This window comes from Agelaius tricolor, unplaced genomic scaffold (assembly GCF_023055355.1).
Source record: "Agelaius tricolor isolate 1412-34295 unplaced genomic scaffold, bAgeTri1.0.p SCAF_5, whole genome shotgun sequence".
Lineage (NCBI taxonomy): Eukaryota > Metazoa > Chordata > Aves > Passeriformes > Icteridae > Agelaius > Agelaius tricolor.
The window spans coordinates 13136981-13425338 of NW_027269265.1; the positions used below are offsets into that span (position 1 = coordinate 13136981).

At 38.4% G+C, this 288358-nt stretch overlaps 2 long non-coding RNA genes across 4 annotated transcripts; one reads left to right on the forward strand and one right to left on the reverse strand.

Annotated features, from left to right (window-relative positions):
- The first annotated feature begins 251 nt into the window (after nucleotides 1-251).
- LOC139590661 (uncharacterized) lies at nucleotides 252-41671 on the forward strand. Its single transcript, XR_011679390.1, has 4 exons — nucleotides 252-306; nucleotides 31549-31675; nucleotides 38909-39028; nucleotides 40273-41671. It is a non-coding gene; the product is annotated as an uncharacterized lncRNA (long non-coding RNA).
- Nucleotides 41672-79163: 37492 nt separating this feature from the next.
- LOC139589793 (uncharacterized) lies at nucleotides 79164-224209 on the reverse strand. 3 transcript variants are annotated; one of them, XR_011679130.1, is made up of 5 exons: nucleotides 223860-224209; nucleotides 128340-128484; nucleotides 126479-126593; nucleotides 100340-100458; nucleotides 79164-83942 (listed from the first exon to the last, which is right to left on the reverse strand). It is a non-coding gene; the product is annotated as an uncharacterized lncRNA (long non-coding RNA). The 3 variants fall into 3 exon arrangements; XR_011679129.1 differs by lacking the exon at nucleotides 79164-83942 and adding an exon at nucleotides 92021-92396; XR_011679131.1 differs by lacking the exon at nucleotides 100340-100458.
- Nucleotides 224210-288358: the final 64149 nt, after the last annotated feature.

The following is a 288358-nucleotide window of genomic DNA, read 5'->3' on the forward strand; positions in this document are numbered from 1 at the left end:
AATTTGCTTCCCCCGTCACTAAATCCCTCCCCCCCACACACCATTAACACAAAACTGCCTTCTTCTTGTCCTCAGATCAGACACAAGGACCATTGGTGGTATTTTCTTTTTCAAGTGGTTCATCGTGGTTCTTATTCAGAGAAGGTCTACAGGGAAGATGCAACATATGGAAAGAACAATTAAGAAAAGATCTCTGCATACCATGAAAAAGATATTTGAGGCTCATAAAAATGTGTTTGTTTATAGGGATGGACGAAATAATGATGGCTGGAGAAGGTCAGAAGTGATTTTTCACCCTACATGCAGGTAAGCCAAAGCACTCCTTGATTCATCTCTTTATAAAGGTTTACATGCCTTAAAGGGAAGGCTTTGCCAGAGTGCAGAAAGGAAACCTGAGGATTCCTGGATACACAGAACCCATCTTTGGCCTAGGGGTTTGATGAGGCACAAAGGGCTGAGGACTGGAAGACTATAGAAATGTTGTACATGCTGTCTTGATCTTAGATGCTTCACATGCTCCTGTATTTGGGCACTGCTGGAGAAAAAAGGGTGCAGACCTTTGTTCTGATCCCACACATAGCTGCTATGGTCATATGTGGGGGCTGGCAATCAAGTGTGGAAGGCTGGTGTAGGCACTTCATGGCAGCTTGCTAAAATTTTCTGAAACAGTCTCTAATGACCTTCCTAGCAGGGGTCATGCTAAATGTTAGTAACTGTGATGCTGTATTTGTTCATTCAGAATATCTCTATGTCTTAGCCCATATTATAAAAAAAAATTTAAAAAAAATCTCTGTGGCCAGTCATCTCTCAGCATCTTTGCTCAGAGAATTGGTTGTGCCAACTACCCTGGTATCCTTTGTAAGAGAGACAAGTATCTCCTGCAAGGGGAACCAACAGCTCTTTTTTATACAGGACACTAAACAGACATCAGAACGAGCACACTGCTGTCTGACAGGCTGTTGTATGGATTATCAAAGGCAGCTGCCTGCCAGTGCCTTGACCTACTGTACGCTTTGGTCAGGCCACGCATTTCATTCATTTGTGAATTCAGAGGTGCTTTTTGAAGGCGAAAACTCTTTTCTTGGCTAGTTGCTATAAACGCAGGACTCCAAGTCTCTGTAGAATACTTCAGTTCTTTTAATGATTTGTGCCCTGTCACTTACAGAGTTCTGTCTTTTTCCCAGCACTGCAATAAAATGTTATTTCCCTCTCTTGTGCTTTCTCTCTACTACCATACTTTCAAGTTTTGTTTTGTTTGTTCAGTGTTGTCTTGATAAATTCCATATTGTTCTTCCTGGTTTTCTCTCTCATCTTTGTCTTTATATCTTTGTTCTGATTTACAAAAACCTGCTTTATTTCTTGAGCTTAAATCACTATATCTGCCTTCTTATCTCTTGCAGTTGCCTTGTTTCCTCAGATACATCCCTGGCTTTTATCTGGCAACTCACAGCCTCTCTTGGCAACTTTCTGCTAAGTGTTTTCTTTCTTCATTTGTAGCATCATTGTTCACACTGGTTTTACTTTGAGATTTGCTGGCTTTCATTAGTCAGAATGGCACACTGGAATTTATGTAAGCAATGAATTTATTATTTTTTTAAAATCTAAAATCTATCAGGTTAAAATGCGTAACAAAGAAGGGAATGAAAAACAAAAGGGTGGCCAGAGCAATAGAAAAATCTCTGGTCAAAGTTTGCAGCTTTGTTTTGTGGGGAAATATAGGGGGAACAAGCGCCTCAAACCAAACAATAAAGCAAATCTCCATATTGCATGAAATCACCGTGGCTCTAAGTCTCCACAGCTGAGGGTTTGGCCCTGGCTCTGAACACATTCATCTTGCTCAGGGACCTATCATCTGAGAATATTTCAGTCATTTTGCAGCTGGGGAGCGGAACCTGTCGGGGCAGATCGGTGTGTCCGTGCAGAGCAGCGAGGATGTTGCGAACCCGCCTGTGCCCAGGTGCGCGGGCGCGGCTCCGGCTGCTCCGCTCCCACGGCCGCGGCTGTCCCGGGCAGGGCTCCCGGCAGCTGCTGGAGAACGCTGGTGGTAGACAGAGCTGTCTGCCCCAGGAAGGGCCTCTGCACTGCCGGGGCTGTCTCTGAGCAGCTCAGCCTCCCAGGGCTGCTCCTGGGCTGACTCGCCGTCATCACCTACTGCTGTCCCAGGGCTGCGCCTGCGGCACCATCAGAGCCATAATTTGTTGATGAAAGGATCCCTTAATGCGGAAAGTCTGAGTTACTGACCTCTGAGTCCTGTTAATTAAAGTTTGGTAATCCAGGAGGGAGGAGAACCTGGAAAATCACACTTTGTCCTACGTAAATGTTGGTTGCAGGAGGCCACTGCTGTTACATGCTGGCACTAAGGGAGACTCCAAACTGAACAGTGGAGTCAGCAGACAGAAATTGGCCTTGTAAATCGGAATTGCCAGTTTTTGTGACAATGAAGAAAAATGTATTTTTTTTAACCAAGTGTATGTGTCATAACTGGGTGACCTCAGTGAATACGCTTTAATTAAGTCCTTTTGTTGCTTTTCACCCTTTTCCCGCAAGCAATTTCAAGTTTTTGAAAACAGCCAAACAAAGTCTGTTGTCATTATTATGTATCTGACAGAACTGCAAATGACCCACAACTATAAAAACATAATATACCAGCTCCTGTCCTTGGCCTTTAGGCAGGGCTAGCCATAGCCATTACTGGGGTAATGAGAACTTCTCAGTGTGATGTGGTGCAGTCATCCCCTTGGGCAAAGCTGCCTGTGAGCTGCTCAGCTGCTTGGAGCCTGCAGCCTTCCCCTGAAATCAGGAGAGCCAAGCTGATGCATATCAGATTCGGATTTGGCCCAAAGACATCTGCTTTTGTCTTGGGAAAGGGATAGTCTGTAACTGTACCATTGGAGTTGGAAACCTGACCTAAAGGCATGTAGCAGAGGAGATTGTGGGAGCTGCAGGTGCGATGCAGATATGGAAGCCCTTCAAACGAGTTTGAAGAAGAACTTCAGAAAGCCCAGGTGATGTGGAGGATGCAAAACAGGGGATAAGCCAAAAGAAGCAAGGAGAGAACAAGGAATGCATGGGAATGAAATCCAGGCCAGGGAAACGATGGGAAGGCAATGAGAAACAGCAGGACTTTGTGGGAGGTGAGGGTCAGCAGAATGGTTAGGGGAGGTTTCACTGCTGGGGACCTGAGCAGGAAGTGGGAAAAAGGGGAAAGGTTTGGAAATTGGAAGCACTCATTTCATTTGAGGTAATAAGGCATGAGAGCCTTATCAGAAGGATCCAGCAAGGCAGGAACTGATGTGATCTGAGGCACAGGGCTATGACTGGGTCTGGTGAAGTGTGTCTGAGTTTACAATGCAGAAGGAGAAAGGAGCTTGACTGAACAGGCAATTATTCTGCTTTTGCAGACCTATGGAGAATTTTCTAAACTCAAAAGAGGACCACAGAGGCACAGAACATTGAAAATAACTAAGTGGATGATCTCATTTCATTATTTTTAACTCCATATACCATTGATAATTAATTTGTTGGTAGCCATATTGATTTTCTGTCTCATGTTTTATTGTCAGTGTTTTGTTTACAATATATATCTGGTAAAGTTACAATTAACCCATATTGCCCTGTCCAAGCACACCTTGGCATGTTTAGAAGCACAGCACAAATATCGTGTCTTGAACTGGTGCTTGTAATGTACAATAAAATGCTCATGTCTGTACAAAAAAATTTATGATGGAGTGCTTTCATGGATGAAGGTCAAGTTAGAACTGAGCCCTGTTTAGGGAACAGAGGGTAGAGTACATCTCATCATGAAGTTACTCCTGTTTCACTCATATCGAGGACAAAAGGTCTGTGCAAAATAGTCTCCTGTAGATTTTTACCTAACTGGCTAGTGTTTCTAAGGGAATACTTATGCTCAAGCCAAATCAGGACACTTTGCATTTCTTGAAAGAACTTCCCCTCTGATAACATGAAAAACCTTGATATGCATGTGCTAAACATGTGATTCTCCCTGCTATTCTTGATGGTCTGACATTTATTTATTGTCTTAAATGTAAGCCTTCTAGCTTCTAGAACAATTAACTTTGTTTTGAATCTTCAGAATAACTAATAGGTGTATTTACAAACACACTTTCTTAATTTTCTTTGACTTTCAGTTGCACACTGTGAACCCCAGCCACCAGGTACAGCAGTTCCTTTGGGCAATTTTCAACAGAATCACTGAAATTCCAAACCTAAACAAGCAGCAATGCTGTCCTGTGTGCCTTGGCTTCTGCACTGTCAGTTCTGCATGTCAGAATGGCTTTGCTTTGCCATCAAAATTCACGGGGTCATCCAGAGACAGTCTAAGAGAAGCCCCTCCCAACCATGATGAGAGTATTCACAGACCCCTTGTCCTCTCAGCTGCTCAATCTCCTGCAACTGAGATACCCAGGCCTTCCAAAATGTTTAATCCACCTGCAATTTCCCTGACTGCCCAAAACTGTCCTTCCCAGCTGCCAACAGCTCTCACTACATCCTGGACAAGCTGACTAAACATCCTCCTTCCTCTCATGATCTCTGCCAGCAATCATGGCCATGGAGTGTTGTCACATCTTGCAACTGCTTCTCCTGAATTTTACATAATATTATGGTCAGTAAGTCCTTAAATTCATTGTTATTTGTGTGTAGGTCTGTGGTTAGTGTTGGTGGGATTTGTGTTCATGCTGGCATGAGGACACTGGCACAAGAGCTGGACATATAGGAGGATGAGTAGTTTCCTAGCTCTGAATCCCCTATAAACACATGGGAGTTTGGTCTTAGCCAGAAGAGCTCTCTCCTGAAGTTAAATAGTGTGAACATTTGTTGCAGAAGTTTGTTTGGGTGTTAAATAAAAGCTGCAGTACCTTTTGTTGTCATGGTTCATAGTGTGAGGATCATTAGACTTAGTAATTTCTAATCAGAAATGTGACCAAGCCATGACTCCTCTCTTGAATTCTTTAGGGAACACGTGCAGTTTATTCACTGAAGTTTCTAGAAAGCTGCATAAATGGCATTCTGGTGGTGGACACTGATTGTTTTGCTCCTCTGGCTCAAGCGAGCACCCTTCCATTTGGATAAAGCTTGTCTGGGAGGGAAACAAAGCCTAAGGGAAGATCTCCATCAGTTAAAACAAAAGCATAAGAAGCTAAGGACTATCACAAGCCTCACAGTCTTCCACTCCAAATGTGAGACATGCTTTGTGACCTTGCTTTATCCAGTATGCAGAAACATGTGCAGACAAAACCAGAAAAAAACCAACAATCCCTAGGAAAACAAGAGGCCTGGCGCCACATCCTCCTCCTCCATGGGGAGATGATGAGAGAACAAAGAACATGTGATGGATGTGAGACACATCCCATATTGAGATGTCCTCAGATACTCAGATGAGCAAGTGTCTAAGTTGCAACAGGACAGAAGGACACCTGAATTTCTGCGGCAGATTTTAACAGAAAGTGAAGATGTTGGGGTGAGTGTTTCAGTGCCATGGTGCTCTTCTTGCAGTGAATGTTCATGGATTTAATGACATTTAGTGGTTAGTATAGACATATTTTCTTCTGGACATTTCATGGCATTCCTGACTTTATTAAAATCATGTGTTGTACTGCTCTTTTTTTTTTTTATTTTTTATTTTATTCTTCCTTGTATGTAGAATGTCCTAGTTTGACTGCTGGTCTGGTGGCTATTTTCCAGGAAAACTGTTTTGTAACAGCTGGCGCACATTCCTCGACTTTAGCTCATAGACTATCAGAGTTGAAAGTCTGCCTGTAATCATGTAATGGAGACAGGACATGTTTTTAACTTACATAGTGAGGCTGAAGCTGTGACAGCAAATATCACTTTTCTTACAGAGGAGGCTATAGAGAAGCAGAGGGAAAAAAGTAATTGTTACCAAAGGAAGAAATTCTTCAGTTCTGCTCCCACACTGAGTAACTGGATGTCTGTAGGTGCATACTGTTGGTACCTGCTGGGTTTGCTTGCCTGTTGAAGATAATTTTCACACAGAAGGTTTAATAATAAGCAATTCCAATATTTCCCAAAAATCAGGAGCAGTTTTAAGTGGGGAAAACAAATTTCTCAGTTGGTTTTTAGAAGTAGAGCTTTTAAGACAATACTTCTGGAAATTAAACTTGAGAAAATGAACAGCCATAGTTTAATAATAGTCTCATGTAAATTATATATGGAGAATTGAAATGATAAAGGGATTTAGGAATTTGCTGCCCATAACCATCAGACATATTAGATTCAATCTTCAACCATAGTTATATTGCAGAGACAGTTGAATGTGATGCTTTTTACAAGGTCTGGTCAAGGAATGACAAAAGGGGATTTTTCAAAGTATACAGGAAAGAGTGGTTCAATGGACAAGAGATGTGTGTGAGTTATTCAGAGGAAAACAATTAAGGGATTCCTTTGTCCCTCTGAGTGTTGTCTCACTTGGTGAGGATTTGTGTGATGGGAAGCCCTGATGGGGTTATTGGCTGTCAGAGTCTTTCTCTCTTCTTCTCTTCCTCAGCTGGTCCTTCTCACATTATTTATATTGTTCTAATAGGACAGGCCAAAATTTCAGGGCATTTGCAGTGGCTTCCATACCTGCCTTTCTGAATTTGAACTGACAGGGCAAATCCTGGCCTCAAAAGGCTGAGCTGGCTCTAGCTACCCTCCCATTTCAAGCTGTCCTTGCTGACTGGAGCTGAGAATCAAAGGCTTACCTCAGCCATGGCAATTTGTTGCTCTGCAGGCACAATATACATATCCAAATCTGTTCACCTTGTTTGCTTGTACTGGGGTCCTCAGCCCCTCAGCATTTTCTCTTGCATTTCATCCTTCCCTGCAGAAGGCAGCTTTCTGGGTGTCATCTCTTACCAGATACCTGCTGAAAAGAGACATGCTGTTCTAGCCCAGATCCAGCCTGCCTAGGGTACAGATTCAATCTGGAAAGCAGGCTCCAAGGCACATAATTAAAAAGGAAGTTGAAAATTATTTAAACATGAGTCTTAGCAGGGGAAAGCTGTAATCTGAATGTGTGTTTTCACTCAGTGCAAATATTTAGTGGCTGTAGATACACGGAATGAATCCAATGGCTTGGCTTCCTCTTGTAGGTGGGTGTATTGATATGGCGTTTGCACTGCACACTCATTTGACACGTAGGAGGACATAACCCTGCTGAGCTGCAAAAAATGGAACATCATAAACAGTGGGACAGTTGTCTGCCTTCTTGACGTCAGCATATTTGGGTTCATTATCAGCTGGACTTTTGTCAGATTTAATACTTTTTAAACTGTGGTTGAGGGGAGCGTGGTTGGCTGAGGACACTGGCACATCATTCATTTCTGCCCACAGTGCAATACAGAGACAGGCTATGTGATTGTTCCTATGCTCAGTGGAAGTTGGTCTCAATGGAAAAGATATTTCAAAATATTGGCATTTTCTGTAGCAGAAAATAAGAAATGAAGTGTTAAATTTTGGGTCACAGTGTACAAAAACACTATGGGAAAAACAGCATGCATTGTTCCTGCTGATGAAAACCCAATAAACAACAAAACAAAGGCCCACGGAAGCCAAAGGATCTGCTAGAGACAAATGTGAAGTCAGTTTAAGAAGCAATAAGTCTGCACAGCACTAACAGGTAATGCAAAAGGTGACAAGTAACACGCCTCTTCAGAACTTTAGACAATGTCTTCTCTCTGTAGCTGTTGTCATTTCATTTGAAGGACATTAGCAGCTTCATCTTTACTGCAATCTTGGGAAGAAAGGAGAAGAGACAGGACCTAGAAGTTACACTTCCCTGAAAGGATGTGTTAAGTGTTATCTGGTAAGCTTGAAAAGGTGAACTAAAAGTGAACTGATATCCTTGGTGTTTGATGTTCAAGCACAAAAAGAGAGAGAGCCGAAGTAGTGCATAGCTCAATTTTAGTCCTTCCTACACATATAGTTAGTGTTGTCTATCATAGGAACTTCTTGAAAGAAGAGATTTTAAAGATTATATATATATCTATATCTATATCTATATCTATATATCTATATATCTATATATATATATATATGTAAAAATAAAGATACATAAACCTATCACATAAGCAGCCTATCAAACACAATATCCCTGCTTGGGAAGCCACTTTTCCTAAGGTGATTCTTACTGTACTTAAATCAGCAACATTAAATGTGGTTAGCGGGACTTTCTTATACACTTAAAATTCTCCTCAGTTATATAACTTAACACTGTTTCACACCAAGTTCTTTCTTTGATAGCTTTTGTGAGCTTCCAGTTTGCTTGGAGAATTAACGTGTTTTCTTCTGGGTTTAAGGGAGTTACTTTCTCATGCCAGTATTGTACAAAGCCTTGTGTTTACCTTGCAGGCATCTTGATGTTGGTGCCAATGCAATTTATTCTTGTGATGATAAGAGGCTGGCTTGTACTTGGTTCTTCTGTTAGCAGGGTGTTTTGAAAGTCTGTTCTGATGTTTACTGGATGTTTTTCTGCTATGTTCCTTTCCACATCCTGCAGATTGAGTCTCAGTACCACCTTCATGTTAATGTCCTGAGTTTGTAATAAGTGTGTATCTGTGATTTTTGCGAATAATATACCCAGCCACCGCTGTGTGACATGATTGAAGCTTTATCTGTTCAACACACGGATCTTCCTCACAAATATATTATTTCTCATGAGGTTGCATTTGATCCCAACAGGGGCTCCTGATGGTAGTTTGAGATGTTTCTGGTTCATCACCTATTGTATGCTTTGGAATCAGGAAGTCTCAATTTTTGTCTTACCTATCCTTTCACTGTTGGCCCTAATAAAGCTCTAACAACAGAGGGACTATTGGCATGCATCTGTATATCAACCTAATAAGATCATTTTTGTGAGAGATCCTCTGTTTTGTTCCTTGTTTAACTTTTCTGTAATAGGCTGGAAATATTTTCCTTTCTCTATTTGACCAGCTTTCACATTTCCTTGTAAATTGCTCAAACTCTTTGCTAACAAACTGGTGTCTATTGTCTGAAATTGCACAGTGTGGGATAACATTTGTGATGAAATGCTTTACTGCTTTGTTTGTGATGGTCACTGTGGTGGTGTCTGACAGCTTGTCTTGGTGCCAGGAGGAGAGTTTTATATAAACAGTTTAGCATGAGTGTATCCCTTGTTTTGACCAGATCACTTTTTCTCAAGATGCTTCTCTCTGCAGTGCCCTGGCCAGACTCCAATTCAGGGAATAATTTTCTCTCTATAAAAATCCCTCTCAAAGTTATAAACAGTCATGTCCTAAAGACTCTTGAATTTAACTTGTCAGGTTAAGGAAATGTCAGCTTAAGATAATGAGGAGAAAGTCTGAGATGTTTATTCCCTTTTTTCATTTTTTCTAAATTTTGAGGAAATTGAACTTCAGCTTTTATGAACTGCAGAACATTTTCAAATGGTGAATAAATTTCTTCTATTTTTTTGACATATCTTCTGTTTCAGGCAGCTGCTGGGGTGTGTATCTCACAAATCAATCTATATTTTAACATGAAATAGATGTTGTGCTATTGAACTCTTACATCATTCTGTAAATCATGTTTTCCTGTGTAATGCATTATCAATTTAAAACAGTTTTGTTGATTTGTTTAATTTGTACATTTTTTTCAAAAGTTAAATTTTTTGAAAAAAGCATTGTTCAAGGAAAGCAAATTCTCACTTTTAATTTTCTTTTATAATTTCTATCTTCACTGACTGAACTGAGATTTTACTTCCTCACAAATCCTTTCAAAATAAGATTTTATCACTTTTCTTATTGCATAACTAAAATTGCCCAACCATCTCCAATATTTGAGCAAAAGGTTTGCAAAATTCCTGCAATGAAGAAGGCAGGTATGATTTATGAGAAAAATTTGGCTTGTACTTAAGCAAAGGTGCCTGTTTATCAAGACTGCATGGAACCCCAAGACACTGGGAAAAAAGTCCCAAACAAATGCACACTGGCAGTTTCACAAGACCAAAAATGGTAGTAGGAAATTTAAGCATGTATTGTGCTGCATGGAACAAAATAGTTAAAGGTTGACATGTTATTTTTTGGAACGAGAAAAATGGAATTACTGACAAGTCCCTTTGAGATCCTTTGGGATGGAAGATGGCACATAGTGGCAGGATGCACAGTATTTGCTGTATTATTATAATCTTTCTAATTGTTCAGAGAAATAAAATGTACTTTGCTTGCCATCCTGTCCCTCAAATTTCCATCCCCTCTTAGAATATGCATTTGAACAGTATAAAATGATGTTTTGGCAAGCCCTGTTGAAGATAATTACACAGACACTTTATTTAGGTCAAAGCAACTGGGACTACAGTTTCTTCTTCCAAGTTCCTAGAGATTGTTATTTTTGCGGAGGGGTCATCTGCATAACTTAGAAATGAAGAGGCCCTTGCATTGTATATTAGGCATAATTTTGTTTTTTTCCCGTTTGCCTTTGATCTGCGCAGAATGAGGAAAACCTCCTCCAGTCTGAATTTCAGAATTACACAAATTCCGAGTTTGGAGAATCACAGTGCGCTGGGAAGAAAGGGAGAGCCGGTTAATCCTCTGTAATGCTCCCTGGATGAAAGGAGGGAAATACCTTAATAGCGTGTTGCAGCGCCAAGCGCGCGGTGTGCGCGGGTGCGGGAGAACAGCCTCACACCCTCATGGCCTGTGGCTGGGGCTGGCACAGAGAGCCCAGCTGACACACACGGCTCTGCCAGGGCGTGTTAACCATTCCGGCTCCTGGAAAACAACTGTCATGGGCTTCAGTTTGTAACACCCACACTGTACTCAGGTGGTTTCTGGGGAAATATTTTGTAAACCACATGGCATTACTCTAAGCACAGGAAGAGAACCTAATTTTGGGGTTCTCCAGAATTACAAGGTAAATTTAAACATTTGTAAAAGCCAGTGCCAGGCTATGTACTAAAAGTTGCAATTATTGATGCATCCTCAGTAGAACATGGGGTTTGTTTTAAAATAAAATAGCCAGTAAGCTATGAGCTTTGTGTGATGTGTGAGCATAGGAAAAGCTAACGCAATTCACCTATCATCCAGTTCAGGGATGTTCTAGAAAAGATTATTTTGTCTCACCTCTTTTTTCAGGAGAGCAATGGGATGTCATATATGTTGATAGTTTCTAAAGTATGTAACTATGATCTCCTAATACTTTCCCACTAGCTGTATATCTGATGTGTTTCATATGAAATTATTAAATAATAGGACATCATGGGCACAACTCTTTTGTCCCTGACATTACAGTAGATAATTTCCCTATGTTTTAATATAGGCCTTATAGAATACCTATATCCTTATTCATATCTACAAAAGAATAACCGTATATTTTATGTGCTTATAATATATCTGATTATTATATCTGTACTTGTAAAAATTAATGCCTTTATATGTTAGTTTATGTTGTTTATTTATAAATATAATAAAGGGTCTGAAACACTTTTATTGTCTTGAAAGTGGAAAGTGGAAAACAGGTTGCTTGTTTTCTTTTTTTTTTAATAACATCACAGAAGTCCAAAAATCCATCTGCAAAACTGCAGCTGTGTGGTGCTCTTTGGCTGATAGCCTGTGCAGTGGAGGGATGGCACCAGACTCCTGCCATTACTTACTAAATTATTTCTTCCTTGGCTTAGTGATTGAAGAGTATTCTCTGTTATCCTAGATATTATTTATATAGAATATATTAATTTTTGGAAAAGAATGCAGGCATTCTTTAATCAGAATCAGGAGAAATTTAGCATATAATTAAGTAAGGATATATGGAGGTGTTTTTTTGAAAACATATGTGCCCCAGGGAGTTCAGTTCCATAACTGAATTTTATTTTATTTATTCTTCAGAATAGTTTTTCATTGTTATATTTCTTACCTTATGATAGGTGCAGGAGCAGAGGGATCATCAAAGACCAAAAGGAAAAGAAGAAAAGGAAAAAAACTTTGCTAAGATGATGGAAGTTTGTTCAGTCCTTTATTTACTCAATCAGAGGACTATATGGCAGTCCTGTGAAGTGGAATCATTTAATTAGGAGATGGTACATGTATTCAACCGAAGTGCTACAGCTAAATTCTGTAATTGCCACATGGAGCATCAACTGTGTCTTCTTGTATGCTGTCTGCTCCTATAAGATTGCATCAGTATGATCTATTGTGCCATCAATATTGCTTCCCATTTTCAGTGGGAATTCCAGTGAGACCGTGCAACATAGTCAGACTCTTGAATAATTTGGAGTTAAGTAGGATAAAATAGGATCAATTATTAAAAAAAATTATGAAGAGTCTTATCTACCAAAATCGACTTCTGATAGTTACATTCTGATAGGTACATTTAGTAGCTTTGATTGAAGTATCCCATGATCCAGAGAGACTCTGTTTTCAGATGGCAAATGAAATTCAATGGTGGTAACTGCAAAATTGTTACAGAGAGGGAGGAATTCTCCTTAAAATCCTTTTCTGCTCATGTCTATGTGTATCTATGGACAGGATGGTATAGCTGCCCAGAGATGTTTCAATAATTTCAGAGACCTGTTCAGAAGGGTCAGTTCAAGAAAGGCAAAGGGAAGATTAGGAATATTTCGGCAAAGAGTAATGGGAAAAATGAGCATTGTTGTGTTCTTATGCATGTTCATGGCAGTTCTGTATCTTTAATACCAAATGGAGATTTGTGGTGTGTTTTACCAGATAGAGGAACACCTTCCATACACTGTGGGCTGGAAATAATTGGACTTTTTAGCCTGGAAAGGAACTTTTGAGGGTATATAATTAATATTGCAGAGAATGTCATTAGGGAAGGATTAGACTCTGATTTTCACAATTCAGTGAAATTACTAGGTTTAAAACAACAATTACTAGGTTTTCTTCCTTTTTTTTTTTTTGTGCACTACATAATCAAAATGGAGAATAGGATATGGTGGAAGTGAAAGGCAAAAATGAGTTAAAAAAAAGAATTAGACATATTCATGAAATTCTGGTGGTGGTTGCTAAACCATATGTTTCAGAAGTAAACTCTGTTTTGTGGGATCTTTAGAACTGATTGAGGGAGGCTTGGCAGGTAAACTGGAGACAAGGCCCAGCCTGGAGCTGCATCTCTGCTGCTTCCCCAAACATCCATCTCTGGGCACATGCTGGGCAGATTGCTGTCTGATCTAGGGTGGGTTTTACATTCTTAGGTGTCTGGCACTCAAAAAACTTGCTTACATTTATTTTAAATTTTTAATAGCGTTTTTAAACTACTTTGAGACCTTCTGTGTGGTGCTCTTCCCACCCTCTTAGTCCAGTCAAACAAATCAGGGAGACAGTCCCTGTGCTAATGGGTTGGAATATAAAAAGAAGCTGTGGGAGAGACCACAGGAGTCTGGAGCAGTGACTCGCTCTTGCTCACACAAGCACAGAGAGCTCGTGAGGAACAGCTTTATCTATCTGTGGTGAGTTCTTGACCTTGTTAAAACCAATGGCATAACTACCGTTGGCTCCCAAAAAGTTAGCTCTTCACCCTTTGTAATGAAAATTCTGTAGACATTAGTTACTGTATTCTGAATTATGATATATATTAGAACAGGCTAGTCCAGGCTAGAAAAGTAATTAAAGAATGCTCTTTCCAATTAATGGAAGCCTATTTACCTTGCCTTTAGAAACTCTGAACTGCTTCCTTCACTGTGTGTGATACTTATCACAAGCTGCCTTGGTGATTATCCAGTAAGAAGCTGCAATTCTCAGCTCACAGAGAGCTCTGAGAACCCAGGAGAGGCAGCAGACAGCCCTTAAGAGACAGTGTGCATCTAGCAAACACAGTTTTAAAATTAGTTCATTTTTTTTCACGTGTAGATGAATTTCAGCCCTGTGTGTTAGTGCTCTAAGTCTCACTCTGTCTAAATTTTCTTCCTGCATAAGTTAACTTCAGCATGGAAAACCCCTGGGGAATATAGCAGTGCCTGTGAAAGGGGGACCTGGATATTCTTGATTACGAGATGTATATCTCAAATAGAGTAGGAATGATTTTAATCCAGATTATGACATTTGTATTCTTTTCAAGTTAGTCTGCATATGGGAAAACTTATTAACATCTCAAATCTATGGTAGAAAAATTATTTTCCATACTGAGATAAAAATCTTCAAGTTCATTTTAAATGTTACATATTTGGTTTTTTTCAGTTTGTTTTTTCTTTATGAGATTTTGTTGTCCCAGTGCATTTCATGAATAATAATCTTCAGTCTTCAAAAGAACAATAGCACTTGGATTTTCTTCCACATTAACTGGACTACATTTTTTGAACACATGCTAGAGATTTAGAGCCACATCCTTGTGAAAACTGAATCAAAGGAGCTTTGCTGATTTACACAGTCTGAAGATTTTTCTCTGTGTTCTAAGCTTTGCTGCTAGCCCTAGATTTCATGCTACAAGAAACCATGAGAGTTTCCATCATCACTGTATAACTGGCTCTGTGCTTCCAAAAGCTCGTAGAAGGAGAAACACAAATGATCTGGAGAATATTAGTACTAGAAATTTGTTTAAATTTAGTAGTACAAAGTGCAAAGTACTTCCCCTAGGAAACAGTAACAAGAATTTCTGCAAGAGAAGAAAAGACTCATTTAAACAGAAGACATATGCCTGCATCTCAACCATTGCAAACTTATACACAGAGATGTGTCTAAGCTATTGGCTGTAAAAAAGGCAAATGAAACCCCAGGTAAGACATACCTAGTAGAAATAGCGAATTATCAATGATACTACACATGGCATAAAAAGAATCTCTGGAATAGAGTATACACTGCAATTTTTCATTCTTATTGGCTAGAGATTAATTTAAGTGGGGGGAAAATGTATGCATGAATCCACTGGGAAGAAGACAGAGAAGTAATCTGTCTCAGAAAAAGAGATGGAAAGATGTCAGTAAGAGAAGCCAGTGTACTGCCTAAAATTTTTATTTCTAGCTTCAAAAGCACAAATGGGAAGAAATACCCCAGACCACCATTTGATGGTTAAACAATGGCAGAGAATTTAATGTAGACCCTAAAAACAATCACTTCCTATGTACTTTGAGATTTCACAGCTTGGTTTCTCACAGATGAATTTTAATATATCCGTCAGTCTTCTTTAGATAGGAAAAGTAGGCTACAGTATGCAACGCTGAAACGATTTCCTATCCGGTCTCCATATGGATACCGTCAGAGTTAACTGCTTCACATAAAAATATTCTTAGTGGGAGCATAACAGCATCCGCGTGAGGATCCAGCAGGGGATTAATTCTTCCTAACCGTAGGTGCCCTAAGGTGTTTCACATAGAATCCTACTTGTATCCAGAGGGCAATCAGATCTTAGGTGGGTTGGAACATCCTGGGGAGATGTCTCTCTTGCCTAGGTGGTGAGATTTGGCACCTGGGTTTGGTGTCTCAGACAGTGTCTCTGTAACCTCTCATAGGTGAATCCTTGCCCTTCATGCAGAATTACTGGTGTGCTGCAAATTCTCATCTAAATGTGAATTGACTTCTAGACAAAAAAGGAAGGCAGCATTAAAGAACAAAATCAATGGTTGCCTTGTCACTGATTTGAAGGTAGGAGAATTGAATTTAAATTACATATCTGCTCAGAATATGGCTTCTTAAAATGTATATTTTGCCATGAATCCCTTCCTCTTAGGGCAAGAAAATGGTAGTTAACTCATTCTGAGTTTCTTTACCGGTCGCTTCTACATGATTAATTCAAGCCTCTGAGGAAGAATTACTTCCAGGTTGACTTTTTTACCAGTTGGAATCCCTCCTGTCAGGATTATGAAGCTGTCTCCCACACTATTCAAAAATCTCTTTGATGTAACCTGTATCTCACTCTAGCTGCACAGTAAATATCTGGGAAATTATATTCTCTAGTGGGGAGGGTATCCTGTGGTTACAAGTATCTTGAGAGTTGGTCCAAGAATTATTATTCTTCCTTTCCTCCAGTCTTGGTGATCTATAGCATTTACCTCCTGTAGATTCCCCTTTGATTTTCATTCCTTTTGTCTTTGTCCAAAAACTTCACTACCCTATTCTCCATTTTCATATTGTCATCTGCTGGCATTGGAGATGTTTTTCACATACAAAACCATCCCTCCCCTGTCTCTTCCCGTTGCATCTCTTCTATATAAATTGAACCTGTCTGTACTGATATTCTGGTTATGAGAATCATTTTACAAGGTTTCACTTGCTCTCATATATTCCATTATTTAGTGATACTTCTAGTTCTTCTTGCTTGTTTCCCATACAGAATTTCCATTCACATAGAGCTACTTTATGACTTTAGTACTCTAACTATTCATCTCCGATTTCAGATCCTCAACTTCTGTGCTTTATGTTAAAAAGCACACACTTGATTCTTTGCATTAAGTAAGAGCTCTGTTCAGAGTATTTTAAAGCCCACATAACAAGCCAATTTTGTACCTGAGAACTTGTCGTTCTATGTTTTAGTGGAGACCATCTAAACAAAGCAGCCATCTCTCACCACAGAAGATAGCCAAATGCTTTTTGATTCTAAAATATTTTTTCTCTGTACTGCAGGAGGATACAGTGATCAGTGTCTCATAGCTGTCTTTGCTTTTCTTTGCCAATGCTTTGTATTGGAAGGCTCTGTGAAAAAAATTACCTGGGTTGATTTCACCTTTGTTTCTTTCCCTGTTTCTTTTCCTTGATCTCTGAGGTGGTCTTTCATCTTCCCTAAACAAAAATTATAGCTATTCCTTAAGTCAGAGATTTCTTATCAGAAAAAAACCCCTTCCTTCTGGAGAAATAAATAAATAGAACAAAACAAGATGAATATGAAACAAATATTTCACACTGCTGTAGTTATCAATATGTCTGTGCTCTGCAGTATTACTGTGGAAATGCTGTGGTATTACTGTGGAAACAGTGATGTGGGTTACTAAAAGAAAGATGATCTACTGTCAAACGGCTGCCAAAAAAGAAAGAGAGGTCAATTTCTTTATGAACCTTCCTATTAAAAAGAACAGCAGAAAACTGAAATCCCAATCTGATTCATACTGCTGCAGATTTTGAAACCTGAGCTCAAACCATCATAACAAAATTACAGCACAAACACTTTGGGAGACATTCTAAGGGTGTGCAGGAGCACTGAAGGGATAAACAGAAATATTATTTGTATTTTAACAGATAAATGTCATTTAGCTGTTTTCCTGTTTTAACAAGGAATTTGAATGATGATTCCTGAGTTTCCCTGAGGTTGGTTCACTTAGCAGCACTCTTTGATATTTGTGAAATGCCAGCTTTCTATGAATATAGGAGTTTGGCAAAGAACGAGAGAACTATTCATTAAAATTCAAAAGTACATAAATGACAAATAAGGAAGTAATTTAGAGGATGTATTTGGCATGTGGGGTGTGGAAACCAACCAAGTAGCCTACTGAAACTTTGACTATATTTGAAGTTATGTATTTAACTCATCCTTCTGATCCCAGGCTAGCTGGAGTCTGCAGAGGAAGTGCTTTCAGGCCTGTGAGAGGCACCAGATGTGCTTTGTACTGAGGTCAAGTATTGGCTTGACACGGTGAGGCCAGGGTAAAGGTTGCCTGTGCTCCATGGGCTTCATGGACAGTGACAACACTGACACAACCAAAGGACAAATAGGGTAAATACAGTGATGTACCCAAGAGCTCAATGTTTTTTAATCTACTGTCATAGGAGGCCAGAATGGTTGTTGTGCAACTGATGGCAATTTTTCTCAAGAAAGGACAGAGACAACACACTGTACCTTCCCACAAGGATTAGAAGGGCTTGCTTTGTCTCTGAAGTGTGTGGAGCCTTTGGATACCATCTTGAGCAGGGCAACTTGAGGAGAGGTTTTGCCTTACCTGGGCTAAAAAGCCTGGGATGCTGAAAATTCGCTGCTGTTTGTACTTGAAATAGATGAAACCTACACTGGGATCACCTGTGCATGTCAACTGCACTGTCAGCACATAGAAACAGAGTGATTTTCACTCCAGCTAATGTTGTCTATGAGACAAAACACATCTCACAGACGTCAAAGCCTCCTTTGCACGAGTGATTTTCTTTGCATGCCACAATGATTGTGCAGACTGCATTACAGATCTGTGTTGCTGCCTGGAGTTTGCAAACATGCCTTAGCTCCCTTTTCACGGGGAGTTGCTTGCATGGGAAAAAGCTAATGAGTTCAGTGGCAAGGTTTGAAAATATATAGTCCCATGAAAAAATATTGCAGAAGGTCTTAACCCTACTCACAAAGAAAGAGATATATCAATCTATTACTCCCTCTAATAAGCTCCATGGTACACAGTAAAGCCAGGAATTACCTTTACTAGCTTGTGAGCCATTTTAAGGTGCACAAATGGCACGGTAACTTCATTGTTCACAATGGTAATTAAGTCACTACATTATCTCATCACAGTGAGTCACTTAACTGGCATCACTGTTGCAAGATGGGAAAATTTACCAAGGTGGAAAATTATGGGTCAGATTAACTCCTAGTGTAGCATTCAGAAGTATTATGCCCTGAATACATTTGGCCCACCCTTTATAAATTAGATTGTGTTTAATGTGCTTTGGAGAGGAGATGAATCAGACCTGCTGTTGGGGGAAGAAAAAAAAAAGGAAGAAAAAACCTGTCTCATGCTTTTAGCTTGCCCATTCCTTAGGGCAAAAGGCAGTTGAAGTTGTGGAAATAATCCCTTGTTTTTCCAGAAAAGGCCTACCTGCAGCTTCAGCAGTAGATCACCAAGAGAGTGTATCTTCTGTACCAGGTCATGGGAGTTCAGTGCAGAGTTGTACAGTAGAAAGAGCATGCCTGCAGTCTCTTAAAGACATCAGACTGCTGCAAGTCAGCCATGCACATGGCCCTGAAGGGATATCTACAAGGTACTTAAAGCTATAACATCACACAGAAAGGTCTGAGATGGGAATTGAGTCTAAAATATACAATTATATTTGAAAAGTGTTTTAAGACAGACCATGAATATCTGTTTTTGAAAAGGCTCTGTGACTGAATTTTTCTTTTGACTGATTTTTTTTTTCTAAAGAAAGGAGGGAAACAGAAACTGTTGGTACTGAAATATTTTTTACTGATGACTCGTATTATCCCTGAGTGACAGCTCCTTAATTCAATTGCAGGAAAATACGGTAATGCCCAGGTATGCCCAGGTAAATAGTCATTAACTTTTCTTGGCAGTCCTTTTTAAATTAAAGGAAAAAAAAATGGCACTCCAAGTTGCTGCCAAATTTGGCAGCTCTGATCTTGTCCTGACTCTAATCCTAATGAGCATTTGCCAGGTTTCTTTTCTGAGAACACTGGTGTGCTCAGAGCAAAGTGGGGGCCACCGTCTCTGGTTTGGGGCTCTGGTGGCCCCCACGGTGGTGACAATCCCATCTGGGAAGTGAGAGGAGCAAAACCCCTCAGTGGGTGGGGAGAGCGGCTTTCAGATTTTATTTTTGCAGAAAGAGTTAAGCTTTTAAAGATGAGGGTTCAGGGGAGGAGAGTCTGAGCCTGTTTAACTTGTTTTTCTCTCCCCCAGTGCTGCCCAAGTTTACAGTCTGTGGTGCTATCTGTAGGGCTTCAGACAGCAATAAAAGGGAGGCAGAGAGGTTCCCTGACAAAAGCCTGAAACCCTGGTATCTCTTTTGTTTTCACCCTAGTCTATGGCCACTGACATTACTCCCTTACACCATGGATGGGTAATAAGCCCCCTTCTCAGGAATAGAAAAGCTCTTATACATTTTAATGTGACCTTAGACAGTGCTTTTCAGAAATCACAGGCACATCTGACTACACTTGAGGTTGAATTGAGCTAATGGCATTCACCTCATCTTTAGATGCAAAATTGGAAGATAAAAAGACCTTGATGTGAAAAGGAAAGGGGGGTTGTGGGGAGCGGGGGTGGGGGGAAGAGAAGCAGATTAGAGATATTGCTTAAAAATCTTATGATTGCTAGTTGATAACGAAATGTCTCCTTCTCTTTCTAAAAACCCTATGGGCTTGCAAGATGTCCTTGTGCTTTTATTTTTAATGATAGAATCTTTTTATTCCCTGGCCAAGGAAATTTCAATGTTGCTGCATATGTGGCCAGGAGATACGTTGACCTTTAGCAAATCTTATTTTTAAAATCAGATGGAACAGTTATTGCAATATTCCAGCCCTGTAAGATTAAAAAAGAGCTTTCTTCCTCTGTAATCAGACGTGGATTAAATTTATTAAAGGTGCAGTATCTCTTTTTTAAATGACACTTGCCAGTCATACTGAATTCTAATAAGCCATTTGAAGATTTTGTATCCTCTTGCTTTTATTTTTTTAAGCCATAACCAAGGCTTTATAAAAAGAGTGGGATAACTTATTTGACTAGCAAAGAAACTTGATGTTAACAGGAGAAGGGCAGCAGACAAAAGAAGGCAGCTGAAACATTAATGAATGATAATGCTGAGCAATGAAACATGCAAAGGAGCATGCAACATGGAAATTCAATGAGGAAAATATAATTTAAAGACCAAAGTAATTCTACCCAGTGAAAAGGTGCAAATGACACAGAAAAAGGCTTTAAAAAATCAAGTGGTGAGTTGGTTATAATAATTTCAATTCCATTTCTGAGCAGGACTGACTGCCTATTGGGCATATGTGCACATTTGAGAGTGAGAGGCCAGTCAATGCTATTTGAATGTGTTTTTATTTTTTAAGTACAAAGAGTTGCTTGGGGTCATCCAAAATATTAGTAAAGCCATAATCCTTTCTCTTGGGAGTGTACAGACAGACTAAATGGGTTTCTTGACACTATTGTTGAAATTTTGGGAGCAAATCTGAGGAGTTATTCAGCTGCTTCTATGAAAATTAATCTACATAGAGTTTTTCTTGAAAATCATATTATTGTTTAGGTTGGAAAATAGCCTGAAGATTATTGAGCCCAACTGTTAAACCAGCACTGCCAAGTCTACCACTAAACCTTGTCCTTAACCTGTGCTGGAGTAACTTGAGGCCATTTCCTCTTGTTCTACTGATTTTTACCTCAGAGGGAAGACTGACCCCAGACCTGGCCGCATCCTCCTTTCAGGTGGTTGTAGAGAATGATAAGGTCCCCCCTGAGCCTCCTTTTCTCCAGCTCCAGCCAGTCCTCATCAGAGCTATGCTCCAGACTCTCCATCAGCTCCATTGCCCTTCTCTGGACACACTCCAGCCCCTCAATGTCCTTGTACTCACAGGCTCAGAATTGAACACAGGATTTGAGGTGTGGTCTCACCAGTGCTGAGTACAAGGGGACAATCCCTGCCCTGGTCCTGCTGGCCACACTCTGCTGGCTGATACAGGCCAGGATGCCAATGGCCTTCTTGGACACCTGGGCACAGCTGGCTCCTGTTCAGCCACTGCCACCAGCACCTCCAGCTCCTTTTCCACTGGGTCACTTTCCAGCCACTCTGTCCCCAGCCTGTTGCACTGCAGGGAGAGGTCATGACCAAGTGTAGGGCCCAGAACTTGGCCTTGTTTCACCTTACACTGTTGATTCAGCCTGTCCGGATCCCTCTGCAGACCCTTCCTGCCCTCCAGGAGAACAGCACTCCTACCCAACCTGGTGTCATCTGAAAACTGAATGAGGGTGCCCTTGATCTCCTCATCCAGATCATTAATAAAGATATTAAATGTGACTGGCCCCAACACTGATTCCTGGGGAACATCACTGGTGACGGGTCTCCAGTCACTGCCACTCTCTGGGCCTGGCCATCCATTCCCTTTTTACCCAGGGAAGGGTAGACCTGTGCACAACATGGAAAGCCACTTTGTCCAAGACAGTGCTGTGGGAAAGTCAGCTCAGGCAGTAGCCTTTGGTGCACCCCATCCAACACCATACACTTGTTTGTGTCTAAGTGGTGTGGCGGGTTGCTGACCAGTTCCTCTTGGATTATGTTTTTTTTTCTGCTCCCCATCCCTGTCAGTTCAGGGATGCTCTCCTGATTACTTGGAGAACAACTTTTCTTACTATTAAAGACTGAGGCAAAGAAGGCAAAGAACTCATCCTTTCCCTCATCATTTGCCACTATGTCTCCCCTCACATCTAGTAAAGGATTGAGGTTTCCCTTAGCCCCCATTTGTTGCTAATGTATTTATGGAAATATTTTTAATTCTATTTCACTGCAGAGTCAGATTAAAGTCTAGTTCTTTCTGTTCTTTAAGTGCAGGTGCAAAAATACTGATAGCATAGGTAATGTAGAGTGTACAAAGACACCCAGCTAAGTTTCTTGTTAAGCAAATCCATCCTTTCAAAAGAATTGATAGAATCCTAGTTAGGAATCTGATCTTAGCTCTCTGATCGTGCATTGCAAGGCATAACCTATCCAACCTTCCCAGTCCCACTTAGCCAAAATTTCCAGCAGTTCTGAACGCTTTGCAGAATCAGTCTGCATGTGTGATAATCCCAGTGGGAATCTTCACAGCTGGTCTTCTGGAGAAAACAAATCCCCAGTTCTGCCCAGCTGTACCCTGGGTCCAGAGCCCTGGATCATGAGTGGGGCCACAGCCTCGGGGTCTGGCCGGGGCCCTTGGCTGGGGCCCTTGGCTGGGGTGGTGCTCTGGTGCATCAGGGTTCCTGCCCATCCACACCGGCACAGGGAGGAGATGTCCAGTGCCAGGCACTGTCAAAGCATCTTCCAGCATCCTACCCTGGACTTCCTGGTTCTCCTTCTGGTTTCTATCTCTTATTCCCCAGGAGATGCCCATTATTGGAATTATATATGATAGTGTGATACATAGAGCCCAACGTATCCCCAGGGTAATTTTGCTGACACTACTAGATTAGCATGTGTGATAAATTTGGCCATTCCCATGATACAAAAACTCTTCTTTTTTATCCCTAAATAAACATTAATTAAAAATTCTACATACATAAAATACATGAGAGGAAAAAAAATACCCAACTGCTCCTGCATTATTATAAGGAATACCACTTACAACAATGAAAGCTAGGAAATTAAGTAATTCAAGCTAGTCTGGAAAATTGAAGCATCAATGCCAGCTAACAGGAGCTGAGAATTAACTACCTGACTGTAATTTGTTACTCATATTATTCCCTTATGATTTTCATTATACATAGGAAAACAGTGCTACTTGAAATGTGTGATTTTTTTTCAACACAGATGCTATAAGAGCCTTAAAACTTGTAAATCAAAACCAGAAGAGATCTTTCTTTCTTTCTTTCTTTCTTTCTTTCTTTCTTTCTTTCTTTCTTTCTTTCTTTCTTTCTTTCTTTCTTTCTTTCTTTCTTTCTTTTTCTTTCTCTCTTTCTTTCTTTCTCTCTTTCTCTCTTTCTCTCTTTCTCTCTCTCTCTCTCTTTCTTTCTTTCTTTCTTTCTTTCTTTCTTTCTTTCTTTCTCTCTCTCTCTCTTTCTCTCTTTCCTTCTTTCCTGTCTTTCTTTCCTTCTTTTCTTTCTCTTCTCTTCTCTTCTCTTCTCTTCTCTTCTCTTCTCTTCTCTTCTCTTCTCTTCTCTTCTCTTCTCTTCTCTTCTCTTCTCTTCTCTTCTCTTCTCTTCTCTTCTCTTCTCTTCTCTTCTCTTCTCTTCTCTCCTCTCCTCTCCTCTCCTCTCCTCTCCTCTCCTCTCCTCTCCTCTCCTCTCCTCTCCTCTCCTCTCCTCTCCTCTCCTTCTCTTTTTTCTTCTTTCTATTTTTTTCTCTCCTCTGCAATAGTTGATGCGAGTCTCTAACATCAGGCCAGTGTTCTTGTCATAATTTTCCAAATAAAAATAATTATTATTAAAGGGTGGTCCATTATTTCCTATGCTTTAAAATGTATTTTAAATTGCTTTTATGATATTGTACAATGCCCCAAGCACTTCAGTGGGGGAACACTTTATAAATAAAATTATTGTTATTATGCTTAGTGCACCTGTCAGCAAGTGTTCATAAGAAATAAGTGACTGGTACCCTTGCCCTCCAGAGACTGAGAGCCTTATTCCTTTAACTTGACTTTCACCGGCCTGAAGTCTGGGTAAGAATTAGAGTCACTTCTAATCTTGTTCTTCCTATTGGCACAAGAAAATGAGCTGTCATTGAGTAGCATTGGCAATGAAGAACCATTTTTATAATTCCTTCTACATCACATGCTATAACCACATTACCCCTTTTAATTTGAGGATGTAAAGTTGTCAAATGGGGAAAAAAAGAGCTCTTTAAAAATTCAATGGGACCTTCTGGAAGATTCATGTGTGTTGTGTGCATGGAAGCGTGGGAGGACTGGCAGAAAGGCAAAAATAATTTTAGATTGTGTTAAAATTAAAGCTTAATAAGAAGTTTGGTGCAGTATATGGAGAAGGTGGTGGTCCTAAGTTTTGATTTTGAAATCTACAATTCTTTAATAGATATTATTTTTCCCTTTAGATGAACTTTAAAGAAAAATGATAATGTAAGCACTGCTAGTTACTCTAGGTTGGGATTTAAGATTACAGCATTTAGTAAGATTATATTTCTGATGAACAAGGCGAGGTGGTGTGTGTCAGCCTTTGAAGGGGTTACCTCGCTTAGGAAGTGAGTATTAACAGCATCTCAGCCCTACCAAGATTAATGTCAGTGGAATCAAAACTGGCATTAGCAGAGCACTGTTGTCAGGAAGCTCGCAACAGTTCAATAACTTTAACACACTGGGTAGATTTCAGTGTGTGTGTCAAAGACTAGTACTGCTTAAAAAGGCATGTGGCAAGTAGGCAGTTTTAATATAAAGATCATAAAAGATTTGAATACCAAATGTACAAGTGTTGAGTATTACTTGTGGGTACTTGGAAAAAACCCAACTTTTATTCCTTTTATTTCTGCCTCCCCTCTTTTTTTGTTTTTGTTTTTGTTTTTTGCCATAGATTCCCATCTATGAAGAATAAGTGCAGAGTTCTAATCCAACCTGTGTATCTACTTTTTTTCCTGCATATACAGCTGTCAATGAACCTAATGAGGAAATGGGGTTTATTAGCTACTGATAATAGAAGGAATGTGTAAGAGAGGGATGAAACTGCTTTGATGGCTTTTTTAAACATGATGCTGTATATCTTGGGCTTGATTTTCACTTAGTTTTATGTTTCTTTACTTTTTATATCACTCACAATATTAAGCAGTTAAGCACCATACAAATCTAACTGTAAATGACCCTTTGTTAACTATAAAAAATTATTTATAGTTATGCACAGATCTGGGAAGCCAGAGGAACACTGATGAAAACAGTAATCAGTATATATAAATGTACCTTTAAGGGCACTAAAAGAATTGCATATTAGGACTGTCCTCTTTTCCACCTCCTTCCCCAAAGGGAGAAACAGCACAAGCCTGCACTTCCAGTTAATATGTGTCCAAAAGCCAGTGCCACTCTTCCAGCTCTGGTTTTAGTAGTGATGCACACTAGAAAATGTTCTGTTTTTTGCTTTCTCTGTCAGAGCTTCCACGCTGAAGGTGTCAGGCTGTGCTCTGTGCAAAGGTTTGGTTTCGTTCAGGTTCACACATGGGTGTGCACTGTGCCATTCTTGATATGAATTGGGAGCTGCAATTTGGCACAAACTCTGCTGCTTCTTGGGAGGAACTCAGGATTAGTCTCTATGGAAATGCAGTTTAGTTTCAGGTCAAATACAGATAATATATTGTGCCATATGAAATTGTAGAAGTGATAAATTTAGGGAAGTTGTTTTTATATTCAGGTAGAAAGAAAAAGACATTATTTTGGAGAAGATGGTTAATTTGTCACTAAAGTATGAAATCTTAGAAAATTAAGAGGAAATGGTAAAACAGTATATAGTAGGCTTGTTTGCCTCTTCAGGCCTTTTTATAAATAAAGGATTTTGGCTGCAAATCATTTGAAGTAATGTTTTAGCACAAGACTTAAACCACACACTATTATTATCCATTCCCATGATTTTATCTTGATGTCTCTAAAGATATTTTTACTGTCCTTGCTGTTGTGGTAACATAGCCCTTTTCACAACTTTGTCCTTTATAAGTGACTAGGATTTGAAAATCTAAATTTGACTTCTGGTCCTTCCTGATTCTTTAATAGCTGCTTCTGCTCTGCAGTTTGCTGCTGAAAATCCAGAACTACTGGGAAGGAAAGATAAATAAATATAAAAAAAATTATTTGCTTTAAATGTGTGAAGTGTTCAAATAATTTTAAACAGTTTAATTTAAATTTTAAACTGCAAATCTTCAACCTCTAATCACTTCTAAACTGAAGTGGTTTTAACCAAATGTGAAGTGCTGCAGAGTTTGAAATGATTATGCCTGGAGTAGATGGCTGTAAACTTTGGAGAGGGATGAAAACTATCTTTCAAAATTTTTTTTCTAAACATGCGCTTGTGCCGCATTGAACCATTCCTGCTGTAGAAGGCAAGGGGCTGAGAGGGCGGCTCTGTCAATTTGCAAGACTAATACACTGAAAGCATGAGAGCATTTGGAATTTTCTGAGGTAAAGTGTCTCAACACCAGGCTGAGGCATGCTTGGGAAGCCCTTGCCAGCCCGAGAGCCCCAGCAGGGCCAGGCGTGTGCCAGGCTGTGGGTGCACGGCAGGGAGGGTGCAGGGGCTCTGCAGTCCCTGGTCCCCAGCTTAGGGACAGGCAGAGCTCTGTGGGGAGGAAGGTATGTGTGCAGCAGGGGGATGGTTAACACTTCCAAATTCACAGCTATGTTTTTAGGACTCTTTCCAGCATTAGTTTCTCTTCAACATTTTTATTTTAGGGCTTTCAGTCTTTGCATTATGTGTTTTTCCTGTTTGAGGGAGAGAGTAAGAAACTTAAACTAGAATTCAGAAGCTGGTCCAGGACTCGGCTCCAGCTGGAAAAACACATGTGCTGGCATTCAGCTCCTGTAAGCTCCTTTCTGACTATTTTGAATGCTGGCATTGTTACAATAGGCAGGAGAACAGCCATGATAGCCCAGGGTGACAAATTGCTCAGCCTTGTGCATATATGTTTTTGCCTGGCTGGTTTTTATTAGCATGTAAGCATCATCTGTGGACTGCACATTCTTTCCCTTTCATTTTCATGACCCTGTCCAGTTCAGACGACTGACAGATTCACTATGTGATTTCCAGCTTTTGATGATGAACTTTTTGACAGCGGTCCTTATCTTTTATTTAATATTGTTATGATGATTATAACAAAGGGCTGCATGTTGGGCAGTCTGGAAATCAGACTGGGTGCTGCCTCCTTAACTCTACTGATAACTTTGTGCTGATTTAGCAACAGAACAGAGTACAACTTTATAGATTAAATGAGGAAAAAGGGTGACAACTGCTGAATCTGATTATTTGGGTTATGATAAGTGGTAATTATTTTATCTCAATGGGTAGGTATTTTATGCCCTGCTCCTTCAAGGACTTTCCTACTTATTTAACTTTTCTCTGGCAAGTAATCCCATTGATTTAAGTGGGACTATACATATGTGTGTGAGGACCAGTGCCTTATTATGCAGAGAGGATGTAAATAAACATCAACTTTTTCCCCTTTGGTTAAAAGGAGACTCTTGTAAATGAATGAAACCAAATGAACAAACAGAAAACAGATGAAAGGGAAAACATCCCTTCTTCCTGAAAGAAAAATGTTACATGCATCACTTCAGATTTGGCAGGCTCTTGTCTCTTACAGTCTCTGTTTTGTTTGCTTAGAGATGGCTGAATTACTATTTTTGATACCACTTAGGACCATGTGCTAGCAAAAGGTTTTTGTCAAAGCCTCCCAGTGGGTCTGGACAAGATCTCTCAAGCATACTGCGTGCTCTCACCAGGGATGATGGGGAGCAGGGGCAAGGGGTAATTTTTGCTCTGAAGCCCCTCTTTTGCATAGGAATTTGCATGAAAGATATAAACATGCTTTGTGTGTGCAAATCAGGACTAGCTACTTGTTGGACCTTTGCCAAGGAGAAAGGCTTTGAATTCAAGCTTGCTTTCACTGCTGGTTCAAGAGCTTAAATCTCTCATCCTCCAAATGTTTATTAAATTATCCATGTCTATTGCTCTAGGTGATTTTTGCTAAGTTTTGCTCTCCTTGCTGAAGGTAGAGGTTTGTAGAGGGACACTAGATGCAGAAGACTGATTTCTTTTCCACTCCAGGATCCACTTGGTAGGAAACTAACTCTTGAATTTACTGGATGTCCTTTCCCTGTGTCACTTAGATGTTGCTTTCTTGCTGAGATATGAAACAGCTGCTAAGGGAATCTTTGCTGCTGAGGTTTGGGGACAAAATGGAGATGATATCCTCAAACACCCTCCAAGACATCTCCTTCCTTCTCTGCCTTGCAGGGAAGGAAGTGAGTTTGGCATTAGGAAATGCCTCTGGGAGTTTTATGTCAGTAGAAAATATTCCTTTGCTTTGAGAATCCAGTACTGGCAATCAATGGAGGCATGATATCCCCTTTTCAGTGCTGAAATCTAGTGAAGGGATTGAGTCAGGACAGAATCCTGTATCCCTGTTTAGCAGATGTTCCTCTTTCATGCATTGAGATTTTCCAATCAGTACATGTCATGGTTGGACTCAAGCATTACAAGATAAAATCAGTCCTTTCAGTGGGTGGAAAAGCAGTCATGAATGTGTGAAAACTGTCTGGGAACATCCACGCTCTTCATTAAGGTCTTTCTGTATACTGAGGCTTATGGAAAAATCTCCTGCCATCTTCTCTCAACTTTGGATCAGGTTTATAGATGGATTTCTGAGATCAGCAGAGGTCTTGTACAGGTTGTTATCTTGGCTAAATGCTGGAGGCTCACCTATACAAGTTGTACAGTACAAGGTGTGAGCTGAGGCACCATAAGTCAAGAAACTGGGCTTTTATTTTTCTGGCTAAAGCACACTCACATATCCTATAGATGACTGCTGAGGAAGAAGTTTAGCAGACTGTGCTCCTCTGTGAATCTGGTCAAAGCTTTTGTGCTGAAACATTTATTCTGTTAAAAACACACTTGTTTGCTGGCACCCAGTCATTTCAAAAGAACAGGCCTGTTCTAACACGTCTTCCAAATGATTTCAAAACTGGACAGGGAAGCAGATTTCCATCAAAACCAGCTTGGCTCCTCATTTGCTCCCTCTCTACTGTCCACCCTTTGGGCTGTCTGTGCAGGAGTGGTCTTGGATTTCATCCCTGCTGGTGGTGGGACCCTCATGTAATCCCACAGTACCCTACAGCTACCAGTGCCAGGCACACCTCTGAGGCAGAAGGTTTGGGGGTCCCCAGACAACCTGGAATGTTTGTGGGGCCACAGCTGACCTGGAGGTTTCTGTGCTTGTGCTTCCTTACACTCAGTACTTATAGCCGAAGTATTGAAATAATTTACAGTGGTTTGTATTTCCATTTCCATACCCAGCATGAAACCTCCACTCTTCACATTGATGTGGGGTTTTTTTTTTGGTTCTCTCAAAACTGCAAAGTTTTACTTAGAAAGATTGCCCTGGAAGCTAGCTCTGGTCATGGTATGCACCTGGTTTACATGGCCTAAGAAATGAAGTGAGAAAAATGTGTGAGAATGTGGACTGGCAAATCAAGAGGGGAATTTTCTGGTGTCAGAAAATAGGTAGGTAGTGCCTCACTCTGCAAACACTTACTGTGAAGTGCTTATTTTAGGGGCAGTATAAACACTTAAGTGAGACTGTGGCCTGGGAATAATTGTGGGACTTTGGACCATCTCTTTGTATAAGTCAATATTGCTCCCTCTGGGTAAACAGAGTAATGAACTTCATTTGTGGTGACTCTGGCTCTGTTTTGTGAGAGGCTTTTGCAGAGCCTGCCTTTCAGTGAGTTTTCATCCCTTCTCTAGTGGCTACACTGGCAGTGCATTGTCTCCTTCAGGCTTCTGCTTGGCCATATCATCTGACATGCCCTGTCTCTGGGCTCACTGGGGCTGAGGAAGCTGGTGTTGTTGCATGGGCACTGTGGGCAGGAACAGCTCTCAGGAGCGTGGTGAAGGCACTTTCCATTGCCGTGCTTTTCCAACAGGGAGATTGAGTTTAATTTGCTGGCTAATCTCTGGTGGTGAAATTCATTTCTGGTCTGTCTGTTTAGATTGCTGTGACACTCACCTGTGCAGGCATGTGTGGCACCCTTTGGCTGCCAGGGCTCTGGGTGGCTTGGAGCAGTGCTGGCTGCTCAGAGCTGCTCCCCTCCACTTTGGCACTGTGATGTGAAGGGACTGGTCTGCTCAGACATACCTGCTGCCCATGCAGAGCTCTAGGAAACTCACCACAGTGTCTGGAAACCTGAGATTGCCTGGGTTTTGTCCTTCCCTTCATAGATTTTAACACATGAATCGATGTGATTGTCCTAGTTCCTCTCCTTTGCTGGTTTATTTTTCATCATAGGTTTTCTCACATCAGGGACAAGGATCCAAACAGAAGAATAGAAGGCAAAAGGTGAACAATTTCTAGTCCTGCTCACATTGGACAACATTTCAAACCTTCGATATCTTCTTCAGTATTTTGGCTTTGGTTTTATTAACTTTTAGTCACTTTCCTTGTTAACCTGACTGTTCATTTCTCAATATGCTCCTTTAACTACTTACATACCTCACAAAAAATAGTGCAGAGAAAGCAAACTAATTGATTAGACAAGCAGAAGCACATGGCATTCCATATTGGGCAGATTTGTGATGAGCAATTAATTATTTCTATTTTCTTCCTTCCCAGTTTAAATACAGTTTAAGTTGTTGATGTTAATATTATCAAACCAACATTTTTATATCATTTGCCAGGCTTGACAGAATTAAGTGGATTTCTTTGAATGATAATAGACATAATTAATTTTGTGTATAAGTTGCTTCAGTGCCTTTGAAATTAAGTAAAAAATGAGATGTTAAGACTGAATTAGTGATATTTAATTGGAACCGATTATAAAAAATAAACAAGATACACGGTAGTTATATGAAATAAAAAAGAGAGAGTGTGTATATAACTGCAGAAATTAACAATTTGTGGTTGAATGTTTTGCTTTAATAGGGTGGCAGCAGTGATTGTGAGCACAATGGAGAGAAAGAAGAGTGACACAGAAAGGGCAGGGCTGAGCTATTTGAACATGATTGACAAGAATAGTTACGTGGAATTTCTTTATAGGTCATGCAAACAGACCAAATGAAACCATTGCTCTTGGAGATCATGCGTTTCATTTTCCTAATTTAATGTTTTGTAGTCCTGTAATAAATGATGGCAATATGCAATATTAGTGCTTTGCAAAGTATGTTAAGTTCAGCCATGTGCCTCTGCACCTGGCTTAGTAGATATTAGGAAGATAGAAGAAAGGTATTACTATGTTTAATGGCTTTTAACCTACAGCAATACTTATCAGTAACCCATTCTGAAAAATGACATGCCAGAGACCTGGCATCCTCCTGTGCATCAACTGGACAGCCTGGAAAATCTAGTCTGTGATACCACTATTATAAATTAGATATCACTCTCAGATGTAATCAACTGATTATAATCTCAGTCCTGTGTAGAGTAAAATTTGGCTGTTTATTAAAATGACTCAGCTTCTGGCCCATCTTTTGTCTCAGAAATAGCCCAAATTAAGATTTTGGCTGTTAGAATAAAGTTCTATTTTCTCATAAATCCACAGGTTAAAGCAGCTGCATCAGGAATGTGTATGGAATGAGAGAAGAAAGGATGAAGCTGACTTTCCCGAAGTAGAAAAGACCAGTGCAGTGAAAACAGTAATTCCTCCCAGTAACAGGGGTTTAGACAAGGTAAGAAATGTGTGAGAGATGTTTTGTGGTGAACTGGATGCTCTAGTTTTTATTGGATGCCATCTAGGTGAAGTCAGCTGTGTAAGTGAAAAGATTACCCTGATGCCTACAAAGGGATGAAAACGAAAGCATTTATTCCATCTGAATTTGTCAGGAAATAGTGTGGATTATAACACTGAGATTCCCTTTTTCCCCTCCTACACCTTTGTTGTCAGTGAAGACACACACCAGGTTCATTCTTGGTCAAGTATGTGCCCACAGACCTCTCCAATCTGGGAGGAAAAGAGATGAGGTACTGTTGAGGAGTAAACAGAAGATGCCTGTGGTCACCTTTAAATTACTGTTATGGTGAAAGGTGCAAATAGCTGCCATCAAGTGAGCCTTTGATCCAAAGATAATAATAGATCTCATTAAAATCAGTGGGTTTGCCAGCTCTGAAGAAAAAAACAACAGAGCCTCTTTAAACAGAAGAGACAATGGAGGGATTTCAGACAGCACATGTCAGGTCAGACCTGAGCATGTAGGCAGGGGGATTTCCTTGGTAGCACACAAGGGAAGGGATATTGGGTTTGCAGTTGCTGAGCAAAGCCATGCAAAGCCCATTGGAGCAGCAGTGAGCAGGGCTGGTGTGGCAGGAGCAGTACCAGGGATCTGGCGTGCAAAGAAAAGTGGTGCTGGATGATGGATTCTAGGTACAGAATGTGGGTACAGAAAATGCCTTCATGGCCAGGGAAAGACTCCTCTGGTTTGGCAACAAACAAACAAACAAACAAACCAACGGAAACCCAATAGCCTAGAGAATGCTGTTGAACTGTGTCACTCATTACTGAGCTGGGGCAGTTCTGAAGGAACTGGGTCCTGTCTAACTCCTAAGTCCAAAAGAGCAACAGTGATGCACTTGAAAACCAATGAAGTCTAGGGAAGCCTCCTTTTGCCTTTTGTGAGCTCTGGATCAGGTCAGGGTTGCCAAGAGTTTGATACTGCTAAGATGATTATCTCAAGGGGATGTTTCTGAAGGAACTATACAGTGGGGGAGACAATACTTGCTTTGCCTGGTTTTGACAGCATGTCACATTCGATGGATGCTCTCTTCACTTTCCAGCTTTTGACAGGCCATAAAGGCTAATTAAACAAAACTACTGAATTCACATGCTTCCCTCAAAGGAGCACACATTTATCTTGCAAACAGTTAATACCTACTATCATGGGTATGTAAGTAGTCAATATGATATAACACATTGCAGAGTCTGCTGAAGGCAGATATTGCCAATTAACACATGGTATTACCAATCAACGCTCATGCCATTTATAGAACACTCTGCCTTGCTGCTACTGGAGATTCAAGACCCACAACAGTTTGAATGCATTTTTGAAGTAGGATTTTGTGTCAGGAAGGGAGTAAAGCTCTGCATTGCTAAAGAAATGGAAGAGCAAAGAAGGACTGAACCCCTTGAAGGGCGAGGAGCAGCACCATACAAACACACAAAAAAAGACAAGGTCTCTGCCTGGAGGGGCTTACAGTCTCAGGCCAACAAAATTCTGTGTATGAGACATCAGAGAATGGCAGTGGGAGGGAGGAGGGAGGGGGAAAAGGTGGTGTGATAAGCACAGGTGTGTACCCTGAAGAACAGCTTTTTTGTATGTGCTTTGTCAGCAGATTGCAGAGGTAGAGGAGGTTTCCATCTCATGGGCAGCATGGACAGGAGGCAGCAAGAAACAGAGCAGAGGAACATAGTTTGAAACAGATATTTAAGACAGGACAATGAATGAATAAAAGGCCAATTTCTGCTTCCTTCGATGGTTTTGGGCTGACTGGGGAAAATTTGATGCATGAGGCCCAGAAAATACTTTAACATGGACATCTGCTGGGGCTCTTTTCATCCCTCCCACTCAAGAAAAGGCTGCATCCTTACCTTTCATTCCTGTCCCTTGGCTACCACAGCTGTCCACAAAATCTTCCATGGAGTCCTATCAGGGCTGGAGCTAGATTTTGATGGTTTCTTCTGTCCCCAAACTGTACTCAGCAGCAGAGAGGTTCCTGTGTTTGAGGGACTGGAAGGAACAGCTCAGGGCTTAATGGCACACAGCAATAGACCAATAGACTCATCAGCAAGGAGACATAGGAGAGAAATACATATATGCATGCACACATACCCATGTATATGCATATATACATACACATAAAACAATCAGAAAATAAAGACACTACAGAGAAAGAATACTTCCTAAAAGTGGTTTGACATAAAATTTCTCATGAGCTGTCAATATATGCTGTCTCTAGTGATGAAGATTTCATGCCTAAGGAATAAAAATGTGGCAACACCTTCCTTTTCTTTGAAGAAGAGATTTTAGGGCCTCCTGCTGCAGTCCGGATATTGGTATAAACTAGAATTAGTATCTCATGAGGAATGTATTTTTAAATTCTTTTTTTTTTCAGCTGAGGTGCTGTAGTATTAGGTTTTGTATTCTCTTGATGGTATGTAATCACTTTATTCTCACTCAGCTTGTCAGGAGGTTGCGCTGGAGCCCCTGAGGTGACTAGACCTGGAAAGTTGCTAAAAAGAAAGATAGTTGAATAATTGCTAAGGGTATTTTAGGGGTGTTTCAGCCTCTTCTGTAATTAAGAAAGCACAGCTTGGGGTTTATATAGATGTTTGCAGATTTTTTTTCTCATCTCATTTATTTTTTAGAAGGGAAGTCTGAGTAGTTCTCCCTTCCTTCATCTTCTTATCTAAATGCTATGGAAAAAAAATGAAACAGAAAGGAATTAGCAAAGTCATCTCTTAAAATGTGCCTTTCCCCTCAATCCAAACACAGGAGGTAACTAGCACCCTGCTCCTGATTAGCTCTAGACTCCAGAAGAAAATGAGTGGAAAACAGATGATTTGTAGTGCAATTATCTGATCTTCTGAATCCTGGTTTTCAGTAGTCACTTCCTCCTTGAGTGTTTTACATTAAGATACTATTTTACTGTTCAATTACCTAATTTAATTCCTCTATAAGATTCCTCTGGACTCCAACTACTCATCTTTTGAATGATCACTAGGAGTTTGCAAGAACTGGTGAACTTTTTCAATAAGTATTTTCCATTTCTTGAGGCAAGACATTGTGTTTCCTCTTCATGGCCACAATGGAAATTGACAGGGGATTTCTGGGAGTCGAAGCAGATTCCAAGGATGGCTTTAGTAAGATGATTTCTTCACGACACCATTCTTGGAAAAATTATACAACACAATGTACAACTCAGGCTGTTTTTTCCTTTCAGTACTACTGACTTTAAAAAATAAAACAAACCCACTAAAAAATTACTTAGTAAAGATTTACAGTATTATATTACTGTAGTATATCTTCACTTTTTTTATTGCTAGTGAATGTAAACACTGAGCTAACACCATGTAAAAATTTGAAATGGAAATACAAAGAAAAACATGGAAATTTTATTTTACTTTCAGGTACTTTCTTCTTAAGAGAAAAATCAGAATTGCAAGGCAGCTTGCCTTTCTAGGTTTTATGTGAATTCTGATTAAAATGAGTAGCTCTTTTAAAATATAGAGCTGTTTGCTTTCAGCAAAAATTCACAAAAGCAGCAATTCTGTTTTAGCCTATGACAACATAGGAAATTTTGAAAATCACAATTGTCTGTAAGCCTAAATAGCTGGGGAAAAATGATAGACATTTGGTTAGCTTTACTGAGCACATAATGTGCTGTCTGGCCTTCAGTACAATGTTTCAAAGCACTTGGATCCAAAATACCTCTCTGAGTCACGCTGAATGTTTTATCTTCAGTGCAGCGGCCCCATTTACGAGAGTGGGAGCTGTGATATTGATCATTAGAAGTTGCATATTGCTAACATTTTAGCCATAAACTTATTATAACCCTAAAAAAATAAATATTATCTTCCCTGGAGTGGATTGAAATGCCTATTTTACAGATGCTGGAGGAAATTTCTGAAGTTGCATGAAGTTTCTTTTAAATCTTGAATGCAAAGGTTCTTTCTGTATTAATTTAGGAACTGTTTTACTTTCCTTTGTGCCTGCCATTTAAAGGCTGAGGTGCACCTTTGTTTTTCTTCCACAAACCCTCCCGAAGTGCAGAAATCCAGTCAATCACTTTCACACACCCACAAAAAATAATGGCTTGACCTGCTCGTGGCCAGATCTGACATGCCCTGCTGTGGTGGGAAAATTAATTCACCTCACTACACTGCAGTCACCCTCAGCTGAGTCCTTCAATTATTTCATTATGATCTAACTAAGGCTGATAACAGATCTCATTTGATACTGTGGATGGCTGGGGGGGCAGCATGGGGGTGGGAAGTGGATGCCCTCACATGTCAAGCCCTTGCATCTAACCAGCCGAGCTCTGTGAGGCTTTCTTGCCTGATGGAAATGGGGGTGATTAAAGACATGTTGTGCCCGTCTGTGTAGCTTCCACATGATTTTTCTCCCTTAGATGATGTCCTGTGCATTTAGCATATTTGAAAATCTAGAGGCTTTTCATCTTTGGCAGGGGAAGGGAGGGATGTTTTTGATGGACTGGCTGGAGGAGCACACTCAGAGTCCAGTGTTTTCTGGAAAAAGGATCCATTATCATATTTTCTTTCTTCCCTTTTTTTTTTTTCACCTGTGCAGTGACAGATGGACGAAGGAAGCCCTGGAAATGTGTTAATTGCTCTTTTTTTTTCATTCAAGTGGTTTGGAGGTTCAGGAGACCCTCTAATTAAAGAATCGAAGAGTGAGCTGGGCATCTGGCCTCTGCCACTTTAATCAACTTTGTAATATGAGGAGAGGGCAGTGATTGTCTAATTACTTGACAGCTTGAAGATGTATAGGTAGTAAGCAAATTTTCTCAGAAGATGCCAAATTGTTATTACAACAAAATGCCTGCTATCCATTTTCTGTTTATAATTTATTTTTAAAAATGGGTAAATGTATGGCATCTCCATCCACTGAGTGGATCTGTGTGGGTTACAGGATTCTTTGGCATGATTTTGAATCCACGACACAATTGGAATGCAGAAGTTTTGTGATATCATGATGTTAAGTCAGATAAGAATTTTTCTCTGATATGACAAAACTACTGAACTGAGCTTTTTTATTTCTGAGTCTGCTGTGAAGTATCTAATTTCATCCATTTGCCTACAGAGAGTTGAATAAAGAGCATAGCTACTTTTCCCCCCATTTTTCAAAGGATAGAAATCCTAGCTCACACACCTGGAATTTATCACAGAGTAAAACAAGACTACTTCATGTTAGTGAACATTATGTTGAGTACAAAATCATGTAGATTTCCTGAATCTGACGACAACCTGGAATAATTGCTGAGCAATGTGAATTTTGAAATTCTTCTTAAATGCTGTTAGCTCTGCTGTTAGTAGAGATGAATGTTGAAATACCATCACCATTACTTAAATATACAGGATCTTGTTGAATCAGCTGAATTCGTATTATATCACTGTTTGTCTTTTTAAGAGAAAGAACTCATAAAATGCTTATCTCGCTAAGACAAAGTACATCCCATATTCTTCAAGGTGAAGCTCTAGTGTCAAAGTAAACAAGGCAGATGCCTCTTTAATAACGGTGTAATTCAGACTTATATTTAATTAATTAAAATGTCAGCATGAAGATACTGAAGGAAGCTGCTGTATCTTTCAGAGTTTGCTGCAGAATCCAAAGGACCTTGGTGCAAATACAAATCTTGCATCATGTATATTCTTTGAAATATGGATGGCTTAGTTGCTGGCATCTGGTCAATGGAGCTTTTCTTTGTTAGTCTCTGAATCAAGGTTGAATGTTACATAAAAGTAGATGGAATTTTTATTTTCTACGAACCCGTCAAACCTATCACCTCTGAAACTCGTGTTAATAAATTTCATCTGTATTGGAAACTTCAGCAGAAAAGCCAATATTGAATGGATTGTTACTCAGCATGGGCTCTTCTGGAGCCAAAATTAGGAGCCTCTGGCTGACGAGAGGAATGTCTCTTCAATCCCATTGTGGTACTTCAGTTGCACTTTTCCAGTCTCATGAATAGACAGAGCTCCCCACTTCCTATTTTTTACATACCTTTGCAATTAGCTTTATTTTAAAATTTCCTTCATCAGGGAAAGTCTCTATCCACTTCCTTGCACACCACATAGAATGCTGGCAACCATTGGTACTTCTATAGCTGGCCTCCAAACCATCAATTTGAATGAACAAAGCAGACTATTTTCTCACACTTATAAGACCTACATTTATAGTATCCGCATGCTGGGGTAATTACTGCTAAATAATTTAATACTGTAAAAACTGACATATCCATTTAGGTGTATGCCTGTTATATTGTTAAACTGTATTGGGGTTTTGACCTCTATTAGACAGCAAATAATCCTACTAAAGACTGGTCATTCTCTCTCTCTCACTCTTATGGTGAATTTTATTCATAAAGCTTAGGGTTTTGCAGCTATTCTCATCGTGAGATTAGTAAGTATACACTTGTGACAGCACTAAAAATTCAGTGCAATCACAATCATGTTTGATTACCAATTCAGAAGGATCTAGCCATCTAGCTGCAAGGATAATTTTGCTCACTGTAAACAGCTTGGAGAATTGTGTGCGATCATGTTGTGTGACCAAAAAAAAAAAACAACCAACGAATTAGATTATTTGCTAAATGCCAAGGCACATTAAATATTTTTGACAACAATGAAGATTCTTTGTAAATTGTAATTAGACTGGAAATTATTGCACAGAGCCTGCTTCTCTATAATCCTTTTAAATCAGAGTAGTTGTAATTGGCCTTAGAGACTCAAACTGTTTCGTGTTTTATTTTCTAGAAGTTCCGCTTCTGCATTTGTAATAACAGAATCCTTTGTGGATACAATACAATAGACATGTGTGTAGGGTTATTTTAGTTTATTTGTTTTGGTAGCGAGTCAGATAACCAGCGAAAAAGAATATAGAAAAGAAAACATGCCGAATGCTCCTGGATATGAATGGTACTTACATGTAAAAAAAGTTGCATAGAAATCATAATAGGCCAGATGAGGCTTAGAAAAGCAGCATAACCCTGCTGTTCAACATCTGCCAAGGATCTGGACCTATATTTTGCCTGTACTGTCAGAGGCTTCAGGAAACCTAATAATGTGAGTTTTCCTGAACACAAAGCCATGGATTTTTAGCAATTCTAGAAGAGTCCTCAAGGATTCCTTTTCAAAGTTATGATTTTAATTTTTTTTCTCCTGGTTTTAGGTCCACAGGAATGATAACTTCAGGAGAGCCGGTGGGAGAGGATGAATTCTGCTGCAGCCTTTCTATATCAAAAAAAGATCCTTTTCAGCACAAGATCTTAATGCTACTACTGAAGTGCAAGTATGTCTGTGTGTTTGTATAAATAATAGCTGTGGGAATGGGCGTGAGCAGTGGCAGATAGTCAAGGAGTTAAGTGGAAGTCAAAATTAAGTGGGAATTTTGAGGTTTATTTGATGTAACACTTGGCTTTGAGGATGGAGGAAGTTGGACTTGGGGCAAACCTGCAAATTACAGCCCAACCTCATTAGAAATTAGCTGGTAGTAATCAGAGAGCCTTAACTGACTGTAAAAGTACCTTTAATCTAGAGATGTGGGATTCTGTTGGGTGACTATTGCTCATTCTCTCACAGGCTGAATTAACTAACAAAACCAAATATGTCAATACATCCAATATAAAATTTCAGCTCATCTCTGCTGAGCTTATCACCAATATCCAAAATGAAACAAGGATTGTCTTGGAACAGTTTACACAGGATTAACATTCATGTGATCATGACTTCCACTGAAATAAGTCTAATCTGTAGATGTGCTGAGAAAATAATGTATTTAGAGCCACCTTAATCCACTTCATGGATGGAAGTTACAAACCACAACCTCCAGTGTGGCTCTATGTCGAACTGCAAATTTTAGATTTATTGAATTACTTTAGTTTTCCTTGATCTAGTGGAGGCTAAACATTGGTCTACATGCAGTCCTTTTATATTTTTAATATTAAGTTTACATCCATTACTCAGAAGTAAAAAAGTCATCTGCTAATGTAGGTTTATTAAAAATTGCTAGAGTCCAAGGATGAGATTTTTGTCACATCGGTGAAGCAAATGGAAAAATGCACAGAAAAGACTAAAATGTTACTAAATCACCAGTTATAAACCTAACTTTAGAAGAACAAAAAATTAGCATAAAAACAGTATAAGTATCAGTCTTAACTGTTTCAAGGAGATAAGGGTTGCATGAATGAAATCCACCCAAACCAGTGAAAAAAAAAAAAAAAATCTGTTATCTTCAAGGAGTTTTGTGTCAGATACTCTCAAAAAATATCTTTATCAGATTGACAGTTTTTTATTTCAGTGGCTTACTTTTGGATCAAGCTAATTTCTTTCAATAAACTAAAAATATCTAACCAGGAGAAAAATTTACAAACTAAGCTTTTATCCTAGGCCCCAGGATAATGTACTCCTTTTTCCTTTAGGTAAACCACAAATATTTTTGTATAATGATATTAGTGATTCTTAGTTTGATTATATGCAACATTGTGAAGTTTTAAGGGCATCTTTGGCAAAGGCTATTGCCTTTTCTTCCTTCAGGTCTCCCCCATTTCTGGCTGAACTAATCTGCTGTAGGACATTAAAGACATGGGAAATGTTGAGGTGTCCAAAGCTGGAAGGACAGGATGTAAATACAGGGGAATCTATATGCTCAGATGGGGCATTGAAAGAGACTTCTGCCTCATGCTGCAGGGTAAGACAGAATGCACAGTTCTGAAGAGCCAAAAGTGTAAACTGCTGGTGAATTCTGCCTGCTGGAAGAAAAGGCCTTGGGCAGCTCATCATTTTGGGAGGGTGGGGAGGCTGCCCTGTCTCTCGGCTCACTGCCTGTGTGGGTTGAGGTGGGGCCAGAAGCAGGATGGTTGTGGCAGGTGGGAGCCCTTCTCCAAAGCCTCTGGCCAGTGATAAATGGTTGATTCATGGTGTTTTCCTGAAGCCTCTGCATTGCAACCTGTTGGCCTGGCATCAAAGAGAAAGGCTTTGCTGTCTGCATCCTCTTATCAACATGCTTTACTGGCCAAATTCCATGGACTTTGTCTAAACCTTACAGAGGTGAACCACCCATGGAGCCAGTGGAAGCCTTTTGTAAGCAGCACTTGAATAAGGAAATTGAAGGTACTGCCAAGGGGAAGGATGGACTAGGTGACCTCATTGGTCTTTTCCACCAAAAGGTTTATTAGTCAGACAAACACTGTGCAGGGGCCTGCAGTCTGTTGGGAGAGGAGCGAGCACACTCCTGGAGTAGCAGTGCTGGAAGGCATTAGGGCTTAGGGTGGTTTAATTATCCCAGTGCTGCTGCTGGGAGGTAATTCTCAGTCCATTGGCAGTGGGTGCTTTCAGCACAGGTCACTGCAGATGGGCAGCAGGGCCATGGCTGTGCACTGCCCCAGGGCAGCACAGTCCTCCAGCTGCGTGGCCACACTCCTTTCCACTCCTTGTCCTCTCAGTCCTGCAGCCGCTGTCTCTCCAAAATGGAAAAAGCCTTTGAAATAGGACCTTGCTTTTGAAGCAAGCAGAGTTTTAATATGAAGAATGCTGCATTTTATGTGAGCATTGTGTATGTCCAAAAAGAGGGAGAAAAAGACTTTATATGTACCCGTATGCATGCACATATTTATTTACAAACCCTGCATCTTCTTAAGGTAAAGTAGTTTATAAAACTGGCAGTGAGATGGAGTCAAACTTTGGGGTTTAGCACTTAAGCACTGGTCTCTGGCATCATATTTCTTGTTAGTGTCAGCGTCTCATTCGAAAAGTCATTTATATCAATACTATTACCAGCCACCTGACTCATGGCTGCAATGTAGAGGTTAATTAGCTATGAAGTTTGGAAGCTCATGGACTATGAAAAGTGCTATAGTGTTTTGTTGCTATGTTGCTGATTATTTCTGTGGTAGGTCTGGTTGAATGTGTGCCAGTGCAAATGCAGGTCCTTGATGCAAATGCCACCCCTGTGCTCTTCAGCTCAGAAATCCTGAGGTGCTGGTGATTAATCAAAGGGATTTGATAATAGTACCATGAAGAGCTGGTGGGTACCAAAAAACTGCAAAGTTACTGCAGGTAACATACTCTTGATTTTCCTTGATTTGCCATATGTACCTGCTGACCAGGCATGCGCTCGTGCCAGCTTCAAGGTAAGGCTGCACAAAGCAGAATCTCCTGGCACCTTCTTTCCAGTTAATTTTCTGGGGGATAGAGGACTTGTTTTTCTCCTCCTCCCTCTCTTTGCTTGCTGCTCCTCTGGCCAGGATGACTGGTGTGGGCGGCACGTCCCTTTGAGCACTTTGAGAAACGCCCTGACTTCCTCCCCCTGAGCTCAAATGTCTCCTTTGATTTTCCTGATGCCTGTCACCCTGCCTCTGCTGCTGGTGTTCCCAGCGATGCTGCAGATGCAGGAGTGCTTCATGAAGCTTGGGGGGGCAGAGAGAGCCTCACACCAGCCTGCCCTCACCACTGCTCTCTGCAGCCCAGCACAGGAAGACCAGGGTGAAGGGATGAAGCTCAGTCAGCAGTGGCTCTGCCCTGGCTGCCCTCTCTGCAGGGCTGACTCCTCATTCACCAGACTAATGCTCCTAAATATATGACTGCCTCCATCTTGTCACCCTGCCACAGCTCACCCTCTCACTGATGTGAACGGGTACTATATTTACCCAGGAGAGTCATGAAAATTGCCATGACAATGATTGTGGTTGCTTGGGAATGCAAGGAGCTAATTTTGCCTGAATAATAAGACACAGAGTCATCTGTCTCCCTTGGTAAAGCAACAAGGAGTTTATGCAGGTGAGAACAGGTAATCTTTGTGAGGGCATAATTGCAGAATGCAAAAATGTTCCTGTATCAGTTCAGACCAGTGACTAATAAAAGGCTCTATGTGCTAAATGGCTGAAGTTTGATGCACTCCCTCATTGTGATGAAGATCTGTAGGAAAACTGAGCTTCCCTGCCCCCTCGTTTCACCACCAAAGAGGAAAAAAAAATCCCATTAAAAAAACTTTAGCCTGAAAATAACTCTATACTGTACATCTTTGCCTAGGGCAAATTTTTCACTGATGAGTAACAGCATTTTCACAATTCACCTTTTATATTTATTGATCTAATGCTATGTAGTATGCCAAAGTTCATTTAAAGGAGACTACAGCTTTTGCTTTTGGGAATCTGAAGGAGAAGATAATTACCAAAACCTAAAACTTTCTTAGCTCATGCTTTTACTTCTCCATCACTCTCCATCAAAAAATCTGTGGAGACCTCTTTGGCAAAATGCTGACAAAGATCCCACCCTAACAAAATAAAAAAGCACTAAAGAAGTTCCGTTTTTGTTTCAGAAGTGTCCTGGCATCTCTGAACAAATAGAAAAGCCTGTTCCAGCAACGCACATTCCCCCGAGGCACCGAAGTTTGGGGAAGGACCTCTTGCTGTGCAGGCGCCCCGTTTGCGAGCGCTGGAGCCGCTGGCTCAGTGTCCCAGAGGACACCTCCGCTGTCAGCAACACCAGGGGCTGATCTTTACACGCTTCAAAAAGACGCCATTTCAGGCGTTCGCTGGCTTTTCCCAAGCCGGACACAGCCGTTCCCCGGAGAGCTGAGAGTGTTTTCTGCCGCACCTGGGTGCCAGCGGCACCGAGCGAATGTGCAGAGGCGCCGAGCCCGGCCGGGCAGCGCTCCCCGGCTGCGGCGCAGCGTGCGGGGCTGCCGGGCTCGATCGGCGCCGCTCCGCTCCGGCTCCGGCTCCGTCCGCGGGAGCAGCCAGCCCTCAAAGGCATCGGCCGCAGCGAAGGCAACTGCTGGCTTTCAAACTGCTCCCAGGAATCAGATAAACAGTCTCTCAGGACTCAAAAGAAATCTCGCTCTCACTCTTAAAAAAAAAAATTTTTTGGTGTCTTGCACTTTTAGTAAGTGACAGTTTTGCAAATTGCTAGTAAAGAACTTAAATGTCTAATTAAATCTCGAAGATGTACAAGAGTTTGAAGAGCGTGATTGATGCCCACAAAGGTATGGCTGTCTAATGGAGTCGTCCTGACAGCAATCGCGAAAGCCCATTTAACGGCTGATGTCTTGTTGTGATCCATGTTGTCATTTTTTCATTACTGATTAAAATTAAAAATCTGCTTGGCAAATCCATTGTAAAAATTTCCTTCATGAAAATCGACGGGTACAAATTATTTTGTCAATCGCCTGGCAATCAAACTGTGACTGAAGACTGTTTCATGCCCATAGAATTTTTTTTCTTTTTACTCATGCCAGTGAGTTTTCATAGAAAAGTTTCTTAAGTGTAGGTGGCAGTCTTGGCAATTTTCTTTTTTTATTAATAAATAAAAAAAAGCTGCATCTCTATATGTTAATGAATATTTTGTTTATGTTGTCTTCCCATTCCCCTTTGAAAGCAAATGGGAATGTTCCTCACTCTGTAAGTTGGTTATACTACTGAATTGTCTAATGCCATGTAATGACAGGTGAATAATAGTAATACAAGCCTTTATTAAGATAAATCTGTTTTGAGAGTTGAAGTGTAAGCTGTCTAAGATATAAAACTGGAAAAAAAAGAAGACAAAAAACCCAACCAAACCTTGCAATGCTGCATTCTTTATAGCTGGAATAACTTTATGGCTGCACTTCTTGGTGGGGTTTCCAGCTTGGTGTTCCCATGTACCGGTGCAGCAGACCTGGGTGAGCTGCCCTGGGGTGAGAGCTGCAAATTCACTGCAAGGGGTGATCCAGGATGGCAACTGAACTCAGCAGTGTGTAGCTCACTGTCAGAGGAAAGTAATTTAGAGCTCCTAATTTCTCTGTAAAATTCAGAGATGCTTTACTCTGGCTAGAAACAAACGGACAACTCAAGCAGCAAGAAAAACATTATTGTCCCATTAATAAAACTTTTCTCCCACTTAATTGATATTTCTGCTTCTCATAATTGAGTCTCATCGCTGAGTATAAATCAAAGATAATAAAAATAGCTCTCCATGGCTGATACGCATGCTGGTTTCAAGTCTGATCTCTGTTGCTGTTCATGCTTATCTAATTTAATCAATGTATCTTTTTCTGCAGGTTCTTATATCATCACTGTGGATACTTCTTACTTCGGAGAACAAGAGGAAGGGAATGTTTTGTTTTGCAGATTTGTTTCTTTATTTTGATATTTAAATTAAAATGTTGAATTTTATTGTGTATTTTATATCTTCTTTTAAACCCTTCTGAAATAAAGAGTGTATTGATCACTCTGGATGAGTAAAAATTGACTGAATCATTTTATCCTTGTTTTAAGTCCATCATATTTTGATGAACATAAGCATTTTATTAGTAACACTCTCAAGGTTGTGAAATTTTTAAAACAAAGATTTGCAAGTTACTTTACAGTAAATATATTTATGCTTCTATGAAATGGGTTGCAGATTTTAATGTGAAGGTCTTGTCTGCTTATGGCAACATGTATTTGTGTGATAATGATTTTGGAAAGCTGATGTGCCATACCCCAGAGTAAAATAATGGAAAATAATTACTGGGAGAAAGCTGGCTGCCCAAGTCACAATTTTAAAGATTGTTCAGTGTCTTTGGGGATATACTTTAGGCAGTAAGAACTTGGGACGATGTCTTTTTATTGCTGCTTAAATTTGGATGTAGCAGCAACATTAATAAGAACAATAACTTTTTTTTTATTGAAATGTTAATTTCCAGAATAAAATGAATGTTTTGACCTTTGCTATAGAGCTGTAGAAGCATGTGCTACCAAAAGTTGTGTACTATACATCTGCACAAGTCCTGGAAGAGCCTACACAGCATGCTCGGGAGCCACGTGCTGTTTTCAGCTCAGCTCTGAGCTCCTGCTGGAGGGGACTTGCACTAGGAGTTTCCCTGCACATGGTCCTTTTTAACTGAGTTTCCCCAGTCTTTCTAGGTGGGAGAGGCAGCTTTCTGAGCTGTTGCAGCCTGTTTTTGGTAGCCTTGCATGCTGAACTGGTACTCTGGGCTGAAATCCAGGCAACACGGCAGGACTACTGCTGCTCCCCAAACAATTGCACAGGGCTTTTACTGCTTCATCGGTTGTTGTTCCTAGCATGGGTAATAGTGAAAACAATGGGTTGGAGTAGAATAAGGAAACAAACAAAATAACAATGTGAATCCCAAAACAACAGCAGCAAAAAACCCCCAAGTTTACATGTTTTTAATAATGTTTATGTGACAGAGAGAAAGGCTGAGGAATTTTAGCCATGTGGGATATGTCACTCTTTATTTCTGCCTCTGAGGCAAAAGCAAAGCAAAGTGCTTAATAGTTTGAGCTTGGAGCAGGGTGTCAACCTCAGTTTATGAAAGATTATTATTTATTTTACAGTAGTGCCCCAAATGTACCAGCTGCTACATGAAAATACTGGGAAACAGGCTTTTCCCCTGAGAGCTGGTATGATGTGACCCCTCTTTAAGGCTGTCCGCAGGGTTTGAGCCTCAGGCTCACACGCATTCAAAACGTGCGCACACTGAGAACTTTCCCACTCTGCTGTCATATCATGTCTCTGTTACAGGATCAAATCCTGGCATGTACCATCCTTCATCTAACAGCCTTTTTTCCAGGGAAGGGAAGTGGGAGTGTGGGTTTGGAGGCTTGCTGTGAGAATTAGATGACAAATTCCCCTGGTATGCTACAATGCTCTTTGGTCACAGAGAAAGGACTTTGCAGGATTTAGGGGTAAAAAATTGAATTTGGAGAGCTAAATTCTAAAATAGAATTCACAGAGCTCTAACCTAGCTTCATACCTTTGTTTAGTATACAGCTACCTGTACTAAAATTGCAGCAAAAGCCCAGCAAAACTGACACCTTTGTAGGTCTGAACTTGGGTCCAAAAAAAGCAACAAAGTTGGTGGAGGGTCTGGAGCACAAGTCTTATGAGGAGTGGCTGAGGGAGCTGGGAGTGGGTAGCCTGAGGAAAAGGAGGTTAAGGGGGGACCTTCTCACTCTCTACAACTACCTGAAAGGAGGAGACGTAGCAAAGGGGATCATTGTCTTCTCACAAGCAACAAGTGATACAATGAGAGGAAACAGACTCATATTGCACCAGAGGAGGTTTATATTGGATATTAGGAAAAAAAAAATTCAATGAAACAATGGTCAGGCACTGGAACAGGCTGCCCAGGGAGCTAAGTAGTTGAGTCACTATCCCTGGAGGTATTTAAAAGGCACGGAGATGCGGCCCTTAGGGACAAGGTTTGGTGGTGAACTTGGCAGTGCCAGGTTAACAATTAAACTCAATGGTCCTAAAAGTCTTTTCCAACCTAAATGATTCTATGATTCTGTGACCCCATGATTCTTAGTGCATAACTTATACCTGAGATGGTCAGTGATACTCTGGAAGGCAATGTGGGCAAGGCAATAAATGTTCAAAATTTTTTTTTGGTTCAAAATTTTGGTGGGCTTTTTTTATTTTTTTTTTCTTATTCTTCCTGTCCACAGACACAAATTATTCAGTTGCTTAAATGTCTAGTTTCAAGTTGTTACTGAAGTTGCATGTCTATAGCAACACACTTTGAAATGGAATTCACTGCAGAGATTGCCTGCCATTATTCTTAGTAAAAATAATGGAAGAACCAGTGTCCAAATTCCTCATAAAGCATTACAGTGTCATCGGACTGAAAGGATTTTTAGGTTAGCATTGTGACTTGCTAAGAGTTTCATTTTAATGAACACTGTTTAATCAGAAATGTCTGATTCACAAAACCCATATTGTTTGCAGAAAAGAGTTTGTTTTGATGTAGTTCTCTAAAGACTAACTTTTTATGCATGTGAGAAAATTTTAAACAAAGTTTGCAACATAGAATGTCTGTTTCCTTTCTCTAAGATAGTTTTTGTTTGAAATGTGTGTTATAAAGAAGCAGTAGGTGTCATATATAATAACACATCCTATGCAATGCTATAGTATACAGGAATACAATAATATTCCTGTACACTGAAATATCATATACTCTGTACAAATACAACATACTAAGTAATATATTTTTAGAACTATAAGGCTTTGAATGTTTCCAGAAAAACCAGAACCCTTCAAGACTTTTGTCCTTGTGGGTGCAAGATGTCCAAAATGAGGCTGGAATGAATTGTCTTTTGTGACAACTAGTGAACCAAACTAATTTAATCTTTAAGGGCATTTTATGATGTCATTCACCCTGCTCATCAAGTTAATAGTTATGAGGATACTTATTTTTCTAATTTTTTTCCCAAAAATGAATGACCAAGGGAGGAATCTGTTTCTCTAAAGACTCAGGCAGATGCAGGCTCCCTGGTGAGTGATGGACATGAGACAGGCATTTATTCCTCACCTCCCTGGAGGTCCCGTATCTAATTCAGCAACTCCACTGTGGGACCCACTCTCTCTGCACCATGTGGTGGTGTGAGTTTCCCTGTGGACTCTTCACTGCTGCTGGGTGAAGCAGGCTCTTGCTCATGAGGTTGAAGCCTCTGCTGTCATGTCCTTGCTTCCCTGTTACCTGAGGGAGCTGAGCTGAGGCGACAGCAGGTTCCTCTATCTGTACCAGAGTCACATCTCCTGATTGCAGCACAGGGGTAACCTTTGTGCTCAGGAATAAATGTGTGACATATGTATGACATACATATCAAGTATTTAAACTTTTGCCCTAGAGTGTGTTAGTAATTGTCTGTATGTGCTAAATATATTACCATTTATTGAATTAATTATCCTTTATTCTTACATTTGACATTCCACAGTGATCCCATCAGTCTAGTGTCACTGAGTTGATAATCACATAATAAGTTTTAAATCCCATAATATTTCATATTGAACTGTTTCCAGAAGTTATTTACCTTTAAGACCTGTTACATTGAAATGTTCTTGTGGTGCTGAAATCAGTCTAGAGTGAAAAAAATTTTAGAAGCAGGGATCTTTGTGTTTTAATGGTGAATTACTAGATTATGGACTGGCAAATATTTTCTCTAGCAGTGAATTTCATTCAAAAAGTTATGCCATAGAAAAACATTAGAGCTTAGATGAGACACTCATATTTTTCCAGTGGTTTTAGGATTTTCTCTACAGTATTAAATATCTCAAATCTAATGAGACAGTTACCCCTTGCAAACACAGCTAGTATGTAGTTTTGAAGTGTGTATGATTCTGTAAAACTGCACTATGTAATCACAATTATCTACAGATTTTAAATTACCTTCAGGAACACACTATAGCTCATAAATCTGAGTTTTCTTATTTGTAGAGCTTCTCTCCCAGGAACAGTGGTTTTGGAAAAGAAAACAAATTTTTTGAGAGAGCATAAAGTACTTGAAAATAAAGGAGTTCCTCTCAATGTGGATTGCTATAACTGAGGTCAGAAACTGGACCCTTTCACTTCTGAGAGCTAGTAGGTTAATGCCTCATTACGCCCCAATAGTCAAGGGATTAACAGAGTTTCCATTACATGCTCCTGTTTTGAGAGGTTAATATCTCAGCCTATAAAAATTTTCTGTGTGCTGAAACTTGGCACATGAGGTCTCCGAATGGGAGAAACTTGTTTTTACAGAATATGGTTTAAATCACTTGGATATTTTTTAAGTTACAAGAAAGAAAGAAAAAAAAAAAACAAAAACAAGAAAAGACAGAAGTTTGTGGTTTCACACTGGGATTTTTTATGGTCCTAAAAATGCAAACTGAGCTTTGACTTAAGCAATGTAATTTTGCATAATGTAAGCTATTGTCTCTCAGTATTAAACAGAGCCTTGAGAACTTCTGCCATTTTAGGTTCCTGAACATTTTTTTACCCCCCGTTTTCAGTCCTAGCTTTCATTTCTGGTTAAAGTGAATGTAAAATATAAAGTGAAACCAGGCTGAAACTATATGGTACGTTACCATGTTTCAAAAATCCTGTTGAGAGTTCTTGATGGTACATGAGCATCCCTTTAAATTAAACTTGGTATACCTTAAATTCACTTCAGCAATTCTCTCATGGTGTTAATGTGCCCACAACGGCATCAGCAATGTTCCGAAGAATTGAGTGAGGAAGGTAAGAGGTTATGTTGACCTGTGTGAAAAGCTTACAAGAGAACTTAAACTGTTTTGGTAGGTGGTGCTCAAAGATAAATGGTCATGTATCTTGTCATTCACCAGCCCTCTTTGTTTTTGCAACAAATTCTGCAGCACTTGAAACTACACTACTGAGGCAAAAATATATGTGGCATGCAGATCACAGAAAGGTTTGGGTTTAAGGGACATTAAAGACCCTCCAGTTCCACCCCCTGTCAAGGGCAGCGACATCTTCCACTAGACCAGGTTGCTCAAAGCCCCATCCAAGCTGACCCTGAGCACCTCCAGGGATGGGGCATCCACAGCTTCTCTGGCCAACCCATGCCAGAGCCTCACCACCCTCATAGTAAAGAATTTCTTCCTAATATGTAATTTGTATCTCCCCTAAATCTATTAACCCAGTAGTAAGGATCAAAACTTGTTTCAACTTTAACTGTTCTTGCATCTGGTCTATCTTAAATTCACCCTATTTAATGATGTATCTTACTCCACTTACAGTGTATCTAGTATTAAAACCATCAGTTTAAAAAATAATTCTTCAAGGAAATTTAGAAGTAATCGAAAGTTGGACATTAAGTACATTTAAATCCAATGAAATCAGTGGTTCCAAAATTTTTGGTGTATTTCAGAACTTTAAAAAATAAAGTGTTTTGTTGACTTGCAAGACAGCACTTACACAAAAAGTCTACAAAATTTTAATTGAAGCAAACAAGTAAGTGATTTTAAAAGTCATAAGTGTTTTACTTGTGTAGGGAGGGGAGCTGGATTCTGTTAAAGACCAATGTGCATTGAACACAGTACTTTGAATAGCTGGGACAGAAAGAAAGTACTGCAATTAATTAGGTTTTTATTTTTTTCTTTTGTATTCATATCTTCTTCCATTTTCTCAATGGGAATATTTAGCACTCCAATTTTGTTTATGTACTGCTGCTGGTAAGTGACATGACAGATTGTTGTGGTCTGCAGGGCCAAAATCTGCCTTTAGAAAATGCAAAATGAACTGGGTTTGAAAGGTAGTGTGGCCAGAATTGCACTTGAGTGAAGCCAGTCTGATTCAGCGGGGGCACCATGAATCTCAGCAGGGCCCAGCTCTCCTGCCAAGGGAGCTGGAAGCTGCCCTGGGTGTCCCTGTGGTGCTGCAGCCTTGGCACTGCTGCATCTGGATTGTGCCTCCACATCCTCTCCCCAGAGCTACGCTCCACACATATGGGTGTACCATGTAATGCCCATGATGCAGCTAACAAAAGGACATGAAAAGAATGCTGTTAAGCATCAGCTGAGACCCCAGGAGTCACACTGTACTGGATTTCAGTTTTCTTGTGAAAGTGAAAAATTAGTATCTTGTTAGCAGGGTTAACTAGTCTTCAGTTATGCTAAGTACATGAACTGAAAATTATGAGGGAAAAAGACCAAAACTACTTTTCTCACAGGACATTGTAAAATGAATCAAGCTTGTGTGGTGAGAAAATCTGTTTTCTTAGGGTCCTTGAGACTGAAACCTGCCCTGCTGGTTATGGCTGCTCTTCCCAGCCCATGTCAGCAGTGAACTGGGAGGCATTGTTCAGCAGGAAGGAAGCACTAAGACCAGAAATAAACTTCACCTATAAAGAGAAGAGGAATTGAAGCTGCACTAGGCTGGTTCCTAACTCAGTTCACCTGAAAAGGTTTTTTTCCTCAAGAAAAGTTATTGACACCACACTCCAGAATTAATTTGGGCTACATATTTCTGGTAATTTTTCCCTTTTTATATATTCAGGAATAATGTTTTCAAGGTTATGGCCATTATACCAGTTATTTTTCCAATTCTACTTTAGAATGACACACTACAAGGTAGCTTAGGGAGGAATTGTGCTGTAAATGATGTGTAAGGATTTAATAGGGAAGGAAAAAGCATAATTTTGGCAAGAGATTTGTGACTTTTTTAAAATATAAAAAAATAATAAATATGTATTGAATTCTCCATAAAGGAACTGTAACCATGAGTCCCTTGCCATTTCAAATGATATAGTACTTTTTTATATCCCTTTCTGTCCTAATCTCTTTTGTGATGTTGTTTTGTTGTATTGTGTTGATAAGAGGCTATCTTGGGGCCAGGAAGGGATAAGACGTTAATAAAATTCTTGTTTGCTGTTACAGAATCAAACAAGTGTAGTCTGAGGTTTCATGTCAAATTATTGCTGGCTTCTCTTTGTATCAATCACTGTGAGAAATACCTCTTAACACTTTGTGAAGGCACAAAAAAATAAAATAGCCCAGAAATCTTTCAAGATACAAAAAATTAAGCTTAGGTGGAAAGCTTTCATTTATTTATTTTCTCTGTAGCAGTATTGAGTCTTTTATGAGGAAGTCTGTGCTAGTCAGCCTCTCAGATGAGTTGACATTTAAAGATGATTGGAAAACTGCAAATTTTTATCACAAAAAACCAAACCAAAAGCAGTAACACCACCCCTCCCTATAAAAAAAACAAGCAAAAAACTCCAACCTTAGAAACTTTTATTTTAAAGAAAAACAAACTACCTTGCTTGCACATAAAGCTGAATTTTCTTTTTTTTTTTGTGATATTCTTTTTATGATACATGCCATAATTAAAAAAGAGTAAAAATCGATATGAAAACTTTTTAATGGGAGAAATATTTATTTGCTTCATCTTCAATCAGTTTTGAGGTAAATTTCTGTTAATAATTAATGTGAAAATCTGCAGGAATATTTCTGTGATTCAGAAATAAACAAGAAACTTTTTTATCCTTTTCCAGGAAAGTCCAACCAAACACAGTATATCAACCAGTTTTAATATCTAGAATTAAATCTTCTGTTAAAATTAAAAATAGTTGCATTTTTCTGGATCAACTGCTGTTATTGTGACCTATTTTTTTAAGAGAAGACAAGACAAAAATAGGAAGTATGAATAAATATTAAAAATGGCAGAAAATACATCTTCACTTTCGAATACATACTTTTGTTAGGTGTTGAGCCTTTGCCAAATTGCATAAGCACAACAGTGGGTCTTAAGCACAGAGAAACTTGGCAAACTTTTACCAAGATCAGGCAGTTTAATGAATTGTGAGTGCTTGCATCTCTATTTACAATTCTCAGAAGTGATACAAAATGTGAATTTGCCTGTCCCCACAAACACAGAATCTTTTGAGACAGAGATGGAGAGAAAGGCAGAGTGGTGGAAAAGTAGAATGTTAGATTGGGGTCAATGGAAAGAGATATACCTTAAGACTTAGTTAAAGCCCATGGACATAGTGATGCCATTTGGTTTCAGCCCTCCTAGTGAGGGTATTGTGGATAATCAGCGGTTCCATGGTGAATGGTGTGGCCTTAGGTACTGGTATGATTGGCAACAGCTCTATTGGTAAAGCTCATTTCTTCCAGGCTATCATCTCATAGCTTTCCTCAGCATCTGACAGATAAATACCATGCAGAAGAACCCCTCACATCCATGTCATTAAAATGAACCAAACAAAATACATTCTGGTGATTTGAGCTGTATACATTTTCTCCTATTTCTAGACTCTCTGAGCTTGTTGTCATGCCAACTTCAGACTTCACCAGGTATCTCAAGGACCCCTTAGCTAAGCTACTTCAATAATAAGTAGGCAAAATTGACCAGTTTCTACTAGCATCCCTCCTTTATGTGACATTTAAAAAAAATTAATATAATGGGTGAGCTGGACTTTTGTAACCTTGGACAACTTAGACTGCAATTCTCTGTGTAACAGTTGTCAAGTTACTCCAAGAGGTAGCAGCATTTCAAGGCCCTCTGAAATTACAGTGTTGCCGAAAGATGGTAAGGTTTGTAAAGAACCTGGAGACATTCTGAGAAGTAATTCAATATTAGCAAATGTTACTTGACGAAAATCACTTTGCCCTTAATGTTGAAAGGAGTTTTGTTGTATAATGACATATAACAGAAATAGTGAAATGTAACTAACAGAAAACCGCCGTTTTGTATCAGGGATATTGTTAAACTGGAACATATCTTCGGGGTTGTATTTTCAAACCTCAAAAGACTACTTGAAAATGAAAAGAATGGGGAAAAAAAAAAAAAAGGGAAAGCAATCAAGGTCAAATCCCACAAGAGTTCCCTCACATAAGTTTCATTGTAGTTAGATATACCTGCATGAGTAAAGTCTACTTTAGGATGTGTAGCTTTACAAGAAAGAATTTTAAATCTTCCCCCTTCCCCTTCCCTCCTCTCTCCTCTCTCCTCTCTCCTATAATTATTTTTATAAAAAATAATAATAACACAATTTATGTGTTTGTTTATAAAAGAAATACTTACACCATGTTGTTCTATTTTTTTCATTTGTTGTGTTTCTAATGGCTTCATGGTCTTAGATGAGGAACTGGGAGTCTGCTTACCCAAGTGAAAGAGTCATCTCTATGAGGAAACTAGGTTAAAAATTCTTTCCTTACTGAGACAAAATGTCGTCTGTTATTCTTCTTTCTTTAACTTCAAGCTGCTCCCTCACAGCTTGTCTCTGCCCTGAAACACATGTACACAAAAGGTTTTCTCCTTTGTGCCTCAAAGCCTACAGTGCCATTTTTGGACAGGAATATGCAGTGTATGTAGGATAATTTAAGTGAATTTCAATTACACTTTCAGAAAGAAACTGAGCTGTCCAGGGTTGCATGTATACATCTCAGAGGAAGTTCTACCCATAGAAATGTTTGGTTCATGTTTGACAAAGCAGTGGTGTGACAAATGTTATGGTAAGTGTTGCACAAAGATTCTGGGTATTAAGGAAATTACATGGTTTTAAATTAAAAGAAACCCCATGGTAATGTGTTCTTTAGCAGCTCCTTAGCATACTGGTCAAATTCAATGACTCTAACACTTCTGAAAAAAGGTAGAATACATATAATGTCAGAAATAAGCTGGTCTAAATGAAAAGCTTCTCTCCTAACATTTGCCTTTTATATAACTTGTTACTACAGTAATAGAGTTCTCAGTAAATTTCAAACCAAAATTTTCATCTCAAGTGTTTTTGGAAGGGTATTATTACAGACCTTCTAATTTTTACTGCAGCTAAGCATATATTAATAGCAAGGAGGGCCAGGGAAACTGCTGGTACATCCAATAGTGCTTGACATTTAGTAGATGAATTAGAGTTTACAGTCAAATTGTTCTTTTAACTAATAATTTTAGAGATATTCATTGGAAGCATTTTTCCTTCCTTCCTTCCTTCCTTCCTTCCTTCCTTCCTTCCTTCCTTCCTTCCTTCCTTCCTTCCTTCCTTCCTTCCTTCCTTCCTTCCTTCCTTCCTTCCTTCCTTCCTTCCTTCCTTCCTTCCTTCCTTCCTTCCTTCCTTCCCCACATTTTTCTCTCTTGCACCTTGCCTTGCTTCTTTCTTGCCTTGCTTGTTTGCTTGCCCTCTTAACTGCTTTCTTTCCTTTTTTCTTTCTTTCCTACTTTTCTGCTTTTTCCCCTTCTCCCTCTCCCTTTCACACATGACATATATCACATCACGGACCAGTGAGCCACTTCCCACAAATAAAAATTTATCTTTGGGGAATTAGTATCCAGAACTGCGTAACTTGGGCTAAATTACATTCTCATTTACACCCCTACTCTAAGTCTATGAGGCTGTGGGAGTAATAACTGGGAACCATGAGACAAATTTTTCTTTCAGTCTTATCAGTGTAAATCTGCAACGATTTATTTGAATTTAATGGCCAATTTGGATCTACCTCTATACATATAATAAAAGAATTAAGTTATTAATCTTGAAACAATAACTTTTTATTTTAATCAAAATTAACTTTGGGAGTGTTTAAGAGAAAAGTATTTCAAGAAAATAAAATATTTTTGTCAAAATTGTGGAAATCTACAAAGAGCCTCATAAATTTGTGATGATTAAAAACCAGCAGGAGATGGAAATCATGATTAATGTTTCATTGTATCCATTTAATACACCTGTATAATGTGCATATTTTTCAAAGCTGTCTCATTGTCATTTGTTCCCATCTCCTGACCATGTTTTAAGACATATATTCTAACAAAGGGTATAAAGCAATACTGAGATCTGTGTTACTGCTGAAGAGGTTAATAATAGGATGGTTGCCAACCAACTCTGCGGTTCGCTTTTGACTGCCATGTCAGGAGGTAAAAAGTAGAACTGCCAAAGCATTTCACTTCTTTCACGCACTTAAAACTATTCAGAATTAAGATTTTTTAGAGACAATTTGATTTTTGTTCATTTTAAAGTCAATTTTGTTGTCCAGTTATTAAACTTCTGTATTTCCTTTAAAATACAACAGTTTCTGTGCAGGAAAACAAAGGTTTTTCACAGAGTCTTTCTAGCGAGAGATAACATCCAGAATAATAACCCCACATCAACCAGCTTCTGTGAAGCTTCTGAGTAGGGTGACAGACAGGGAGAACTTTTGTTTGCTTTTATTTGAACGTGTGGGTGGAATAGCTGTTCCTGTCCTTGGCTCAGCCATGTCCTTCACAGATACTTGAATGAGTTAATTATAGATTGTTACCTAATGACATAACTGTGCTTTCTGAATCCCACAGAATGACAATTTCTGATCAAAATACTTCTTGTTCTAGTATTTGCTCATCAGCATGAAAACCACTCTGTGTGTGTATGCATATATACACAATTTCTTTTCTTTCTTTCTTTCCTTCTTTCTTTCTTTCTTTCCTTCCTTCCTTCCTTCCTTCCTTCCTTCCTTCCTTCCTTCCTTCCTTCCTTCCTTCCTTCCTTCCTTCCTTCCTCTCTTATTGTCTCCCTCTCCATCTTTTACACCACCTGTTACATTTTCCTTTGTTTTATGAACAACTATTTTTGAGTCTTTTTGAGTTACTCATTCTTGTTGAGGAGTAAATCAGATCTGTGTGTAACTTGTGGGGGGGAAAAAACCCTAGCCAACCAAATTTGCTTGATTCCCAGAGGAAAGATGCAATCAGAAACTAAAGGTGACAGGAAATGGCAGCTGAAGAAATAAGCACATGACACCCATTCATAATAGTGATGACACCCCATTCTAAAAGAGTTTAAGACAAAATCCATTGTTACTTAAACTAAAAGGCTACTCTGATGAAGGGGAAGACAATCTGGGGCACAGCCTTATGTTTCTTCAGACACCAAAGGTGCTGCCACATGCTTTTCCACTTTAGATGTCATTATTTAATGATTGTATTGTAAACCTGTTATTACTCCCATGGTGTTATTATACTAATGAAAAAACTCTGCAGCATCATGTTTCTGTACAGTTATTTACAGGTCAGAGTCCAGGGAAAGCAAAAAGCAGCTGCTAGTTGCTAGTCATATTAATAGTCACCTTATAACAGGAAAAGCAAAAGAAAGCTGATTCTGATCTACTGGGAAGCTTCAGTTCATTAGTTCATGTTTATAGCCACTTTCCAAGGGCTTAGATTTGGTTAGTTTTGGACAAGCAGTTCCATTCCTTTCTCTCCTCTTGCATGGGCTACAGGACCCATCACTTTAAGTATCAGAGCTGAGATCTTCATCTCCCTCTTCCCTCAACCCAAACTTCCCCTCTCCAGCAGAAACTAATTTCAGCTAAGTGCTGACCACACTTTCCATAGATGTGAAGCCTTCTTGGCCTGAAAGTAAAATCCTAAGGACTCTTGGTCTTGTGTAAGTGATCAGTTAGATTAGTCCTTCTTTTCCACAAAATAGCTGGCTGCTCACAGGGGAGGTGGACCACGAGGCATCCAGGGTTATTCTGAAGTAGTTTCTAAAGCAGCACTGAATTTATTCACTTTTAGGTAGGGAATCCCCAACCCTGTATACATACTCAGTGATAGGAATATTTTCAGATCACGTCCATCTTAAATTCTACTCACCTTTTGCCAGTCTTAAATGCACAGATTTGGACTTCTGCGAAAGAGTGGAATTTATTCTTGAAGTTAGACATAAACCATTCCTTTTTTTAGCATGAGATCAGACATATTTCAAGCTCTTCCATTTACCACACCAAAACTACTCAGAAGTGTTTACCTCTGAAATTAGCTTAGCAGAAATGTTCAAAAATATCTATACTAAATGATGATCAGAATCATAGCTAAAAGCTAATAGATAGACTACTCCTATTTTCAAACTGGTGATGTGTATTTTCCTCTTTCAGCTGCAGCTTTACAAGTGTGATCTAGCATGTGGTTGTTTTTCTGGGCTAAAAGGAGCACACATGATGCTGCAAGGTAGAATCTTTCCAATAGGTTTTCAGAGTTGCACCTGCACCACCTCCCTCTTTTTTCCCACTCAATTTTTTTAAAGAAAGGACAAACAATATAAATCTAGAAATGAGGGAAAAAAAAGGAATTTACTTTTTCTTGCTTCTAGAAGTTTCTGCCACTATATACTTCTGAGCTGTGAAATGACTACACCTAATCTGAAATAGTAGGAGAGTATTGTATAAAATTATTTGTTTAGAGGCAGTTTTGAAATATTAAAAGCCATTTTTGTCATCACTGGGTTTTGCACAGATGTATCCATTAGCCTTTTATCGAAAGATCTTTGAACTTGTTAAGGGAACAATGTAGTTCCAGGTTGTTCCAGTTACAGGCAAAAGCCCTAGGCAAGATTGTTGTGGTAGTCTTTGTTCTGATATAGTGATCTTTGATGAACAGAAAATTCTATAGGAGATCATAGTGGAAACTCAGAAACTATAGCAATTATGCAGATTAAATCTATCCAGTGGACTTTAATACTTATTTCCAAATTCTCCTCTTACTAATCTCAAGATTGTGTTTTAGTGTCCTAGAGAAAGGCTCATATTACTGATGTGATACTAATGTAAACACTGTGATTGCAAAGTACTGCATTTGTGGGTTTTCTTGGCTTGGAGAGTCTCAGTCAAGGAGGACATTTTCTTAAATATTTTTAAAATTAATTCAGCCATTATCAAGAAATCTATATGAATGCACTAACCACGGAAGTTTAACATTTTATGATAATGTTTTCCATTTGTGTAACTAAAGAAGTCATAAATTAAGTTCCAATCCAGTGTTGTTTATTTCAGAACTGCAAGGGTTCTTTCAAAAATCATTCACAAAATGCTAGATGATAAAAATAGGTTAGGGTATTTTTCTGCTCTGAGTATAAATATTATCATATAATTACACTAGTATATTTGTGTAAATCATGAGATACTGTTCAGTTCAAAAGAATGTTTTGGTGACAGGGGAATAAACTTTCAAAACTTTCAAAATTATGTAAAAATGCCATTAAAAAAACCAATGAATATGTCAAGTGAATTTAATTTATTCAGCATATACTGAGGTACGTTTAGAATATTGTAAAATAGATTACATGTCTACATGTGCAAGCTGCCTACAGTCACACACAGACATGCGGACATCACCCTATAGCATGACTAATGTTACTCAAAATAACAGTTACCATTCCAAATCTTAGGACTATAGGAAAAATATAAACTTTCAAGACCACCCATTAGTTTCTAATTTTCACCAAACTTTCTCCACTACTTCCTCCACAATAATAGAATCATAGAATCATGAAGGTTGGAAAAGACCTTTAAGATCACCAAATTTAGCAGTCAACCCAGCACCATGACCATGTCCACCTTTAAACCATGGCCTCAAGTGCCATGTCATCATGTTTTTTGAACACTTCAAGTGATCCATCACTTCCCTGGGCAGCCCATTCCAATGCTTGACAGACTTTTCATGAAGAAATTTTTCCTGATGTCCAACGTGAACATCCTCTGGCACTACTTGAGGCCACTTCCTCTTGTCCTGTCACTTGGGAGAAGGGTGGCACCCCTATCACCACAATCTCCTTTCAGGTAGTTGTAGACAGCAATAAGGTTTACCCAGAATAAACTCTTCCTGTTCCCTCCACCATTCCTCAGAGGATTTGTGCTCCAGACCTTTCCCCAACTCCACTGCCCTTCTCTGGACATGCTCCAACCCCTCAATGTCCTTCTTGTACTCACAGGCCCAGAACTGAACACAGGATTTGATGTGTGGTCACACCAGTGCCAGGTACAGGGGGACAATCCCTGCACTGGTCCTGCTGGCCACACTCTTGCTCATCCAGGCCAGGATGGCATTGGCCTTCTTGGACATCTGGACACAGCTGGTTCATGTTCAACCAGCACTCCCAGGTTCTTTTCTGCTGCGCCACTTTCCAGCCACTCTGTCCCCAGCCTGTAGCACCGCACGGGTTGTTGTGACCCAACAGCAGGACCCAGCACATGGCTTTGTTGAACGTCATACCATTGGCCTTGGCCCATTGATCCAGCCTGTCCAGATCTCTCTGCAGGGCCTTCCTACACTCCAGCAGATCAGCATTCCCATCCGATTTGGTGTCACCTGCAAACTCTATCCCCTCATCCAGGTCATCAGTGAGGATGTTAAACAGGAGTGGCCCCAATACTGAGTCCCTAGGGACCATGCATGACCAGACACCAGCCAGATTTAATTCCATCCACCACCGCTCTCTGAGCCCACCACCCAGTCGGTTTTTGCCCAGTGAACAGTGCACTCATCTGCACCATGGGAAACAAGTTGCTCCAGAAGAATCATGTTGGAAATGGTGTCAAACTCTTTCAAAGACTAAGTAGACAACATCCACAGCCTTTCCCTCATCCACTAAGTGAGTCGCTTTGTTGTAGAAGGAAATCAGTTTGGTCAAGCAAGACCTGTCTTTCCTAAACCCATGCTGGCTGGGCCTGGTCTCCCGGTTGTGCTGTACATGTTGCATGATGGCACTCAAGATGGTTGGCTCCATGACCTTCCCCAGAAATGAGGTCAGGCTTACAAAGTTATGGTTTCCCTAATCCTCATTCTGACCCTTCTCATAGAGGGAGCATCACATTGGCCAGCTTTCAGTCTCCTGGAACCTCCCCAGCTGGGCAGGACCGATGATAAATGATGGGAAGTAGCTTGGCAAACTCTTCCACCAGCTCCCTCAGTGCTCTTGGGTAAATCCCATCTGGCCCCAGGGACTTGCGAAGGTCCAAGCTGCATAGCAGGTCACTGGATTAAAGTGGCTTCATGGCTTCATTCTGCTGCCTGTCTGCATTCTAATTTAGAGGATGGGGCACCTTGATGACAAGTAGTCTTGTTATTAAAGACTGAGGCAAAGAAGGCATTAAGTACCTGAACCTTCTCCTCATTTGTTGCTGTTTTTTTTTCCCACTCCATACAACAGAGGATGGTAATTTTCCTTGGCTTCCTTTCTTTGCTGGCACATTTGTAGAAACATTTTTTGTTGTCTTTTACATCAGTATCAAGATCAAGTTCTAAGTGGGCTTTGGCCCTTCTAATTTTCTACCTGGATGTTTGTTCAAACATATGGCTCTAAACTTGTTTAGTTTTACTGCATGACTTGATATTTAAAAAAAGAAAGGAATAGTTAACAATTATGGTTATATGCTTGGTGAATACAGAGATGGTAAGGAAGCCTATGATATAGTGTGACTTACCATTTTCCACTGTAAATATTTGCTTTGAGCATTTGCATCCTAAAAGTCCATTTGTATCTTAAAAGTCCAAAGAAACTTTCCCCCCTGTTCTACATGGGGGGAACATTTGTATTTTTTGATACACACACAATACTTTCTCTTTGAGGCTTCAGGTATAACCTTTTCCCTAGTATTTCTATTTCCCTAGTATACCTAGTATTCATCTGGTGTGTAGTGGTTTGAGCAAGATCTGTTCAGGAGTTAAGGATGATACATGACGTGTATTGAAGAGGAGAGGGCAAAAGTTCTCATGATATGAGTTTTATAGGATTGTGTAGAAAGGGTTAAAATGTTTCAAACTAGCCATGCGTTGCTCTCGAGTGATTAGGTGTAACTCCCAATTAAAGATCAATAAAGCCTTTAAAGTGATTTATAAAAATGGATTAGTAAGAAATGTCCATTTAGAAACTACTGTGAGTAAAATCACTATACTCTCTGTCATATTGATCGGGCCTTTATGTCTAAACACGCATTAACTGGGGCAGACAATAAAAATTAATCCTCTTCTTTCGTAAAATGGAAGGTCATTTTCCCAACTGTCCCTAGGGGGAATGATGTCATTAAACATGCTACTAAGACATTTTATTAAATCTGACTAGGCTGTTTGCATAAAAGTAAATTAGAGCAGTCAATATTGAAAAGAAAGGGATTTTAAGGAGCAATAACTAGAGGTATTTATTGTAAGTGTATTATACAACAGATGCATAATTAAATTCAAAACATCTCCATTAAAATAATGTTAAGGGCCTGGCTCAAATGACAAAAGGCACAGTTTTCAGAGCCCTAAGCATGCCCTGTTGTACCTAAGCATTTCAGGGGTCTCCAAGCAGTAGGGGACTTGACACACCATATGTGCTGATATTCTCTGCTCTGTCCCCTCCAGGATAATTTATAAATAAAACCACTGAGCAAAGGGGTGAAACTGTAACTAGCGCCAACCCGACCCAGACAGTGCCCTCTATAAAACACCTGCAGTTTCAGTTCCAGCATGCATCTCTTTACACGCATGTTCCCTCGGATAAGAAGCATCTTTCAACACTGTAAGAAAAGCAGAAAAGGGGAAAGAGGAGAAGTCATTTAAGATTATGTTCTGCTTTAGGTGTGTGGCCTTCAAGCTGCTGCTGCCCACAGGATCCATTTGCCCGGACCCTGGCAAAGCAGAGTTTACACATAACATCTCTACCATGGCACCCTGTGAAAGCCTTTGTGTCTGAATGCACCCTGAGGTCACTCCTGGGCCAGCTAGTGTATAAGAAACAATTTTTTTGAAGGTTAAAGTCAGAAATTCAAGTTGCATTTTATGTCTCCTTTTGTGGTGTAGACCTCACTGCTATACCTCTGGGTAGGTGACCTCCTTCCCATCATCTCTGTCTCTGACTGACCTCCCCCCTTCTACAAAAAACTCAGCAGTGGTTAAGTCACTGAGACTGCTCCATATTGCACTGTCCACATAGGAGTGTGTTATCTTTGCAATCTCTAGTCTGCTTTACACATCAGTTGGTTGTCTGCTATCTCTAAGTAACATCGTAGATAACTTGAAATATGGGACATCTTTGTTTTAGAACCTTAGCAAAGCAGAGGTCTTGGACATGGACAGAGGACTGGACTACCATATTAATTGCAATAATATACACCCTAATGCTATTCTTATGATTAGAAATGGGTTTTGAGTAACACCACTGAATTGTTTCTAATTTTACAGAGAATATAATACATTAGACAAAAAAAAAATTCTCCTTTTAACCTGCAAATATCCTACATTAAATGAGGTCAGTAAATGAATCTCCAGTTTAAAAAATACACCAGGTATGAAGTGACCCCATGATTGTAAAACATAGACTTCAGTCTGGGTTTCATGCATGGTTGAGGCATAGAGATTCTGTGCCACAGAGTAACCACGTTGGGTCAGACCCCACAAAGGCCTGAGTGCCTTGTATGGCAGCTGTGTGACTGCTTTAGAAGGAAATTGGTGGAGCAAGTATAATCTGAAACCAAACATGAAGAAACAGGAAGAGGGAATGGATGCGTGTGCACATTTATGGGACTTGAACACATGGATGTAGAACTGACTAAAAAGTATAATTGTATCTCTGTTTCATGCCTACTAAGATATTATTTTTTCCATGACCAAAGGGTGAAAAACTGAATAATTCCATATTTTGGCACATGGTTGGTAGAAAAAAAAAAAGACTAGTTAGAAATGCCATTTTGACCATTTAAAATCTCCTCCCTGATCTCTTTGCAATAAAATGATTATAACAATCTTTAGACACTATTGATTAAAAAGAATAAAAAGAATAACTCTGTAATATCGAGCAGTTTTCTAAACTGTTTATTGAGGGATTTGGACACATACAGAATTTCTAGTAATATATATATGTGATTCATGCCCTGAATCTCTGAAATTCATAGTCAATAATTGCATTAAATAATACAACAATAAAACTTTGACATGAAAAGAAATACAAGAAATTAATAAATTATTTGCTTGGTAAATAAGTTCAGGCCCTGTATCTCTTCAAGGAAAATGCTTAAGCCACTCTTGTACATGGTATAGAGCAAGCAATATGTATGGAGCCAGTTCTGCAGAGAATACAGATAGTGAGTGTCCAATTTGAACATGTTAATCCAACCTAAGTCTTTTTTTTTTTTTCTTTTTTTTTCTTCCACCAAAGCTTCAATATGCATCTGATCTCAGGATATTGGATTTTTCTTTGAGGAAAGAAATAAATGACTTATCTGGGGAATAAACCCAGTCTTCTCTCTCTGTACTGCTCACCATATATATTGTGCTAAAATAAGGTTCACTGATTCTAATGTAAATCTCTAAAGCTGAACCATGATAATATAAGTTTCTGCATTTTATGTGGTAGGTAAGTAGGTTTCATCTTTGAAAAAAAGTAGTGAGAAAGATTAGTGATTGTACCTAAGGAGAAAGGGAACAGGCTGAAATACCTTTAGGGTCTGAAACTCCTTGACAGACTAGAAAAAACTGTTCAAACACATTTTGTTTTCTTTTAAAATTAAGATGCATCTTGCAATACGATGGTTTCACCCCCATCTTGCTTTTTACACACACATTTTGTGACATCAAGATTTGCCTATATGGGCAATTCATACCAGTACAAACCAGCTTGCATCACTATTAAAAGATCTGCATCTGTAAGACCCTATTGTTTGTAAGGATGTCATTGTCAACATGTCTGGGGGATTTTCACTCTTGCAGAAACAGGAATTAATTTATCTTCCAAAGAAGTTACGCTGTAGCTCTTTGCTGTCTGACGTGATGCTTTCCCGCATGGCTTTGCTGCTAACCCCAAATGCTTATTGAAATACCTTTTCCTAGCCTGAAGTCAAAGTAATGGATGAGAACTCTCTGTGCTAGCACAGACAGGTTCAGCTTCTTTATAAGTACAGAGTGTCTATCAAAGATACCTCCCACTTCTCACCATGCAGCACACTTCAGTGTCTCAAGCAGGCTATGGATCACATCTGTCCCTGGAATACTTTGACTTGACAAGAGCACTGACTATAGCAATGTCTGGGAGAGTGACTCCACAGGATCTGGGCTTAAGGATGGCATCTAAAAACAGAAAGGAAAAAGGTGGAGCTCTCATATTGTTGTGAATATTTTGCCTTGTTACAGCAATTTTCTGGCTGGCAATACCATCATAGATTTGATGGCAATGCAAAGCCAATTGGCAAGAGTATTCCAGTCAATGAACAAACAAAAAAATACCTTTTGTTTTTCAAGTAAATATGCTTGTCAGACAAAAAAAATTTTTTGACGTGTAACAATCCAGCTGTGGTTCTGTAGATTGATCCAGTCACCCAGGCTGCCTTTCCCACTGTCACCAATCTTTTTGTTCCTGGAAATGTTCAAGATGCCACAAGCAGGGTATGACTAATAAGAAATACAGGACTAACAGTGGTACTGTGCTCTGTCATATGGAGTGGATATTTATTGCCAGTGATGGATGTGGTCATATTTCATGGGAGTGAGGTACTGTAAGTTCTAAATACAACTATTTCTATTTCCGAATTGTGCATTCCCTGAGAATCTTGAGAAGGAGCAATTACAACTGGTAAGCATGCCCACTGTAGAAGGGGCTACTCCAAAATCTCTAGTTACTCTCCACTGATATCTCTCCCATCTGTCTTATGAAGCCATGTCCCAGCTTCTGGATCAGAGAATCTCTACGATACAGTTTACTTATCTGTTCTGTGCTGGACACATTTCCTTCTCTATGCCAGATGGGCCAGATTTAAGAAAGTGTACTACATAATTTGGCTGTTGAGAGCCATCATTCTGTAGCTTTATTATTAAGTACCTATCATGCTTTGATCATCCAGGAAATTAATCCAATTAATCAGTGCATAATTATTATGAGTTTTTAAAAAAACAAAAGTCTTAACAAGGTACTTTTTCCAGAAGAACCTTAGCAAGATTTTTTTTATTGATGCAAATCTGAGAAAAGCACATCATAAGTACAACTTTAACTTTTTTTTAAAAACTGGTAAAGAAGTCAACTGCCAAAAAGATGGGCAAAATACCATATAGCACTAGTAAGTCAGAAGTGCCTCAATGCCACAAAATAATTTGAATATTACTGCAGCCATATCAAGTGACATCTGAAAGATAGAAAGAAGGCTTCAGCACTTGCATAATGAACTTCACCCTTTTAATAGTGAAAAGGCCCTTCCTGTCATGCAGATATGTGTGAATTACATCTGGGTTGAATAACTCAAAGTAACCCAGGAACTTCTACAGAACAGGCTTTCTAGGGAACAGGAAAGAAAAGGGTTACCTTGGTGTAAGCCTATCTGGTCTGCTGGGGAGACTAGGGAAAGAGATAGGAAGACAAATAGGCAGTTAATGGTGTTAATGGATGGAAGGCATTATTCTCAGAAAACATTCTCTGTCAGACTAGGCATTCCTCTTCTTTCTCTTGCATTCCTCTTCTTTCTCTTTCCCCTTAGGCACACTGTTGCATATCCTGATTTTAGGAAACTTGTCATGTTAAAAAGAACAATTTTGGTTTGTTCTGCTATCACACTTTCCTGGCCTGGCAGGGAAAACAAGTGGTAGATGGCAGCTACAATTCTCTGATTCCTCTATCGCTCTATCTCAGATAGTGAAATTGAGGCCAATCACATCAGTCCCTTAAATTCCTGACCAGCCTCCAGCAGCAAAGCATAATATATATCCTAGGAGCCCTTTCTTGCCTTTTCTCAAGTGAGCTCCTACTTCCAAGTTTTGTGAATTGAAATCTCATTTGTCCTTTATTTAAAATCTAGAATTACCTGGTCTTCTTGCATAGTTGGCAGTCTATGGATTGAAAATAAAATTCTGGAAGATTTTGATTTTTACTTTTGTTCGAAGGGTTCTGCCTAGGCAGCAACATGATACAGAGAATGATTTAATTTGTAACAAAATCACTACTTTTATATAGCAAACCCAATGACTTTGAAGAGGCAAGGGATGCAGCATAGTGAGAGAGGAAGTATGTAATTTTTGGAGGTACAGGATGATTGTACTTCTGTGTATGTCTCAGTGTGCATGAAGTGCAGAACCTCACACTAATAAGGGTTTTAAGTAATAGAAAGGAATGCTGGATACTTAAAGAGTGCTGAATGCACACATTGGATGACAGTCCTTTTGCAATAGCAGTGGTTCATAACCACGTTATCTTTACCTAAATTCAAGTGCCTGTTTATAGGGAACATTGAATGATTCTCCTGAAATGAAATCTTTCTTGAGGAGATAACATCCACATACAGGTAGTTCAAAAATGGTTCTACAGCCCAATATGCTAGCCACCAATGTGGTAAATGTATTTACAGACCAACTTCCACTAAGGTTGTCATGGTTTCACTGAAGGAATCCTGGTTATCAATTTCTGTCTCGTTGATTCCCCTGAGAATTTACCAAAGACTAATAGATATTGGCTAAAGAATTTACAATTCTCAATACAAATGACAGGATGTATATTTATAGAACAAAATTACAGAGATCCTTGTTTGTGTCTGATTCAGCAATAGGGAGGATTCAAGCAGTGTGTCCTAGGCTAGAAAATCTGGTGGCAGGTTGGATTTTTCTGCCAGGGAAAAGGAGGGCAAAAGGACAGATGTGCTGGAGGGTTAATAGTTGTGTGCATACTCTGGGGTAGAAATATTATCCCACATGATTCCTAGAAACCCCTAAGCAGTTCTTAGAGAGTCTTTGGTGTCCTGGGCATTCTGATGAGCTTATTGACCTAATTAAAGATTCTGTGTAAAACTAAGGAATTTGTAACATTAAGCATTGCTATCCAAACACAGTTATTCACCACTATGAATAATAGGTTAGCTAAAGAAATTCTGGTTTTGTAAAGGTTTCCATCATCTCACAGGTGCTCTCTGTTCTTCTTTTCTTGTTCTCTCTCTTTTTACTCTTATCATGATCATTCGCCTCTAGACCAATACCCCACTGTTTCTGTGATAGGCCCTTCTGTGACATTCAATGGGATGATGATGCCCTCTCTGCACAGCACACCTCTTCTAATGTGTTTCTCAAGAAAATTCTTTCCTCAAGAAAAGCTCCACTGAAAGCCCAGAATTAGCAGAAGCTAAGGAAAGCACCTCCCTGGAGTTTATTTTTCATGTGTCAAATCTTATTATTTGCATTTTCTTAGCTGCAAGCATATTTCAGATGCTCGCTATTGCATTGGTGAGGACTGCACTCCGTAATAAATATTCCTGAAACTTCAGGAATATACTCATGGCAGTCATGGTAGCATACTAGTGGAAGCAAGAGGCATTCATAAGTGCTCTGTTTCCTTTCCATTGAATTTTCTCAGTGTACCTTGTTAATATTGGTCAGTGTTCACCGCCAGTTTTTTTTTAATGGATTCTCCTATTATCTCAGGGATTTAAGTCTCCCTTTTTTAAAATTTAAATCATTGCAGCTCCAATTTCCCCCTAGTGCATCCCATAGCCTGTAATATTGTGTACTCAGCTCCTGCAACTGGAACTTGCAGCAGTTGAGTTCAGAATGTGTCATTAACTCTTCACACCTTTGTCAATCAAATATTTGTTGATATATCCCCAGCTGAAACAAGGTCAGGGGAAGAATAGAAATGCTGCTTGGCACTGTAGGGAGAAAATTCATGTGGCCAAAGCCCAGCTGGAGTTGAAGCTGCCAGAAACATGGAGGACAATTAAAACAGATTTTTCAAATATTCTAATGGCAATAGGCAGCGTTAAAAGAACATTGGCCCATTCCAGGATGAGGACAGTCACCTCACAAACAGGGACAGGGACAAGGCAGAGGTGTTAATGCATTCTTTGCCTCTGCCTTCAGCACAGATCATGGACCAAGGGGGTCTTAGAGCCCTGAACTGGAGGACCATGACTGTGAGAATGATCAGCTGATCCTGAATTTTTGTGGGATTTGCTTCTCCAGCTGGATCCCTACAAATCTATGGGGCATAATGGGATTCATCCAACATCCTCATAATAATGACTTGGATGCAGGACTGGAAGGGATATTAAACAACTTCATGGATGATACAAAACTGGGAGGAGCTGTTGACTCCCTCAGAGGCAGGGAAGCCCTGCAGGACTGAGCAATCACCAACTTTATGAAGTTCAGTGAGAACCTGAGGGAATGGCTTAAAGTTGTGTCAGGTGATGTTTATTTTGGATATTTGAAAAAGTTTTTTCACCCAGGGAGTGGCTGGAAACTGGAAAAGGCTGCCCAAGGAAGTGGTCACAGCCTGACATAGTTCAAGAAGTTTTTGGACAACACTCTTAAGTACATGGTGTAACTCTTGAGGATGGTCCAGTGCAGGGCCAGGAGTTAGAATCAATGATCCTTGAGAGTCCCTTCAAACTCAGCTGATTCTGTGATTCTGTGAACCATAATTTGCTACAGGAAAGGAGAGGGGAAACCCTGGAGCATGGTTAGTATCCAAATGTCAGCAGTGGACTGGATTTTGCTACACAATAAGTGTGTGATCCTACATAGCAGATCACTGAAATACCTGAGCATGCAGCACCTATCAGACCCAAGGCAGCTACCAGGAAAAATGAAATTTTGGATTAGTCATATATTGTGAATGCAATGCAACTCCCCTCGATGTACCATGACAACACCTGATCCAAAAATTCACATAATGAGTTTTAATTTTTTTTATCCTTGAGTTTTTCACTCATCTAGTTACAAAATTCTTTCCATAAGGTAATCAATGTCATTCTGAATCAATATAATTTTATTTTTGGCTGGAAGTCTGTTTGTCTGGAAGACTGGTTTGTCTGAAGACTGTTAAGCATTTGGAGATTGAGAAATTTATCCAATTTTTGTCTAAATTTTTTGTGATTGATTTTGATCTTTTGATCTCCAGGTGATATTTCACCTTAGGTAATTCCCTGCCACCAAAGAGATTCACACAAGGCTCTTATCTCCTACCATGTTGCTGTTCCTACCCATCCAATGCTTTTAGCAATCACTGCCACATTTAAAAGGCAGCTGTGGCAGGTCAGTGCTTTATGAATGTGACTGGTGATTTTGATACTAGACCTGAGGTTTCTCAAGGACAAGGGAGGAGGGGTGTAAGGGTGACCCAGGCTCGCTGCAGGCTTGTCTGATTGTTCCTTCTGGAACTGAGCTATGAGGACAAGCAGAGACAGACATGTCAAGGCAGAAGTAGGACATGTTTACCATGGTCTTCATTGCACCTTCTGTGCTGTGTTTACCTGAGTAAATGGAAGATGGTGGGAGAAGATTGGGGCATGCCAGTGCAGAATTCAGCCCTACTCAGCCATGCAGAAATGTAGCTGCCATAGGGATAGATCACTGGATATTCAGAGTGCAATGCACAGAATGCGTTTTGCATTGTAAAAGAAACACATTTTTCAAAATCAGTTTGTTCTGGAGCTAATTTTAGTTTGTGGCTGGGGCTACATGGAGCTGTGGTGGTGAAGAGAAGATAAAATTTATTTGTGTTGCGGGAAAATCCTGGGGCTTCCATGTTCTTTACTATGAGAATAGATTTACTTCAGGAGTGCTTTAACTTGATTCAAAGAAAAATATACTAACAGCCATAACTTGTCCTGTAGGAAGGCTTACATTTAACTCCAAATGTCCTGCCAGTGGCAGCTCTTGTGTCATTTTAGCCTTATGGAGATTCCCTGTAAGCAGGCTATTATCAGATACTCTCTGGCAGCTTCTTTCTGTTGCCAGAATGAGTGAAAGATTTTCAATACAAACAAAAATCAAGTAGGAGTCAAGGCTTAGAGTCACCTTAGGTTGCCAGGTTCTTCTCAGTTCTCCCCCATGGAAAAATAGGAAGTCTGAGAATCAGACTTTCTATTCTTCCACTCCTTGTACACACTCTTAATTATATTTAAATAGTACATATACCTCACATGCCTTATTTAGTACAATGGATTTTTTTCAAAAGCTGTGAAGGAACAGACACCATTTTGAATGCATTTTAAGAAGAAGAGAATGTCTTTCTCTGAGCTACTGCATGCCTGTCCCTTTTTGTTCCCAGAGCCATGCCCCTGGAGTGTAAATGCGAGTCTCACATGAGGTGAAGAAGTTATGGTATGGAGTTGTGAGAATATGGCCTTTATCTGCATTCTGGGAATGGTTTTGTTCTCCACTCTCTGCTACGTGACGAGGAAGGACTAAAAAGCCTGGACACCCAGACAAAAAGAGGGCCATTTAGCCTTTTCTCTGAAGCCCAGGATCCTTGCTGGGGGATTATTTTAGGCGGGGCTGTGTTTGGGCTGAGGGGTCTGGTTTGTACTCAAAGCCAGGCAGCAGATGTCAGGCCTCAGAATTGCTCACAAAATGATGACCTTGCTGGGTCAAGGCCCATACAACCTGCTTTGCCTCAAGCTGCGTCAAACACAAGCAGCAGAAAGACTTTCCCCAGGCACGCCTGTCTGGGCGACCAGCTATTCCCAAGTCTCCCTGTAGACTGAATTCCTTGTGAAATTCTACAGCTCTGAGGGGAAAAAAAAAAACCAACAACCTCCTGACAGTTAACTTGCCTTTTTCTTTTTAAGTAATGAATAAGGCAGTGAAGGTTTTTCAGGGGGTAGAGGTCTAATGCATTATTTTGCTTTTTTTGTTGTAACAATTTATATTGTGGGGTAAGTTTGTTTGGGGTTTCCATGTGTGACTAAAATGTGTTGGTACAGATAGTGTCAAATACAGAAATGATACGCTAGAAGAAATGAATGTGAAAAAGAGGGCTGTGTATGAAATGCAATCCATGGCAAATTCACGTTGTGTATTGGATGTAAATATCTCCAGCGTGATGATTTTAGAGGGGGAAGAACATCTACTGTGATTAAGAACATCAAATTATATTTGCTATAGTTATTGTCTTATTGGGAAATATTCACAGTCAAGGGTTTAAAAATGTAATATAAAGTGGATCAATATGTGTTTGAGGATTTCATCAATTGCATATTAACAGTACTAGTCCTTCTGACCTCTTTTCTTTGAGCTATTCCCTTGATCAGAGCAAAAATGATCTAATAAATTAAGGGTTTATTCATCCTTGTGCTGATTTTTGTTTCATATTTCTATTTTCTTGTATGCAAAATTGAAAAAAAAAATGTATGATTCCTGAACATGGTTTGATTCTTATAACAATGGATGAATGCTGCATTTCTTATAAGCAAAAATTTAAACCAAATTTCTGCAGAACAAAAAACAAAGAATTTTGAGTGATATCACAAGATATTTAAGGCTTCAGTTAGTACCAGTATAGATTGGGAAATAAACAAGGGATGGCAATTTTCACAGTGAATTTACCCTTTCTGCCCAGGCTGAGTTTCTGCAAATTTTGGAAAAGTTTTGTGGTTTTTTCTTCCCGTTTGGCCCATTTGTGCATAAAGGTCACTTGAGGAGTAATTCACTGGACATTGCAAAGCTGATCTGCCTTCTGTATTTGTGGTGACCTGAATGTGCCCCTTGCTCTAGGTTCTGTATCCCAAGGGAGTCGTCAGAAAGATGTCCCTGAAAATGAAATGTTTTGAAGCATAGGAAAGCACCAAATTGATTTTTTAGGACTTAATCAAAATGAAGAAGAATGAATATAAAAGATATTTCTCTTGCCTTTCTGAATCCCCCCTGAAAAATCAGACAGAATTCACTTTATGCGAATAAAATAATGCCTGCTATAGAGTCATCTACAATGAACTGATTTTCTTATAGACTGAAGCACAGAGGCAGACAGAGACAGACATCAGCATCTTTTGTTTTCCAATAATTCATGTTCTGTGAATTAGCTTGATGTAAAACTATACACATATAACTATGATAGTAGTGATTCAGTGCTTATTTTTTGCCTTATTTTTTTGTTCACATTTGTATAGGTGAGCTAAACATTAATGAACCTTTACTTAGGAGTGTTCTGAGTTGCACAGGTAAAAGGAGTGCTGTCCATTAATAATGACAAGAGGAATTTTTCCTTTGATTTACATGGAGCCAAGATTTCTGGACATTTCATTACACATGTCTTTTCAGTATGGAATAAAACATTTCTAGACAGGGACACTGAACATTACATCTGTCAGAATAACATACATAATTTTTCTTAATTTACTTGAGTATATATGTGAAAATGTATATAAAAATGTATTTATTTATAACTCCTAACTAAAGAGTTTTTCAAATACATCATCTTTGCCATGTGTCTATGCTTTAAGATGTAGTGTTTCTCAGGAAACGTGATGCTGAATTAGTTCTCTGCAGTGTTTTCAAATGCTTAGCTATCCTAAGCCACACTCACCTGTTGCTTCATTTGATTGTGGACATTGTTACAAACCTGAAAGGACTTGCAGCTTTCTTCTAATACTAAATCTATTATAGAGCAAATAAAATTATGAAGCATTTGCTTACAAAAACCTTTTTTTCTTGAAAAAGGTTTCTGTATCACATGAACTTTTGCAGTACCTGCAATTTTTGTGTAATAACATTTTCTTCTTTTGTTGTCTAAGAGCACCTATCCCCAAACTCCAAGGGTACTGTGTCAGCTTCTGCTCAGGGCTATTGATATGCAACTGTCTTTACAACTGTCTTTGTTCAGAGCTATTAAAAAGGGAAAAAAGAGCTTGTGCAGATAATCAGGGAAAACTATTGTATTTGCTAATTCAAAATCACAGAAGTCACATGAAGTTGAACATAAAATTCTGATTTTTAGTGATTAGAGCAGGATTTGTATGGCTCTTTTTTCCTAGAAAAGAGATGCAGTCTCTTTAAAAAAATTTTATCCCTCTTTCTCTGAAGATGGATACCATAAAAAGAAATTAAAATTTAAAAAGAGAAAAAAGAGTATATCTGTAGTAAAGTAAAATGGTTGTTCCTCTCAATATCACCCAGTCTGAAGCATGAAAAGAGATATTCAAAAGGTCTAGAGCTAAATGATTTTCTAGGTCATTGCTGGAAACTAGCCATTTTTAGAACTAGGCTTACCCATTTTTTGTCCATATTTCACTCTCTGGTTACTTTTTAGTACTACTGTCAAATAGTCCTGAGAAAGACTTATCAAATTTAATTCATTCCACATGTCATTATATACCTTTTGAAGGTGTACTGTATGGAAATTAAGAAAATATACCCAGACTCTCTAGTCACATGTTTTGTGGATAGATTTGTTCTAAAGAAGGTGTCAGTGACATAAGAATGTTAAAGCAAATACAAACCAATTTACTGCAGGATATAAAAGACACTTTACTTTTCTTTTTTTTTTCCCAGAATTTATTGAATAGACAGGAAAATAATGCATACCTTTATTTATCCTGACATTTCTTGACAGTTTGCAGTGCAAATCCTAATCTATATTAGAAATAATCATCTCTCTAACTATCATGAAAGCTTGTAGCTGAAGGTCAGACTCATATGTATTTATTCTGTTTTAATATCATCTGCTTCAACAAACAACCATATTGATTTCATGAAAATGGTTCCATTAGATAAAGCAGAACTTCCCCACTGTAAGCAGAAGGAAGGTAAAAAGCTATTCTTTTTAAAATCCCAATAGAGGGTCAAGATGAAAACCAGTGTGTAGTCCTGTAACTGAGAATAGCATGACACTGTTTACCTTGAGTTAAATGAGTGCTAGGCTTGTCCATTCTTGGGGAATATTACAAATACATTTTGGTAGCAAGGTAATATGAGATGCTCAGCTTGAAAATAGATATTCTTTGTTCACAGGAACTGAAGAGCTAATCTTAGGGTTTTGTCATGTGAGTAGGAGCATTGTGATTTGAAATTAAATGAGGCTTTTGAACACTGAAGTTTTAATGCTTCTTTGATGCACAGATACAAGTGAAACTGTCTTACACAAGTGAAAACTATCATCAAGTTATTTTAGTTGCATCTTCCTTCAGTCAGAGTTCAGTATCTCAGAGCAGATCCAACATTAAGACTGCTATATAATATCTCAAGAGATTTATTAGAAGCAACCTGCCCTTTTTTGGTAGCATTTGGGAGATCAGCATTGCGTCAAGCCTGAACATATTTAGTTTTGTATGTCATACTTTAAAAAAACTTTGTAAATGGTAGCTCCTAGATCTAGACTGATTACACATATTCTGGGTGCTTAATGATATGCAACACATGGAGAGATACAGCGTACAATTATAAAGATGTCATTCATGTAGGCACATGCCTGATTATACAATAGAAGTTGTGGTTTTGCATCTACTAACCTCAGAAACTGTGATATTCAGCAGATTGATTTTGTGCAACTCCTGATTATCTCTTCTTTAAATAAGGCTATCTTTGCTTAGCAAGGGTTTAAGCTGATTGGCAGAGCCTTCTGTACCTGACACTCCTGAACTGCGTCAAAGTTCCAGCTTTTCTCCACGTGCATTCATATTGGTCTCCTAATTTCCCATTGAGGAGCACATCAGATGCTTGCATGAAGACTAATGTCCACTTTAAGGGAAGGGATAACAATTTTCCAATTTTCTTTTCTGCTTCATTTCTGGTCACAGTGAATAAGTCATGCTTGAACAGTGCTCCCTGCCAGCTGGGATCTTATGTTGAAACAGAATACAGATGTCCTAAGTTACAGTGCCATTAAAACAGGCAACTTTCTCTTGTAGTAGGTCCAACTGTACCTCAATTCAAGCCCTGGCAGCTAAGGGATGAGTTTGGCCCTGTATCTGTATCTGTACCTTCCTTCAAAAGACAGAACCACTATGAGGAAGTTAGTCATCTAAGGGTGCCAAAAATTTGCTCCTCCAGGAGTGAATGTTGCCACAGAGGAACAGATAAAAATTAAAACAACTTGAAAAAATTCAATTACATTAACAGAGACAAGTGAGTGCTTGCCCAGCCATTCCTGAGCAACAATTTATTCCTAGGGTGGTGTGAGAGACTCAAGCCAGCGGTCAGCAAGCTGACAAATCTGTCAGCTTTGCTGGGTGGCTGTCACTCAAACCCGGTGCCTGCTGTGTGTTGTGGCGCTCCTTGTATTAACACCCTGCTGAGATAATTCTTTTTTATCCTTTTTTTTGTCACCAAGAGGGTCTGCCACCACACTGCTGTTTTTCATCTTGTTAATTGAGTCATTTATTTTGTTAAAAGGTGAAACTTTATCAGGGTTTATGTGCCAAATGTGAGAAGGCATATTTAATGATACATCAAATGTTAGAAGCATGCAGGTGCCTCTGTGTATGCTCTTTAAAATGCTGAGAGGCAAGGTACTTCTTGTAAATTAAAATCACCTGATATTAACTAAAAATAGGCATTTTGTTCCCAGGCAACAATGCAAATACACTGTACATATGTGTATATGTGTTTGTTACTAAATATATAAAGCACATAGATATTTATATTTAATTTTCAATCAGCAGATTCATCCATATTCGAAAGCAGATAACTGCAGGCATAAACAATACAAGAGCAGAATTCAAAATTATGTAAAAAAGTCAGGAATTTCTAGGGTGGCTGCTAAAAATAATGTTTGAAAAAAACTTTCAAGCTTCTCCAAAGATTTTCCTATCACTGATTACCACCACTCTTCCTGGGGTAATTTGTTCATTTCCATTTTCTAGGTATTTCTGAAGCAGTTAGTTAGGGTTTTTTTGTAGCCTTGTTAGGAAGGCCATTTAGTTGTTTAATTAGAGTCTGGGCAAGACTCCAACAAAATTGATGAGAATCTCTCCACTGCCCTCAATGGCTGTTGACTCATCCCTCCAGGTCTGCTTTTATGAGGAAATGAGTCTGGAGTCAAAGAAACCTAAGCTCTGCTGAAAGCAACGGGCCCCTATCCTCCTCAGACATCCAAGAAATCACCGTGGGTTCCTCACCCGCTACTTGGATCACAAGATCAAACCCATCCTCCCAAAATCAAAAGGACAGAATGTGTCCAGGAAAGGGAACTATTGAAATATCAGGAAGGTTGGTTGGTGCAATTACCAATTTCTATGGAGCAGTCAAATTGGTAGTTGATGCTATTGCAAATTGTGTTCTGGCTTCTTTATGACTTTTACCTCTTAGCAGAACTAGGGGAGATTGACAACACCAGCAGATTGTGACTTTCCTTTTAAAAGAGCTGTGTCATTTGAAAAAAGGAAAAGTTGATTCAGTAATTTTTTTTTAAACAATCCAAATTACTTAATCCCACAAACAAGGAAAAATTGCAGAAAATCAGTCTTCATTAACTGGGTTTCTTTCCCCTAGAATCCACTGCTGAGTGCTACCTCTCTGTTTGGGGTTAGCCACGACTCCCCCAGTTCCTGTGCCCCTCGTGATTGCCAAGCTCTCATTAGTTTAGGAGGACTAATACCATCTGTGTCTCAATGACATACTCCCACATGGTTTACTTAGTCAGCAGCTACCAATTTTGCCCTGCCTTCCAAGGCTGGGAGTAGGTGAGTGGATCTGAGATCAGACCACTGAGATCAGGCTGGTGTTTCTGAACCCAACAAAATGTGTGGGTAGGGTGTGTAAGTAAGAGATGCCTCACTTTGATTTCGGCATCACTCACTGTGCTCATTTATTGCTTGAAAATGTTCTAGTACAGGTGAGTAGTTTTATTCATGACACAGAATTAGTTTGAAAACATTTATCACCTCTTATAAATGTTTTCACCTGTCTCACCTGACATCCTTGTTCTTTCTTCACTTCATCCCCCAGATACCAGAACGTGTATGATCATTTAGATGAATCTTCAGTTTTGTTGCAATAGCCATCAAGCATATTCACTATGAAGAAAAGCACTGTCATCTGCTTGTGTTTCTCCAAAATAGTTGAACCATAGTTCAACTTTTGAATGGCAACTTATTTCTCAATAAACCCACTCTTGTGTGAGTTCACAGTCCTAGCTCCTCTGTGAGTGACAAAAATAAATGTTCACTGTTTTTTTTACCCAAAGCAGCTCCAGAAGAATAAACCAAAGTCTAGTAACGGATGTTACAGAACCAGAACTTCTACGAGGTGATAATTTTAAGGACAGCAAATCAATCAGTGACCTTGTTGACCTCTTTCCTACTTCTAGGAGGAAAGTTTCAAATACTGGACCAAAGCTTTCCCCACTTCAGCACTCCAGACTTGATTCCCTGCAGCTGATGTGCTAACAGCTCTCTGGCAACCTGGAATCACCAGTCCACTTGCTGGAGAAGACATGTTTACAGACCTGCCTGTATTCCTGCTTATGATGCCATTAGGTGTCATTATGGCAGGAAAAGGACTTTGGGTTACCCTTGTTGCCACAGTGTCCATTGCCTGTTTCTTTCTGACAATTGACTTGGTGGAAGCTTTCATAGTGGGTCTGGGCTATTGAAGATGTCTCTTTTTTGAAAGTTTTGAACAATATATTGCACCCAAATGTGGACAAAGTTCACATGAACAATACCACTGGGGTTTGCCAAGTGAGAAATCTTTTTAACTATCTGTCATGGCAAACATATTTAAATAAAAATAGTACAATCTCACACAAAAGGGACACAATGACACATCTTTTGCCTCGTGATGATCAGGATTATTTTTCTACTTTTCTGGTTATGCTAATGAAATAGTTTTGTCTTCTACTCTTTACCAATATTGTTGTTCTTGTTGTATCTGAAGGAAAACTGTAGATCAGATTATTATTGTTCTGAAGAAACAGAGAACAAAATGAATATCCTGGCCTCCCCAGAATTTACCACTTAGTAATTAGACAGAAGCTATTGAGACAGTGGGAATGAGACAAAGCAAGCACAGAGAAGTGAGTAAAGAACATAGCTTGATGAGATTGGGAAATACAAGGAGACTGTAATATTTAGTTTGATAAGCACTGCGTAGCTCAGCCTAGGTATGTAAGGAGAAAATCCCTGTTGGGATTTTGGTGTCAGCAGCAACCTTGTGTTGTCTCATAGTCCTGGGTAACATGACACTTCACAAATGTTAATTTTTACAGTTCTGAGATATTAGATAGATAAAATTGAATTTTATTTACAGTTGAAGAAACCAAATTACAGAAAAAATGTATGCATGAGATCAGTGACAAGGACTGCATCTCATTCCCAGAAGTCCACACATTCCATCCTCTCTCTCTACTTACCAGTAACCCTGGCCTGTATTTTTCTAGTAGAAAAGCATACAAAATAACCACCCCCTATCTTGTACTAGCACTGTTTAGATACTATTTCCCATGAGGTCCCATCACTCTTTTTCTTGCTTATGATCCTCTTACATGCATCATCTGGGAGTCAGTTTCCCCCCCAACATCACTCTTTCCAGTAGTCAATCTGTCTCTCCACCCAAACCCTGGAACTTTCAAAGGGAAGTGTTAGTAAAACTGAGATTTTTTTGAGTTTAGCAGAAGCATGAACAGCAAAAAAGGAAGTTGCAATATGGAAACTAATGCTATTTGGAAACAAGTTATGAACACCTCTAAAACCTGATGTTTTTCTTTTCTATTAAGGGCAGAAACAGTTGTCTAAAGGCTCATGCTCTGTCATGTTAATTTTTTAAAATTAGAGATGGTTGGGAAATCAGTTTCTCTCCTGTGATGCCTTAAAAAATACAAAAAATTACTGATTTTGCTTTAATTGAAATTATACAGCATTGAAATTTTCCCACGGTCTCAACTAAGAAATTATTTCTTGATTCCTTGTAATTGAAAACAACTGGTAAATGAAAGCAAGGTGTCATTTTTTCTCCTTAGAAGTTCACACATTGTGAAGTCATAAACTGAAAATTTAAAAATCATCCCAGAAGTAATGACTGGAACTCTTTTTATTTAGAGGAGCTCATCTTCTTTGTAACATTCCTAAAAGCACACCATGAGAAAATTATATAAACTAGTGTTCAGCTTGGAAACATATTTTCTAAATAGAAATCCTTTGCCTTATATACTGTATTTGACAATTTCCAAATGAATATGATAAGGCAAAATTGGATTCAAATCTGTAGTTCATCAAGTAATGACCAGCAGGAATGGCACTGATTTTTACACCAGATCCCTTCTCCCAGTCTTTTGCTTGTGATTAATACCCTGCTAAGGTTGGGTCGATTTCTTTTCTTCCATCCCGTCTGTATCAAGCTTACCATAGCTTATACCCTGTAATAAGATAAAACCAGCTTAGGTAAGTAAAGCCATAATCTGACAAAAAGCTGGGCCTCGAGGCCTTTTCCTTAGATTTGGGTCATGATCATGGTCCCACTTACTACTGGCCCATCAAGCAAAAACTAATGATTGTAAAATTGCCATTAGTTACCAGGGTGGCCTCGGGCCATAAGATCTCAGCTAATTTTGAACTCTGCTGATAGAATTCCTGAGCTTTGTGTCAAAAGATCAGCAGTTAGCTTTCTGTTAAAGGCAAACTTCACAGCAGAGCCACTGACAGAGTAGTATTAATTTATCCTTGTCATCCAATATGTAAAGCTTGGATGACAATGAAGTATAAAGTTAAAAGGGAAACACTTGCACTAAAAAAGGGACAAAGACCTTGTCCATTGTACCTACACCAATTGCCATGTTGACTAGTTATGAAGAAATGACCTTTATTTCCACTCTGGAGTCCTTTAAGCATATTCTTTACATTTGACCCTAGAGATGGAGGGACATACAAGAAAACAAAGTCTTTCCCTGGATCTAAAAAAAAAAAAAAAAAAAAAAAAAAAGTGATATCGATATGTCAATGCCAGTACCTTCACTTAGCCAGAAAACACATCTTATTACTGTTTGAAAATGGAAGACCATTCAGAGCACATTGAAATCAGCAGATACACTTTTATTTAACAGACCTGGGATCATATAATATGATGATATAGCAAATCCTGTTTTCTAGATGCAAGGAATTAGTGTTGTTATCACTGCAAATGTTACTTTTCTTTTACCACAGCTAGGCATGTGATGTCCCTAGCTCTCATTCCCCTCATCATTGTAAAATGCAGTGGTCTCTTTCAAAAGGTCCACATTTGTACATGTTTTCACTTGTAGAAATGCTCCTCCAGGCTAGTGTTCATTGCTCAATGCCATGCTAGGCAGAAAGACTCAGCTAATTTGAAATGAGTTAACTGGGTTAACCTCTGTGACCACAGCACCACTATGGCTAAATTACAACCAGTAGCATAGACTTGCTGCAAGAGCATCACACATCTGTAACAGCTGTCATCTCCTTCTGCAGGCCTTGGAAGGAAATTTGGTGTCTCAGACACCACATTAATATAACGGTGGAGAAATTGATGATCACTTTTCTTAAGTAACATGTTTCATTGTCTTTCTTCCACTAATTGCTCCTTCTCCTCTTCATTCTTTTTCTCTTTTTTTGTATTACAGTAATTCTTTGACATCACAATGAGGATCCAAGGACCCAAAAGCTGTTTAAACAGACAATAAATAATTAAAGAGGTCTTTTCCCAAAGGACAGAAGAGAGGAAAAGTGCTCTCAGACAAAACCTTTACTTTCTTTGCATTGTATTCTTGCTCCTAACCTACAAAGAGGAAACCCACAGTGTGTCTAGTTCAGGACTGGGATTCATCTCCCTTGATGGTTACTAGCAAAATCCATTGTCTCAATAAAATCCTTGTACTGGACTTAGGCATTTGGCAAGGATTAAGTTATGGTTCTTCTAGCATGGATGACTAGCACCTTAACCAAAACTCTCTGTTTGGCAAAGAAATGTTAAAGCAATAATTTTTCAATGAGATATAAAAATGGTTTCTACAGGAGCATTCTACAACCATAAAGCAGAAAGACAAAGTTTCTGGTAAGTATGCATTATAAGGGTTTTCTTATTAATTTACTCCTTTATATTTTTGGTGTAATATTCTCAGGTATTGTATTTTTGCTGGAAAAAACCATGATAGACTTTAAACCCCTTTTACATAGCAATAGTTTCTTCCTCCCAGTGACACTTTTTCCTTTATTTCTTTCCACACACTTTACCTGAGGAAAGAGAAACAGAAAAAATGATAAGCAAAATGGAAGGGAAGGACAAAGAGAAATCCTCAATCCCTCAAAACAGTAATACTAATCTAAGGAAAATATATTTCATTTCTCATTTTATATTCCTTCAATTTTTGAAAAAAAATGACAGAAAGAAGAAATATAAAGTCTTTCCTTAATTTTTTTCCTTTTTTTAGGCCCTTTTGATTTTTAAAAACTTGTAACAAAACATTTATAGCACTATGCTTGCATACAGAATATTAAACACCTATTTTTTTTTCTGGTCATAATTCCAGTTCTTGATTTAAAAGCAATTTTTTAACTTGAGAATAAGTAGTGGGCTGTATAACTTCCCTGTTTCCATAAAGCTACTTTTAAAATGTTTGGGCAGAAACTTCAGGAAGTTCTAAGTGCCATTTCCTATTCCACTAATGATGGGTTGGCATGAGGTTCTTCAAAATAATTTTGGAAATGCATAAAACACATCACAGCTTCTTCATTTGCTTTACTGTAAGAGAGTTTCCAATATTTTATATTAATTTCTTCCAAAGAATTTCATGAAGTTCTAAGATAGAGATGCTACACAGACTCCTGGACTGCTCTCTGCTTTGTGAAGGAGGTGTGTGCATTAAGTGGAAGTGGTATGGGGCGCACTGTGATGAGTTTGTATTGACAGCCTCTTGGAGTTTATCTGAAATGGAATGGGGAGGTGAGACCCTGAACTGTTTGGTGCCCACCCTCCCCTTTCCCTACACCCAGCACATCACTCACATTGTGCTCCCTGCACTGAGGAGCACGGGTGGGACAAACACAACTTCACATCCCTCTGCAAGCACAGCCGCAACAGCCGCTCTGTGGACCTGCTCACATGTACATCTAACATTATTTGATTAAATGTGTTCTTCTTTTAACAGAATTTAAACAGCTTCTGAAAACTTCACAGATACCCCGTGTCAGACACTGCCTTGGACAATTTATTGTTATTTATGTGTTACCTTTGATCCTGTTTTCAAAACCAGCATTTACATCAATGTATCTTCACAGTTGGCAAATGATAGATTAGATAAAACACAATGATATTAATATATCAGGTTTGCAAAGTTGCCAGTTATCCTGATTTATTCCTTAGGGTAAGTTCCACACAAAAATGCACACTTTCCAAAAGACTTCAGCTTTTAAAATTAATTTTACATCCTGATATTTTGTTCTGTATTAAGACTGGTCACATTGAAATCTATGAGAATTGTGAATGGAACCATGTAAGGCATTCAAAGAAACAGAAATGCAGTCAGGGTATTGTACAGTTTAGTTTAAAAGTTTTTTTTTGCATTTAATAATTTCACATAGCAACATACCTGCATTATATGCACACATGCACACAAAAAATGTATCTATTAAAGAGAGATAGATAGGGAAAAGGAAATATATATGGTATAAATATTGCATATCTTTGTTTAGAAGCTACCCTCGTTTAGTAGCTGCACCTTAACCATGCACCTTTACTATGCAAGCCGCAGGGGAAAGTAATTAAATTTAATAGCTGCTGCCCTCGTTTTGAAGTCGCCCTCAATATAAAGCTGCACAGGGAAGTAATTAAATTTAATAGAAGCTGTGGATTCTAAACAAAGATATACGGTATAAAGTCCATATAGTTCTTGGAAAGTTAATTTCCAGCAGTAGCAGGCCTGTCGCTTGAAATATTCATGGTTTTGTAATTGTTTGAATCACATCTCCAGCTCCAAAGGAAGTTTCTCTCTCTGTAAAATGATGGAATGATGAAGGATCTGAGCATGTACTTGGATATCACCATAACAAGAATAACAACAACAACAATAATAAAGGAATGATGAACAAAATAAGATTATAATAGAAGCCCCCCAAAAGTCACACGTTAATATTCCACTCTCATTTTCATCAATCACTGAAGCAATACCCCCTAGATCAGTGCATTAACTTGTTTATCTTTTACAATGAGGAAAAACTTCATAGCTTCATCATTCATTCCAGAGTGAGGGGAGAAAAAACAAAAGGCAGCCACCGAAATTTGCATGGTGCTCAATTATACATTAGTGAACATCACTTGGCAATCTGTTCATATCAATTTAATTGGATTTTAATACTGCCTCTGATCTTGTTTTCTAATTAACAGCAGTGCCTGGCAATAAAGCAGAACCATGCACCCAGCAACACCTTTGATCTCAACCATATGGAGCTCCTCCGTGCTCTTGAAAATTTTTTTTTTTCCTTGCCTCCAATGCTGGCCGAGAGAAACTGGGGCCCCCAGATGGCCGAATACCACTCTTGAGTGCGACGTCATTGATTATTTTCCTTCCTGATTGATCCTGATTGAAAAGAAATAAAACATGCACATGGAACTGGATGCAAAATTGGTGTCACAAGCTTTTGGTTATGTTGATGGTTTTCTCTGCTCCTGCTTTAGATGACAAATACTTAAGCAAACATTAATTGACTCAATGGTCTGTATTTAGGAACATAACTTTATCACAAGGACCTTTTGTTTTGTGTGTAGTTACTGTCCCACCACAGCCACTTTTAAAACTGGGATTAAAGGAAGTTAACTATTCATTCTTTATCTTTCTGATAATATCATCATAGACAAACTATTTAGGCATGAGTTCAGCTCACCAGTTTGATTTATATCTACTTTTTGTTGATTTGTTCTTGACAGCTGATTTTTTTTTCTCTTTCTTTCTTTTTTCAGGACTTCTAGGTAAAAGGCTCTGATCTTTGTTTCCTGCACAGGTCTGGCTTCAGGTACAGTATGCTTAAACAGAATAAATGTTGGCACGTCACTTTTCACATGTTCTCCACACATATCTTGCAAAAGTTCTCTGAGATACAAGGAACTGACTTGGTAGATTTCTTCCTTGGGTTCAAAGTAGAAATAAAAAATGTTCTCGAATGTTAGTTTATGAAATGGAATTTTATAAAAACATTTTAAAATGATGTAAAAATAAAATAAATAAATAAATTTTACTTGGTTTTGGAAGAACTGAGCAACTAGAGGGAAAAACAGTGCTGTCTTCTTGTAACTGAAGTATTACATAATGATGGCACAAAGAACAACTTTGATTTCTGGCTTTGGGATAAATACAGAGAGAAGTCATGTTTTTCTTCCTTCTCCTTTCACTTTCTGTTCTGAACATGCCATCTTAGCCTGTGCTTTGATTTGGATATGACCCATAAGCAAGGTCAGGTCACTCTTCTCTTGAAGAAAAGATTTCCTGCAAGCACCCTGATGTGCTTCTGCAGAAGCAGGTGCTGCTGGCTTTGCAGGTGACACCTTTCCCTTTGTGTTAACACAGACCCACCATAATGTGAAGGACATTGGCTCCAGGGCAGAGCCTTTCCACCCAGGGTGCAATACCCTGACCATTTGTGCTCCTGACGGAACTAGCTCACTTGTACATGCTTATGTGCTATTTATACAGCGTGTGAGCATCACACAGAGCCATCTCCTCTGGTTTCAGCTGGTTGCTCTCCTCTGCATGGCTCAGAGCTATCATGCAGCACTGTTTGTGTGGTAACAACCACTGCTGCACACTGACACGTACCGGTGGAACTGCGCCGAGCGGCGCATCTCCTCCGTGCACAAAGCACATTCATTCTCCTGGCTTTGTTGAAGTGGCTTGTATATAATTTTCTGTCTTAGCTTCAATGTCCATCTGATCAAATGCCCTTTCTTTTCAACTTTCATAATTCCATCAGATAAACTTGATGAGATGGTGTATGGTTTCCACTTCTGTGGAGGTATGGTAATATGTACTAGCCCAAGGTCAGAGCTTACAATAAGTAAAACAGCCTGATAGTTGGGATAGAGGCAATGAATCCATGAACACACCTGCATTTAATATGATCTACTGTCCACATATACTGCATTTCACTTCTGCAAGTGAGAACTTTTGAGGGGAAAAATCATCCTGTCTGCTCTGAAAACAACTTTCATTTACTGCATGAATGAAAGGTAATATGGAGACTGTGTTCCAGAGAGATGCTGCCACACAAGGTCCCCCAGTCTGATTGTTGTGAGCAGATCTTCAGGCAGATGAGAGAAATTAACAGGTCAGAGTGTCTGTCCTACTGGACTGATTGTTTAAACAGGGCTTATACTTGTACCAAACATGGGTTCAATCTGTATTTTTCTTTTTCTTCACTTGCTTTCCAGAATTTCAAGCTACAAATATTTTCATTTTATCATGGAGGTTAAAAAAATAAAGAAATGAAGGAAATAAATGACTCAAAAGAAGATAGAAGTTGCATTTGTACTCTGTTTCTGATTTGCTGATAAATTAACACAGTTCTAGCTTCTATGGAGTGCATGCACTGATGAGGGAGCAGAGCTGATAAATGTAAGGGTTTCCTGTTGCACCCTGCTAGTAAACTGCTGCTGATTGGATGTGTCTCACCAAGATTACTGCTGTGGTCTTTTTGAGCACTGGAACTTAGAGACTTTTTCAACATTAATATGCTGGGACAGCATTTTGATCTTTGTTGCTGATTTCCTTGCTCTGATAACATGCTAGCTTGCTGTGTTGTTTGCTTTCTGATCTGCCTGCTCCCAGTTTGGATAAAAATTTGGGTTATTTTTGTTGCTAGCATTGTGTTTTCTTTCTTTTCTTTTTTTTTTAATCTTTAAGTTGTATATTCAACTCATTTTTTTTTGACTAACCACTCTACTGCTTGTACTTTACCTTCAGAAGTTAAAAAGGGTTCAGGTGTGCCCCACCACATCCTTTATTTAAAATAAAGGGTGCTTTGCTAGATTGAGGGTTGAGGGAGTAGGCCTTCTCAAGAGAGCACAGTTTGAGGTATTTATGCTTAACCACCACCCCACAACCCTACTATGAAGGTCTTTATTAATGGATCTAAATTTGTGATCATGCTATTAAGCATGTGCAAAAGGTTTGAAATATGTGGATACAGGTATACATTATAACTTGTATCTCTAGGATGAAGAGTAACTCCGACCATGTTCTCAAATCCTACAATACAGAAGAGACTGCTCAATGAGAAGAGGTGGATAGAAATGTCCTGTCCTTCTCCCCTCTTTTATTATTTTATTTTTTTTCCTAAAGACAAATAGAAGCAGGGGTGTGCATGCATGTGGTTAATCTTAAAGATGAGCTGTGAGAAATGTGTATTCCTGAGCATAAAAGGATTTGGGCTAGGAAAGGTTGGGGCCTGCAGCTGCCCAGCACAGCACCCCAGTGCTGGAGGACTCTTGCTGTCCAGAAATGGACAAATTTCATCCAAACCAGCAATGAGATTTGTCCATATGCATAGGACATAATCAGGAGGTGAGTGTAAGTTGGATGCTGGCACTTTTATGCTCATGGCCTTAGGAAGACTCCATCTTCAGACTGTTGTGTCTGTTTCCCTGTGGCTCATTATTCTGGTTTGCAAAGTTGACTCTTCTCCCCAGATATATGTCCATGTGCTTTCCACCCTACACTTGTTTGGAAATGTTGCCTATTGCTTAATGCACAGAATAAGTAATTTAGTTTCTTCATATCTCTGTGTATGTGCCCTTGTGATTATCAGGTACATTTTAAATATGATTTCTGAAAAATGAACATAAGCTTTCTTTTTCTGTTATGAAACAGTACTTGGTAGGACTATCCCAAGATAACACAAGATAACAGGAGGAGGTTATTCAGCTGCTTTATTGACTTTAAAGCTTTACTGATGCTACTGCTTCTTATATTTAATGTTAGACACACCTCAGAGGTGTACAGGATGGCAAGAGTGAGCCACACAGCTGAGTGTCATAGCACCAGAAATAGTCTAATTTCTGTCTTTTCCCATTCTCAAAATATGATCATACCAGTTATTTGTGCTCAGACCAAAATGATAAATTTGCACAACAACCACTGCTGACCAGTAATATTTGATGTATTTCTTCTTGATTCTTTTAATTTTTAAATACTGTTTCCTGCATTTATTCTGAACTGATTCTTAAAGCATATAGTGTTTTGTGATATTTCCTTACATAACATGCGTTTTATTTTGCCCTTTTCGTTTTGTCTGGGGCAAATGTAATGATTTGCTTATTTTCATTTCACACATTTATTTAATTTGCTCTATTGTTCATGGGAAAAATTAATGACTGATGGGTGGTTTCTTCCCCAAAGTTTTTTTCCCCTCTTGAATTTAAGCATGAAAGGCTTCCCCAGCAGTGAAACTTAAACATACATGCAGGAGATGACATGGTATCCTGTGAATGTACCATTGTGAAATGGGCTATATTCTCCTTCAAGGACCTGTCATCACACTAAGGCCACTTGTAAAGAACAGCAGCTCTGGCAGCTGGCATTAAGCATATGGGTTACTCTCTGCATTTGTGCCTTGTTTTGCTGATCTAGGCTCATGGGTAATACTGAGTTTTCAAAGTCCTCCTCTTGCCTATTGATAATTGAGGAAGACTCATCCAGCATCTACCAAGAGAACCAGCACCCTCAGAAGTGTACTGCCTTATTGCCTCACCTTTATGCTTACTAGATAAAGTGACCCTGGAGGCTACTCAAAAGATTGAATTGTTAAATGTTGTTGATTCTGCTACGTTATGAAGGTTATCTGTATGGTGAGTTACAGATTTATCTGAAAAAAAGATACAGTTAAGGGATCTGTAACTGTGACAAACATACCAAATTAGTGCAACGGCTTTGAGACTCTATCCTCAGCTTCTGAAAGTCCTGGAATATAATTACCTTCAATCTGCTTGCCTTGTCTCAGACTTTCAGGTTAGTACTTTAGATCTACCATTCATGGCAGAGAATTCCTCTCCCACCTTCCTGCTGTTGCCCTCAGTTTGCAGTCAGTAGGATTTCTGGGCCTGACAGATTCCCATGTGTCTTTGTAATTCTCACTCCCCTATTTTTTTTTAATTTATTTAAACTTGCATGACTTCATCAGGATAATACCTTCACAACCCAGTAAACGTGAAGTTGTGAGTTCTCTCTCTCTTACAGACACTGTATGCTGGCTTTAATATTTCAGAGATGTTTTTGTTCTCATTTCTCTATGAAGGAGACTACAACATGGGTAAGACTCAGTTTCTCAAAGACACTTCCACTCCTAGACTGGAGCAGAGCTTGTTTAGCTCCAAGTAGTACAAGTGGTATGGGCAGCTTCTGCGAGGATGGCTGAGAAGGCTCCTTGTCTGGCAAACAGGGGATGAACCATTTCCACCTCATGGTGTCATCTTCTTTCCAGGGCATGATGCTACTAGCCAGGCTTTGTAATACAGGTGTGCAGAATGACACACTTACCCTGGAGACAGGATTTGTGTTCCTCTAAGACTAGAAGCAAGTCTTTTGTGTTTCTTTGGTTTTGTCTTATGATTTATTTCATTTCTTCTGTTCATCAATTGAGCCATTTGCCAAGGGGGAAGAATCGTCATTCTGCAGTATTTCCTCCTTCCAGCCAGGAAATATGCAGCTGAGCACACACGGCTTCTTCAAAATGGTGTGCTATGTTATCATGTTCTGCTTCTTTTACTTTCCTTTCATCCCCAAGGGAGACACAGTCTTCCACATGTGTCAGCAAATCCCCTGGACTTTCAGGTGTTCCCTCAGGGGAATTGTTTTCCAGCTTAATGCAGTAAAACCCTGGACACTCTCTTGGCTCTCCCTCATGCTCTTTTTCCCGAAATTAGACATGCCTTTCTGCAGGTGGAAGTGGTTGCCTCTCAGCTGCTGCATGTGCAAAAGGACTCAGATAGGGAGCACTGATTTTTCCATTTCCCATTTCCTGCTCTGCTCAGATTTGAACATCTTGAGTCAGTTTGTGCTATTACTTCCTTGCTACTTTTTCTTCTTACTGACAGAGCAAGCCAGCTATGACTCATTAGGCTGACCATAAAACAAAAGTTTTTGTAACTGTAATACCAGTGTGACTCCAGAAGGAAATATCTAGAATTGTATCTATTACTTATCTATTATATGTTCATTGCATCTATTGCTGCTTAACTGCCAAGCCTTATAGCAACTCACAGAATCACAGAATAGTCTGAGTTGAAAGGGACCCAGGAGGATCATCAAGTCCAGTTCTTAAGCAAATATGTGCATCAAACCAGCAGCCTCGGTGTTGTTAGTACCAGGCTCTGACCAACTGACCTAATCTCAGGGGATAGCTCTTCATGTTTGCAGCACACACAGTTACTGGAGTGACATTCTGAGTTGATGGGTTAAGATTTCAGTGCTGTGTATGCAGTCAAATGGAAGCTAATCTGCATCTGTGAAATTCCTCTATGTCAACCCTGGTTTATAAAGAATAAAGGTAATGTGAATATCTTTTAACTTAAAATATGATAATATACCATTTAGCTTCCTCTGCTGTCCAATGAAAGATCGGTCAAAATTTTGTCTGAGTGCTCAGATGTGTGGTGTTGAAAGGTAGGATACACAAAAGTATGAATAAAAGCATGTACTAAAATGATATGTCTATAAGAAGCAAAAGTTTTGGATTACTCCTATAATACAGTGGCTGCGGTTATGCTATAATTAGAACATAATTACATTGTCTTTGTAATTCTGGTTACTTGTAATTAACATTAATGCATATGAGGAAGTAAACTATGTATCTGAATTGCTTATTAGTACCCTGTTAGGACTGGAGCCTACAAACATATATGGAAGTTTACTCACCAAATATTTTTGTTGGCGGTCACTGAATGACTCATGTGACTAACACTATGAATGGGTGTTTGTAGGCAGCAACCCTTAGATTCTAAATAAAATTAACATGAAGTTAACTGCACTAACCACTTTGGATTTACCTGCTGCAATTACCCTCAAGTTATACTTTGATTGTTTAAAAAATTTTATTTATGGTAGACATGAAAAAACTGGGTTCTGCTAAAGTGTTAGTGCTCCAACTATGTGGAAAATAGTAACCACAATGCAAGTAAAGTGGAATCCCAACCAGTTCAAACTGTGCTACAGAGTAGATTGAGCTTTTTTTTGGTAGATACATTTGTTTGTAACTGAAATTTGGCCCAGAACTTCCTAGTTCCAGAAGCTAACTATTTTTAAAATAGCTACTAGCAATAGAAAGAGCTGTGCATCCTCCGTACAAGGCAAGGTGCAGCATTTACAACCTTTCTGTAGGAAGTGGTAGGTAGCAGGGCTCCTTTCTATCCTGACATTCCTAAAGGGAATGTAAGTAGATGAGTGTATTTGTAATAAGATGTCTCGCACAGATAGCTGGAGCTCAGGAGGGAAAAAAAAATACTGGTCTCTAAAAACAAGACTACTTTTTTCCTTCTCCCTAAAATCTTAAATGTTATTGTGCAGAGAAAGAAGAGGGCTTAATCTTGCATGACACATGGAGGAGGAAGTTTGTGTAGAAGTATGTATCATCTGAGTTAAAAAAATTCCCATGCAAATGCCATCCATTTCTAGCCTTTCTGCTTGTCCCCAATATATATATATATAATAACCTCATGATGAATGAATATCAGAAATAGGTTTTTATAGATTAGATGCATGATAGACTGCAGTTCTGAGAGTCTATTGTGGCAATGACCATTGAACTAAAGAGAATTTACATGACCAACCATTAGAATCGATCCAGTCTGTATTATAGATAGTCCCTAAATACATATCAATGTGACAAATGGAAATAGCTGTACTGTACAGGCCAGTAAGTTGTGATTCAAAGAGAACATACTTATTGACACATAGGCTACTCAAAATGAACCTTGATTTAATGAACTAGAAATGGGAGTTTTGATGGTGTTAGTAATACTATATTCTGCTAATTAGAGATCCCAAGTTGCAAAGTTATTTTGTAGGCAGAAAAGACTTCTTAATGAGTAAAGTCCTATCACACACATGGCCAGCATTGTGGTTATATACACTGAATGGTCAGGCAGAAGTGAAGCTAAAGGAAGCCTTTACAGCCATTTCTTCCTTACAGCATGAGGATTTATCAGCTGTGACATTTATTGTGTCTTTGTTCCCCCTGTGGAAAGACATGGAGAATAGAGGGCATCAGTAATGCAGAAATACCATGTGAAATTTCTGGTGTAAGTAAGAGATAACCAGCATCCCAGGAGGCTCCTGAGTTTTGCCTCACAGTTTTCTCAGGGGAATTGCCTTTTTATTTTAAGGGTAGAGGGTGAGGAGGGCAGGGGGATATTATGAACTTATTTACAGCAGCCCTATTTGGTGGACTGAGCAGGGGAATGGAGATTTTGGCACTGGTTATACACAGTAAATCAAGGTGCACTAGATGTCAAGAGTCTTCTGCTCTTAGTGTTATTTTTATCTCAAGGCATTTATCACACAGATGTTATGCTGCCAGAAGATACTGATTATTGATATTGATTACAATTAGTGTTATCTGTTATCAGTGACACAGAAATTTACACTAGATATGGTGGTAACTTCTTGGGTCCAGTGGGAGATATTTAGTCACTTAAATCTTGGTACATTTTAGCATGTCAGATGCCTTGAGTATCTAACACACCTTCCTGGGACTAGCAGGAACTTCATGAGACCTTTTCCTTCTCGAGTGGCAGCTGCAAGTCAGCAGGGAAACTGAGCCATTTTAGCTGCTTTTTAGGCACCAGTCTTTGGCAAATGAATCCCATCTTGCATTTCAGGTTTTCCTACTGCTGTCCACAGCCCTGAGGGGGTGGCTGGAATTGTCAAAGTGACTTCCAAAGTACTTTTACTGTGAAGGAGCAGGTGTCTACCTTTCTTTCCCAGCAGTTGCTCAGTAGTTGCAGTCAATGCACTTCACTCCTTTGCACTGAAAGAACCAAGGAGTTCCTGCAATGAAAAGCAGCACCCTGCTCAGTGACTATCCCAAGTATTTGTCTCTGCATGAGAAGGAGAAGGTTGCAGTCAGGGGTTAAACCAAGACAGGTGAACCTACAGGAAGGGTGAAATGTGAGGATCTCATTCTCCATTGTGTCATCATCACTTTTATAACTATGAAGGAAATATCAAATGGTGAATCCCAATGAATCTGGTAGCATTTTGTCTCCAATATGCATAGGTGCAAAGTAAGACAGAAATGGTCCCAAAGTCTGAATTTTTAGCTTACAAATCAGGAAAGCTAAAAATTCAGACTTTTAATTCCCTAACACAAGCCATGTTTTGTTGTGCAAAAAGAGATCTCAGGTTTAAAGGTACATTTAAAATTAAAAAAGTTTATATTTTTTTAAGACAGAAAACAAAGAGTATTTTAGGCAGTATTTTTTGTTTGTCCAAGCTTTTCACCATAGCTGAATAGACAGGGTACTTCCTCTTTTTTCTTAAAACCAACAGGCTTTAGCATGCAGTTCTTCCTGCAAAGAGTTAATTGAAGCAAATAAAGTTCTTACATTGTTAATAATCCTCCCAATTTGATCTTGTTCCTTTTCCCCCTCAAGCAGTAAGAGGATAAGTGCGAGTGATAGCCAGATTTATAAATTATTTCTTGCGAGCTGAATGCTTTAAAAGGGAATATAAAAATCTGCTATGTGTCAGGCGATCCATGGAGGCATTAGCAAGCGTGGCTGATTCTCAGTCCCCTGAAAGCAGGAGTGATAATTTGTAAATCTAGGAACTGTACGTGGAGAATGGTAATTTGTCATTAGTAAGATTAACATGATCAAGGGAATAGAATGGATTATTTACATATAAAATACAGAAGATCATTGATGCAGCAGTGATGAATAAATACATTTTGATAAAATTAAGTCAATATTTTTCAGAATCAATGCAAAAGTTTTTGGCTGTCATATAACATTGCAGCTTATGTTTTATCTTGTATAAAATGTACTGTCTATTTGAGAATGGTTACACAGGTGTAGTTTTTTGCCTAGGCTTCTTTGTTTAATCTACCTGTAGAGCAATTCTTTTGAAACACTATGCATTTAGACACAAATTATTTTTCTTAGCTCCTTTAGAATGAAATACCACTTAAAATGTAGAATAGCCATGCACTCAAACACTATTTAAAGGGACATGACATTTTTATTATTGCAGTTTCATATTCCAGTTAATTTTTTTGTTCAAATAGATTTTCCTTCTTGCAGAGAGAAACTATCACAAATAATTTAATACATTTTGATCATGTTTTCAATGCAGAGTGAAATACAGCTGCTGACATGCTTCATTTACTTAAACAAACTGTTCTTGTGCTCATACTGTTGCTCAAAAATTCAACACTATCAGGTAAAAAAAAATTGAATGACGATAGGAAGCCATTATCCTGACCACTAAGTAATAGGGAATGAGATATCAATTGGCAAGTTGTTAACTCTGATTTTCAAATACACCATTTGCAATGACTTGTAACTACCTACAATAAGTGGATATAACCTCTTTTTTTTTTTTTTTAATTTTCTGAAAGCTTCAGCAAACTATGCTATCATAGAGTTTAAAGAATTTAAAGCAAATTACTTAAGGAATATTGCTCAAAGTAAATGCTATGCAAAGCAGTAAGTGACTTTTGTGGGTGACTGAGCACTAAAGCAAAGCTATGAGGTTTGCTAACGTAGACACTGTTTATTTGCAGGAAGATTCCTTTGCCACAGATGTTCTCAACAAAACCAGTTCTTCATCTTGCCAATGTGAATATGTGCAATGCTACATGTGTGTAGACCCAGGGAGTTCAGTGGGATTGCTCATGTGCATAAAATTACTTCTGTGCCTGCATGTACAAGGCTCAGGGCATTGTAGAGATTTAATCATTAAAAGGTGAAACAGAGGCATTTTTGTTATACTTTGTTATGCTGTGAAAAATCACAAGTCAGTTTTAGTTAGAGAATTGCTTTTCTCACAGAAGAGGATATCCAAAAAAATAAAACAAACCAGAAAACAACATTGTTTTATGGCAATATAAGCTTTGAACATTCTCTGCCGTAGGTTGCTCAGACTTCCATTGACATCATGAGGGGGCTGTGTTTAGATGAATAATTTTTTTGGCAAGGGCAAACAAATGAATAAATGCTCAAGGGAGAGAGCTAAGCTAAAAGAGGAGGAGGCCAGAAATTCAGGACTCTTATATGTAAAGTTACTATGACTTTACATATAACCACAGTATTTCACTCAGTTACATCATTTTGCTTGTAATTAGAACAACCAATTTGCAAATGCAAACCTGCAATAAGCACCCATTTGCTAACCCAAGTGTTGGCCACAGAGGGCTCAAAACGGCTCATTTTGCATGAATATAGAGAAATAAATTGAAATGGATGGATGGATGGATAGATGGATGGATGGATGGATGGATGGATGGATGGATGGATGGATGGACAGGAAAACATAAATAATACCAAGTGTCTGAACAACCACCCCACAGAACACAGCTTAGTTGAGACGTATGAAAGATAAAGAGGTAATTTGCTATTATAAACGTTCAGTTGGGGAGTCTTGACCATGTAGAGATTTCTGTCCTTGCCCAAAATGAACCTTAAAGTCTTTAGTGGTCAGATTGATAAGTAACTCCAAAAAGATTGCAGGTACATCTGAGCTTCAGATTTATGATTTAAAATAATTTTGGATTGTAAAGGCTGCATATTTCCTTAATAGGAAAAAAATGAATGGGTTTATGCTCCTGTTATTTCCTCCCCATTTTGAAACCTAGATGAAGGCTGGAATTTTCAGAGAAAACAATAGTTTTGTGAAAGATGTTTGACATCTGAGGTCTGTATTTGTTGCTCCTAAGCTTAGGCCTTTTTCCAGGGACAGAATTTAGAAGCACTGCTACCTCAAATTGACCATATAATCAACACAGAAAATGAGATCTCTCCATTAATTGTTTATACAATAAATCACAGGGCAACTGTTTGTACCAATTACATACCTAGCTGAGGGACCTAATATTACTTAGATTAAATTTGAGCTTTAAATGCCTTTGAAATACACAAGCACAGTTTTCACCCTGAAATTAATGTCCTATAAAATTTCTAACAAGATCTATTGCAATCTAGCTTACACCTAAGGATCTGTAGATACCCTTCAAACTAAACATCTCAAATGAATAATTACTTTCCTAAACTAAAGAGTTAGTTTAATAGGATATTTATTGTGTGCTAAGATTATTAAAACAATATTTTGGGGGGAGCTTAATAACTGTTTAAGAATGATAGTATGAAGCACAAAAGATAAAGAACACATCTTATGTGCTCTTGCTAAACAAGTAAATATTGGCAATCATTTAATACATCCTTCAAAGCTTTACTTTATATTAGTTGAGTTTTTACACTGGAGAAGCAAAGGAGTTAAAATAGTGCAATTTTCACTTTAGCCAATCTCATTACTTAAAATTAAGCCATCATGCATGACAACTGGCCATGCCTTCCTAACTGGAGTAAGGATTTCAGCATAAAAATTAGAGACAAAATAAAAGAGAAAAATGCTAATTTCAAATATGAGTTTGGGGCATTAAAACTCTATACAAGAAAAGTGATGGCAGCAAGTGTTTCTTGAGTAGCTCCATAGGCTGTTATAGGCAACCATTTCCATTAATCACTTCAAAAACAGTTTTAAAATGTGTCATTAATATATCAATAAAGAAACATAGAAAATATTTCTCAATCAGATTGACTTTTTTTTTTATCTGATGGTTAAAAAGTACACTGTTTACTTTGATATTATTGGAGTAGTGGGTCCTAGGAGGCTTAACCTGAACTTTTTGAAATTGTCACTTCAGGAAGAGTTTCACATGTTCAACCTTTATCTGAACAAAGAATGTAAAATTGTTCAAATACTAGAAATGTTCATATAAATGTTCAATAACTAGAAAGTTATTTGAAAACTATTCCATTTCTTCTGCCTCTGTCAGCTGTGATAGAAAGAAAGAGGGAGCCTCTCAGCACCATGGAGGACACACTGTGAATGTACTCGGTGTAAAGCTACACAAGTCTACTATGTCCTTTAGAAAACTGAGCCTGAGATTCTAGCAAATCTCATGGTAAGGACTGACCTGGTGCTCTGCATTCTTGGGAGAGGTAAATACTCTCTCTGCACATCTACACCCTTGCCGTTGCTGTGCTTCCAGGATTCCTGGCTTTCCCTGTAGGCCCTGTGCTAGGACCCCATAGAGTCCTCACTGCATAGTTATGCAAACATGGACTTTGTGAGTCTCAGGAATTCTGCAGGAAGTGAATTTGGCACACAGTGGATCATATTAAAATTTCCTCTAGCTTCAGAGGAAGACAGAGTTTTGCTTTTTGTTTTGTATTTAAACAGACTCAAAATCTCAAATCAAAACACTGTTGGACCTACTGAGTTCCACCTGGCTCATGTCAAATCCATGTTATACCCCAAGTTTTATATGGTTTAGGAAAAAAACCCATAAATTGAATCAGAATGACTTGAAAGACTGAACTTTGGTGAACTTTAGGACAAACTGGAACTGAGCTACAAGCTTCTATGAAATCTGAAACCAAGCAGATTTTGCCTGGCTTCTTTTGAGGTTCATGAATTTTGAAAAGACCTATACCATTGCCAGTATTTATCATGAAACTTGCCCTAACTGGTGTTTTCATTAAGGTCTCTCTTCTTGAAGTGACCATGTGAAAATCTCATCTTTCATTTAAAAGAGAGCAGAAGTTTTCTATCCCTGTGGTTGTGGCAAGAATTTTGAATGTGTGCCCAAGCACACCAACAGTTCAAAACCAAAGGTGATTCCAGAGACTCCATCATGCACAGTATTATTTTAAACTCACAATTTTAGGATCTTAGCTAATAGTTTTTGAGAATGAAATCTAGCCTACTATCTACAACTCTGCATTCTATCCAGAGGACATTAAGGGTTTTTTATTCATTCTCTTATTGTTATGGTGCTTTAGAAGACAACTTCAAAGCATTTAGGTATTGGCAAGTCTGGCTTCAGATCTGACAGCTGTGGCAATGTCTCTCTGCTAAAACCCTCCATCCCTGTGTACCTGGGTTTTGTGTAACCAGCAAGACAAAATCCAGAGAGATGCTTAAGTTCTAACTCAGCACCATGTTTAGTAACCTAATTCTTTCCAACCCCCAAGTTTATTTTAACAGCATCATTTTCCTTTGAGGGCTGTAGGTAATTCAGTCCTCTTTAACAATGTACAGATGGTTTCTGGAAAAGCCCCTTTGTTCCTTCAAATAAATAACACAAAAAGGCTTACTGATTATGCCCACGTAGGGCACTGTGTTGTGTGTTTCATTTATTGGTTGATTCTGCCATTTATTTTGGCTTGTGCTACTTTTGGACGCATTAAAGATTTTTCTTCCTCATGCTCAGAGAAAGAGTTTGTTTGATGTCAAAGCCAGGGAATTTCCTTGGTATCAGAGAGTCTTACAATTTTATATTAAATACATTTCACGGACCAGAAAGTCCACCTAAATGGACCACACATCTTTCCTGAATTTAGTTTAGCTCAAAGACATCATAAGCGCTTCTGAAAATTCAATCTCATAGTAAATGTTTAAGACAACAAAAATGTTAGTCACCAATATGGAATATTTTTGTATGCCATTAGCATAAAATTGTTTTGACTGGGAATTCTAGTCATGTTTTCATGTTATTTATTTTGGGAGAAAGGATAATGCTTTAGCTGGGAATTAGCTTCCTTTTCTGAATTAAGCTAGTCATCAGAAAAGCTAACAGAACTAAAGGCCCAGTAACCTGATGTTTTGTTGTAAAATAGCAGTTCAATTTATTAAGGAACTATGAAGCTCTGATAGGATTATGGAACAAGATCTCCTTGTGATAACAGAAGTGGCAAAGTTATAGTTTCAGATGTGGTATTTGCTAAAGGTAATAGCCACTCCTTTAATTTCATATTGTATAAAATTTTATCTTTTCTGGAGGCTTATTTTAAGAGCTTAATAGGACTATCTAGTCTGCATTTCAGATGTAAAAATATCAGGTGTGTTTGCAAGGTAGCAATGACACTGCAGATGTCCAGAAAAGGTACACTTTGGTTAACAATCATGTGAAACTGATGCTTCAACTGGCAACTAGTTGTGAAGAAACGCCTCAAAGCCTAGCATGCAAATAAAATCTTGTAATTCTATAAATACATAAATTGAAGATTTTTCAGATAAAATATAATTTCCCCTTCCATTTATTCCTGCTATGTGACTATAGCTGGAAGTAGCTGGGCAGTCAAGCTGGAAATATGGACTTCAAATTACTAGGGTTTATAAACAGTGACTTAGAGGGCAGTGATACACATTAATTTTCAGAGAATCATTTCAAGTTCCATTAGTTTCACTGAGAAATGTAGATAATCTGCACTTTGGAAAATCAGGTCAATACAGTATCATAAAGACTACTTTGCACGTAACACCTCTTATGTATTTAGAAGCTTCATAATACCACAAGTTCTTAATCAGAAATGGCAAGAGTGATCTTTTCTCTAAGTATTTATTTTCTATTTAATATCTCTGAAAAAGCCTCAGGATGTTAAAACATACAAAGAAATAAATGTCTGTGTGGTATACACAGTTAAAATTGATCTCTTTATCTCTGCAAATCAGATATGGGGAGGGATATAAGAAAGACTGGGCAAGTGATTAAATTACAAACCTTTTCATAATCAAATATTTAATCATAAAGTGTGATATAGACTTAAATGAAAACAAATTTTCCTAGGGTGATTGGGTATATGCTTTAGGTAATGTTTCTATACTATTTTTCCTTCAGAAGACAACATATGAGGTTGAAATACTGTGTCATGTGCAGATTAAAGACAAATTACATATAGATGAGGTTACATTTAATTACCTGAAATAGCTTTGTATGCTGAGTGGAAACCACAGTTTTCATCAACACCATATTAATTATTGCTGCCGAAAGCTGTAATTGACTACTGTGTTTTTCGGCTCATGAGTCAATGGTGACTAAATGTTTACTTTACTGCTCCTAATTGCCTAAAATGCAGCACTTGTTTTTCCTTGGAAAATCTGTGGTCTAAGTTCTGCTCTTGTTTTCATGCATATAAACCCCACAATCATTTACATGTATAGCTGAAAGCACAGTTGTCTTCAAAATTTCTGGCAAAAATGTTTAAGTGGGGGGCTGTAATTCTCTTAGCATCCAATACAGGGAAAAAGGAAATGCTGTATCAATATTGTCCCACTTCTGGCTTCATTCTGCCATATGGCCTGTAGAAGACTTGAACTTGCACTTGGAATAGGTGGTCTACAGACCTCATTTGACCTTGTGTCAGCTGAATTCAAGATCTCTCTGGTGAAAGCATAAGCTCATCTTCTCAGTTGTACCAAGCATGTAAGAAAAAATGGTAAACACAAAGGTGATCTGGATTACCATCAGGGTTTTCTGCCACAGGAATTGCTTTGGAGACACAGAAATAGTAAAAAAGGACCAGACATGAAACCATGCTATAAAGTCACAGGAATTAGACTCTTCTCCATCTTTACAGAACTCTCACAAGACCAAGAAGAAGCAGTGTGGTTCCCAGGAGAAGGAGTACAGAAGTAAGAGGCATTTCTGCTACAGGAAATTTGAGAAACTGTGGAATGACTAGCCTTGAAATGCATAATCTCTCCATTCAGAATCACACTTCATCCTGTGGAGAGGATAGAAATAATGCAGAAGATGGAACAGAAAATAAGAGGAAAGAAGTGGCCAGCCTACTAGAGAAAATCAAAGATTTACTGTTGGGTAACGGAAGAGAAGTAATTATCTTTTTCAACAAAAAATAAGTTGGAGAGAGTAGTTGTAACAGATTGGAGATCATTGCCCCTCTCCTTCCATTCTGTCTTTTACTTACAGTGACTATTGTCCTGATAGGAAGGGCTCTCCTCTAGGAATGCTGTCATCAGAGTCCAGGTTGATCTCATCTTCACATGATTTGGGGAAACACTGCAGATTTTCAGGAGCTTTGTGTCTCTGTCAAGAGAATGACAACTAATTTTTCTTTTATATTATTCCATTTCACAAGCCTTCCCAAAAAGCTGGTAGGATTATTTACACTTCTGGAATGAGTATTTTGAGTTTGGAGGGAACCAATCCTATATTTCAGCAAAATTCTATCCCCGTAACAGCCAATGAGGAGATTTTTACCACAGAGTCACTCAGATCATTGGGCAATCTAATGAATACTACTAGACCTGTCAATGTTACCTCAGTTATGTGAAGTAAGAGGCTCCTCAGGCATAAGGTCTGGGACAAATGGGCATTATGGACATATTTCTACTACTTCCTCTGTATTGTCATGCATTCCCAAGAGATGCCCACCTGCCCATTGCTAACTAAGTTGTTGAGACATAGGTTTTGTATTCAAACTTGAGAACACAGAGTTGAGAGCTGTAGCTGATGGACAAAGACTTTTGGGCCCTCCAGGAAACTGCTTCAGTGCTGAACTGCAATGACAAAGATTTGACAAAAAACTCAGGCTTAAAGAAAACAAACCTGTTAAATCAAGTGAGTGTCACAAAACCTTTCTGGAATTTAAATAAATCACTTTTACTGGGCTTTTGGCAAATGTGTGTATATCTGTGGCACACAAAAATAATTGTATTGCTCTATATGCTTTTTAAAATTATTTTTAGTTGATTTTACCAGTCAGACTACATTTTCAATAATGAATGCTTTCCACAGCCTTGCAAACTTAAACCTCTGGCATAGATTTTATTCATATTATCACGTTCTCATTCTTTTTACTCACTATTTTTAATGTGCCTTGTATCATCAAGGTTTTTCTCACACTAATGGCAATGATCTTTCTTTTCTGGGATCTGTGTACAGCCACTGTGCTCATTTTTTTTGTTGCAGAAACCAGTCTGTGCTCAGACAAAGATTTTGTTCTTGCTTCAAATCTCTATATATTTTCATAATGATCCTTAACATCCTTTTGACACTTCTCTCTTCGCCTTTTTGGCTCTATACTTTGACAGTTATTCCACAGGAAAATAAAAGATCTTTATTTTGTAGTGGTGAATTTATGATACACCTGCACAGTTCCACCTTGGATCTGGCATGTAATGTCAACACAGCTTGTCTGGCAGTACATGAATTCTCCATGGGGCTTCTTTTCATTGAAGGCTCTACTAGAGGAGGGATGGATATACATGGAGTTGTTGTTGTCCAAAATTTGTATACACAGAGACATATACACAGACATTTGTTGGTGTTGTCATCTCCAGATGGGGACTACTGATTTTTAGTACTTGCAGAACTTTCCTTATTAATATACTAGGTTAGCTTGAGAAAAATGGAGACATGGGAATTTATTTCTGTCTATATAGTTGCTGCCATGTTACACACACACACACACCCCCATGTCCATATTGGATCATCAGTTTTTTAGAAGTCTAGACAAGAAGAAAAGAGTAGTTTCAAAATAAGAATATCACAGGAAAAAATATAAGCATGAACTCAAACCCAGAGAAGAGGACTGGGTAAAGAATATTGTGTGTTCAGATGTAAAAAAATTCCCTGAATTTTGAAGAAATATGTAGGAAATAGATCTCAAAATACCAGAGGGGCCTAAATGCCAGTTTCCTTAGCTTTCAGTTTCTTTCTCTAGTTGGCTCAATAGAAATATAGATGTTTTAGATAAACATCCATATTTTGAAACAAGACTGCTTTTTGGGGGAAGGAGAAGCTGTATTGTATTAGATCAAGATTTTTACACAGAATCACTGTGATATGATTCTTCATCAGTTCACAATGAGATCAGCTGGCCTTCTCACCTTCCTTCAACTTCATTAGAATGGCAATATATGACTTACCACATAAAAGCTGCATTCACTGCCAAGTAAATTAAATTCTTATAATAAGAAGCAGAGTGGGCCAGTGGTCGAAAAGCAGGGCCGGCAGCCAGCAACTCCTAAATTTTAATCCCAGTGCAACATAGTGAATAACTTCAGGCAAGTTACTTAACCTCCTAGTTTCCACCTCATAAAATTGTAATAATAAAAGTGTTTTTCTGAAGACCAATTAGTTAATGCTTGTTCTCCATCTGAAGAGAAAAATGCAAAGTACCATGGAGGTACTAAGCCTAATTAATTCTTAAATTCTAATCATATCAAAGCCTCATCATGATTACCCCAGTTAAGTAAACTGGTAAGACCATCAAAAGTATAGGGCCAAAACATCCAACACTTTTGATTCACAGGATCTGTAGGGGACCCATCATTTACGTTGACCCAAGGGTGACACGGGACAGATTGGAAAGCCAGTCCGTGGTTCCCCATGGGGTGTGCCAGTGTCTGACAGCTCAGCTCTGCTCCCATCCCCTTGTACAGGCTGCTACACCATGGTGTGGGCATTTTGAGAGCAAAAGGGTGCTTGCTGTGAGTCAAACATCCAGATGGCACTGAAGTGTGAGTCTGCTGTTTAGATCTCACATTTTGTTTAGGCTGGATCACTGTTTGAGGAGGATGAAAAGCAAAAGCTATTCTTTCCAAGGCTCCAAATGCAACTGATGCCCACTTAAATAGTTCCAGATCTGCTTTGTATAGACAGAAACATAGGGGTAATTTAAGTGTTTTGAGAGAAATATCCACTTCTTCCCAAGCCTCCTCTCTGTTGGAGACCCGCCATCACAAACATGGAGGACATGCAGATCTGAAGATCCATAATTTATGGAAGAGCGTGGAAAACCAGTCAGATCAAACATCTGGTGGAGTGGCTGCTGTCAAGCCCTCAAATGTTTAACTGATTGCACTTGTCAAAGAGCAGTAGGATAGATCTGAGGGGAGAGTTTGGCCCTTAGTGTTGCTGCTTTTCATCCCATAATTTTGAGAGTGTTCTTTGTGCCTTGTTTACTGCAGAATATGATTAGATTTTAATTTAACAGGCAAGGAATGTGTCTTTCATGTGGCAAGTCAGAAGGGCCTTGGAGCTTTATAGTGGGATGGGGGGATGGGGCTGGCACTCATTGTGAAGCAGTGGAGAGTCCTGCTATATTGCTCATCTTGAGATGCTGTTTATAAATAGGTCCCACTTGTCTGGGGCATAATGATTTCAATCATTTGTGCTGTATAAATAAACAGGGCATTGTGAGCTTACTTGTTCAGGAATTGTCCCTGGCTTTAGTTTTGGCCACAGACTCCCAGAGGCCTGCAATCAATCTAAGCTGGAGGATTGAAAGAAACAGTCCGTTTGCGATCCGAAGCCACCAGGGGAGAAGGGAGGGCCAGTGGGTCTGGAAGGGGAAGCAGAAGAGCAGGAACAAAGGATCTTCAGTGGGGTCCTGAGGAAGGACAGCCTTGCCTCTGGCAAGCCTGCCATGAGCATGAGGCTGTCCAAGGCTGATGGGATGCAAAATGGGCTCTTCATGGTCTGGTGGAACACAGGCATGCCTGCAGGGAAGAGGACTGCTCCCACCCAATGTGGTGTGATAGCACTGGAGGGCAAGCATGGACTGTGGCATGTCCTGTCTGGAAGGCACTGAGTATGCCAGCCAAGAGGTAGATTGGAAAGGGCAGCACTGACTCCCTGCAGGCTGTGCCTACTCACCCTGTGCTCCGTTTGCCTCCATGGGTTCCTCCATGAGCATGAACTACTCAGCCAAGCTCCCCTCTCAGTCCCTCAGACTTGCAGCCTGGTTTTTGTCCCTCCTTGCTTTGGACATGCAGACTTCCAAGAAGTAAGGCTTGACTTAGGAAACATAGGAAATAAAAAACTAGAGTTTTCCTAGATGACAGTAAATACTTTGCAGGTTTCTACTGATGGACAATGTGCTTCTATTTTCTTACACAGCACTAGAGATGTGCAATTCATTTAGTAGTCCTGTCAGCAAATCCTGCTCCTCCTGTGTAAGCATTGCACATCTGGGGATGAGCTGCAGTAGTCCCATGTGCAGAACTGCTCATGAGGAGACAGACCTGAGGTTCTCCTAAATTTACCAGTTCTTTCCTAAATTTTGAGCTTTTTGTAGCTCCAGTCCTTGAGCCTCAACTTCCTACAGCCTTTGGTATTTGCCTGTTTGCACCTTGACTGTCACCTTCCTGTCTTATTTACACATCCTCTGCAGCACGATAGAGAAGGAATGGAGAGGACCCAGTAGAGCATGGAACTCCAGTCCTCACCCTCCTCATTCCTCAAAGTCCTACATGGGCTTTCTGCGTTGATGCCACAGCCCTGTCAAAAGCAGGGGGATGAACCTACCAATTAAGAAAAGCAGAAAAATAATTTTTTGAGAAAATAAGTAAAAAATTGTTCTAGGACCAGCCAGGAAGCTGGAACTGATGCCATCTGGTCTATATAGTTATCATGTCTAGCAGACAAAGTTTAACAGCTGATTAAGAATTAATTAGAAATAATTTCTTTGTCTTCCTGATATAAAAATAAAAATCCTCACAACTAAGTGAAATTTTCTTAGTAATTTCCCCAAATTGTTTTCACTAAGTACCTGGAAACTTGAAGAAAAGCACAAATTAGGAACAAAACCTGGTTTTTGAATATTCCAGGTATATCAATCTTCAATTTACCTTCCAAATTCTGTGTACTTTATATTGAGAATAAGACCTTTTTTCTTTCCCCATTTAAGTTCAGAAAATATTAAATGCCCTGCATCTCCTTTTGAATTCTTTGACAAGGATGAACCTCTAAATACTTCATTTGCACTGGTACATCTTAAGATTTGCTTTTGTCCCAAATATGGTTGCTTCAAGGGTTAATGAATTTTAACTAAAAGGTTTTCATTTGGAAATTTTTGTTTTAAATTATCAAAATTAAAGAAATGGTTCCTTTTTTTGTGAGTATAAAAAAAATAGTTGCACTTTCCATTTAACAATTTGGCTTTCATTTTCATTATCAGAATCATAAAAAATGATTGAAGTGATGGTTTCTTTTTAACATGCAAACTGTTTCATGCCAGAAGTTCTGAGAAATTAGATTTGCTTTTTCTATTTGCAGGTATAAAAGGAATTATGTCTGCTTATTTTATTTTGGGTTTTTTTCCTGTTTTTTCCAACTCCATTTTATTCTACTTTTCAAATGTTTCCTCTGCTGTTTACAAGTGAGGAAGAAAATCACTACCATTATTTTTAGTGAAACAAATAGAGGGAGTGAAGAAGTTCAGATGAAAAGTTATATTTGTAAAGGCAGAATAGAAAAGCAATTCACATTAATTCAAAGCAGAGTCTCTTTATTGGATTATAGGCTGATTGTGTTTACAAATACACTGCCAAGAGGGTTTTAATTTTGGGGCAATTTCATTGTTCATAGATATATATCTATATATAGATATATATCTATGAAATTATGTGGTTATGTGTTTTAAATGAGATACAGCTCCTTACTGCTTAATGTAATATATGCTTCCACTTTATGACATAGCGCAAAAGCAGAGCAATTTCAGAACAACTTAGCTGAAATACCATCATAAATGAAAGATGTAAACAATGTTATGTTTATAGACACAGTTTAAATTCGAACTCATTCGAACTTGGTGATCTCTTTATTTAACAAGAATGGACTTTATTATGAAAGTACAATCAAGCCATAATACTTTCTCTTTAATTTCAGGCTTTGCAGCATTTACTACAGCAAAGTAAACGCAAGAGTTTACATCCTCAGGCAGACCAGAGCTTCATCTAGTTCAATATTCTTTCCCAAAGAGGAGTCAATAGCACATGTCCAGAGGAAAACACAAAGAAATAGTAAATATATAACTATTTTTTCCCAGTCTCTACCTTCTGATGTGATTATTTTCTCTCAGTCTATCCTGTGTCATGAATGAGCGTTTTAATACCCTTACATGTGGGTATTATATATATTAAAATGTGGGGTTATCCCCATTTTACAGAGTGATGATTTGATGTACAGAATGGTATCTGCAACCCTCAAGCTTCAGGGTTGCAATAGAGATATCTAACCTGGCTTTAAAGAAATTTGTGGTTGTTGGAAAAGTCTATGGCACTGTTTCTCCCCACATAGTATTTGGTGGATTTTATCCAGACTTGAAAAAACAAGCTTTTTTTGTTTAAATGACCATGTTTACCTTGAGCCAAGTTGCCCTGGATCAGCAAGTAGATTTCAGAGAAGTGTATCCTTGGAGGAATCAGACCAACTATAGGGATCCCTTCTAACTTAGCAAATTTTACAAATGGTAAGAGAATAGATATGTATGAATAATCTTGGCCTGCAGGGGAAATAAATTTGTTGAGAACTTTTACAGACAGCATCTAAAGGCATTTCATGTGTTCACAGACTAGAGTAAAAACCTTGCATGTAAACATATTATTGGGATTGTTTAAAACCATATGTGGACAAACCCATTCTCTAAACAAAGTTGAACTGAAATTCTGGGTCTGAATGCCTGGAACCCTACAATGGGGAAAACATGAAATCCACACCTATGTTTTTCATGTGTATATCCATTACTCTCAATAGTTGAAGTTTCACTGTTGATAAGTAAATTTTAAAAAACTTTGTACACAGGCTATGGTAAAATGGAATTGATATTATATGGAGCTCTTTTTTCTTCAGCTGTGCTATGGTCTTTGCTAATGTTTCCTATTATTTTGGATGTAATAACAATAATAATAGTGTTGACACAGCTGTAAAGCTTCATTGACAAGGTAAGTTAAAAAATCATTGCAATTACTCTGAGTCTGTTTTCCACTTCTTTTGAATACTAAATTTGAAACGTGCTTATGCAGCACCTTTCCTACTTCTTCCTTCAAATCTAACTTGGGTACTTTTTGACCTAATAATCTGGTCGTGCATGACATCACAATCTGTTGCCATGGAAAGGACTATGCTATCAAACAAGTGGCCAAAGGTTCCCTTACAACTGTTGAAGAGAGATAGAGATTTCATAGGAAAAATCCATTAATTCTTAAATACAGTGCAATGGGAAATATCATACTATCTTCACCAAATCAATTGCATAATTTTAAAAGGAACCAAAGTTGGCTGAGTGGTTCCTTATCTCCTCTTATCTTATCTCCTCTCAGAACCCTCCAGTTCCAAAGGTAATTTCAGTTTTAAAAAAGATGTTTATATATATAAACAAACCACAAACTGTGCATGCTATGCAACCCACCGCGTCTTTCTCTTTGCATTCAGATTGAAATGTGAGAGTTTGATACTTTTGCAACAATCCTAAATCTACCATAGATTTCCTGAGTGATGTAAGTGCTCTGTTAAATGGTAGGTTTGCTGATGGCAAAGAGTAAAGTTGGTGCTTAAGAATTATCTGTAGCATACAGAGCTGGCTTTAGGCTTCCAGCACTGCACCCCTTCAGTGGAAGTTGTGGGACCAAAAATAGGTCAGTTCTGCAGTGAAGAAAAAGAGAGAAATGAGGCACCAAGAGGAGTCACACAAGGTCAGATCCACTGCTCCTTCTGCTGCCAGGGGATGAGATGTCTTGGGGCAATGATTTGTGCCTCTGGGACAGCTCCCACCTGCCCCCCTCACCTGTGTACCCTGAACCTTGAGGCAGCTGCAGCAGTGTGTCTGGTTTTCTCAGGCTGTGGTGTAAACAAAATAGGTAGCAGAGCCATGGCTGAATTTCCTTTCTGGAAATTTGCTGTCCAAGTTAGTTGCTTGTTTTGGTTATGCCTAGAGCTGATCCTGTCTGCATAGCAATTACCCTTTATTATGCCTTTGAAATTAGGCAATGGTAGGATACAGCAGAAGTAACGCTGCTTTAATGGTTGAAAAGCTTTTATGGACCATAGGTGTGGCTGTTTGTTTGTGTTTATGTTCCTAATTTGTACTAGACCTCAATGAGCACTGAGCCATAAAGAAAGGTTTTCTTTTCCAGTTGTTGAAGTTCTATAACAAAAAAAAAGGTGAAAATTCTTTAAAGAGAAAAAATACTTTCTCTTCTTTGATTTTATCACACTCAGAATGGTTATCTTTGAACACTATCAAACAACATGCATCAGGCCTGCAAATGGCTGACAGGATTTTCTTCAGGCTTTCAGAGAATTCTTTCTCATGAAGCATAAGAATGAGAAGATTTCAGCATCAAAGACTCAAAAAAAAAAAAATAGGGCTGTCTGAAGGCAGAGTATTGTTACTATTTTTTTTTTTTTCAGTAGCATTAAAGAAGCTCAGTTTATCAAGATTTGGACACTCTGTTAGACAACTGCCCCATACATATTAAATTAGCAATCCCCTATATTTTCTTTATGTAATCATTTGTGCAGCTGGTGTAACTAGACCCTGCCTGCTGTTGGCAAGGATGAAAAATACATCACTGCTTCTATCTCCAAGGTAAATTATTCTTCAGGGAAGTGTGCCTCTAGGGAATATTTTCTTAGAAGACCCATGAACAATGAGAGATTTTCCACAGGGAATGCCTTCAGGGTAAAGTGTACTTCAAAGGGAGAGATCCAAGATGAAATGAGACTCTTCAAAGGCCAGCTCCACTTCCCCTCTCAACAAGACAAATGACTTCAAAGGAGAACCCACCAAGGTTGTAAATAACTTTTCCCCATAATACAAAAACTTCATTGAAGGCAAGTTCTCTCAGTAATGTGATATTTTTAAAGAAATCACCCAAAGCCAGGTGAGGTCTAAATGCATCCAATGACCATCAGTATAAAATATTTCTATTCTTCAAGTGAATGTATGACCATCAAGAGATCTTAGGGAATTGAAATGGGCACTGTTTGTTTCCTTCACACTTATATAAAGTTATAGCAGGCTTTAAAACTTACAGGTCTGATGGCCTAAGGAACCATGAAAGTCTAACAACAGCTTTAGGGACCCAAGGGGGAATTTCTATCCAGCGCAGTTTTTCAAGTTAGCAACACTTACCAAGAGTCAGTGAGGGACAATACCCTATTTTTACACAGGACATTGCATTTACAGGAACTATCTGACTGAAGTGTCTCAAAACTCAAAGCTATATTAAAGCAGAATAAATTAAAAGTAAATTTTCTTCTTTGATCTTTCACTCAATTGATATCTTATGGCAAGGCAGTGTCTTCAGGTATGCCTTTGTAAATAAAATGAATTTAAAAGGCCATGAGAATCATAACAAGACTGAATAATTCTGATTGGAAGGTGTTCTCTTGTTTTCCCTTAAAGAGGGCCATTGAATTCAGACCAGGTTTCTTAGGACTTTGTCCATCTCATTCATGAAAACCTCGAGGGGTGGAGCTGTGCTTCAATCTCTGTTGACTCTTTTTCATTCTGCTGTGCCCTGCTGTGAAGAGTCTGGCTCTATCTTCCAACAACCTTCACAATGGCATTAGTTCCCTCTTACATCATCGTTTCTCCAGGCTACACAGCAGCACTGGTAGAAGAAGAAAAGAGAAAACAACAGCAACGGAGACCCAAAATAACCCTTGTCATTAGCATTACAGAGAGTCCTGAGAGAAGAAAACAGCTACTGAACCCGTTGCCAGTGAGAAAAATGGTAGAGGAGGTCCAGCTAAAGAATCTCTCAGGGTAAAATCCAGTTAAATGTCATAATAAACCTGAAAATAATCCTCTGATCAAGCCACAGAAAGATAAATAAAACCCTACTAATGTTTGTTTACCCCAACAGATCTACTGTACAAGAAGTTAATGCTGACTTCACCAGATATATCATGGAGAAACAATCCCCTACCACTCACAGCCACACACATATATATGCACTCTAATGGAAAGGAGCCATACACAGTGGCACCAGACTATTGATATTTCTACCCTATTGTTTAAGTAATGTACAACATTTAATATGTCAAATGGCATGACCATTAAAAAAACAACTAATTACTAGGTACTCTTCTCACAAATCAATGATGTCATTTAGAATTGGCCTGGACAAAACAATGAGTGTTGTATACATTAAAAGGCAATGCTGCTGTTAATGCTGGAGGTCTGGAAGAGTCTCGGAGGCTCTCCTTTAGCCCAGTTTGCTGAGGAAAAGAAATAATTATGGTTACACCACGTGCATGTGTGATCAGTGCATCAGGACATTTAGAACATGCTGGCTAAACTCAAGCAAGGGTAGGAGACAAAGATCTCCAATATACCAAGTTCTTTTGGATTTAATGAAAACTGATAGCTGTGCAGAGTAGGAAGAAGTTACTAACATTCTCAAGCCTCACTAAGGAAAGAGCCACTGTGTGGATTGACCACTGGCTGAGTTCAGAGAGTCCACTCTGGATCTCCAGATCTAGCTACAGATTTGGAGACATGTTCCGTGGCTCACATGAAGGAAGTTGTTAATTCATTGACTCAAGTCTGCATACTCATTCAGCTGAAAAAGTTCTGGCTGGAAAGACAATACATTGTGATGCAGTAAGTATCTGTCACAAATATTTGAATCCAAATATTGTCTATTTTTACAAAAGCTCATCAGTTCTCTGACACAATTAGCTTTTAATCCTTTGTGTGGCTCTTTATGAAACCATCCATAAAAAATACCACTCCAGAGCCAAACTTCAAGTCCCTTCCTCCCTTCCCTAAATAGGAGGGTTGACTTTTGGAAGGAAAAGCTTCAGTGCAGTTTAATCATGAAGTTCTCCAAGTCTTGCTCTTAAATGCAACTGAACTGTCAAACTGAAATTTTCCCATAAATTGTTTGTGCCCAAAAAATTTGATCACACAAACAGGTAAAGTGGAGCAATGTTATGACTGAATACAAAATAGTTCTCATCAAAGGCTTCATGCTGATTTGAATGAGGTGTGTATGGTATGTGCCCAATCCCGGATGACAGTCCACCCTGCAAAACTTTTCAAGGTGGACATGGCTTTCCCTATGTGTGCCTTTTTTGGTACAATTTAATCAGAGAGGGCGATAAACAAATACTAATCAGAAATAAGGAGACAGAACAAAAAAAAACCCAAAAACCATTAGGCTGTACTTCTTTAGTCATGTACCCCCTGGTGGATTTTGCTGTGTGTCTGGAACAGAGTGTGGTGCCCATGAAAAGGCATAATGACTTCCTTCATCAAATCCAAAATCTAAGACTTACTTGGGTTTTGGATTTGGCCATTAGGTCATTTCAGGCACCAGCTGGGAGGTGAGGATCTGAAGTGACACAGGGTCCCCAGGTAGGTGCAAAGGAGAGCTGCTTTATTCCACAAACCAGACTTTTTAAGCCATTATCCAGTTATCAGTTACATACTTTCAAATAATAACAAACACAATTCAACCAACCACCACATACCATGATGTTACCACGTGATGGTTACGTACCATGTTGTTCTACCCCTAATTTAGCTGAGTCTCTCTCCTATAGTCTCTTACTTAGCTGAAATAACAGGCCTGAGCCATGATTTTACAAGGCCTCTTTTTTATGAAGCCTTACTTATCTGTAACAGTTCAAAAGAAAACTGCAATATTTCAAAAGGAAAATTTCACTTTTCATAATTGTGAGCTCTCCTCGCACACCTTGGAATGGTAAGTAAGCAGTAACCTTAGCTGCACTTTCTGAGGTTCACCAATCAATAAATTCTGTGCATGTATAAATATACATTTCATTTAAATATCATGCTGTCAAATCTTTGAGAAAACTCTCACTGAAATTATCAAGAAAGGTTGGTTTTTTAAAATTTTTACAATCAATTTTTCAAATTTTTTGTCCAGCACAAGATTTTATTTAGACAACCAGGTTAAAACTGCCTTTTTTTTCAGCATGGCTGGAATGATTATCATGAATCTTAATTTAGAAAGCACTTAGCACTTACTGTGGTAATGAAACAAAATAATCACAAGAATCAGAATTGATAATAATGGGTCAAGATATCTGAATTAGAATATGAGTAGCAGCTTTAATGCTTATGAATTTCACTAAAATTTCATCTGCTGTTTATGGACATTAAATGGAACTATTGTTAATAAATAGAATGCTAAACTTGAAAGCTTTGCCTGAATTTTCTTTATGGCATGCATTCTAAAAATTGAAAAATATTCACAGTAATAATAAATCTAAGAGGAAATTTTGACTATTATGTTTTCATCATTACTCTCTCTCCTCCAAAGTTTTATACCCAAAAGGTATCTAACTAATCATCAGGTATTTTTTTTCACTTTCAGACACTTATGAAAGACAGAAAATGAATGAAATTAGCTCAAAAATGGAAATAACTACTGTTGCAATACCAGCAGTGAATTACCATTACAATCTATCCAGCAAGTTGAAAGCTGTGAACTTACCTCCACAAAAACTTGCGAGTTTGCTGCAAAGGCCTCTGGCAAAAACCCCCATATTTTGTGTAGCTTACTACAGTACTGACCACATCTGGTGGACTTCATCTCCCTGTGCCCCTGAAAGCTGCTGCTGTATGTCAGCACCAGCTTGGGGCACACAGGGTTCCTCCCCCACGGGGCAATCCACGCTCTCTGCTGCTGGCACACAGCACCCAGCTGGACAGCTCATAGCCTGATTTATGGATTCAAGGCCTGAGAGCAGACTGTCAGAGGGATCCCTGTCTGAAATCTCTGAGATCTTCCTTTCTGATTAAAGCCCTGTAGAGAGTTTCAAAGTGCTAAAGAGGTTTTGCTATATGCCACTGGAATACAGAACACTTTGCCAGTGTTACAGAGAGTTTAGGATGAGGGGGTTCTGAGCTACTGACAACCTGGGTACCAAGAAAAGACTTTATGCTATGTCATGCATTTTCTGCTGGAATATAATTTTTTTTTTCCCCATAGAGCAGCAGAGTGACTGTCATGTGGCTGAACAGAGGTCAAACATCTCACTTACATACTATTTAAAAATTATGTTTATTCCCTGCTTGTACTGAGGGAATAAACATAATTTTTAAGCAGTATGTAAGTGAGATGTTTATTTTCCTCAAAATAAATCCCTTGAAAAATCAAACCTCTGAATTGGTTTTAAAAATAATAAGAGTAGATATTAATGAATACATTTATTTATTTTTAATTCCTTACCTTGTTTTTTTCTGAATTTTGCATAGTAAGTGGGTAACATTTTGAAGTTTTCAAAATAATGAAAACAAGTTCTCACCTAGTGTCTCTGATATTGCAGAACTTGGGAATTGCTTGAGTGTGTAGGGGAAGGAAAAGGGGATTCAGAAAGCTTGTGGGAGCTATTGTGTACTTCACAGTTTTAGTATGCATACTGCTTCCTTGGTACTGAAGTGCCACAAGATGACCTTTACCACATGCAGGGGGAACAAAAGAAAAGTGTTTGTTGCTGAGAATTCATGCTGGGGCCAACCATAAGCAAAAAAACCCCTACACCTAATGTTTATAATGAAAAGCATATTTTAGTGACAAATAGTATTTAGTGACTCCTAAGATGCATTATCAGAAAACTGTACCTATCACTGAGGTGCAGGTGAACCTCTGTGAGCCTCTGAGTAACAAATTCCTGCATTAAGTTTAGGAAGCTGTGGAAGATACACCCGGATTAAATAATTGCATCTTTGTTCAATCATTTCCCATTCTAAGCTGGCTGCAAGGCTGGGTGGGGTGAGAAAGCTACAAAATGCAAACCAGCAATGAAGAATGTCCAATGCCCTGCTGTGGTCAGGACGAAGGAACCACAGATCATGGACACATTGCCAGGGCCCCCAGAGGAACATCTTGCCCATCTCAGCATGAAGGTATAAACCACCATGAACTGAAAAGCAGCTAAACATTTTGCAGTGCTTTGGCTTCTCCTTGGAACCTCCTCTCTACTTACAGGCCAAGCCCTATCCTATTTAGTTTCCAAAACCTCACATTATCAAAGCCCAAGGCTGTAGGGCTGCAGTGGATCCTGGGAAACTTGTTTCAGCAAATCTTAAGTCAAAAGCTGACCACATCTTGGACAGGACAGAGCATTGCCTGGCTAACAGATGTAGTCCACGAATGCTGGCTGAGGCTTTGGTATAGCCATGTGTAATATCTGACATGTTCCTGTTTCACAGAGTGTCTGTGAAACTGGAATATTTTGTGTGAAAAGTTTTGCTATGTTTTGGTTTTTTTTTGTGTGTTCCTGAAAAATGTTTAGATCAATTTGAGTGTTCAAAGGAGTTGGTTTGTCTGTTCTAGAAGCAGCAAGGGAGATGAGTACTCCTAAGCTCTTGTGCCTAACTGGGATTTTTGTACCAGGTAAACCAGGTGACACAGTATTTTACTTACACAGCTGAATTAAATGGAAGACAGTTGGTTTTTGCATAGATGTACATGCAAATGTACCAAAGTATATTTTGGCAAATCTGTACCAACTGACCTGTATATACAAGTGAAAAAGGTATCTCCTTCCATTTTTAATTCCTCTGTCTATTAGTTTGCCTCAGTATAGATGTCATTATTTTGCAAAAATTAGGTTTTAACAAAGCATTTTCACAGATGCTCAACTTGAAAGATGTAGGACTTGGCCAATAAATCAAAGATGCAGCATTCATATATCTCACCAAACTGGTGGATGAAGAAGAAGATTTGAGCAGGTCCTACAATTTTTTGTTTCCCAGAGATGAGCGTGGAGATGGTGATCAAAGAGAAGCAGTGTAAGTTTTTATTTATATATATATTAAAAAAACCCCAAACCTAAACTACAGGAGGTCTCAAGTGAAATAATATCAAATACTAATATCCAATTGTGCTAATATACAATACATAGAATTATGTAAGGTCCCAATCAACTCACTGAAAGGGCTTATAGTGGTTCATGTACTCTGGGTTAAATGTGTGGTAGTAATACCAGCCAGATATCCTCAAGAGGTCAAAACAAGACAAAAGTTTACTGGCAGACTTTAGAAAATGATGGAACTTTGGCAAAAAGTTTAGTACAACATCCAATCAACATAAAACACTCCTCACAGCATTAACTTGGACAATTTAACTTAGTAAATTTTAAAACCCATTTGATCTTAAGTTACATCTAAAAATGTTCAAAGAAGAGGGAATTAGAAAAAGAAGAAAGACAGATAAGATATAGAAAAACACATATAGTTACCAGCTCCTGGGTTCCAGCGCTGTTCAGACAGGAACTCCAAGAGGAGGCAGGGTTAACAGGGATGCTGACAGCTGCTCAACCCTAAATACTCCTCAGCCTCCATGGGCCCTCCTCCCAGGTGGGACTTCCAGTCATTTGGCCACTCAGGCACTGGGTTAGGAACTCCAGAGGCATTTCCTGAGGTTTGCCAATGATTGGCAGCTCTGCCAGGCAGGGATACTGGCTCTAGGGGAGTATGGGGCAGTTCCCTGGCTTTACAGGGCAAGGCATGACTTCAATACCCTCCCACAAGTATCCCAAAATGTCTGAAGACCTTAATCCTTCCAGGCTTTGACAACTTATTTGTGCAAGGCATACATTTGAATGTTAAGTGGGTGAGAGTTTGGTTCCATTCTTACAACCAGAAAAAAAGAAGGGTAATGCTCTCAGTAATATCATACAATCTCTTGTAAGCAAAGTCAGGATGGTAAACATTCAAAAATGCCCTGCCTCATAGTTTGTCAAACAAAATCCATGTGGTTTTTGAACACACTGCCTTGAAATCCAACATAAGCATGTTTTTCAGGGTAACTCTAGATGAATTCCTTTGAGAACTAAATAAATCAGAGAAAATATAGTTTGCTTAAAAATTATATTTACACTTTTGTGCTTGGATAGACTGTGTTTTTCAGAATAGTATTGTGGCCCCACATAAAAGTCATTAAGAACTTGAGGTTAGGAGAGGTCAGCAAGGATGCTCAGTACTGTAATTAACTTGCTGGTGAGTGAGCTGGGGATATCAGATTATTAAAGTACTGGAGCAGCTCTCTTATGGGGGAAGGCTGAGGGAGTTGTTCAGCCTTGAGCTGGCTGAGAGGGGACCTCATCAATGTCCTTGAGTACTTGCAGGGAGGGTGCCAAGAAGACAGAGCCAGGCTCTTCTTGGTGGGGCCAGGCGATAGGACAAGAGGCAGTGGGCAGAAACTGATGCTGGGAAGTTCCACCTGAATATGAGGAAGAAAATCTTTACTGTGCAAAGGTCATGCACTGGCTTTTGTGCCAGTCCTGAGAGATTGTGGAGTCTCCCTCGCTGGGGATATTCCAGAACTGTCTGGATGCAATCCTGTGCCATGTGCTCTAGGATGACTCCTTGGCCAGGGAGGTTGGAGCAGATGACCCACTGTGCTCCCTTCCAACCTGCCCCATTCACGATTTTGTAAAGCAATAAATATGAAAGTACAAAATTATCTATTTTTTAATAATTTCATTTGAAACATTCTGGCCCTGACTCTGGTAGGACTGACACTGGTGTATCCGTTTGTAAGCGTAAATCTCTTGGCTTCAGATACTGATTGAAATGAATTCTTGAAGAAGTCTTTTGACTGCAATTTTGCATGGGTATATATATATATGACAGGCTGAAAACCTTTCTTAAAAATACAGAAAACAGAGAATTAGACAAGGACAGAGAAATAAAGCAGAAAAGGCACAGGAAAACTGTATGTGAGAAAGGAGGAAGAGTGAGATAACTGTGGTGTGTAAAACAAAAGAAAAAAGATCAGAATGTACCAGAGTCAATGGAAAAGGGAATAAGTCTCGATAGATGGCAGGAAGCCTGAGGGAGGCCTGAAGAAAGAAAACTACAAGAAAAGGATATCAGAAAAAAAAAAAGGAGGGGCTGAAGGAGGAGAAATGTAGGACTAGAGATGATGAAGCTTAAGAACTCACGAAAGAGAAAATTTTTATTTTGGTTTTTGAGTTGTTTGGATATTTTCATATATCCATGCCTCTACTTAACAGAGGCAAAATGTTTTTTTTAACGTATGGGTAAGACGTTTTTAACATTTGTTATTCTCTCATTGAAAACCTGTGAGTCTGGCTCCTGGAAAAAACTCTCCATGTACTTGTGGAACTAAATTTTGCTTTCAACACCTGTACTTTCCAGGGTAGAAAAAGAGTTGGTAATCTTTGTAATCTTGCTGAATGAGAACATGATCTGCAAAAAAATGGATAGAGAACTGCATCAACACATGAATACCCATGCATGTGCACGATTGTTTTTCTTCAGACAGGAAGAATGCGCTGCTTAAGTGGTCTGTAACAATTTAAATTAATTTAGCCAGCTTTAATAAGGTATTGCCAACTGATTTTGCTACAAATAAATATCTAAAAAACAATTTTCATATACAATCAAAGCTTAGGAAAAACAAAATTTCAATATGCCAAAATTCCTTTCATTTCTCTATCTCTCATTTGCCCCTTTGCCCTTCCATCAGTGGCTAGCTATTAAAGATAAACTGGTTGTAATCTTTATTATAATAGATCCCTCTGCATGATCATTCTAAGTGGGCCTAATCCTCTGTTTTTCTTATTGCATTGCAATTTCCTACTATGGGAATGGAAGAGATGATACAAAGGATTATGAGTCCAGGGTATGAAAAAGGAAGACCAGAGTGAAAGTTACTCTTTCCACACAAGTACTTAATAAACATTTCTGTTTCACACATGTGCTGATAGGGAAAAAAAAAAGCCACATGAAATGAGCCTCTTTAGCACAATGTTTTCTATTGCACTTTTACAGGCAACACAAGTTAATTAAAACACATACACACAAAATAGCCTACTTTTGAGTTCTAACTATGAGACAAGGCCATACTGTATGCATACAAACTGCAAGAAATAATTTATAGGACAAATTCCCCACAAGACCATTCAGGGAAAGGAAGAAAAAAACTAAAAGAAAGAGAGAGAAAAAAAGACCTGGCTCTTGACACTAAAGGCTTAACATCAAATGCGGCCAGAAATCCATTTTCACAGTTTTATTGCCCATTCTGGACGCTTCATTTCAAAGGGAAAGAATTTGAATTCAGACACATAAAATTCCCTTTGTTCTCTTGCCCTCCAGCCTTTGGTGCCAGTGTGGACGGTCCTATAGGGAGAGGTTGAGATCAAAAAAAAATTTGCAGCTCAGATACCTGGCCCCAAATGATGCCCCTTGGCATTCTTAATTAAATCAGCTTTGCAATAGATTGACAATGCACTGTCAATTGTAATCATTTATATTAGCAAACTGAGTATTTTTAACACTTTGGAAATAACAGAACTTCAGTAGACCTGGGGAAAAAAAAAAAGATGCTAAAAATTATACGACATGATGATCACATATAGTGCATCAAATTGTAGGTCACATAACATCTTATCTTAACATTGAATAAAGCTGGTGTGATTTTCCACATCTTTCCCCATCTGAAAGGGCACTCCCATTTAGGTTAATCTGTGTTGTTTTTCTGTGAGATTCAAAATGGAACTTGAGTGTATTGTAAGGGGGTAGGAGAAGGGGACATTGCAGCCTTGTGGTGGAAGGAACCTTTGTTATAGAGAAAGGGCCTGATCCAGAGTCCACTGCACTGGGGGGAGTTATTCCTATTGATCTCTGTAGGCTTTGGACCAGTACCTGCAGAGATTATTTTCACTGAGAGTTCTGAGGTACTTTTGATATTAAAATTGGCACAGGCATATTTTTAAAAGGAAGATATCTCCTTTGCTAGCGAATGGCATCCCTTCTTGTACTGATGAATAAGGTACTTTCTGCTTTCTACAGTGTTATTTCTTTATGTTTTAGCCTCATGCTTCTTTCAATTCCACTTAATTTGGAATAGATACACATCAGCTCTCAGGCTTCAGAGTATAAATTGATCACTTGGAGAGGTCAGGAAGGCATTTTTTCCTCTCCACATCTAGCGCTGCACAAGAGATTAGAGGTCTGTGTAACAATGCCTGCATTTCCACTTTCTGTGGAGTTTATAGCTACTTTTTTCTTTCTTCTTTTTGGAACCCACTGACTCTGATATTCATTTCACTACAGTGGATTAGGCATGACTTTTACTTCAAACATTCATGTAAGTTGATTCTGATTTTCCTGTATGAAATACATCTCTACCATTGAATGTTAGCATTGGATAGCAGTGGACTTACATTTTAGCAATGTTTGGTGACCATTAATGGACATTTCTCCACCAAACCTACTGACATAGAAAATTTTTAATTGCTTATTGGACTGACTTATAGAGCTACTGTTGCTGTAGCAGTTAAATAGAAGCTTTTTGCTAACCTTGAAAAACATTATTTACCATAAACTGTCTATGGAGTAAGGAAGTTTAATTTTTTATGAGATTAAAAAAAGTTGTTCTAACTCAGACATACTGCTCAAGTGTTAGAAATTTCACCATAATTAGGGCACTTTTCCAAGCCTTACATCTTTGAATTTCAAACTCAGTTGGGAGATTTTGATATTTCTCTCAACTGAACCATTCTCAAGTTCTTGAGCATTAAGGACCTCACAGACATTCTAATAATTCATTTGTCCAGAAAGAGGAGGTAATCTTAAAAGACAAGAAAGGAGCTGAAAAAAAATATTCTGAACTGACCTGAATTGTGGAAGAACCAGGACCTGAAACTTGAGAACTGGCCTTCAGAATGACCTGCCATAGGTCCCTCAGAAAGTATTCTTGTGAACTGGGATCAAGGGTTTTCAAGTAAGGATCTATTCACCAAGTATTATACTGAAAAGAAAGTGGCATCTCATTTGGTGAGGTCCCTTTTGAAGCATGTCTTGAATGTCAGATTGAACTGCAGCTGGAAGTGAACAGGGGGAGATTTTAAATTCAGATATTCTGCAATATTTTTGTCACCATTGTGCCAAGCAGGTGGAACATGCTGGCATTTGCAACAGATTCCAAATAAATGCAAAATTTACCTCATTACAGTGTTTGATCACTAGTAGACATCTCTTGACATGATTTAGACATTACCATAATATCAAATGCAGATCTATGCTTTTATTGCTGTGGTCACAAAAACATTCTGAAATTCTTCTCCTTCATGTTTTCTTTTCCAATTCCATTTTTCCTTTAAACTGTTCTTATCTTTCACTTCTCTTTATTTATACTGCACTTTTTCTTCTTCCTTGAATTAATATACTCAGTGCAGGATATTGAATGTGTATATGATATGATATGGTATGGTGTGATATATGATATGATATATGATATGATATGATATGTGATATGATGATATAGAGCCAGCTGTTTCCTCTAAACATGCTTTGTGAGAGCAGTGGTTGAACTCTGCAGAGTATTCCTCTTCTCTTCTTTCACCAGCCTCAAATCCTTGAACATCACCAAGCTTGTATATCAGGCTGCTCTCTCACTTTAATATCACTGGACATCGCCAGGATTTCCATTTTGTTTTTAGAAATTCTTTCTGGTTCTTAGATAGTTCTTATTTCCCTATTCTAGAATTTCTTCAACCAGATTATACCCTTCTTCCAAATCAGCAGTGTTTCCAATAGAGAACTTTTGTTTAGCTCTGGGAACTTGCTGAAGTGAGAACTAGTCTCCTTTTATATTTAAACAACAACTTTCCAGCTGCAAGAAAACTGAGGAGCATAGTAAGTGCCTGGTAGTCCAAACAGCCAAACAGCCATTAACTTTGTGGCACATATCAAAGTGGAGGAAATAGCAACTCCTCAATGGCATCTGGTCTCTTTCCCCAGATTACACAATGCAGAAATCAAACAGGTTTTGGTTAATTTCTTGGTACATTTTGAAATCCAATTAAAATTATTCGTGAATTTATAATTCATAATTTGTAGTTAATTTTTATGCTAATTTTTACATACTCTGTGAAGGATTAGTGACTGCTGACATAATTAAGTCCAGTGAATAATCAATGCCTGTAACTTCTAAATGTCAAGAAATCATGGTGCTGCAATGAATTAAAAAGTGTTGTACCCTGGAATCATGCTAAATGATTAATTTGGGCATATGTTTTCATCTGGGAAAGTTAGATTTTTTGATGAACCCACTTAAAGAAAGACAGATTTTTGCAGATAATTTCATTGGAGAACAAAAAAATCTAACATCTGAAAACTTAAAAAATTTTTACATTTATGGTTCAATATTTGCAAATCCTTGAATTTCAGGTAAAAATGCTGAGATTTTGGCTGACCCTATTTGGAAAAAAAACAAAACCCAAAACCACAAAAATCAGAGTAAAATAAAACCCCCAGTAACAAAATATAAAATATTTGCCATCATCCACTACCCATTACGAGCAAAACCTTTACTGAAGTCTATACAAGAAAAAATGCTAAAAAAAAATGCTTAAATACATCCTGGAATGGGACAGCTCACTTTAGGTGGTTTTTTTTTTTTTTTGGTTTTTTTTTTTTTTTTTTTTTTTCTTTCCTGTTCCAAGTGGATATCTGTGAAGATTTATTTCCTATGTAGATCCCATGGTAATTTAGAATGATAAATTTCTCAGAGACAACTCTCTGCAGTCTTAGTGAAAATGTATGCCTGCAGGTAATTTTCTTCAACAAGTCTGGCTTTTCCTTTTCCAGTTATATTGGCTTCTGAATAGTCCAGTCCTTTTTTTTTCCTGGGAACACAACAGGAATATTGCTTCTCAGGTAAGACACAGGGTCTTATTTGTCAGGGTATCCATAAAAAGGATTCCATCAAGGGATTCCTGTGAATATGATTTTAGATGGGTGAATGTTCTCATTTAAGTTCTTTCTATCATAACTGTAATAGAATTTTAAGGTACATTTTTACGAAATAAGTTGGAAAAAGAATTAAAAAGCTTAGATCTCTCTTTGTCTCCCAGGACAGAATGAACTGTACCTAAACTGGACTTGTCATCTATATCTGACCTGATCTTAGGAATTTCCTACCATGTCTTTAGATAACAAAATTTACAGTTAATATTTCCCAGCTCAATATTTTTTTGCCTTGTAGCAAACAGGTGGCAAACAGGTGATTTCAATCTGCTTTGTAATGTCCTTTTCTGACTCTCCACTGTTTAATACTGCTTTGTCCCACTGGCTCTTCAATGACTTTACATCTTTCTTCAAGCTGAGAGGACAACTGGACACAATGCTCCACTTTTGCTTGTATATTACCTGTGTGCCTTGTAGATTACACTTTTTTTGTATATATTGTTTGCATTTTGCCACAACATGTCCTTACTCCAGGTGATTATTCCTAAACCTGGCTTTACCCTTATCCTTGTTGTAGCCTACTTTTTAAGGCCATTATTTCATCCAATTTTGAAGTTTAATCCAACATGTCTGAAATGTGGTTTAGGTGCATGTCATCTGTTCATTTACTGCAAGTACACTTTATTCCATCTTCAAGTCAGAAAAGAAATACATAGTGCCAAACATATGACAGACCCCACAGAACATTCAAGGAACCCATTCAGGATGAAAAGAAATCACTAAATATATATTTTAGTTTAGTTTCACTAATATTTTATTTGCCTGCTTTTCATTACATGCTGTAAGTATTTGGTAAAATGGAGCCATTTTAAGTTGTAATTAAGAACTCAGATGCAGAAAAAGGGAGATGGGTCAATTCATATCAGCAAAGATCAGTTTGTTTTAAACAAAATTTTGGTCTGAAGGACAAAAATTATACAAATTTCATTTAAATTAAAATTGGACTTTATTATGACAGCTGATCTACATTTAATTATGTTGGTTGTAATTTATAAGCATATTCAGCTTGTTGGTTTACATTAATTCCTTTTCTCTTGCCCTAACTCTCCATCCCCCTTGTTTTCTCCTACTAGCCTAGAGTGGAATAAGTGAATCTTTTAGCAAAATAACTGAATAATTGAAAAGTGGCATAGAAAAGAGCACATCTTTTGACTTAAGCTGTATTTGTTTTGGAAGAGAAATGAGATCTGGATGTCTATTTCTGTTCCAGATAAACATAATAAAAACCTGAACTCTACCTATTAATATAATCCCCTATTTAACATCATTAGTATCTAAACTACTTCTTGAGGTCTTGCAGTTTAGTATTTTCGGTATATATATATTTTATCTCAATTCAGCTTTATGTTCCATTTGGCTCTTTCTGCCTGTTTTTTCAAATAGAGCATCAGACAGCCCAGCTTACAACTCAGCACTGAGAGAATTCCACATTGTTCACATAGTTTCTCAAAAAAGACTGCAGTGAGCTCTGTTAAAAACAACATTTACCATGGCATGGTGCAAATATCTCATAGTGGAAAACAGACCAAGCAAGGAAATATTGTGGTAAAATCAATAGCCCGGAACACTATTATGCTTTCTAATGGCACCCACTGTTTGAGCAGGGCACATGTACACATACTTCCACGTTTCTTATGTCCTATTCATGACTACTGGAATCAAATTACAGTTAGGTCTGCAACAAATACATAGATTTATATCCTAGACTCCAGGCTCCTCTGAAGCAAAGCTTGTCTGGGGTCTGGAATCCAACCTCAAATCCACTGAATTTGGGGTAGATTTTCCCTCTGACTCAACCAGCTCTTAGACAGGTCTGAAGGGAACAGCATCCAGCACAAAGTGGGTAGTGAGGTTTGTTCAAACAGGGCTGGCTCTGGGTCCTGCACAGTGCTCCTCCTGGGATGAGAGGGAAGGGGAAACAGGGATCCTGGATGTGGCTGGGCACTGAGAGCAGAGGGGAACAAGGCCCCAGGGATGACTCATGGAGATGTAAAACCCCTGTCCCAGAGGATGTGGATCCCCACTCCTCGGATGATGTGCCTCATTCCTGTTGAATGAAGCAGGGAGTGTTCTAGCCAGGAGGGGGAATACACTGAACCCATTAAACATCCCCCTGAGCTGCAGTCTGTGTGGACATGCAGATCTGGTCATATCCTGCCTTTGGTGACTCATGGCAAACCCCACACCCTCCAGGCAGTGGGTGCCAGAGGGATCCCTGTCCGGGAATGCTGGGCTGTGGCAATCAGGAGGGCAGTGCAATCTCAGCTGGGATGGCAGCCCCTGTTAATCCTTCAGAGCCGTTCTGTTAGGGACAGCACAGAGACAGATGCTAATGGTGCTGAGGTGAAACTACAAAGTTGGTAATTTTTTAGATCTTGAAGAGGAAAAAATGGTGTATGGGTATGAGAGCATATACACATTCTAAGAATTAAATTTGCTCTTATTTTCAATGTATCACACTTTTGAACATAAAACTGGGTGCATCTCTTCTGTAAATATTATATTTTGGGGGATTTTTCTAAACATACATAGGAATAATTCTTTGCTCCCAAGGAAGAGTAAAATTGTTCCATATGTTTAGTAGAAGTCACAAGACAAATTAACTTTTGTCTATTGGAAGAGAAAGTGTTAGAAACTAAACTCATGTGTTTTACCATTTCCTTGGCATTGTGTTTTCTAAGAACTGAGCCTGGAATATAGCACATGAAATAACAAAACACTTTGTTAACAGCATTTATGTGTATTTTATAGGGAATATTCTTATATATGTATTATTATTTGATTTTTTAGATAATATTTAATAAATAAAATAAAATACTTGTATATTTGTAAATAGTCCATCTTTATGTGCATGTGAAAGCAAACATTGTAATTGGACAAAATAATGAAACTTTGCATAGTTTAAATCTTTAGCATGTGGTCAAAAAATGTAGCAAGTGGGCAGCTACTGACCCAAATTATAAATAAACCTGTCTTTGAATTCAAGATTAGTACAGATTCATTATTATAGAGACAATTTGTGTATATATACATACATATATACATACATACATACATATATATATATATTGCATGCTTAAATGCATTTTAGAATCAGTATTTTTAACTGATCAAGGGTGAGGAAAGGTGGAAACTAATAGGTAAAAAAGGATCCCAATGGTTAAAATTTCCCTACACTTAGATTTTTTGTCCTTTTCATATTATATTCTTTGTAAGCTTGACTGAAGTACTTTATACAAGACTCAGAGGCAAACCCCCCACATTGTATATGTTCTGTATTTAAATAATTGAATGCTGGTAGAAAGGTGTAGTTTTGATGAGTTTGCAGTTTTGCATTGAAATCAAATATATTGTAAGCACAGGGAAACACAGCTCGGTGCCCTATGAAGGTCTGGTGTCATGGTCAACATTTGAAATTTGCATAAGAGGTTATTCAAAAGAGAGGCAGGAGACTTCCCTATTGTATTAGCACAGTAATGCAATTCTTTGTGGCTATTATCCTGACCCACATCAGCTCTGCTATGCACAGGGCCTGAGTTTTTATGAGCTATAGGCTTTTATGCTGAGAGATTTTATTAACCTAATTAAAAGTTTTATAAAAGTAAATTATATTTATGTTTGTGTATCCTATTTGCAATCATTAGGGAACCCAGACCACCTCCGGTGACTTCAGAGAGGGCTGGTCAGGTCCCATCTGTGTAAATCTTGTGAGTTGTCATGGAGTCATTGCATTTGATTTACATGTGAAACCTGCGGACTGAGCACAAATGCTAACCAGACAGCTGATAAATAACACAATGCCAAAGCAACACTTTTGCATTTCTTTAACTCCTTTCTTACAGGGACCTCCAAATGTTTTTCAGACCTTAATGAATAACCCTCATGGATAAAAAAGAATTTGTTACAATTATATCCACAACACCGGAATACTAATGTATTATAGACCTTATAACGTTTATCAGTTTGGTGCCTGGTAACATCAGTAATGGACTGAGGCTCATCACACAAGTTTTTTAAGCACAAACCTGTCCCAAACATCTTACATTTGTATTGATTGACAAAGGTAGACCTTTAAACTCACCACCTCTCTGCTGAGACATGTTTGTGTAGGTCTGATGCATGTGAAAACCAAATATGCTCAAATTACCCAGGAAGTGACTTAAATCCACTGTGAATTTGGTTCCAGGCAACCAGTTTCATTTCTTCTTTGCAACAGTCTAGAAGCATGTATACACTCAGTTATCAAGTCTGAGCTGAGGGCTGTGCCCCAGCTGCTTGTGGTTGACTTGCTTATACCCTAAATCTTGTACAGCTTCGGGTGGCAAGCCTTAAAATGAGGCAGCAATTCCAGCTTTACAACCATAAACAAAGAGATGTTGTACAGCAAAACGACTGGATCAGATGTCAAATCCAAAAACAAAGGTTCATTTCCCACTGTGTAGCCATAAGTGCTAGGAGACCTGCAGCATGACCCAAAAGCAATTTACGTGGATATTTGGGGAAAAAAGTCTCAAGTTATACAGAAATGTGTCAAAAATTGCATGTAAAAATCACCTGACTCAGCTGCTTCTCATCTGTGTAAGAGCCTGATCCACTGTCCAGTAATGCCATGGGGAAGTTTTGCAAGATCTTTCTCCAGAGACACATTGGGATGAAGTAAGGTTTCTCTCTGAGAGCAAGAAGAGAATAATGTGGTTAGTGATGGCACAGAGGAGAGAAACCACAGAGGCTGTAACAACCTGCTGCTTGCTGCAATGCAAACAGCAAACAGGCACAGGGATTTACACAACTGATAGCCGTGGTCCTTCTGTCACTGTGCCTCTTGATGCACTTCTGACAGTCCCTAGAAAAACCTGTCACTACGACCTGTCTGTCTTCCTTATATCCTTTACTTTGGCTTGCTCAGCCCTACGGAACTCTATTAGGACTTCAGTGGCTGCTGGATCAGGCCCTGGATTCTCTATAAAACAGTGTTATGCACTCAGGTTAAGCAGCTTCTATGGGGGAAGAAACAGATGCCAGGAGTGTAACAGAAAGGAGCTTTTGAAGAAAAAGTTGTGAAACAGACCTACGAGCAACTGTACAGGGCTGAAAGCCACCTTGATGGTGGGGGGACAGGGACAGCACACAGGGTGACATCAACCATGTGCTGCATGGTTGTTGTTCATGGCTGGGCAGGGGAAACACATGCCAAATTCCTGTCTGTTTTTCAGCATGTGATGTGTATCTTGATATAGTTGCTGTTGATTATTTGGAAATATTTATTTTACAAGACCTAATGGTTGCTGTAGCTATTCTAGGAGCAGGGTTTTGATGGTCACTGCTGCAAAAAAAGTAACCTCTAGATAGTGTTAAATATCTAATATCTAAATCTAAATAAATAAATCTAAATAAATCTAATATCTAAATAGTGATAAATAAAATTAAACCAATATGTATTTAGTATTGTTATTGTTATAGCAGTATTTAATTACTGAAAAGTAAACCAATCAGATTTAGGTATTTTCAGAATTAAAGTTGACTGTTCAGCTTTAATTTTAACCCACTCATGAATATGGTTTATAATATTCATTATGCAATTGCCTTTTTGTTTTCATGTAAGATCCAGGGTTTATTCTGAACAGAGAATGGGTTGTGTTTATTGAAAAAGCTGCTGTTTCATAGATTGTTCTATTTCCATTATTTTATCTGTGCAATTTTAATATATTTTGATCAATAGGATGGATTATGACTGCATTTACCATACAAAACCTTGCCAGTTTTACCTGAAAGTGCTTTTTCATGTTGTTAAGGTATTTCTTGAATGTTTCTCTAATTAGGACATGTGCAGAATAAATAATTCTGCAAATCCCATAGAGGTGCTCCATAAACACTAAAAAATTGTCAAATTTCCTATAACACCCATTAAGGTGCTGTCAACACCATATTAATCAATCAAGACCAAATTTTGCCAGGTTTTATTTGCATCACTGTTGGATAAAATGAAGCCTGAGTCATCATTAAACAGAACTTTTTACAGTCTTCTGCTTGCTTTGAGCTATGATGTGAAGTTAGGTGGTTTTCAGCCCAAGTCTTAGGCTATGCAGGCTTACATCCCAGAACAATCCTATTGTTCTGGCTCTAGAAGTGTGTGTCCCCTGCTTGATGAGTGCAATGCAGAGATACTGCCTGGCAGCAAAAGGATACCCATGTTATCACAGCCAGGGCAAAGTCTGATCAAATTAAATGCTGAGTAACAGGATATATCAGCTTAGCGGAGTTGTGTGCTAACCTGATTGTTCTGCCTGACTCAAATCACTTGGGTGTCCCCCCACGACATTGTCTGGTGGTAAATAGCATCTATCAACTAACAGCAGGACTGGCAACCCCAGGAAGGAAGGCAGGGCTGAGCAGTGACATGGTGCAATGGAAATACCTGGCAGAGTTGCTCTCCAGGCTGTACTTTCATCATGGTTGTAGACCGTGGTAGACTGTGGTACCTTTTAGAAGTACAACTTCTTCTGGTTTTGTTGTTAACTGAAGTAGGAGATGACTTTCAGACTCAAAACAGAGCCATTTTTCTAGGCAAGAGAAAGAAAGAGAGCATACTGACTGCATTTGGGAAAGGTAAAACTTTTAAGTGTAGTCTAATACCTTAGGGAAATGCCTTTGATGTGATGCTGTGTTTTGCAGATGATTTCCCTTCCCCTGCTTTATCATACAAGGTGACATCCTAGACTGCACTTTCTGGGTTTCAAATTTTTGAGCAGTTATGAACAATTATATAACCTTTTTTTTTTTTTTTTTTTTTTTTTCTGCTGGAATGGAAAAAGGGTGAAAACCAAGTTAGAGAACACCTGAAGACAAGTCAGGAATGTTCTGTGTTTTACTGGCAACCTGTGGAAGAATGGGAGCAGTTACTAAACCAGAGCTTCACCTTCTGACATTAAAATAAGATAAATCAAAAAAACTCCTCAGGTGCATAAAGCCAGAGTCAAAGTGCAACTTAGAGTCACTTAGGTTTTTCACCCACAGGGAAATTTCAGCCCTACCACCAAAATAGACCTTATGGAATAGAGATATGTTAAAAAAATTAAAAGCAAGATGTTTTGGAATTTTGAATTCTTCCTTGCAAATTCAATAGAGTTGTACCTAATTTTTGAATGGAAAAATGGAAAACTTGAAATGACAGAACAGGAACATGGTCATTAAAAAAAAAAAATCTACTGTACATAAATGGTTGCATTTTTTTGTGAGAATTGATGACAACACATTCACCAAGAGCTGCTGGTACTTCACCATCAGGTCATTCTGATTCATGGGTAATTTGCATTCCTCTCACTGTGCTTTTCAATAAACAGCTAACTCTGATCTATATTATAGTTAATTCCACAAGCCAGATTTCTAAAGGTTTATCCGTCTAGCTAAAATGAACTTCAGTAATCTTTGTGCACAAAACACCCACATAGGCTATTTGTCTTGGATTTGACTGTTTGGCAAAAAGCCTGACTTAAGCCTTGAGCATGAGAGCTTAGTGAAAAATGCTGCCATTCCTGGGGTGGGGGTTAATGTCCAGGGCTGACCCCACCCTCTGTACTTAGCTCTGAGCTCCTTGCAAAGGCAGAGAAACCACAACATTTGTCATCTGACAAACCTGTTGCTTGAAAAAGAAAATCACTTCAGTAAAATACTTCAACAATTATAGTACATTTTAATTAGATGTATATCACATAATTGCAGCTCAATTTTTACTAGTATATAAAGTTTCCAAAAGAAACTCAAACCAAAATCCCAACCCAATGCCATTCACTGTAAGAGTTTCAGCAGAAACCCTTGATAGTAGTGGTCTGTCCTCCCACACCTGTGGAATATCAGTGTTGGCTGTTGGAGCATACTCTGATTTGGTCATCAGAGAGTTGGGCTGGCAGCTGGATGATAGGCAAAAATGAACACCTCACTGCATCCCACTGTCACATCAGAATAAAAGAGAAAGGATTTAGACTGTCAAAGAGGAGTATTACAGCAAAACAGGCAACCTGGGATAGCAGAACCTGTTGCCAGTTCAGGGATGGGACAATACTAACATACAGATGCAGTGAAAGAAACATTTAAAGCAGAGAGAAAAGCCAAGCCTGGTGAGCTGTACCTGCTTCAGACGGTTATCTGATGAGTCTGCTTTTTTCCTTGTATTTTGGCAAGACTTACTTAGCTTGCCTTGCCAGTAAATTCTCATCTAATTGAATTGACAAGCATGGACATTTTTTAAATGAAAGTTTCCAATCTGCCACAAATTCAACTGGTTATATTTTATTGTAGTGTAGTGTCTGCCACATGAGTTAATATATTGAGTCACTTAGAGCTGCTGAAGAAGAAAGCTGATAAAATATCTTTGCACTGACAGAGAGTAGACCTGTGATCTTTTTAGGTCATTCTTTCTGGTACTGTGCTGGCTTTAAACCCCTTGTATTTGGTTTGGCATGAATGTCTCCTTTCATTATTATTCTCATCCCTAATTCTTTCCTCAGCTTTAGGCAGTGAGTTCTTGGCTGCAAGTTCCTCCCACCCATTTCATTGTCTCATTTGCTGATCATGAAGCACCAAGAGTATGTGTTCAAAGAGGTCAGTCCTACCAATTTTGAGAAGTCCTGATGGATGCTGGTCAGCCTCAAGAGTGAAGGCTTCTCAGTGCTTCTGCAGTTGGCAAGATGAAACTATAAGCTGGTAATTAAAATTAAGTAATTAAGCATTATGTATTAAGAAGTATCTTGAAACACCCCTATCTTTCTCCCTTGTTGTTGAGACATTTCCAAAAAGCCTAATTTTCTACAATTTCTTTTATATGTGAAATTGTAAATTTACCATTTATGCTTCTATTTCCATATTTCTGAAGTGTGTGCTTTCAAAATGTGTGCCTATGTGAATATTAGTTATTAAGACTCCTGTTGGAGGGATTAGAGTCTATTTTGCCAGTGAATATAAAATACTAAGTAATCTTTTTTCATGGAAGGCACATCCAAAAATCACAGAATATGTTGAGTTGGATGGGAGGCACAAGGACCATTGAGTCCAACTCCTGGCCCTGCACAGCACCATCCCCAAGAGTCACACCATGGGCCAAGAGCATTGTCCAAATGCTTTTTGAACTCTGTCAGGCTTGGGGCTGTGACCACTGCCCTGGGGAGCTGTTCCAATGCCTAACCAGCCTCTGGGTGAAGAATCTTTTTCTAATATCCAGCCTAAACCTCTGCTGACACAACTTCAGGTCATTCCCTCAGGTCCTGTCACTGGTCACCACAGAGAAGAGATCAGTGCCTGCCCCTCCTCTTCCCCTCAAGAGGAAGTTGAAACTGCAGTGAGGTCTCCCCTCAATCTCCTCCAGGCTGAACAGACCAAGTGACCTCAAACACTCCTCACATGGCCTCCCCTCAAGGCTCTTTATCTTCATTGCTGTCCTTTGGAAGGTCTGTAACAGCTTTACCTCTTTTTTATATTGTGGCACCCAGAACTGCCCCCAGCACTCGAGGTGAGGCCACCTCAGTGCAGAGCAGAGCAGGACAATCCCCTCCCTTTCCCGGCTGGCCATGCTGTCCCTGATCCCCCCAGGACACGCTTGGCCCTCCTGGCTGCCAGGGCACTGCTGACTCATGTTCAACTTGCCATGGGCCAGAACCACAGGTCCTTTTCCATGGCACTGCTTTCCAGCACCTCACTCCCCACTCTGTCCAGACACCCAGGACTGCCCTGTCCCTTGTGCAGAACCCATCACCTTCCCCTGTTGAACTTCTCATGGTTGGTGATTGCCAGTCCTGTAATTTGTCTCTCTGCAGGGCCTCCCTGCCTCCAAGGGAGACAACAGCTCTTCCCAGTTTTGTATCGTCTGTGAGCTTGCTTAGTATCTATCCAATGTTAGATATTCAGAAGATTTCCTATGTGCTGGGAAATTGTATTTGTGTATTTTGTACGTTAGCACACACATGCATGGGAGTGTGTTTTGCCAGTGTGCCTACCTGCTGCATTAATACTTGCAAGTAAAGCTGCTGTATATACAGTTTTAGAACAGTTTGCCAAGTTTTACTCAACTGAACCATGATTTTTAAATGACAAATATTTGCTTGGAGGCTATGTCTATGCCAAGATTCAATCCTAATTGCCACTGCAATATCTGAGTTAGGGAGCCATGAAAAATGAAATATATACTGAAAAGTGAGAAGGAAAAAAGTTAGCTTTTGCAGTTTTGCCAGGTGAGTACTTAAATAGTTGATTCTAAGCTTGCTACAGTAATTTACAATTACAATTACCTGCTACAATCTGTATATTGAATGATGCTGTTTAGGAAAGAGTTTTATCTGATTGCAAGGAGCACTTAAAAAAGGCACTTTTACATATCACACCATTTGGAGTTGTGACTGTCAGGATCTGATCCAAAGCCTACTGAAGGCAAGGGAAAGAGACCTGTTAACTTTAAGAACTTTGAATTGGACCTGAATGACAGCATTAGATAGATCTTTTTTCTCGTCTTAAAAGTAATGCGGACTCACCTTTTAAGTTTTGAAGGTTAAATTCTATCCGGATTATCATGAGCTAAGAGCTAAGGATCTTTCGTGTGCCATGAGCTATATGATATTAAACCTCTTCATAACATTAATTCCTCATTGAAAATTCTTCTGTTCTTCAGTGGTCACAGGAAGTTGAGTTAGAAATAGAGTCCACAGTCTTTCAGATTCTTTGCCTGCATACATATATTGTAGAAAAGTTCACTTCTTGTCTCCGTCACACTTATGCTTGGATAAAACAACCCTGTAATTGTATTGTTGTAACCCTATTTTTTTACCCCATATGGCTCTTATCAGAAATTTTTCCACGATAGCAAAAATACAGAATGAGTCTCACTTGATTATACCATTGCACCACAATTATCTCCTTGCAGTACAGAAGGCACTGCCAATCACCCCTCTTGGTAGCAACATTTAAAGGTTAGGTTTGGAGCACTTAGAAACCAGGGACTGCATGTCCTCTGCCTGCCATGGCACCTGCAGTGAATTGATCATACTTGATTACAATACATGAAATCCCAGCCTGCAATACAGCAGTTATATTGCAAAGCTTGTATGTAATCAGGGGAAAAATCCAAGTGTCTTGCTGTGTCACAGTAGGGTTGGAAGGTAGAATAGAAAATCTGGGTTGTCTGGAGGTACAGAGGGAAGCTCAGAGGTTATGCCAAGCTGGGGAAGTGTCTTTTCTGTGTCTGTCCTAGCAGAAATCCCTAGACAAGCCAACAGCTTGAACCTGTGCAGTATCTTCCAAGAAAGGGAGCGTCCAAAGAAAGGCATGCTGTGAGGCAGCAGTGTACCATACCTGAAAAGGGAACCTATGATGATATGGTGAGGAGGATGACCATGGTGCAAAGGTTGTAGGATATCAAGGACATACACCATGGGACAGTTTTGTTTTGCAGTGGGGACTTTAGTCCTGCTCAAAAAGCACTGAGAAATTAAGTGCTGCAACAGATTACCTTAAACCTTTTTAAAGACACTGGCAACATCTGCTTTAACAACAAAATCCTTGAACTCCTTATTACCATTTCATCTCCAGGTTTATTCCTCATCTTGACACTGCCCATATTAGCATTAGTCAGCAGCAGGGATGGCTCACTAGATCCACAGAATGTCCACAGCCTGGCTGTGAACTGCTTGTGCAGCAGCTGTAATGTGTCCTAGATGTTGAAGTAATTGCTCAAGAACTGCAAAGGTGAGCCAGACATACCATAAGGTATTTGGTCCTGAATGTCATGAGATGCAGCTCCTCTTGTGCTGACTGATGTTAGAAAATGCTGAGAATCTCAGTATTCAGAAAGCTCTGATGGAGTTTCCTCAAATAGGCTCCTGGAGATAAACAACTCAATTCAGCTTCAGGCCAATGAGTGTCTACCTTCATCACCTGCTATTATATTTCCACTCTTCTCCTTCTTAGAGCCCTTTTCTTGTTGCTTACTCAGGAAACTACACAGCTCAGGTAAAACAACTGTTTCTCTAGCTTAAAAATTGTGGTAATAATAAAATCTCTGACACAATTTTCATTCTTTTCTTCAAATATGTTCCAGAATCTTACCATATGAGGAATCTGTGCAAAGATTTTGGTGATAATCAGTATTATATAATAAAAAATAAATAAACAAGATCCTCCATAATGATACTGACTACACAATGAACACCAAATGCATACTTTTTGTCCATTTAATTTGTCTTTTGCAGTTTTGCTCACTGAATTTCCTGGTATCATGAAACTCCTGTGCTAACTGTAGAAAAACACCTATCAGATTAAATACAATTAAATGTAAGTGTAAGCCATATTAATTAAAAAAGCTAAGTTATGTATGCAAACATATGTTAAACATTGTTAATTTCAGTTTGCCATTATTTAGAAGTTAATCCTTGACTATATAGCAAAATGCAGACAGTCATACAAAAACAGTCCAGTAAGTTGCAGGATGAATCCTTCATTATTCTGAGCATTGGTGTTCATAGGAACTGAAGCTGCTAAACATTTCTCAAGACAAGCCCCTTGTTTTCCAACTTCTGCCCCACACAACCTGTAGCCTGGTAAAAGACATCTGAATCACAAAACAGAAGAATGCATGTAAAGCTGGAACCACTAATTGAGAGTCCTATATCACCTGCAACCCAGCTTTGTGTCTTGTTACAGGTCAAAGGGCAGAAGATCTGAAGGCTTTTCTGCAAAGAGTTGCTGGTTGACACAGAATGAGCTTAGGTGCAGTTAATAAAGTTTGCTCTGAAGCTGCACTTTCTGAGAACCTTACATAAATACCGTATATCTACCTCATCCTGTCAAAAGCTTCGTCACTGTCAGACTGCACAGGCGAGTGCCAAAATATGTAACCAGTTTTACAAATGAATAAGGTTAACAGGTATCTCCCTGCAGAGCAGCAATTTCTCTTTTATAAACCCCACCTGAACTGGTGAGTGCTGCATGGACATACAGTTTTCAGCCTGCAGCCAACATTTAAGCAATAATCCAAAGTGACAGTTTTATGACAGATCTGAGTAACTCAGGATCTTTTCCTTCTTTCTTAAGTGAGATCCACATACAGGCAATTTACAGATGCTGAACAAAGGGAGGACTCTCCTCAAAGAGCATTGAGGTATAAAGAAATGACCATTCCTTCAAAACATTAAAGAGATTTAAATCAGAATGCCATTTCCGGGTTAACACTTCTGATCTTTAAAGCACCAGCGTAATAAATGTGTTAATGACAATTGACAAAGTTACCCTTCCTGGGCAGCTAATGACATCTTCACTCACAGAGCTAGTATCTCTCTACATTTCAGTCTGCAATCCTTCACAGAGCTCACTTAAAGGGATACATGTGTTGTTACTATGTTCGGGTCAAGCTCCCCTACTATTAAATACAAAAGCAATTTTTAAAGCAATGATATGGCTGACATACAAGCCCATAAAACCATAAGAATTCCTGGTTAAATCTACAACTGGCCCCTCTGCTCAACTCTGTTGTGTCTAAACATTTCAGTCCATGGGGACCTATAAAAGAACTCTGCACAGTAGATGATATTACATGATCCATGTGGTCATTTGTAAATGCTGTAGTACATAAAATGCACCAAGGAATTCTGAGGTTTTTGTATTAGTTTCTTGTTTGGTTTGGTTTTCTCAGTTGCACAGTAATGGATCTCCATAGATTGGATTTTTATTAGATTACTATGCTGTCTTTTTAAGGGGGTGGTCCTCTCTAGAGACTGTGGCAAAACACATTATAGAAGATAATCTAGCATCTTCAGGGATCTGACAGGAAAAGAAGGACAAAGTCCTCATTTAATTCTACATCCCTAGAACACTTTAGCTAGGTCTTTGTCAGCTAAACTAAGGATTCCCAATTGTGGCAACAATCTCACTTATGGACTTCTCTGGAATTCTTAAGCAAAACAAAGCATAAAAGTGCATGGTATTTGCCACAATTTATCTGCAATGCTATGAACAAAGCTGATTGCAAGTGCTCACTTATACATTTCCCTGTGGAATTATTTTTTTCCTAAATGGAAATTAGTGTCTGCTTTCCTGTAAAAAAACCCCAAAATAATACATTTAAGAGCCCTGGGTCTCAAACTAACATTTGAAGTATTTTAGCAGTTTTACCTTTTGTTTTCCATTTGACCCAATGTGCAGTATTTTTCAGTAGAGAAGAAACTGCAGCAAGTACTAGGTTGTACAGGTTAACAAATATTAATGTAGAGTTACACAGCTCCCACTAAAGCCAGTGCCCTGAAACACGTCCACAGGAGCATTTCAGGTATGAAAACACTGCTTAAGTAACCATGCTTGCAGAGCTAAGAGAAAGTGGTTTTCTACAGCTACACACCAACAGAGAATTGCCCTTATACCTATTAACTTGTTTTTTTCAGATGGAGCCAAAGGCCTGTACACTCCTTGCCTCATGCTGATGGCTTTTCTTTCTGTGCCTATAGCCAAAGTTCGGCAGTCCTACAGAGGTAATACAGTTTTGCTTTTTAACTGTTCCTTTTATTTCTGTGATCACAAACATTTTAATTATGCTATAGCAATGCCTGTATTTAAGCATGTAATAGGCATATAATGTTCTCTAGAACAAAAGATTTGAAGTCATATAATGGCATTGCACAGTACGTAGCTCTCACATTGTTACTCAGATTTGCCATCTAGAAGGTTTTTGTTCCCTGCTCTCTCTGATTCAACCTTTGTGGCACAACAGTAAAGAGCCTTTGAATACAGTGTGGGGAATAGACAGCCTGGCAGACAAGCAGGGGTCTTTTCCTCCTCAAATACGTTTCAGCATGACACAAATGTGAGCTTTGTATTAGCCCTGTAAAGGTTTCACAGCCCCTGGTTGCAGGTGCAGGAGGAACATGCTCAGGACAGAGAGGAGGGCTGAGCAGAGCTCCTTGCACGTGGGGGCTGCATCTGGGGACACACCACAGAGCTGAGCTTCACCATAGCTCTCCCCCATCCCAGCACTGCTTTGCACACCCTTCCCTGCCACCACGCATGCTGACAGGCAGCAGCTGATGGTGCAAAATCCAGAGATAGCTTTTCTCTGCTTTCACAACCCTCAGAGATGTATAAGTAGCATGGAAAAGACTTTACCAGTCAATTACTACTGTTAGTGTTGGGATGCATCATATTATGTATTTTAACTTTCATAGCAAATTTGTTGTGTCTGGTTACAATCACTTAGATGGATATAAAGTTTTTGTGTGTAGCCACATAGGAAAACTGTGAGGTATTGGAACTTTTTCTCATTCAACAGTTCCCATGGGAAGAGCTATAGTAGAAGCTCACATCTCAGTTTGCTAACTGTTTCAATTAACTCTTTTTGTACACTACTGCAAACTAAACAATTAAGATAAAGGAAGTGAATCTCTGTGAAATAAGATGTTGAAGATTTTTTGTGTGCTTTTTTAGGTTTGAAAGTATTGTAGCAATTGTTGCTGTGCATTTTTGAAAAGCATACTATTATAATATACATATATAACATACTATAATATACATATATAACATACTATATATAACATACTATAATAAAGCATACTTTTATTTTTGGGTAGCGAGCAATATTAGAATGATATTATGCTTTGATTATTTAATAAAAGTGTTTGAGGTTTTTTGTTTTTATTGCTGAAGTTATCCAAATTTCTCAAGTATTTTGTTTAACATAAATCTGAGAAAAAAAACTTGTGTAAAATTTTTCTTCATTTGGCAATGGAGAGCACTCACTGTCTTCTGTAGCATCTCATGACTGGTGAACTTTTCAAACCCTGCTCCTATGGGTAAATCCTATTGATGTTAGCAAGTGCTTATAGATTGGAGTTCTAGAAGCAAGGGTCATTAAGAACAACATGATCAGCTGTTGGCAAATGCTTTTCCTGAATGGTGACCCCTAAACTAAGCTGATATTATTTAATCATGAGCTTAAATTAGTCATGGTTGATGATGCTGCTCTGAAAATGGGAAATGGAAACAAGAGACAGATAACTAGAAATAGTTGAGAGAGTTTGGTGACTAAATTTGGCTCAAAACCATTGTCTTTTGCAACTTGGTCTGAGCAATGAAAATTTATAAATATAGGTTAAATTCTTCATTAGTGTACAGATTTAACTCAGTCCATACCATAGTGTCTTTGTAGTTCATAATTTAGTAGATAGGAAGACTTGGTATCAATGTTAAAATCTGAGATTTTTGTTCTTCGTGAAAGGACATTTTTATGTCACTCCTTTATGAAAGGACATTTTCATTCACAAAGAAGGATCATATTTATTAAAAACACACTACTAAATGGATTTTAAAATAAAATGCTTTGTCTTGTCTTTCATATTTTAAAAAAGACAAAAATAGAGTTTCAGTGTTAGTTGTAAATGTGGCAAATCCAATCCTGCAATGAATTCAAATCTGTACATTTCATAAAAAGGCTACTTAGGGACAAGATAGTTTTAGATCTAAGATACACGTAAAAAATGACTCATTGTTAATAGGGTGAGCTCTTTGCATTTGGATTAGGGTTAACTGACAGTATCCAGTCACCTTTTATTCTCACATATTCCACCCAAGGAATGCTTTGTGCTGGTCTGAAAAAGAGAGAATTAGGTGTTCCATTTATACTATTGATCTTAATAACCTCATCTCATAAATACCTACTTTATGACATCAATAAAAAGAGAATAGCAGCAACTCCTAACAATAGAAATTGTTACTTTGTAATTCAAGTATTTCATTGAGGATCTCAAAGAGACTCCATAGTGGTGCAGAAGTGATATTTTATTGCCAGTTTTTAAATATGTGCACAGAGAGACCATTTTTTTAAACAAGAGAAGATTCTAATTAATTGAGCGCACTATAGCTTCTAGATCCCACAGTTATCAGAGTTCTTCTCTTTCATCTCTTATCCTCCTCCTCTTCTTCATCTCACACATTAAAAGGAGCATATCCCTTTAAGGGCGTTGGTGGGTGTAAGACTAATTTTTCACTGGGACGATTCAGATGCAATGAAACAGAGATCATTGTATATGGCAGTCTTACCTCCCTGTTACCCTGCACCAGCTGCAGATGGGAGTTATCTGCTCTGAGGGGATGGAACAAAGGGTGCTCCGGAGAGCCAGACTTATTCTCACCTTCCAGGGACACATTTCTGCAGCTGTATCAGACCAGGACTGTCCCTGGGGCTTTCACCCACCAAAAAGCCAACAGCAGGAGGAAGTGCACTGCTGGTCTCCCTCAAAAGCCCTGATAATTTTAGCTTCCACCTAAGGCAGAAGAAGGAAACAAGGAATCATAAGTCATCCTAAGGAAGAGGAAGCAGAGCCTTTGCTACAACCAGCATGTGGGACAGAAGGTTGCAGGCTCATTATCCAGCCAGCATCCACATTGCTGCACCTGAGAAGGGACAACTTTTTTTGCACATCTGGTGGAATAGCAGTCTCAGATCAGACCCAGATGTTCCACAGATTACAATGCAGACAGGACATTGCCAATTACCTGAGGAATAAATGTGAAACACTGGCTCTTGTTCTTTCAAAAGCTATTTTTCTTTCATTACACATTAATTTATCTGTATTTTTATATATAATATTCTTGTAGCATATTCTTCCTGGTGAATCCCAGTGGTGTCCTCCCTAAAGACTTGGTAATTTTTTGTATCCTTTCAGAAAGCTAAGTATTTTTTATGTTTCCCATTGGCCTCATCAGTCCCCATAGAGGATCATCACTTGATAGAATGAAGTAGAATAGAATAGTTCCAGTTGGAAAGGACCTACAAGGATCACTTATACCCACTTCTTGACCTCTTCAGGGCTGACCAAAAGTTAAATCATCTTGTTAAGGGCATTGTACAAATGCCTCTTAAAATTTGAGACATTAAATATTTGAATATATGAAGATTACCCAAAAGCCCAGAAGTGTCTAATCCCTTTGCAGTATTTTATCCATTGGAACTTCTCTTATTTCACAGGGCAATTTATCTCATAGTTCTTTTTCCTGTGAAGATCTATGGAGAGATGGCAAGTCTGTAAGATCTAGAAATATTATCCTTTTAAACTATTTTTCTTTTGTTCAAAATGACAGAACAATGGTGTGGCCCAGAGGGGAAAAATAAAGCCAAATGCTGAGTACTGAACTGCTTTATCCAGTGCAAGTCATTTCTCCCAGACCTAGGAGGCCGTTGTCATAACTGCCTTTGGACTTTGTAACAGCCCTTTGTTGGTAGCTTTAAAGTGTAAGGCCCCTAAATTTGAGTCTTTGCTTCTCCAAATTCTACCACTAACTATGATATGTCAGCTACTAATATCAGCATTTTAATCAACAGAAATAGCCCTTAGTTTGTGTCTGTTCTGAAAATACTATAATTATTAGAAAATGAACAAAAATATTTTGTTTTCAGATCTTTATAAGAAATTGCTCACATTTTTATTTCTGTAGCTCTATGAAGCCACTGAGATGTAATGATGTCATCACACAAGCACGTCACCCTATTTTTCCTACAGCAGGGATTTAAACATATTTTAAGAAGGTAATCTTGTACCTGGATATGTATCTCAAAATTTGCTTAGACATATTTCTAACTCAAAAGCCTTGCTGGCATAACAACAACTCTCCAACAGGAAATTCAAGAGAACCTAGCACTGAGTTTTCAAGTACTCAGCACCTTCAATGAGTGCCAGATTTTTAATAATAATCAGAATTCCTAATGAAGCACAGATTTTCAGAAGGGCTTGGTTCCTGTTTGTGTCCCAAAATAAACTCAATGTGTTGTAGATGGAGCTCTCGGAAAGTCTGTCCATGGTTTTGGGTGCTACTTGTTTGCAAGCTGCCTCCCAAGCACTCTTAAAAATTGGTGCTGGATGGTTTTAATAGGCCAGAAGAGGTTTGTGAGCTCGATAGCTCTTTAGATTTGCAAATAAATACAAATGGAGATAATTTGTTTTTAACCTGCGGAATGCTTAATGAATCAAATCATTTCCTTTCAGGCATGAGAGCAGGGCTGAAAGATATAATCATTTGGTGTTTTATGGTCTCCAATTCTCCAGTTAGAAGTCTGTCACAGGCCCGGTATTGAACAATAAACTACTTCCTCTTTTACCTTCCTGTAAAAGGCAAAAATCCATCAGTGCACTCACAAGGAGAGATCACTTTGGGATGAACATTGGCTTTAACAAATATTTCTATTTGCAAATGTTTATCATGATTGCTCTTTGAAGACGTGGCCCACTGAGAAGAATCAAACAAAAATGTCTTGGCACTTGTAATAAGTTTCTAGGAGTTCAATTCATCAGGGAGATGATAGTATGAAACAGAGAAGTTTATTATTTTCTACTGAGTCATCAGGACATTTAACTAGATATCTCACTTTAAGCATGTGTCCTCTTTTTTTTAAGAAATAAGTCAGTGGACTTTTTTCTACATTTTGAAAGTAAGATTGTATATAAATATCTTATGTTCACACACATACTAGGTAAAAAAAATTACCTTCCTGACCATAGCAGGTGATTTGTTGAGCTAAAATTGACTAATTAGTTTTCATGCATGGTCAATGAGAATAGCCAGAAAATGAGACAAAAATTTGAGATGCTGAGGAAAGAGCCACAGACAACTAGATGGTACCAAGAAACAGCCAGTGCAGTTTCTGGTTTTCTGCTTTCTGAACTAAGAATGATGATTTTCTTTTTTTTTTTAAAGATATGGATCTTTTCACTTGTAATTTGTAGCATGGATTATTCTGCTGGGAGTAAGCACTTAGTGACAGTAACTTGTATGGCAACTTCTGCCATGAGGTCCCTACAACTCAACGTGTTTTTCAAATGTTTTGACTGAAAGCAACCGGGCTTTGGAAAGAACCCACTCTGGTAGCTCTGAGGGTAGCAAATGGATGGAAATTCTCTGGCAAAATTAACACCTAATAGTTCACTGCTTTAAACTTCATCATCAGCCTTGAAAAATCTGTAATTCAGTAGTCAACAACAACAAGGCTTAACAAGAATAATATAGAGGCAGCAAAATCAGAAGTTTATTTTGTTTGAGTCTACCTATAAAGATTGATTCTATGGTGATAAAACTCCAAGTACCTCTTTTTAATAATTTTGACATGACTGAATTGGTCTTAAATATTTTTAAATAATAAACGTCTCTTAAATATCTCAAAATATTTGCTTAAAATCTTACTTGGAATTAATTTATATTTCTGAGCAGTGGTTACTTATAAACAGAGGCAGATCAGTAACATTATTTTCTAGCTCTAGTAGGAACTTTTCCCCCGCATGAACTCATTTGCTTATTCATATTACAATTCTGCTAAAATCAGAGAACTCCTGATCCCACAGGACATAGCATATGAAAGATTTATATTTATATAAATAGATTTTTGGAGAAGGGAAAAGGCTTTTTTCAGGTATATAAAGCTTTTTATGTTGTTGTTTTAAGCAATAATTTTCTCTCTGACTCTGTACTTTTCCAACCATTTATTTATTATATATTATACTTTCCATAACATCTAATGATTTCTACTTAAATCAATAGGTTGGATAAAGCTTCCTAAAAACCCTGTTCTGATTTAAAAAAAAAAAAGATTTCATGGGCCAAACCTTCTATTTTTTTTCTTTTATATATACATATATATAAAGTTATTTTTTAATTATTGTATCATGGATTCCTTGGCAGATTTTATTTCTGAATAAGCACTGTCCTCTTGCCTTGCTGACCAGCTTTAGCAGGATATGGAGCACTTTTAACAATAATGAAGACATTCAGCACCTGGCAGCAAACATCCAGCAGTGCACAAGATGGTATCCCTTGTTAAACAGAGATACGTGCCCCATAAATTAAGACTGAAAAGCCATTCTTCCAGACTGACAATCAATCAATGCATGTATTGTCAAAGTGAACAGGAGGATGTGATTCTTGAAAGCACCCAGAATCTGTCCAGAATAATTGGAAATTCCGTAGTAGAAACTGATATCCATAATTCAATTATATGTGAAAATCTTCCACATTTTCAATCTTATTTGTGATTTTTCAGTGGGATCTAAGAAGTTAACATCTCATTTTACAGCAGTATTTACCAAGAATGAAGCACCTGGTTCCTTTTGACACTTTTTAATCTTCATTTTTAGGAATTATCCAAAACCTGTGTGAAGCCATGATATCATTCCCACTTGATTCCATAGGCTTTCCATCAAGCCCTTATTCCACAGCTGAGTACTATTTCCTGTTTTTAAACTTTCTCATTATTGTGTTAGATTTCCAGTTGGAAGCAGTTGCCACTAAAGTATCTATTCTTTCAAAAGACAGCATGGGGAGATGTTTAGTGGCTTACAAAGATGTGTTCATGGTATCAGGCCAGAGCCTTAGCTGATACAAATCAGTGTAGTTCCATTCTAGTCAGCACAACTGTGGTGATTACGACACCAAGGACTTGGCTTTCAGGATTCTTTCCTCTCCAGATCATATTTATTCACCTAAGTTGAAAGCAAACAGGGATTTTCTCCTTTAAATAGAAAACTCATAGATCTCATCAATCGAAACTCAGCAAGGGAGAGAAGGGGATGAAGGGATGCCCTACTGAAATACTCTCATAGTTGGCAAAATGTTTTTAGCAAAGAAACAGAGAAATCCCCTCAGCTCTCCTTCATCACCTCTGCCTCTAATAGCAGTGGAAAATATCCTGGAGAAGGCAAAGACATTCCTCAGCTCATACAAGGTAGTTTTGTTTCCCTGCTGGCTGCATTTCTGTAGAAATTAAAATTGTGCCCCCTAGTTGCCCATCCTAAAAAAAAAAGGCTGCTTTGATGTGCAATTGGATCCTATTCTGTCTGGGACCCTGATGTTCTTGTTGAAAGGGGATTAAACCTCTGGGGTGCATGGCAGCAGAAACTGTTCCAGAAGCAGAGTCAACACACCTATTCTCCCTTGCTGCAGCTTTTCCCAGCAGCAGCAGGGTCATTCACTGCTCAAATGTCTGATAACTCTGAATATAACAAAAGGTTTCGTTTCTTTGGGAGTCCAAATAGCCAAGTATGTGGCTGCATGTGCTGTTCTTACTCATAAATGCAAATGCTAACCTATAAATCTTTCCTTTTACAGTACTGTAATAACATTCTATCTATTTAGCCTAGTACAATACAATCACAATAGCTTTTTCATTGTGCTGCATTCATATTAGACTACTATAATGAGATGCTACCACAATACCATGAAATAAAACGATGTTCTTGACGTATTTCCAAAACATTTGAACACTGTTTCCAAATCGACCTTGTGAATAAATTAAATAATAGCTTGCAAAAACGTCCTCTAGCATTTTCAGAATGTATGCAAATGCAAGCTCGAATGTTTACATGTTTCTTACAGTGTCTGGGATTATACAGCGTGTTTGTGCGCATGGGTATTGTCTCTGGGTGTATTTGTCATTTGTGCTCAGTGGCTTGCACAGAATTCTAGCATGATTTGCCCTTCAAGTTGTCCAATTCTTCCTCCTCTCCCTGATGACCTGCATATTAAACTTCTCTTCTGTAAGACTTCAGACTTCAGTGGCCCCTTCCATTTGTCATATGCATTATTGTCACTCAGAAACCTTTCAGTGCTGTTTCTTCTGTACCTAGCCTGACATAGCTCTCCTCTGAACCATTTGGTGTCTTTGACTGCAGATTTCTATAGGGTACCGTCTTCAAAGAATTTTTATACATATGAATAAAAATACACATACATGTACATATACATATACATATACATATACATATACATAGGATTCTCACATTGGTGGTTCAGAATAGTGAGTGGAGACTGAAAATTGGAATCAAATCCCAGGGACTCATTTTCCTGGAAGATACTTTTGTAATTTTTGTTTTGTTTTGTTTTATTGATTTTAATGTTAAGGTCACAACTGACTGAAAGACCAAAGTTTTGTTTATCTGGGAATGATTATTTGCTAACCTTCTGTTATTGGAAGACCCATAAATATGTTAATCTGGTGATGTGCCCCTCTTCTTTAGAAATTGCCCAACCATGACATGCTGTAGAGTGGAAATGACCTTGATTTTTGCCATCTTCTTTCCCATATCTGTAGATATCATTTATGGATGATCAAAGATGCACAGATCACGTGCTGTAAAGTGTGGTATAGATTTGTGGTTAATAAAGTCCGAGGGATCATTATGACAATAGTGTCTATTATCCTATATAAAATGGACTGAAGGATTTCATCCAGCCATTTATGCTTCTAACACATAACCTTTGGCTGAGCTGCACTGTCGTTTTTTAGAAGGTATCTGCTGATTGCAATAATTTCTGTTTCAAAAGTGAATCCCCCTAAATGGAAGGATCTCATAGAAAGGCTCAAAAGACTTCCATTGATACACTAGCACATCTCTTTTCAATACTTCCATTGAAGCATCTAATACAAACCTCAATGATTTATCTTTAGTGACTTTATTGTGCCTCACAAAGCTAGTTTAAAGCAATGGATTGTGAATTTCAACCAGTGTGTTCTTCTTTTGCACCATAAAAATCCACTGCAGACAGAGACCCAGTTGTCTTTCCCCAAGATACACTAGCATCATTTCTCTGAGTAGCTGTTGGCTGGCAATAACAGGTGGGTTGCTTCTAAATGCTCCTCTTGATGCTATTTTACTTGACCTTTCTGAAGAGGAAATGGTGCATATGTTTATGAGAAACACTCTGACACTGTTTCATGGGAGAACGTGCATTGTTTGTACAATGACAATGGGAAATTTTCCACTAAACACTTTGCCAAAAAGTAATTATTTTGGTTGGCTGTATGACTTGTTTGCCTACTTTTCCAACACTGTGGAAATTTTTGTCTTTCTGGTGGTCACATCCAGAGCAGAAAATGAAAAATGCTTCTATCATTTTAGAGAATATACTGCTTGAAACATGTAATAATGCACAACTAAGGAAGTATTTGCATCACATGCATTTAGAGCTGGAAAAAAAAAAAAAAACCAAACCCTGGCCAAAAGCAGCCATATGATTAAAGCAAAATTGTGTGGTTTTGTATTCTAACTTTCTGTACACTTGCATTTTACACAAAATGAAATCAGCTAGTAAGTAGGTGCCTGTCCTGTCTTGTCTCCTACCAGAGATGCAACTGAGATCTATTGTTATGAATGCAAACCTGAAATCTGTAAACCTTCAGTTAATTTATGATTTATGTTATGACCTTGTGCAAATCACTTCTCTACTCTTCTTCAGTTCTAAGAGAAGAATGCTTAAAGCTTATAGGACAAATAAAATCAGAGGGATGAAGGCACTACATGTACCTTTATTCTTATTGTTCATAATAAGACTGAGGAAAATCCATGGGATTTGGTTCACCTATTATATTAGGAAAAGTGAGTAGCAAACCACTTTGTTCGCAGCAAATATATCTGCCTGGCTGGACAGCTGCTAAAAATGATCTGCTCTTGGAATGTCATCCTTGAGTCCAGTGACAACAATTGGTTTGCTTGGACACCTGCTGTCTTTTTCTTCTCCTCCCTGCAGTTTGTGTTTGGGATCCATACCATCCAAAGACAAGTCACTGTTTTTCCTCTGTTTAGCAATTTGTCACGCACCAATGCATTAATTACAGAAACAATGGACAGTAAGATTAGATTGATTGTATCATGGAGAGAAATACAGGGTGGAGAGTACCAGCACTGTGTTTGCAGGAACAGTAGAGGAGAGACTGTAAGAACTGATCCAGCAGCAAGACAGAGATGCAGCAGAGGGGAGAAGACAAAGAGACATAAGTTCTGCTACGTGGTCCTTAAAGTATGATGGACTGCTGTGTGCAACCAAACCACCCTGGATATCAGTGATGCTTGAGTCAACTGCATTGGGCCACCCACACACATGCAAAGTGGAGAGAGGCGCTGCCAGCAGGGAATAGAGGTGATAATGTATGATATATGGGTTGACAGTTCTAAAGGCAATCACGGTGTGGGCAGCAATCCTGCTCAGTTATTGCTCCCTGCCTTGCAACAAGGAGGAATCATTCCCTGAAAAAGGGAGCACTAATGCAAGAACTTACTGTCCAGTAAATGCATTCTTGAATGAGTGCCTGTAGACTTAAAGGAACAGAGAGCAGCAATTAGCCCCACATGCTCCAGACCACTTTATTCTGTTCACCAAAACTTCTTTCTCCCAGTAAAATCTCTTTGCCAGAATTTCTTGTCAGACAGGGACAAGACTCTTTTTTCATAAAAACAGTCAGGCCCTGATTTCTGCTTACCCTGCAGACCCTGATCTGAGAGCAATGTAGACTGTTAGATTCCTTTCAAAGAGCTGGCTTCCCATTTGAAGAAATTATGCCCCCTTATCATTGATCCAGACCAGATTGGTTTTATTAAAAACAGAAGTTACTCCCACGGCATGTGGCGATTATTTAGCACTATGCATTTTTCCTGTAAATACCATGAAGAGCTGTTAGCCATCAGTCTGCACATGAAAAATGCTGGAGATCCTGCAAAAAATAATAAAAAAGCTGGTTTTAATGTAATATCTTGAAGTCCTTTAAGTTTGAGAGGATTTTTATATAACGGTTGAAAGAAAACCTATACAATCTCTCTCCTTCCTCCATGTATACTAACATTTATTTGAATTACAGTAGCATCTGGCAGTCCCAACTGACTTCAGCACCCCAGTGAGCTAGACATGGCACACACATAATAAAAGACAGTCCTGGGCTCAAAGAATGTAAGAGCAAATCTTTGCTCAGTGAAACTAATGGCAAAACTCCCATAAATCAGTGGGGCTGGGATTCAAACTTACAGCCAAATTAGAGAAGACAGACAAAAAAGGTGGACGGGAAAAACCGAGACCTGCAGAGATCTGAATCTGAGACCTGCACTGAATCATCTATATCAAAACATAGCTGTAACAGAAGAGCAACCATTCCTCAGCAGAAGAACAACCTTTCAAGTATCCTGTCTCTGGCAGGGGCAGTAATGAAAGCATAGGAAAGCATAGGGAAAAAGCAACTATTGAAGAGATCTTTCCTTGGTACATCCTTTCAGTTTCTGTACTGAGATTTGATGCTGTTTGAAAACCCTCAGGTCATTCAGACCGTGATGTTTAAAGTAAAGTCTCTCTGCATGAGTCAAGCCCTCTCTGGACCCATAATACACCTCTGTCCTCAGCACCTTCCATAGGGGAACTCTGGCTCCCACACTGAGAGGCTGAGCTTAAATGTGCACAAGGTCAGATGGGAATTGGTGAACTAGGCTGGAACTGAACTGCCTGAATTGTAGGAATAATTCTTTCCCTTCATCACAAAGGCATCCTTTCTTTCATCTCAGTTTCCAAAGCAATACTGGCAAATAAGATCCAGCTCTGTTACATCCTTTTAATGGTAGAACCTCCTGAGTGGGTTAAAGGACTCAGTGCTTTCAATTCCCCAGCGCATCTCACATCAACAGTTGTTTACAGATGGGGCTGGGCAAACAGGAATTAACTGTTTTGCTCCAGATAAAAATAATCTTATCAAACTATTTGCATCAACACTTTTTGATATTAGCATTATCTTTTTTCCAGCCTTCCAAATACCTAATGAGTTTAATTTCATGGAACAGTGTCTCATTGCAGAGCAGACCATCACAGCACATTTTCTTTCCTCCTGTACACAATTCTGATTTTACACTATCCTATGCCACTGTTGTTATTGATTTTAGCTACATGTGGAGGCTACTATTGCACTAGAAACTACAAACAAATGGGGAAAGATGGGTATGGCACACAAACCCAAATTTAATAAAACAGATTCACACAGCAGGCTGGTGAGAAGACCCGGAGTAATATGAGTATCTCTGAGTTATAATCCAGTATTTTGTCCACAAGATACTATTTCTCTTTGTCTTGGTCTTCTCTGCTTTTCTTGGTCTTTTGCTGAGTGAACAGGGTGAAAGAGATGACTCTTACTGAGATGAAGACATCACTTTGTCTAGTTGGTGTTTGTTATCCAGTGTGTTCCAGCTGGGTTACATTACTGATACAATATTAGAATCACAGAATAGTTTAAGTTGGAAAGGGCCTTAAATATAATTAAATTCCAACCCCCCCCGTCATGGTCTAGGACACCTTTCACTAGACCAGGTTGCTCAGAGCACCATCCAGCCTGGCCTTGAACACTGCCAGGGATGAGGCATCCACAACATCTCTGGACAAACTGAGTACCTCACCACCCAAAATTTTGGGTACCTCACCACCCAAAATTCTTAATATCTTAAGTAAACCTATTCTCTTTCAATTTGAAGCTATTTCCCCTTTTTTTGTCACTATATTCCCTTGTAAAAAAATTTCTCTCCGTCTTTCTTGTAGGTTCTGGTCAGGCACTAGAAGCCCATCATTAGGCTGTCCCAAAGCCTTTTCTCCAAGGCTCAACAATGCCAATTCTCTCAACCTTTTCTCATAGTAGAGGTGCTCCTGTTCTCTAATAATTTTGGTGGCCTCCTCTGGACTCTCTCCCACAGACCTGTGTGTTTTCTATGCTGGGAACCCCATAGCTGGATGCAGTACTCCAGGTAGGGTGGGTGGATATTCCAAGGAGTATTATCTTGGACTATGTTTTGTTCCCATTCCTGCAAGCACAATGCTTATATTGTAAATAGATCAGGCTTTACTAAGATCTGAAGCTGCCTCTTTGAAGCCTAGGGAGAAGAGATTAGGTATCAATTTTGATATTTAGGATTATGATATCTTCTGCCTTTCATAAAACTATTCACTTTACACATTTATATACAAATTTTTTTGAGGTCATTTAATCAGACATAAATAGGTGGGCTAATGTTCATGATCAGCTGTATAATGTGAATATCCTTGATATCTATGTCTTGCCAGCTGTCTAGTAATCATTTTTCCTTTAAATGATACAGTCCCCTTTTTATTTGCCTTATTAAAAGGCCTTCTTGTCTCTTGAATTGAGACAAGTGCCCAAGCATGGAGACTTTCCCACTACAGGAAAAGGCAGTTATGCACAGAGTTGGCATTGTTTTACCATGCCACACATAAAATGGTATAATATATATTTATATAATGAATGAGGTCTTCTATAGATTTATGGGGCATATGGGCTAATGCCACACAGAGCATTTGGTACTATGTTTTTTTATGACTGAGTTTGCTGATAATTCCATTGAATGACCCATCCTATTTAGCCATAGGACACTTTATTATCTCACTGCTTGAAATAATGTCAGAAGATTCTGTTAACCGTAGAGCAGTCCCACATTGTAAGTTTGAGACAGCTCATTTGCTCCCAATCCCTGCAGCACACTTCCATCCAGACATTGCCCATTATGTATAATCATCTGGGTGTAAAGCAGGCTCAGTGCAATATTTGGGACAGTGCAATGGAAAGTGAGAATCATATGGATATATTGCTAAAATGCTCATGTACTGGACTGAAAATGGAAAGCTGGCCATCATCAGAGAAGAAATATAACCAGAAATTTATACTTGGCTACCATTTCTTACTTACACTGAGAAGGAAGATCTAGTTTAAACCTTGTTTCTCTGCTCATTAATACCAGATATGTGCACACCTGGATCATCCTCTATACAAAACATGATCTGGCTCAGGTGTGAGAATTTGACAGTATTTATGTCAAATTTAATCAGAGGATACACTGCAGTGTTTATCCTGGCCTGATGACGGCTGCAGGAAGAGAAATGATAGCTGATCCAGCATAAAATCATGCTTTTGAAATATATCAAACAAGTGTGAATTGGCCAAATGAGTTTGTACTAGTTCTGCATTTTGCCTCAAGAGGTAATAACATTTTTGATCCATTAAGTATGCCTCTAAAACTGTTTTTGCTGTCTTCCCAACTGTAGTTTACAAAGAAATAGATTTTCCATTTTTAACTTGTGTATACAGAAGTGGAGCTGTGCAAAAAGAAATATGTATTTGCTGCCTTTTAATTAAGTGCAAATCCAAAAATAATCTCAAGTAAGAGCAATTAAAAAAATATTTTTATTCAGGCAATTACTTTTTTTTCTCCTATATTTACCTAGTAAATTCTAGTGAAAAAAAGAAATTGTGGGAGAAACAATCATACCTACCACACTCATACTGAAAAAAATAAATTCTTTCATAATTAATAGAACAAATTCAGTCTGAATTTTAATATATAGGTGAATAAAAATCTTTTGTCCTGCAAACTTCCCTTTCCTTGGCAAATGGTAGAAGGTTTCCCTACAACCCTTTCTTTTTTTTAATAGCTATTAAGCAAAATCATCACATTCTGTCATTGATTAGCCTGTTGACCTTTGTCAAAGAGAGTTGACAAAGAACTATTTTTTTTATTTTTCTCTTCTCTGGAGGCATCAGTTTTAATTTACTCTACCTACAGATTTTCATAAGCACATTGAAATCTTACTGTTTTATGATTTTGCATGTGATTGAAATTGGTCAATGGATTTATTCAGAGAAAAAAAATATTCAAGACTGGGGACAGCAAGCCAACCTCCCCACATAACACCAACAATCTTCTTTCTTCAAGGAAAAAACCTTTTAAAAAGAGAAAGATGTTACAGTGGCTAGCATAATCACTTAAGTTATGAGTGGAATGAATTCAGCTAATAACTTCTATGACCCTGGGAAAGATTCACAGAAGTACTTAGCAAGGTATTTTTCACATAACTCTCGGCGTCAAGTTCCAATAGTCAAGTTCACAAACCCACACTATACAGCTTCTGAAAAGACCCAGGTGCCTCAGGACTGGACTCAGCAATCACACACTAAGGGTCTAACTAGAAATGTAACAGATATTTGATTTAGAAGCACAGCCAATGTAGTCTTCTAGTGTGCTTAGGGGAAAGACAAGTGCAGGTGTAAAAGGCAGTTTACCTCCCAGCTGAACAAAAGTTGAACTCCCCTATGAAGACAGTCAGCTTTTTTCATCAGTTATGTTAGAAATCTAGAGTGACACTGCTTCTGACAATCAGTTAATTGCTTAAATGAAATGAGATGGAGCCAATACCAAATGGGACAAAAGAAAGTAGGCAGTAACATAGATTCACAAAGGACAAAATAATGGGAGATGATTTGAAATCCCATCTATCTCCTCAGTTTTTCTGCCCACTTTGCAAGCCCCCCCTCCATGAAGCTTGGATTCATGGAGCAGTACTCTTTTCTGCCCTTCCCTTCTCTGTGAATGACAGGTTGGCTGCAATTTTTCAAAGAGATCTGGGAGTGGCGATAGCTTAAATGAGTTAGAAAAATTGCTGGTGAGCAACAGAGTCTAGAGCGTTTGTGTCCTGGGGAAATTCGACCTCAAATCTTCCATAAGAATTGCATGTTTCCTTACCAAAGCAGCCCTTTATGAAGCCCTCTTGACAAGACTTTTCCAATGTGTTGTGTAAGGCACATTTGCATAACGATTTTGGAGCCCTGCAATCTGAGTTAAAAGGCGATCCTTAAGGAACTGAACTGGGTTGAGACTTTACATATGCCTGACATAATACTTCCTGTGAGTCTTATAATATAATCTGATATGAGAGAAAATGATAAAATATTAACACTCTCTCCTATTGCCATTCTTTAAAGTGACTTAAACTTTCCCTTGATTAATCCCATTTGTAAGGCTTGTAGAGTTAGGAAAGTAGGGGAGCAGGACCAAATGTAAAGTGGGACTATGGAAATAAACCATTGGGTTATTTCCTTACTTTATATTTTCCAGATTCACCTTTTGACTTGAAGGCATGCACAGCACTGATTAAACTCAGTTGTCAAATACCTTTATGAAAAATGTACTTAAGCAGAGTTATAGCAGAATTGCATGAATTGGGGAAGGCAGAAGATTATATACGGAGTATATATGGAGATATTTAGAGGTAGGGCATTAGGGTGAGTCTTCTTCAGTAGTGATTCAGAGATACAAAAAAAAAAAACAATGATACACTGTTCATAGATCTTATTTATCTTTTCCACATAATTTTTTTTTCTGCTTCAACAAGAATTAAATGTGCTCTTTCTTTTTTGTCCCCTGTTTCTGTCAGTTTGAATTGTTGAAAGGTGCCAGATTGACTGTGCTGGAGTTTAAAATCCTTTAATTACCCACCAAACAGGTTATGTGTGGACAGCAGAAGTGTAAGCTTCCTCATGCCACCCTGACAGTGCATGCAACCAAGCTCCTGGAGCTGGGGAGAGTCTGCCAGTCTTGCTAGTGAAATCAAAACACAGGACCAGGTCAGCACCTTGTGGAAACCAACACTGCTCCAAAACCTGAGCAGCTATAAGCTCTGCATCTTTGATTTGATCTAGCTATTCGGGTGAAGAAATAATCAGTGGAAATTAGCTCTCTGTAAAAATGATTGGTTATTTGCAAGTAGAAACTGACTGATACCACTTAACTGCATTAGGTTGCAGATAGTCTTACTGCATTTGCTTAAATATTAATGCAACATGTCTCTAACATTTGAATATGAAGTGTCTTCCATCTTTTTATCAGTCTCTGTAAAAGAGTACTTCCTTAAATTCTTCTTATATATTCCCACTTTACTTAAACCTAAATCCTCAAGTTCTGGTATCTTCAACAAACTCAAATAGATCATCAAGCTTAATTTTATAATAATCTTCAGCTAGTTTAAATACCTCAGTCCTGTCACCTCTTAATCATCTTTATTATTCTTCTAAGACTAAGTAATTCTCTCATCTGTAAACTCTTCCATTCTATTTATCACCTGAGTTTCTCTGCATTCTGCAGACTTGATTTCTGTTTTCATTCATATATATTGACCTTATTTAAACAGCATGGGCCAAATTCTAATCTCAGTCATGGCATCCTAAATCCAGAGTAGCTGACTTCAGTGACTGCAGTTTTGATTTTATGTCAATGGATTTACTTCAGATATACTCTGCTATAACTAAGCTCACGATCTGGCATTCTGGTGTTTAAAACTCAATCTCAAAATACCCTTGTGTTTTTTGTTATTCATTCTCTTATGAGTCCAATTATCATTCTCTTGACCTCCTTACACAAGAAAAAAACATGGAAAATTTAAGTAGAGGTACTCTGCCTTATTTAATGCTTATTCACTTCTAGAACTCTCTGCTGGTATATGACCAGCTTAAGTCATATGAGTATATAAGATTGTGTGGAAGTTAATGTCTTTTCATGTGTTGTGAGGGTTTGGCTCCTGCAGTATAAACTCTTGGGAATGAGGGATCATCACAAATTCTGATACTTTCTCTTTTACCTGCACAGATTTCTGGGACTTGTTTCCTTACATACAGATATATGCCAGCTCCCTTTCTCCCAGGATGGCTGAAGCTTGAGAAAGCAATACAAGACAGATTAGTTCTCATGTAACATTCAGGTGTTATGCTGGCAAGTGAGTTTAGATACTAGAGACTAAAATAGACTGATAAGAAATCTAATTTTTGAAGACTACAGGTGTTCCAGGACTTCTTTCTTTTTTCTTTATGCTCTGATTTTCCTAATTTATTATTCATGTTTAATGTAAAAATGAAGAACCTGTTTTCAGTCCATCCTCTTTTAACAACCATAACTACTATGCAAATCACCATAACCTCAACAGAAGGGTGAAATGACTTTACATGTTTATATGATCATTTTTTAAATGGGAAAAGAATTTAAAGAAAATTGAAATTATGACATGCAGGAAGGTTTATCCAAAGCAGATTCTCTGCTGAAAAAAACAAACCCAGAAGAGAAATCCCTGGTTATGCAAGAAGACTTACTGATTCTCTGGAGGCAAATCATAACTTTCATTTCTTTCTAAGAAGAAACAATTTCTAAAATATTTTCCACAGTGCTGTCTTCCCACCTAACTATTTAATGGTATCAGTCAGTTGAAAGAGCTCCTTGTTCAGTTGGCAGCCCTGCTCTTTTTGCTCAGTTCCTCCTATTCAATAAGCTGTGAATTTTCTTCATGTCAGTTTGTGCCCTAAAGATAAGCAGAGTATTTCATTCATAGATCTGTATTTTGAGATGCAGCATAACCTCTAGAATAAGTTCAGAACAAAACCAGTAACTGCTTATAGTAGAATTAAAAGATTCCCCATATGCCTGGAGATTTCTAAGAGAGACACAGAGCTTGTGAGGGTCCTGAAAATGCTCACTCTTTATATATGGGGTTCCTTTTCAAATGGCTGAAAAGGATTCAAGCATTCCTTCCTGATTTCTCTCCAGATGATATACTATGGCCCCTCTCAAGAGCTTACCTCTTATAGGACAGTGTTGGGAGAACAAACTGTGGAAAAGACCTTACTGATTTGCAGGCAAAAGCAACTGTTCTACCTGAGCCAAACTCACAGATTTGGGTGCTGACAAATCCATGTGATTGTTTCACCAAGGAAATAATCAGGGCAGTCCCTGGCAGGTGATCAGTGTGGTGGCACTGCTGGGCTTGAGACCTCCCACAGAAACCAGGTCCTGTTGGTCCCTTCCATGGAAACCTTCCTATGAAATCAGGCCTTTCCAGGTATGGCTGATATTCCATCTATATATTCCACCTCAGAGAGCCACAAAGTGTTTTATGTGCTAAAGGGAATCACTTTGCCAATGTTTAAGGAGAAACATGGCAACTCGTTAACAACGCACAGCAATGTAGCACAACACCTGCTGTCCTCTAATGAAAAGAAAAAATCCTAGATCCAATTGAAACTTCAGGGAGTTATTTTTTAAGTAAGGAGAATGCAATTACTCATCACTGTTCTACCCAATGATTTTTAATTACCTTACTTTTATGTCTCTTGTGCAACCACTCATCTCCAGGATCATTGCCTCTCCTTTTCTGCTGAGCAGGAGGACAAACTGCTGAAGGCACAACTGGTTCTACAGACCTCTTTCAGGGGCAGGTCATTATATTATCTCAACCTGTCCATCCTCTAACCACCCACATGAAAATGGCAATGGTATTGCCCACGTGTTACAGCTGGGAAACTTGACATTCAATGACTCGGCAAATGTTACACAGAAGGACTAAGGCAGAACATGCACTCAGTTTCTTTTCTTGAAAATTTTTGACAGTGCTGCTAACCCTCATTCATTTGTTTTCTCTGAATCACTAAAAGAGCTGTGTTACAGTTTTATCTGAAATCAGTTATGTGTGTACATTTAATTCTAATGTACATTTTCTAAAACAAATTATAAAACTAAAACTAAATTATATCTGTTTCTTAGATAAACAGATATAATTAGTTATTTCCTTAAGAACCTATATTTAAAAAAAAAATCAAAATTTAACATGAGAGAAAATCCGATTCTCTTTTTATAACAGTTTTATATTTTTTTTCATCTGGCACATTCAACCATTAACCATAATTTATGTCCCAGTACATGGAAAAGGAACATGTACCATTTGTTTTCATAGAATGCTCCTTGTGTTAATTGTAGAGGCCTCTGAACATGGAGAATACTTCTGGTTTTCAGAGGTCAGGAAACATTTGTGAACCAATTAACATATATTCTACTCTTCCCTCCTTGTGGATGTGTCCTGAACTCTCCTTTATCTGATATTTTTTTTAATCAGGATGCTGATTATATTTGTTATTCTATAGAAAACTTAGGCATTAATCACTATACTGCATGAGGCTTTCTCCATACAGACTGATCTCATCAGAGTTTTGTTCCTCTCTCACATAGGTACCTATTTGAAGTCTTCAAGAAAACAACAAAAGAGAAACAGAGAAACTGAGTCCATGTACTCTTGCAATATATTAAGAAAAGAAAAGTTACTGAAAGAAAATACCGTGATGTGCTCATAAAAAAACCCAAAAAACTAACAATTAAGAAAACACGAAAACCAAGCCAAAACTCAAAAATCACAGAAAAATACCGTGGCACTTATTTAGCAGGAATATTGTGCAACAACATCTAAAACATTTCTCCAATCCATTACACATGATAAAGAGGACTTATCTCTGAGCAGCCTGGACTCTGTAGTGCTTGTGTTTCACCAAGTACAACAGCAGTTAGAGTGAAAGGAGCACACTAGTAAGGGGATATTCCTTGATGATGTTACCCAGTAGTTCATAGGGAAAGATGATTGGGAGGTCAGTGTGCCCACAGACCTTGCACGAGGCTGGCCAGCTGGGACAGGCAGCTCTGAAGGGATGCTGGCAGGTTGGCGTGCCAAAGCAGGACACAGGCACTGAGCTGGGTAGTCATGCACACACCTAGGACGGATGTCTAGAAAAACAAATCTTCAGTGTGGCCACACTTTTGCACAGGACAATTCAGAGAGCCTAACCATGGAATAAAACCGCATTAAATCTTCCCTGCTGGGGTTGTAATCAGTTGTTGTGAGAACATTTCCCCAGGGTTATATCACTTTCAAGATTTTCCCCTCTATCAGGGAATCTCCATATCCTGGCTCCCATAATTCAAGCTTCCTTCAAAGGAAGAACATTTGAGGATCCCAGGGTTATTGAGGCTTCTTGGATTTTCAGTCCTGTGATTTACAGAAGATGGAATAAGCAAAGAATGTATATAATAATAATTATTGAAGTAGCACAGTTTGTAATTTTTCAATTAAATTTTCCCTTCTACTGTATGTCATTTAGGATGGACTGTATTGCAGAACTTTTGATCAGAGAAGAATAAGAAGAATAGAGAATTACCAAACCAATTCTGCTGTCCAGCCAAGAAGATGACAACCCAGAGGGAAGAGGGGTGGATTGACGAAGAAGGGTGGAGAAAAGAGATTCTACAATGGTAATATGCTGGCAGAGCCCTTTCCTGGAAGCCAAGTAACAAAGGATTTTGTGATCTTCTGTCACTTGCATAAAAAGAAGCACATGTATAGAGTGACAGCTGCTTGGCCTAAGGTCCCTTTCCCATTACCAGGCAATGGACACCACATTCTTCCTTGGTTATTGTTGTATTAAAGTCCTATTCCATATTGATTACATCTGATGCCTTTTCAGCACAGACCATTCTTTTCGTCTCAAAATGTCCCCTTAGTTCATGTTCTTTTGTTACGTGATGAGTGGAGACATGTAATACAAACTTTTCATTTTATCCATCTTTATGGCTGTATTCAGTAACCAAGCTTGATTATTAAATTTGAGCCTTATTCTGCATCAATCTACTCCTGTGCTATGTTCTCAGGCCAAGTCCCCTAAAAAGACCATAAACCAGATGTGTTTCTTAACTTCTTCAGGACTTAATTTTGCCACTTGGTTTGGATCACAGAGGAGTTTTTAGCCTGCAGTCTTTGATGCCTTATGTTTGCCTTCATAAAAATTATATAGAAAGTTATAAAAGAGTGATAAGGCCTTCCAGTTTTACCACCAAATGGAAAAGTTGTCCACACAAAGAATTTATAACCATCTTGTAGCAATTTTGAGGATCTAAAATCATTTTAGATGATTATGCATTAGAGATGTTGAAAAGAATGTAAACCTACCAGTTTCTATGCAAGAATCATGAGAACCAACTCTGTTTCCCACTTTTATGTACCAAAGGCCTCTCTTCAAACCCCACTTACATGCTGAGATACACTGACTTCAATAGGACAACTTATGTGAGTAAGAAAGATTTGAATGAATGAGGGTTTCAGGCATGGGATATAAGATCAAGAAGCATGAAAGCCTTTTAGTTAATTCACTTCAGCATCACTAATACTGAGTGACTGAAAAACTTTAGTTATGATTAATGACATCAGGATATTTTTTAAAATATAAAGTCAGGAGCCTTTGAAAATCTTTTTGCCTGTTTTTAAAATGTGATGGATACATTTAAAACATATTAATATTTAAAAAATATTACTCATCTAAAAAAGCCTTCATATTAAAAAAAATTGGTGAAAGACAGACTTTAAGCCAGCTTTCTAGCCATTGAGTGCTGTATGAGAAGCTTCCTTTGGAAATGGATGTATTTAAAACCGTGAATGCTTCCAGAGTCTTTTGTGTACTTGTATTTTGTGACAAGATAATAATTTTGTTATATTTTTATCCTGTAAGGGTTAGCAAAAATGTAGTTTGTAGAAAAATGCAATGATTTTAAAAGGAAAATTTAGAAACATTTTTGCTGTCCAGGATTAGAGGGACAAATAGCCTCATGTTTGGTATCTGCACCATCCTCTCATCTTTCGCTAATATCCTTTTGGTAGAAGATATCATTTTTGTTTCATCAATTTAAATCCACCCAAATAAATTATATATGAACATAAATTAATAAAATTAATATGTAGAAGGAAAAATTGCACTAACCTCTGCCTCTGATATGATAGTGCTTTCACTTGGAGGTTGCATATAGTTTATTCACAATAATAAACTCTTTGCACAATAACTGCTGTTGCAACATCCTGTGATTAACAAGGCTGTTTCATGCTCTTAATGATGGCTAAGCAATGGAAATAATAAGACGATTTACAAATATCAAAACAAAAAGAAGTTGTATTTCCTCACATATGTATGGTGTGTTCTGATCCATTTATGCTTCTGCTGAGTTCTGCTGAAGCATGAAAAAGGTTGTAAATCATATTTGACATACATCCCATGGGTCAGCCACCACTCTTCTAAGAGCACTGAATGGAATGGGAATAACCACTTTTGGAAGCAGAATATGGAAAAGAAATTGTGATGTACTGTATAAGGCAGAAAAACATCACTTAAAAATGATCGTCAGCTTAAACTCTAGTTGCTTGCACTTCTTTTTTCAGTCCAGGCAAGGAAATGGTGGAACAGAATGGCAAGATGGCAATCCTTCCTGAACTTTTTTCATGAACTTGACATGGGATGAGCCCCAGCAGGGTGAGAGACTGCTTCAGGAGTGCAGGGATTGTTTCAGGGTGTTCATGGAATGGTGATCTAAAAGAGAGGCAATTGGTCCCATCAGTTCTTATTTTTGAGAAACAAGCATCATCTTCCACCATTTAGAATTCAGGATCCTAATGCTCACAGCATGGAAGTACAGATATTTTGTATGTTCATGTGAGCAGAAGCCCCTTGAGGAAGTAGAAAGGGTGAGACATAGCAGCTAACCAGTTCTATTGCTGGTGATGGTGCTCTATAAATTTAGTAATGCAGACCCAGTTCTGCCCCTAAGGAAGATGATGACCCAGTCTAGTGGGACTAAGATCAAGGCATGAAGGTGCTTGGTATGTCACCCTCTCAACCCCATAAGCATATGAAGAAGATGCTTTCACGTACCCAAGCAGAAATGTTATGACATTCAGCACATCTGCAAATGGAATGGCTGTGTTTGCACCTGCTCTTTTGTCTAGGCTGCCTTTTCCTATTTCAATCAAGTTCCACCCATGTTCTTTCTTTTCTCTGTCTCTTAGGCACTTGAGAAATGGGAAAGAGAAAAGAGCAGCCTGATGTTTGTTTCCTCAGTAGGAATGTAATACCTATGTTGGCATCTGTTGAAGTGGTCAAAAGTAATGGCAGCAAGAAAAGGCATCTCCCACAGCTTGCAAAAATCATCCACCCTCTCCTGCTGGTCAGATTGGCACTGTCCATGACAGGAGTAAGTAACACAAGCTCCTGTGAGAAGCAGCATCTATCCCCCTTTGCCTTCATGTATTGCTGCCCCTCAAACAGTACTATCAAGATACAGAAAATATCAGAGACTTGCATGCATGCATGCTTGCACATATGTGTATGTGTAACCGCGTATATGTATATTAATGCATTAACTCATTTGTAGATGAAGAGCAATCAGCAATGTCATGACATCATGGGGGCCTGTAATTGCACATCAATCTGGACTCTGTGCCTTGATCTGCAGGCTCACATTACTGGCAATAATATTTCTGGTGTAATCATGCATATACTTCGTATTCCTCTGGCCAGGATGAAGCTGTAGGAGCTAATGTATTCTGAGTCAGACCAACTGCCGCTCATGAAGGGAAAAAAAGACTTGCTTGAGTAACCGTAATAATTGGAAAATTATTTTGATAGCCTGAAACAATCTAATATATTACAGAATTTTATTAAAATAATATCAAATCAAATTAACTGCTATTCCATAATGAATTAGGTAACAAGGTAGGCAGATATTAATCGGCCTTGGCTCCCAGGCAGGGGAGCCAGGAATTTATTAGCTCTTGCGGCTTGTGTGAGGGTGAAGACAGAAATCAGTATCACAGGCTGCAAGGGAAGCCCCTGAGACAGCTGAGCTTTTACTTTTTTCTCACTTTCACTTTATAATCCATCATTAAACACTTGTATTTCTTTTATGTGGGGTCTTATGAAATTTTTAATTTTTTAATTGCTTTGTGATTTAATAATGAGGATTTTTGTGCATGTGTGTGTGCATAGCATGTGTAACTCAGCTGCCAATATTAGAATTAACTCACCTTTGTCCACCTATGGCTAACCTTAATGGAAGAAAAAAGTAATTTAACAACTTGTCTACTTACCAGCAGAAAGATTGCCAAGTTCATAGGCATTGTGGCATAAACAACAGGGTTTAATGAGACCGGTCTTGTTCTGTCCTATCCTACCCTGTCCTGTCCTGCCCAGAAAAAGGAAGGGAGGAACAGTGGGCAGAAAGCATGAGGCAAAATAGGGTGTAATGTCCTCCAGTGAGATCTTAGTGATAGTTAGCACTACTCACCCAGGGAGTGATGAGGGTATGCCCTGTTCATTATTTTTTGTTGGCATCGGAATTTGCTATGATCAGCACTAACTTTACTTCCTGCTGTTTTGTGCAGTCTGCTGCTAATTCCTGACTGGGCCATGGTCCTAGCAGCTGCACAAGTAGCAGAGGGCTGGAACCTGAGTTTCTTTGCTAGATTTCTGTTTGTGCAGAGAGATAGATGCCCCTTAGTCTGAACTATGACAGGTGAAGTTACAAATCACACCAGCACTAGCAGGGAAGAAGACACTTATTTGATTCAAGAAAATCTCATGAGAAAAACACCTTTTGGAGCTGGAGCTTATTAAGTCATGACAGTAAGTGAATCTGGAGTGGTGTGTTCTTGGGAGGCTGGCTGTTTGGGTGTTTGATTGAAAAACAGGAATGGATACAATAACAGAGGTAGCAGCAGCAGGTAAATTGAGTAAGAGAAAACTGTCGGTAAAATCAGAACTCTATTTCCTTGAAATAAACTGATTTGGAGTCCCAGATTTGGAAAACAGGTGAAAAAATTAAGGTGAGAGGAGAAAATTGTGTTTTTGAAATATCCTCTGGATATTTGGAAAAAATGCTGGAGGGGCATATGTGTCTCTGTATCCTGTCCCAGAAGAGAACTGAGCCCTGTTCATGAGACCTCTCAGCAAAAATGAGAGTAAGATGCTGATGCTGGACTTCCACTCAACATTTTAAAAATTGTGTCTGATTTTTGTTTTCATACATGTTAGGGCAAAAAGTGTCCAGGGCTACTTGTTGCTTCCAGAAGTTCTGTATCTGAGTAGGGCCAGCTGGGGCTGTTTTTGTGGTCCTGCTAGGGAGAGAGGAAAGGGTGGCACTGGTGCTGTTCTGGAACACAAGCTGCCTGTGTCCTACCCCATCTTGCATTCTGCAGTTTTTCTCATAATTCTGGTCTGTGCTGACCTCACTTCATGAACAATATGAATAACATACTGGCATTCCCAACACTGATATTTTCTGTTCCCTTCTTTCTTTGTGCCTGCAGAAAGGACATCAATACAAAAAAGCCATAAGAACAGAAGCATCCAGCACCCTTTCTAGACAAAGCACAAACTTGTGCTGTAACTAATGGGGTATATGAGCTCTGTATTGCAGAGCAGAACCAGATCAATCTATTACACCTCTCCCAGCCTCACTGCCCAGACACTGATCAGATGCCTTCAGTTCTTGTCACATTTTCTCTTTAGATTATTTCCTACCTTCTTTTCCCTCAGTTGGCACTTTAATTTGGACATGGAATTTCTTGAGCATTTCAGGGAATGTCAGGGGAACACCAAAGAGAAGTAAAGGAAGCACCTGTCCTGCTAGGAGATGGGCAATAGGAAGTAACTTCATTGTCTATGTGCATTAACCATTCAACATGGCCATTTACAAAGCATAAGTAGCCACCTCAGGGTGATCTTTTTTTCAGTCAAAACTTGTATTGTTCTTGTGAGAAAGGTGTTCTGATGGGCAAGAAGGTGCCTGAATGAGGTTGAAATAGAATATGTTGAATTTGCGAAACACTGATGAAGTGTATGGTGCAACTGCAGTTGTTTCTCAGAGACGGGAAAGAAAGGAAAACATGCTCCTTAGACAGCTGCGTTTTGGGGAGTTTAGTGAAATCACTGCATATTCCCTTCCAGCCTTTGAGCTAAAAGCTCAGCTATTACCCCAGAGAAGAAATTCAGTTTTGTCCTGGCAAATGCAAGCAGAGTGTTTTACTCCAACAACAGTTCAAATATAAAAGTAGTTCTAAAGAAAAACACTTCTTGGCATTAGAGTTGGCTTTGGACTCTCAGCATAAAAAAGAAATGGAAGAAAGTGCCTCTTTGATGACATGGGATGTTCAGTGTGCGCTGAAGTTATGTCATTTATGACAATTCATGCCTTTCTACTTCTGTTTGCCTGCTGGACTTTCATGATAGTAATTTCTAGGCATGACAATGTACACTTACACAAAGAAGATTGCACAAAGAATGGCTTTCTGGTAGGCTGAGGATAGCTCCTTAAACTTTCCTACCTACAGCCTGCATTTTACAAGCCATAGCTTTAAGCTGAGAGCCATGAAGTAAAAATTGTATGGTTCAGAGGGCAGGGCTGGTGTGAGCTGCTGGAAGTTGCCCACACGTCGAAGCTGATACAAGCCATGGCAGCACTGGGGAGCAGGGCTGGGAAATGTCCTGTGATGGTCCCTGGGATGTCTCCTTCCTCAGTTTGCCCAGCAGCCTCCTGCTGGCCCCATTCAGCTCTTGGTCGTGTAGGTTGAGAAGCCCCAAGGGCCACAGGATGCAGCACTGGCACTTGAAAGTTCCCAGCTGTCAGGCAGCTCCCATCTTGCCTTGAAATACCTAACAATATTCCAAGGTATTAACACTCATACTTTGGAGGTACAGTAATATGTGGATCTTCTGTTTTTCATATTTCTTATACATAAAGAAGTCCGAATTAAAATTTCCACTCCCTGGTTGACAAGTACATTTAAGGGAATGGGATCTGATTTATACCAGTCCACTGTTTAGGGAGATAAATAAGAGACCTTAAATTAGTGATAAGGGGAATAAAGGTCACAAGCGTAATGGTTGAGATGCATGTCAGGACAAATTGGCTTTTTGTCTTTGTCCTTTAATACAAATATTTAGTTTTAAAAGTTACAGCATGGTGGTATTAAATGGAATATTTTTATTAAATACCATGTCATTGATTGAAATGATGCACAAGTGGGAATAGTAGACACTGATTAAAGCTAGTTAATGTAGATTTTGTTTCTTCCATCTCCTTCCAAAAGTTAAGAGACAATTTGGGTTTGCCTGCTTTGGGAGCTACACAAAGGTGAGAAGGTTTGTTTCAGCCTGATGGAGATGAGAGAATAACAGAAGGCTTCTAGGGGATTAGTGATGGAGATTTGGGAGGCATCTGCCTGGGGATCTGAATGTGTTAGCTCTCCCAGGGCCCACAAAACTGAAGTCTGGACTGGGCTCAAATTATGTTTCACACAATTCAGTTTGAGCTCTCTGTTTCTAACCCCTTTGAGCTCTCTTTGGGGTTTAGAGTGCATTTAAATGCAATACAGCCACCAAACTCTACCTAAACAAATTATTTTCTCAATTCTTGCCTTTTGTATTTCATTCCCAACTTACCTCATTCTGTTTCTAACACAAAGCATTCAGGTCACAAATGCAACTTCTACTAAGAATATTAAATCTCTCTTCAAACACCACCAGATGGATGACTGAAGGGTAAGGTAAAAAGCAATGAAACCCATTCATGTTGGTGTGAAATCTCGTCAGTTCTAAAGTTTCTGAAGCCTCTTCCTGTTTTCTGCATATTCATTAGCCCATCCAATACAGATAATCTCAACTTGTTTCCTATTAAGCATAATCCAAAGGTGCCATCATAGTTGACAAGGTCTCTGCAAACTGAGCCACAGAGCACCGAGCTGCTGGTGTACAGAAGGGCATGAACAGCCCTGAGCTGTGGACCCCATTGTTAACTGCAGTATCTGGAGCTGCTAGCTCCTGTGCTGGTCCCCTTGGCTGCACAAATACCATCCCACCACAGCTGGACCAAGTGCAGGAGAAACACAATCACTAAGGCTGCAGTCATGGAAAGGTCTGACCAAGCTTATACTGGCAGACATCTTGAATCTTGGTGAGTTGCACCTTCCTGTGATAAAAGGGGGCCTGAAATTACCAGTGTGATGGTGTGTTGAAGCAAGTGGTCAATAGAGATAGACAGGTGTTAAAAGCTGGTGGGTTATTTAGGTATTTTGGAAGCTGTGTGTCCTTCTGCAGTGGGACGTGCCTGTCCTGGCTGTTGCTGCTGTAATGCTGTCAGTGGCCATTTTGTTTGCCTTCTGCAAGCTTCGGGCTTCCATTAGGATAATGAGTGGAATATAATGTGCTTGACTGATGCATTGCCATAAAGGGATAGTGCTTTAAAAATAAGAGCCTGAATTCTCACTTACATTGAGGCTATTTTACATCATTCTGGCAAGCACAAGAGGTCTTTCAAGTGGGTGTAGAAGTAACTTATGGCCCATTTACACAGCCAGATCAGTGTGAAGTGACCTTCATGTAAATGACAATCAGGCCCCAAATCGTTAAGTTACTTTTTTTAAAGATCCAAGTTGGCCGAGGATGCTTTGAGAGGGGAAGTGAAGTGTTTTTCTTTCTTTTTTTTTTTCTTCTCAAATTAGTCAAATGAGGTTGATCGCTTTAAAGGATGGAAGAGTTCACCACGGCTCCAGAAAAACATCAAGTATGAGAGCCTAGATTATGTCAGAAGACATGCAGCAGCCCACGCATTAGACTTGAAATCTGTGCTCGCACCTGCCCCGACTCATTTTTTTTCCCTTTGCATTTATTGAGATGACACAATGTCAACAGAATTCTGCAAACTTTATGACAAAATTGTGACAGATCTGCAATGGCAGAATGACTTATGGAAATGTTGAAGTGGCTTCTCAATCAAGCCTCAGGATAGCTTGTGACTCCATTGTCTTAGAGGTCAGAAGTCAGACTCCACGAAGGAGAGACATCACTTGATTCTGGTCCAATTTCCTGCCATATGCTGGAGGTGGGAGGGGGGAATCAAGGCTTTTAATTGCTCTATCCCTATGTTTTCTCATCTGCATTCCCCAGCTAAAAATGCTTTCCATAGCACACCCCATTGTTAGCCATGTGGTCTGGTAAGTCCTTAAAATGCTTCAGATCTGATTCCTTGTGTTCCTCACACTTTCAAATAATTTGCTGTTGCCCAGAACAAAGCAATGGACTGCCATGGACATAAGCAGGTAGGTAATATTGGGTTGGTAGCTCCATCTGCTACAGGAGCAAGGTTTAGAAGAGGGGAAGGGGATGTAAGGAAGCAGAATCAATTTCTTCCCAAGTCCTACATAGCTGAGCATGCAAGTAATATTTATCCTTTGAAGAAAGTCTGCAGCTTTCCCTCTCATCATTCTGGTCACAGGACAAATCTGGTTATGGGCTAACAGGCATTAATTCATTTTTTTCTAGAATATTTTTCTCAATGTAGTTACCAAGTCCAAATCTTTTCAGATTTACGTGCACCACCTTTCTACCCTGACTTCTCCAGAAAGCAAGCAGAAAATCCTCTTGTGACTATCAGCCCTCATAACAGTGAAATAGGGATGAGATGCTTGGCAGTGCAAATGTGCTACCATGAGGGATGGGGACCAGAGAGATGGACAGCTGACATCAGTTCACACTGTAATAATGGACTCAGCAACAGAGACAAACCCAGCAAATCAGCCAAACAAAACTCTCTGCTCACCTGCCTGTTTCTGACACTGTCTCTGGAACCACATTATGCCTCAGATGCATAATGTGCATCTGAGGCACATTATGTGTGGTTCCACAATGAGTGCTGAAGAACTGGAGTGTTTGGAGAGATAAAGTTACCTGGTTTTCAGGTAACATTAGGAAATGCTTCTTTATTTCCATTCCCAGCAACCTCAGTTCACCTGCAGACTTTGGTACTGAGATGGAATGAAAGGAAAAGCTGTAAGTGTAACACACTTCAGTGACTTTCCTTGATACGAACCTCTTCACAGTTCACTGGAAGAGCTTAAGGAAACTCAGATGCTTCTGCACAACTTTAGTGTGGCAGGCAGATACCATGACTGCAGCTTGTTTATATTTCATGACTGTAACATTATGGTACCATTTGTTTATTTAAAGATGAACTTCCCTGCTCAGTCAAACTTTAGACACATTACTTAAACATAAGCCAATTTGCCAATCATGTATCTACGGCTATTTTCCTCCATAAATACTTAATAATTGAAGATAAATGTTTGTAAACAAGACTTTTTTGCTCAACATTCACTTTCTTCTCCTGCTCATTCATACTAAGAGGTCATTGCAAGCTTCTAGTATTCATATTTTATTTTGGAATGTCTTCTCTTTTCTTTGGGAATTATAGAATCATAGAATGGTTTGGGTTGGAAAGGACCTTAAAGGTCATCTGCTTTCAACCCCTCTGCCACAGGCGGGAACATTTTTCACGAGACCAGGTTGCTCACAGCCCCTTCTAGCCTGGCACTGAACACTTCCAGGGATGGGGCATCCACAGCTTTTCTGAGCAACCTGTTCCAGTGCCTCACCACCCTCTGAGTAAGGACTATCTTCTAATATCTAATCTAAACCTCCACTCTCAATTTAAAGCCATTTATGTCTATGGTCAAACAACACAATAGATGGATGACAAACATTCTGCATGGGTCTATGAAAAGAAGAGAGAGAAGGAAAGAAGAGAGAGAAGCGCAAAGGACAAGGAAGAATACATTCACACATGAATTCACCTTCCTTCTGAGGCGACTGGAAAAGGAAAAAAAAAATTAAAGAAATAATCCATTCTTCAAATGGTGCCAGAATGAGTGGTAAACAGTGCTGAACCATTTTTTTTTAACCCATTACCTGCTCAGGATAAACAAAGGAGATTTATTTCTACAGGCTAAAATGCATTAGGGCTCTATCAGGTTTTTTTCACTGATTTTAGCTTTCATTAGAAATACACAGGTTTTCCCAGATAAAGCATATCCTGATTCAGAGGTAGGATCTCAGAGCCTTGTGTTTCTCTCTTAAACAGCACTGGAGAAGTGCTATAACTGTCCAGTAATAAACCAGGTAGGATGAAATATAATGCTGCAAATCTTATTCTGAATTAGACTGAAAATCAGAAATTTCAGTACATTTTTAAAGATATTAACACATTTCTGCTAACGCAGTGTGAAATGGAGGCATTTCAAGGACTGAAGAATTTGAACCTGCAGTTCCTTCATCCCATACAAACATCCTACCCTTGCCAATAGGGCCCTGTGTGTGCATCCACAACCTCTGCTCTCCCTTGCTATGAGCAGAAATTCTGAATATGGTTGATATATATTTCTCCTTTTTGGCTGTCTCTCTTTCCTGCTTTCCCCTTCTCCTAAATAACAGTTTCAATAACAAAGCTGAAATAAAGACGGACTTAGGTCAAAGGGAAGGAAGTGCCTGAAACATACTGTGATTTCCATAGAAATATTGAATTTTCGTTCTATTTTTGACTAAGATTAAAGGTTAATATTCAAAGAATTACGAAAGTTTTCATCATTTACAATTAGTAAATTTTCCATCATTTCATCTGGATGAAGAGATTGTATGGGGATATAGGGAAGAATCTAAAATAGGTGACAATCTAAAAGTTACTAGTTCTTGACAATATTCATGGTGTGTCGTGCCTGATAAAAGTAAAGATTTTCAACAAAAACAAAAATGTGTGTATCACTTTATTTTTAAAGGTGTTACTGCAGAGAAGACACTGTTTTAATTGATTGCTGCTAGGGACAGGACAATATGAGGGTGGTTTCAGTAATAATTTTCTTCTAGCATATTGCTCTCTTTAAATATGCCATTTCCTGCTCCCTTGCTAGAGGACCTTTCATGCCATGAGGCACAGTTGCTGGAACACTGATTTTTTCTTGAAAGGTGCTGTGTGTCTGTGACTCTGTTACACATTGATGTTACTGAGCACTGCCCAGCCTCTCCTCGAATGGGAACTTGAGAAAATCATGAGTGAACCAATACCTCTGGGGAAGAGGCAGGAAATACCAGGGATGAGGGAACAGCTCCTCTCTAAGCCCATGACAACTCACTGGCTCCTGGGGTTTTTTGAGGCTTTTCTGGCTTGTTATTTTTTGGTCTACCTGTACTCTGTTACTACTGAACTGATAGGAAATGAAAACACTGAAGAGTAGTAGCCATTTTATTTGTTTTGTATTGGACTGCATGCAGAATTGCTCTAGAATTCACAGCATTTTAAAACACACAGAAAACAAGGATGGGAATCCTTCCAGACTTGCAGGGATTCAAGCCATATCCTACATGAATCACATCATACATGAATTTTCTGTTTCAATTGTTTGAAACATGTTGGAAAAGCAACTTTCCTTCAGAAGTGTTGACACTTGAACTGGACATGCCATGCATTACAGCTGCACTTTCAGGTTGACTACATGCATCCAAAACACAAACCTCTGTCACCTCCCTTTTCCATGTTTCCTTGGTGACAGTGGTACAATATTGGGCAACTAGGCTAAACCAAAACATAGTTATTTAAACATTTATTATTTTATAACACTGTGTTAAAATTTAAACACATTTTAAAGCTATTCCAGCTGCCTCTTTATAAACTCTACGCTATCAATGGCTGAACTGGAAGGAGTTAATCACTTCTTCCTAATTTTCTTTTATAAATATGTGATTAGCCTGAATTATTAGGAAGACACAATAGCTTTATTCTTCCTGTCAACTATGTGCAGGGAAGTCGGGATTAGTAATCTCTAGGGATCAGGAGCTGATTTGGTGGAGGCAGGCAGGAGGACGGCTAACTTTTGAACCTAAGAGGGCTTTTCTGGGCAAGGGTGACAGCTGTAGCATCTTTAGCCTGGATTTGAATTTGAATTCTATCAACCAGTGCAGCAATGCTATGACTTGGCAATATGTTTTAATAATCTTTGTGACACAAATGTCGGGGGCTTTTTGTTACATGTCCTCAAAGAGATTTAGGTAATTAATGTTAAATTGATGATATAAAACCTCCATTCTATCTCTCTTACTAATTCTGATCTACTGTAAATAGACAGAAATATTCACAGGCAAATAATCCCCATGCTGTTTTGGGGGTTTTTGATTTCTTTTTTATCATGAGTGTGAGGTCAATAGTTTCTGTAAGATATTTGTCTCTGAATAGGAAATATTTTATATTGAAAACATTTTAAAAATAAGGATGGAACCTGAATGCATTCTCTCACTGCAAAGGCCATATACTATTTCTTACAGTAGTCTTAAATGAGAAAATGGGCCAATGTGTCAGAATTTATCAGCTTTTCAGCACAGTTGTGGGCTATTAAATGTTTATGTAGCAGATGGGAACAGTAGAGAAATACAGTGCATAGCTGTGTTGGGCCAAGAGGAAAGGAAGTTCTCCAGCCTTCCCCCTTTGCTGTACTATGAACCTACGACCCTATTGCCCAGAGGCAAAAAGGTACCTGCAGAGATGTCAGCTGTATGGAAAAAAGGAATTACAATGAAGCACAAACACTCGGCTCTGCAGAGATGCTTTTCTTAGTCCTTGAGGCTTTTTCTCCTTTTGGCTCAGTCTTGGCAAAAGCATTGAGTAATTATTTTAGGTAGCACTAGGGCATAGAGATCAAGTAAAATGAGTGAAATTAAATGACTGGAAAAAAACTCAGGATGAAATATTTGGAATAAACTTGCTGACAATGGAATGCAATAGGCTGGAGAACTGATGAGAAATGCAAGCTATGAAAATCCCATTTCTTGGGAAAGTTCAGGTGAAATAGTATATTCAATAGGGATAAGTTCTCCTGTGCTAAACATGAGCTCGGATCTGAAAAGAATTTCAATGGTCTTATGCTTGATATGTGTATTTTGTTAGGAACTGGGATCCATTTTTCTCAACGGGAAAGGGCTCAGAGAAAAACCTCTGCCTGGGTTTTTCAGTCAATTAGCATATTCTTTAATTAATGAATTAAATTAGAGAATTAAACTTGGGCAATTGGTGAGGATAGATAGCAGTGTTGTAAATTTTACACTTTGGGGATCCTTTTGCTCTGGCCTTTTCCTTCCTAAATGATTGGTTAATAAATCTGACTAATGAAGCATGCAGATAAAAGGTAAAATTTTCAAATGCATCTAATTGACTTAGAATCCAAAGCCAATGGGATTTATTGTCCTTAAGTCATTTAGATGCCTCTGGAAGTTTTACTCATCTATTCCATTGTTAACACTGATAAAATAATGAACACTTACAGTCCACAAGGGGGAAAAAAAAAAAGAAAGTACAAATAAGATTACTTATAGACTTCAGGAACTGAACTGACCACAGTAATAGCTCTGCATATCTTGTGGCTGAAGCTTGCTGAAGAGCTCTAGGCAGTTTACTCCAAACATACATCAAATAACAAACTACTAAAGTGGGGTTGCACTACTACATGATGCTCTGGAAGATCTTCTCATCTCACACTGAATCATGGGATCATTTCCTACAAGCCATTGGGGATGGATGCACAGTTCCTAAGTCAATGGTGTATATTATTCCCTGTACTTAATGTTAGATATGGGTTATCTACATCTTTGAAATGTTAATTTTGTTTTGAAAATGTGTTTTAAGGCTGTGCTTATGACACACATTTTTTTCTTGCAGAACTTTGTTGCATTTTCTTGAGGAACTGACAAAAAATCTCATATTCTGTACCTCTCTAAGATCTGGAAACTCATTTATTGCTACCCCATGGCAGGGCTGCACCATCTGATTCACCCCCACATGTTCTATAGCAGAGCCCCTCTCATGGCAAGTAATCTCCCACTACACCAGTACCAAGTGACCACCTAGCTTTGTAGAAAAGCAGAAACAAAACCATTAAATGTAAAATGGGTAATTGACAGTCCAAGCTGCATGAGCCATGGAGCAGGAGGATGCAAAACTGTAGGCTCCATGATAAGGAGCATGAAGCAATTGTGAAATGAGGGAGCTTCCACGTGCAGGACTTTTTGTTTGGGTAGCAGACCAGTTCCTTGGTTTACCAGACATAACCTCAGAAGTTATTAATGAATGGACTGGTGTTTGCTGGGTTTTCAGCTTTGTTTTCAAATTGTAGGCTTTATTGTGACCACTGGTATTGTTCACTATGCTGTCAAAAAAGCCATGTAGCAAGATGAGTTCCAGTTTGGATTGTATGTGGCAGCTCATACTCCTCCACAAATCCTCAGAAGTTATTGGCACTGGATGAATGTGCTTGCTTGTTTCAGGCAGCCTTGCAAGGCTGCTTTTGACCTTAGCTGTATGTTTGTCTCGAGGTAGCAACTTTGACAGAATAGAAGAAGTACATAAGCATTGCTGTGGCATTTAGTTTTAGAAAGGCATTAGGATACTGGCTGCTTGTTTTTTTTCATTTTCACCCTGTTACTTTCTTTAAGTGTAAAAGACCAAATGCAGAAGTCCCATACTCATTCAGTTGTCATTTCAAAATTTCCTTCAGTTTACCAGCCTGTGTAAAGACTAGAAAATAAGAGCAAGAGATGAAGTCTTTGGTAAACAGAAGCCTACACATTTATGTTAAAATGTTGAATTTTTAAAATCTTCAGCATTCATTGCTGCTGAGAGCATTTATAGTTTACATCATAGCACCATGTCAGAAATACAGTGTGATGATTCAGCTTCTGCGATGAGTCTGCTTGGTTTCCACCCTTTTTTCAGATGAAAACATTTTTGACATTTGAGGACAATATGCATGAAAGGTTTTATCCTACAGAATGTTGAGATAAGCAGGGAAGAACTTCCTTGTGTGAACCATGGGAGTTCCTCGCATTAGTCACACTAATAAATAATAGACTGCACCTACTGAGCTTCTCTTTGAAACAGACCTCCCTGTGCTCAAGGAAAGGCTAGTATTGCATTCTTCCTTTTAAACTGCTCATTCAGTTTTGCATCTTGCTTTGCAGACAGTTGCTATTAGTTACTAGTGTTTGTAGGAACAGAAAAGCTGGGAAAATATTGCTTTTAAAGTGTTCTGTTTCTGGAATGTCCAACAAATTCCCAGTTGAAGAAAGCCTTATTCCACTCTCCACCCCCTCACACACCTTTCTTCTATAACCCTTTTGTGAACTGTGCTTCTAATTCTCTAAATACCTGCCAACTCACTGTTTATCTTGGTCCACCATTGCCATTCCACTGTATAGTTACCCTTTTCAGGACCTTTTACAAACAGACCTCAGCAATTGCTGTTGCTCCAGCATTCTACGGCCTCTGCTAAAAGCTCAGTGAAAATCAATGCCTTTTTTAAAAAAAAAATTGTTACAAGTTATGATCTCCTTGTACATTTAGCTGCTGAGGACCATAACCCCTCACAGCATACCTGAACTGACCCTCCTCTGAGTTGTGCCACACAGCAGAACTGCCCTGGTTTACCTGGTCTCCCACAACAACAGACTTGATGGCAGCCAAAGAGATCGAGAGGCAGCTGAGCGTGACAGCCGACATCAAAGCGGGAGCGCCACACCTTGATCCAGGCTTCACTCTACCTGCTGGGGCAAACTTATTAACGTGACCACCCTGAGAATTCAAAGCAGCAAGTGCACACAAGCACACTAAACCCAACCACTCAAATTTGAAAATGAAAATAAAAGTCTAGACAGCTTTTCTTCAGAATTCATTGCCGCTGACCTAATTATTTGGATCCTGTGCTTTATCTTGCTCTTTTCAAAGAACAAGAAGAATAGTTAATTTCACTTAATAGAATAATTGAATGTCATAATTGTGGTGGTTTTTTTTTTACTTCAACAATAATGTTTTAGTTAAGCTTACGTCTCATTCTGTAGAACTGCTAATGACCAGCAGGCTGCTCACACAATGAATTAGTTAATTCTTTGTTTCTCACTGGACCATTTGGACTAACTTCAACTGATGAAGGTTTTGTGTACGTGCTTATGCTGTAATGATTGTTTTTATCTATGGTGTCCTGAGCTGTAAATCAAATTTTTTCATTCGTGATTTGACACATGCAAGATCTAGAGAGAAGTAAAGGGTAATTAAGACATGGATTTGTCTGAACAACCTAGTGTGGTTTTTTTTAGTTTCTTTGTTTCCCCTTTTTTTTTTTTAATGGTATAGTTGTATTTGACTGGGTTTAACAAACATTGCTTTCAGGGAGAGTTCAAATTCTGTACAGTTTGAAATTTGCAGAGCATGAGCAAAACTGGGATAAGCTGGGTGCAGGCATCAGTCATCCAAATTGAACAGAATTTTAGGATGGATAATGCCATTTAAATGGAGAGGGCTCATCTGGTGAGCCCTCTTTCCTAGTTGAAAGGATGGATGACATTTTGATGACTTCAGTGGTAAAGTGGCTGTGAAAAGATTTGACTAATACGAAGTGGAAGTTTTGTAATAACTTTAACAAGCTCCACAATTTCTCACATTTATAGTGTCTTCCATCTTGTAAATCCCTAAGCACTTCACAACAATATAAAGCACCAATGAAAAGCAGCTACCTCTAGGGCAGAAAGTGGTGACCAGCTGGCTCCCTGTAGAGGCAAGAAAGTACATAGCAATGAAATGAGAAAGAAAAGTCATTTTTGGCAAGTAAACTAGATTATAAATTAAAAGTAAGTATTGTATTGTCTAAAGGAAATGCTTTGTCAGACACTGTGCCTCATTTTCATTCCCCTTTAAAGAAAGCCCTGTGAATGAAGAGCATGTTCTGGTTTTTAAATGATTTGTCTATCTCAGCCTTTCCCCAGCTGTGGTCTGGAGTACATTTATTAGTGGTTTGTGGAGATTCTCTGGTCAGAGTGGTGAGACAACTCAGTTTTCAAATGGTGTTTGTAGCTTCATGCAGCCTCACCCAGGATTTTTCTACTGCCTCAACTCCCACTGAGTATTTCTGTACTATATGGTGCAGGAAATATCAATCCTGTGGCTATGGGGTCCTTAGAAAACTCACTTTTTTTGGTCAAAACCAAATCTGGAACACTTCTGCGACTTGCATGTCAAATTTTGGAGGCTGAAACAATGGCCAGTGTTCAAAAAGAGAAAAAGATGAAACTACATAATATCCTGGTGTGGTAAGAATAGTACTGCTAAAATGGGATTGATCCAAAACTGCCTCCTAAATCTTTATTCAGTTTTATTTGGACCTGCTCTGAATGGGATTGGTCCCAAAACATGGGAAACAAAACAAGGGGAAAAAGGAGAACAAGAAATGCTATAATTTATTAACTTCAACATATGTTCATTTTTAGCCCTTTTCTTCAATGTTGCTTTAAGAATATTTTTCCACAAGGCACTATAAATAAAGTCTATAATAAGGATTGTGAAATAGAGACATGATATTGTTCATGAGAAATTCCCTACTTAAAGCTGTGGAACAATGTAAGTTTGTTTAGAACTGTGAAGCTGTCTAATAAATATCCTCTGGTCTAAAACTTGGCCCAAGCTTGGTCAGAAGTGAATATTCTGGTCTGGAAGGCATACTTTGACAGCTCCTAGGTAAGATGAGACAGGAAAAGGTCCTGCAAAGAAAGATCCCAAAATGTAACAAGGACAGGTTCACCCAGAACAGAGGGTTAAATCTGACTTCCTAACAGTGTCTGTATATCCTGCTCCATTTCTTGCCTTGTCTTCTGGAAGAACCAAAACAAAATGTGGGTACTGTGAAATGTAATTATATTTCAGTTTTGCTAAATTGGGCTCAAAATTTCAAGGCAGTCCACAGATTTTTGCATAGTCATCTCCAAGCACCTTGTACTCCAACAGGTTCTAGTATGAACCTGGTAACATCAGTCTGCCTCTGTGGGAGAGAAATTAGGAACCTTGTGTGTGTGTGAGCCAAGTGAGTCTGAAATTTTGGTCTGTGCTCTACAACAATAGTAACAACACCATTCTATTCCCCTACCCATGAAATAAACATTATCAGTAGGGTAGAAAGATGTTGATCTGGAATTTTTGGGCCTGGTTTGGTCACGTGTCTGCATTTATTTGCTTGCCATTTAGCATCTATTGCATGTTAATTTTGCATTATGATTTCCAGGGTGATTAGCATGCCTTTTTAGCTGTGTATTCTCTCCAACTTTCATTGCACACTTCTAACATAGATAATATGTAAATATTTCCCTTCTGCAGTGGTTTCCACTGTGTGCTCTTTGGATTTAGCTACTCTGTGAAGTAAATAGTGGAGCTGGTTGAACTCTTCATAACAAATATTTCATCCAGCAAATTCAGCTCTTCTGTAAATGTAATGCACACAAGCTGATTGCGATTTTTCCAAATTAGATCATTATTTGTAATTGTCTGCTGAATTATTTTTGTGAGCAAACTGTACCCTATGAATTATCTGCAATTTGAACACTATGATTATTTACTTTAAGTTATTTCTTGTGTGTGACTGTTCACCTGGTTTATTTCTGGTCCCTCATTGGATAGCATGACTTTTAGAAGTAGGTGCTTTATTTGTAATTTTCAGTCAGGGTTCAGTGAAGAGGATTAAATGTCTCTAGAAGAGTACGGAGGGGAAGGAAGGAAGGAAGGAAGGAAGGAAGGAAGGAAGGAAGGAAGGAAGGAAGGAAGGAAGGAAGGAAGGAAGGAAGGAAGGAAGGAAGGAAGGAAGGAAGGAAATGTTTACTCTCATTCTTAAAAGAATTTTGTATTGAGATAGATACATATCTGAAAAATAAAATTTTCAATTAATGGGTCGTTATTGTTCTCAATAGAACATCATATTATTGAAATTAAGGTATTAATTTCATTAGAGTATTTTGTGAGGTCTCATTTGGTCTGATACCAAATCAATAATAGCAGCTTTGTCAGGAATGAGATTAGTGAAGAGCTGTTGGGCTCACATACCTGGGTCTCCTGGTATTACACAGATCACTAAATCATTAAAACTGCCTCTTAATCGAACTAAATATCACCTTCAAAATACTCATTGTTTTTATAATGACAGTTTACTCTGAAGTGGAAAGAAAGCAGAATTATGGAGAGATGCTGAGGTGACAGAGGTGATCACTGGCCATATTGCAGATAGATCCCAACACCTCAGGTTATTAAGCTGGTGCCATATCAATAAGCCACCACTGTCCCTTCTCAGCCAGTGCACGTTCTTAAGGCCATATGAGAAGCTGGGCACCAGGGTCTGGCCCATTTAATTCTTGATTCCTCTCGACAGGAATCTGTTGCATTTTCCAAACCCCGCACATAATGACAATCTGCACACTTTAATGTATCTGCCAAGCACATGGGTTGAATCTGTTAATCTTTGTTTTATGTAGCTTCATCATTCACCTACAGCTCCTCACAGTCACCAATCAGGTGTACATGTGTGGGGCTCTGCACCAAGTGCCTTTGCCAACATACCTGCAGGAGGAAATTTAACTTCTGATCTAGATTTTACATCTGGCTGGGCTTTATGTGAGCACCTGTGGTGGAGACTGCATCAAGGGCACATTAATGAATCCTCTGTCTAACCTGGCCAAACTCTTTTGTGTGTGTGTGTCTGAGACAGAGTAAGGTAAAGATAACTTCTGGCGGTACAAGTTCTTTTGCTTTTCTTGAACCAAGATTTTCCCCTTTCCTTGAACCAAGACACTCTCTAAATGAATGAAAACTCAGATAATAATTAAATATGTATGCACACATATCTACCTCACCCCAATAATATCCTAACTGTAGCCACACTGGGATCAGATTCACTTAGGGTGGGCACATATTTGCACCAGATTTAGACCTAAACCCATGTCCAATTCTGTGAAGTCACAGGCATATTCATTTCCTGGTTTTAACACTCTCATATGGCATGTAAAGTTTTGAAAGGTTAGGCAGGAAAGATCATAAGCCATGTTGTTAGCATGTGTGAGATTTTGTAGCTGTTTGAAAAGTGCTGAGATCCTCAGATGGCAGGTGCTATATAAGTGCCATGTATTATTATTATTATTTGCAATATTATCATTCAATTATATATTAATCACTTGCATGAAAGAAATAAGATTTTACAGTGTGGACTTCCTTTTCTATACTTTTGGTTAATCTCTACAGGACATGGTTTTATTTGCTTGAAGTAGATATAAGATAATGAGTCAACACAGAACTTAGTTTTTAATCTGTTACTGATAATATGTTTTGTTTAAAGACAGATAGCCCTTCAGATGTGAAACTGCTGCTGAAAGTCAGCTGTCAAATATGTTCAGAGCTGTACTCTAACTCCTGAGAGTGTGCTCACCCCCTTGAGACACTGGGGGAAAAGGAATTAATCTTTAAACTGGCTAGAAAAGGGACTACAGTTGTCTCTCCATCCTGTAGGAATTAGACCAGCTGTGGGGAGTTAATTGCTTCCTATACACACCACTCCTGCACAGCATAAAGGGGTGTGTTGGAAGGGCCCTGGCTTGGCAGGGAGAAGGGGAAAGGAAGGAAGCTGGGTCCAGTGTCAGACATCAGGTCTGAGCAAGGCAGCGTCCTGCTCTCTGGTGCTCGCCTGATGTGGGCAGTGCTTAGGCAGGGCAAAAACAAGCTATCATTATGTGATGGCTGCTGCTGAGAAGGGACAGTTTTGTTTGTTCTTAGCCTTTGGAGCAAGGAATTTTTCCTGGCTGATTGCACTTCCCAGAGTGATACTCCTTAGGAAATGCAGAGATTCTCTAGTTCCTCTTTTTGTTGGTGTACCAATTCATCATGCCATGCACATACATACACTTCAGGGCAACCAGGGGTGGGCAGAGCAGGAGGAATCCTAAATTATGTAAATAAAACTTGCAGATAACAGGGAGTGCTGGGGGTATGTATATAGAGAACCGCGTATGTACAGAGCGAATTGGGTTCTTCAGGCTGTCCATTGCTGTTAGAAAAATTGCAATGAAGAATGCTCAGGTTCTGAAAAACACCAGTCTGCTTTCCTTAAAATAAAATATACTGCACAGCTGCAAAGTTTTATTCTGCATTCACTCAAAGACCCCAGAATAGCACTTGAGTCCAAGACCTAGTGCCTTCTGTTTATCCTCTCTACAGTTTGACATTACCCAATGTTAATTGGCCAATATTCTTTGAATTTAAGTTGCAGGGAGGATTCTAGGCAAAAGAATAATGTGTGTCAGGACCTGATTGACATAACCTCACTAGTGCCTGATCTGTTTGGTGCAGGGCTCCTGGTTGCTGTGCTGCTCTCTGTGTGGCTACTGGGGCTGACCGTGTTCTTACTCAGGACCCTGGCACACCAGTGTGAACTGAGCATCTTCTGTGCTGCTGTGGAGGGCGTGCCTTGCTAATCTATCTCCTCGAAGAATAGGGTTTCTTTTACCTCTTGGGCCTTGACATGCCTGTTCAAGGGGTAGGATTTGGCCCTTAGTGAGAGGATTATCCATTCCCTTGACATAACATAAAGCTCTAGGATTTACGGCTATATAAGAAAGTAATAATCTTGCCGGGACATGTGGGGAGTTACATACAGTATGTAAATCCCATCTTGAGATAGGAATATATTCCTTTGAGAGTACAGTTGTAAGAGACCTGCATTATGAAACCTGAATCCATGCAAAATGGCCTGGTTTCATTAGAAACTTGAATCTCACTTTATATCTCTTGAAAGTTTTGCTATGGTCTGTGAACATTTCAAAGCAAACCAGGGCCAAGGTTCAAAAAATTCTTTTATTCCTCTCTATCATGCAAACTTCATAGCATCATGCAGTTTCAACACAGGAACAGATGAAATGCAAGGTTTTTCACTGAGTGTTTTGATACCTTTTTTCCCTTATTTTTGTGTTGTTTGCCCATCTCAAAGTGCAATTCAGCAGCAGCAAGCCAAGTAAAATCTTCGTGAAAGTCTTTATGAAAGCACTGTGATCTGAAACAGCCAAGTTCTGCACAGCTGCACTACAGAGTGCAGGCAAGCCCTTAGTTGCTAAGTTTGATGCAGCCACACTCGCTGTCAGAAACAGACTGAAGGAATGCAACTCTTCTGGTTTCCATTTCTGCCTGAAGGGGAGAGTAGCTCAGTGAACCCACAATGAAACTTGGGAAAGGGGGAAAGGAAAACTAAATTACATTTAAAGAAAAAAGAGAAGCCTTTTGCTTTCTTGGGGTTTTTTTTTGGTTTTTTTTTTTAATGATTGAGTGATGTTGATCTCTTCCACATAACATAGATAAGGTTACAACAATCCTTTCATTATGAACCTAATATTGAAAGTGACCCCTACCAAACTTTGCCAAGCCAAAAATCAAGCTGTCTGAAATTTCATAGGCAGCAGTTCAGATCAGAATCCCCCCTCCTGGCATATTTGCTAAGGTGTGTAAAGAGGAAAGGAGGAGGAAAACACAGAAGGTATGCAGAGGAAAATAAGTTCCTGTAAAAGAATGGTTTACCCTACTACACATATCATGCTGTGCTGTTAGCACTATCTGATGTTCTTAAATATAGTCTTCCAACTTCATTTTCTTTACAGTGAAGTAAAGGCTGAGCCTAATGAGATGTGGTATGTTAGATTTGTTAAACAGGTTTCACAGAGGAAACAATGTGAGAAGCAGGAGAATTTGCTCTCTGTGTTGTTCTTTGATTTAGGGTCATTTCATAACCCAGGTGACTCTTGTCAAAGCCTGGAGTCAGAGCTATGCTTTGATTCTGGAGAATCGGGGTGGTCTTGTGTGCTGTTTGAAAATCTCAGATTCAAGGCTGATTTACACGTGCAAATTAAAGCAAGTTATTGCTCAGATTCAAGTGAGACTCTGCTTCCCTTTTCCACTGGAAGCACATGTGCAAGAGATCAAATATTTGTTACCAGAAGCAGAGAAACTACACCAAAGAGGCTTTAGTGATAAAAGCAATGAGATATATCATCTCCTAGCAACACAAGTAATGCTGTCTTTATTGAGAATGAAAAACTTCAGTTTTCAGTTTGTCCTGAATGTGAAAATGGCAAAGGTAACAATGAGAAGTGACTGCTGTAACCTGGTACTCTGACTAGCACAGACACAGGAAAGGAAGCATGACAGTAGATTGTGGAATTCTGCAGGGCAAACTCGATTTTTTTCCCACCCTCACAGAAGAAATTCTAGGAGATTCATAACCTGAGAAATAGAGGAAAAAATCAAAACCATGCCAAGTCATTTTAAATTGGACTTCAAGATAAACTGAGATTTGATATTCCTGGATAATTACTAATGAGAACACTTTCCCTTTAATTATCTTGTGGTCACCATTTCAAAGGTGATTAAAGCTATTCTTCACTAGATGTGGTTATAGATTTAATGCAAACCTGGTCTTTCTTGTGGTTTTATCACAGCAATTAAATCTGACTTGTGCACAGACTTTGTGTGGCATGAGGGATTTCACCAAGCAAAATGATTTTACCCTTCAGGCAATGTTAAATTTAGGAAAAATATAATTAATTATATCAGACAGGTATCTATTATACATCATGCACACATTCTTAGAGACCAGGGGCCCATTTCTACTCAAAACAGAAAGAGTCATTCCTTCCAGCTCTGGTTTTAAGCACAGTAGCAACTGTTGCCTGTTCAGACACGCCTTGATATCATCATTTATATTATCTATATCAAGTAATCATTCATCCTTTGAGAAGAAACAACAGAAAATCCCAAGTTTTGAATGCAAGTTCTCCCTTCTCATCCCAGTTTCAGTGAGTGTTTCACAGTTCTCTCTCTTCCTGATTGTGTTCAGTAGTTATGTCTTGGAAATAATGCAGTGTTAGCCTATTATAGTTACAGGCTATGTAATATGTTTCTATTTAGCTTTTATCTGCTGATTGTAAGATTACCTGATTGCATTTTATTTTTTTTCCCCCTGGACTACTTGATGAGTTTGTTGCTAACTTATCTAATACTGCACAATCCCTCAGTCCACAAAAATCTTCCGATTTAATTAGGGTTTTAGGCCGCCTTCTAAAGACAAAAGGCTGCATTTTCAAAACGCAAGTAGGCACTCAAGATACCCATGACAATGATACTGCATGCTATTAAAATGCCTTTCATCAGAGGACCTCAAAGCCCTTTAAAAACATTTGCTAGGCATCAGGGAGACAGAAAAGTGTATCTAGTTTACAGATGAATGAACTGATAGGATGTGTAAGTTATAGATATGCCATGCTAACATCAAACTACTTCACTTTTGATTACCTTAAAAAGATTATGTTTGAGATCCATGGGTGAGATGGGCATTTTTATTGTTGCTAGGGTTCCTCCCTAATTCTTAAGATAGGTTACCTGTAGGGGAATGAGCTGGATTTAAAATGCTGCATCTATTTGCAAGTATAACATGAAAATGAGAAGATAGAGCTGACTCTTCTTGTTTTGCGTTCCTCTAATGTTCCATAGAAGTTTATTCATCTGTCTGATTAAAATAAAATAATGTAGAAGATTTAAAGATCATCCTAAGGAAAAAAATGCGGGTAGAGAACTCGTTTTACAGTTGAATTATTGAAATAGACTGCTGTTTGGGAAAATAAGCTGTGAAATCTTACAGAACTGTTACCAGATTTCATCTCTATCTTCTTTTATTGTTTCTTTTTAAATTCAAAAGCCTTAGTTCTTGAAAGAGTCTTGGAAGTATTACAGCATTCAAAGCAGTGACATTGTAAAATATAGGCTACTAATCACAGAGTAGCTGTGCAACATACAGCTTTCTCTATCTGTCATATTTAATAACTAGACTATCATATCATTTGATTCTCATGTGCCAGAATCAGAGTCCTACCTCTCAACGGTTTGGAACCATGACAAAAATAATATCACTCAGCCAATCTCATGACTCAAGTGACCTTGGCCTTTGATCCAGTCAGATCTTATCAGATCTTCAGAGGGTCAAGGTACACCTGTTTTTAGTGTTTTAGCATTTAAGCCTTAAGCATTAAAGGGCTACAGGGGACACACAATACCCAGGGGAAAATGCCGTGCTCTGCTCTCTGAGGGTGTGTGTCCCTATGTGTACACAGCCATGTGCCTCTGCCTCAGGAAGGGGGGAGGTTTGATAGCACAGTTTGTTATTTAAAACTGAGCTTAATCCAAAGTAAAATTATTTGTTTTCCTCTTATGAATAGCATGCATGTAGGAAAATGTTGTTAATGGCAAATACCTAATTAAAAATGTTCTTGCAGCATGCATAGAGAAAGAGAGGCAACTTGGCAGAGCAGGTATCATATACATGAAATGCATTACTACTTAACAGCACACAAACATGCTTTGCTGTATGGGAAGCAACATGATCAGGTGCACGTCTGCCATATTAAAGGATTATGAGAAATAGGGAGAAAATAATACTTAATTTTGAATGGAAATATATTCTGTTTTTTAAAGAGGCATCTCTCGAAGCAACCATATTATAAGATATACTACTACAAAGTCTTCTTCATTTAGCACAATAGAGAGTATTAATGCCTATGTCTGTTTAATTTCTCTTTCTGAAGTATGCAAGAAAGCCATATGTTGGAATGTAGGAGGTTTGTAGCATGTCCATTTAGTCAAGAATAATGTGCAGCCAGAGGCATTGAAAATGAGTGTTTTGTTGATAAAAACATGCCAAGCATTTTATTCCCAGCTATGAAGTATGGAATAAAGTTTTGATGATCAATGTGGACATCTCTATGGAAAGTTGTGCTGTGTATACACCAGGCTAATGTGTATGCATTGTAAGCTATAGAGATATTATTATCATATAGATCATTGTTTGCAAACGGAAGCTTGGAAGGCTGTGAAGATAATTTCTCATGACAATTATTATGTACAGTAGGAGTAGAAATTGTTTGCCTGTGACCCTCAGTAATTGTTAGTAAGGCATGCCTGCACATCTAGCAGGAGAAAATGAGGACCCTTCATTTACAGAAACAGGGCAGTGTTACTGAAACCTACTCTGTACAAGCGTTCTTGAAGTTTCCTGTCCCAGCCATGCTGCATTACAGCCCCAAACACCAAAGCAGAAGATTTGGTTGCATGTTATGGAAAATGGTGATTGTCTGCTGTAAATAAGGACCAAGGCGTAATGTTTTTAATCATTAGAGTGGAGAGGATATGATGTAGGCCTTCTATGACACTGCTGTGGGTTCCAATTAATCATATGTTAATTAAATGGGTGGCTTTCAGTAACAAGGAAAATGATGCAAAAACTTTCCTTCAGAGATACGAGGCAAATATCTACCACCAGTGGCTTCCACCTGGGTCCTTTTTAAAAATCCCATTATATAGCAGCACTAATTTCACTAAACTTATGGGGTATTTCTGCTTACAGAAGGTCTGCTTGTGTGAGCCAGGGTTATGGAATTAAACCTTTAATATTGCTCTAACAAAGCAGGAATGATCAAAAAAAAGCTCATTGTAAAGGGAGAAAGGGCAGTGATTGCTTGTGCTTTTGTCCTAATTTGGCTGTAGCTTTCCTTTCACTGCTCTCTGTCACTTACTTACTTTATTTTTCTACTAAAGAGATAGAGAAATGTTAAAGCTCATCAAGCATAAATGTACTTCCAGAGATGCTGAACTTGACCCAACATGGCTTGTATCACAGGGCTGTTAAAGAGGTAAATGTTCCCATTTGCTAAGTGGTATCATGTATGAATTATCAGCTATGTTAACAGTGATATTTTTATAAGTCAAAGCAGAGGGGGCTGCTGAGGCAGCCTGAGTGCTAAGGCATCTGGGTAATTTTTTTTCCTATCTTTCTTTCCAAAAATATGAAATAGTGTCTTAAAAAGACTTGTGCAATTGGACTATTTGGGTTTGTAGATAGGATGAAGCATAGCAGCCCAATGTATTCTGGCAGTCACTTTCTTCATAGCTGGCATAATGTTTTTAAATTCATCACAGAAAATTAAAAGGGAGTGCATTGGTATAAAATTATTATGCAACATTTTCTTTTCCTTCAAATATGCCAGTGAATAAGGTGAACTGAAGACCTCCTTAAACTGTAGACTTTTCTGTGTTTCTCTATCAATTTTAATTAATGAATATAGAGCAGTCCTAAAGGCTGGGTCCTAACTTGTCTTGGGAGGAATCCTTCCCTTCCTTGGGAAGGAATCTTGGAATCTTTCCATTTCCTGACCAGCCCCAAACACCAGCTCTGTCCTCCTTACTGCACTCATATCCAACACTATTTCCTCTTTGCAGATCTTGATACTTCCACCTTTTCTTTAAAGAAAAATATTATTTCTTAAAGGGCAGAGCAAATAAGAGACCAGATTCCTGTGGCCATTCCTCCATCTTTCTTTCTCTCTTCCCTTTCCCACTGGTCTTGGGTGTGCTGTGACCTTTCTGTGCATGGCATAGAAAATGCAGTTAAGCAAAACAATGCTCCTTTCTACAGCACACAATGTGAATCCCAAAACCTGAACAACAGATTCCTGTCTTGAAAGACAAACCTACAGAATTTCTCCCAGGCAATTGTCAGGTGCCCAAGAACATAGTTTAAGGCAAAATGACTTTGATGGAGTGGGAAACCTACATACCTTCCTTTTATATTATTTAAGAGTATTAAAAGGCTGAAGTTTTTGTATTCATTAATAATTTAATATATTATATCAATCAGGGAACAGATGTAGTTAAACATGTAGGAACATAGCCTCCATGTAGGTGAAATAGAAGGAATGATTTCCCAGCTTTTAGACTTTGTCGGTATGTATTAGCTACAAAGTCAAAAGTAAACCTTGTAAACAATCATGTTCTTATCTTTAACCTTGAAAGGGCCATTTCCATCATTGGGAATGTCATATGATTAAAATTAAAATTGTGGGCAAGACTGGGGACTTGCACTGCAAACAAATTTTTCTGTTGAGGGAATGGATCAGTAAACTATAGTTTTGCAAGTAATAGGGAATAGATGCTTGGAATTCACTGTGGTAAGCAACACAGAGAATCTAATGCTGTAAACTCAAGGATGTGAGTAACTGCCTAGTAGATAGAATACTGGAATAGAAACTGGAAAATCTGGGTTATTCTGGTTTAAGATCACTGCTGTCTTCCAGTGTTGCTTTCAACTCTCTTGGTGACTTGACTGCAACTTCTTTATGGCATATTATCAATATAAGTGACCTAATCAATACTTACATTAGAGGTTCTGCAACCACATCACAACTTTTTCAGTAAGCTCAGTTACCTCAGCAGGACCCTAGATGGTTAACATGTTTCTGGCTCTACTCCTTAATGTAAGGAAAGTTTTGATGGTTGTGCAGCTAATGTCACGGCCTCGGTGCCATGACATACTTGGTGCAAGTACAGATATTCCTGACTTGGAATGTCACCACATACAACCTGTGGTATCTAAACCAGTCAGGACCCTGATAGTGGTATCCCCCAAAGCTTGTTTCACATCAGGTCAGGAAATACAAAATTGACTTAACTTTCCTTGGTACATATGTAGGATTTGAATATAATATCTGGGGAACCGATCATCTCCGAAGATATGCAAGTAAGAACAGAATGACCTGTCCAGGTTGGAGAAAATCTTATGAGTCTTGGAAGACAAACAGCAGAGTCAAATCAGAAAGGAAAAGGATACGTATTTATATTCCTCTTTCTTCCCTCTGAAAATGAAATCCAGACCTTGGCAACCCCATTTCTTGGACTACTTAACAGATGGGTTCATGTGTTACTGCCAAAGGGTATTGAGTGTGTCACACAGGTAGGCTGAGTGTTGTCTCCATCCACTCTTGTGCAGCAGCACATGGCTGTCAGACACTATTTCCAGATCTATATATAATCTTGCACATATCATGGACAAGGCTGATACAGGAACTCATTAAGGCTGAGTCTGTCTGTCCTCCACTGAGGTGAGAGTTTGAGCTGAGATCAATAGAAGGATGAGGCCATAAGAAAGGATCTGAAAAGCCCTATCGATTGTTTATTACATTAGGAATGCAAAAAAATGTAGATTTCAAATGATGCCTGTAATTCTTAAAAAAACCCCATAAAACAGTTGTCTCATGCCTTCAAAAAGTGTTTTCACTGGTAGTTTAAACATTTACCTAAGACTTCTAAATTTATTTCCTAGGCTGACTAGCCAAGTGACCTTTCTGAAGTTATTTATATTGTCTTTATATTTGTATTTAATTACTCAGCATAAATCAGAATGAGAATTCAAGGCCCCCTTCTGCTTGATCTTTATCAGTATGCAATGAGCCTGATCCAAAGTCTGCTGAAGGCAGCAGATGGGGCCCCATTGACATTATTTGACTTTGACTCAGAGCATCATATACCCCACACCAAATTCTGGCCCTCTGCAAAATGCATCCCAGTTCAGCCAAGTGACAAGGCATATGGCTTTCGTGTTATTGTATACATGGAAAAAAAGTTTTGGAGGTCTTACCACATTCTTACATAGGTACAGAAGGGACCACTCATAGTATTTAAAAGCAGAAAAGGATTTTGGTTTCTCACAGATGCATATGCTCTGTCATCTGCTTTACTCACTGCAAAAACTTTGGATTCCTTTTGGGCCTTCTATAATACCTCCTGCAGCAGTATCTTTAGATGTCGTAAGATTCTTATCCCACTTCTTTGGTTCTACTACTGATCTGTTTTTGACCTAGTGCCAAACTACAGGAGGAATTTTCTCCATGAAGAAAAAAATTGATTTGGCATTTCTCCACTGTTCAGGTGTTGATTTTCAAAGTACTTATAAAACCTAATTAATTTTGTGACTTCTAAACTGAACAGGGATGCAACAAGTATGTCTGAATGGGAAAACATTCATCACTGAAGGCTCAAAGTCAGAGGGTGATATGGACAAAGAAACTGGTGAATAGACTCAAAGTTGTTATGAGGAGAAGATGTTAAATAAGCAGCATAATTGCATAAGCCCAATTTCTGCTGAATGTTTTAATTTTCAGTGCCAGCTCTGGGCCAGGTAATTATTAGCCTTTTCATGATGGAATAAATACAAACCAACTTCTTTTATTATGATTATTTTTGTTCTTTGGTTATCCACATGAACACAATGGAAGCAATTTGCTGTCCTGCTATGTCATCCTGCTTCATGAAAGATTGCACAAAGTTGATGTCTTTATATTTTCTTTATCCTTTCAGAAAATGTCCTCAGAGAATTTGATATAATGGTCTTTTGGTGCTCTTTTGGCAGATACCACCCACCATTTGGCAGAATGAACAGGAAGATTTCTTTTTTCAAATACATGGATAATTTTTTCCAGTGGAGTCTGTAAATTAACATCCTAGGCTGATCCCCTTCTGTGATGTCCATGTTAACAGGCATCCATATAAAACTTTGATGTTTTAAATGGGACAAAATCCACCAAGAATTTTCAGATGATTATTGACAGCCATTGGGATTAATGAAGACATGTTCCACCCATGATGTTACAGAGGAATTTTCTGACTAATTCTTTTAAGCTCAGTGGTCCTTGTAGAGAACACCTGTATTCAGCACTTCTCCATGTGTCTATCAAAGATTCAAAGCAATCTGTATTTTTGCCCTGCAGTATATGAATCCTGATGAATACAGTTTAAGATGCTCAGTTTGTTAAACTGTGCTTTTATGCCATTTAATATATTCCTGTCTTTTTTTTTCTGGGCACACAACCTAAGGAGGAAATATGTCATCAGCCATGTTAAAACCATGGAAATATCTGGGAAAGAAATCATCTCAAGTCTCAACAAATCATCTTTTTACTGCATTGCGTGTTAAGAATTAATTTAAGAAATGATCCCCAAGAGGCCACATGTGAACACTCTGCCATCCTAATCTATCTTTTCCTGACTATTAGGTTGATAATGGGGATTCCTTTGCACAGTCATTATGCATTGTTGTCAGTCTTGAGCCAGTTTTATGATCTGTGTCCAAGATGTACCCTTATTCTCATTAAAGGCTTAAAATGATCCATTAAAATCTTGCACTGCTTCTTCAATTTTTCTGTCTCTGTACAGAACTTTAAAATGTTGCTGGTTTTGAGACAGTAGGGAGCCAATACAGCTAGAACTATGATCCATTCTTGATTCAATACCCAGAGATGGTTATCTATTTCTATTGTGAGCACCAACTCTCAACAAGAAAATTCAATGCAATTTAGCATCCAAATGACTGTGTTGAATCCCAGCAATAGCACTGATGGACTGTAACCATGAAACAGTCCTGAGTTATAACTCAGTTCCTGAGTTACATTGGCATTGTAGGCATGTAGGATGCACCCATGCAGCTTATTGTTGTATCTGCTAACATAAGTAGTCAAAATTTAAAATTCATAGTAAAACTCTATTAAGGGTCTGACACCAGTACACTGTATATGAGAAGAAACCCTAATTTTTGTGAACTTGATAATTAACAGACTATTCAAGACATCACAATCACTGTAAGAATACAGTAAAGGAAAGAAGGCCAGTGAAATAACTTACTAGTTCATATTCCCCTGTCCTGGGAGTCTAACTGTCTGGGTAAATGTAGGTAGACTCCCAACCCTTGTCTTTTCCTGCCTGATTGGGAGCCATAACCCGCTGGTACTGGAATTAGAAACTGTCAGCACACTCTGCTCTCTATTTGGCTGACAAAATGCTAACAGAGCAAATTGTAGGTTATTTCACTTTTCAACATGGGCTGTCACCCCCTAAGTTTACTGATATGGTAGCACTGATCTGCACTGTCTCTGTTAGAGTTTTTTTAAATAAATAGGGTGAAAGTGGATGGGTAAGCTCTTTGCAACTCTTGTGTCAGCTGTATACTGATAGTTCTCCACTTACCTACATTGCCTGATCATTAGTTTGATCACTACCTAATGCCTGATCATTCTTCCTGCAGAGCTTGCTGTTTTGTTAAACTGCTTCACTAGTATTGCGAGTGTCTAAAGCAGGGTTATTTTCTCTTGAGAAAGGAAAAATAAAATCAGAGATACACCTACCCTATCAGAAATTGCACTCTCCTTGGAAAACTTCTGTCCTTGTGTACATGCTAAATTAATAATGTTGTGACACCTGATTAAATGACTGACACACAGATACTTTTGTTTATATATATTGCCATCAGTTTACATGGCAATAGGCGAGTATTTACGGCAATCACATTTAATGCTACTCTCAATGGATCAGATGTGAACTGTGGGAGGTTGACCCACTCTCGGTGTTTCTGCCTTTCACCAGTGTTTGGAAATACACCAACTTTCTGGTAAAAAAAGATCCCTAAAATATATTGCATGCTTCCAGTACCAGCTGTCACCCAGTGCACATCACCTGTGGATTCATGCCATGTGACCTTGTTACTTTTCTATCAGCCTATTTCTCTTTTCCTGTCTCAGGTATTTTTTTAATGTGTTCATCGCCATGGTTTCTCATACTGCTCAGTAGAATCATAGAATAATTAAATTATTTGGGTTGAAAGAGATTTTAAAGATCACCTAGTTCAAAAACCCCTGCCACAGACAGAAATGCCATTCCCTAGATCATGTTGCTTGGGCCCCATCCAGCCTGGCCTTGAACACTTCCAGGTATGGGTGGTCCACAACTTCTCTGGGCAACTGTTCCAGTTCCTCACCACCCTCAGAGTAAAAAATTTTTTACTAATATCTAATCTAAACCTGCCCTCTTTCAGTTCAAAACTATTCCCCCTTGTCCTGTCACTGTCTTCCTGTATAAAAAATCTCTGTGTCTCCTTTTATTAAGCCTTCTTAGGGTTCTAAAAGGCCACAATGAGATCTGCCCAATGCTTTCTCTTCTCCACTCTGGCCAACCACAGCTCTGTCAGCCTGTCCCTGTAGGAGAGGTGCTCCATCCCTCTGATCTTCATTGCCCGTCTCTGGACTCACTGTGACAGGTCCTTGTCATTCTTGTGTTGAGGAGCCCAGACCTGGATGCCCTGTTCTGGGTGGGGTCTCACAAGTTTTAAATATTTTGGAATGTATATAAGAGGTCTCAAAACTAGAATTACCTGATATAAATTGTATCCCCCCCATTTTTGTAAGGAAGACTGTTTTTTCTATCACCTTTACTGTGGAAAAAGTACTGCTTATTTACATTAACTTTTCTTCACCTGGTTTACCACTGATATCCACGATGATTTGCAATCCTGATTCTCTCTTCATTCCATATTTGTCAGCATTGCTGTCCATCTTTGATTCTTTAACAGAAGTTTGATATTTACTGAATATTCTAAATGTGTGGGATTATTGATGGCATGGTTTCCATACACAGATTGGAAGTACTATATTTGTGCAGATCCTAGTCTGTTTGAGAACTTAACAGGGCTGGAACTTTAGGTGCTATTTGATTAATGAATAACACCCACTTCCAGCTTTGTTGGTAATGAAAACCATGTACCTGTGTTATGAAACACACCTGTATTATGACACTATTATGATGACAGTGGTCTCTATGTTTTTAAAACTAAAAAAGATATAATTTATAACTGTAACAATAGAAAGAAAACAATTTATATCCAGTTTAGTTTACAAATACAGAAGGTCCACTTTTGGCTCAACACCTTTAAGAAATTGGATCTGTTTCGATTTGAGAAGCAGATGGGAAGAGCTGGCATTTATCATACTTACAATTTTTTATTACAAACAATGCTAGATTTGTGTACCATGACATTCTCGAGAACACTGAGGTGCCACTCACTGTCATAGGCCCCATTGATGTGGCTTCTTGAGAGTGAAATGTTGTGAAATTTTGCACTTCACTGGACTATTCTCATTTCTGTGGCAAGTTAATGGTGACATTACTATCCTCAAAAGATCCTGCTTCATAGAACTGTCTTATAGTCAACAAGATGTACTAGAAAACTGTTTGCTGTTCTTCTAATGGAGTTTTAGCCCAGAGATTGCATTTAGAACATAGAGTTTTCTCAGCAATTATATGGCTAGAATTGCCATTAAACTAACAAAAGAAGCCCATTTAAATAAAGATTAGTGATATTTTTATCTTAGAATTCTCTTGAATCTGTCATCGATGACTGAAAACACTGATAATGCAAAACTTGAATAAGATCAGGAGAACTTACGAGAGAACTGATGAGTTCAGTGTTAGTAATGCACCATGAAACATCACCTTACCTCCGTAGATCTGTAGTCATATCTTGCATGACCATGAAAGAGTTCATATCAAATCTTGGCTCCAAGACCTTTTGAAGCCAAAAAAAAAAAATTAAAAGTGGTTTTGCTAGAGCCAAGATTTTTTAGCTTATATTTAGGATCTATTCCTCTGAGATGCTTTTGATTGATGGTTCTGCAGAATAATTACCTGATAATTTACTTGTGTTGACTACAGAGAAGGCAGAAGTGGTGATGCTTCCTGATGTGCATGTTTTTCACAGGCAGGCTCCCTGGTTCTGGGAGCTGCAGCTCTTGGTGCCACTGTGAAATGTTCCTTGGATCTGCAAAGGCAAGACTGAACCCTGTGACATGCTGTTGACGACCTTCACATGTTTCCAGTGCACGTCAAAGTTAGTGGTGACTGCTGCCAGGGATGGTTGGCCACTAATGTGGGTCTATCTGTGTGTTCAGTTGGGTGACACATATCAGTGCAAAGTAGCCTCTTCATTTTTGAGTAGAACATGCATGTTGGATTTTCTTTTCTTCTTTTCTGCAAGCTTTCACAAGCTAACATGCTCATGCATGACAGAATACAGCACAGGATGAAAATGATTGTGTCAGGTGGTCCTTCCACAGTCCTGCTGATGAACCCTTAGAAACGTAGACTGTGCTAATTTGCATGGATAGCACTAGGAATATATTTAACAGAGCTATACCTGTGGTTTGCATTCTCCTAATGCAGACATTCTGTCTTTCATCTCCTGTACCTGTAGCACCTTAGTTTACTGTTTAATCTCTAATCACTTAAACTGATCTTTCCAGTCAAGCGGACTGCCATTCTAAAAGCCACCAAATACCCAAGGTGACTAGCTCAAAGTCTAATCTAGCCCATCAGTACCTTATTTTCTGCCCAAAGATTTAATTTCATCCTATAAAGTAAAAATTTTATCCTATTGTGCATGGACTGTTTGCCTTAGTCTTTATGATAAAAGAATAGCAAAGTATTTATTCTTCAAACTTGCTGGAATATCAAGACTCTTTACACTGTCTTGGCCTTCATTTTTCTTAGAAATATCATTCAAGTTCTGAATGTAAGAAAGTTTCAGAGAAACTAAATCTACCAAATCTGTTTTTTGATCCTGTGCATAGTCTGGGTATCATTGCTAGATATTAAAATGTATTGCACTAAATGCTGGATATTCTCAGATAGTGAATCAAGAGCTTATATAGATTGATAAATGTTGCACCTTTCTGTCTTGAATGCTTGTAAGATACATAAAATGAGTAAAAATTGTTTTCTTTAAAAAATATATTGTTATTGAATAATTGTTCATCTGTACCACCACCAATTGACATGTTAAGGTGAGTAAATTGAGTTACCCTTTTGGCCATCAGCAGTCAGTAGGTTTCCAAATACTTATCCATGAAGATATTCCCCAATATGGCTATTCCATAAGTTCCCTTAGGTACTGACATATGAGTTCAAGTATTTACTACACTGTTATAAAATCTGCACACAATGATCCTTCATTGATGCATTTGATTAGAATGCTTTCAAGATTAACCTTTATCAACAAATAAGTTAACAAAAAATCATGAGTGACCCTTTTTTTGGAAAAAAGATTTTGTTCCCTCAAGCATATTCTGTGCATCTAATAATATTTTTTTCCACTTTCCCTTTAGTTACAAACTGCAGGGGAAACAAAACAGAATGTAAAGTAAAAACAAACAAACAAACAAAAAAAACCAAACAAAAAAAAACCAAAAAACAACAGGGATCATTATTTTTTGTTGCTTCTCCTGGAGTCTTTCTGCTTTTGATAGTATATGATGAAGATGCATAAATGAAGAGTTAAGAAATATAAGTTTATTATATACTAACAGAAATTGATCTGATTTTATTTTATAAATATACAATAAAGAACAGATTTTCTGAATCTTTTTAGTAGGACTTTTCTTGACATCAGAGAAAGAAATAGATTTTTTTTATACATTTTATTGGCAAAAATGCAGTTAGAAATTGGGCTATTTTCTTAAGACCAGATTCAAGACCAAAACCCCTTAATTTCAAATGTAAAGTGTCTTAGCTGCATTCATAAACAGAGCTGTGAATTGTTTTCCATCTGAACTTATGTTCTTTGATTTTCACTGACTGACTGACCATTTCAGCACGCTCTCCTGATCGTATATAATTCATTCCTCGACCATGACAAACCAATCATTCACAACTGACCCTTGAAATTAATTAATGCCAATCACTGCTATCAGTCAAAAGACATTCTGAGAGATTTCAAAAGGAGAGATTGATGTTACATGGTGCTAAAGGTAGATGTAGAAAATGCAGTCAGTCAGTGAAATTCTGAAGAACTTAAATTACATTTATAGATTGCTAACATCCCTTCTAGTGCATGTAGCTACAAGATGGTAGTCGTCAATGTATAATAAAGCTGGAACAAGTGCTCAGTGTGAAAATGCTAATTTTCAGATACTTATATCTTGAAAACCATAGGTGGTCTTGGCATGGAAAATAACATACTACCTCCAAATTTGAATCTCTAAAGCATAGCAGGAGGCAGATCTAACCAGCACTGTGACCATATGTGTTTGGGATTTCATACACAATAATTAATTTCCATTCTGTAAAAATGAATAATTTAATATAACATCCCACATCAAGACATGCAAACACAAACTGATACTTTAAACAAAAGTCAGTGAACAAACTTTTTCCTAATCAAAACCAACTTAAATTGTTATGAATAAAAATAAAATGAAAAGAAAACAATTTAATTGCTTTTATTTCTCAACACAAGAATCTTATGAAGACCGTCTCTTGGCAATTGAAGGGTGTTTAATTGAATAAAGGGCTTAGAAGAAATACATAATCTACAAATGGATGATCTTTGCATATGTACCAAATACCCATGTTCTTTTCTAACTATGTTTCTAGTTATGACCACATTTTTGCTTTTCCATCTGATTTGCATGTGAAGATGAACCATCATCAATGTACTCAAGTACTCAATATTTTTACCCAAACTCAATAATCCTGAGACACTCGTGTCAGGCTAAGTCTCTTCATTGAAACAGTGATAACCAATAGGCTTTAATGTCATTCTGTGACACAGGTCAGCTCAATAAAAGTCTCTGTAAATTATCATTTGGGTGTCAGATGATCAACAACATCAGCGCTGTCATGTCATCTGGAGGGCTATCTTCCCATTGAAATGAGAGGTAAAGCATGTATTGTCACTCTCCATGTCTGCTGAGAACATAATCACACCAAACTATCCAACACGTGGTATTTGTATAAAAACATGTTGTGCCAAATCTTCTCTCAAGTGATACTTGAAGTTTCTAAAAAAAGCCCTGTTAGCTGATGCATTTGTCTCCTGTTTATCACATTCAGCTGCCACTCCTAGCTCTGTCCAAGAGAAAAACAGCCTTTTTCTTTTTTTTTTTCCAAATGAAAAAAAAAAATCAAGTAGAGAGAAACAAGAACTGGAACTTGAGATTTGAATCGCTTTGCTAGCAGAAGATTGACTACAAATCAAAACCACGTGCCAGCCTGGAAGATTTTAGCCACCAAAAAACTGTTGATCGGTGCTAAAAGAGGGTTTCCGAAATCCAGTTAGGCTCCTAGGCACATTTAAAAATCCCACTAGATGCCAGTCTGACTACATATCTCAGAAAAAAAATGTGGTCCTTGTGAATGGCCTCTCATCTCTAATACCTGTTGGATTGTGATCCAAACCGTGGAATTAGGCCTGGATCCAGGTCCTGCTGTGCAACTAAAGCTCCCCATGGCTGATAATGACAGAGTAATCTTTGTTGCAGAATGGTGAAGACTTCTGGGAGTTGAGTGTGCCTTTTGGGGTGCCTTGCACAGTCTATACCACAGAACTGATGGCTGTAAGTCAAGATGAAGATATTCCTCTTTCCTCCTCTTCTTTGGGTTTCAAGGTTGCATTATACTAAATTATAATACATATTATTATATATATTATATTTTAAACTATACTAATCGAGTTATAAATTATATTATAAAGACCACCCATCAGCAAGCAAATAACAGCATTCATTAATTTATGAGTCAAACAAGAAATCAGGGACCAGACTTCCAAAGTCCAGAGCCAGACAAGGGGCTAGCCTGTGCTGTGCCGCTCCTGATATCTTGATAAATCATACTAGTATGCTGTGCGTGTACAGACTGTCAGGTGGAAGGATGTTGATAATGAAGACATCACTCCCATTATACATCTTTTGCTTTTCTTGAGCAATGCTTAAAAACTTGCCTCCCATGCTCTACTACTTGTATCATCACTGACATCTGTTCTTCTTAGGTTGCAACACAATCTGCCAGATCTGCAGTCCACCAGAAACAGAATTTATTTACATATATATGTATATATATATAAAAATATGTATATATATATATTCCCTAAATACACTGCTTCAGAAAAAGAATTAGCAATGCAGTGATTTTGGCAAAATTTTCAGTGAGGTGGTTTCTTAGGTTGAAAATTGTCTATTTTGAAAAATAAACTTTGTATATATTACATGCCAAATTTAGTTTCTTGGTTGAAGAACCCACTAGAGATGATTATGTGAGAATGACAGTGATTTCCTCCCGAGCATTCCTGTTCATCTCTCAGAGTATATCTACATACCAGGAGGCAGTGTAATATAGTGGCTTTGCTACTTTTAAGCGAAGTTAGGTATGAGACATTCTGGTTCAGTAGAAAGCTGTCTAGCTACAGCTGTATATTTCTCAGTAGCTGCTTATGTTTCTTCCTCACTGAGCTCCCTAATGGTCTGGCTACAGTGCCAAGAGGACCTGAAGAGGTTTGTGTGTCCTTTCATTGCACTAGACTTGTTATTGTGTGTGACTTCAGTGAGGATGAACCCCTAGCCACTGATGGCTAGTGCTACCTTTGTGAGTTGAAATGTATCTGAGACAGCAAAGGGGGAAGGATTTAACTCGTGGGTTTAACTAATGGCATCCCTTCCCACAAGGTCTGCTGTCCTTCTGCAAGTAGTGCTTTTTGCTGCTCTGACTGCTGTTAATGAAGCTGCAGCTCACTTCTGTCTACCCCTGGTTTCCGGTGTCTGGATTGGTTTGAGGTTGAGAGTGGTTTCCTGTTTCTGTGCAGCTCTTGGGTAGTCTAATTGAAACGACATGTCAGCAAATATGTGTCCAGTGTGGCTGGGGAAAGAGCCAAGGTCCGGTTTTCTGCAGCAACGTGACTGAATAGAGAAAGCTTCATGGAAAGAAAAGAAAAATCAATATGCTGATGTTTGATGTGAACAGCAAAGTTTGTGTCCGACTGGGAAAACTGGGCAAGAGCACGAATTGGAGCACTGGCCTTCTGCAAGCAGGACAGGACAAGACAAGGAAAAGAACAAAAGGAAATATTAGTGATGGGAAAATCTGTTCAGTAATTCTCCTCTTTATTTCTTCCAACTTGACTCTTCAAGAATGAATAAATAGAATTGATTGAGGAAAAATAATAAATCTATATATCAAGTTCTCAAGAATTAATCCATCAGAAACTGCTTCAAGTTCCTATGTTAAACAAAGGAATTCTTGTGAAAAGAAGGATGATTCCAAGTATTGCTCTGTGTTATGAAGTGTTGGTTTTGGATGGTTAAGGAAACCATGACCATTATGTGAAGAGTGTATCCATTCATATTATTTGATTGAATTTCCACCATTATTACTTAGCAACTACCACAGACAGTAGGAATCTATTGTTTCATGCAAAATGCATGTATAAAACAAATGAGAGACTTGGTCCAAAAAAGCTGAAAGTCTAAGGCGCAAGAGCCTCAATTAGTTGCAAACATGCCTACTCACGCTTCCTCTGACACAGAGTACACCCTTCCAAGGAACTTTGTGTCTGTGTGCAGAAGTAAAACACTGTCTGAATCTGGGCAGATTGTGCATCTAAATACACAAGCTAAGCAGTGGCAATGTTACTACAGACTTACTCTTTAGTTCCTTCTGATGGAGAAACGCAGCACACTGCCTCATTGCTGCATCTCTTCATTCAAATACCAGTTGCCCACATGGTCTAATGTGATCAAGGGTGCTAAATAGTACCTTCTTCCTTGGAGACAGAAGTGTGGAAGAGCATTCTGATGCACTGGAGAGGGGCTGAGATGTGTCTGGGACTGACGTAATATCATAGAAACATAGAATGATAGAATGGCTTGGCTTTGAAGGGACCTTAAAGATCATCTAACTCCAAACTTTTCACTAGACCAGGCTGTTCAGAGCCCCACCCAGTCAGTCCTTGAATGCTTCCAGGGATGAGGCACCCACAACTTCTCTGAGCAACCTGTTCTAGTGTCTCATCAACCATACAGTGAATATTTTTTTCCTAATATCTAATCTAGATCTACTCATTTGAAGCCATTCCCCCTTGTCCTGTCACTACACACTCTGGTAAATAGCATCTCCATCTTCCTCGTACTGCTCAGGTACTGGAAGGCCACAGTTAGGGCATCCTGAATCCTATTCTTTTCCAGTCTGAACAATCCCAATTCTATTAGAGTTGCTCCATCCCTCAGAATCATCTTGGTGGCCTCCTCTGGACTTGCTCCAAGAGATCCAAGGCCTTCCTGTGCTGAGGACCCCAGAGCTGGATGTAGCACTCCCAGTGGGGTCTCACCAGACTAGAGCAGAGCAGAGGGTCAGTGTCCCCTTCCTCAATCTGCTGGTCACTCCTCTCTTGGTGCAGCCCAGGATACAATTGGCTTTGTGGGCTGCAAGCTCACTTTGCTGGCTCATGTCCAGGCTCTGTGACTGGGCAATATTATGAAAGAGAAATCCTTTGAGGATCACTAAATATGTAGAAATCACATTCAGGTCTGGAATCCCCAGACTGAAAACAGTTGGTGCCTGGGAAAGTATTAATTGGAAGTATCTTGGGTGCCTGTTTACCCTACTCTTCATCATCCTTGTTCATTTGGTAATGATGGAACTATTGGGTTTTTTTTAAACTTGAGGTTATGGGGTGATTCAGATACCCTTTCCTTTTGGTAATATTCTTTCTCTTGTCATAAACCAGATGTTTTTGACACTAGTCTAGATTCCTTTTTCACACCAGAGGACAGCATCACATGCTACACAGGAACTTATTCTCTATAAATACTGCATTGACAATGGTAGAGTTTTTCTCAGCCTTACATTCATTCTGTTACAGATTTGAGATTCGGTGGTGCTGGAAAAGGCCCAACCTCTGCTGTAGAACTTGGCCTTGTGTTTTACAAGGAAAGTACCTTGTTCAGTGCCATCAGGAGGTTTTTTGTTTTTTTTTAACTCTTTCTCCCTCCTTATCTGGTGAGGTCTATAGCTTCTACATTTCAAATTTTTTTTCACCCCACGTTCTGTGCCATGTCATTCTGTTATCCTTCATATTAATTTAGAGCTAGACATTGGGGAGGAGGGCCCTGATGATTTGAAGCCCACTTGTTTCTGCTTAAATGCTCAACTCCTCTGTGGGCTGCAGTGCCTGACAGGACTTTGTTCCGACCCAGCTTTGTTATCCCTGGCTCAGTCTGTTTATAAGTTTATCAGGAGTTCCTATTGTGCTTACCATCTTTTCTGTCTGGAGCATGGCAGTGTAAGTGGTATGGGCTATCAGAAACAATAGTGCCATTTATGTGAACATAAAAGAGGGCAAAGTATTTTGTGGTTCTGTTCAGGCCTCTATTATCCTATGCCAAGACTGAAAGAGCTGAATTCCACCTCGTTAAATTCAAATGAACTTTCAGTTGATAAATACAGCAACTAAAAAGGCTGCTGTTAGGAAAATGAAATAGATTAGTGTTGTAAACCTTTCCATGCCACTCTGTCAGATGTTATTTTCATCTGTTTGATAAATATACTGAAAGAAGAGCCTGCTGTTTATTTTTCCTTCAGGGCCATATCACTTTTGTTCCTTGCTGTGAATCTCTAAGGGCAACAAGACGTTTGACCAGTGTGGAGTCATATTCTTGTGGAACTTCTAACAGTCACAGCTCCTTCAAATCTTCCACAAACCAATTCAGGGTTTCAGTCAGGGCACAGATGGAGAAGTGGTTAAACTGGCAAATACCTCAGTAACATAGATAGCATATTCACCTGATTGTTGGTGTGTAGCAAAATGGTTTACTGGCTAAAAACCTTCTACTTTGGTGAATAAAGAATTAACTGCATGGAAAATGGATCCTGCTTCTCCTTGAGGAGATGAGGGGTGTGGAGGAAAGAGAAAAACTCTCTTTAAGACAGAGGAACAAAGTATTTGGGAAATTACCTCGGTTTTAGAACACTATCTAGTCAACCTGATCAAACCCTAGACACTGGGGGTTTTGTTAACTTTTTTCCTCTTTCCCCCTAATAATATTTTGCTTTGATTTCTGGTCATAAAGATTGTTCCAGGAATTATATCTGAACTTGGCTGAATCTGTTTTTTTCTGCATCATTTCACCAGCATACTTTACACAAGCAAACATTTTGGCTGATTTGATAACTGGTAATAAGGAAGACAGGTTGGTTTTGAAAAAACAACAACAGAATGGACAACAGAATCAAAGAAATAAAAAGAATACAACTTCTTGTTGTGGCAGAAGTAGAATGGGGAGTGGGAGACTCTTAGCAGCCCTTAGTGATAAAGTTGTAGAAATGAACTTTAATTGCCAATGAACTTCTACTTTTTTTTAAAACACAGATTTTCTCTTTGTTCTAGCAGATGGAATTTTGATCACTCTATTCAGCCAATCCTCACTTGTTTTCTAATGGGCTTGGGATTTATTTTTTTTTTAAATGTCTGGGAGATCCATCACTCTAAATAAGTGGACTTTAAAGGTCAAGAGAGCTCTTATCCTTTTAGTTCATTTCATGAGAGCTCTGAGCAGCAGGCACAGCAATCTCAGCATGGACTCAACGATATTTCCTCACAATGTAGCCAGAAACTGCATGCCTGCAGGGTAAGACAAAATTACCAGTGTTCCCCCATGAATGTCCTACACCTTGAGAGGCCACAGCCACAGAGCAGTTAGCTGCATGGCTGAGCACTAGCAGTAAATGCTTACTTCAATTGTGGCAACTGCCACTCAGAAGGGATGCATTTAATCTTGAAGGATAGATGTCTCAAGACATCTTCCCTAAGTGACACAAAGTCTGTGGATGTAGAGAGGAGTGCTGAAGGGTTCTGTACGTAGACAGTTTCTGTCTGACTGTGGGGTAAGTGGAGAAAAATTGGTATAGCTGCTAATAAATTAGCTTTAATATTAACCTTTTAATATTAATTTAATTAAACATATCTGATGAAAAATGCTAATGAATGCAGATAGAAAAAATGTGCAACCAAACAACATAGAAGAATATCAATAGCAGTTTTCTCTTATTGCCTATTATTATTGATGGCAATGGACAAATGTTTGCAGATTTTTCTAGAAACTATTTTGATGAAACCGTGAAATACAGCTGATGAGAATTCAAAATTCAAAATCTGTGGAGATTTCCTTTGGGGCTGAGATTCCTAAGACACATGGCCTAGGGAAAGGGAGAGTGAGTGAATTGCTGCTGCCTATGGCCCCCAGTGAAGAATTCTGGGCACAGCCTGATCCAATCAGAACCTGTTGCCATTTGCTATTGGGCATGCTGTAAAAAAATGGCAACAGCACTTTGATTTCTGGAAGATAAGCATCATTTAAGGCTAAGCATGAGTGCAATGAGTACAGTTTTTCAATAGTAAAGGGTCTAGTGGTCACTGTAAAGACTTAGGCTGCAAACTTGTCCAGGCAATTTTGAAAACCATGTGAGAATTCTTACAGCATTTTATAAAATAGATTTTAAAAGCCTCTGCTACTGTCAGTCACTCTGTGAATTTTAAAAGTATAACCTGAAGGTGTAATAAATACTGTGCAACCTGATCTGAAGGGAACTTTAGGTAACTTACTGTAAATGCACGCGCACACACATGATTCTTTCTAAATATATTGGCCTATTTACTATGGTAGTTACCTGTTTAAGACTTGCAGTTATATTAAGTAAAATAGTGTGCCTGCACTAATACATTTTCAGAGAGCCTATTTGTTTTACTGAAGAATTTATTGCAGCAGTAATAACTGTCAGAGTGAGAGCGTGGTTAAAGTGCTAGAGACAGGACCAACTGCAAAGGGTATCTATCAAACTATCGACTTCCTGCCAGCGGTGTTGTGAACTCTTTTGTCATAAACTCAAGCACCCAGAGTTGAAACCTCGATCAATGAAAGGGGAATCTGGTATCCAGCTCTTTTAGAGAGGGCACCTCTTCTGTTTGACCCATTAGGACACAAATAACAGTTTTTATACAGTGCAGGTTTGATTTACAGCAAGCCTTCAGTTTACCTACTGACATTTATATTTTAAACCAAGTGAACAGCACTCACCATCTGAAAGAGTTAAATTCAGAGCTCCCAGATGCATTCTAGTAAAAATTTTTAACTTCATAACTGGCAAATAGAAATTTCACTATACTACTGTGCAGTTATTTACCATGCAGAATTTTACTTATTTTTCTTTATCTTTTTTTAATTTTTTGGTTTTTTGATAGCTAGGGCTTCACAGGTTTTGCTTTCTTAAAAATATGGCCAGAAATTCAGCTCTAATTCAGTTTAAATATGTGCTTGCCAACTGGAGGCAGCTGGGTCAAGCTGTGTCACACTTTGCCTGCCTCTGAAGAGTTCCACTGGGGATTTAATTTTCAGATCAGTGCATTTGGTTGTTGGACGTGCAAATCTTTCTCAATGTCTTCTTCTCACCTGATGGGGTTGTTCAAGTTGTGGATATAGTAGATTTATCCAGTGAGTGTTCTGATAAGTGCCTTACATGTGGCTGTCCTGTGACTGGGAGAACAGGTGATGATACCCAGGGCATTGCACTATTGTGCAGGGCTGGATTGTGTGGCAATGTGAGCTCTGAAGACAGTCTTCCCTCATGGTTTCCATACATTAGTAACTTTTAGCATGATTTTGATTCCTGTGGTGAAGTTTGAATATAAATGTTCTTCACATCTTAGAGCTCCAATAGGAGTGAGGGGCAAGCATCAGCTTGGTTTGTTGGTGTTTGCTGCAGTCTATTTACTCTTTGGAGGCACGGGGGAGGTGCTCAATTATATTATGCCTTTCATATGTGTTTCCTATTTTTACAAGGGGAAACTTTCATTTAAATCTGCAGTTCTGTTAGCTTGATCATTACAGTATCATTTCAATATGCTTTGCTTCAGTGCAAACTTTAACAAATATGTTCCATTCTTCCACCAACAAGAAAAGTGGCCTTAGTAAATTGTTGTTCTCTGTGTGGTACAACAGCCTTCTAGCTTAGAGAAGAACTTGCTTTGTGCCTTAGAAACAGAATTTTTTCCTGGTAGGTGGCATTTTTTGTGCTATTTATCTAAAACAAGGGGCTGTATTGCAAAGAAGAAATTAAAAGTTTAGTGCATTCTGGATGCTATACAAAATGCATTGACAGTTTTCATCTTTGCACATGACCATTTTCTTGCATGCCATAGTTCTATTTTAATTAAAAAAGAGTTCCTTCAGACACCGATGCTACTTTTGAAACTGAGATGAATGTTTCACCTATGTCCTATGTAACACACTGATGTGATGTGGTTGATAACACCTTTATGGGCCTGTTTTAGAGGAATAAAAGTTTTTGTGTGTGTTGTGTAAAGTGGTTTCTACTTTCATTTCAGTAGTTTTGCACAGAATAACACATGCAATTTTATCAACAGATCTTGAATTGTCCTGGCTTGAGGTAGGCCAGTTTATCTGGTGCAGTCTGAATGTGATTTGCTCATCCTCAGTTATAGCTGTCATCTCTGATGGTGCAACCCAGTGCTGCTTGGAATACGTATGGAAAATGACATCTTCCTCCAATATTAAACTCTACAATAACTATTGTCATAATGAGGATCAGAAAAGCTGCCTCCCTTTTGGGTTAAAGTGTTCTATCTTGCACACAAACCAAAAATGTTTAGCTAAATATTAACATTTAGGTGAATTGTTGCCTTGAAATATGTTGGAAAATTTGAGTCAGGCTTTCTCATTGAAAAGCAGGCAATATGAACTCCTGCTCTGGGATGAAACATAAAGGAGTACATCATGGGGAATCTTTCCCTCGTGCTTTCGTTATCATGGTTCAGATCCTTATGAGCCACAATTGGATGCTCCTTCCAGCAAATCCAGATTTCTCTTAACAGTTGCTGATGATGTGGTTCAATTGTGTTATTCAGTCAAAAGCAAACATCTCACCATCTCTGAACAACACCTTTTAAGGCCCCCATGCCATTAGCACAGTATTTTTGTTTTAATTAGAATGAGTAATACACTGCTAGTAAGCATACATATCATGTTTCCTTCTGTAGACTTGAGGCTTTTATGGTTTGGCTTTTAAATTTACTCTGTTTACAATCAATAAAGTGTGCTACGGGCTCAATAAGACCAAAATTAACTTAACACAATTAGCTATAATTCAAACTTTCTGGAAAGCTGGTTCTTCATTTGTTGTTTTCACTAAATCACTGGAAAGTGACTGCAAGGCAGGGAGAAATCAGACCAGACCATTTAAACATACCTGGCTTTTTTTTTTTTGTCTTCCTTCAAACAATTTTTGTTGATCTTATAGATTGAAAAATATGAAAAAGAAGGTACTTATTCTCAGTATATGCTCTGTAAGGATCTGTGCTGAGGGGCTTGGGGGGTTGAGGAGCAGGCTAATCTGAGCCTACTGGCTGCATACCTGAGGTAGCTGGGAGTCACCCCTGTACCTCCTCACCTGGGGACCAGCTCTGAAATGTGCAGAGCCAGTTTAGGGTAAGGCAGGGAAAAGCACACAGAAAAGTTACAGACATTTTTTCTTTGGTAGGCTTTGTGGGCTCTATCCTTTCCCCCAAAGGAGGACTGGGCTGCCAGGTGAGGTGCCCTCAAGGCAGGTCCCCCTGCCCCAGCATGATGCACCTCAAAAGCTCAGGAATGGGTGAAGAACAAGAGCCGTGGTTTGTCCAGCACAGACTGAAAGTTGGACAAGCATCTGTACTGTTTGCTTGCATTAACAAAGCTTCAGAAATTGCCTTTCTCTTTCTTTAACTAGATGTTTTCATTGCCTTGGTCAGCACTGACAAACTGTGCTGAGAATTGAGTGATAAAGTAAACAGCGTGAGTGATGTTTATTGCTGTTCTCAAATAATGATAGCAATTTTTTAAATGATTTTTCACCTAAATGGTGTTTCTCTAAAATCATGTAGGAGTTCAGGCTAATATTAAGACCTAAATTGATGTCAGGGGAGTTGTGATTTGGAACAGAGATCATATATTTTATTTCTAAACCCACATTTTTTGGGAACTCAGTGAGTATGAAGATTGTAATTGTTAACAATCACCCACATTCAATTTTGCAGATGCTTAACAAGTCTTTTTTAACTAATGACTTCACAATTGAAAGGAAATATGTAAATAAAACAGATTTACAATAAACATTACAGATTAATGTTAATTAAACTACATTTATCAATGTGTCTTTAAAAAAAAAAAAAACACCAAAAACCTAACTCTTCAATTTCATAAATAGAAGGCAAAGTTAACTAAGCAGTTAAAGAATTATACTTCCTTCTGGTATTTCTGGTCACTGTATCCAGAATTTTTTTATAGCCCTTGTTAAAGAGCTTCATCTGACAGAAATTGAGAAAATATGCATAGATAGAGTGTTTTGGATGCTAAATTAAATGGTGACATGTTAGAAAGCAGTGTATATATTTCCAGCCTGGAGCTCCAAGAATTATTGAACAAAATTCCACATTAATATCTTACTCAGTTTCCGTGATTATATCCTTTATATCAGTGGATGTCACGGCTGCCAGGTAAAATAAAACCATCCTATGCGTCCTCTTAGAATTATGCCAAACCTAATAACGTGTGAGAGTTGGCCCGCGTTTCTCTGGAGCCGGTGATGCCAGCCCGTCCTCGCAGACTAATGTGTAATCAATACGCCTTTCACCGGCGACCTGGGCCCCAGCGGGGCTGGCAGAGCCGCCAGTCAATAAATCCCAGCCGGAGGTCACGGCCACGGCAGCGCGGCGCCCCCGGGCCGGCCGCGGCTCCTCGGGCAGCCCGGCGGCCGCGGGTCGGCGAGGGGTCGGGTTCGAGCCCAGCGGGGTATTGGCCTCTCAAATGCTGTTTGCTGTTTCTGACACCGGCCATTAATTCTCCTCTGTCGCCGCGCTTAACCCTTCCCTGCCAGCCCCTGCGCAGGATCCCGGCCCTCAGGGGAAGGGTGCCCTACCACCAATCAGCCCTGCTTGACACTGCTGTTCCTACACCGGGTTTTAGCTTTTTCTCAGTCAAGAGAAAATGGGAGAGAATTGATTCTCGGCATCAATTTCTAAAGTCAGGATTGGCTACTGTGAAAATTTAATTTGAGATGTCTATTCTGACACCCAAAATGGCCCAAGTCAGTGAGCTTGATGTCTTCAAGCTGCATTATTTGTCCCCAGGCTGAACCTTCTCACCCTTTGTAAGCGTAACTGATGTCGCCAGATAACTTCTACAAAAGAAACTGATGTAATTTTCTCACCTTTTGTAAACATAGCTAATGTCATCAGATAACTTCTACAATGGAAGTTGCATAATAAATGGAAGAGCTTTGTGTCACACAAGTGTATCTGCATTAGGGAGGTGGATAGCACGTACTAGATAGGCGGGCTCATGTCAAAATGTTCACCGCATATAAGATGTAACTTTTTACCCCATGGTGTTCTCGATTTGTGGAACCTCCACCTTGCACTCTGTGCAGAATAAATGATGTCTCCTTTCTAAACTAGGTTCTGTCTGTGTTTAGGGAGCTCCTAAAATTGGCAACAAGCTCACCCCCACAGGGCGTCAGGAGTGATGTTTGCCTACAAGTATGATATGCCTTTATAGATACAGGCTTGGAAAATGAAGAGGAATATCAAGTTCCTTTAGGATAACTCAGTTTTTTGGTCTTACTCTCCAATAACTTAAATAAATATAACACCTCAGAATCTCAAGGATTCACCAAAAACTCACCAAGAACTAAGTATAGCATCATGAAGCATTCTTGCCCTACTCTTATCATTCTCAAGTGAGCAGGAATTACTTATCCAAGTCACTGGTGAGCCTTGCTCTCATGAGATTTGTAAAATTTTAAACCTCATTTGTGGACCATAAAGTTCTGTACAAGCTCAGATATTCAATATATATCTGTCCTGCTGAGTACACTGCCACAGGAGGTAACCAACTAAAATGATTTGACTTGAGTAAAAGGGGGCAGATACTTTTATGATCACTAATAACATTTTTATAGCTATGAAAGCCAAGATAATAAGGATAATCAAATCATACATTTCAGGACATAAGCTGATTATAGTACCAGTAATGGTCAGGGAAGAATTTTACCTTTTGTCACCAGGAAAAAAAAAGAAAAAGAAAAAATGCACTGTGACTAAAATTGTATTTTAAAAGAAGTTAATCATCTTAAAGTTGGGCACTGACAGCTGTAGGACAAAAGACCAGGCAGGGCTGAAGGCTACTCTGATATAAAAAAATCTTTGATTAGCTTCTTCATTCTGGTATCCAAAAACACCCTCTTGACTTAGACTCATTGTCACATCCCTCTGCCTGCCCTTGCCCAGTAATACAAGGCCTGACACCTAATTAACTTTTATTCTTTCCAATTGTTTCTCAGCCTCATAATTCCCAATCTAACATTACTGGATTTGTATTCTCATTAACCAAGGTTGCATTCTTGCTGTTTCTTTTCTAAAACTGAAAACCAGCCACATTGGAAACCCTCAAGTGTTTAGATGGAAACCTTCACTTTTCATATCCTGCACATGATCCTGTCCTGTTTTCAGCAGACAGGAATGTCATCAGAGGCTCAGCAGAGCTGATGGGACCCAGACAGAAGATGGACATCAGGCTATTTAGGGGATGTGTTCCTGCTTCTGCCTTGGGAACTCACTGACCTCTCCATGGTTTTGAAGCAACCCTTGCTCAGCCCATTACTGGGCAGAACAACAAAGCACCACATCAATGAAGACTTAACCTGTGTGGTTATGGAAAGCATTTACCTGCAGCACTGTCTTTCAACAAGAATAGTGTCTAAGTGTTCAAGTCTTGAAAGAAATATTTGCACTGTCAATTCATATATGTAAATGGCTTTTGAGAGAGATGGTGCTACTAGCAGCCAGATTGTTTATTCTTTCCCCTATTATTTCTAACTAGAATCTATTTGCAGAAAAAGCTTCTAGGAACCTGTGTGTGGATAGACAGAATGTGGTTTCAGGACAAATGTGTGGTTACGGCAAGTTCTACAAGAGATGTGTCTGTGTAAGGTGAGCTATAAAATTGAAATTTAAAAGAACAAAAATGAGTTACTTTAGCAGTAAAAAGTTAGATATCTTCTGCTCTCTCTCCCATGTCCATGATAAGCCTGTGTAAGCTCCAAATTGGTTTTTTTTTTTAACCAATGTCTACACATACCACCTTACAGTAGGACAAATTGCTCCTCTCTCTCACCAGTTTGGAGAAGCCTGGACAACCAGATCATACTAAACTCTAGAACTGCAAAATTAAAGTTATGCGAGAGAAATTACAATATCAGCACATACCCTCCTTTTCTGGAGTCCTGCTTCCTATCTATGCTTCAAAACACTTAAAATGACTTTAGAAATCAAAGGCAATTAAGAACAATGCATCAAGAAAGCATTCTATAGAAGCTACCCTTCTATAGAATGTACCAACTGAAGGTAGGTTGTTGCAAAAAATCCCACAAACAAACAAATAACAACCAACAAGAATCTGCATTGAAGACTAAATTAGACTAAAACATAAAAAGGAATGACAGAAAGGCTGTTGATGAGATAAAAGTTTCATCAACAGGAATGGAGTTGGCTGGCCTGACATCTGAAGATGAATGAAAATGATGTGTCATCTTCATCTTTACAGTGCATTGAATTTATTTGTGGGAAGCAAATATTAAGTTACATAGGACAGCCTATTTTTTCCTGTGAATACTAATTGTAGGCTGAGAACAATTTGCTTCCATTCTGTTTTCCCTCCTTCCACCTCCCTCCTTAACCAAAATCATTAGAAAAGTAGAGTTGAAGTAAAATCTAATCTTTAAAGGATTTTGTGAATCTATGTCCAACTGAACAACACCCACTGTTATATTGAACTAATTTCTTATGCTCAGATGGTGTAGCTAAAGCAGTGTTTATAAAAAGCAGAAGTATAAATTTGTACATTGGGTATCTGCAGGCAGAATTATTCACAAATGCTTGGCACTGGTGCCAATGATGGCTTTTGTCAGGCAATGGAAAAGAGCTGTATGCAAGTGTGCTAGGAAAGAAGGGATGGCTTTTGAACCTTGCAGAAAAAAAGTCTATTGAGGGATATTTGTTACTGATTTGAAAATAACAATTGGAGTGACTGAATATACAGAGGAATAGGAATAGCAGGTCCCATTTGTCTTCAGTGCTCTGATATGACCTAACAGCCATAGCTTGAAATAAAATAAGCTGCTCAGCAGCAACTGGACACATCTGATACAACAGTTTGCTCATGACCTCTTGGTACTTGAAATAATGCTATATTTTACCTGGATCTCCTGCATATTTCTTGACACTTACAAAACCTAAGTCCTTAGAACAATATATGGTCATTGCCTAGCTCTTTTTTTTCCTGTCAAGATAAAATGTCACTAATAATGTCATAAAAAATGTTGCATTAGAACTCAGAAATTGCTAAGATTTCTATAATACAGAAAGTTCTGATATTTTAAGACGAATTTATGTTAGTATGATTGCACAGATGTTAATGAATTAATCTTAAGTATGTGAAATTTGTTGGTGGATTTGAGACAGTGGATTAAAATTACAAGGAGAATTGGTACAGCAAGACAAGAGGCATGAAAGAAAAAATGCAGTGGGAGAAATCAGGATAGGAAGAAAGAAAGCATGCTTATCTTACACTTGGGTTCACCACTGTGGAAGCGGGAGAAGTTCTAGAGAGAAGGTGCATACAAGAAGCTCCTAAAGCTATATTAGAAGTCTGCTTGCCTGTAGGGCTAAGATAAAATAGTGTACAAAGGCTTGCATGGAAATTGCGTTTTTCCCTTTTTTTTTTTTCTTTCTTTTTTTTTTTTTCTTTTTACCTCCTCCCCAAAAAAAGATGGGGACACAGAAACACATATGCCTGGAAGGTCTGGAACTAATGTGGAGAGGACACCTGGCATAGCAGGAGCTGAGATAAAGAAGAGCCACAGAAACTGAAAAAGAGAGACGGAGAAGCAGTGTGGAAAGGCACAGCTAGAAGTTGGGTTGTAATACAAGCTACAGACAGCTGTTTGAAAGTGGGACCTGATAAACAACTGTAACAAAGGGTGCTAAAATGGAAATGAAACTTGTTTATGATGACATTAGTGGCTGGAAAAAATCTAGTGCAGCAAGCACAGAAGTTCCTGGTGTAATTTTGAGGAAATGAATTAATGGAATAGATCTTGAAAGAAGGATATTCTTGGTGAACATAGAGGAGTTGGAACTGGCAGAATGATGCAATGCCATGGGCCCTTGATCACTCAGGACAGTTTTGTTAAAATCACCCCACAACAGTCAGCTTGTATCTCAAAAAATGGTGGTACAACACCAGGCAGAATAGTTGAATTCCAGTGGAAGAGAGCTGCACTCATAGTAGAGGTCATAGTGGTAATGCAAGTAAACAGTGTAAGCAGTATACAAAATACAACATTTGATGCTGGTTTCCTCCTGTGGAAAAATGACTGTTTAATCAGTTTATTGAAGCTTGAAAAAGACTTGTGGACCAAATGTTTTAAGGTTAAAAAGTAGGCTGGAGGCTGTCTATTAATGAATGAATAAATGGTCAACATAGAGCATTGAATAAAGACAGCAAGGAGATACTTTCGTCAAAAGTTGATATAAAAAAGATGTACCTTAAAAATTTCTGTGTTCAAAGCACAACAGATTCTAGTTAATCAGATGAAGCATATAAGCTACTATGTGCTGCAAATTGAGAACTCACTTCAGATAATCAAGAAGACTGATTGAATTCTAAAAAATTAACTGGGAAAAAAATTATATATCCAGACATTGTCAGAAGTAACTCCATGATGGAAGAACTGAGGAGAAGAAATACTATAGCTGTACCACCAGAAACCTAAATGAGGAAAGATTGCTGCTTCTCCATAATCCATTCAAATATATCTCTGCAAAGTAGAGAATGTTGGCAGAGAATCACCTCCACACATAATCCTTTTCAGTCCTAAATTTTATTCATTCACACTCCTGGATGAGTAACATGTTGCTAATGTCTATTTCAACTTCTCAAATAATGAAACCAAGGCACACAGCCCCTAAAGTTCTAAAACAAAAACTCATGAAGTCAACCAGAAAGGAATCCAGAGTAGGAATATTAAAAGCAATATTTGGGGAAAAAAACCCCAAACCCAAACAAAACAGATGGAAATTTGTACATAACCCCAGATACATGGAATTATGTGAATTTGGATTTGTTATAGCAAATTTCTTACTGTATGTTTCTTGTTCTCACCAAAGAGCAGCGAGTTATAAACCCTGCTGTTCCTGAACCCTTCAACTATATGAGGCAACTAGGTATAAGTGGCTTTTATAGCCTTCCATAAGGATTTTAGTGTTCTGTGATCTTTAAAAAAGCACAGAGTGGGTACAATGAAGAGAGTTAAATGAAAAGAAAAAGCATTAACAATGGATTTCATCTTAGTATTTAATTAGCTAGAGGCCATGTAGGAATAGAATAAATATCAGCAAAGGGTCCTTGATTACAATCTCAGAACAGATGGGCATTTTTATCTTGAAAGGATGACCAGCTTATCTGTAGTTTTGCAGCTATCATGGCTGATCTATATCTTCTTTATCCAGGCTAATCAAGTACAGAAAGTTTATTAAGATAATAACACTGAAAGTTATCACCAGTTATGCTCTCTAATCTTGATACAGTTTTGCTGTGTACTGTGTTTCAAGAGGTCTGTCAGCCAACAAAGGCTAAAGTTTGAGGGATATCATTTACAGTCTACAATGATGTTTTTGCTGAACAACAAGCAACTTAAAACCCAGTTTAAATTAATGACAGAAGGTTATTGTCATGACAACTCCAACAGGTTAAACACAGGCTCTGAAAACAGGGTAAAAGGCAGAAATCTTCCCCTAGGACAGGTAGGTTGATGTGTCTCCCACTGACCCCAGTTTCCTGGCACTGCCCACTAAACTGCCTTCTACAAACATAGGAGAAGAGATTCAGCTGGTAAAAATCAGTGTAGCCACAGTATTGGAATCTATGCCAGCTGATGTAATGATACACATAGCCAGTGGTATGTAAAATTAGCATTTGCTTTTTTAATGCATGTACATTCTAAATATTGTCAAAATAGTCCTTCTGGGTTTTATTTTTAAGAAACCTAATTTTAAGATTAAAAAATATTCAATGAGAGATTTTAAATTTGGATTTATTTTTAAGCCCAAGTATGAGATGAGAGATTTCCTCCATTCTATTAGCTGTCTGCATTTTAGGATAATCGTGAAGAATCAGTTGATTTTTATCAAGTCTTGTATCTCTATAATACTGAGCCAATGATCTTGTTACTTCATGATACTTCTGGAGGAGAGAAGATTGTTCACAACAAGTAAAGGGACAGAGTTTTATTAGTCTGAAAAAAAAAATTTGCTTTAAATATTTTATTCCCCCCACCAACAAACAAACAAACAAACAAACAAAACCAAACAGAGTACTGAACCCCATTTTGCCTGAAGTCTGCTTGATCATCTACACCTGTGTAGAACAAAGCACATCCTATATTGGTTGTACTGCTGGGCCTTGACAAGTCAGAAATTCTCAAGGAGAGTTGCTATGGGGCTTTTGACTGAAGGATCAATGCTTAAATAAAAACTGTGTGCTGATTACACATCTCCACATTCAATCAATGAGTCACTGAAATTCCAGAACAAGCTAAATATTGATGGCCAGAAAACAAATGTGTACAATAGCACTTGACTGTTTTTTCTCTTCCTCTTTCTAATTTCACCCAGCCCTAATAAATATGAAGTTGTTACTGCCAGTTATACTACATGTAACCAGTCATTGTGCTGTAAAGTGCTACTGTTTGCTGTTATTGATTTTACCTATCTTTTTAATTGTTGAAGTGACCTGAGGCTTGGTTTGGTCAGTTATGCAGGTCATTCTTCCACCATAATGATGTGAAAAGTTATTGTCAGGGTGAGGGAATCAGAGTGCCCATAGTTTAATGCTCTTTTACATGCCAATTATTCCCCAGACTATAGAACAGCTGCAGTCAAATATCAAATCTGCAGGTCATCTGTCTTTCTTGACCTCTTTGTGACTATAACATAACAATAGAAATCTTTGATAATCTTGCCTTTCTTTTGAAAGAAATTATGTTCTAAAATTTATCAGTGGTGCTCCAGAAAGTCAAGTAATTTTCTGCTAGAGAAAATTTGGGAAAAATAGTCACATTATTTGACACCAATTTAAGTTTAAAATGGACTTGATCAGCAATACTTAATCCGAGTTGGAGATATTCATAACTTTGTCATGTGCTGTTTTCACAAAAAAATGGACCAGTTTTTCAATAAAAAGTTGTCAGAGATGGTAAAATTTTGGTCTGGATCAGAACATGTCCAGTGAAGGCACGATGGTGCCGATGGTGGAATGAAGGGTGATGTGTCAACCATTTACTGCATTGGTACCATGGGTGAAACACTGCTGCATATAATTAGGCACCTTTCAGGAATCTTCCATCTTTTGTATCATGGAGAGTACTCTAAGCAGTATGTAGTAAAATCCAAAGATAAACCACATGAAGAAGTTTTTCAAGAAATTCTTCAAGAACCTCAAACACCTCTTCATGACCCTGTAATATCCTGAAAATATTTAAGATTTGTAGCCTTTTAATTTTACTCCTAAACTATCAAATAAGTCTCACTTTTATTTCTCTGCCTCTTTCTAGAGCTCACAGCACATGTTTTCAGCCTATAATTTGTTGCAGTCTGATGTATATTTAGAGAAATATCTCGCCATTTGTTATTTGTTTTGTGATTATATGTAATTCTCATATATATATATATATATATATATATATCTTTTAAAATCTTTATGATAGGTAGAGGCAAGAAATATTTCAAGAAGATGTTTTAATTTGTGTCATCACAGGGTTATTCACCTTTCCATCTGAGTGTTGTTCTTTAATAAGGCAGCACAGCCTAACAAACAGCAATGCCTGAGCCTTTACTCTGAGACAACCTTCCTTTTAGTTTCTGATGCTTGTACCAGCCACTGTAACTCTTAATTCCTGTAAAAGAGAAAGTTATATAGCCTTAGAGACCATTTGGAAACGGTAGCAAAAGTTCAGTGCAGGATTTTGGTATCTGCTTAAACATATCTTTTCAGTGGAAGTGTCCTGGCAGGCAGCAAATTTCTGGCTGGTGCCCATTATTGGCATTAGTCCCTAGAGCCCTAGTGGCCTAGGATTTGCCTGTTTGAGAGATTTTCTCTCTTCAGCTGACAGAGCAGTGGGCAAGAAATCACTCTGGGTGTGCTCCAAAGCCCAGTAAAGTCAATGGAGACATTTGTGGAAAGGGAGGTTAGCAGGACAATCTTTAGTAATGATTTCTCCAGAACTCTCTTCCAGTTGGTTTACCATTGATCTGATTTTTTAACCTTTGCACCAAGCTGAAAAACCCACTTCACTATTTCCACTCTACTGAGAAAGGCTGAGCTGAGAGCTGGAAGGATCTTTTGTTTGTTTTCTTGACATTAGGCTGGTGAGTATTCACCTATCATCTGAGGGAAGCTTCTTTATTATTTATATTTTGGGAGGGATGCAGCATAAGATAGATGGTTATTGAGGGTTTTGTAAATATAGATGAATAACCCCAATTATACTTGGATATTACAATCCCCTTTCCTATCCTCCCTGAGATGTTTCTTTCTTGTGCTTTCTACTGCAAGAATAAATACTTGAAGCAAATATGTTTTGTTATATTGCACCAGGGCACTATGGATTTTTAAAAAGTACCTTTTTTGCAATACGTTTAAAAAAAAAATCTTGGCTGATTACAACTTGTTAGCTTTGCTGCTGCTCCAGTTCCGTTTAGGAAAAAAAATATGGCTTTATATTCCCTCCCACTGATTTTCAACTAAAACAGAACTTAGTTGCCTGCTGATCCTGCTGGCTTTTTTAAATGAAAAACTTATTCTTCTTAAACTACTGGAAAATTATGTTTAAAAATCAGCATAATTTCATTGCCTTTTATTTCTGTCTGTCATGAAAACTGCTAGGCTGCTTTCTGGAACAACCCAATGTAATTTAATGCACAAATTTAGTTATAGTTATGAATATACTGACTGAAAAATATTTAAATGATCTAGAGATATTAGTCACTCTACAGTAAAAATGGCTGTGTGCATACAATGGGGGAAAAAAAAATATCTATGTCTGTAGGTGCCTGTATATTCATAACAGATAATTGCATAAGATTGAGAGCTGGCAGGTTCAGTAAGGAGGGACTCCACCCAACCAATGTACCAAAAGTGGTTCAGCCAATTAAGTTGCAGAGGACATAGAAATTAATTCAGAATTATGACATCATATGCCAGTTACTTTTAAGAACAGTAAAGACAGTCAGGAGAACAGGGAATAAAACACTTGAAGACTGAGAGAAATTGGTAATTTTTCTGACTGTGAGACCACCTGGTGGTTTTGAATAATTTTCCATGTCTCTTCAATAGGGAGGATATACACTGGAAGAAACAACAGTGGTGACAAGTTCAAATCTCACCAAGGTCAAGACTCAGATGCTGTTCTGAATCTCTGATTTATGAAAATTTGGAGTGCTTTATAAAAGTAGACTTTTTTTTGGTGAATTTCTCACAATTTTATTTTCTTTTATTCCTTCTAGAGTGGCTGACTATCCTTTTCAATTCTAATACTTTCTAGCAAATAATTTTCCAGAAGACAGGGCATAAAGATGTGAGCACCTCTACATATACAGAATGGTCAAACTCAGTCTACCCTCTAACAAACAGTTCAGTGTTCAAGACACAGCATGGGTTGCAAGACAAGAATAACCTTAAAGGGCTTACATAAGCCAGAGAATTTCACTGGAAGGATTATTCTGCATCAAACCCTTATTTTTTGACTGAGTAGGAGGCAGGGAAAACACTGACTACACTGATGGAAGAAGTTCATGTGATGGAAAATCTGCTCCATCTCCCAGTTTCCAATGGTTAGTTACATTCACTGTTCAAACCATGCGCCTGGCTGTGGCTGAAAAGATCATAAATACTTGAAGTGTACAGCTCACATAGTTTAAATTCAGCCAACTGACCGTCAACTGATCCTTAATGGAAAGTTCAAAGAAAATTAGTACTCTGTATTGCAGGTTTCCAGTTCCATGAGAAACCTTTTGGCTTTTCTCCATCCCTGTCTATACTATTATTATAAGGAAGGTATCACACAGTTCCAAGTCTGCCACTCTTCAACCAGTGTCTGAGTAAAAAATAGCTGAAGAGGCAAGTGATGGATATATTTTTCTGTCTTTGAGTGATATGATTTTGTCACTAAATTATGGCCTAGGGTGCGTGACCAACATTGCAGGACTTTGTCACGTGCTTAAAAATGAAAGAAACGAAAGGAATCCAACTTCCCAAGGTTTCTAGAAAAAAATTGGTTGCTGCTGGCTCAATCAGAGCCTGAACATAGTTGTTGCAGTGAGTGTATATTAATATGTCTTCAAATAATTTGAAGTAAGGTGACTGCCACAATAAATCAGATCGGTGACCCAGCAGTCCTAGTGTCCTGTTTTTAACATCTCCTGGGACTGGATGTTTCAGAAAAAAATAATAAAGAGTATTCTTGAATTCCATCTGTTGGCTAATTTGCACAGTCATTTTCTACTAGTAACATGATATTCATGCTTAGAGTGGTGGGAAGTCTCTTCCACCAACCCAGACTTGATCTGTTTCTTTAGCAGTAGCCTCTGAGCATTTCAAGGAAGCAGACACAGTCTTGTGAAGTTCACCCCGATGCTGCCTGTTCTCCTCAGAGACTGTTTCTCACTCATTACTGCAAGTGGGCGAGTGCCTTTTTCAAGCCCTGTAAAACTGGAAAATCTAACAGATGGTAGATATGGCCTATATGCCTGAAGTCCCTTCCTATCACTCTGTCATGTTTCCAAAACTACTTTTCAATGTGCTTTCCTTGGAAGTCATTGGAATATTCCTGTTTGGTTGGATTATCATATTTTCCGTTCCCATTTTTTCCCCAGCTGTAATTCAGAAATACTAAGAGGCTTTTGTCATCATGTAAACATATTTATAGTAGATTTTGAGGGAAGGGTAATTGCTCAGGCTAAGACTTATATCTCTTGCAGCATACTTTAGGGAACTATAAACAACTTCCAGTGGGATCCATGTTTATATTAGATCTGTTACTTCCATTACTTCCTGTGGACTATCACTATGGCCTTTAGCTTGTTTTTTCCTACTCAGGCTCTGTGTCCTGAAGCAGTGGTTTATTGACAAGAATCCAGACCACTGACTGGTCTAACATAACCTTTACCTACCAATGATCATCTGAGGGGTTTCTTTGGCATGAGTCAGAAAATCATTGTTAAGGACATTTGGTGTATGGGGTATAAGAGTGAATAATGGGGCTACACCTGTTTGTATGAGTTTGGGTTTCTCAATGGTGTGAGTCCTGTCACCTCCTTCTTGTGCTGGTGGTTGTTGCACAACACACATATTAAGCCTAAGGAAGATTTATGATGAAGAAATTTGCTCCTCTCTACTCTTCTTTTATCTGCTGGGTGACTTCTATCAGTATTTACCTAAGCTGTCCTTGGTGAGATGAGCTTTTTTACTTGTCATAGAGGGCCACAGTTGGTCCCTTATGTACAAGCCAGATAGCACAAAGATTCTTCATCAAAACAGGCCTTTACATTTTTAGCACATTGCTTTCCCTAATTACCAAGGAAAATGTTATCTTCATCATTGCTAGTAAGTAATAAAAACTGAAGGTAGTGACATCTATGCACTTCCCTGCCAATTTCAGAGATCCAAAATGCTCCATTGAGTAATAAATGTAGCACTCAGTATTTTAGAACTGATGTGGAGGGATCATACAGGAGAAGAGGGAAGCTCAGGTGGTAAATTTTAGCCCAGCTTCTGTAACAAGTGACAGCACTAACTAAACTGCAATATCAGGCTAGCTTCCATCATAGGTGCCTACTGAACCCAATGTCTGAATCCTGTTGACTTCAAAGGGGGTGGGATTGGGTCCAGCAGTGCTTGCAGTGCATGTCTGCTGCTTGCAAATAGGCTGCAAATGTCAAGACTGGGACTTCAAGGACAGTACTGGAAGGGATGGTTGGCAAACTCTGCCTCCACTCCAAAAATAACCAAGGTCACTTTGAGAAGGTGTGCCCAGTACAACAGAGCCAGGCATCTCAATTTAAAGCAGCAGAAAAAACAAGCTGTAAATTTTGTCCTGGAGCAAAGCTATAATCTGTCTGGGTCAGAGGTTTTTGATTATCTTCTTTGTGTATGATGAGACCTTTCAATACCCGTGTATGAGTGTGCATGTATGTTTTTGTGGGCACCTAGTGCACCCTCTTCTCTAAACTGGATTACTGAAATTTAGCTGAATTCCAGCTAGGAACATAGGTAGCAAAAAATTTTCAAAATTAAGTGATCAGAATTCACTTTTAAAAGAAAAAGAAATTAATAAATAAATTTTAATAACACATGATATAATAAAGTTAATTTTAATAAACATTTCCTATTTAAAATTGATAATTGTTTATTAAATGTTGCTGATCTTCTATCATGATACAGTGATATTTATGCTACCCTTTGAAACAATAAGTAAGATGTTACCCCTCTGAATTGTATATGCAGGACTTTTGATGGGAAAATTGCTTTATATCACACAAGAAGAGTCTTGTTCTCTTTAGCTAAATGTGGCTGAAGTTCAAAGAAAATAAGAGAATTCTTACCGACCTGTATATGGTCAGCCTGACAGCTTTATAAGGAGTGTCTCTTTTCCTTTCTGTTAAGATAGGTTTAATATTGTTAAATCATGTGTCAAAATCCCATACAAGAGGTCAAGATTTTTTACAAATTTTTCTATCGGGAATTGTGGAATAGTCAAACTAGGAAATATTTGTTGAACATGGAAGCTTTTGTGAATTTCTTTTTTAAAAAGAATTTTTTTTTCCTCTTTCCAGCTGTCAGTGTTTATTTGCATATGAAACCACCTTTCAGCTTCCAAAAGACAGTTTTGAACAAAACATTTAAAAATAATTTGAGCAAATCCCATTTTTCTCATTTATGCTTCTCTTTCCCCTAATTTTTCACCAGTTCACAATAATTTTCCAAATCTTGACCTCTTCTGGTACAGGACGAAAAAAAAACCCAGTTGCTAAAGTGCTGTTGATCTACACTATATTTTTCTTTTCAAAATTCAAGGACATCTCTTGTACTAGAGAATAAGGTATTAGCAGTCAGCTGAATACCAGTCCATACTTCTCAGGAGCTTAGGTGCTCATGTTCTGCTATGGAGTAAACATTTCTTTAGCCTCAATGATGGATTTCTGCAAATTCATCTCCTTCCTCGCAAGACAGTATTTTCTTACAGCTTCTTAGGAGAGCATTCTGCTAGGGAGATGTTTGGATGGCTTATGTTGCAGCTATCAAGCCTGTGTATGTGTACTAGAAAAGTACATTATCTTTGCTTCAGGGATCACCACTGCCTGCCTTTATTTATACTCCACTACTGTACCCTCCAGCCCTGTCATTCCATAGTATTCTTGAAGAGAGCCTGATCCAAAGCACATTACAGAATTGCAAACTCTGTAAAGAGTTTTGTGGCAATGTGGCAAAAATGGTTATAACTTTTGAAATGCTGTGGAAATACTTGCTGGAAGCCAATGAATTTCCTTGTGAAAATGTCACATACAAGTGGAAGTGAATAGAAAACCTAGGAAACAATTCAGATTTTTACAAAGACAAAAAAAAAAAAAGGGAAAAAGAAAGTTAAATATCCCAATCCCCTTAACCTATTGGGTTTGCCCAGCTTTAATCAACTCTTTATGATATCCTCATTAGTCCAGACTTTAATGCCAGTGTATTGAGTCTTCTATCTGGAGATGAGCTTTGAAAGGAAACATCATAATATGCAGTGCCTGTACAGATCAAATATGCATGTGTTAGTTTTACAGACTGGTGTCAGTGTTGCATTTATTTATTTGGGACAGTGGTGATAATGTGTAAGCCATTTTGCTCCAAGAAAACAATGCACTGGCATCTTTTTTTCTAAATATTAAATTCTGGTTTACTCAGGGCTTTCTCCACCCACTTTAGATGAGGGAGGAAAAAATCTTGGCAAGCGGATGCTCTGAGGGGGCACATGGAGGCGTGTGTAATCATCTTGCCAGTTTAATTAACAGTGCTTTTGACTGATATGTGTTAATGAGGATAATGTACAGTATGGAGGGAAAGAACCCTGTGTGCTATATTAAAGGGACAGGTGCTGGGCGTATTGGAAAGTTCACTAAAAGGAAATAAAGTGTATGAAGTGACTTAGAAAGGGAGGGAGAGGAAACATTTCTGAGAGCACTTGTAAGGGAGTAAATTTCTGCACACAGGTCACGTGCCTTCAAGGAGGCTCATAGAGGAAAATGAGGGAGTGGAGAAAATCCATCTGTTGGCTGCAAGGTTCTGCCTAGGCTAGCCAAGGGAGACTGGCTCCTGCCTCCCTGTGCCTGGCTGACCCCATCAAGTTGTCTCACCTGTGTACATGCTCCCCTGTGCATGAATGTTTGCAAGAGAGGGCCTAAAAATGTGTCACACATTTGACATTCTGTGCTGCTTCTTCTGAAATGACACCATTTATAGTTAAGAGCAATCAATGAAAGATTTCCTTCTGCATAAGGGCCTGATCATCTGATGCTGCAAGAGCCTCCTGCAAGGTGCTGAGTGCCCTCAACTGTAAGTGAAATCAATACGATTGGGCACTAGCATTTTTAATTCTTCTTATTTATGGGATATTTTTAAACCCTTTCCTATGCTTTGAAAGTAGAACTTACTTTACAAGATTTATTACCAGCCTGAAAAGAAAGGGAAGAATTCAGTGTGGCAAGCATATTTATCTTGAAGATATCCTTGAATATTGACAGTGTCCTATCAGGGCCTTTCAACATTTATAAAATTTATATGTTCCTATAGTCTTCAACAAAGCTGGATACAAGTATTTCCAACACAAAATCTTCACTTTCAGGAAACAATGGTATTGGTGGTCCAAGAAAGCTGTTCTTAGTGAATATTTTAAGCTGCAATGTGGTGTTATTTTTTTCCTTGACTTTATTTATTTTGGAAAAGGACTAGTGAAGTGCAGATCTTAAAATATAAAATAATTTTCTGCCTTCGATATTCACAATTTTCAAGGCGTTATATTTATTTCTGTTTTCAAGTCTTCATTTTTCTACAAGTTTTTTGTATTTGAAATCAAAACCTATAAATGGGATTTGCAATTAGAAGAAATATTTACAATACTATTGCTTTGAATAACTCTAAAATTCATTATGTGTGTTCGCTGTCTTAAAAAAAAATCTGATTTTGCTACATTCATAGTGTATTGAAAATTATCTATATCTGTAAGTGTATTTATATTATATATATGTATAATATATGTATATTTATATGTTTATTTCTGTAATCAAAAGACAGATGATCACCTGCAAGTAGCCTGTTCAGTCTCTTTGAAAAAAAGAAGCAGAAGCCTGTTTGAAAATATTTCCTCTTCTACCCGGGGCTGTACCTATATTCTGTGAGTACTCTGCCAAGGCTATAAATGACAGAAGAATTCCACAATCTGGGAATAGGACCAATGGATAATAAAGTGCCTAACCCAAGCAGGAGAAGTAGTGTAACTTTTCTTAAAACAAGAAAGAACCCCAAAACCCCTGGAAAAAAACTCAGTTCCCAATTTTTGTTGTGAAACTTCTGTTACATGAAAACTCCTGTTTCAATGATAGGAAAAAACCCAGTGTTTGCCCTCAGAACAATGGCTTTTGTGCAAATAGCCTTAAACTGGTACAATCCAGAAACCTTGAATATTTTGGAAGCTAGTTTCCTGAGTCTTCTGTCTGTGAGAAACAAAGGCTGTCCCCAGAGACCAGTGGTTTGACCAGTGTCCTTTCAAAATAACTGCTAAGTAAGGCTAGAAAGAAGATAACACAGCTACTGCTTTATTTAGGAATGATTAATTATCAGGATTGATGTATGGTTGTTTATTATTTAGGAGTGTCTACACTTACATGTTTATGTCCACACTTATGTGTTTTTCAAGAGAAAAAGCAAACTCTGTTATTTTTAGATTTCGATGGTTACTTCTGAAAGTGAGTAAAAGTACTCCAAAATCAGAATGTGAGAGTATTTTCTATTTTCTATATTTTAACACTGTTAGTGTTACAGAATTTCAACAATGTAATTCCTTTTTCTCCTTTAAAATTTTGTTATGTTTCTTCAACTGAAGAGGGGTTAAAATCCAAGACAATGTTGGCATAAGATCAAATGGGTATAAATTGGTTGTAAACACATCTAGGACAGAAAGAGAAGATTTATAACTAACAGAGGACTGAAGTTCTGGAACAATTTTCAGATAGGAGCAATGAAGGGTAAAAAAATCTAATGGGTTTAAACAAAGAGCTTGATAAATTTATTATCAGAACTATATGACCTAGTTGCCTCCATTAGCCATAAACTGGACCTGATTACACAGGAGTTCCTTTCTATTTTTGTTTTCCCAAAGAAATTATGCAAACACCAGTCTTTGTGCTGCAGAAATACAATGCATTGCAAAATACCCTAAGTAAATAAAAACCAAAGCACTTTAGAATCAGCTCTTACCTGTATCTGACATCAATAACCTTTAGATAAAAGACAGAAACTGGTATTATATCCAAGTGCAGGCCCCCCAGTTTTGACCTTTTTTACTTCTTTTCTCAAATAAGGCAGATTTCGGACATTAATTTTATTCCATCTCTATTCAAAGCAGACATGAGCAAAAACATTGGCTGAATGTACTGTTATTCATTTTAGGGTCAGTATCTCATCCTCCCTGGACAGCTTTACACATAATAAAAGAGCTAACATCCAGCAGAGTTGAAAGCCTTCAATAGATCAAGGATCAGGCTCACAGTTTTAGAATCTGTGCCTCAGCAAAGCATCTGTTTAACCCTACATATGCACTTCGTTCCAGTTGAAGTGTATGCCTAAATATTTATGTGATTGCAGACAGACTTCGGTGCATGCTCAAAGTTAAGATCACATCTAATTGCTTTATCAAATTGAAACACTTCTTAAGCTACAGGATGCACAGGCTGTTAATGGATGATGTTATTTGAATAATCATCAATACAATGCTCTCCGTTATTTTGATTTATGTATTGAAGCTTCTATTATAAGCAAGCATCTCAGAAATACTGTGCAAAGTTAACAGTACAATTATTAAGCCAGCCACTTATAAATACAAGAAAAAGAAGAATAAACTAAGAGGAAAAGGAATAAAAAAAATAGACTTTCAGATTAAACATCACTATTATGTTCACTGGAACACAGTAGATATTAAACTGTATTAGGTGCCCTGTCTTTTTACCATTTAAATAATGAATGAAAAGTAAAGTACAATATTACACACATTGTTCTTACCCATTATTATCTAACGATGTTCCATTCTTCTTAATTCAAGCACTTCTGGTCTTGTGTGCTTCTCCGTCCTACTCTCAGTTGTATCCCTGTTAGTATTGTTTTCCTACAGACAGTTTGTTACGGGATTCAACTGAAATTATATCCTCTGCTAGTAGAATTTTTTTTCTTCCTCTTACTATTCCATTATAAATTTCATTTTACTAATTTAAATGCACCTAACATGTTCTCTTCATATTCTAGATAACTGTTTTGACTGATTTTATTTACGGGGAAGAACAATTTTGGCTTTGCTATTTTTTTAAAATCTTCCTACACTATTGTAGTCTGAGTCTTTTGTCTCTCATATGTACTATCTGATGTATATTCTGAAACATTTGTGATCAAGTTTTGAAACAGCAGGTGTCAAATTCTCAGACTGAGTATAATAATCACAATAATTTGAAGAAAAACATTGAGCCTCATGGAACTGGTAATAAAGTCAGAGAACTAAATGTGTCATTTTTCAAGGGATGATGCTATTTACAAATAAATGCTTAATGAACCCAGATCTTGCATTTTTCTTTTGCATGAGATTATGCTTCATAGACAATCAGAGTGATTTTATTTCTATTGTAACTTTTTCACTTTAACAGCATACAGTCCATCAGCAAATAAAAGAGGTACACATTGCCTTAGAGTTGTAGAAATAAGGTCTCTTAAACACTCATTGCAATAACTTTTACATTTGCTGTGAACATTTTTAATACACAGAAATAATTATCAATAAAAGTACTGTGATGAGAGTTATGGATCAATTATTTGCATAGATTTTAATTTTGAAAATGGATTTTTCTGTCGAAGATAACGTTAGTGTTTCTGTTAGGGAACAGTTTTATAATTAGGCAAATTCTGTGCCATAAAATTCTCATCACCATAGCAATGGTTTTTCATGGGGCATAAGTAAGTTGATAACAGAGGCAATACATTTAGTACAGAGACTATTGTGGTTGAATAGTGTAAAGTTATAACTTCTAGTAAAGCACCTACTAACGTAAGAAATCATGGCACAGTCACACTACATATTGACATTAAGAGTAATTTTAATGAAAGACATTAATATTTTATATAGCATCCTCCATACAAAGCATAATAACATCTCAGTGTCTTACAGCGTAGTGTCTCATTTACTGCATCTCATCTTGAAGGGTCATGTGTGTGCATGTGTATAGGAATCACTTCAACCACTCCTGAAATTCCTTTATTTATTTATATGTAGTGTTCTAATATTAACCATTTTAGTATCTTAATTACTACAAATCTCTGGAGAGCAGAACAAAAATTTCTTAAAAGCATATTGCATCCCTAAAAAACATTTGAATTCTGACAGAAAAAAAAGTTAGTCTACCCAACTGAGCTCCAGAACAGAAATTCAGGTTAGTAAAATGCAATTATCTCAATTTGAAATCAGGCATAGCATTGGGGTTGGTACTGTGGAAATTACATTATTTAATGGAGAAAAATAGCCCAAACCTTTGTATTATTTCTCCTTTTGACATCTGCTGTAGTACAGTCTATAGGAAACACAACTTTGCTTCTGACTTGAAGTAATGTTACCATGCTCTAAGGCACAAACTGGCTGCTTTTTCCCAAATGGTTCTCCTATCTGAGGAGAACATATGCCTGCTCAGCTGAACTTGTGGTAGCAGATCCCCTGTAAAGGGAAGACAATGCAGGAATAAGTGTTTGCTTTGTACAAATGCTTAGAGACTTAGATGGGCTGGAAAGCAAGGAGAGCAATGCATGTGAACATTTGGGGGGCGGCACAAATAAGTACAGAGAGCCTCTCACACTGATCTCAAACAGACTAGCATCATTAAATACTGGCAAGCAGAAACAACAGCAGCTCCAAACCAAGACTCTATCTCAAGCTTTGTGCCTGGGAGTCCTACCACTGAAGTCACAGGACTTAACTGTTCAGGGGAAATATTCATGGGCAAATATGCTTAAAAACTGGTTTTAGGCATGGCTAGTAACAGATGCAGGATATTTCTGGAGCTGAGATGTTTAATCTCAATGCTTCAATAAGTACTGCATATAATCATAATAAGACCTGCAATAGTTATTGTCTACACAACAATTAGATTAAATCTCTTACTGATGACTGGATTGCATTTGCATGAAAGTTTTCTTCTATTTTCATGAAATACAATCAATGGCATAATTTGGAGAGGGTAAAGACTTAGCTTGCTGTATTGGTTAAATAGACATTTGTGATGATGTCCATTCAGTTGAATAATACAATTTTTTTTTCTAAAATAGCACTGGATTATATGGAGAACTCTTGAATTAAAATTTGAAAAGAAACAATTCTGAGATTTGATAGAAGAGCTCTGACAGCAGAAGGTATCATCTGCTGTTCAAGGTATTCCATCCTTAGTTACCTGACTATGTATGACCAGTTACCTGAACATGATGTCTGTTTTGAGACTCAAGTCACTGAGAATTGAGGTTACTTGGCCAGGTCACTATGAGCTTTCCACCTTTCAAGTCTTCTGACAGCATCTTTCCATCATGCCTTGTTTGAAAATTATTTTATACCTATGATTTCACTGAATCCCAGAGGATGTGGACACACTCTAATATCATTTTATCTTTCTTATATTGTGGTACCCAAAACTGCCCCCAGAATTCGAGGTGAGGCTGCCCCAGTGCAGAGCAGAGCAGAAAAATCTCCTCTCTGGCCCTGCTGTTGATGCTGGACCTGATGTACCCAGGACACATTTAGGTCTGCTGGCTGCCTGGGCACTGCTGACTCATAATCAACTTTCTGTCAACTAGGAACCCCAGATTTGTGTTGTAGGTGCACAAAAACTTTAATTTATGGAGCATGGTTTCCCTTGAAATTATCCCCAGGGAGTTTTTAAGCCACTGTGTTTTAGTTTTGCTTAAGCAAATTTAAATTTTTTATCACATGGGAGGATTTGAGGCATGTGTATTACCTGCCTTAGTGACACACTTGCAAAATATCATCAAGAAAGGAGTGGACTTGTTATGAAAGTAGAGAACTAGTTGTGTACTGCATTTTTCTTCTGGTGCTTCTAAATCCCTTATATTTAAAATGAAACAAAGGATTGAGCCAATTTCTCCCATGTTGGTGTTTTTTATGCATTGGCAAAACAATATTGGATGCATAAGGGATTCTTGAAGCAGAATCCACATAAGGAATCTAGTCATACCATGGCTAATGGATTTTTTAGAAAGAAGCACACTAATGTAAATTATCTCAGATAATTCTTTAAGCATTCCATTTAGAAGGCAGGAAATCACACAAGAATTTTTACAGCATACCACATAAGCAGGTTGACATTCTAAAAAAGACATGGTTTGCTTCAGCTCTATGCCTTTTTATTATCACATCTTATTACATTATGGTTTGAGATAAAAATCACACCTTGGGCATTTGAATACACTCAGTTTCACCTCCTCCCTCACAGGTGTCCCTCGAGGTATATTGTTATGTTACAGTATCACACTCCTTGTCATATCTTATTGCTTACTTGCAGATTGCAGTAATATTTTGAATACTGACAGAGTGGGCACAGCCTCTGAGCATCAGCACCAGTTTGCACTAATGTAATGTGCCACTGCACCAGTCCTAAAGACAACAAAAGCAAAAAAAAATTTGCAAAAACATACTGAAGACCTGTAGCCCACTCTGCAGTATGTATCAATTTATCTATTTCTGGTATGACTGTGAGCAACGTCCCTGTCACCTTGGCGCTACCACCGAGAAAACAATCTGGACTGCATGAAAATCTTTTGGGTTCATCAGCTGTTAGGGTTCAGTGCACTCACTGACAGACACTGAGTCTCAGCCACTCTGCTGTGTGGAGGAACAGCAGCAATATAGGAGGGAGAAGGTGTGATCTACCTCTATGGATATTCCCTGAGCAGCACCAGGCGAACCAAAGCTTGAAACTGAGGTTTCTCTGCAATGAGTGATGGGGGAGAGGCAATTTCCACTTCTTGCTGAGAAGGTCAGACTGAAGGGGTGCTATGGTGGAGGTGGTGTTGGGGATTGTTGCCTGTTGTTGGTTAGTAGGTTTGAGGAGGTGAGATTTCAGAAGGAAATCAGAGATTTGGGATGTGAAGGAAAGTACAAAAAAAGGAGGAGTTATAACAATCTTTCCTATAATTCAGCGACTTTATACCAAATGAAAGAATATAGTGATACATGCAAAAAGGTCAGAACACTGTAAAGGAGAACTAAAACTAAGAATTTCCTACTGAAGAAATGACAGATACCAATCTTAAAGATTCCTCATTAGATTTGGGTTTAGTAGGTGCTGCAACAGTTGAAGGGAGAGGCAGGATGGCAATATGTGGTGTGGGAAGACTGGCAGCAGAATCCTGGGTGGAGATGTCTGGGATGAGTCTTCATGTTGGCACTCTCCTATGGACAAAGGCCTGATGACTGAGCTCTCAATGTCTCCAACCAGCAAAAGCCATCAGATCTGGGATAGCAAATGGAGGAGTATCCTAGGTAAGTGTAACACAGCTTTAGTGACCTGTGTGACAGCCTGGACATGCAGGTGCAATTTAAAAGGTGATGAGGATTGCCTCAATGATTTTAAGGGTCTTTTCAGCCTTCAGAGCAGTCTAGGAGCAAGAAGATAGCAGAAGTACTTAAAATGATATAGAGTCATATCCAAGATGGACTTCAAATGTGTAAGTGTTGGCAGCAGAAGGGGAAGTGTGATGGAAAAGATCACTTCAAATGAGCACTTTAGGGACATGAAAAAGCAGCTTCTATGAGGCAGGAAAGAGGAAAGAAAGACTTTCAATTAGGAAAGAAAAAGAACAGAAAAGTTTTCTGTCAAATCATAACTACATTAATGGGCTTTAGCAGTATTAAAAAAATCAAGTTTTAAAAATGGGCCAAGTTTGCACACATTTTTCATTCAAAAATTTCAAGCTAGTCTAGTGAATAAAAATGAGACTGACAAAGTCCATAAACCTAAGCTGTTCAAACTCTAGGTAAGGTTCCTAATGCAGCTTATAAAAGGATGGTTGATTGGAGTGACCACATAGCTGGGACATATGCGATTTGTTTCTTTTGAACTCTTCAGAAATTGATTTCCACTTTTGATTCTACAATTGCAATTGTTAGAAGATCCATCAATGGTTGAGCTGTCACAGAGAAGGACGTGATCTGGTCCACAGAGCATAGCAGAGATTTAGGTATATAGCTTCCAATTTATGCTGAAGGAGTTGTTCAGTTGGCTCTTCTGGGATAGCAAGTATAAGCACAAGAAAAATCTAGGTGTGAAAAACATGATTTGCTTTTGTCTGGCTTTACACACATATCCACAATCATTTTGAGTTGGATTTTGCAAAGCCTATCTTTGTTACATTGTACTTCTTTTTTTTCATATTCAATATAATTCAAATATATACATTTCAAATATGTACATTTTTCATCTGCCTGTGGTTTGATTTGTTTCAAAATAAACTTCAACCATCCTGGTTATAGTCAGGAGAGGAAGTAGTGGCAGTGGTCATGAAGAAATTTGAGTAGGTGACAGAGACCCTATAGCCATCCCAGCCTCAGCTTTTAGTGAAAACATCTCCTGACAGTTGTGGGCATGTGTATTTTACTTTACTGAGTTAGAGACCTCGTGCTCCTGTTCTTAATGAGGAAATAAAGTTCCCATGATTACACTGCTAGCTCTCTACAAATTTAGGGCAACTCTAAGTCATTGAATAGTTTGTTAACTTCAGCCAGCTTTATCCATTCATCTTGCATGAAAGACACCCATACATGCCAGAGTGTTGTATTTTGGTTTGGATTTAAATGCTGTTGATGCCCATGCAAATAGCAAGCAGCTAAGGGCCTCTATTGATCAGAGAACGTGCTCTTGCCCAGGCCTTGGGAGGTTTAGGTAGGTTGGTGGCACAGATGTGAGATGTGGGACTTCACACAGCAGACACAGCTTTTCTACCATTAATCAGAACACAGAAAAAACCAGGGCCCCACAAAGTTTAACCTGCTTGGCAACACTGCTTGGGGCAGGAACAAAGGTTCAGCTGTACTGTCGGGATCTGTCTTGACACTTACGTGCTTCCAGTTGTGGGAGGTCATTTGAGTCTATTTGAAAAGGCAGGAAGGTGGCTCAGACCCTGCCTAGCAGAAAAAAGCAAAGTTGTTGTCATTGAAAAAGCCCCTTCTTTCTTTATTTTCATTTTTTCTCTCTCAATCATACACTTTTTTTTTCCCCCATTTTTGGGTCACACATGTCTGCAGGCCACAGAGAGTTGAGAAGCAGCCTGGGAGATGAAGAGCTTATGGAAATGAGCTCTCCTCCTCCTCCTCCTCCTCATGCAGACTGCTAATCCTGATTCAACAAGATTTTTAATTCCCCGTCCGTGGCTGTGCAAACAATTTGCTGATCCCCAAGAGTTGCTCCAATCCAAGGATGGAGTAACTCTCAGGTGCAGCTGTGAACAGGATTTTGGTTAAGGTCAAGTTCATAAATATTTGCCTAATAAACCAGGCTCTTTAAGCACCAAATAAAACAAGCCCAGGCTGGAGAGGGAATGGGAGAGGCAGAAGGAGGAAAAGAAAAACACCCCTAAGTTTTTAAACACTCATTTAAATACTTTTCAGTACTGCTGATATTTTATGTAACACTGGCTTTATTTATGTATTTTGCTTTGATGAGGGATTATTTTTCTCACTGCAGTTTTCTTTTGATTGATGCAGTGTGCCTGCTCACTTTCAGATATGCTTGGAGAAGAAGCAGCATAAGTTGGGTGACTGTATTTAAAATGGGTAATACCGAATGGTTTTAAACTTTAATATTTCACATAGACATTTAGTTTTACAAGTAATTTATTTTTTCAGATGCAAGTTTCTGCCTGGACAGTGTTGATTTTGAGTAACTTGATGTTCATTTCCCACCTTTGCATAATAATATTATTTGGACAGTGGAGTTTCAAAATTCCTTATTGGTGCTGGATTCTGTAATAGCCATTAAGAAAATAAAGTGAACTCCTTTATATCAAGATATTGTTTTTTCTTTGTGATGTTTTTAACCAATACATTCTTCAACAAGAAAAACAGCAGCCTCTATTATATGAGACAACTCTGTTAATCATGAAAAACATAAGATATAAAATGGAATAATTTGTAAAATTGTGAATGTTTCTCAGTTAAAATATATACAGCTTGTGTCAGAATGGCAGTTTATATAAATGAATATTCCTCTGTCAACTTTAAATCAACTTTGTTAATTTACATCCACTGAGAATCCTTCCCTGATGTAATTTTTTTTTTAATTTGGCAAACAAAAACTCTCATTTTAAATCAGATGCCTCTGAAAGCTACAATCTTAGTAAGAAGAAAAACATGCAAACAAAATTCCTCACTTCAAGTCCTTGAAGAGAGTTGACATCTCTCTTTGATTGCAGTATGTTTAATTGAACTTCTGAGTGATTCTTCAGAAAAGAACAGACCAAGCATATTTAGATTTGTTACTGAGTTACTTCTTTTTGAAGGCAAATCTCAGCAGTTTTTGAACCAGGACAAAAAAAAAAAATCTTTATTGTACTAGTATTTTTTTTAAAGAGAGATAGCAAAAATGTGACTGTAAATCAAATGTGTCCAGAACTTTATTCATCAGCATTATGCCACCAAACAGCTATACCTAGAAAAGATTTATTTAAGAATATTACAGAAGTGCTGGGAGAAGAAAAATATGCTTCCAACACTTATACATGTTACATTTAAACCTTGATTATGCATGCTTAATATTGCCAATTCTTTTGAGTTTAAATTTCAAATAATATACCTAGATATAGAAATAATTGTGATGTCTGCTGTCTCAAGATGGATTGGATCAGTGATTGTACTTAATATTGCTTAACAAAATTATCATTATTTTATTAGATCTGGAAATAATAAATGGTCATAAATGCATATTAGTCAACATCTCACTCTGTTACTTTTTTAACTAGAAGGAGTATCGTGTTTTTTATTTTAAAAAAATCATTACTGATGATTAAACATTTATTGTGATTTGACCTTGGTATCTTTGGAAAAGAAGTGATTCTGGGACCTGGTCTAGTAATGAAAAGTGGTTTCCATGGAAATCTAAGTAAAGAGGAGTCAGGTTACATCTGTCTAATTCCTGCCATGGCTTCTAGGAATTGGTAAAAGCTCTAGGTTAATGTAAGGTTGAGTTCATATCTTTCAACAGCATAAACTTGATCTGTAATGTTTTAATGGTCATACGATTCTCTGAAGAAACCTTCACCACTACCATATTGGTGTTTCATGGAATAAAACTATAAAAAAGAGATAAAATGCATGCCATACCTACAGAGTATAACATAGCTCATGATCATAAATGGTAAAATACTTAACAGAAATCTGTAGAAATTTTAGCACTCATCATGGATTCATGTGTTTAGGGTTTTTTTCAAAGGAAAACATTTTATTTTTTCTTTCTGAAGGAATGTGACTGTGAAAGTCACCTTCCTTGTGACTAGTGACTCTCAGTCCTCAAGCTGGAGTAATCCTAGAGCAGGCTGCAGAAAGCCAAATGCAAACCTGTTGATTTCTTCTCTGGTAATTTATGAGGCCAAACTTTTCATGCATCAATAAATAGAACAGTTCCTGCTAAGTCACATGAGCAAAATGAATGAGACTTGGCCTTCCATTAATGAAAGATGTCACATTAAGTGGTGTAAAATATGTGGCAGGGAATTTGGAATTCATGGGAGCATATGGAGCAATGAACACATTGCAAATATCTCTTCCCAGGTTCCTGCTTTGATTCTGACTCTGTATCTTTTTTATAATCTGAATTGCCACATCCCTTCTGGATAAGAGAAGGGAGAGCCCCTCTGATCACCAGGCTCACATTGCAATGATCTTCATCCAGAAGAACTCAGCAGCTTTGTTGCTCCTACAGGGAGGTTTGTGTTTCAGAACTGGTGTTTCTCAGCCCAAATAGCACTGAAGACTTCTGAGGAGAACCACACTTTACTTTCCTGAACTTCCATGGAAAGCTACTTACTTCTTACTGCTTTTCTTTTTTTCAGGGTTTTTTTTAAATTTGATTTCTGACCAGGGTAATCATCTCAGTAGTGAGGTTTTACCCTAAGGGCTTTGATACCAATAACACCTGTAAAGTTCATCTCATTGTGCCTTAGTGTGTTTTGCCCGGTGCATTGGGTCTGGCTGAGATACAATTATTTTTCCCCATAGCAGCCTTCAAGTGCTGTGATTTGCATTCGTAGCTAGAGAAGTGATCAACATGAGTGTTTTGGCTACTGCCGAGGAGTGCTCCAGCAGCATCAATGCTGTGTTTCCAACATTTCAGCCCCCACCTCTGCCAGTAAACTGGGAGTGGGAAATCTAAATATTAGTGCCTCAGCCCTGCTGCCTGGGAAGTGGCAGGACATCACTTGCTGATGGGAAGTAGAGAATAAAATCTTTGGTTATTTCTTTGTGGAAGTACAACCATTGCCTTTTACTTTACTAAACTGCTCAATTTACAAGTTTTTCCCATAATAGTTTCTGTTCCTTTTCCAGATGAGAAGGGGAAGTAATAGAGCAGTTTGTTGTAAACCTGGATTCCAGCCAAGGTCAACCCACCTCACCCTGATCAATTTACTGTGCCTCTTTTGACAGGAGTTTTGCTGTGCCTGCACTGACTTGGAAGGCTATTCTAGACTTCTCTTCCTATCCACCACCATCTATGAATGCTTTGACTTTTTTTTTTAAATAATTATCTGGTGAGATTTTGTGTCCTTTTTGTTGCTTCTCTTAACTTTACAAAATTAAAAGCCTCTTTGGGATTTTCTAAGTTTCTTGGTAGCTCAGGACCTGCCATCATTCAGCCAACATTTCTGACTTCCCCCAAATCATCTTCATAATCAAACTGCATAAGGTTTAACTTGAATCACAGAATAATGTTGGTTGGAAGGGATGTCTAGAGATCATCTGGTCCAATTTACTGGTCAAAGTGGATCTAATTTTGAGAGATTCTAATTCTCAGGGTATTGTTCTATATTCTATGACCATAAGCTTTGTACATATAATAAAGTTAGGAGGCAATTAAGATGGAGATAAAATAGTGTAGACTTTGCAAAGGTGCTTGGGAACATAGAGACAATCCTTTTCCTACCTGCTTATTAGATCATTGCTGCCAAATGAACCTAAATGTTGTGTGGTGAATTTATCCCATTCCTCTGCTTCTAATAATATCTCCAAACATGAAACTCCAGTGATTGTTTTGGTCAAGAAAGTGATGTTCAAGATCCCTTATGATGCATTAATCTCTACAGGACTGAGCAACATCTTAAACATTCAAAACAAAAAACGCAAATAAACAAAAAACCCAAACAAACTAAAAAAGAAAAAAAGAGGCATCCTTATGCCTCTTCTATGGCTTTGGAAATCAGGGCACTTATTTAACTGCTAACTGTAAGCACCCACATTTGAAAATACAGGTCATAACTCAATAAGAAAAGTGATACAAATCTCTTTTGCTAGACTTATAATGTGCTAGGCAAACAGTACACCCCCAAAATGAAGCCATCTGCTTAAATAAGCCATCCATGGATTGTGGCTCTCTACACGTATTTTTGTGATCCCACTGAGGGCAATTCATTTCCACAGCTGGCACAAATCAGTGTTTTTCTCTATGATCCACCCAAATTTGAAAAATCTCTGTCCCAGCTTGCATTCTGATTTAAAACAATTATACAGTTTCTTGATGTTTTGGGACCTGTTAGATTTCATTATAATTTTTGTCCCCATTTTGTTACTTTCTCAGGCAATACATTACCAATAAAACTACAAATAATATTCAGGTTGTGTCACCTTGGAGAAAGCTTTCACAAATCATCACAGAGGAAATAGGCACAGATAAAACCTGTGAAGAAAATACAGTAGGATGTACATACACTTCTCCCACTCATTGTTTTCAATTTGCACCATTTTTTGCCAGTATTTGTAGGCAGACCTAGAAACAAGCCACTGCATAACTGCAAAACATAACCTTGGTACTGAAGCTATTGAAGAGCTCATGACTCCACCTCCTCAGCTTTACTTGCTGATGGAAAGTGCAATTCTGCCATTACCCAGGATTTTTGTGCAACCTCCCTGACCATCCATGTAGAAAAGCTTCAAGCCTGTTCCAGGGAATGCTTTATCAGCTGACACAATTACAGTGGGTAGCAGGCTGGATGCTACTCCAGTCCCCAGTGGATCCAGTGTCTTGTGATGGCAATGGAGCTCAAATCCCTTGACTCCAGTTTAGGCAAAATTGGGATGTAACGTGGCTGTCCCACCTTTCAAAGGAATGTCCTCTCTCTCCCTCTGCTCTCGTCTTGACAATCATGAAAAAAGCCCCATTCGGTTCTTGTGCTGAGAGTTCTTAAGTTATGCAGAACAGGTTATAATAAAATATGATGCTTAAACCCAAGCATATTCCTTTTCAATGGTACACATCTTGAGGGAATAGTTATTTGTTGTTTTGAAAAGGATAGTAATTGTGTGCTGTAGTGAGTTCTCCATCCAAGAAAGTTTTTGTTTTGTTTTTGTTTTTTTTTTTAGTATTTACTTTGAGAAAGACCTCTGTTCTTTAATGTATCTCAGATGATCACAATAGTCCTTTCTGACCCTGAAATCCAAAGTCTTGACTGAGGGCTACTCAATGCTGGCCTGGAACAAGACCATTTCTATTGCCTTCTCTAATGCACCTCTTGCACCATGCCCACGTGCTAGAGCATATTTTCTTTCATTTGAAACTTTTGCAAATTATGGAATTACCACCTCAACTCACAGGTTCCTGAAGGAGGAAGAAAAAAAATTGAGCTCAATTGCATATATGATTTTTTTTATCAATCTAGCCCTAGGTGTGCAGGGATCTTATGCTCATCAAGTATATTCAAGTATGCATTTTAGAACTGGCACTTTACAGAGCTAATTTTCCTTGTCAAAGCCAGCAAAAGCAATTATATAATGTAAACATTTGATTCACTTTCATTGTGCAGACTGTATTTTTCTTAACCCCACATTCTTAAAAGCACCTTAATTTCAATGGAAAGCATTTGCATTTGCCTAAAGACTGTGGTGTCAATTCTCTCCAGTGGTGCAGTCGTGTTGCTCCCAGTGGCACTAATGGGAGTTAAGCACATGCATCAAGGGGCCAGTATTCAATTCATGGGTTGAACTCACAAATTGTTTGGTAAGTCCCCATCCCTGTACTCAGCTTCTTTGGTATATCTATGTAAGTGTGAAGAGGTTTTTAATTAAAAAAACATATTTCTACCATTCAGTATTCAACCGTACATTTCAGTCTAATGCACTATGGAAAGAGATTTATTTATGGAGCAGATGCCCTCTGACAGAAGCTAAAAATTAGTCTTAAACTGACCTTATCCTGGTTCATATTACAGAAACCATTAGCTAGCATTATCACTGGTTTGCTGTGAAAAGGCTCTGGGGCTTTTACAAGAATTCCCCATGCTCCCCCTGTCCCTCTGTGTCTCTTTGACATTGTGCCACCCCATTGTTTAGAAATTAAAATATTCAGTGTTCCTTGCACTGCATGCAAACAAATGAGTGTTCATGCAACCCATACGAAATAATGGTGTTGACCTTGTTAATAGAAAGATATCCTCAATCTGAGACTAGCTTCCTACTGCAGCAGAGAGCCACTACATGCTTACCTGTCTTATAGATATAAATAAAAGAATAATTTAGACAAACTTCTTCTTTTGCAAAAATGATAGCAGACACTTCTTATCTGTGGTGAATGCTGTTTTGTGCCTGCCACCCTTGCGTTCATCCTGTATTCATGCAGAAAGAGATTCAGAAGAACTAATACCTGGGTTTGTAAAACAGACCATGGGATGTTGCTCTGAGCCACCTCACCACAGCCAGCCCTGGGTGCTCTGCAACATCCCTGCAAGTGTAGAAGTGACTCCTGTATTCCCATATAAAGAAAGATCTGATTCTAGGGTTCTTCCTGGAAATATCCTGCTTTTTTGCTTGCCACCTTGTAAGATTTATTCATGGATGGACAAAAGTCTGTTTGCATTGAATATTCTGCAAGGAATCATCTATGAAGGGTTGTATGGAAGGGTTGTGCTGCTTCCAACCATATGCCAACACAGTCTCTCTTCCTCACAAGAGCAGACTGTAATTTGGGTAATAACATCTTTTCCTCAGTGAAGAATTCTTCTTTTGGGTCGAATTCAGACCAGTGCAGAGGCCTCAAGAACTTAATTGGTGCACAGGCTCTTTCCTATGGCTCTTCAAATAGTGCTGGATTTCACCCTTAATGAAGTATTGAGTGGGCTGCCTATGAGTCTCAGCGGAAAATGTATTGGTGTGCTCTGGCACTGTTGCTCCCACTTTATGTAAACCCACTCCAGCTTGCTCCATGCTTCTGGCTTGGTGCCTAGCTTTGCAGACAAATGTCAACCTGCCAAATATCTTCCATTTGCATTCCAGCCCATTTCAGAGACCATCCAAACCAAACAAAATAAAACCAAACAAAAAAAAAAAAAAGAAAAAAAAAAGGTAAGAAAGGGGAGAGGCAGTGACTTGTTGAATTTCCTTCCTTGATCCCTTAGGGAAAGGAGTTATTACTGAGTGTTGTTGCACAGGAACCACCGTGAAGAATACGTGAATGGGAGGGTGGGAAAGCGACAGAAAAAAATGCCTTTAAATCATAAAACTGTCAGTGAGTTTAAAAACATAGAGCAACATTTCAGTCTCAAAGCTGATGTAGGAACTGTTGTACATGTTATGGTTTCTCGGGGATTTACTCAAGGCTATACCTTTTTCTTTCTGCAATCATCAGGTAGCAGGCACAGTTTTTGATGGACAAATTAATAGATTCAGAGGAAAGTTTATTTCCTAATATATGAACCTATATTAATGTGTAGAGTATTAATCTGTGAATATGAAAGAGTTTTCAAGCACTGAGTACTGTAAACTACTAGCTGTACTGTTTCTGCTTGAGACAGGCTCTTTAAAGTGTAATTCTCAGGAGAAACTAATTCATATGTTCTGAATAGTCCTCTTGAGCAGCTCAGCTGACTAGATAAGGAATTGAGGGAGACCAGTTTCCTAACTGAAATAGCTAGGGTTTACCACTGGGGAAATGAGCCTAAGAGCCTTACTCAGCTTTCTAGTAGAAGGAGGAATAAATGCTACTTCAGGTTGTGGCTGCATACATTATGTCTGACAACCAAATGCAAACAAAAGACATTTGTCAGAGTTTGGAGCTGGCACAGAGCACCATGCTGGATATCTCTGAATCAGACAAACTAGAGAATTGGACAGCTGTGGGGGTGAACCACTGATACATGCTGTAGTTCCTTTCATGGCTGGGCATTTGATAAGAAACAAAGCTGCTAACTCTTGAAATGACCTTTTACACTTGGCCTGCATGTACAGGGAACTGCTTGTGTGCAGGCAGCTGGAACTTATGCTGCTGTGTGAAGCTGTAGCAGGTAGCAAGATAACCTGTCTTGGCTCTCTGCAATATACCCTTCTTTGCATTTTCTTCCTAAGCACCAGTTCTACCTAGATGCTTTCACTGTTGAGCTGATGGGATGGAGATCCAATTCAAGTCCCTTTATGTTTCTGAAAACACAGTGATAACCAGGAAAGAAACTCCTGGGTGGATTTGGTCAATTTTTCTTAGTAGCTTTTAGTACACCCTGTGTAAAGCCTCAAAGGATCTTCTTCTAAAGGGGAACCTCACAACTTTGCCTCACAGATAGGCAGCTGAGGGCCTTTGCAAATTTATCATAGTCTCTACCTACATGAAGAAGCTCCCTGTGAGTCACTGCCCTTTTTCAAACTTTACTCTGATAATTAAAATATTACCATAGGGAAAAGACTCCATCACCTCAGACCACTGCAAGTAAGGATGATTATGTTATAAACTGACATCGCAGATGCTGAACAAAAGCCACATGCCACCAACAGCTAAACAAACTGACTTTCTGCTTAAAAGCATCATAACACATGCATAATTAGCTAATTAAGCTACAAATTAAATAATTATCCAGTGCAAGAGTAAGAGGAGGAAAGAGAAGAAGGGTTAAAGGGTTACACACAGACATATTTTTTTCCTTTGGAAAGATAACTAAATCTTTCCACCAGGAGCTCACTAGCCCTGTTTGTGATTTTCATTTAGGACTGCCTACTGAATGGTTGCTAATTACATGTATCCACTGGAAATGGCAGTGGCTGTTAGCTGTGATCTTTCTGGGTGATGAACAGTCTGCCTCGTCCACCCTCGCTGCAGATTATTTTCTTCCTTGAGAAATTGCATAGGAGCTCATAAGAGAATGAGGTGCCTGGCTCTGCCTCAGGAGACAGCTGCTCCAGGCTCGCTCCTCCCCAGCTTCCCTGGGTGGTCTTTGGCAGGTGACCCAGGGCTAGATTCAGGTGAGGACAGGGAGATTTTAAGTCTTGTGAGAGCACCTTTCCAGCTCCACTCACCTGCCACCTCCCCAGTGTTTCTCTTGTTGGGATGAGGAGATCCCCTAGTGCCTCTAGGTCTGGGCATGCTACCAAGTGTCTTAGTCCCAGGTAGTTCAGTACCTAATTCCTGCCTGTCTGCCTGGGGATCTGCAGATGAGGTACTATTTCGTGTGTGGTCCCCTTAGGGGCTCAGTCTGCCAGGTGACCTCAGAGTGCACGCAGCCACAAGCAGTGCCACCAGTCCCACAGTGAACCCATAGTTAGTTTGTGACCAGGGTTTTAGCGGGGTTTCCTGCTCCGCCTGAGAGCCTTTGATCCCTCCTCACTAAAAACAGGGGAAAGGGGGAGGTGCTCTCTGAATCTTTGCTGTGGAAACTGTTCCACTTTGCATCAAATAATGGCAGATTCATTAGAAAGAGATAGGGAGATAGCAAGACTGAGCATGACTCTGGCGGTTTGGGGCCCTCACCTGGAAGGGAAGGGCGCAGACCCAGGCTGCTATCCCTGTCCTAATAACTATTTAAGTATCTTATCCAATGGCTGTTTAATATAAATCATGTAAACACATTGAAACAAGAGACTGGAGCCCAGGCATCCTTCCTTCCAGGTGAGTGCCCTGACTTGTAGGATAGAGATTCATGCTCAGTCTTGCTTCCCCTCTTTGGCTGAACGAATCTCTAGATGTTTCTTGCAAAGTGAAACTGATTTGGAAGGAGGGACTGAAGACTCCCACAACAGCTTCCAAGTCAGGAGCAGCAGGCATGCAGAGATCCTCCAAAGATGGCAGCATCCCCCAGCTGAAGTGTGGGTGCTGTGACCCTGTCTTGCACAGGAATAGCCAGTCAGGGAAAGAAAACAATGTGGGGAATCCCTGCTCTCTCCCTCTTCCCTTCAAAGGAAGTGTGCCTAATCCAAGGGGAAATGTTGACTTTGTCCTAAATCAAGCCATGTAAAGCCCTTGAGGGTGAATCTGTGTTCTTAGCACTGCAGTTTCAGGTGGGGACATCATACAAAGGCTACGTCATGGGATGAACACAAAAAAATGTACCATTAAGCCACCAGATTCTGCAGAGACGATTTTGCCTTGCACAAACACTCCTTCATCTCCTTGTGCCTCAGTTTCTCATGGACATATTTCTCCCACTTTTCATACAGCTTGTTTATATTGGTGTCTGCCTCTCTTACAGTGAAGATGTACATCTTCCAGTAGTGCAAAGTGTTCATTTAAATCAAAGATTCCTACGTATTTTCAGAATTGATAATAATAATTAGTAACAAAAAATTCTCTCCTCAAAGTAAAATTCCTAGAAACAGGTAACAGAAGACATGTTTGGGCATTTTGTTTCAGTACAAGGCAGTACTCAAGCTTGAGCTAGATTCAGTAAAAGAAGATCTGACCCTAAAGATTTGTTCACTAAGCCATAATCACCAGCCTGAGGCTGCTAGCCTAAATTATCTTCTTCTAGCACTTATTTTGATTTGGCCTAAATGAATTGACTCTATGGTAAATAGATGCATATGGAAACATAGGTTTCTCTTAATAAAATAGGGTACTAAAATATTATGGCAAAATGTTTGTCTAGGTAGTGAGATCATACGCTTGCCTAGATTCATTCACTTGAGTACTGAATATTTTCTCAAATATCCCCTAGTGCATATCTGGCAAGATCTCAAAACATTCTTAAAGCAAATTGTCTTTGGTCAATAAATACCAGAACAGAAGTGTCCTCGAGAAGAAGATTTATGATATGAGCAATACAAACACACCCATAAATCAGAACAGGAACGCTTTCAGGTAGCACAGTCGGCATTTATGCAAATCACAGTAAAGGCAGAAATACACATATATGACTTTTAACCAATGACTTACCCTGCAATATCTCACATTAACAAAATAAAACCCCAGAATTTTCTCAGGGAACAAAACACATGATCGCAACTACCTTAATCATATTATCTGTAGATAATAATTTGCTTCTTCCTTCTTTTCCCTGAGTTGGTGAATTGGATGCCTCAGATTTGTAATTAGAATATCAATAAGATTTTAAGGTATTGCAGTCTTAATTCATTGCAAGTCTGCATTTTCTGAAGAGGAAATGAAACTATTGCCATTGGCTGGCAGTAAACTTTCTATTGCCCCCTTCCTTTTCCCCTGGGGTGCCTCAGCTCTCCTACTCTGGCAGGTAGATTTAGAGCAGGGCAGGCAGTGTGACCAGAAGGTTTGTGTGGGGGTAGGAGCAGCAGAGTCATTGCCAACAGAGGGAATTGGTGCTGCAAGAGAAACAAGGCAATGCATGAAGTGTGTAGCCATTGGGCTGACTGTGGTGAGAAGCAATGCACAAAAACTCCAAGCAGAACTCAGCAGCCCATCAGCACACAAGGGTGATTAAAGCAGGTGTGCATATTAATGCATGACACATACAAGCAAATGGACCAGATAACTGACTTTTCAGTTCCAGCAGCTCTCACAATCCCCTAATTCTTGTGCTATCATCATGTGATACATGGTTTTGAAGCAGAACACAGTCACATGGCAACCCTATATTTTACTGCTTGTGGGTAATTTTCTTGTCCTGTCAGAATCGAGTAACTTTGTCTTTGCTATCAATGAGTGGTCTAATGCATATATCATGTCAGTGCTGCACCAGGCTGACACATGCATTAGATGCACTGACAGTAAACAGGAAGTAATCCAAAGTTATTAGGCAGGAAAAATATAAAGAAGCCTGTAAGCTCTTACATTGCAAAGCTATCAGCAACTCCAAGGTTTTTTCCTTGTTGCTTCTCAATGTTGAAGACTATACATATAGAAATTAAAAAGCTTTGTTTTCAAAATCTGTAAAAGAAGAAACAGCTACGGATCCCAATGCTGGAAAAAGTAGGGACTTGGTGAATTCTCACTTCACTGAAGCTGGTGTCAAAACACCCATTGGCTGTCCTTAATCTGTCCCTGATTAATGACTTTGGAAAAGGATTACAATCTTTCTACAAAATTCACATTTTGTAGGCCTTCATATTCTCCCTGTCTGGTAACTTTTCACAGCTGGAAACTGCATTCTAACTCTAAAACTGGTTATAAAGTTACTGCTGTTTTGTCTGTAATCAACTATTTTTCTCCCCTTTCAGACCACTATATAACTGTACAATTTTAAACAATTGTCGCTGGAAGGTGCTCCTGCCCTGTAAATATCAAATTACCTGAAAATTTGTCTCTGTACCTCCTCCAGAATTAAGTAAATAGTCTTTAATTTGCCAAGAGCCAGTCCTGGAAGGCATTTGTGAAAGCCATTGTGACAAGGTAAGGGTGGATAAGTCCTATGGCATTTGAAGGAAGAAAGATGAGACGAGGAAAAGCAGTAATCTTCAGGCAAATAAAAGGTAGAAGATTTGGCTGTCCCTGTAGGCACTTAGGTGTTGCCTGTCACCACCAGATCTTTCAAAAGGTAGCTTAAAGAAAAAGAATCGGAAATCTTTAGACTCTTATTCAGGAACACTAAAATTAAGAGAGATTATTGCCCTACAGTTCTTTGAGGACAGAAAGATATTTTTATGAGGAAAGACAGCTTTTAACTTTGACAACACCCTTATTCAATGGTGCAAAATCTTGTACCACATTTTAGACAGGCCAGGAGGTTTTTTTTTAATCTTTCATAGGATTTTGATACCTTGGTAATCAAAATCAATACAACAGACAGGAAAACATAAAAAAAAGTAAACAAACAGTTTAAAAATTAGGAAACAGAGACCATTTTTTTCAAATATCTAAATATACATATTCCCTTACATTACCTAAAATTCCTTCAAAAATTATTATTGAAAACAGACTTCCCTGTTTTTTTATTCCCCAGTCTGAAGTCCTGAGTTTTAAAAGTCCGTGGGACACTTAAAGACATATTTTTTACACTGAAAAGTCTCCTTTTTTTGTGTAAGAAGGTGTGGGAGTACATTTTGTGCTTGTGTAGTTGAGACCTGGACTGAAAAATAGTCATGTGTTGCCAGCAATCCATGTGAGTTAGGTCAGATTTTAATCTCTTTGTACAGGGGCCATGTTTTTTTATCTGGTAGTGCCTACTTCACTTCACGTGGTGGGGTAGGGTAATCAGATAGGGTATCTTTAATCTGTGATCTAATACATCTGCATGTAGGACATTTTTGCTATTAGCAGCTTTTGTAAAAGACCCTTTTCCTCTCTGGAACCTCTGAAGCCTGCCTTTTATCATTCACACCATGTCTGCAGGAGAAGGTCAGGTATAGACTACAGAAAGACCATCTGATAGTGGTGAATTTGAGGCAGACTGGGCAGTGGCCCAGCCAAGAAACACAAGAAAATTAAATCAGAGTAAAACTTGTTTCCATTCCAGCCTTGGGCAAAGCACGTTGCCCATAGCTGAGATGAAGGATACCTTGCATGCTGCAGGATGCTTGGAGCACTTGTGGAAACATATGGAGCAGGGGCAAGTTTTAGTACCCTCCCTAATGCTATGGTAGGATTCACAACTTGTAGGTGAACTTGAGTGTTAATTTGAGGGTTGTGAAGTGGGTGTCCTCTTATCTGAAGTTCAGCCAAATCATCATGAGCTGGAAATTCCAGTGACTTTAAGCCCTCACAACATTCCTGCTATTAGTGTTTTACCACAGTGGACTACTTCAAAAAAACTAAAAATATCCAAAACCCCCTTCAAATCCCACTGAACTCTGTTGGAAAAAAGGCCTGAGTGAATAACAATGCTTTGGGTTCATTTTGAGTTAAGGCATGGTATGATTCTCATTACAGTGAGGTCTGGGCAAACTGGTTAAAGTAAATGATCTTGTGTTTCCAGCTTTGTAAGCTCTTGGAAATAGTTTAGCCTTTTTCCCCCCTTTCCCTAAATTTAGTTAAAAAAAAAAAGAAGGAAAAAAAAAAAAGCTGTACTCATGGCTGGAGACACTTTCATGCCAACTTTCACCCTGGAGCAAATTTTTCATGCCTGAGTTATAAAAACCTCAGAGAAATAAGTGCTGATATGTTAGGTAAACATCAGAAGACCTTGAACTACAATTTTGCAAGGGGTGTTGTGAACCTGACAGGACAAAAGATTAATCAGACAAAAGCCTCTCTTCATAGCAGTTTGTCTTAACAGGGCTGTGGTGTCTTTTGGTGGGTAGATACAGACACAGGAGACAGAACACCTCACTTCTGCTCATGTTTCAGCTTGCTGAGTGACCTTTAGCAAAATGCAGTATCTGTGATACCCATTTTTGCTAAGATTCTTGGATAAAAAATGCTGTGTAGTTTTTAAATATTGGCATGCATTAGCATGCAGATTTGCTCTCCAGGCCCATTTCCTTTTCAGACTTTTATATTGTGGAATTAATTACTCGCAAAAGCATAAAATATTTTTGGTTTTTCTCTGTGTTCCTCCTCCTCTCTGCCTTTCTTAGCTCTTATAAACTTTCTAAAAATATGCTGAGAGTGTAACTCATCCTGGGTATAATTCCAGAGATGAAGCTACTTAGGAAGCAATCTTGTAGAAACATAAGGTGAGTTCTGGATATTCTGAGTGTGGGGATAGTGAAGGATTTTTGGAGAGGATTTCTTTCTCAGTTGGTTCCACTATTTTTCATTACTGATTTCTGAAGCAGAGACACAGTGGCTAATGCAGATGGCATCTGCTATATGTCCAGAACATTAACTTCTATGGTTATGTTTAGAAAAACTTATCAGAAACACAATGTTTAACCACTAATAAAGCCTGTGGAAAATCAAGAACACAAAAGACCTTTGTAAAATGAAATTAATAATGTTTTTACAGCCACAGTTCTTTTCCAGGGGACTGGAATATTGCATAAGGGTAATATACAAAAGAGAAGTTGAATGAAAATGCTTAACCTGTAAGGACCTTTTCTTCTTTTCTTCTCCTTCTGTTTATAGACTGTCGCATCTATTTGAATGTTGTAGGGAAACTGAACATCCATCTCTTTATTTTTATTTTTTTTTCTAGTAAGAAAACAAACCTGAGAAATTAAAAGACTCTTGGCCTTGTCTCTTATTTGGCTCTTATTTTATAAAATGGTTCTTTTATACACCCACTTGAACAATTGACAAACTCATTTAGAAGGGTGTAGGAAAGATTTGCTCTAAGAGTAAGGAAAAGAAAAAGAGAGATGTATCCACATCTGCTTTGTCTCATTCACAACTATTAAGCATGGTAATAGTGGCTGATTTATTGTAAACATCAGTTTGCAGTTTATTAACGCTAAATTAAATTACTTTTATTTCCTGTGCTTATTTTTCACTCCAAAGAGACAAATGTATCTAGATGATTCATTGATTTGCATTGATACTTTGTAACAAAAAATAATAAAATTGCATGGCTCAACTAAAATGCATTTAACATCTTTCAGAACAAAAAGAGTAAGACAAAATAAAAGTACACTTGGTTGAGTAAACTAATTAACCATTTTCTGGGTATACTTAAATAATGAGCCATCCTTAACATTAAACAATTGGCTTTTCTCTAATTAACCAGAGCACTAAGAATGTTCTTGGTGTGTGGGTTAACCACCATGCTTTTTAATTCTTCACTCCCTGCACACCATTTTATTTTTTTCACTGAGGCAATTTAAACAGATATATGTATATATTTTATGATTATTTTACTGTTTCTCTTGCTAAAACACAACTTCACAAAACTAAAAATGTTTCCTATTTTCAGCAATGGATGCAGAGATAGGAAACATTGGAATATTACTATTAATTCAAATCAAGTCCATCATATTTTAGCAGCATAATGAAATGCATTAAGATGAAATAATTGAGAAAATTATGGAGTATTTGAAGATGCAACTTTGGTAACATTTAGAATTTGGTGGGGTTTTTTTGGGATAATTACTCTCTTACTTTATACTGTAATTTTTCAAAGGAAATTAAATGTTCAAATAAGCATTCCTATTCCAGCATGTTCAAGTATGGTAATATAACTTTTCCTGCAATCTAGATGAGTGGAGGTTGATGAGGGCAAGGGAGTAGTGCCAGCAGCTTAGAACTTGAACAAGATCAGAGCCAGGTGAAATCCTAACCTCACACTTTTCAAGTTTCTTTGTAAATCTGGAACCTCATATTTGTGAGATGGCAAGGGAATAGGCAAAAGACATTCCCATACTCTGGTTAGGTGTCTTAGCTCAGACAACTATTTTATTATATTTTCAAATTGAAGCTTATTCAAACTTACTTCCTACTCTGTTATTTTTGCCCCAGCCTAATTCACTTTGGAATTGTTCAATCCACAGTCTGAATGAAATCAAATAAATTTTGTAGTTATTTTCAATCACTGACCCATAAAGCATTTTTGAGTTCATGAACAAAATCTTCTGTCATTTGCCACACAGGATTTTAGCTGACTAAGCCAGGACATTTCTTCTAATCACAGATTCCTCTCATATTACCTCTTGTTGGCTAGATTTGGGCTTGCAAATGTTGCTAATCCAATGAACACTGGCAGTTCTCAATTTTTGACATTTCCAGAGCTCTTTCTCCAACTTCTGTGACATTTTGATATCTGAAATGCTATCCTGTCAACATTTTCAAATCAACACCTGATGTCGACATAATTCAAATTCACTGCCTTCACTGGGCTTCCATCAGGGTTGAAGTTGGCCCATGAACTTAAACAAAGGCTTGTATTAATGTATTCCTAAGAACTAATTTCAATTACATGTTGCAACACCAGGCAGTATTATGCAGCTGCTATTGCATGAATACAAGAATGACATGAAACCCATGGCTGTTCAACTTTTGTAGTTATTCTGAAATCCATGAAAAGTGGATAAATTGGAAAAATTATTCAGGAACAAATATATTATTTAGAAAATTTTTGTTGTGTTCCATCTGATTGCCTACTGTACTGGTGACATACAAATTTCAATGGATTTTAATGCACCCAATGAGTACAAAGACAAATTCTTCCCTTCTCCATGAGGTGCCAAGTTCCAGCTTTGCACAAAAACATTGCTAAATACAGCACCTTATGGTTTGTTCACTAATTGTTCTTCTGTGTAAGACATTAGCTCTTTCCATCACAGTCTGAGATGAAAGGTATTGCTATGATGTCTAGCCATGGGAGATCAATAAAGCACATTTTATATTAACAATAAACACCTCTCATTCTTTTCTCTATTCTTCTATTTTTTTATTGTTAACATAAATTTTGCTTGAACAAAAGCATGATATCAAAAGGTTTGCCTTTTGTGCATCTGACACAAGTCATTCACAATATTCTCAACAAATGGAGTTTTGCGACACTCTTTTGTACATTCTGTTGCATAGAACAAAAGACCAATCAAATCCTTTGTCCCAGGAAGTGTTTTATAGGTGCAAATTGATGAAATATGTTGATAGTACCTGCTATTTCCTCCCATTTAGTTCAGTGAATCTAAAAAAGCATCCACTTTGGGTTGGTCTAGGGGTTCATCCAACACAGCGTCTTTTCCCGAATGGTATCTTTGAGTGCAAGTGCAAGGACATAGCAGGAAAAGTCATGGTAAAAGATATACTATCTTCCCCTGTCGTTCTCAAACGTCCTTTTAAGTTCTGTTGATAGGAATTCCTGAGCCTGATTTTGTTTGTTTAGAAATCTACAGCTCTTCCACCTCTGGAACCCATGTGAATATTCCTTATCCTTTTCTTTTGGCAAGGAGCTCAGCTGGGCTGTTATCTTCTGCATAAACCCTTCTTTTTGTATGTTTAGAGTCTGGTTTCTTTAAAGATCCTTAGTACTTGAAGATAAACACAGGTATCTGGTCCTTACCCAAGCTCCTCAGGACACTTGGGATTTTGTAGACCACATAGAATGGTCCTCATCACCTCAGTCATTCCTGTACAGAAAATATTCCATGCCAAGATCCTTCAGACATAAATCTTTTCCTGTTATAACTTATAATTTTTACTAGATGGGATCTGAACCCCTTGTAGTCATTGAATGGCTAATTGTAGATTTCTGCTGTGGTATGATGAGGTTGTCTTTTGTCTTCTCCACTCTTTTCTTAAGAATTCTGAACACTTCATTTACTTTTGCGATGACTACTGACTTGATAGTTTTCATGGAAGTGTCTTTAATATTTTAAAGATCTAGTTCTCCACTGAGTAGTAATGGTGTGAATGTAAGGCAAGTTTTCCCAGCATGCTTCCCTTTATATCTATCTACATATATCAAATTTTATCACCCCAGCATTTACTCCATGTTATCCGTGAATGTTGAGCAGTGCTGTTTTCTACAGAATTTCAAAGATGATCTTCACCTACTCCAAGAAAAGGTCATTTATTCCTAACTTCCGGTAAAGAAGTCAACTACATCATTCAATATATAGTCCAAAAGCTTTTGCTGGTTTATGGACTACTGAGGATTCTAAGGAAAAGAAGTTTCTTGTGCATAAACATAAATTTCCAGTGGTATTTTAATTCATCTTGGAGGATTTGTAGTGGCTTTCTAAACTGAATAAAGTCAAAGGTATTAATTCAAACAATTTTGATAGGGAGTCTCTTGTAAAACCTCAGTGAAATTTTCAGCCTTTGCATCTTCTAAATGACCAAAATGGTTTTAATAATTTCAACTCCTATGTAGACCCTTAAATAAATAGCTGATTTACAAAGGTACTTAGGTCTTTGTAGTTTCTGAAGATAGCAGTCTGGACAGATTTTCAAATAAGTGTAGCATCCTTTAACAATCCTTCATCTGTTTACAACAAAATAAAAATGGAATTATGTTTAAAACCTGTTTTACTTCATGGATGTTACATCATTGGAATTCTGATCTTAATATGTGTTTGAGAAATGCAGACTCTGGTGTTTTAATTTATTTCAGACAGAAAAAAAAATATTCTCAAAATTGTTTTTGGAAGTTCTTATTTCTTTCAGTAATTTTTAAATTAAAGAGCTTCATTTCACAGAAGTGATTGTCTTTGGGTTGTGTCTCTTTGGATCTCTGTAAAATACTTAGCAGTATCCTGAGTGCTAAGATATTTGGGTTAATTATGGAGTGTAAGTAAACTGATACTTTCATAAATTATCAAGTCTGAAAACTCAGGAAGGTATCTTGAAAATAAAACTGTTCTTTCCTGTCTTCTCTCTTCTCCTCCTCCCTTAAGGGTAGTAAGGAGTTATGATATTACAGGTGATTAAAGTAATTATTTGGAAAGAAAAGTATTACTCTGGGCTGTAGAGGCCACATCCCAGGAACATTTTGTGAATTTTTTGTTGCCAGTTTGTGAGATTTACTCATTGTTTAAGAGCCCATCTCAACTTCTTCTATATTTTTAATAACTAAATAAGAAAGCATTGCTCATTAAAAATTTCGTTATCAGAATTTGTTTGATAATTTTGCTGAAGAGGCAGAACAAGGTCTAACTTGATCTTGTTGTTCTCTGGCTCCTTTTACTGAGTGACAGTGATATCATAGTCACACCAGCTGGATGCATTTCCCATCAAAATTGCAAATTGAGCCATATAATCCAAATACTCAACAGACTCTGAAGGAATGGATGTGCCATGACTTACTTGGGTTCCAGGATCTTTTGTTTAATTTTCTGGTATTCTTGAGGCCTAAAAGATGACATGGACCAGTCAGTTGCATACATTTTCTAACTGATGCAGTAATGTTAAATTGTTTATGGTGTGATATCCTGATGCTGGTAGAATTGTGGAAGAGAAATTCAGTATTTAGAATATAAGAATGTTCTTCCTCCTTTTGCCTTTTCTGTGCAAGGAAAATCTATTTTGAGTTCAAAACCACGACTGCCAGACATGCTTGTCTCTAGACATCCACAAAGAAGGTAATATGTTCCCTCTTACTGTTCTTCTCTTTCCTGTAACTCTGCAGATATCTTCCTAGGCAAAATATCGCATTCATGTCTGCAGTTATAGAGACCATCATTTCAGTGACATCAGTGGATTTGTGCCCACTAGACCAAAGCCTTCACCTGACCCATAGGCTCCAAACTGCATAGCCCACACTCTAATTATGCAAAAGAAATGCAGAAGATCCTGCAAAACTATAAAAAAATGTAAATTATGTATGTATGATGCTAACATGACAGATATCAAGAAAAACAATTGTCTTTATAATCTAGTTTGTGCTAGCAGTATTTTAAAGGTAAATGTGCATAAAGAAGGGTGCATTTTCAGAATGTGGAGGAATTCAACATTCTTCATTCAAGAAGGTACATGAGATTTGTTTTGTCATGTACTTTAGGGAGTTGCTCAAATTGGTATCAACAGCAACTAGCTGCTGTGAACAGTAAAACCTTGCAAGCAGAAGTAGAGCTGGGGATGGGGGAGCAAGGGAGGAGCAGGTTGAGCCCTTAGAGCTGTGCCTGTGCTGGCCACTTCAGTGATCCCTTCTGAATCCATAGCACCATTTCTGCTCCAGCACTCATTTTTCATCTACTTCGTATCCACAGTTGTCAGTGCAGCCTTCAATATGTTCTGTTTAAATTCTCACCGAATCTCCATGGGTTCCTCTGTCTCTTCACACTGAGAGAGACAAGAGAGAGAGAGAGCAGCAAAGTGGTTAGAAATCTTCTGCCAAACACAGATGGTATCCTGATTGCTCTTTCAGCCTACCTGTGTCTGTCTGTGAAGCTGTGGATGTTGTGGACATGTGTGTGAAGAATTTCCAACACTCTCAGATCATTCACCCAAAGGAGAATTTCCATGTGAGTTTTAATAATATTCACCACATTAGTCAGCCTTGAGAAACAAATATGGCTATTTAGGGTTTATCTCTGAAAAATGTGTATGTGTGTGAATGCACTTATAAGAAGAGAGAAGTAGAGGAGAACAGGAAGACTCCAAAATTACACAGCAGCCTGCTTTTAAAAAGTACTGACAAACACACTTGCTTGCACAATGTAGGCAGTCTGTGAAAAATCCCAAAAGCTGTGGTAAAAAACCACATTGGCTTTACCTCATGGTATCTCAACATGCTCAGCTATTTGTCCCTCTCCTCCTCAGGATATGGGCACAGTGTGGGACACAATTGCATTACGGCAGTTTAACAAGTTAGTGCCTGTCAGCTGACTTGTAACCAACCGTGCAAGCTCTCTTCAGCTGCCCCATTCATGAGATAAAATGCATTAACTTAAATTCACATACAGTAAATTTCACTTCCAAGACAGATCTTTAAATAGGTTTTGGCATACCTGGCAAAGCAAGCTGGTATCCTCTTCTCAGCACAGAACTTATCCAGTGCAGCAGAGGACAGGGAAAGCTTCCTCCTTGCAAGAAAATAAATCAACCTACCAACAATGCACTTAGCATTTGGGGGAAAAATCTTTGCTCAACTCCTATAGGTAATCATTTTGTAGAATGAAGCATGAGATTTGATTATCCTCATTATCTTAGTTCAGATAGCTCCAAAAGTTGCTAGTTGTCATGAAATATACAGCTCTTTAAAAAAAAATCCAGTTATGGTATTTGACTTACTGACCTATTCTGGCATTAAATTGCACAATATGCCAATTCACTGTGAAAATTCAAGTCCTTTTTTTCCTCTATGCATATTACCTCTAGTTCAAAGAAAGGAGCTTTGGATTGCTTACCTTTTCCTTCTCTTTTTTTTTTTTTTTTTTTTTTTTTGATGAAGCACAACAAAGAGAAATGCTGGTTTTCACTAATGCTGTTAAGATGCCTTAATTTTTCAACCTTACCCATTCTACTTACTCTATTTTCCAAGCAAAATTCTGAAGGGGTCTTTGAAAGGTTTGGGATCTTGATAGCCATTTCACAATAGCCATCCTTAATAGGAATGTTCTGAGAGGTCCATGTTGGACCTGACTGTACAGTGAATATATTAGTAGAAAGAGCCACATCTGTGTGTAGCATGTAAATGCATGGGGATTCTTACAGTTTCCTTTCCCTTTAGTCATTACAGATCAGATCAAAATAAAAAGATAAGAAACTGTGTTCTTTTCTGGTACTCTGGTTGTGGGTGGTACTTTTCCATATCATTGGCTAGCAGACTAATTAATTTAGATGGTCTTTAGACTTCTGCCATGGAAATACCACACATGTAAACAAGTGGATAAAAGTTTTAGGTCACCAACTCATATAGCACTTGATATTCCTGCTGTCTTCTATTCCTATCTTCCCTCGGTGTCATGTACTTTATGACAGAGGGTTTTTATGTCCTTGTGTGTCCATGTTTTCAAACACCTTTTATTCATTGATTCATTCTTTTCTTTTTTATTTTCCTTCACAATTGAGAGCTTCACAGGATGGTTGTCACAGCTGCAATTCTTGCTTGGCAGCATTTAAATGCATGCTAAACAAAAGTCTCTGTCTTGCCCGTCTCAAATATAGGCAAGTTAGTTGATAAATAGCCTTATGCCACCCCAGGGTGTGATTATACTTTGAGATAGCACCACCCGTAGGATGGGTGAAGGCCCTTTGATTTTGGCCCTATGTCTAATCATGTGTTTTAACTCTTTCCAAGTGCTGGGTTTCTGTTGATCTCAGCAATTCTGTACATGTTACAACTGATATGGTTAGTGATATACCTGATAATGTAGCTGGCATCAGTGAAGGAAACCATTTGGTTGGGCTAGACAGAGCTGCACCAAGACTGCAGCCATCGTTCAGTTACTGTGCCAGGTTATTGGCAAACTTTTCCACTGTCTCCTTCTGTTGTTTTCTGCAAAGCATTATTGTGGTTGAGAGTCATGATAATCCAATCCATTGCTTTTGATTCTTGCTAACCTTAATGCTCTTGGTTTCACCTGTACTTATCAACTTTCTTGTCCCCTTTGTACCTCACAGAAAGAGACACGTAGTAGTGTCCCCTGCATGCAAGTTCTGTCAAGTTCCATTTTTCATGTGGAATTTTTATGGATTCCTGGTGTTGGTCTTCAGAACTTCTTTGAGAGTTGCAGGCACTTTAGTAAGTGGGCAAGTCTCTATTCTACCCACAGCTTTAACTTGTTTCAGTTTAGGTATTTAAAAGTTGTTTTAATATTGGAATGAGAGAACTTAACAAAATTCTACTATTGACTCCTGGCATAGTATGGTAAAGCTTGCACTTGCAGTTTTTTGTGCTTCCCATCTATGCTAATATACATTTACACAAGACTGACAGAGGAAAGTTGCTTAATGTAAATTACATTTGCATTGGCTTTAAGTCAGCTTTATACTATCAGAAAAGAGAATAATAAATTCCAAAGCATTTAAAACCACAAATGCTCACAGAAAGTAACTAGTCCTGATTTCCTTATATTTTAACTAGTATAAATCAGGAATAAGTTTGTTAAAGTAGCTGGGATTATTTCATTTATACTGTAGCTTTGCTATAGAGCTCTGAAGCACAGTACACTTATGCTACAGCTGCAGTAAGAAAGGCGCCGTGGTTTAAGGATCTGTGGCCCTACATGGGTGCAAGGGAGAGGAGGTTGATGCATGCTGAGACTATATCTAGCAGTTAGTGTCTGCAGGACTTGGTTCTTTGATTGTAAAATAAGAGAACATGTTTTTCTGGAATTCTGCCTGGCTGTATCTTTCTACAATATTTACTTCTCAATAAGCCAAATTTGCTAAAAACTGTTTAACTGAAATATAAACCAGTCACTTTTACTACTCACCCATTTCCTTACCTTGTAAACTTTGGGCTCCCAAAATTGTAGGTGTTAGATGATTAAATGCTTTTCTATGTAAAAAAAACCAAAGAAAACACTTTCAGATGTATTCTGGTTGCAACTCATTTGGATTGCATAATATGAATGCCTAACAGTCTGGCTGCTTAAAAAGGACTAATTTTCTAGGTATGGGGGGGAAAGAGCTCTTAAAGATGTTCCCACAGATATCTAAATGGGAAGGAAGTTGAAATCCCTTTATCCCATTTGCTTTCATTGAATGCTCCAGAAAAGGCATTTTCTAGCTGGGAGCAAGGTGTAGGTTTAGGATGTAAGGAAATCCTGGAGTGTATTCACAGAGAATGAAATATTATTTATAAAAGCATCATTATTACATCTTAATTATTTATGTTTCAAAAAATGAATAATATATATTCTGAGTGCTTGCTAATTATTAAATGACAGAAGTAACTCCACATTTCAACTAGCTTGCCTTTCCTGGCAGCAACTTCAAATGAAGAAACAAGCAAAGCTGCAGCACATTGCTCAAGACTTCTGAGAGCTCTAGTTTTTCATAATGGCCTGGTGAGGAGAATGACTCTCAAACAGGAAAATAAAAATTCCAAATTATTTTGGAGCACAAAGGCCTTCTAGGGCACTGGGTCATTTAGGGTGAACACCCTGCAAACCTCCCCTTTTACTTTCTCTAAGGGTGTCAGTGACATTACCTATATAGGTTACATTAATGTTCTTTATATCAGCATTGTTTCAGACACAGAAAAATATCCAAAGACTTTGTTCTCAGAAACAATGTTTCCACTGTAACACCAAATTTATGGGCTTTTGCCATAAATTGCCAGCCAATACTTGCTGCTGGCATCTTCAATTTAATGGGAAATTCAAATATTGTACATAGGAGAAAATAAAAAATATCAGAATTAACTTTACAGTAAACCGACATTTTCAGCATTTGAATAGGAAAAAAAAGCAAAGCCTACCAGCTAAGGTTCATGCTATGAATTCTTCTTACTCAGCTTCTGTTCTCTGAGAAAGAAGGTTTATTGAATTGTTGATCATATTCTCCAGTATCCCCTGGATAATCCTTCTCCAAGAATAAATTCCTGTGACTGGCATAGTTCTGGGGATGATTCTTCATGATGTGCGAAATGGTGGCTTCTTGTTTTTGTGAAAACTTTGACAAACTTTGGTAAAAGGTCATCGGTCTTGCCAATGACAGAAACTTATTTCTTTGTCTCTAGGCAGAAATGTGAGGCTTACTGGCCATGTAGAGTAGCACCAAAAACCTTACCAAATCTCCTGTTTATCAGGCAGGAAAGGTGCAGATCTCAGGGAGACCTCCTGGTTCTGCTTCCAGCTGCAGGCATGATTAAAGCCTGGTGGTATTTGAGACTGCTGTAGATTGAGAGAACAGCCAAGCCAAGCCTAGAGGCTTCTTTCTCTGCCTGGAGTTTATCAATTAACTTGAAGCTTTTTATGTTTTAGCTCTAGCTGGAAGGTTCATTTGAACTTCCTCCGCAGACTTTAATTTCCATTTGATCTTAGAGAGACACCATCAAATAGTTTGGGTTCTATAAAGCTGAGAGATAACTTTATTGCTTTGTTTCATACCAAACTGAAGAAAACATTCAGTGATTGCTGAAACACGATATTCACAGAGCTCTTTAAAACCACAATAGAGCTATGATTATTTACGTACTTAAACGATGGCTTTTTTTAGTGGCAAGGTGCTGTACCTATTGAGAAAAATCCATGTTAGATGCCAGGGAAGAGAGGGATTGCAAAGTTTCCCGTTTCCGATAATTATTTTTTACTGCCTTTGCTGTCTGTTTTATTACATGTGGACAAGAGAAACAATGCACAGTGAACAGAGATAATTTCTTTTTTTTTTAAAGAAGGAAGCACATGCAACTGTACTTAAATGGATTTTTCCCTCCACTCTGGATAGAATTCTAGGTCTTACAACTATCTTCAAACAAATTCTGAAAGAGACATAACTTCTGTATGCCACATGTGGCAGTACTAGCCAAGTAAAGGCATATCTTGAAAACTTGGGATGGAGTTGTAGACAATTAACAGGCTGGCTGCAAAGTCCAGCAGAGCCTTTGAGAAATTCTAGTCACACACATAAACTGAATTATGCAGGTCTTGTCAACAACTGCCTCAGAAGCATATAACTGGTAAGGAGGAATAAGGCAGGATAAAAGTATGTGTTCATCCTTTTAGAAAAAGGGAAAAGGAGTCTTTTATACAATGTTTGAGAACTGCTTGTAGGGGTCAGAACATTTGTAATCCCATGTCAAACCTAAGACAAAAGACATTTGACTGAGAGGATAAACAGATGTAAATACCTAAATGGCAGTTGTTGGCATCTGTCCAAAGGTTAGGGTTGTTCTCCCAAAGGTTGAGCTGGTTAGACAATTAAAACAATGTCTTCTTTTTTTTTGTGTGTGTGTCTATTTCCAACCTCTCTCTCCTTCTTTTAAAGTATTTATATTTTGAAAGACAATGTGTATAAAAAAGAAAAGTAAATAAAGACATCTTAATTTTCTAAAGATCAAAATGAGGAGATTAGACTACATTCCAGCATGTCTGAATCTATGTCCTCTCACAACCTTTTATGAAGGAGACCACAATGGTTGCCAGAAGAAAAAGCAACAACAAAAATTCAAAACCAAAACCAAAAGACAACCTGTGCATCTTTGTGAAGTACTGAAATATGCCCAGAGATCCATAGCAGATTTCTAGATATATGTCTGACTCTGATCTCTCTACATGCTAGCTTAAATCAAGAGGAACTCCTGACTTGTAAAAAGTTAATATAAGATCAAAATCAGAACTATGTACTTCATTAAGGTCATGACCAAGATATTTATTGTGGTTTGAGAACAGACAAGATTAAACCGCTACAATGCCAATTGTTGTACATTGTGTGGGATTGTTGGGGAAGGAATTTAAAAGAAGTCGTTGCAAACTGGCTCCTTCCTCCTATGCATTTTGTTTATATTTCAAGGCAAATGAACACACTGTGTTTTGTAACTGATGGAGTAAGTCTTGTGTTTGATATAGCTTACAGGCCTATAGCTGTTGCACCAGAGCATTGGTAGCAGAAGTTCTTGCAATTTTCCTTGCTGAGATGAGTGATTACACAGCTACTGGTCCATATCTGGTTGGCACTATGTTTCGGTCTCCACATTTAAATACTAATTCCCTATCAAAATGACAACATGCATGCCGATTTGCCTGCTGAAAATGAGGCAGTGTAAAAGTAAATAAGCAAATTATAAATAGATAGATAAGTAGAGCCGATATGTAATTTCTCTAGTCTTTCCTTCAAAGCCACTGGACTCAGCTAAGGGTAGGTTTTTTAGGCAGTGGTGGGCTGGCCGAGAACAGCATCACTCTATTGTATGGGGGTTAATCATTGTTGCTGCCCCTTTCTCACATAAAGGGGGGTAAAGCAGCTTCCAAGAACATATTGATACTTTTTGAATCTGACATTTAAAACTAGTCGTACAGAAGAAGTGCTAACTGCTAGATAGACTTCCATGTGGCTGCTTTGATTTAGATATTTGGCTTCCACATCATTGTTAAGATTTTTTTTACGCTAAAAGTGTTTCCAAAGCCTAAATATGAAAAGTAATAGAAAATATAGGGGGATAAGTATTCCTACTTGAAGTGCACTTTTTCTTGTTTTTTGCTAATTTCTTTGCATTCAGCTTTGGAGAAAAAAATATCTGTTTCCACTAAGCACACATATACAGCAGGAGAACTATCTAAGGAAAGTACCTTACTTGAATTAATACTGTCTTTGCAACTTCCCTCTTTATCAGAGGTTAAACACAGGTTTGGGGCAGAGATATACCCATTTTTAATTCAGATCTGATACTATTTTCTCCATAAGGTACTGAACTGCTAATGTTAGTTAATTAGGAGTTTGGGGCCTGATTTTCAAAGATGGCTGATAAAAAACAATAAATGTTTATCTTCAGCTTGATTCTGCAAAGCTTTGCCTCCAACGAAGAGGGCAGTTTTTAGTAAATTGCAAGTGCCAACTGCTTGTATTGGTAATTCTTTTAAGAGTAAATGAAGAAATGCATTTTTACTAGCTGTATGCTTTTAAATACCTACATATATTTTTAGCAATTTTGGGGGGATTACTACAGTTGTTTTCCAGTGAAGAAGGAAGCGTATCTTTTAATCTACCTATAACACACTTGAGAAAATTGAAAATCATATTCTTTGAGACGAAGGTTTCTACGTACCTAAATTTGAACACAATTCAATAGGAATAATAAATAAGGCATATTTTGGTCACTCAGGCTTTTAGTTGTCAGCCTAGCCCCAAATGTCAGCAAGATTCTCCATTAGCTGGCTCCTAAAACTTTCCTTATATGTATAATTTCTTGTGGAATTTATTGTTTTGCACTCAGGGATTTGGAAATATCTCAGTGTACAAAGGGGAATAGTTGCATCTACTCTAAGCAGCAAAGGACTGCCACGCACTGCCTGCCAGAGTATTTGATTTCACCAATCTAGTTCTACAACTCTGTGCAAGTCATGTAAAACTATTTGTAAACTACAGATAGTGATGCATACTTGCAAATGTTCTGTGGGAGGCTTGATCAGTTAATATTGTAAAGCATTTGAGATAGCTATGGAGAGAGCATTACACTTTATCACACACTTACTACCATTGTAATCTTTTATTTGTCATTTTGCATGGGTGTAAATGAATGCTACCTGTGCGAGCCCTAAGTCTTTTCTATTCAGGCTCTTCTAATGTCGTCTCATTAGCTGTACATAAAGGTCTTTCAGTACAGCTATTAGGAAAGTTTGCCCATTATCCTAACCTGTCTGTTTAATGGTTGCAGTTCATATTTCTGATCCTTCTGTTTTCCTGGGTCTTTTAACAACTGTCATAAACTAGACCAGCTTTAGCTGTTCTCTGCTGTGTTAAGAGGCTCACTCCATGCTCAGGGGTTACAGAATCACAGAAAAAGAGATGGGGTGGTGGCTATTTATTCATTTTTTGCAGAAAAAAATTCCCCCAAAATTCCCCCAAGATCCGGATGTATTTACGTCAGTTGAAACTGGGTTCTGGCCATGGTGCATGGACACTGCTAATGTAGCAAACACTCCCATAATTCAACTACTACAAGTAGTAGTGGTAGTAAAATAATCTTATCTTCAACTCATCAGAGCTTTTTTAATTGAATTTTACTTTACATGAGTGTTGAAAGAGCCAAGGCTCAACATGCAACCTTGACTTTGAAACCTCTGGCGTTTTGTGGGTGTTAGTCACATCCTTAAAATTACAGTAATACAGTTTTTGTGGCTTAATATTTACATATTTTTATTGCTGTCTGAAAGATAAATGGGAAGAGGATGATCAGAGGAGAAGCCTGGAGCAGGATTTTAATATGTTGAATTAAAAAAATAGATAGAGATATATTTATATATATGGGAATGTGAACTTAAGGTTGCATAGGCAAATTAAAGACATTAAAAGATACAAAAGTAATGGCTGGCAAAGAAACATTTAGTTGGCATATAGAAATGCACCCTATTTTATGGAGTGTGTGTAGTGGGACATTTGAAACGGAGGGAAAAATATTCTGGAAGTTCAGGAAGCTGAATTAACATTGCCGAAGGAGTCGAAAGGAGTCAGTCTTTAAATCTTTATTGTAACTTTGTTGCAGTAACATTTAAAACAAAAGGCCAAATTGGAAACTTTTACTTCCCAGAGTTCCTCTGATGTTTACTAGAATTTGCCTGATTACTTCTAAACAAGGAACTGAAGATTCAAGTGTAATTTTTCCACCTATTTTCTGGCTGAGTTACACAACCCATCTCATTTTAAACCACCTTGATGCACATTGTTAACGTCTCCAATACGTGCAATGCTCATCCTGAAAAATGAATTGTTGGTTCACAAACTCTCTTCCCTGCTAGACTGTGAACTTGGGAGAAAGGTTCAACTACAGCAAATGAGAACTCCTGCCAAATTCCTTCCCCTTCTCACTCCCCAACAACCAGCTTTTGAACCCCTGTACCTAAGGATGGAGGATTTCCCTTTATGACACCATTAATGCCGTGGGTGAGTCATGGGAGAACGGCAAATGGTGACTTCTGCAGGGAAGGAACATCTGTCCTTGCAGGGACCTCCAGGTGCTTTTTCAGCTTTTTTCTCCTGTCTTGCATATAAGAGTAGACACCATTCATGGGGAACATTGCAGTGGATGCATGTGGATATTTTCGAGTTTTGAAATTAGCAGAATGTAGGGAAGGACAAAGAATAACCCAGGCAAACATTCAGAGAATCATGTCCCAAGACCTTAAGCACTCCTCACCTCAACAGACAAAAAGCAAGAGTTTCATTGGTAAATACTGAATAGAAAAAGCAAGAAGAACACTTCTAGGAAATGGGAAATTACACATTCTTACTGCCTTATCCTGGGGAAATTTTTAGGCTTTATTAAGAGATGCAGTAAAATGATATAAATCTGAATTTTTCTGTGGTAAGTGCAAAGGACATTTTGTTTTTCAGAAGAAGCAGAACAAGAAAGTGTTGGTGCTCAAGTCTCCAAAGGGACCTGAAGATAGCTCAAGGCACAGGACTTCATCATATCTGTAGTCTTTAAATGTGTTTTAATGAAGAAGAAAAAGGTTTTATAGCTTAGACTGGGGAAGTGGAGAGCACGTGCTTTCTCTGACATAAATGCCCCTGTGAAGTTTATGAGGCTCAAGTTGAACTGTGAGTTCAAGTGCAACCAAGGAGTGCTCAGAAAGAGGAGATCTGTCTCAGTAAGATTGGCACCTCAGATATATACAGCTATCAGCTTTTTGTTCATCTCATGGGAGAGGCCACTAATTCAGCTAGGCCAGCAGACTTATTTAGAGGAGCAAAATAATTTTTGAAACTGTTTTCAAAATGATGGGAACAAATGCATGTTTTTTTCCCTCTACTTTGATATGCTTTGAAATGACAAAATGATCTGACTCAAGCTTTCAAGGAGGTGGAGAGAAACAAACCCAACACATTTACATCTCTTTTGGACCCAGTCCAAGTAGAGTACTGACTAGTAAAAGTGTATGAAAAAGGGATATTATATTGGAAATCAGATTAGTGTTTTAGCTCTCATATTTTCTTAAGGAAAACAGTGATGTGATACAGGAACATAGATGCTGACTGTATTCATTACAGCAAGTATTGTAAGTGTTCTGTGGGAGATCATTCTAAGCCAAAAATCAATTGGTTTAGTCCAAAAGGGGGAAAAAAAGAAATGTTCTTATCTCTCTCTTTTAAGAGAGGGCACTTCAGGTATTTCAGAAAGAAGGCTGTTATTAATTTGGGTTGTTTCCCATAGGAGTGCTAGGTTGTTGTGGAGCCAAAATTCATGTTAGGACACATGCTTTAAGTTAATTGTTTGTGTGAGAGTAGATGGCTGCAGGTCAGGGTTGCTTGTTTAGTCTGGGAAAAGTACACAGGAGCACTTAACAGGGGAAATAAGAAAAAAGGAAGGCTTTATCCTCCAGTGCTGAGTTTGGAATAACCAGTTCTAGATGAAGCTGTAGGCTGAATCCAGGGAGTAACTGGGTGGAGAGTTTGACTCCTTGAAAGCCAACCTCAGCATTCCAGTGAAAAAAAGTCCTATTTGTGAGAGGTGATGATTATCTTCTTCCTGATTCTGGGCACCCCCTGAAACCAGAGGGAGCTGACAGTGCACACAGCTCAGGCACAGAGATGCTCCTTTCCCTGTTCCAGAATTTGGAATTATTTTGGGACTTCTTTAATGAACTCTAGTAAATTTTTCTTCCTAACAAAGACTTAGTAAACCAAACATTCTAAGGAAGCAAGTGAAAAAAGCTTTGCTTGCAAGGTACACCACCCTATTTAATTTGTGTTTTCAGCCTTCAACACACTATTTGGTACAAGTGAGATCAAGCTGACTGGTTGTTTTCTCAGCCTACAAATTCTTTCTTTGGTTCTTTTTTTAGAACTTTATAGGGTTCATTCTTAGGGCTCCTTGTACCACAAATGCTTTGCAGAAATGCATCTTGCTAATCCTCAGAAAATGGATAACACTAGATGTAAAGCACAAATTTAGGACTAAATTGCAATAAGTGCAACCTTGATTCAGAAAAAGGTATATTCAACAGTCTACTGAATTTAACAGTGCAGTGGAGGATTTGTGCAGTAAGACAGCAGCCCCAAAGTGAGAGAAGTGTCACAATTTGGTTCTTAATATGGCATAAGGCAATTTTAGTGCAAATTGTGAAAAATATCCTTTAGTATCCTATTGTCATGTGTTTCATGAAGAGCAATAAATCTCCAGACATAATTGTGTCTTTATAAGAGAACTTGCATGTTGGCTAGAAAAAAACCTGTTTTCTTGGAACTGCTTTCTGACCTAGTGGGGGCTTATGGAATTGACCATTTGTAAACAAATATGAAAGCTTTTTTTTTGCCACATAGCACACTGGTACACACAGTGCTGAAAGAGATACCCCATGAATTACTTGGATTTTTTGCAAGCAAATCTCTCCTTTCTACTTGTTCTGTGAAATCCAAGTGTCATTTTGAGATTCAGCAGCCATTATAAAATAGAAGTGCTGAATGCTGAAAGTCTGCAACAATTTTTTTCCCTAAATTGAAAATGTCTATGACCATGTAGAAATTATGTTGTTCCTGTGGATGAATATGGGCTCTCACCAGAGGCAAAGTTCACATTAAGTCTCAGTACAACACTGACGTATTTCTGCAGTTTATTGTAAGACAACATTATTCTTGAGCCAACCTGGTCAAGGCTGAGAATACAGAAGCAGAAACTTTAAATCTGTTGGCAGATCTGCTGCAGCCTATTGTATATCTCTGAGCACACTACAGTGCTTCTGTTCCCATCTTCATCCTTTGTCTGCATAATCTCTACAGGCTGAAAAATCTTTGAGCCAAGAACTTTCCCACTGTGTTTGCAAAGGTGATCTGATCTCACTTAAGTCCCTAAGGCATTGCTAAAGTAAAAATAATAAAAATAATTGCATACAAAATTGGCAAAGGAAAGAATGTTTCTGTGTTTTTAGAGATTGGATAAGTTGCTATATTACATCCATAGCTCCTTGTTTTTTATTTTTTTCAGGATATCCCGTTTTCTTTTAATCAAGTCTTTACATATTGCTTCCCTTGCTCAGTGAATAAGGAATCGAATGCTTACGGTGATGCCACATAATTAGCTGAAATCTGCAACATGTGCAAAACTGAAGCTCAGAAATGTTTTATGGTTTAGACTTTTTATTTAGAAATTCAGAAGTTTACATTTCTAATGTTGGAAATTGGCCATTATGTGATTATTTTATAATTATGTCATTCTAACTTTTGTGGCTTTCATGGTTTGTTTGATTGACTCAAAAATTCCCAACATAAGAGTATTTTCAATTAAAAATTGAGGCATCTTGTCTGTTTGTTTCAGATACACTGTGCTTTTAAGATGCCATGCTGTAAGAGCAAAAAGTAATTTTTAAGGGAAAAAAAACCCCTATGTCTAAACAGTTCATGGATAGGAAGAATTAAGTAAGAATAAAGGGAGCTGATAAATTATATTTGGAGTTGTGAGACTTCACAGATTTGGAAAAAGAGACATGATGTGACTCAGCAACCTGTGTTATTATTCAAAACAAAGATTTAAAGAAATATGAGTTAATAAGAGCTATGTTAAATTGATGAGGTGCTTCATAGGGTACCCAGTAGTGAGCTTTGTTTCTGCAAAAGCAGTATGGTGTTGTGTAGTAAGATTGAATGGTTTTCACTTAGTTGCTCATATTTTCTAATTTTTCATTAATATTTTCATCTAATCTAATTATTTACAACCAATTTAGTTAATTTCTTTTACAAAAGGGAATATTCTGGGGGTTTTTTATTAGTAGATCAGTGTTCTAATTTCAAAAGTTTGATTTTGTAATGTAGGTGATTGTATGCAATAAAGTTTTTCTTTGGTTGTCCTCTGGGACACTTTGTATAATTGTGAAAAAAAAAGACTTTTTAATGACTAATTTTTGTGTATGACACATCTCTTGCAATGTATGAAAGGGTTGGGTGGTTGGGGATGCACATTCTGTCAGATGATGACTCCTACTTTCCCCTCTCCTTCCCTTCCCTCCCTGTCTGGAAAAGAAGTTGCATATTCCAACAACGAAAAACAAATTAACAAAGTGTCAACACAATCTAAAATGAAGTAGTATGAAAATATGCTGAATCTGCTTATCAGGAGCTTGCCATGAAGTCAGGATAAGTTTTTTAAGTGTCCTTGTTCTGAAATTGTCTCTGGCAACTTCTGAACAACCAGGCAGAATCTGAGCTTATACAGAACTGTTCACAAGGACAAAGAAAGGACAGGTAAAACTGGCCTTTACTTCAGTGATGCAATATCTACTTAGCCATATGTAGAAAACAGAGAACTTTGAAGCAGGTATATGGGACACATAAAGAACCGAAATACATATGCATATATGTTGAGTCCTTTAAAGAGAACCAATTTATCTGTTGACCTTTGCAAATTAAATAAGGATTACGCAGACACTGAACCACATGCAGTGTGTGCATGCTGCTGCTCTGGAAGCTTTCCAAATATACACCACTTTGACTGCTGCTAAATGGCTTGAAAAATTTTTACTAATTTTCTTCAAAATACAACCTTTTTTAGTCTACTATATAACTTAACACTAATTTTCTAATGTTTTTCAGTGTGCACTGTACACATTTAGGTGAATATGTTACAAGGCAATGTTGACAAAGGGGCTATGTTGACAAATGTTTACAAAAACACTGACAGTTCCTATTGAACATTGATGATACAGAAGTTTGCAATTCTACATCAGTCTTCAGCTGAAAATTGTCTAAAGTTTGAAATCACAGCAGACACCCACATTCCTGGCTTTCCAAAGTGCACATTAATTCCTGAGAAGCTGTAACTCTCTCCTTGGATTCTCAGTAGTACCATGTTTTAACTGCTGGATCTGCAGATCACTCAGAAAGGGCTCAGTTTAGCTCCTTCTCCAATCTCTCCACACTTCACTAAGGTCTAATACAGAGAAAAGTGAACAGAACCTCCTCAGCTGCATGTTTCGAATCTTGCAAACACTTGTTGCATAATATCCTCAGATTATACCCTCTCCTTGCTCTTCACTCTGTGAACCTCAAGCCTGCTCCTATTGTTTTGCATTCTTGTCTCTGGACACACATGTCTCTGGCTTTGACAGATTAAATCTTGCAAGAATAATATAGATCTCAAATGCTCCTCAGAGATTATCTTTGACTCTAATGTACTGTACTGACCATCTCCCTCCTTTCTTTGGTTTCTTCCAAACACTTTCTTTGCATTTGGTGTTTCTCATTACCCTCAAAGATGCTCACTGTTTCATCAACTTCCTGGGTTTTTCTTTTGGGGTATTATCTCTAGACTAGAATATCTCCTCCATCAGTCACTATTTTAACTTGAACACAAAACCTTGCTGCCTGTGCTTCTGGTCTTCCCATTGTCCTCTTTCAAGTTCTTTTTTGAAAGGCATTTTCCATAATGATTACCAAAAAGATGCAGCCAAGGAAGTTTCTAATGGGTTCTGACCATCTCTTGTCGTGCTGACCAGTACTGCCTCCTCATTTTGTCCTGTTGTTGACTCTGAGATTATCTTTTGATTGTCTGCTCTTGTATTATTAAAAAAAAAGGGTCTTGCCCTGTGGTATGTAAATAATATCTAAAAATATCTGTGTTTTCAGGTGCCATCCTGGGTAAAATAGCAAAGAAATCAGCATAAATTAGAGCATATACTTTATAGAAATTAAATTTTAAAAAATACATAAATTTACAGCATATGCTGAGGAAGGTACAACAATAATGAGAAAGATAAAAAGGAGTTTTATAGGCATAAGGGTCCACTTAAGGACTAATGAAAAAATCCTGTGCTATATCTCTCCAGCTGAGAAATGGCAGGGACTCTGTTGTCACACATCATGAAGGCTCGCCTTATGTAGCTGCTGTAGAAATTCCTGCACCTCCCCACTCTTGCATTTGATATATATTTAAACCCTGGTAATCCTGGCTCTCAGCTGAGTATCAGTCCCAAAGAGATTTAGAATAGGGTAAGCCAAGGGTTGTGAGTCCATAGCTATGCAAATTCCAGATTCACTGGGGAAACGCAGCAAGGGCTCCTGGAGCTTATGAGATGGAACAGAGTTCAGAGCTTCTGGTTTCAAGGCAGATCATGAGTCTAAAATGCAAATTGCTGTATTTGGTTTTTCTTTTTTAGCTATTCATCTTTCTGGAGTCTGCTCTGGAAGAAAACTTGCAGCTAATAGCAGTAAAACACTCATGTTGACATTCACAGACACGGACACCTGGACAACTCTGCAAGTAATTTCCATAAAAAGAATTAGGGAGTGAAATTTCTTTGCCCTGTTACACTGGGCAAATTTCCACTGACACTACCAGATGAAATATGTTTGGCCACCACAGTTTCTCCAAACTAAATGCTAAGTGAAGCTGTCTGACTCAAATTCTTGTAAAGTGTTTCAAAACACTAGATTCTGCATTTACAATGTATTGTGGGTTGTTGTTTTTTTTTAATTTTTTCCCTCCAAAGACCAGGAATTGGTGTATCATTACAGACAGGATGGCAGAAAGGAACAAAAAGGATGACAACTTTTTGTGGTGGAGACTCGCATGCCATGGTGATGACCAACCTTATAAAATTCTAGATAATCACAACAGACCACAAAGGAGTCACAAAATCATTATAGCCAGTGTATTAATAATCCTCATACTGTAATAAGGAGTGTCCAAATAGCCTATGACATCAGAGAACTTTACAGCTCCAGAGGAACTCTTAGATTTTATCGTCTCAAGAATCTTTAGATTAAAGAGTCCTCAATGAGATCCTGACACAATAAAACATAACGATTTCAAAAGAGTTGCTATGTTCTATTGTGTCAATAATTTGCATACTAAGGAGCCCCTATGGTGCCATAGTCCTTGACTTTACAGAACATGGACTTGGTACATACTGAGTGGCATTTACATTACCAGACAGTCCATACACAGGAATTATTGACTATTACATCTTCATTAATTAAGATATTTACATTAAGAAATGGTTTTATAATAATTAAGAAAGTTTACACAAAATATCCTCTCTTATTTCTTAAACCCATAAAAAACATGAAATATGAGGACAAAATAACTTATGTAATCCTAAAGGCTGGATTTTCAGATAGTTGCATGAGGGTAATTCCTTTAGCCTCGTTTATGAGGATACTATCCTTAGTCTTTGTACTCACTCACAGCATCACAAATGTCTTGGTGTTATATGTTAGCTTATGTAACCCACAGACCAATATGTTTTCCTGCAAAAGCATGAATTAAGGAACAAGCAGGTGCTTTAACACTGAATATTTCTCTTTTTTTATGTGTGTCTGGGTAAGTGACATCCTTAACCCGACTTTAACAGTGTGTATGTGAATATTCTTCTGTAGGTGAAGAGTTCTCTCTATGTGAATAGTTTTATATGAGGTGGAGAAGAATTAATGTCTCTATATAAGATAAGAGAATCAACCATGACTGTTGGAGGGAGCTTCACTCCAGATAGCAGGAAGACTTTTTTTACTCTGCTGAGCTCAAGTCCTGCTGTTAATAATTGAAGGTTGCTTTGTGGAAAAGGACTGTCCATATCCATCATTTTGAAGACAAAATTTTTCAGGTTCTCTCTGTTTTATGCCATATCAAACAATCCTACAGCATGCAATTCACAAGTCGCATGATCAGCTTCAAGTTTCTGGCCTTTGAAAAGTTTGCTATTTTGACTTAAGTATTGAGATACTTCTTTTCTATTACAAAGAAGATGCATCTTTTGAGGATTCAAAGAAGCAAAAAAGAATATTCTCATTTTCCTTGACAGAATGCTTGCTGTGTTCTCCATGTTGAAGGCTGGCAAATATGAACAGACAGGTTTACCCTTTTATCCCTTCTAGTTACCCAATGTGGCTTTTAGGTCTTTCTCCAAACGAAGCACTCTGCAAGACATCCAAAGATAAAAAGGAAGGAGAATGAACTCACCTACATAGAGCTTATGAAGGGTTTAACATTTGATTGATAGTATTTCTGTACCTGTGGCACATTTTTTAAAACCCTTCTACAACCTTGAGTACAAATACTTTTGTGAACACTCGTAGTGTGTGCATGTGTGTATATAAAAACTGCAGAACAGAACAAGATTTTAAAGTTAGGGAAAAGACATGTTTTATTATTGATTATTGTTATGCAAGACTTATAAGTCTTCTGTAATGGAATGGTGGTAGCAGGGAGCCTTAAAAAGCGATGTGGTCCTTGCATGAGTTTCGCCTAAATTTATCAGTTTGCTGGGGCTTTTTTGCTTGCTATTCCAAGAAAGAAATTAACACCTTGTCAGCATGGCAGAGGAGAGAAACACAGTAAGTCTTCATAGATCATTGACAACTACTGATCTCTTGTGCACTGTAGGCAGATTGCTCTAAACAGGAGACCTAAATTTATCTCTAGCTAATAGATAAGCAAAGAAAATCAAAGCCCTGAAAGCCCTGATATGCATTTACTGTAGAGGGGAGAGCTTCTGCATCCCTAATCCCATGGGATCGTCCTTCTGTATGAATAATCTTCTCTAAACACTTATTTAAAAAAAAAGCAGTTTCTAATAAAAACAAATTTTGACCATTTGCAAGAAGAATCATAGAGTTTACTGCTCTCCAAAGCATTTGACAGTAAGAGTGAAAATAAGTGCCACTGAAATTTATGAAAAGGATCTGTGCAGAGTGGGAAAACTGTGGTCAATGATTCTTTGAAAGACAGAAAAGTTTTGCAATATGAGCACATCTGCAGAGACTGAGTGCATGCACTTGCTTCATCATTTGAGATAATCTAGTTGGGTTTTTGCATGTTTTGCACAGGGCTATTTCCAGAAGGGCTTGATCTTTTTTTCCTTTGCAAAGCATTGACTTTGTTATCACTGTTGTTATTGCTGTGCTAATGTTATCACACTCTGATTATTTTCACTGTGTATGTGTTTGTTGCTTCCTGTACAGAGTAGAACTTTTTCTGCAGGCAAAAGCCAGAACAGCAGTCCCCGTTTAATACAAACCCCATTAAAAGCTGCCATTCTTAAATTAGCTCTGCAAAAAAAGTGCATTTTATAGTCAAGCAAGCAGTAATTGGACACTGTGGCTATGAGTGGCCCTTGTGGTGTTTGGACCAAGTCCAAATGTACCTTCTGTCTGTCTCTGACACAGGCAGACAATAGTAGTATTATTTACTGTGCTGGCTCTGTGTAATTCGACAGGCCAGCTGCAAGAACAAAGAACCACTAACATTTTGCCCAGCCCTATTCCCAATTGAAGGCCCATCTACATTTCATAAATAATTTCCTAAAATACTGGATTCTCTTTCTCTTCCATAGCCTTTACTGAGCTAATTTAGAAAATAAAAGTTAGCCTTTCAAACAGTATCCTCTTCCTGTGTTGCCATACATATATATTCAAGTTTTGGACGCCATCCCTATATTGAACCCCGAGTCAATACTGTGTATGAATTGTCTCCTTAGCTGTGCTCAGGAGTAGGAAACTACTCATGATACTCTCTTTCTCATGATTATAAAGTTAACCAAAGGGTTTGGGGTGGGTCTTTTTACTCTGCCTAATAGCTAACTGACCCCCCTAACTATATTAAAACATAAATTTTTAAAATATATAGAGGAAGAGCATCCCTCCTACACAGCCATAAGCAACATATGAATGAACACAAGAGGGAGTATTAGGTAATAGTTAATATTAGGGGGATTGGGAGCAAGGGATTCCTGGACCTAATATTATCTGTAGATTTGATTTGTTTTGCATCCTTGGGTAGCTTTTTGAAATGTAACCTATCAAGAACAATGAGAAAATATTTACCACACCTCCAATTTACATCAATTGTACCTGCCTTTACAACCAAGGAGAGGATGAAAAGAGCTGTGTATTTTTTGCATATAACCTCAGCCTTCTTGAAAGTCTGGGCAACAGAACTGCATCTTTAAAACTGGTATAAGGACACTTTATTAGGGACATTCCTTTTTTTACATGAAAGGATGCCCACTGTAAGTGTTTTCTCGTGATCTGGCATGAGTGCTCAGATTGCTGATTTTTACATGCAAAATAAGTCTTTTCCTGACATTAATATCTCCATTTTCTCATCTAATTCTAGCCTCTTCACCATTGTTTGCTGTTATTTCCCATAGGGGATGCCAAGAATGTGTGTGAGAAATCCACAGGTAAGAATCAGGCATTGGGAACAGACTGGGAGCCCAGTCTTCTGATATGTGCACACTGGGCAGGAAAGCTGTTGGGAAGGGGGTGGAGGAGGCAAATTAACAGCAATCAGTAAGGTACTAAAACAAATTACTCCCTTAGGAGACAGAGAAGAAATGGGAATTCTCTGACTCACTGTCCCATCACTGTTCTTCTGGAGCTTCTCCTAGAATGCTGCTGCTACATGCCAGCCCTTACACAAGGCTGAAACAAAAAGCCCTCTCCTTCACAGAACACAATTTCAATGAGGCATAGGCATGCTGCACTTGTTCACAGACATACACGAATAGAGCATATGTGCCCACTGTGTTCTGTAAATAATAATCATAATACTTACAGAGTTGTATTGAATTCTGTCAGGCAAAGATAAAGAGATTCTCAAAGTTGCATTATTATGCCAAACTGCATCTGTCCATGTGAAACACACATAGTGACACTACTCTTTGAATTTTTAAGCTTGATCCTAGGAATCCCTTAAATAATTTGTAAGGTGATTATCAGAAATCTCTTTGTCTACTATTTAGTTGGGATTTGTAGACAATCCTCTCCTTGCTAAAGAAATGCTTTCCAAGTGTCACAGTGCACAGGTAAACACTGACCAACACCCTAGAAAACACACTGAGATGAAATGGCAGAAGCACAAAAGCAGACTATGCGCTTGCTAATCAGCCAACTGGGGCATGCTGGCAGCAAGGCTTGGTTTCTTTTAACTGCTCTGGCCCCTGGGAATACACTTCTGCCTGAAACCACTTTGAGTGCCCTGTGTTGAGCATAGGTGTTCAAACAGATCTGCTTCAGTTTGTTTTGTTGGACTTACAGGGAGCCTTGATTTATGCCAGAAATCCCCCAGAATGAGACTCAGTGGTATCTAAAATGTATGAGCTAATTTTCTCACAGGTAGAAATTGCCTTGATTTCTCAAAAATCTGGACCTCCAGCACATTCACACCTAGAGAAAGTTCATCTGATAAATTAAACAACACTAAGCCAGGATGACAAGATTCATTTATTTAGATATATATTTTTTTACAGTGTGTATTCACCTAAATATGAGTCAGACAAATTTAAGAGCTCAAACTAAATTAAAACATCCAGCTAGATAAGAGCTACCACAGATGAAAAATTCTTGGAGAAAGCTGAATTTCAGGTTCTAAGATGCAGAGCTGATTCCTTCCACAGAAAGAAAGCGAACTCCTCTTCTTTATGTGGACAGGCTCCTCAAAAGGACTAATTTAACCTTAATACAAATATCTACTGGGAGATATATGCTAAAGATATAAAATTGTAGGCTCAATTTGGCAACATTTAATTTGTTTTTCTACTTCATCAGAACAAAATCTCAAAATGTTTGAGGGGTTTTCCAGGAATAATAATGTCATCTTCTATCTGCATCTGTCATAGCAAAGAATCGCTACATAGGGCACATACTCAAGATGCAGAAGATCCTCAGCAAAAGAGTTTATGTCTTGCTTGATTTGGAATTCAAAACCATGTCTCCAAAACACAAGGTGAAATATTTAATTTCTACATTTTTGTAGGACAGGTTTTATAGTTTCATTTTTGATCCTGAGAAGCTTTTTTTTTTTTTTTTGGTGAAATGTCCATTAGACTTGACAAACTACTGAGAAGTTCAGAGTTTTCTAAATTGGCATTTTCCAGTATTTTGGCCAAAAGAAAATGCAATCTAAAAGTCTATAGGTTGGCTGGACATTTCCATTTTTCTATTTTAATTTATTCTTTTGCCACAGGAACTGATAGTGTACTAAGGAGTAATGGAGTTGGATCACATTTTCATGTCTGTCATATTTCATCCAGATTGTTCCTATCCCCAAACAAGGATGGTGTCATTTCCACAAATATTGATTTTAACCTTAGAAATCATTTGCTTCTTTAATAGCTGGTTTAACTGTTGTTTTTGAGGAAATCTCACCAGAAATTGCTTTTGAGTATGTAAATACATTCTGCTTGGTGCTTCAGCTGGCCCATCTGACCACAAACCATGATGATAAGGCTTTAGCCAAGCCTATCATAGAGTCCCTTTCAAAACCAGCCACAAATGATGGGGAAAAGTATGGTCTTCTGGCCACAGGGTAATAGCTCTTAACCATCATTAACCTTTCTATGTAACTCTGACTCATTTTCAAGGCTTTTAGAATTGTGATTCCTTGGTTTATCGTAGAGCTGCTCAGAAATATGTATTTATTTGTTTTCTGTTATGCGTAATAACATTGAATAGGACTTTTCTACTTGTAGCAGGAGATGGTATATTGAGAAAGGCTGGTCTAGGAGTGGTAGTTCTCTGAGAGTTTGTCAGGACTGGGAATCGTGGTTAACAGACCTAGTACCTTGCTAACACAAGGGTGAATAAAATGGTAATTTTACTACTCAGCTGCTTACGGAACCAAACTTATTGATGTTACATTATTACACATATTTTAATTTTAGACAGCATATTTTTTCCTTCTCAGTATAAAAAATATATTGCATATTAATAGAAATATAATATTTACATTCATTGAAGGCAGGTATCAGACATAACTTCAAACAACTTTTCTGTAACCTCTTATCATATTTTTCTTTTAAAACTGTAAAAATTGATATTTTGACTGGAATACAAAAAGAAACAGGGAAAATTTCATAAAAACTTACTGCATGAAATTTTCAATTTAAAAAGAGTATTCAATATTTTGTATGTGTCTTAGTCATTGTTATGGCTCTTTCAGCATTGTCATGTTGTTCCTTAGCCTTATGGTCTTTTATTAATGTTTTCTGTGTGTCAAAATTGGATAATTATTAGTAAAGATTGTCTGCCCCACAGGCACCTTACAATTTATCAGCAGATTATTATACAATTTGACCTTGTCCATAAAAGAGCACATTAAAGACTATAAAAGGAAGAAAGTGTCCTGAGAGAGTAAAATTAGCAGTCAGTAAATCTACTCAGTGTCTACTCTTGTATCGTTTATGCTGCTGACATGTTTGTGTGTGCACAAATGTTTTCAGTGGTGCCCAGAGACAGGACGAGGAACAATGGCCATAAACTGAAACACAAGAGGTTTCACATTAACATGAGGAAGAATTTCTATACATTGAGGGTGACTGAGCACTGGAACAGGTGCCCAGGGAGGTTGTGGAGTCTCCCTGTCTGGAGACATTCAGACCCCACCTTGGATACACTCCTGTGTAACCTGCTCTAGGTGATCCTGCAGAGGGGTTGGGCTAGATGATCTCTAGAGGTCCTTTCCAACTCTAAAGATTCTCTTTGTGTGTATTTGTAAACAGAAATGAAGACCTTATCCATATTTTTGTAACATACTTCAATGTTCATCTAAATACTCAGAACAGTTCTGTAACTTGGAGCAGATCATACTGCAGTGAAGAGTGACTGTAAATACACACCAAAGATCACTGGAGAATCAAACATGAATTTAATTAAAAGGAATTAATACTAAGGTATTTCATCTGATAAGAAGCAGTATCAGTTAGGGACTTAGTAAGGTATATTTTGTAGTCACTGGGGCTTTGGCTTATCTTGCTTCTTCCTGTTTTTCTCAAACCACTGTGTGTGGGATATGTGTGCTGAAGATTGGAGCAGCTAAAAGCTACAGGCAACATTTTGCTTTCTGTTACCCCAGCACAACTTTCTCATTTCCAAGAGGGTGCAGCCAGGTAAGTAAGCACAAAAATGCAAACAGCTGCTGAATCTTATCCCAGATGTGGGGCAACTTTCTTGGTGGTCAGAGTGATTTCTGCCTGTGGAAAAGTTTTGAGATAAAATATTAAAAGAATGTTCAAGGCTCAGATTTATCATTCTCCATATGTACAAACTCTAGCTGTAAGAACTGATAGAAGTATTCCAGGGCAGAATTTATCCCTTCATCTCCTGTATGTCAGAGTTATTATTTTTGTAAACATGCTGAGTCTGCCTCTGATAAAAGGATGAAAGCTACTTCTTTCAAGAGAGTGAGACTGGACCTTAACTGTTGTGATGACTGGTGAAAATCCAGACCCAAATCAAAGGACAGGCATAATTAATACAGATGTTGCACTTTGCCTGGACTTGAACACTTTCACAAAGACATTGTCAGCCAATGGCAAGAATGTTCTCAGCTCCTCACTGCTTGCTAATGACAAAACTACTATCTAAATTGAATGTTTGTTTCTATTTAAAGGTCAACATGACTGACTAATTCTAAATTATGTAATTATGCTATGAAAGCAGAGTTAAGAAGCTGCTAACCTGTATCATATGGAGCCAACTGTGAAAAAGCAATACTGTTGTTTTGAAAGATTTCTGTTAAATGAGAATCAAGTAACTGTTGCCATTGTGGTAATGAGATTGTGTTATTAACAGGATGTGGCACAGACAAAATCTGTAAGAAAGACCTTGCACTTTTGAGGGATGTTAAATAAAAAAAATGACTGCTTGAAAATTACTTTGTGTGACTCATTTTTAGGAGCACTCTTCTGCTCAGTCCAAAAGATGCAACCACATACATGAATAGCTTTTCATCCCCTCTTGCCCATAGTCCTTGGAAAAGTGCTTCCTCCTTAAACTGGTGGCAGTGGCTTCTCATGCAGATGAATCACTTACAGAGCAGGCCCAAATATGCAGCTAACCATAAAATTACAGGTATTTCATCAATACATTTTTCCAGACTAGATCATTGTGGCTCATTTTTACTGCAGCTATTCTGAAAAGAGTGTTTAATGGATTAAAACTGTGTTGGTGTTAAGTACTGGGAAGACATGGAGCAGCAATAGAGGCCTTGCCTTCCCTGGAAACAGTGCTGGGTCAAATTGCCATCTCCCTGACATTTTGCTGTCATCTTTCCCTTGAGCTGTGTGATGTAAAGCTAATCCTTCATGTTCCTGAACCGGTGATCCTGCTTCCCCCAGATTTAGTGAATTCAAACTGTTGTGAGAAAAGCCCAGTTCATCTCGACTCTCTGACGAGCCTTTTCCAAGCAGTTCCTCCCACTGCTGCTGCGCCGAACAGCCTCACCACAGCTCTGTGTTTGAGAGGCTGGAATTTTGTGTGCTTCGTTTATAAATCCTGTTGGTGGAAACATCTCTGTAGCTGGACCCAGTAGGAGCCTGACACTCTCATTGTGACTAGCTGTTTATTGTGCAAGCTGCTGACTAACTTGCAGTAACTAAAATATAATTTTCCAAAATAGACACAGATGACAAACAGATAATCACTGCAGAGAGCCAATATAACTAAGAAGTACACTCAAGGCTCTTTTAGGTGTACTTCACAGGATCATTATAATCAGCAAACGGATCTTAACTCAGGCTGTCACCTACTCAAAGCTATTCCTTATTTTCAAGGCTGTGTCTCATCGTGCCACTTCAGATAAAGCAAAGGGGCTCCAGTCATGTGCTTTGGTACCACTCAGCTCTCAGATGGCATCCAAACACTGTTCTTTTCTAGCTCCCAAACCCCTGTGATTTCTCCATCCTTTCTTCCCAGCTTCCACTCCAACTGAGGAGCTGACTGCTTAGACCAGGGCAAGCGGGCTTCCTGCCCACCAGGACTCAAGGAGCTGTTTGACTGCTTCAGTCTGGGGTGAGAACTACTACTTCCCTGTTCTCAGATTTTCCTGCAGTCAGCTTTGCTTTTACGTCAGTGTCCAGCACTTACCAGTCTCTCAAAATGGCTACCCCACATGGCCTTGTAGCCATTATTTCCTAACAGAGACAGCAGGAAGGCTTCAGGAAGACTGGGACAAAAATACCTAAGATGATGGAGATTTAAACGTATTCAACTGATACACAAGCAAGAAAAAGAAAGCAAATACTTTGACTTGACTGAAGAGGCAGAGGGCAAAGATATCATGAAAGTATTCAGTTATCCTTGACGAGAATAAATAAGTAGATCCCTTGAGAATGGGACCCCGGGCACTTAAGCAACAGTAAAATAAATTAAAATCCTGCATCTGATAATAAAATACAATGTAGGTTCAGTGTAATATTTCTTGATACTCTGAGAAGAATTTTCCTACTGAGGCCTTTGGTGTTCATCTAGCTCATTAAATGAAACCCATAACAGAAAGAAACATCCGCAAACACCTTAAAAAAATATGTGTACATTTTGAAATGTATCAATGTTGAATTTAGATTTAAGAGTCTAGGGCAGATGTCTAAATTCTGGATGCAGAAGTGTTACAGATCTTTGAACAATGACCTGGACTTGACAGCACTCATGTAAGAGCTGCACAGGCACCAGCCTGGACTGTGGGAGTTATGGGCACATAGCTGGCTCTGTGTCCCCACACCCAGCCTGGAATGTGACCATGGTGCTCTCAGTAAAGCCACTGCAAACCCCAGAGTGGACTTCCAGCCTCGAGAAGATTTTCATGGCAGGTTTTTGAAGGGAATGTTTTTTTTGCCAAGTATGGAATGTAGATAAATCCTAATAGCTGGAGAAGAGAGATTATCTATCTATCTGTCTGTCTATCTATCTATCTATCTATCTATCTCTGCATATATTAATAACTGTTATGTCTCCTATAAAATAAAATGGTGCTTTTTGGCCTGCCATAATTGGGAGATGTGGTAAATTCTGTCACACAAATCATAGCACTATTATTAATCATTTAAAAACAAAGTGCTAGCAGAAATCTTGAAAACAATATTGCTTGCAGGTTTTCACATTTTGTTGTTTTGGTTTTTTTTTTTTGCTTCAGTTTCATAGAGACTCCAATTATGAACTGCTTTCCACATGCAGTCTAAAAAAATTTTGACATTAGGGCTGTCAGTGTCAGCTGAAGGTGGTGTCAGAGCACTGGGCGCAGAGTGTGGCAACGTGAGAGGCCGTGTGACACATCTTTTCAGAAAGGCACAGCATCTTTTCACTACAACATTTCTCTCTCAAATTAGACTTACTTGTTAACTCATCCTCCCTGATCTCTTTTCGTTAATTCATCAGCTTTTAAAGCTGTTTCTCTATTTCTCTCTCTGATCAGTCTGGAATCACATTTGTGGTTGGTATTTGTAAAGGAGAGAAAAGACAGGAAATATTCAGGTTCAGGATTTATGTTTATGTTCACACAGTATTGAGCATTTTCTATTAGTAAAAGGAAAGAGGGAAGGAAGGAAGGAAGGAAAGAAGGAAGGAAGGAAGGAAGGAAGGAAGGAAGGAAGGAAGGAAGGAAGGAAGGACAAAACAGAGAGGGAGAGAGGGAGAGAAGGAAACAGAGAGGGAAAAATAAGGTCAAAAAGTGAAAAAAAAGAAAGAAAAAAGAGAAAAAGAAAAAAGAGAAAGAGAAAAAAGGAAGAACACTCACCTTTTGTGTTGAATACAAGTTACGTAGTAGATAATAAAAACTTTTTTGAATATATTCTATTTAACAAAAAACTACAAAAAGCTAATTTTCAATCTCTTTAAACAGAAAGAAAGAGATGCTGATACACAGACTGACCTTAGCAGAATTGCTCAAATTTAGCAATGAAACTGATAGATTTACATGATGCATATGCAGCAAGACTCTTCATCTTCATGTCCTTGTGCTCATTACAAAGGCATGGAGGCAGAGCATGGTTTATAGAGTGATGATAAAATATACCATGGCACCTGGGCTCCCTGCAGAGCTCTGAGGATTTATCTGTCTTTAGATGAGGTACTGTACAGGCATGGCTCGCTCCCATTGCTGCACCGGTGAACTTAAACCTAGACTTAAAAGGATCACTCATCTGGCAAGAAGAATAATTTAGTCTTTACCCATTCCAGAGTCCTCCCATGTCTGTATTTTAATAAAGGACATCAGTTTACACAGTTGTGCTGATCTGTGTTTTTTGGTTGTGTGATTTAAACTGGGTGCATTAGGATGTCTAATGGTAGCTTTATCTCTGCAGAAGCCTTGCTGGAGTTGAACAGAGCATGTCTGCTCTTTGTACTAACGCTCATGGAAGAAGACCTTGAGGAAAGGTACATGACTGAAGTGAAACTGTAAGCAGAGCAATAAATCAGTGACACTATTAAGCATTTTCTAAGCTTTATACTGATACCTTGCAGTCTTAGTTATATTTCTGAGAAAAGCAGAAATATAGAATTCTTCCAAGTTCTGTATTTACTATTGGAAAAAAATGTATTTTAAATGGAAAATACTTTATCAAGCCTATGCTTAAAAAATTTGTTTATTAGTGCAATGAAACTCATTCTTGTAATCATCCAGAAACTCAGATGTCAGTTTTCTTTAAACAGGTGTAGAACTGATAAGAAATGAACCAATTGTCTTTTATACAACGTGACATTCAGAAGCCAATGGACTGATTATAGTAGGCCAGTTTTAATATACACTTTTACAAACAGTTAGTGGGATGGTCTGAAGGATGCTACGAGTATTAGTGTTCAAAATGTGAACACAATGAAATTTTGTTTAGTCGGAAATTTATCTGCATCTGGCAAAGAGTTTGAAACTCAGTAATCTTTAAGGTCCCTTCAAACTGAGACCATTTGATAATTTTTTTATCTGCTTATCAGATGGCAAGGTAGGATTGTTTAAAATGAGATGCAAATTTCCTTAATATAGCTTTTGAGATACAGATAACAGAAGAAAAATCTGGCCTCAAAAGACTATGGATTGAAAGAGATGACACCCCATGCATTTTACTACCAGGATCTATAGTGCATCATACATACTTAATATTTGGGAAAACATATCAAACCTTCCAGCATGACAATACTTGTGCAACCAGAGCAGCTTTAGTAAGATTTCTTAGGGAGTGAAAAAAAACATGCGTTGGAACCTCTTGGGGTCAGGTCCTCCAAAGTCATGGGCTATAGAAGGATCTATAACATGGAGTAGGGTTTAAATTAGGTCTCCTGAGATCTTTAAGGAGCATAAACCAGCAAAGAATGTATCTATACTTGTAACTTTAGGTTAAAAAGAAGAAAAACAAATGGAGAAATCTTTCTTCAGGGGCCTGCCAAGATACATGTTATTTATAGTTCTAAAACTAGTTTCAGTTCTATTTTGAAATATTTCCATAGGGACTCTTTTCTAATTACAAGGCTAAAAATTGTAGTGATGGCTTCTGTGTGTTAATGAGCACCTGTACTGTTTCTGGGTGTCTGGGAGTGCCATTCTCCCTCTGTGCTGTCTCATCACATTCCACAGCACTGTGATATACAGGAATATTTCTCCCTTGGACAGTCCTTCTTTTCCTGGTAGTGCAGGGGAGCTTGCATTTCCACCTGAACAACACTGTGGGAGTCTGAGAGCCACTTCCTCGCAGTTGGACTTCCATACCTATAAAACACATTTCTTTGTGGTCTCTTGCTCATGAAACAGAATGAAAGCAGACCAAGTCAGGGAACTTTTTATTGTACAGAGAGCCTGACATCTGGCAAGCATCTGTCCAGGGATTCTTATCAGGAAGGGTGGTGGTTAGCACATTTTACAGGTATAGGACCTTTAATCTGCAGGACACCTGGGGTCAGAGAGTATTAGGCATTATAAAATGGGTTGGTTTTTACCAGGGAAATAGAGGGCTTAACAAGTAGAGGACAGCAAGAAGTCTGCTTATTTTTCTCGTGAAAATCTTGTTCTACATTAGGATGTCCCAATACTCTGTTGCCAGTGATGAGTCACAATAGCTCAGCAAAACAGATCAATTCTCCGATTTAGTGTAATATTTCTGCATAACAGAGACACTGAAAATTAGAACTGGTTTGCATTCTGTATTTCAAATCTGAAAGAAAGCTGCTTTGCAGGTTATATTGGCTTCAGGACACAGGTTTCCCCTTGTGGGGAAACAGGGGAGATTATGTTTGAAGGGAGATGGCAGAGTCGGCGAAGCCAGCCACATATGCACACAATGGGTCTTGCACAGCCTTTCTGCTGCTTTTGCTACTGTACAACTACAGAAGAGCAGAATTTCAGTGCAAATAGCAGCTGCTGCTTCTGCTTATCTGGTGATGGCAGCTTCAGAGAAGTAAAAAATAAACCATACTCTATGATGATTAATAACCTTTAGGGAAAAATTGTGTCCTGTTCCTAATCCTGCTCGTGGCAGGAGCAAAACTGCAATGCTGTTCTGCATCATCTCAGGGAATGCTGGTATATGCTAAAAGCTTAAGGGATTGCAGGCCAAAATGTTTATACCTGAAGCAAAAATGTTCTTGCAGATGTCTCTGGCAAGTAAAGTCAGGAGTGGTCATAAAAAGGATACCTGATGATGGCAAAATAAATATATGCTGTCTAAAAATTTAGGGACTGCTTCCTATAACTAGTATCTCACTCTACTAACAAGCTCATTTTGTCTGGGAGAAGCCACTAGCAACATTAGCTATGACCTACTCCTTGCCCTTAAAGTCTACTAGTTAGATTAATTTAGCTTCAGGGAGATAAGTAGGTGCTTCTGTTCATTTTTGTTTTCTTTCTGTGCTGGACCCATGCTTCGCCAAGCAGCATTTATTCCTCAAGTATGGAATATCTCAAAGGTTAGGATGAGAGGGAAACATTATGTCTGGAAGGGGTAACTAATCAACTCAAGACCTTTTCAGAGGAGACCAGGTATGTAGGCAACAAACACATTAATTCCAGTTTTTATTTTGCCTCCTGAAGGTGAATCTCCAGAAGCAATGGCAGATGGTTGGGTTTTTTTTTCATTTTCTGGCCTGAGGTTGTCATTGCTTGAAAAAAGCCCATTGAATGCATTATAAGGTGGACACACCTTTGGGGTTTTATGTCTCAGCAAACCAGTGTTTGTAAGATGGTTATACCTTTTGTTCATGAAGACAGGAAATTAAATTCCAGTAGCAGCAGTTCACCTACAAAGCATGTAGGTCCTAGGCCATTGCAATACTCTTCTGCTACTGCCAGGATGGAAAGTGAGAAAATGAGTGGGGGAAATAAATTGGTGACTACTGGGCTGAAGCAAGTAGAAGTGAAGTTTTTAGATGAACAGCAATGTATCTTTTGTAAGGAGTGGAGCTAAAATTAATGTAAAATATTCCTGTAGACAGCTTGAAAAAATGTCAATGTTAAATTCAGGACATACAATACTTCAGAGCTTGTTGATAAAGTGATGCTAAACCTTTAGTGTTTTACTGCAGGAGTTTAGGGGTTCTGACTGTCAGGCAGTTCTGTTAATTTGGGTGCAGGTCAGAATCTAGTGCCTCAGTCATAATCTTTGGTAAAGTGACTATCTCAGAGTTTTAAAACCATGCTTTATAGCCTGAATTGCCTAACTATACAGATCATCCTTTAGAAAATTTTATATCTTTTGAATTTCTTTTTTAGATTAATTTGCTATTATTTTTTTCCCATTGTAAGGGGATGACTGGTTGTGAAAAAATGGCCCTTTACTCTTTTATAAATGGAACAGATTGAGCTTCTTGAACCTTTCACTGTAAGACCTATTCTTTAAATACTTTAACCATTACTTCAGCTTTTCACAGAATGCCTCCAACTTATTTAAAATGAACCTAATTAGTCACCTAGCCCTGTCAATGGCTATTTCAAGAAACTATGTAAGATAACTAAATATAAGCCCATCAAGCTGCAGAGCTTAAGAGAGGTTACAAGTTTCTACTGTACTTTGTGGGATTTGTGTGAGCTCCAAAAAAGAGTTTCAAGAGGAAAATATTTTCTTAAAGTGTGATTATAAAAGTAGATTTTGTTTTCCTAATCCACATGTCCACAATGACAAATGATTTGTAAGACACATCACTTATTAATTTGGCTTTGGAATTTCCTTATAAATGCTACTCAAGCATCACAATAAAAGTCAAGAAAAAGACAAGTCCCAGAAAAGACAGAAACTCAGATTTGGGGTTGCAAGTTTGCAAATTGGCCTTGTCCTCAGAGAAGCCCAAATGAAAACCTAAGTGCTGGGGTGAAAGAAAATGCAATTCCTATCAACATAGAAGAATGTTCAGGTGCACTGCTGGGAATACAGAAGACTGACTTTGTGAGTAGCTGAAATACTGAAGTCTGTTTTCCTGACATGAATTCATGTCTTCTGCACTCAGAAAATTTTTCTAGCATTAGCTGCAATAAATGCATCTGTGCACCATTGTAACTATGCAATAAATGGAATAGCATGAGCCTGCATGCCCCCATGGATTCACTGGTTTTTGCCTTTTCCTTGACTGTCTGACTGTTTGTTGCTCACAAAAGGTGTGGTAGCTGATTTCTGCCCACCTCTTCTTCAGTGGAGGCACTTCTTTTTTGTATGTGTTTCCCCTAGCTATTCATCAACTTTCACAAAAATTATGGAGAGTTAAATATCCTTTAATTTTATCTGCTCTATCACATTGGTTTGAATTTTTTATGAACCAAAGAAAGGTTGCTGTGCAGGAAATTTTAGAGAGGCTGGTCATCCTGGTCACATCTCTATCAGAAAGCAAGCCTAAAAGAATAAAGAATAATACAAAGAAACCTAAAGCAAATGCCTTTAGCTTATATCTTTCATTCACCATTTCACCTTTACTTGAGTTTGAGGCTCAGTCTTTTAAGATAATTGCAATTTTCAAGACGAACATGAAATTAAAATTTTTGTGTATGTTGACTGACAACTAGCACTTTGTACAATTTTCATTACAAATCACATTATTTCTCTGAGTTTTTTTACAAGAAATAAATCTAAGACTGTGAAATCCTTCTCTTAGTTTCTTTTCTGGTCAGTGTTTTACCTGACAACAGTATCCATAGTCTATTAAAAGTGAAATATTCTGTACTTTTAGATGCTCTGTAGAATGGAATTTCTAAAATGAACTACCAAAACTTAGTATCTAAGCCCTGAAGAAGATTAAGGAAGTGCTGTCCAAAGTGGATTTGAGAAGAGAAAAATAAGATCACTTGACCATTAATACAGACCCTTTTGAGGAAGATAGGCCTTATATAATGTATTTTCATTGTTGCATTCATCAGAATTGTCAAGCTTTCAGCAAAGAACTAGCAAAATTGGATCTGACTGCCTTGTTGTTTAGAGCACGTTTAACTTACAGCTTTAAAAAATGAATGACTAATGAAAATCATGATTGTGGGCAGATTCTTCCAAATTGTTTTAGCTACTCTTTATTACATCTCACTGCTCAGCCGCCTGAATCTGGATGGAAAGATCAAATACCCAGAGAATGGCATAGAAGAAGCCATCACAGGGAGAAGAGGACATCCAATTGGGCTGATGTAATCACCCAAATGCCTCTCCAGCTCAGCTTTAATTGAGGTTGTCATGACTTGGCAGAGCAAAAGCAAATTTTGTTGATGAAATTGTCATCACTATTAAATGAGAGGATCAGTGTTATGTAAGATCACCAAGTGGGTAGCAGAAATGAGGAGGTTATGCTGTTATCTAAGCTCCTTATCTTGCATCTATAGATTATAAAAATTCAGGCCCAACTCCCTTCCTGGGGTCTTCTTTTACAGATCTCTTTCAAGACTGCACAGGAAACTGACTGGTTGAAGCAGATGTTCGGCTTAACTCAAAAAAGGCAGCAGATCCTGCTCAGCAGCTCCTGCGTTTTTGGAGGAGGATGGGGACACACTGGGGAGTCCAAAAAACTCTACCCCTCACTGAGTAGCAGGGTTTCTGGTATCATTTACTACATATATCAGCTGCAACTGAAGGCTACAAAAAGGCAGCTTTGCCTTGTGGAAATGAAGAGATTTTTCATTTCTGTTGCTTTAAAGGCTGGATGGAAAAGCTGAAATAGTTTAGGGGGGGTCAAAGTACAGATCTGGATCTCTAGCAAACTTAGGGTCCTTGAACAACTCTCTTTTTGTCTCTTGATTTATTTTTTATTTTCCTTCTTTTCTCTTTGGTTTGGACCTGATTCTAATAAACAAGAATTAACCTCTAATTAGAAGCAATGGAGTTGTATTTTTTTCCTTCTCCTTTGCTCATGAAACTCCTGTTGAGTGTGACACCCTGGCATAAAGCTTCCTTCACAGCAGCATTAAGGAATTCTTTTCACTTCTGGAGTCTGTGAGTTTGGTAAAAGTCTCTTCCTTACCCTGAGGTCAGTGATGTCTGTAGTTTAATTTAAGGCATTAGAGAGAAACAATTAGTTTGCCTGGTGCCTAAACTGCTGCTGAATAAACAACCACAGAAGCTGAATCTTTAAAAAACTCCTCACAACTTTACTTATCTGGACTCTCAGTTGCCATCCAGATGCAAGAAATTACTTTACTTCATTTTAATTCTTGCCATTTTCTCAGCATTGTGCTACTTTAGGACTCAAATAAATGCAGCAGGAAGATACCTATAGATGTGTTCAGCAGCTGGAGGGTTTATGATCTAACCTAAAAAATGCAAGTTGGTTTTCTTGTGGTAATTAATACCAGCAACATTTCCACTAAATGCTTCTGTGTGCCTCATAGAGCTCTTCATGTCTCAGCAGTGGGTTGAAGCTCTGAGGGGCACAGTTTCACTCACCAGCCATGAGTTTTGCTGAATGGGTTTGTAAACCTCAGTGAACACTCATAAAACTAAGTCCCAGGCTTCACAGCAACTCCTAATTTAAATTTTAAAGGAATCAACCTAGGCCACACTCTTTACCAGATATAAAATTAATGTAACAGAAGCAGGAAGACCACAAGCCATTTTGGTAGAAGGATTTTAAGCCTTGAACAATGGCTTAACACTCTTTTGTCCCAAATGCAAAGATTCCTGCCCTGTTGTAAATAGTATCATATGTTTCTTTAACTTCGTGTAAGACAAAATCAGCCCATGACTGAAAAAAATAATGGTCATTTTTGAGAAAATAAATACCTCGTGTTTTGGAGCAGATACTTGAGGCTTACATCAATAAATATTTTCTATTGTGGACCACAAAGAGTTATCTGTAAAACTTAGAACTAATGAAAAAATAGCAGAGGGAGAGATAATCCATATTGCCTTTCAACCAACACAAGGGATGTACTTGAGAATGTAGATGTTCCTGTAACTGTAAAAACACTGTATTCTGGTAAACAGTCCAAATTCATTTCAACCACCTGAGGCCCAGAGGAAAAGTGATGCAGTCTGTGTCAAGCCCACACTTGGTGTTATGTTTTGCAGTATTTCAGGAAGAGACACAGTGCTTACTGTTATGCAGAAGAGAAAAAGTACATTTATTTTCACAAGGTGAACTTTACACCATTACTCAACTTCGCGAAGTAGCAAAACCTCCAGTACATTTCTTTTTCCTGAGCCACTATCCCAACTGCTGATGATAGATAATAACATTGTGACTTGTTTGGATTAAGACCAGTTAAAAAAAAATAAAGGCATAGAAGAATTGTCTGTATCATCTGCCATACAGATGAGGCTAACATTTTCCCACAAAAGCTTACATAGGGTCTGAATAATTTGAGGATGGAGTTGAGAGAGATAATGGGAAAAAAAGATTAACAATGTGCATTCCAGAGGCTTCCAGCTGGACATGAAATGAAAATAATGATTGTTAGGATGTCAATCTTCTCTTTGATAAATCTCATAATTGTTATCAGACTTATATCTGATAACAGCTGGCTATAAGAGAGGAATCAAGCTCCTTCTACCATCTTACATTGTCCTTTGTCTTCTTCTCCTCAAGCTGATGGAAAAGTTTAATGTTATTTAGTTTGACCTTTCTTTTTCACAGGTCTTTTCTTTTATGAGTGTACTTGATGCAATGAGGAGACTGTCTGTTAAATTTTAAAACTGATATGGTTAGTGTCAAAGCCTTGAACATCAGACATATACAACTAGGATGTAGATTGGCTGTTTATTTCAGTCTAACCAAAAGTGCTAAGTGCTAATAGAAAAAAAAAAAAAGTTAATTTTTTTTGTTAATCCTGTTTTACTGGAATATCTTTTTCAACTGAGAGAACTAAACTGGGCATCACTGTTAAGGAGTGGCAAAGCTAAGTCCTTTCACATGTTTTCCTGTTTTAAGTAAGCCATGTTAGCCAAACTGGTGATAACACGATAGCGCACTGCTTGTCCCAGCTGGTTTCAGGCAGAGAATTTCAGCAAATGCAAGGGAATCTCAGTTTTAACTTCAGTTTCATGTAGTTTTTACCATTGCTCAGATTTTCTGTTAAAAAAAATCAATCATGGTGAACATCTGACTCTTAAAGCCATTTATATGTTCCTAGTCTCTGGGTCCCCTTGATTTTCAATTCACACATGCTGTATTGAAAAATATCTACCTAAGCTACTTTTGAATTTAGATAATCATAATCCCCTGAATGTACAAACTCCCAAGTTCTTAGGTACTCATGAAATTTTACTTCCCCTTAAATTTGTAACTGATCTGATAATCTAAAGTACCAACATTTCTGCTTTTCACTAGACACAACTCAAATAGATCATATTCCTGATCAAGAAACTGTTCTCACACTTATGAGATGATTTGCTAAACTAAATAGAAAGTTCTGGTAAAAATATTTTAGACTAAAAATCTTCTTCATTTCTAAATTGCTATTGGATATGTTTTAGCAAAATCACATTGGATTCAACAGACATAAAAATAGAAGTTTGTTTGCCAGCTATTTGTCCAAATAGGCATACCTTTTTGAGCATAAAAACAAAGACAATTACACAGAACTAAAAGAAATCACAATGTAATTTACTATTCAATAGACTTTTTTCTTTTTTAATCACCAATTATTTAATATGAGTAAACCGAGTCTTTGCTTGGCTGTTTCATTCACAAATCTCTACTTTATTCCTTTTATCCTTCTGCTATGGGTAGATGGAAAAAAGGAATCTCAAATTATTATCCTTTGTTTTTCACTTCGTATCAATCCATGTGGACTTCTTTAATTACTTGATTGTCTTGTTTAATACTCAGCTTCCTCATCTATCAGTGAATATAGTCTTAGAAAATTGGGTTCTGAAACTACTACTGCAACCATCATTGCATCAGAGAAAATTCCTTTGTTGGATAGATTGGTACAAACACCTGTATTTTAAAATCCATGGGTGAGATGTTGTGAAGTTAGGTGGGAATATAAAAAAATTTAGGTGGAATAGTATTCCCACACAGAAAATTAGAGAGAATATCTGCTGGGGGACTGCAGATTGTTCACTCACAGAGTCATCTAGCAGTTAATTTTCTTCCTGAGCTCTTCCTTGTCAATAGGTAATGTTTTGCCTCTGTAATAGGCAATTGCTACAGGTATATGCTCAGAAAGAAGGGACTTCTTTCTGAAATGTAGCAAGCTGTTCCCAGGCTGCTCACAAGCCAGGATAAAATGGGTTCTATCGTACCAAAAACCAAGACAAAAGAGCTCATGTTTTCTTCCTGTTGAGACCTTGGAATTAATTCTGATATCTGAGTAAAGACAAAGTAAAGGCTGAAATGGGCCAACAGACTGTAGAGGGCTGTTGAAGGTTTGGAGGTGTATTTGTGCCAGCAGAGGTCTTTTTCCTTCTTTTCATCTCCTTCAGATTCACCTTCCTTAGCACCCTTCCCATCTTTCGGAGCATGGGATCCTGATTGGTCTCTTTTCCCTCCCCCTCTCACTCCTCACAGCTATGTACCTTTGTGACTCTGCAAGCCTCCTCTCCAACATCCTTCACTGCTTACTTAATTGTTAATTGCTTTCCATCTCTTCCAGCATGAAATTCCACCCTGCCCACCCCTTTGTCTCCATCTTCCAGCACCCTCTGACCACAGAGATGTAGAGATGGGACATTGTTGCTCCAGCAAAACCAAGCTCTGGCTTGGAAGATGTGGAAAGTGAAAAAGAAACTGGTTCACCCATGTCTAAAGCTTACACTGATTATGTATTGTTTTGGTGCCTGTGCTTTTTGCATCACAATATGCTCAGTCTTATCCTGTTCAAAGTCTTTGTGGGCTCTAAATTCCATTGCATTCAGTGTTCCACACTTACACAGTAGTCACCTCTGAGAAAATCTGTGTATATACAAAGAAGAGGATATTCTGACAATGATTTTCACTGGGTGAATGGTCTGCAGCAAAATGTGCAAAATGTTATTCACTGAGTTCAGAAAAAAATACGACAAGTGATGTAACTACAGGATGTTTCTTTTTTGACTTGAAAGATGTTAGTGGCTCAGCTAAGATACTTCATAGTTG